The sequence below is a fragment of the Aquarana catesbeiana genome, linkage group LG09 (genome assembly GCF_042186555.1).
Source record: "Aquarana catesbeiana isolate 2022-GZ linkage group LG09, ASM4218655v1, whole genome shotgun sequence".
Taxonomy (NCBI): domain Eukaryota; kingdom Metazoa; phylum Chordata; class Amphibia; order Anura; family Ranidae; genus Aquarana; species Aquarana catesbeiana.
This window is the reverse complement of record NC_133332.1, coordinates 45,562,027-45,803,627: the sequence shown is the minus strand read 5'-3', so window position 1 is coordinate 45,803,627 and position 241,601 is coordinate 45,562,027. Positions and strand designations below refer to the sequence as shown.

General features: G+C 44.7%; 3 protein-coding genes and 1 long non-coding RNA gene across 7 annotated transcripts; 3 read left to right on the top strand and 1 right to left on the bottom strand.

The window, feature by feature from the left end:
- Positions 1-29,155: 29,155 nt before the first annotated feature.
- Positions 29,156-106,151, top strand: PRRT1 (proline rich transmembrane protein 1). 3 transcript variants are annotated; one of them, XM_073598415.1, is made up of 4 exons: positions 29,156-29,294; positions 45,723-46,042; positions 73,781-73,957; positions 99,628-106,151. In XM_073598415.1, the coding sequence occupies exons 1-4, from the start codon at positions 29,228-29,230 to the stop codon at positions 99,802-99,804; spliced, it is 741 nt and encodes a 246-aa protein (XP_073454516.1). In that variant the 5' UTR covers positions 29,156-29,227; the 3' UTR covers positions 99,805-106,151. The 3 variants fall into 3 exon arrangements, with proteins under 3 accessions (XP_073454516.1, XP_073454517.1, XP_073454518.1); XM_073598416.1 differs by lacking the exon at positions 29,156-29,294 and adding an exon at positions 29,560-29,584; XM_073598417.1 differs by lacking the exon at positions 29,156-29,294 and adding an exon at positions 42,743-43,108.
- Positions 106,152-124,047: 17,896 nt separating this feature from the next.
- Positions 124,048-142,633, bottom strand: LOC141107574 (uncharacterized). Its single transcript, XR_012235931.1, has 3 exons — positions 142,384-142,633; positions 135,349-135,453; positions 124,048-124,347 (listed from the first exon to the last, which is right to left on the bottom strand). It is a non-coding gene; the product is annotated as an uncharacterized lncRNA (long non-coding RNA).
- FKBPL (FKBP prolyl isomerase like) lies at positions 142,565-149,740 on the top strand. Its single transcript, XM_073598413.1, has 2 exons — positions 142,565-142,712; positions 148,415-149,740. Exon 2 carries the CDS (start codon positions 148,456-148,458, stop codon positions 149,266-149,268), a length of 813 nt encoding a protein of 270 aa, XP_073454514.1. The 5' UTR covers positions 142,565-142,712; positions 148,415-148,455; the 3' UTR covers positions 149,269-149,740.
- A 10,819-nt stretch (positions 149,741-160,559) lies between these two features.
- ATF6B (activating transcription factor 6 beta) lies at positions 160,560-237,804 on the top strand. Of its 2 annotated transcripts, none has more exons than XM_073598412.1 (17): positions 160,560-160,656; positions 163,099-163,209; positions 174,406-174,491; positions 174,569-174,644; positions 175,748-175,830; positions 184,037-184,169; positions 187,234-187,401; positions 201,288-201,421; positions 203,279-203,464; positions 206,723-206,814; positions 211,255-211,413; positions 212,870-212,977; positions 213,707-213,797; positions 213,880-213,953; positions 222,615-222,726; positions 222,819-222,903; positions 235,294-237,804. In XM_073598412.1, exons 2-17 carry the CDS (start codon positions 163,134-163,136, stop codon positions 235,500-235,502), a joined length of 1,872 nt encoding a protein of 623 aa, XP_073454513.1. In that variant the 5' UTR covers positions 160,560-160,656; positions 163,099-163,133; the 3' UTR covers positions 235,503-237,804. The 2 variants fall into 2 exon arrangements, with proteins under 2 accessions (XP_073454513.1, XP_073454512.1); XM_073598411.1 differs by having other exon boundaries at positions 201,285-201,421; positions 235,294-237,802.
- The last annotated feature ends 3,797 nt before the right edge of the window (positions 237,805-241,601 follow it).

Sequence of the window (241,601 nt, the reverse complement as noted above, 5' to 3'; positions counted from 1 at the left end):
GATCCAATCTGGTACACTGATTGCTGATGGTGGTTTCTGAATGGTTCTGCTATTCTTTTCTCTGCTTCACAGGAGAGGAAAGGATCATGCCACTTGGTTAATATATCATTACAGGTATTAGTTATCAACTACTAGCTTGTTAGAACTGAGTTAAAGAGGACCAGTAACCTAAAGAAGTCTCACTTTGTGGCGTCATTTGGGTTGGTGTCACCTGATGCGATAAAACATGGTGTCACCCACCCTGCCTCAGTGCTCTGTCCTGCCCCTGCGGAGTGACAGCAGGACAGGCAGTAGGGCACTGAGCAGGCTAGCACATTGGTGAGGCCCCCCCCCCCAGCCTGCCATAGTGCTACTTGAGGATGTCAACCAGGCCTGGACTGGGACAAGAAAATAGGCCCGGGCATTTTAGGCTGAGCAGCTCATTTGTGGCCTGCCAGACATAATAATCTACCCCTTGGTCCCAAAATGAAATAATACATAAATTTGTCCCTCAGTGATCAGATGGGTATTGCAGGCAGAACAGTCCATTGTACTGTCATAGTGTAACATTAATGGTGAGCCTCAAATGGGTTGTAAATCCTCGTGTTTTTTTCACCTTAGTGCATCCTATGTGTTAAGGTGAAAAAACTTCTGTCACTGAGCAGCCCCCCTGTTTTTCTCACCTGAGCCCGTTTGTTCCCACGGCAGAGACGCGCTCTACCTCTCTGCCAAGGTTCTCGGCTCTGATTGGATAGATTGATAGCAGCGCAATCATTGGCTCCTGCTGCTGTCAATCAAATCCAGTGATGTGGGGGGGTGGGGTGGAGTCCGGCATTCTGTGTCTATGGACGCAAATGCTGGACTCAATAGCGCGCCCGCACGGTAACCCCCCAGGGAGAGCGCTTCTCCTATGGGATTTACCGATGCAAGAAGGAGCAGCTAACACTGTTAGGGGACCCCAGAAGACGATGATCAGGGACACTCTGTGCAAAACAATCTACACAGTGGAGGTAAGTATGATATGTTTGTTATTTTAAAAACAAGGGTTTACAACCCCTTTTAGCTGGCCATATTCTATACAATCTGACTGTACAATCTCCTTTAGAGCTACCATCAAAGGTGTAGTACAAGGGCCTACTATGAGTAGCTGTCACGTACTGACCTGGTTTTCTCGGGACTGGCCTCTTCCTCCCACTGCAAAAGCAGACTTTTGTGAACACCCCCGGACATGCCTCTCGCACAGGGACTGGTTGTCCTTTCTGGGGCTGCTGCGTCTCTTAGAGGTACACACCTGGTTACTGTTGGATTCCCTGGCCTTTCTCTTCGGTCAGATGAGGGAGCTGGCTATAACCGCAGCCATGGTTTGTGTGGGGAAGAGAGTCCCCCTAGAAGAGCTGGGTATCAATGGTAGCGCTTGGCTGCAGGTGTGCTGAATTCTCCCCATACTTTTCTCCAGTATGATGGAGTGGGATCAAAACTTTCCCATCACTCCCAGTCCTAGAAGATCCCAACAGGTCACCACAGGCTTGAAGACGTCCTGGAAGATCCCGGAGAGAGGGGTCAGTCACTGTATTATTCCTGGTAGGCAGAGGAGAGCCAGGAATCCTTCCTTTCTCTCCTATGGGGGGGACACATCCTGGGTCACCCAGAGAAGAACCCCCTGAGATCCATGTTACATAGTTACATAGTAAGGTTGAATAAAGACACAAGTCCATCCAGTTCAACCTGAGTGAGCACCCACAATTGTCCCCATCCCCGCACACATCCCATCAAGATGCCTATCCACTCTATTATTATGTATTTATTTATTTTTATATATATTTAAGGTACTCATGTAGCGCCATAAATCTATGCAGCGCTCCACACACACCCACACCAGTCCCCACCCCCAAGGGGTCTGCAATCCAAGGTCCCCAACTCACACCCATACCCATACACCAGGGCCAATTTTTGGACAAAAGCCAATAAACCTACCAGCATGTCTTTGGAGTGTGGGAGGAAACCGGAGGAAACCCACGCAGGCACAGGGAAAACATGCAAACTCCAGGCAGGTAGTGTCGTGGTTGGGATTCGAACCAGCGACCCTATTGCTGCGAGGTGAGAGTGCTACCCACTACACCACTGTGCTGCCCATGTTCTCTGTGTCAATGTCAGATGAGGAGGACGGAGGGAGGGGGTCCCAGGTAGGGAGCCATCAGGATCATTCACAGGGCTGTTAAGGCAGTACAGCCAGCCCTCCTGGCCTGGGCCCCATCAGTTCAAATGGGGGGGGCCCAGACAACTGCTGAGTAAGAGGGCTGGCTGTACTGTCTTATTGCAGACACCTCTTCTGCCTCCCCCTTCAGCGCTGTCAGCTTCTCACCACTTCCATCTGTCCAGGCCCCCTTTCCCCCGCAGCACTTCCGGCTTCCCTTCTCTCCTCTCCCGCCGGAAGCTGCTGCAGGCAGACAGATGGATGTTTCAGTGGAAGGGGCTGGTAAAATATGTAATTTTCTGGCCCCTTCCTTTCCTAAATGAACACTGTGAGTGTATGTTACCAATCACTCTTGTGTCCATTCATCGCTGAAGCATAGTAAATCGTATTTACTATGTTTCAGTTTGTGAATGAGCAGGAAGCCTTAGAGCACTTCCTATTCATTCATCTGTGCAGCTGAGGTTGCAGAGACGGGGACTAATAAATCTATCTCCTCAGCCACTTTCGGCTGGGGGGGCCCAGTCAGGTAGGCTGTATGGGGCCCCGTGATTTATTTATTTTTTTTGGGCCCCGTGATTTCTAACAGAAGCCCTGATCATCCACTGTGAACACAGCCCAGCCCTCCTCTGCCATCATTGGATCACAGCATGAAATTAAAGTGTAAGTTCGCCTTTACAGAAAATCTGTAAGGGGGGCCTTATACTGGACACCCTCCCCATCCCCCCCCCAGTCCCCTTATCAGTGTCCGGCGATCCTCTGCTGTCAGGACTCCCGCTTCACAAATCCGGGAATTTGAAAACCCCGCAGCATCACCTATCTGTAACTCTCAGTAGAAGAGGCACACTGATTGGTCAGCACTGTCACATGGATGGCTCTGGGCAATCTTATTCCGTCTAGCCCACCCTGTCAGCATGCAGACGGCCCCCTTGGTGCTGGTGACATATACCACAACCAGTGGTTAGGACATGCGGCCCGGCGGGCAGGTATCACCCAGGTGTGGTCCGCACCCCCATAGTGATGCCACTGCTCACTTTGATTTGCTCTGTTCCCCAGGGAAAAAGTATCGCCCTGGGGTTAAGTCAGGGAGCTCCTCACCAAATTCCTTAGCAGGGATAGTTAAATTGTTAGAGATCCATTGATTTCTCCCTAAGTTTGGCTTTGTACTTTTTCTCTTATACCCCTAGGTGGCCGGGCCCTTGTTGGTATTAGATATGAGAAGGGCAACCCAAGGTCAGGTTATGGGTATGTGGGTGTCCCAGCCAATGGGCAGGGGTTTTCTTTAATCCCTTGGCATGCTGGGAGAGTCTATATACTCGGGTGAGGTCAGGTGATCTGTGTTATGTGCCAGCCGGATGCCGTCTGGGTGGACGTGTGTTGTCTGCCTAGGGGTGCTAGGCCAGAGATTGGGCCTATCCCTGGGGCATCTGGCTGCCAGGCTGTGTGAGGGCCTATCCATAGGTAAGAGGGCAGTGCAGGGTTGGGACTGCGGCTTGCAGTCCAACCAAAAGTGATGGTTCTCTCGGCCGGAAAACCTGTCAGTGGTCGGAGGTAGAAGGGAAGCTGTCGCCTTTACCAGGGACCACAGTGAGTAACTGAAGCAAGTACCGGAACCATATTCTCACCAAAGGTCACGGTGGAGAATCTGGAATCTTCAGGCGGTGATTAAGTCAGGGACCCAGCCAGCGGAGGAGCGCTTGCAGAGCAGCCTTATGTGTCAAGCCAGGGACCAAGCCGGTTAGTAGAGGTGAAACTTGAGGAGTATCTGGAGTGCCAAGCTAGGACCCAGCAGAGAAGCAAGGGTGACGCTTGAGGGGATACCATCGCCAACCTTGGAGGAGCTTAAGGGATTCATAGTCGGTGAATCAGAGGGTCTAGTGAGAGACCAGGAACTCAGTATTGAAGAACTACAAGGAGCAGTTGTAGTGGAGCTGAACGAACTGTTACATTGAGTTAGGAACAGTTAAAGGACTGTTACCATAGGAGACGGCAATCCTGCATGTGCCGAAGTGTCGCCTTGCTGGAGCATTTCCCTGTACGACTGTTCTCCTATTGAAGTCTCGGAGTCTGCCAATTGAGTTTGCAACTATCTAAGGGTGTCCTGGCCCTAACCCTCTTTTCCCCCAAAATATATAAAAGGGACTGTCAAAAGAAATAAAACCTCTTTTACATCCAAGAAGTGTCTGGCGCCCAGTGACTTTCACCATCTTTGTACCCACTATGCCTCACAACCCACCACATATTGAAGGATGTCAGCTATCTTTGGTCTTGGAGGTTCTCATTAGACCAAAAGAGGTAAAAGACTTGACTCAGGGATGTGTCTATCGTGAGGCTTCCGTGTATACCTAGTAATTCCAAATTTCTTCCCCTTCTTTCCCCACCATTGACCACACGACACTACTCCTCTGGAGTCGAATGGCCATAGCAGCCTTTTATTACAACAAAATAAAATACAAAAAATACTTTGAACATAACTTAATGCCTAATATACATTCTTATAAAAAATTTTATAACATCTTGTAAACATTACTCCACCACTGAACCTTAGTATTAACCTTTTTGATCTAAGGGTCCTTGAAGGCCATATCAATGTCCTTACACCAACTAGTTGTATCGGTATACCCAAAAAACGGCCCCCTGCCGTGTAATTACGAAAGCTCGGGGACAAAACAGCTACTTCCTGCCAGATACAACTTCCTCCACCATTGTTTCCATACAAGGGAAAGGACCCCAAAAAACTCCGTGGGGCCCAACCCCCCTAAAAACCTCCATTATTTTTTAGCCCCGCCTCCAAGGACCCCATAGACCAGCCGCTGCTACGACAGTCATATTCCCCACCGTCATTACCATTACCTTCGTAAGCCATAAACCCAACCTTAACATCCCATATCCCCCTTTTTATACACCGTACTGTATTATAATTAAAATCGGGAGGGAGGGTGGGAATTCTTCTAACCGGCGCTTTCTTCTCTCCAACTGACCCCGCTTCTGCTCCACCCCCACTTATATCTGGCTCCCCCCACTAACCCCTTCCTAACCTAATTAACATACCTAATTACTCCACCTCACTGCCCCACCCTAGTCATGCTGGCCCTCCTCCTAGTGCTACTTTGGTTCCGGGCCATTACTTGACTCAGGGATGTGTCTATCGTGAGGCTTCCGTGTATACCTAGTAATTCCAAATTTCTTCCCCTTCTTTCCCCACCATTGACCACACGACACTACTCCTCTGGAGTCGAATGGCCATAGCAGCCTTTTATTACAACAAAATAAAATACAAAAAATACTTTGAACATAACTTAATGCCTAATATACATTCTTATAAAAAATTTTATAACATCTTGTAAACATTACTCCACCACTGAACCTTAGTATTAACCTTTTTGATCTAAGGGTCCTTGAAGGCCATATCAATGTCCTTACACCAACTAGTTGTATCGGTATACCCAAAAAACGGCCCCCTGCCGTGTAATTACGAAAGCTCGGGGACAAAACAGCTACTTCCTGCCAGATACAACTTCCTCCACCATTGTTTCCATACAAGGGAAAGGACCCCAAAAAACTCCGTGGGGCCCAACCCCCCTAAAAACCTCCATTATTTTTTAGCCCCGCCTCCAAGGACCCCATAGACCAGCCGCCACAGCACGCGCACGTGACGCCTTACGTGCGTGTCGCCCTCCACACCATCACCGCTCGTTGTACACCCTCCTGCAAAGCCAGCTGCCACAGATCCAAACCGATCGCATTCAGGTGTACACCATCCGATCTCAAAAAACGCCAGGTTTCTTCTTCTAAGTCCCGATGACGCACTGCCAAACCGCCATTACGAACAAAAAATTTTGCCACCGCTTTATTGACCTTTATCCTCGCTCTGTTCAGACCTGCAACAGAGCGAGCCAAACGCCAAGCCGTCCTGGCCACGATGTCCGACCAGATAAAAATGGTATCTGGAAAAAAGGATTGTAAACGTAGCAGATCGAATTTAATATCCCGGATAAGCTCTCTCGCACAACGAACCCCCAAATCATTGCCACCCGCATGAATCACAACCACATCAGGGGTGCGGTCAAGGCGGGCAAACTTATGCATCTCAGGGACTACTCTGGACCAGAGCATGCCCGGAATCCCAATCCAACGTACCACCCCTTCCCCCTCTGACAGACCCAATAGCCTGCCTCCCCTCCTAACATCCGCCCTCTTGGCACCCCAATACACGTAAGAATGTCCCAGGATCCACACCAAACAGGGGTCCGAACCTGAAAAACAAGGAAAAACAAACAAAAGGAAGACAGGGAGACAAACAAACATGCCTTACATTCCCTAATTGCTAGGACCCCTTGACCTGCCCAATAGGAATGCTATCTTCCCTCAGTATCTCTTGTCACCGCAATGGCTACACCCCCCCAGAAATGATTAAGCCACTACAGTAGGTGAGGACGAACATACAACTTGAACCTGGATGATTCCCACCTGCCAATACCCTTGACCACATCCTCATCCAATCCCCACCTAACCGCCTCCGTGGCTGCACCGATGCGGAACGAATGTGAAGAGTAATTCTCTGGGCTGAATCCCGCGGCTATCAAACATTTTTTGAAAACCGCCTGAAACTGAAAACGAGAAACCGCCCTGCCATCTTCATGTTGGAAGAAAACCCCCCCCCTTCGCGGCCTAATGGTACAGAATTCCCCTATTGCCGCAACCGGGCATACGGGGGAACCCGGGATCCTATTCAACTCAACCCATTTTCCCTTCCCGCATTGGTCCGTCTTGGACTTTTTCAAAAATATCCTCAGCTTATCTCCACATAACGAAACGTCCTGTACTTCCAAACCGCCATTGCCCCTTCTATTATTACTCACTATCTCCCCTATCCGAAACGCTCCAAAAAAAGCCAACACAAAAATGGCCCTAAACAATACCCGCTCAAAACTTGAAAAACAAACATCTCCCAACCGTTGGACCACCTCTCCTAAAACCTCAAACGAAACTGGGCGTCTTTTGTCGGCAGCCGTACGACCAGCGCGATATCCGCGCATAGCACGCCGAACCCTGAAATCCTTTGTCACATCCTTTTGCCCAGCCAACTGAAACATGAAAGCCAGCCCCGCCATCTTGCTAGACATAGAGGAAACTGATACTCCCCTCTCAAAATTCCTGCCTATAAAATAGAGCAGCACATTAATCCTATCTTCTTCATGTGTACTGACCCCTACTTCTTCCACCAAAACTTCCCATTCCTGCCAAACCTTACTGTACTTCGCCCAAGTAGTTGCGGATACCGATCGATGTATTAACCGTTGGGCGATGGCAATGCGATGCTCCACAAACTCTCGGGACAAGGAATCCCGCACACTTCTGCTCCCGGCACCAGTTGACGAAACCTGTCCCACTGGAAACGAGACAACGCATCAGCTACAGAATTATCCACTCCCGGCACATGAATAGCAGTAACACAACAATTAATACACAAACAACGTAATACCAGGTGCCTTAGCAAGCGCACAACTGGGGGGGAAGACGCAGTGTTATTGTTAATGGCCTGCACCACACCGAGGTTATCACAGTGAAAGCGCACCCGACGGTTCTTAAACTCTGTGCCCCAAAGCTCCACAGCTAGAACAATGGGAAACAATTCCAGAACCGCCAAGTTGCGGATCAGTCCAGCCTCCTTCCAAAGTACCGGCCATTCCCCCGCGCTCCACTTTCCCTGACAAAACGCCCCGAATCCACATGATCCCGCCGCGTCAGTAAACAGTTCCAAATCAAAGTTTGAAACTACCACCCCCATCCACAAAGAGCGGCCATTATACGTAGTTAAAAACGATTCCCATACCCTCAAATCCTCCTTATGATCCTTACTTAATCGAATATAATGATGCGGGGCCCTGACCCCCGCCGTGGCGGCGGCAAGGCGCCTGCAGAAGACCCGCCCCATAGGCATGATGCGGCACGCAAAATTCAATTTGCCCAGCAACGATTGTAACGATCGAAGTTGTACCTTCTTTGTCTGTAACGCCAAAGACACTTCCAGTTTTAAGCCATCCAATTTGTCCTGAGGCAATCTACATTCCATCGCTACCGTGTCTATAACAATCCCCAAAAAACTCAAAGCAGTAACTGGGCCTTCCGTCTTGTCTGGAGCCAACGGAACCCCAAAAACTTCAAAAAGCTGCTGAATCGTAGCCAGCAATGACGCGCACACCAAACTCCCCGCCGGCCCCATACACAAAAAATCATCCAAATAATGGATGACGGATGACAAGCCCGAAACATCCCGCACCGCCCATTCCAAAAAGGAACTAAAGTGTTCAAACAGCGAACAAGAAATCGCACACCCCATGGGCAAACACCTATCAACAAAAAACTTGCCCTGCCAGCGACACCCTAACAAACGACAGCACTCTGGATGAACAGGCAAGAGGCGAAAAGCAGCCTCAATGTCTGTTTTTGCCAACAATGCGCCCTTTCCCAGACGCTGGACCCAAGCGACTGCCGTGTCAAAAGATGTGTAAGACACCCTACACAATTCAGGGTCAATAGAATCATTAACTGATCCCCCGCGCGGGTATGACAAATGATGAATGAGCCGAAATTTGTTCGGCTCCTCCTTAGGTACCACACCTAGCGGGGAAACAACTAAATCCGGCATTGGGGGCAACTCAAACGGGCCCGCCATGCGCCCTAAGGAGACTTCTTTTAACAATTTATCTGTAACAACACTAGGGTGCTCCCTGGCAGACTTCAAATTTTTCGCCATAGGCGGAACTACACTCAGCCCGCTATTCAACTTAAAACCGTCCGTAAATCCCAGCTCTAATAACTTGGCTGCTTCCTGATCAGGGTACCGTCTTAGAAAAGGGGCCATCTTTTTTACCCTCACTGGCGTCCTCCCTTTTTCCAGCATCTCCCCCTTTTCCACGACCTTGCTTAAAACACCGGGACTGAGAGTGCGACCCTCCACATGTGGAACACTCATGTCGAAATCGACATTTTGCCCCAAACTTGCATGCACCGGCGTTGAACTGCCAGCAGAAACCCATGCGATTGCCGGCCGGTTGTCCGGCAATAGCTGAACCCCCGGCCCCTCCCTGAAAGGGAGACAAAGAACTCCTTGGAGATGACATTAACTTCATCCAAAGACTAATGTCTTTGTGATCCCACCGCAATTCAGGGCGTACCGCCTTCCTCTGCCGGAATTGCTCATCATAACGCAACCAGGCCGTACCACCGTACACCCTCTGCGCTTCGCCAATGGAGTCCAGATAGCAGAAAAGAGCAGAGCAGTGCTCGGGCGCTTTTTCACCAATAACGCTTGCCAAAATCGCAAACGCCTGCAGCCAATTTGAAAAAGTGCGCGGTATTAAGCGGTAACGCCGCTTCTCCTCTTCCTCTTTTTTGCTCTCGTCAAGCTTAACTTTGTCCAAGTTAAACTTCTCCAAGGGCAACAAGGAGAATATTTCAACGTACTCCCCCTTCAGAATGCGCTCCCTCACTTCCGCCTTTAAATGAGCGCCCAACGGTCCCTCAAAACAGACGTATACCTCACATTTGGCAGCATCTGCCAAACGCACACCGTCCAGTCCGGCTGTCCCCTTACCCACAGGCACCGCATCCCCCACCGCCGCTGCAACACCAGTCACTACCTTCGCCGGCTGCGCTGCTGTAGTTTCAGTCCCTACCCCAGCAACTACCGCGCCCTCCGCAGGTCCCTGCGGTGCAGCCGTGTGGGCTGGTGCCCACGCCGCCACTGGGGAAGCACTCGCCACCGGCCGCTGACCAGCCTCACAGCGCGCCAGCACTTACCGCAAACCCTCCAGCAAAGTCCGTACCACCCCTACGTCCTGCAACCCCAGGGACGTGGAACTACTACCTTGCCCCACACTACCTAAACCACCCTGAGCTCCTGACACAGCTACCCCACCATCAACTACAGACCCCCCTTTATTAGCATTAGCAGAAGACAAAGACAACACAGAAAGGGGCTCACCTGGCTGTCGCTGCCTCACTGGACAGCCAGCCGCGATCCCCGCTGCACGCGCCGGCTCTGGTAGTTCTTCCTCCACACGATCGTCCAGCTCACCCTCAGACAAACTGTCTTGGGAACTCCCGGCCTCTCTCTGCTCCTCAGTCTCAGGCCGCACCGCAGGATTCACCGCCGCCGTAGAGCGCCCCTCAGTGACGTCATCACTGTGCGCCGCACCAACGCTCGTCTCCACAAGGCAAATTCGCTGGGCCCTAGGCCGGGCAGGGGGAGCCCGCCTGGCCGTGGATCTGGACCGATGCACATCCAAGTCCCCCCGAACATGCGGGGCACCCGCCGAACTCCTCCTCTGTCCCCTCACTTCTGGAATACAGGCCCCAGCCGTTCTCGCCCCATAGCCGGCACCCGCCGAGGCCTCTCTCCCTCGCCGAGCTCCCCTTATGCCAGGCTGAAAGCCCGCCGCGGCAGCCGCCATGTTTCTCACAGTGTCTGCAGGGGGGGCGGTACCCGCTGCTGCAGCACCGCTCGTCTCCTGCATCCGACGCGATCGAGTTCTCTGACCGTCCCCGCTAGCCGCAGCCACCGCTGATTTACGCTTTGCCGGCGGAGTCCGCCCTTCCAGTGCCAGACTCCCCGCACGATCGGTTTCCGGGCTGAAACGCTCAGGCGGCCTAGACCGCCTAGCACGTGTGCGGCCCGGAGGAGGGGGGCTGGTGGGTGAAACGGAGGAGGACTGGCTGGGGCCTTGTAACAGGCTAGTCACAGAAGCCTGCAGCCATCCCGTGCCTCTGGCCGCCGCCTCCTCTCTCAGGCGAGACAAAATCGCCTCCAAGTCACCCATGTTGTAAGTGGAGACCGGGTAGCAAATTCTTCTAACCGGCGCTTTCTTCTCTCCAACTGACCCCGCTTCTGCTCCACCCCCACTTATATCTGGCTCCCCCCACTAACCCCTTCCTAACCTAATTAACATACCTAATTACTCCACCTCACTGCCCCACCCTAGTCATGCTGGCCCTCCTCCTAGTGCTACTTTGGTTCCGGGCCATTACTTTACTACAAGTACATGCGGTATTTTGGCGAGCCCCTCTACCACTCCCATGTCATCTGACCACTCAGCTAGCCAGGAGATGGCTACTTTGACAAAGAGAGCCTTTTTCTGTAGATGCAGTATTTTGTCCCATCTTCCTATGTGCTGTCCATGGCTAGCTGTGAAGTCTAACGAGGCGCCCCTCCTCTGTCCACAAGTGAATGACAACACACCCTGCCAAGGAGATTACTGCTTTATAACATTTTAGCTAAAAAGCCCCCACCCTCACTTGCATTCCTCCTGAGGAGCTTATCTTGGACAAGTGCTCAGAGACAGAAAAAAGTACCGTATTTATCGGCGTATAACACGCACTTTTTTCCCCTTAAAACCAGGGGAAAATCGCAGGTGCGTGTTATACGCCGATCCCCTGCGATCCCGACCTGTCACATTTTCAAAATCGCCGACCGCGATTTGAAAATGGCGCCGCCGGCGCCGAAATACACAGAGCCGGTCCTCGGCTCTTTCCGGCGGCTCTCGTTCACTTTCGGCTCCACTCGTAGTCCCGAGCGGAGCTATCCGAACCTACTCGGCTAGGTTCGGATAGCTCCGCTCGGGACTACGAGTGGAGCCGAAAGTGAACGAGAGCCGCCGGAAGGTTCGGATAGCTCCGCTCGGGACTACGAGTGGAGCCGAAAGTGAACGAGAGCCGCCGGAAAGAGCCGAGGACCGGCTCTGTGTATTTCGGCGCCGGCGGCGCCATTTTCAAATCGCGATCGGCGATTTTGAAGCCCAGAATGGCTGGGATCACTGGAGCAAGGCTGCACTGGGGAAGGCTGCACTGGCAAGGCTGCACTGGGGAAGTCTGCACTGACAAGGCTGCACTGGGGAAGTCTGCACTGACAAGGCTGCACTGGGGAAGTCTGCACTGACAAGGCTGCACTGGGGAAGGCTGCACTGACATGGCTGCACTGACAAGGCTGCACTGGGGAAGGCTGCACTGACATGGCTGCACTGACATGGCTGCACTGACATGGCTGCACTGACAAGGCTGCACTGACATGGCTGCACTGAGAAGGCTGCAATGATGGGCATTTAAATGTAAGTTTTTTTTCCCTTCAACTTCCCTCCTAAATTGGGGTGCGTGTTATACGCCGGTGCGTGTTATACGCCGATAAATACGGTACTTGCTGTCAAAGCAGTCATCTCCTTGCTAGCTGTGTTGTCGGACAGCCATTGAGAGAAACGGGATTCCCTGTTGGACCTCACAGCTGCCCTTATATAAAATGACTGCATGTATAGCTAAAAGGGGGTATTTTGGGACTTTAAATGAAGCGTATACAATCATACGCCTCCATTCCTATATTGGCAAATAAGGAGGAGGAGTTTGGGACTTTATATGAAGCAAGTGAGGCAAAACTTAGTAAAAAAAAAATGACATTTATTTTTCATAAATGAATAGTGTGGCATAGCACATTTGCAGTTTGTACATACATAAGTACAGATCAATTAATATATATATGTGTGTGTGTGTATATATATATATATATATATTTATATTTCAGGTACTTATATAGCACCGTCAATTTACGCAGCGCTTTACATATACATTTTACATTCACATCAGTCCCTGCCCTCAAGGAGCTTACAATCTAAGGTCCCTAACTCACATTCATACATACTAGGGACAATTTAGACAGGATCCAATTAACCTACTGGCATGTCTTTGGAATGTGGGAGGAAACCAGAGTACCTGGAGGAAACCCACGCAGGCACAGGCAGAACATGCAAACTCCAGGCAGGTAGTATCCTGGTTGGGATTCGACCCTTCTTACTGCTAGGCAAAAGTGCTACCCACTACACCACTATATATATTCGCACATTGTACTCCATGTGATCAGGTCAATAAAAGCATAGTAAGGTCTAAAGGAAAACTGTTAAACCGTATATTAAAGACATAACTGCATCCAAAAAAATCTCAACATGTTTTGTGAATTCACTCCCCTTCCTCAGGAGAGGATGCATAGCATATCTGTGTAGCACTGTCCCCTTAGGGCTTGCTGTGTGTTGACTTCTAGACCTCCCTCTGATTACCTGCAGACAGTTGCTGGAGATTTTCACATATCCCTCCTTACTCCTGCTTGCTCGTTACTCAATAAGGAAAAAGAGAAATCAAACTGCGCTACAGTACATAACAAACCTATAACCCATACCAATTGATCAATGAATAAATAAATACGTGAAAGATAGCAGCAATTCTCCTGAATAACATAAATACAGTTTACAGCAATTGGAAAACATAGAATCGCGCTAAATATAAAAGCGAAAAATATGATCATGCACTGACCAATCAAATAAACGATCAAAAACCTAGTGAGTAATTAAAGTGAACAAAGGTGTACACATTGATAGTAATTGAGTATTGGGCATCCCACCTCCTCGTGTGGGAATGTCGCACCAATACTCCAATGACAGAGTGATAAACAAAAGTTAATATTAATTAACCGCAGGAAAATATCCAAAAAAAAGCCACAAGGCGTTGTCCCTCGTGATTGAAAAGTCCAACCATAAAAAGTGTCTTTGCAAGTAAAGGAACTTGTGAAAGTAATCCACCACTGGTGAGTAAGGGATTACTGCTTACCAGAAGCCCACGATCCCCCACTACAGAGGATCACGGGAAGCCTGTGTACACAGAATTCTTGCAGGGCACATCAAATGAATCAGCTGCTATATGAAGTGGGGATAATGTGGCGATCTCCACAACTCCTCAGCAGGGCTCCTAATATTCAAAATTCTCCTCATGCCATAGTGGGGTCACAGATGGATATACATAGCGCAAAGAGAGATAGACGCTCCATAGTGTAAAATCTTCTAGTTTATTGAAGATAAAAAGTAATGCACTTACATAAAAAAGCGGAATAGCAAGCCTTGTTTGTCTGGTGCACCGGCCGGTAGCACACAGACCAACCCGACCTGCTGAACGATCAGTAGCAACACGAGGTGGTGTCAGCGCGTTGCTCCGCCCTACGCGGCGTTACGTGATAGGTCATGTCCTCGTGTTGCTACTGATCGTAGACACACTGCTTTTACCATACTGCCACTTGTATGGAAAAATTATGTCTTGCTCTCTCTCTAGCAGAGGACTAGATGCAACTACTTTATCTTCAGGACACTCCCAAGCATCCCCTTGACTGACACCCGTCCACTGACTCTTCTAGTTGAAGGGATGGCCATCACAGGACAGGCCCATTGACACAGATCTGTACTCACAGTGTGCAGAATCAAATCCCTCCTGGTGTCTCCCTTCCAGTCTCTGCAGGACATCTGGGTTCAACTTCTCTCTGGCTTTTATGCCCTCAAGTCAACCACCCGAGGCCACATGACAACCTCTACAGATGATGGGCAGCCGACCCCTTCCCCTGGGACCCCGCTCTCCAGCTGAAAGACCCCGACATAAGCCCTTGGCATTTATACAGTCACCTAGCATGCAACGAGGCACTGTCCTCTGCCAATAGCCATGGCTGTAACAATGCCTGTGCCCTCCCTTTTAGGGTTCTCCCACTGTCCCAACATGCCTCCCTATTGGACCAGTGTGAAACATTCAGACAAGCTGAGCTGCACCTGAGCACCATGAGCAGACCTCACTAATAGATCCTGCTCCCTGGTCAGCAAAGAACATTCTAAATTTACCTAATGGTCCTCCTATTAGGCAGAAAGACCCCGAACTATGCTCTCTTCCAGCACCTACCTAGGGGGGTGCTACATCTGCAAGAGACATATAAATACCAATATGGTCTAGTGTTTACCCAAACATAGGGAAGGAATAAAGCGGAAGGAGAAGAGGATATCCATCCCTAAAATACTTACATGTGGGCTAGAGTACAATCTTGCGGGTACCGCAAGCTGAGGGCCGCTAGAGATGTCTGTCCTGGGAGCTGTGGTAATAGGGACCTGCAGGGAACCAGGCATACACATATAAATACCCAGGAGAATGAGAGTCTCCATATTGTGGTCTGTGATAATGCAGGGTAGTAACTCCAAATTCTATATGATTAATATATAGTGTATAACCATTTGAGTACTAAATAAAACTACCATCTGGAGTGGATAAAACCAGTGACCATTAGTGACTTAGGAAAAACAGAGTAAGTTTGGATAGGGAGTCATATGAGATGAAACATGCCCCAAGTGTAGAGAGAGGGTAGGACTAGTATATAAAGTATAGCATGGAATCTACCATGCATGTTCCCAAAGGGGAAAAAATATAGACTAGGTGATTACCTTACATTTCCACATGGAACCACAATCCAAGATGTGATATACAGTGTGCCCAAGATGTGCTACTGAAAGGACTATTTACTACAAAAGGGGCATTTATGCACCCAGTGTAGCTACGGGTCCCTCCCAGCATCACGCGTCCTCTTCTCCCATTTCATTCCTTCCCCTATGTTTGGGTAAACACTAGACCATATTGGTATTTATAGGTCTCTTGCAGATATGCTATGCATCCGCTCCTGAGGAAGTGGAGCGAATCCACGAAATGCGTCAAGATTTTTTGGCTGCAGTTATGTCTTTAATATACGATTTAACAATTTTCCTTTTGACCTTACTATGCTTTTATTGACCTGATTACACAACGTACAACTGGCTTCATGTCATTATATACTGCAATGTGCTATGATGTTGTTTATGTGTATATATATATGAACTGCAATGTGTCATCGGTGTGTGTGTGTGTATATATATATATATATATATATATATATATATATATATATATTGTAATAGTCCCTGTCACTGGGAAAAGGGATGGGATCTCTAACCCTGTGTCCATGTCTTATGGAGAGCCAGCAGGTTGTGTGCCCAGGTGCACACAGCCCATATAACGAGGGGCTAGTGAGAGCAGAAGGTGGAGGAAGGTGGAGTGTGTGTAGCTTGTTGCTACTGCTGTGTGAAGACAGACCTGTGTCTGGAGAGTGGTCTGCCCTGTGGGAGTCTGCAGCCTATGTAAAGGGGATTCTTTGCCCAGGGACTGGGAAAGGCTGGCCAGCCTTGAGAGTCGGGGAGACTGAGGAAGCCAGTGAGTCCAGGGGCTGTAAAGAATTGGCAAATCTGTTGAGAGCAAGCAGAGGAACTGCTGACAAGAGAGCCAGGTGGCTTGGTATGTTTTCCTCATTTTTGGAGTGCTTAATGAAGTTAAACCCCTGCGTGGGAATCCTGAATGGACCTTTTTGCTTTTGTTTTTCGGTTTAATAAACGTGGGCTACCAGGCCCTTAACTATAATGCCTGTCTGATGTGGACTCACTGCACTAAAAACGCATTTATCGCTTGAGCTAAATACCCCAAACATTACAAGTGGTGTTCGAATGCGGGCAGACAGACGGTGAAGTCCGGGTCTCTGCGCCAGTAGTGAGTCATTTCAGGAATTGCTGCTAGCGGTGTGTGGCAGCCAGGCAAACTGCATTGCGCAGAAGTTAAATTGATGAACTGTGTTTGTGTGCATGAGACAGCACAATCTGTGTGTGCACTGTGCAGGTGAGGAAAGCTTGCATGAAGTGAAAAGCAACTTGCTTTAAAGTAACAGTGCTTCATTTTTTGCTGGAAAGCGCAAAAGTGTGGTGGAGTGACTGCAGAGATGAAGCAAGAGTTTGAGCCTGCCGGAGAATATTGCAGACTGTTTTTTGCTACACTTAAAGGGGAAGTGCATGCTGTTGCCCCTGGCAACGCTGGTGCAAGCAGGCCAGCTATTAAGGTGCAAAGTCCCAAGCTTACAAGAGGATGCAATTTGGGAAGCCCTGTCAAGGCTCTGAAGCAAGAGCGCTGTTTTCGGTGCAGAGAGTGGGGGCATGTTATCTCCAAGTGCCCTTTGTCTCAGTCTCCAATACAAGGCGACACGGCCAGACAGAGGTCTGCAACAATGTTTAGAAAGCCTGATTTAAGTCCCAGGAGTGTCCAAAAGGCTTATCAGAAGTTTGACAAGTATGTGGTTGCCCGTAGCAACGGCAGTGATGTCAAGTCTGTGGACTACGCGAGAAACGTATTGCCGACAGAGGATCGTGGCATGTTTAAAGCAACAATGCTTCAAGGAGCGCAAAGTCGCTGCTTTTGGGAGAGTCAGCAAAGTACAGCTGGAAGAGTGCCATCTCCCTTAGCAACAAGGGATCGGGTGTTAACCGGAAGGAGGAGATACAGTGGAGATGTGGAGCGGCATCCCATTAAAGATATGTGTAAAAATGTACCATGCCTGGAATGTGGTCAACTGGGGCATGAAATTTTTTCTTGTCCCAGGTTATGGAACATGCCTGGAGATGTGGTTACTGGGCAGAAGTCTTTGTCTGCAAGCCCAGATTTTTGTGCAAACCTATTTTCAGTCACCTCTGGCAACAGTGAGGAAGTACCTGTTGTGCCTGCAGGGGGTGCTAAGGAGTCAGAAGTGGCTGCTGCAGTTTCATCCCATGGCCACCAGGGAGAGTTAGTCAGTAAAAGTGCGATAAAGGATAGACAACGTACTCAAATGAAGCCAGAGTTACCTGCTACAGATTATGGTAAGACTGTTGCAGTTTGCGGGACTGATCCCAGTGAAGTGGGAGTATATCCGGCTGGGAGATCAGCAGAAGTGGTAAAAATGGACTTGCTGCAGTTTGCTACCCCGAGTAGTGGGGAGACACAGGTTGAAGCTCAACCTGCAGCAAGGTTAAGAACTCAAAAAGACTGGACTCTGTATGTACCTGGTGTAATCCACCAGAGTGCTGGAAGTGGTAACCTAGGGGTGACCAATACAGTTTGTGTGCCAGGTTCCCTAGTGACAGGTGCTACAGAGATGCCCAGGGAAACCTCCCAGGAGCCCGCAGTGGTGAGGCACATGGTTTCCCAGGACAACTGTGGAGCCGCCCTAGTGGGCAAAAGAATGCCTTTGGAGAGGAAGGGTGGTGTGCTGAGCGTTACGCGGGGTGCTGTGTGTTCTGACCAAAAACAGCCTGTTAAAGCTTATAACACTGCTATGTCTATGGCTGATGATACATGTACTTATTGTGATGTATTCAAAAGTAATGATGATGTTGAAAAGTGTATTACTGACAATGTTGATGGTTTGGTGTCTCCCATGGTAACCACAGGTAGTGCAGCAGAGTTGTCCCAGGAAATCTCAGGAGGACTCCCAGTGTTGGAGCCGGCGGGGCTCCAGGACAGCTCTGATACTGCTCAGGTGGAAAACAATGGGAAAATAGCTCAAACGAGGGAGTATGTATTATCACAATCTGATGTGGTTGACAGTGACTGGTGCAGATTGTCTGCTGCTAAACCACTCTGTCCACCTGTGTCTCCATGGGCAGAGGGAGCAGTACTACAGAGTGCTGATGACTGGAGCACAGACAGGATAGACTGGGATAGTCTCGCCATTAAGGTGATAGCGTGGTGGAAAGAAATTTCTGAAGGTAATAGTAAGCTGGACACTATTGCTGCTGTGACAAATGGAGAGGCTGCAAAGCCAGTAGACACAGGTGCGTTGGCTGTTGCAGAACTTAACCCCCTCCAGGCGGAAGGATCGGAAAAGGGCGCATATATAGCAGAAGTTTTGTCCACAGCAAAAGAGATGAGTCATGTTGAGTGCCAGGATGATGGGATAATGGATAGGGACTTGGAAGGGCTCAGTGTTGCTGAAAATGAGACAATGAGTGTGACACATGCATTTAGCGGTGCTCATTGGGAGCCGCAAGTTTTGTCAGTGGCCTCTGAGGTGGAGGTCTCTTTGAGTGTCTCAGCCTCTCAAGCCTTAGCAAATGAGCCCCTCCACGTCGTTAGTAAGGGAAAAGTCCCTAGAGTTCTGTGTTTAGATGTGGCATGTCTAGAAATAACTGAGATGTTGTTGGAATTGGTGAAAATCTTTCCGCTGTATACCTGCATGTATCCACCGCAGATGGGCGACCTGGTACTGCGTAGTACCAATCAGTGGAGACACGTGGTACAGGCGATGTTAAGCAATGTTGATAAAAATTGGTTACTGCAATGTTGGTTACTTTTGCAGAAAGTGGTCTCGCAGTTCTCTGCGAGAGTGCTTCCAGCGACAGTTATGTGCGGAAGGCGTTCAGGGGAACTGCTAAAGGAATCAGAAATGATAGACATAGTAGAAGTCTCTCCGTATGCTGGTGTGATGAGGTGCATTCCTGCTGATGCGATCCGAGGTGCAGCTAAGCAGTGGTTGGTACATGGTGCGTGTGCTGTCTCACCCGCTAGACCTCGTGAAAGGGAAGGGCCCGGAAAAGACGCAGCAGTAGTGGGAATTCAATCCATCACTCGCAGGGAGGTGCAGTTTGAGGTACCCGGAGACACTTTGACAGGAAATGGCAGTGTTGGTAACTGTAATGAAAAAGTGTATGAGAAGCACTGTAGAGCACTGTCGGACAACTCAGAGGTATTGGTTGAGGTACCAATGGACACAGAAATGGTTAAAGAGATTGGTGTGGAAAAATGTGGCGCAAAATGTGCGTTGGTAGGACAGTCGCTATTGGAGTGTTGGACAACAGGGAGCGATGTGAAACTGCGGGAATGTCCCATAGGGAGTAACTGCTTGCCTGTAGATGGTCCCTCCCTAGACCCTGTCCTAGCAAACCAGGTGACAAGAGGTCTTGATGATGATGATGATGATAATATTGAATTAAATAACCCCTTGTGGAACATTGCTATCGAGGTTAAACAGAAGTATGTGGTGTTGATCTCAGATGATTTGGTTGCCAAGGGTAACCACACAGGGGTTAGTGAACCTGATAAACAGATGTTGTTGGTTAGTGTTGCGTCAGGTAGTGAGAGGGGTCAGTCCCTGACACATTTCATGGAAATGGGTCCCCAACAGTCCCAGGAGAGTAGGTCTGTGGGAGGGAAAAGGAGGATCCCGTGGCCAGAAGGTGGAAGGGATAGAGAGATTAGTGGGAGCCCATGGTTCAAGGTGAAGTGCTGGTGGAAACATACCCGGAAAAAGAAATGGGCCTACGCAGCGAATGGCTGGCACAGAGGTGTCCCATTCTTAGTGACTGGTTTATGTGTTCCTCCCTCCGGTGCGAAACAAGGGGGGAGTATAGGGAAATGTAGGACCCTGTTAAGATCCAGGGTGGGACGTACCTGGAAGCGCACCCGAAAAAAAAAAAAAAAAAAAAGGTTGGGCCTACGTGGCTGACAGCCAGCACAGAGGTGTCCCAACCATGACGGGTGCTGGTGTTCCTCCCTCCGGATCGAAACAAAGGGGGGGGATATGTAATAGTCCCTGTCACTGGGAAAAGGGATGGGATCTCTAACCCTGTGTCCATGTCTTATGGAGAGCCAGCAGGTTGTGTGCCCAGGTGCACACAGCCCATATAACGAGGGGCTAGTGAGAGCAGAAGGTGGAGGAAGGTGGAGTGTGTGTAGCTTGTTGCTACTGCTGTGTGAAGACAGACCTGTGTCTGGAGAGTGGTCTGCCCTGTGGGAGTCTGCAGCCTATGTAAAGGGGATTCTTTGCCCAGGGACTGGGAAAGGCTGGCCAGCCTTGAGAGTCGGGGAGACTGAGGAAGCCAGTGAGTCCAGGGGCTGTAAAGAATTGGCAAATCTGTTGAGAGCAAGCAGAGGAACTGCTGACAAGAGAGCCAGGTGGCTTGGTATGTTTTCCTCATTTTTGGAGTGCTTAATGAAGTTAAACCCCTGCGTGGGAATCCTGAATGGACCTTTTTGCTTTTGTTTTTCGGTTTAATAAACGTGGGCTACCAGGCCCTTAACTATAATGCCTGTCTGATGTGGACTCACTGCACTAAAAACGCATTTATCGCTTGAGCTAAATACCCCAAACATTACAATATATATATATATATATATATATGTGTGTGTGTGTGTGTGTGTGTGTGTGTATATAATATATATATATATTGTGGCAGAGCGTTGCCCTGCCAGAATCTAGAAGGAGGTTTTGACCCAGGAATTCTCAACCGGACGGGTTGAGGGGCTCCAGGGAGATTGTAACATAAAGAGGAAACTGGCCTTTCAGTTTCCTCAGTGTTTTGCAAAGTCCACTTTGGGACCTGGAGCTCGGGGATTTCTGAGTGATCCGGGTGGGATGAAATCCCCAGTCAGGTGTGTGCTGGGCTTTTAGTAGTAACCTGACCATGGTTCTGGCCTCCACCCCGGCAGATAGGAAGTCTGAGTACCAGGAGTCAGGAGGGCTCCACGGGGGAGCCAGTGCAGCAAGAGGCTGCTAGCTATATGCACCAAGGTGGTTGGTTGGTGAAACGGTCTGTACGGGACTGGAGTGTAAGGCCAGAGCACCAGTGCTGCAAGTGAGAGCCGACTAGGCTGAATGTCATTTTTGTTGATGGACAAAGGAATGCTGAAAACCCCTGCAAGGGAAACTCTCTGTTGTTTGCTGAACTTGCTTTTAATAAAAATGGGCAAACAAAGCCCTTAAAAAGAAGAGCCAGCGAGTGGCGGTGTCCTAAAGCTCTACATTTGACGCTAGTCCTTTACAACATATCTATCTATCTATCGATCGATCGATCGATCGATCGATAGATAGATAGATATAGATATCTATATATCTATAGATATATCTATATATATATATATATATAGCTATATATATATATATATATATATAAGCTATACTTATGTATGTACAAACTACAAATGTGCTATGCCACACTATTCGTTTATGAAAAATAAATGTAATTTTTTTTTACTAAGTTGTGCTTCATGTAAAGTCCCAAACGCCTACTCCTATTTAAATGACTGCATGTACTTTGTCCCCTAGGGCAGCCTTTTTCAATCAAGGTGCCCAGGCATGCTGGGGTGCCTTAAGGCTCCTTAAGGGGTGCCTTGGCAAAATGCCTAAAAATTGGCCCAACGTTGTATACAAGCCAGCAGGTGGAAGAAGGCCGCCTTTTAATTACAGAAAAGCCACAGGTTTATTGCACACCATTACAACCTTCTAGCCGCTGGCGTCCTTACAACCAGTGACCCTCCCTTTCCCCTCTCTGTCAGTGCTGGGGTGACATTAGCTGAGTGATGTGGAAAAACTGAAGGAGAAGAGAAACATTGGAATACTAGTCAGTACCAGTGTCCAAAAGTGTATTTGATCTGGAAGAACTAACTAACTCACCTCTAACGTTGGGTGTCCTACATGTGGATGTTGCTGTATTATTGTAAACCTATTAGAATGGGGTTTTTTTACATTTTAGAATGGGGTGTCCCGAGACTGACCATAATTTTAGAGGGTGTCTTGACTGAAAAACACTGCCCTAGGGAACGGAACACAATAATAAAAATGAAAGTGAGACATTTTTCTTTATTAACAAGTCTGCATAAATACATCCCTGACATTTCACACTATCCAAAAACAATATTATTTTATTTATTTTTTTCAAGCTCCTTCTTTTTTATCATTAAAAAGCAGTCCTTGAGCTCCAGTACAGTGACTTTGTCTAGGATCAGATGAAGCCATCATCCTGCTGCAGGCAAAGGAAAGCATTTGGTCAGTCTCCTAACCCCCAGTGATCAAACTGCAGCCCTGTAATTTTGTAACAAGTCATTTAAAGCGGTATTAGCCCCTGTTCACACCGGTACTGCTTTGAAATCGCACTACTTCAGCGTGATTTAAAAAGCCGCACATCAGCGTGATTGACACTACCGATTTAATTGCAGCTTGCAACTTCATTTAACGGAAATCTATGCAAGTCGCAATGAAATCGGCAAAAATTAGTGCAGGAACCTTCTTTATAATCGCTGCGACATGAGTGGCAGCGATATGAACAGTTCCTTTTCCGGCAATGGGGTGAGACCTGTCATGCGATTTGGAACTGTCAAATTGCAGGACAAGGCGCACCGGTGTGAACGAGGGGTTAAACCACGAAGTAAACATTTTATTATACTGTAGCTTACCAATTCTTATGCAGCGTACACACGGGCGGACTTTCCGACGGACTTTCAACGGACTTTTGACGGACTTCTGACGGACTTTCTAACGAACGGACTTGCCTACACACGATCACACCAAAGTCCGACAGATTCGTACGTGATGACGTACACCGGACTAAAATAAGGAAGTTGATAGCCAGTAGCCAATACCTGCCCTAGTGTCGGTTTTTGTCTGTCGGACTAGCACACAGACGAGCGGATTTCTGGGTCCGGCGGAGTTACGACGTAAAGATTTCAAGCATGTTCCAAATCTCAAGTCCGTCAGATTTTCGTCTGGAAAAGTCAGCTGAAGGTACGATTAAGCCCACACACGATCGGATTGTCTGACGGACTCGGTCCGTCGGACCAGTCTGGTCGAAAAGTCCGCCCGTGCGTACGCGGCTTTAGATGTGGTGGCTGCATTTGTTTCCTTTGTAAGCTTTCTTTCTTCTATTTTCATCTGGTGATCCAGCCAACAAGTCTGTTAATTTTCAGAAGCACGAGCTTTCCAAGATGAAACAAACCACTTATCACTGGCAGGGGTGCTTACAATGATCAGCTTTTATTTATTCATGCAAAACCTGTATTTAAAAGGGAAAAAAACTGTTTGCTGTAACTGATTATAAAGTGTGATCTGGAGTTTGGCTTCAATTTGTTAGTATATTTAAATCTGCTAGTACAGCTAACACTCCCCTCCCCCCAGACTGACAATGCTGCTGTCTTCTCTGCCTCCTGTACTCATTCTTCCAGAGTTGTGTCGCACCAAAACAGGATGTGTGTTACTGGCCAGATCTCCAGGTGAAAACAAAGGGGGGGGGATCCACAAACATATATAACTCATGCAGCCACTCACATCTAATGACTGGTAAGCTGTAACATATTACATTTTTGTGTTTGGGTTTAATACCACTTTAAATATTTCAGGTCCGTCCCCTAGCAGTTTTACTGCTACAGGCCAGCACCTGTGTGCCCGCTCATGTATATATACGTGATACAGCTCTTCTGGGTAGAGGGCGCACATGCGCGCCGTCGGTGTCTCACTCCCACTGTGATCACACACAGCGGGAGCCCAGCGGCGGGTACTGTGGACCAGATGGCCGTTAGCACCCGCCGATGATCCAGCAGAGGGGCAGAACGGTGGTCTGCCTATGTAAACAAGGCAGATTGCCGTTCTGACATGAAGGAAGGCATGGATCCCGGATCTAGGCCTTCCCCCAGTACAAGCACCTCCCACACTGTAATAAAGCACAGGCCGGGCACACAGTTAACCCTTTGATCGCCCCTGATGTTAACCCCTTCCCAGCCAGTGTCATTAGTAAAGCATACTTTCCAATTTTCTGAGAAGGGAACGAGGGACACTTATTAGCAAAAGTATGTAGGCACAGGACACACCCCCTGTCATGCCCCCCTTAAAGGAGAATCATACAAAAAAAAAATTAGTTAACCGCTTGCCGACTGGCTCACGCCGATATACGTCGGCAGAAGGGCACGTACAGGCATACTAACGTACCTGTACGTTGCCCCTTAAGAAGCGGTTTGCGGGGGCGCGCGCCGCGAGCTCCGCGAGTGTGATCGTGGGTCCCACGGACTCGATGTCAGCGGGGATACCCGTGATCGTCTCACAGAGAGGAAGAACGGAGGAAATGCTAATGTAAACAAGCATTTCCCTGTTCTGTCTAGTGACAGGACACTGATCACAGCTCCCTGTACTCGGGAGCGGTGCTCAGTGTCGTGTCACACATAGATAGCCATGCCCCCCCCCAGTTAGAATCACTCCCCAGGACACACTTAACCTCTTCACTGCCAGTCACATTTATGCAGCAATCAATGCATTTTTAATCGCACTGATTGCTGTACAAATGTGAATGGTCCCAAAATAGCGCCAAAAGTGTTCGATCTGTCCGCCATAATGTCGCAGTCACGATAAAAATCGCTGATCGCTGCCATTACTAGTTAAAATTCTTACTAAAAATGCCATAAAACTATCCCCTATTTTGCAGACGCTATAACTTTTGCGCAAACCAATCAATAAACGATTATTGCGTTTTTTTTGTACCAAAAAAATATGTAGAAGAATACATATCGGCCTAAACTGAGGAAAAAAAAAGTTTTTTTATATATTTTTTGGGGATATTTATTATAGCAAAAAGTAAAAAATAATGCATTTTCTTCAAAATTGTCGTTATTTTTTTGTTTATAGCACAAAAAATAAAAACCGCAGAGGTGACCAAATACCACCAAAAGAAAGCTCTATTTGTGGGGAAAAAAGGACGTCAATTTTTTTTGGAAGCCACGAGGCACGACCGCGCAATTGTCAGTTAAAGCGTTGCAGTGCCGAATCGCAAAAAGTGCTCTAGTCTTTTGCCAGCCAAATGGTTCGGGGCTGTAGTGGTTAAACCCTGAGTGTTTTTTTACCACTACTATTCCTTTTTATTGGCTTTTGAAATTTACAAATGCAGCAATTTAGAAATCGGAGGAAAGGTTTAGCACTGGGAAACACTTTTTGAAAGATAAAAAGTGATTTTATATACAACTATAAAGATCAGACCAAAATGAGGGACAAATAAGGAGGACAGAGGGTCTTTGTTCCAAATCAGGGACAGTTGGGATCTATGGTAAAGTGAGTGCATGTTTTTAGCACTGATCACTGTATTAGTGTTACTGGTCCCCAAAAAGTGTCAGTTATGTCAGAATGTCCGCCGCAATATCGCAGTCCCACTATAAGTCACTGATCGCCGCCATTACTAGTAAAATAAATAAATAAAAATATCCCATAGTTTGAGGTCGCTTTTGCGCAAACCAATCAATATACAGTTATTGGGATTTTTTGGGTGGATATAGCAGAATACATATTGGCCTAAATTTATGAAGAAATTAGATTTTTTTTTTAAAAATTATTGGATATGTTTTATAGCAGAAAGTAAAAAATATTGTTTTTTTTTTTATTTTCAAAATTGTCAGCCTTTTTTTGTTTATAGCGCAAAAAATAAAAACGCAAAGGTGATCAAATACCACCAAAAGAGCTACATAGGCCGCCATTGTTGGCCACTTCCTCTGGAATTGCTGCTCTGGCATCAATGTTTTCAGTCTGTGTACATATCGGAAGTTCACTTGCAGCATGCTTATTCAGGGTCAGAGTTGAAGCCTGGGACAGACACCATGTTCAGAAGGTTGGTGGCAGTGTGAAGGCTTCTCTTGGCGGAGATCTCCTTTAATCTGGCAGTGTGTGTGGCAGAGTCCTGCGTCCTCTCATCCAATAGACGGGTATATTTGGTTTTATTTTGGGCTGTTCTGACACTTGTACAAAACCCCCCAAAAAATACAACCAAAAGAAAGCTTTATTTGTGGGAAAAAAAGGACATACATTGTACTGTTTACAGCATCGCACGACTGCGCAATTGTCAGTTAAAGTAACGCAATGCTATATCGTAAAAAATGGGCTGATCGTGAAGGGGGCAGGGATTTTTTTCAGTGGGGGAATGCAGTTCCGGCACCTCCAGCACTGAAAATATGTAATGGCAAGGGGTGCTGGGGTGTGCTGGAGGGTCTGTTGTTGCTGGCTGCTGGGGGATCTATTGCCTTTGCCTTTGGGGGGAGATCTACTGTAGTGGGGGGAGGTCAGTTGTTGCTGGGGAGGTCTATTGTTGCCGGTGCAGGACCTATTGTTGCTGGTTGTGTTCTACTTTGGAGGGAGGGGTCCATTGTTGCTGGCTGCTGGATGGTCTATTGATGCTGGCTGCTGGGAGAACTATTGTTGCTGGTATGGATCTATTGGTGATGAGGTTTATTTATTGTTGCTGGGGAGGTATTTTGTTGCAGACGGGGTCCATTGTTGCAGGCGGGGTCCATTGTTGCAGGCGGGGTCCATTGTTGCAGGCGGGGTCCATTGTTGCAGGCGGGGTCCATTGTTGCAGGCGGGGTCCATTGTTGCAGGTGGGTCCATTGTTGCAGGTGGGTCCATTGTTGCTGGGGTGGATCCAATGTTGCTGGAGTATTTAATTGTGGGGGGGGCGGGTCATTTGTTGCTGGAGGGGGGTCTATTTGTTGATGACTGCAGGGATCTATTTGACTGCTTTTCTTGATATAATTTAAAAATTCCACACAAATTACTTAGTAGCACAAAATGATACTTGGTTCTGAATCCTCCAAAAGGGGCAGAACTGGGAGGCAGGTAGGGGGTGGAACCAAAGGATGGTGTTTGGAAGTGGATAGGGGGCGAAGACAAGGGGTGCAGTGCAAGGGAGGAGTACCTGCACCTATTCTTTGAGAAAAAAAGCCGGGAAGGGGGGTAAACCTTCCCAAGTTCAAGTGGTTAAGGAGAAGTGGCAGCAGGGGCTAATCTGTGTCTGACATTTATGAACACACCCAAGAAACTGCAAAGGCTCCGGGAGTAAAGTGGAGTTCCAATAAGAAAGAAAAAAATGAAAGTCAGCAGCTACAAATATTATTATTATACAGTATTTATATAGCGCCAACAGTTTACGTAGCGCTTTACAACTTGAGGGTAGACAGTACAAATACAATACAATTTGATACAGTAGGAATCAGAGGGCCCTGCTCCTTAGAGCTTACAATCTAAGAGATACTGTAGCTGCTGACTTTTAATAATCGGACACTTAGCTGTCCAGCAATGTGGGGGAACGAAGCCCCGCTCGTCTCCCCCTCCTCTCTGCTGCGCCAGCATTGTCACTGTGGGCGCCCGCACTGCGCATGCGTAAGCCGCGCTGCGCGCTGTGACTGGCCGGGCAATCATCTGGGACCTGTGACATGTCCCAGATGATTGCCTGAGAGGGAGGGGGGAGAGGTGATCTCCCTTCCTGCGCCACGGGTGCGCCAGGAGGAAGTGGGAGCTGGAACCCTCAAAAAAGAGGGTACCCGCTCCCCCACAAAAAAAATGACATGCCAAATGTGCCATGTCAGGGGGTCACCTTCCCTTAAAGCAGAATTTCCAATTTTTTGTGGAACTTCACTTTAAGTTGTTTTTGTCATCTCTAAGCCCAGCAGCTCAGTCCTGGTACCTACAACTGTAAAATCAGTCTGTATATGCAGGAAAGCATGCTTGTTATACTCACTGTGGAACTTAAGGGGTTAATCCTCTGCATTGTGCAAAAAAGGCTGTTTGATCCTGTCTTATCTGATCCTCCCCTTCTTCCACTGCCCCCCTGGACAAGTCCAGATAAGACAGATCCTTTGGAGTCAGGCTGCACATGCTCAGTTTGGTGTGTATTGCTAGAGAGTTTTTTTTTTCTTTCTTGGGAGAGTGCATGTGATCAGCACAGGGCCAATCAGCACTGTCCAGACAGAGGGTCAGGGGTCCTGCAGCATAATAGGACACTTCAGTGCAGTAGGAAAACCATAGCTCCCAACTGTCCCTGATTTTGAGGGACTGTCCCTGATTTGGAGAAATGTCCCTCTGTCCCTCTTTCCTCCTCATTTGTCCCTCATTTTGGTCTGATCTATATAGTTGTATATAAAATGCACTTTTTATCCATCAAAAAGTGTTTCCCAGTGCTAAACCTTTCATCTTTTGGGGACCAGTAACACTAATACAGTGACCAGTGCTAAAAACATGCACTCACTTTACCATATATCCCAACTGTCCCTGATTTGGAACAAAGACCCTCTGGTCCCTCCTCATTTGTCCCTCATTTTGGTCTGATCTCTATAGTTGTATATAAAATCACTTTTTATCTTTCAAAAAGTGTTTTCCAGTGCTAAACCATTTATCTAATTTCTAAATTGCTGTATTTGTAAATTCCAAAAGCCAATATAAAGGAATAGTGGTGGTAAAAAAAAGCCCTTGTGGGTTTAACCAATCTTGTTTTTTTTGTACAATTCTCCCTAAAGAGGGGCGTGGCAAGGGGGCGTGTCCTATGCCTACATACTTTTGCCGATAGGTGTCCCTCATTCCCATTTCAAAAAGTTGGGAGGTATGGGAAAACTCCTCCTACAAGCTTTAATCAGACACTGATAGAAGTCACAAAACTGCTCTAAGTGCTGATGAGGAAAGGTATTTAGCAGTTTATATTTACTAAAATAATTGCATCTCCATGTTCTGTGTACTGTGGGAGACCAGATATAGTGAATGCAGGGTCCTGGGTTTAATAACACTTTAACCCTGACTGATGCCGAGCAAAGATGGTGCCATCCTGGAGAGAAAAGCAGCTGAAGACACTATTGAGGGGCACTGGGATCTCTATGAGAGGTAATAAATACCTGTGCATGTTACACTTACACATTACATAGCATGCATGCTCTTAAAATGAAAAAAATAAAATGTCTGATGTTAGGTTTTGCAAGGAATGCTGAAAATCTTGGTGTTTTTCTGGGTGATTTTGCACGGGTCCTGGTTGTGTGGCAGGGACAGGAGATTGTGTACCTTCTACGGGAACAGGCAGAGATGAAAGTCGCCGGCAGCATGTACAGGGAATAGCGCAGCCCGGGCAGGAGAGGGCAGTGACGCAGCTGCCGCTGGCGCTGACAGTATGATTAAAGGTTTGTATTAAAGCTTTGTTACCTGTGCTAAGCGGGAGGAAGGATTATAAAGGCGGAATGTTCTTAGGAAGCGGCGATAGAATATAGAATTCTCCCCGGGGGGGGGGAGGGGGGAGCGATAGAAGCAAAACGTGACGGAGGCAGAGCTCATAAAGCACAATTGCTGACAACCAAAGAATCATTTCCAGGGCTGCCTTGTGGCTTCCTTAATGAATCCCAACTAATTACATGCGATCGTCTCCCAGATTTCTCACATAATCATCCCTCAAATTGTTTTTTTTCTTTATGGGATTTTTAAAGAGAACTTTTTTCATTTTTCATTAGCTATACAAATATAAACCGATCGTTTTGTTAGGACCTCATTCCCGTTTGCAGTGCTACAGGAAGACTCACAAATAGCGGGGCGTCTCCAGGGGCGGACTGATAACTCATGGGGCCCCCCGGGCAATAGGAGATTATGGGGCCCCCAGGCAATCAGAGATTATGGGGCCACTAGGTATACACACACAGTATACAATTACACAGTATACACAGACAGATGTAAAAAAAAACACAGATTTACACATACTATCCCTGGTTTTACTGAGGCTGGCAACCCTGATGGGGCCCCCTAGTGGCCCAGGGCCCTCGGGCAGTGCCCGAGTGGCTCAATGGTCAGTCTGCCCCTGGGCGTCTCTGCAGCGTGCCAGTGTAGACGTGGCGCACCTTGTGGTGCCATTTGTTGTTAATGACACCCCAAACCCACAATGAGGGAGCATTGTTTGCATGCGTTTTTTGCGCATGCAAAAACACGCATTTGAAATATGCGTGAGGCTCGAAATTCAAGAAGGGGGTCAGGAGCTTCTTTTGGTGCATAGGGCGGCCCAAAGGACTGATGCAACCAAAAACGCATATGATGTCATGCTACATACACTATATTAACAAAAGTATTGGGACGTTTGCCTTTACCTGCACATGAACTTTAACCACTAACCCCCACAAATAGAGCTTTCTGTTGCTGGTATTTGATCACCTCTTGGTGTTTTATTTTTTGTTAAAAAAATTAAAAAAGACCGATCAAAAAAATTTAAAAAATACAAACCGTTTTATATTTTGTTAATACATTTTGAAAACAGGTAATTTTTCTCCTTCATTGATGTACGCTGATGAGGCTGCACCGATAGGCACCAATAAGGCGGCACTAATAGGTGGCACTGGTGGGCACTGATGAAGTGGCACTGGTGTTCACTGCTGGGTGGCACGGAAGGGCTTTGATAGATGGCACTGAAGGGCATTAATAGGTGGCACTGATAGCTGGCACTGATGGGTGGCAGTGATGGTCACTGATAGGCACTGGTAGGTGACACTGATAGGCAGCACTGCTAGGTGGCACTTGTGGGCACTGATAGGTGGCACTGATTGCTGGCACTTACTACTGTGGGCACTGATTTGTGGCACTGGCAGGCGGTACTTGTGGGCACATATGAGGCAGCTTCGCCTCTTCCTCTTCGGGACTGATGTCCCTTCAAACAGAAGCCGGCGATCTGCTTTTTTTCTACTCACATGAGAGAAGAAAAAAAAAAAAGATTACCGATCTTCTGTTTACATCACGTGATCAGCTGTCATTGGCTGACAGCTGATCACGTGGTAAGGGGACGGGATCTGTGATCACCCGAGTCTCATTGACTTGGGTGATCACAGTGCGCGCCGCGCGCCCCCTTCGGGGGGCGTGCCCAGCTTTGAAAGGGGAGGACGTCAATAGACGTCCTCCCAGCAAAGTAGATAGATGCTGTAGCTGTCATTCGGCTATAGCGCGGATCTGAACAAGTTAATGGCATCCCAGTCTTAGTCTGCATGGTTCAATACTGAGTTGGCCCACCCTTTCCAGCTATATCAGCTTCAACTCTTCTGGGAAGGCTGTCCACAAGGTTTAGGAGTGTGTCTATGGGAATGTTTGACCATTCTTCCAGAAGTGTATTTGTGAGGTCAGGCACTGATGTTGGACGAGAAGGCCTGGCTCGCAGTCTCCACTCTAATTCAACCCAAAGGTGTTCTATTGGGTTGAGGTCAGGACTCTGTGCAGGCCAGTCAAGTTCCTCCACCCCAAACTCGCTCATCCATGTCTTTATGGACCTTGCTTTGTGCACTGGTCCAAATCATTTGGTGGAGGGGGGATTATGGTGTGGGGTTGTTTTTCAGGGGTTGGGTTTGGCCCCTTAGTTCCAGTGAAGGGAACTTTTAAGGCGTCGGCATACCAAGACATTTTGGACAATTTCATGCTCCCAACTTTGTGGGAACAGTTTGGTGGTGGCCCCTTCTTGTTTAGACATGACTGCGCACCAGTACACAAAGCAAGGTCCATAAAGACATGGATGAACGAGTTTGGGGTGGAGGAACTTGACTGGCCTGCACAGAGTCCTGACCTCAACCCAATAGAACACATTTGGGATGAATTAGAGTGGAGACTGCAAGCCAGGCCTTCTCGTCCACATCAGTGCCTGACCTCACTAATGCACTTCTGGTAGAATGGTCAGACATTTCTATAGACACACTCCTAAACCTTGTGGACAGCCTTCCTAGAGGAGTTGAAGCTGTTATAGCTGCAAAGGGTGGGCCAACGTAATATTGATCTCTACGGAGTAAGGCTGGGATCCCATTAAAGTCCATGTGCGTGTAAAGGCAGGTGTTCCAATACTTTTGGTAATATAGTGTAAGTGTCAATGCAGACTTAAAGCTCTACTCAGGGCATATTTTTTTTTCCCCCCATGCAATGGGGCTGTGCCTGCACCTGCAAGGGTTAACTGCTCGTTTTTGTGTAGGGCTTCAGAAAGCCGAGATCTACTCGCCTAATCCTCCGATCCTCCAAGTGCAAGACCGGTCCTTGCTGCTCCTGCCCCCCCCCCCCCCCCCCCTGCAGTCTAGGGGTCTTGTGCAGTGGAATTGTCCTGACATCATCACGTCCATAGACCGGATCTGGACATGAAGATGTGAAGGACAGTCCACCGCTGGACATGGGGGTGCACCGTTTTCTGGAGGATCAAAGAATCGGGTGAATATAGGCTCTGTGTTCACCTCTAGACAAAACAAGCAGTTACAAATAAATATTTACACTCACCGGCCACTTTATTAGGTATAATTTGCTAGTACCGGGTTGGACCCCCTTTTGCCTTCAGAACTGCCCTAATTCTTCATGGCATAGGTTCAACAAGGTGTTGGAAACGTTCCTCAGAGATTTTGGTCCATATTGACATGATATCATCGCACAGTTGCTGCAGATTTTTCGGCTCCACATCCATGATGCAAATCTCCCGTTCCACCACATCCCAAAGGTGCTCCATTGGATGATATCTGGTGAGTGTGGAGACCGTTGGAGTACAGAGACCTCATTGTCCAGTGGTGAGATGATTTGATCTTTGTGACATGGTCCATTATCCTGCTGGAAGGAGCCATCAGAAGATGGGGACACTGTAGTCATAAAGGGATGGACATGGTCAGTGATAATACTCAGGTAGGCCGTGGTGTTTAACCACTTCAGCCCCGGAAGGTTTTACCCCCTTCCTGACCAGAGCACTTTTTACAATTCGGCACTGCGTCGTTTTAACTGGTAATTGCGCGGTCATGCATTGCTATACCCAAACTAAATTTGCGTCCTTTTTTCCCCACAAATAGAGGTTTTTTTTGTGGTATTTTATCACCTCTGCGGTTTTTATTTTTTTGCGCTATACACAAAAAAAGAGCGTCAATTTTAAAATATTTTGCTAATTAGTAATTTTTCTTCATAAATTTTGGCCAAAATTTATACTGCTACATATCTTTGGTAAAAATAACCCAAATCGGTGTATATTATTTGTCCTTTGTGAAAGTTATAGAGTCCACAAGCTATGGTGCCAATCTCTGAAAACTGGTCACACCTGAAGTACTAATGGCCTATCTCATTTCTTGAGACCCGAACAAGCCAGGAAAGTACAAATACCCCCCAAATGACCCCTTTTTGGAAAGTCGACATTCCAAGGTATTTAGTAAGAAGCATTGTGAGTTTTTTGAAGTTGTAATTTTTTCCCACAATTTTTTGCAAAATCAAGATTTTTTTTTCTTTTTTTTTTTCACAAAATTGTTATATTAGAAGGTTATTTCTCACACACAGCATATGCATATCACAAATTACACCCCAAAACACATTCTGCTATTCTGCCTGAGTATGGCAATACCACATGTGTGAGACTTTTACACACCGTGGCCACATACAGAGGCCCAACATGCAGGGAGCACCATCAGGCGTTCTTGGAGCATAAATTACACATATTCTTGACTACCTCTTACACTTTTGAAGGCCCTGGAGCACCAGAACAATGGAAAAGCCCCAAAAATGACCCCATTTTGGAAAGAAAACAAACCAACGTATAATCTATGAGGCATATCGAGTCTTTTGAACATGTCATTTTTTTTTTACAAGTTTCTGGAAAATGTGTAAAGAAAATGAAAACGCATTTTTTTTTTACACAAAGTTGTCCATTTATACAATATTTCTAACACATAACATGTACATACCAAAAATTACACCCCAAAATAGATTCTTCTACTCCTCCTGAGTACAGAGATACCACATGTGTGAGACTTTTACACAGCATGGCCACATAGAGGCCCAACATGCAAGGGAGCACCATCAGGTGTTCTAGGGGCATAAATGTCAAATCTAATTTGACTATCTATTACACTTTTGTGAGGCACTGTAGTGGCATGGATGTGAACTGATGTGGCATGGATGAGCATGAATGGGGATGGATGAGCCGTGGATGGGGATGGCTGAGTATGAATGGGATGACGGAGCATGAATGCGTACGGCTGAGTACGGCTGGGTACGGCTGAATGCGGATGGGATGGCTGGGTACGGATGAGATGGCTGGGTATTGCTGAGTAAGGAATGGGGGTGGATGGGATAGATAGATGGATGAGTATTGCTGAGTATGGATGGATGGATGGATGAGCATGGATGAGTATTGCTGAGTATGGATGGATGGATGGATGAGCATGGATGAGTATTGCTGAGGATGGATGGATGAGCATGGATGAGTATTGCTGAGTATGGATGGATAGATAAGCATGGATGAGTATTGCTGAGTATGGAATGGGGGTGGATGGGATAGATGGATGGATGAGTATTGCTGAGTATGGATGGATGGATAAGCATGGATGAGTATTGCTGAGTATGGATGGCTGGCTGAGTATGGATGGATTCTGGGAGGACATAAATGTATGCCCTCCCAGAGTTATCTAGCCGTGCTGTATCCGTCATTCGGCTATAGCACGGTCGTTAAGTTGTTAGACTATTTTCTATGCTGCCAACTGATTTAAGCTCAGCAACTCTTCAGCAAAGATCATACATACCTCCCAACTTTTTGAGATGGGAATGAGGGACACCTATCAGCAAAAGTATGCAGGCATAGAACACACCCCTGGCCACGCCCCCTTAAAGGAGAATTGTACAAAAAAAAAAAACAAGATTGGTTAAATCCACAAGGGCTTTTTTTTTACCACTACTATTCCTTTATATTGGCTTTTGAAATTTACAAATGCAGCAATTTAGAGATCAGATGAAAGGGTTATTGCTGGAAAAAACTTTGATAGATAAAAAGTGCATCTCATATACATCTATATAGATCAGACCCAAAATGAGGGACACATGAGGAGCAATGAGGGACAAAGGGACATTGCTCGAAATCAGGGACAGTTGTGAGCTATGAAGATGCAAAACTCCATGCGGTATATATAGCCACTTGCTGGAGATTCTCCATAGCTATATATGGAATGCAATCAGAATATGAAACAGCAAAATGTAAAATTTGTGACATAAGCGTCTAAAATGACTTTTGGAAAATTGTGGACTTGCCTAAAATATATCATGGCTTCCTTTTAAAGTCAGCATCTGCCTTGAAGGATATTTTCATGTAGGTCCCTGCCCTCCCCTCCCCCCTCTCCTAAGCAACAGAGACCTCTTCTTTTCTCCTGTAACATTACAGGTCACTTTGTTTTTCCAGAGCTGAGATCCAAGATGGAGTCCAACGTCACTTCCTGCGGGAGTAGGGTACCCTCCGCAATCACATATTGGCTGTTGATTGGCAGGGAGGATTATCAACAGTGACAATGCTCATAACATCTCCTCAGCATGTGTGGTGATGCATAGCTCCCAACTGTCCCTGATTTGGAGCAATGTCCCTCTGTCATTCCTCCTCATTTTGGTCTGATCAATATAGATGTATAATGCACTTTTTATCTATCGAAAAGTATTTTCCAGCACTAAACCTTTCATCTGATTTCTAAATTGCTGTATTTGTAAATTCCAAAAGCCAATATAAAGGAATAGTAGTGGTTAAAAAAGCACTTGTGAGTTTAACCAATCTTGTTTTTTGTACAATTCTCCTTTAAGGGGGCGTGGCAAGGGGCGTGTCCTATGCCTGCATACTTTTGCTGATAGATGTCCCTCATTCCCATCTCAAAAAGTTGGGAGGTATGGTGATGCAATACTGTGCGGCTGCTGAGGGTGACTACTTCGCAGTGAATTTACTCAAGGCCCTACAGCGTTGTCACCCACCTTGAGAAAGACTGAAGAGCTTTTTATTTTTAATATATAATATATTTAACATTATATAAAGCCCAACTCCAGGAATGGAGACAAATCTACCCTTACAGTGCCCCCCCCCCACGCACACACAAACTGCAAAGGTAAATGCTTGTTATGTCTAATGCCCTTGTTCACACCACAACGTGCAGATTATTTCTGCGCAGGAATCTGCAGCGTGTATGCAGTTTTCTGCATGGAAAAAAAAACTGGCGTGACATCAACACTGTGGTGTGAACAGGGAACATAAAAGACACGCATGAAAACTGATGTCAACTTGTGTCTCTGCAAGTAAAATCTGCAGATTTTTTCCATCAGTTTATATGCACGTACACTATATTACCAAAAGTATTGGGACACCAGCTTTTACAAGAACTGTAATGACATCCCAGTCTTAGTCCGTAGGGTTCAATATCGAGTTGGCCCACCCATCACGTGATCAGCTGTCATCTGTGATCACCCGAGCCTCATTGACTTTGGTGATCACAGCGCGCGCCGTGCACCCCCTTCAGGGAGCGTGGCCAGCTTTGAAAGGGGAGGACGTCAATAGACGTACTCCTGGCAAAGTAGATCCGCGCTGAAGCTGTCATTTGGCTATAGCGCGGATCTGAACAAGTTAATGGCATCCCAGTCTTAGTCCGTAGGGTTCAATATTGAGTTGGCCCAACCTTTGCAGCTATAACAGCTTCAACTCTTCTGGGAAGGCTGTCCACAAGGTTTAGGAGTGTGTCTATGGGAATGTTTGACCATTCTTCCAGAAGAGCACTTGTGAGGTCAGGCACTGATGTTGGACGAGAAGGACTGGCTCGCAGTCCCCACTCTAATTCATCCCAAAGGTGATCTATCAGGTTGAGGTCAGGAATCTGTGCAGGCCAGTCAAGTTCCTCCACCCCAAACTCACTCATATCTTTATGGACCTTGCTTTGTGCACTGGTGCGCAGTCATGTTGGAACAGGAAGGGGCCATCCCCAAACTGTTCCCACAAAGTTGGGAGCATGAAATTGTCCAAAATGTGATGTGCTGACGCCTTAAGAGTTCCCTTCACTGGAACTAAGGGGCCAAGCCCAACCCCTGAAAAACAACCCCACATCATAATCCCCCTCCACCAAATGATTTGGACCAGTACACAAAGCAAGGTCCATAAAGACATGGATGAGCGTGTTTGGGGTGGAGAACCTGACTGGCCTGTAGTCCTGACATCAACCCGATAGAACACCTTTGGGCTGAATTAGAGTGGAGACTGCAAGCCAGGCCTTCTCATCCACATCAGTGCCTGACCTCACAAATGCGCTTCTGGAAGAATGGTCAAACATTCCCATAGACACACTCCTAAACCTTGTGGACAGCCTTCCCAGAAGAGTTGAAGCTGTTATAGCTGCAGAGGTTGGGCCAACTCAATATTGAAGACTAAGACTGGGATTCCATTAAAGTTCATGTGCGTATAAAGGCAGGCGTCCCAATACTATTGGTAATATCGTGTATGGCGTGAACAAAGCGTAAAGGGTAGAGGAACAGGATAACTTACTCTATCTCCACTCCAACCAGCTGCAGTGCTGTCCTCTTCTCCCCGAAGCTCCAGTCTGTGAGCGGTCCCTCAGCATCATCACGTACAATGAAGGACTAATACCCCTGCATTGTACCTGGTGGGGCAAGCGTGTAGGTGAGGTGTAGTGGCAATAATTCACACAGTCAGGTTCAAAGGAAAACTTGTATTGAAATAGTAAAGCAACATTTCACAACAAACCCGGTGGGAAGGCTGCCCAACCAGGTGCACTCAAGGTTTCCAGTAATATGTATCTACCGGGCGTCTCTAAAGAGAGCAAAAATGCGGCTTGGCTGTCTTGTGCCCAAGCAGGATGATGTCCTAAGGAGTTGCGAACCTACTCTTTCCCTCCTTGTCAGGAACCTTTCCCTACCCTAACAGACAAATGCAAATTGGTAGAGTAGGGACAGGTCAGAACTCTACCTCCCTGCTCGCCCCTGGCCTTCGGATAGAGGGCCAATCACAGCAGCCCTTTACCATGTGATCAGCTGTGTCCAATCACAGTATAAACAGGATTTGCCGGTTATCAGCATTCCTCTCCTCCCGCTGACAGCAGGTGAAAAGAGGAGAGCCGATAAGTGGCAATACACACAGAGGACATCTACACTGATATCATCAGTGCCCTAATTATCAGTGCCCATCAGTGCTGCCTCTCAGTGCCCATCAATGCTGCCTTTCAATGCCCATTAGTAATGCCTGTCAGTGCTGTCTTTCAATGCATATCAGTGATGCCTGTCAGTGCCCATTAGTGCCACCTATCAATGGCGCCTATTAGTGCCCATTAGTGCTGCCTCATCAGTGCCCATCAGTGCCACCTCATCAATGCCCCTTAGTGCAGCTTACCAGTGCCCATCAGTGCCACCTCATCAATGCCCCTTAGTGCAGCTTACCAGTGCCCATCAGTGCCGCCTCATCAATGCCCATCAGTGCAGCCTCATCGGCGCCGCCTCATCAATGCCCATCAGTGCAGCCTCATCAGTGCCGCCTCATCAATGCCCATCAGTGACGCCTCATCAATGCCTATCAGTGCAGCCTCATCAGCACACATCAGTGAAGGAGAAAAATGACTTATTTGCAAAATGTTATAACAGAATCTAAGAAAAACTTTTTTTTTCTTCAAATGTTTGGTATTTTTTTGTTTGTTTACCAAAAAATGTCATTCAAAGTGCGACAGCAGTGGAAGCTGGAAATTGGCTTGGGCAGGAAGGGGGTGGAAGTGCCCAGTAGGCAAGTGGTTAAATAGGCTCTGCCTGACCCAAGATGGCTGCCAGAGTCACACAGGGTGACATCATCCAACTGGATTGCTTTTCCAGTGACTTAGGAAGCCGTAGAGGAACTGTGTTCCTCGTGACTTCCTCTCCAGCTACAGGGCCGCTGCGGATGAGTGCCACTTGCAGTGGAGAAAGTAGACTGCACCTGCCTGCAAGTGTGTGACGTTGGGCGTGGGTGGCTTAGAGAGGAGGCTTCATGGGACCGGGTCGTACCATGGTGGGACCATGCTGAAGTGGGGCATAATGTAAGTATTTCTCCTTCTGGCACCCCTAGACGTAATGAGCATTTAACCCCGGGAAGGAGAGGATTTGATTTTGTTTGTATGTTTGTAAGTGTTTGTACACACTCTTAACAATACATTTCTAATTTGCTTCCTTTTGTCCTTGTAAATATACAACCAATAGTATTTTATCAAATCTATTCCATAAGTGCAAAAATTATAATAAGCTGGTCATCCAGCCAGAGATCCTGTGAGCTGATAACTTCCTACACTCTCTGCCTCTAGACTGTTATCAGTTAGCATTGTTTCCTGCTAACTCCGTGGACTTCAACGATCTGATTATCTTACGATCGCTTCGAAAGTGGTATTTTTGGTACGATTTTCTGATCCTGTGTACGAGGCTTAAAGCCTGAACTTCCCGAGCCCATAACAGATCGAGAAGTATGGAGCCTGAGCAGGAAGAAAAACAAGAGAGAGAGAGAAGTTTCAGCGCATGCTTTAACCTCTTAAGGACCGAGCCTCTTTCTGAGATTTGTTGTTTACAAGTTAAAAACAGGTTTTCTTTGCTAGAAAATTACTTAGAACCCCAAACATTATATATATTTTTTTCGAACACCCTAGAGAATAAAATGGCGGTCGTTGCAATACCTTCTGTCACACTGTATTTGCGCAGCGGTCTTACAAGTTCACTTTTTTTGGAAAAAATACACTTTTTTGAATTAAAAAATAAGACAACAGTAAAGTTAGGCCAATTTTTTTTTTTAAATGTGAAAGATAATGTTACGCCGAGTAAATTGATATCCAACATGTCACGCTTCAAAATTGCACCCACTCGTGGAATGGTGACAAACTTTTACCCTTAAAAATCTCCAGGCGGCGTTAAAAAAATTGTACAGGTTGCATGTTTTGAGTTACAGAGGAGGTATAGGGCTAGAATTATTGCTCTCACTCTACCGATCGCGGCAATACCTCACATGTGTGGTTTGAATACCGTTTTCATATGTGGGCGCTACTCACGTATTTGCTTTTGCATGCGAGCTCGGCGTGACGGGGCGCGTTTAAAAATGTAATTTTCTTATTTATTTTACCTTTTATTTTTCATTTTTACACTGTTCTTTTAAAAGAAAAATGTGTCACTTTTATTCCTATTACAAGGAATGTAAACATCCCTTGTAGAAAAAAAGCATGGCAGGACCTCTTAAATATGAGATCTGGGATCAAAAAGACCTCAAATCTCATATTTACACTAAAATGCAATAAAAAATGTTGTCATTTGAAAAAAAAATGTCCCTTTAAGAGCTATGGGTAGAAGTGACATTTTGACGTCGCTTCCGCCCTGCAGTGATATGGAGACGGGTGGGGGCCATCTTCCCCTCACTCGTCTCCATACCCAGGAAAGAGAAGCATCCGATCGCCTCCGCCGCTACCGACGGCTCCAATAAGGGGCGGAGGGTGGCAGAGGGCACTGGAGCGCGGCGGGAGGGGACCCCTCTCCCGCCTCCGATAAAAGTGATCTTGCGGCGAATCTACCGCAGAGACCACTATTATCGGAAACCGGACCGCACGCTGAAGAAGATGATACCGGGGTTATGGCAGCTAGATGCTGCCATAACAAAGATATCCTTCTTCAAAGTGCGGACGTATATCGGCATGCGGTGGTCCGGAAGTGGTTAAAACACCTCCCCTTGTTATGGAGAAGAAAGGGAGGTGTTATGTAGTCCTGACAAAGTGTTATGTAGTCCTAATGCACTCCCTGTCCTAGGGTGACAATTCTGCTTAGTACGGTTGTCACCTTAGGACAGGAAGTTAGTTAATGGCAGGATCACCAGGTTAACCACTTCCCTTGTTGACATCATATGACGTCGGGGACTTGAAGTGGCTATATCTGAATGATGCCTACAACTGCAAGTATCATACAGATATCATTTTTTTACAGTAGGCGATTCCCTGCAATGTAAAAGCCATCATAGCGACTGCTTCTCCGGTCTCGCCCTTGGATAGTGGAGTCGGAGAATTAATCCAATGGTAATTTACCATAGAGCTGATCTCATCTCTATGACCCTCGGAGGCCAGAAGCGATGTCATGAGGTCACTTCCGGTGCCGGCAGATGTAAACACTGCCGTTTTTTGCTGGAAATGTTTTTTTTTATCTCAGGCTTTCCAGCATAGAGGAGAGATGTGGGGATTTATAGACCCCAGATCTCACTGTAAAGAGGACCTGTCATGCCCTATTCCTATTACAAGCTATGTTTATAATCCTTGTAATAAGGATAAAAGTGATAAAAAATTAAAGGGGAAGTGTAAAAATAAAATAAACAATAAAAAAAAAAAATTTTTTTATTAAAGTGCCCTGTGTGCTCGCACGCATAAGTGGATGCATACGTAAGTCGCGCCCCCATATGTTAACGATATTCAAACCCCACATGTGCGGTATCGCTGCCATCGCTAGAGCGAGAGCAATAATTCTAGTACTAGACCTCCTCTGTAACTCTAAACAGATAACCTGTATAAATGTTTAAAGCGTTGCCTATGGAGATTTTTACGTACCGAAGCTTGGTGCCGTCCCACAAGTGTGCGCAATTTTAAAGCGTGACATGTTAGGTATCTATTTACTTGGAGTAACATCATCTTTCACATTATACAAAAAAAAAATGGGGAAAATATTGTGTTTTTTTTTTAATTCATGAAAGTGTTTTTTGTTTTTTTTCTAAAAAAAAACACGTTTGAAAAATTGCTGCCCAAATATGGTGTGACATAAAAAATTGCAATAACTGCCATTTTATTCTCTAGGGTCTCTGCTAAAATATATATATATATATATATATATATATATATATATATATATATATATATATATATATATATATATATATATATAATATTTGGGGGTTCTGAGTAATTTTCTATCAAAAAAAAAAAAATACATGTAGGAAAGAAGTGTCAGAATTGCCATGGGTGGCAAGTGGTTAAAAAAAAAAATAACTGTGAAAAACAAAAATGAATGCAGCCACCACATCTAAGGACTGGTAAGCTGCAATACTATTAATTTTTGTTTATGGGTGGTGTTTTGTGTACTTCATATATTATTATGATATAAAAAAAAAAAAACAGCATCTGTAGGATGATAAGTCACATTTTCCTTTAAATCTAAATAATTTTCTATCTTTCTAATTTGTAACATTTCCAGTTATTTGTCCCTTGAACCTTCCCGCAGGATGGCGTTTCTATCAAGGGCAGGAGCATTGGCATCCGCCCGTCCTGTGTCATTATTCCACCATCTCTCTGACTGGTAAATACACAAGTGCCCAGTTGGGATTTAAATCCGTATCTGGACCCCCCCACCCCCCTGGGGAGAATCCAATTGATGCCTTCCTTAGAAATGTTGACATCATCTTTAAGGCTAGTCTATTGTTTTGACAAATGACCTTTAAGAGGAGATCAAAAAGAGAGAAAAGCCAGCAGGACAGCGATGACATAAAAAAAATAAAAATAAAAAGATGAAAAAAATAAAATAAAAAGGAATAAAAAAATAAAAAAGGAGAGAAGGAGGAGGGAAGAGAAGTGGAAACGGAGGTGGAGGAGAGAGGAACAGTGGGGGGGAAATACAGAAAAGGGGAATTAGAGAAAAAAGAGGAGGAATCACAGAGGAAAGAAGAGCGAGGGGGAGAACCAGAGAGGAGGAGGAGGAGGGGAGGGCGACTCACAGACAGGCTGCTATTGCTGCTGCAGGAGGAATTGGTGCAGGATCAGGAGAGAGCAAGCCACCGAGGGGGGGAGACTGACAGGGGGCGAGGAGAGATCCCCGTATCCCGACAAATCCATCTGAGGACCCCCCAAAAAAAAAAAACCAGCACACCTCCCCCCCCTCCAGAGATATGTCCAGCGAGAAGACAGGTGAGAGAGTGATCAGAATACAGATGCGCTCATGGACCGAGCAAAAAAAAAAAAAAAATGGGGAGGGGATATTAAGAGCGATTCCAAATGTTCTTCTCCAGAAAATCACGCACCTGTGTTCCGCTCGCCCTATAATAAATGATAACGTATCTTGTCTGTGTGTCTCGTGTTGTGTTGGTGGTCCATCACCATCCTCATCTTCGTCATCATCGTCATCCTCATTGACATATAGGTGCTGGTCAGATGCAAGGAGAAGAAGAAAGAATGGGGGGGCTGTGTGTGAGTGTGTGACTGGCACCCCTAGATGTCAGCCTGTGCTAGGCCGGGTACACTGTGGGCACCTCTGTGTGTATCAGTATGTGTCCAAATACAGATGTCACCATATGCCACCTATGTATTCATACATGTCCAATGTCACCTATGTATTTATACATGTACAATGTCACAGTGTGTCACCTATAAATTCATACATGTCTAATGTCACTGGGTGTTACCTATGTATTAATACATTCCCAGTGTCACTGGGTGTCACCTATGTATTCATACATGTCCATGTCACCTATGTATTCATACATTTCCAGTGTCGCTGGGTGTCACCTATGTGTTCATACATGTCCAATGTCACTGGGTGTTACCTATGTATTCATACATGTCCAATGTCACCGCATGTCACCTATAAATTCATACATGTTTAATGTCACCTATATATTGATTTCCAGTATATTGATGTCCAGTGTCACATACATGTACATGTCACCATGTGCCACTTCTGTATTTTTATATGTACAATGTCCCCCTGACAAGTACGGTAGTTTAAAATACTGTGAACCTATATATATATCTATATCTATATATATATATAGATATAGATATATATATATATATATATGTGTGTGTACAGTATGTATAGAGTATATGTGTTGAGTGTCTATATATAGAGTACTGTGGTTGTCCCTGTCACTTCTTGTGTGTTCTGACCTGTTATTGCCCCAGGAGGTTGTAATCTGCAGCTCTGTGTGACAGCGTCCTCTCCTCTCTCACCCTATCTGTGTCCGCTTCACTTTCTCTCTCTCTTTCTCTTCCTCTCTCTTTCTTTCTGTCACTCACATTCACTGTGTCCTTCTCTCTCTATCTCTCTCCTTCTATCTCTATCTTACACTTCTCTCTCGGGTGTGCTCTCTCTCTCCATCTCTCATTTCCTTTCTTTCTTTCTTTCTTTCTTTCTTTCTTTCTTTCTTTCTTTCTTTCTTTCTTTCTTTCTTTCTTTCTTTCTTTCTTTCTTTCTTTCTTTCTTTCTTTCTTTCTTTCTTTCTTTCTTTTCCCTTCTTTCTTTCTTTTCCCTTCTTTCTTCTCTCTCTCTGTCTCGCTCTCTCTGTCTCTCTCTCTCTCTTTCTCTCTCTCTCTCTCTCTCTCTCCCTCTCTCTCTCTCTCATTCCCTCACCTTCACTTTTCCTCTGTGTCACTCCCTCTCTTCTTTCTCTTTTTCATTCCCTCCATTTCCTTCCTTCCTTCCAATGTTTTTTTCTTATTTGGTTTTCTTCTTTTTCTTCCCTCCATCTGTTTCTCTCTCTTCCTCTCTTTCCACTGGTCTCCCTCTCTATCTCCATCTCTTATTTCCTCTTTTCTGCTTTTTTCTCTCTTTTATTCCCTCTCCTTCACTTTTCCTCTGTCACTCCCTCTCTACCTCCCACTCATATCCTTTCTCCTTCTCCCTCTCTCTGTGACTCCCTCACTTCTCTCTCTAACTCCCTTTGGCTTTTTCCTTCTTTCCTTTCCTTTTTTCATTCCTCCTTTTCGTTTATTCCTTCCTTCTCTTTTTCATTCCTGCTTTTCTTTCTTTCTTTTGCTTTCTTTCTTTCTTTAACTCTCGCCCTCTTTTTCTTTCTGTTTTTCTTTCTTTTTTTTTTTCTTTCTTCCTCCGTTTGACTTCTCTGTGTCTTAGAGTGTTACTAAACCCAGGACCCTGCATTCACTATATCTGGTCTCCCACAGTCCACAGAACATGGAAATGCAATAGTTTTAGTAAATATAAAACTGCTACATGCCTTTTCCTCTCGTCATCAGTATATAGCAGTCTTATGACTTCTGTCAGTGTTTGGTTAAATCTTGTAGGAGGAGTTTTCATTCTGCTCTGACTGTCCTATGAGGCTGCAGGACCCCTGACCCTCTGTCTGGACAGCGCTGATTGGCCCTGTGCTGATCACATGCACCCAAGAAAAACAAAACTCTCCAGCAATACACACCAAACTGAGCATGTGCAGCTTGTCCCCTAGCCTCTGTTCTATTAGGAGATAGATTGGGGAGTGTAGAAGAAGGGGAGTATCAGAAAAGCCAGGCAGGATCAAACAGCTTTTTTACACAATGCAGACGATTAACCCCTTAGGTTCTACAGTGGGTATAACAAGCATTCTTTGCTGCATATACAGACTGATCTTACTGTTGTGGGTTTAGTAACACTTGAATTCCTTTTTTTTCTATTCACTTGTCTCCCTGTCTTATCTCTCTCTATTTTTTGCTTCTTTTTTTCTTTCCTTCCCTTACTTTCCTTTTTGTCTTCCCCTCTATTTATTTCCCCTTGTCTCACTCTCTCTCTCTTTCTCCTTGCTTTCCCCAGGCCCTCCAGACTCCGGACCCCACAGCTCTCCCCCACCTTATAATCAGCCCGGAGGGGAAGGCCCCTGCAATGGGGTTATTCCAGGTTATAATGATCCACCACCCCAGCCATCCAACGCCACCCTTCCCCGCCAGGACGCCCAAGGATACCTACAGGAAACGCCTTTCACAGGCCCACCACCAACCCCCCAGGGGTATGTGGTGCAGACGCACACTCCCACGGGGACCATGCCAGTAGGAGGGTATGTGCAACAACCCGCCGGGTATCCAATGCACCTTCAACCCTGCACGGCCTATGTTCCAGTATACCCCATGGGAACGGTAAGTACTGCATAAGAGGTGAAAGAGAAATTCAAACACAGTTTGCATGAAAGATTGACTTTAAAGAGAATCACTCACAACTGGGCAAGGATCTGAATATTCAAGTTCAATATACCTGCATAGCTCCCAACTGTCCCTGATTTCGAGGGACTGTCCCTGATTTCGAGGGACTGTCCCTGATTTCGAGGGACTGTCCCTGATTTGGAGGAACTGTCCCTGATTTGGAGCAATGTCCCTCTGTCCCTCATTACTCCTCATTTGTCCCTCATTTTGGTCTGATCTATATAGTTGTATATAAAATGCACTTTTTATCTATCAAATACTGTTTTCTAGTGCTAAACCTTTCATCTGATTTCTAAATTGTTGCATTTGTAAATTCCAAAAGCCAATATAAAGGAATAGTAGTGGTAAAAAAAAGCAATTGCGGGTTCAACCAATCTTGTTTTTTTGTACAATTCTCCTTTAAGGGGGCTTGGCAAGGGGTGTGTCCTATGCCTGCATACTTTTGCTGATAGGTGTCCCTCATTCCCATCTCAAAAAGTTGGGAGGTATGTACCTGTGCAGACTTACCCATGAAGGATTTATATAACACTCTCCTATTGTGCTTTACCTGCTTTGCCTGAGCCGGATTTTTGCTTAATAGAGTCAAGGGAGAAAGGTTCTCTGAGGTCTGACTGGTGCTCACTGTCTGCTGCCTGACACCATGCTGATATCATGCGGTTGTCAGCATGTAGTCAGGTAGCTGACTCTCAAGTAACAAAAGCTAAATAACAGGGATATTATAATTCTTTCATAGTTGAACCTTTTTTTTTTTTTTTTGTTTTTTGTTTTGTATGGTGTGGAAGAATAACAATCATGCTCTGGTTATTACTGCCATCCGAGGCCCCGTAAGAGACATCTACCCTCACTTCCTGTCTGGTTTCACCAGACAGGAAATGAGCTCCCTCGGTAGTGACACAGACAGAAAAAAAAAAATGACAGGGGTTCTAGCTTTCGCCTGCTATACTTAGATAGCTGTAAAGACCCAACAGGAGTTCTAATCCATCCACACTACATTCAAAAAGTTTTGGCTGGTCGTACATTTTAAAGCTGAAGTTTAATCAGGTTATATTAGTCCTTCCTTATTTCTCTTCTCTCCCATCATCAACATGGTGTAGCGCTACCCCCCGCAGGAGACGCTGGAATATTTGGGTTCTCTGTTTGTCACTAAGCCCTGGGCAGAGCACCAACCCTGCTGACACCACCAAAGTACCTTGGCCAGGTAGTTTCCTGGCTGGCACACAAATTAAAATACGCACACACTTGTAAAATAAATGATTAAGCCCTGGTTCACACTGCCGCGACTTGTCATGCAACAAGAGAGTTCAAAGTCGCATGACAAGTCCAGACCCATTAGCAGCAATTGAACCAGTCTAATCGGAGCGACTTGAGTCACTGCGATTTAGAAAAAAGGTTCCTGCACTACTTTTGGTGCAACTTCAATACGACTTGCATTGACTTCTGGTAAAAAAGTCATATGCAAGCCGCGATTAAGTCACGCCGGCATGTCGGATTCAAAGTCGCGGCAGTGTGACCCGGGGATAAGTACCAAAGGGGTTGTAAACCCTCGTTTTAAAAAAAAAAAAAAACAAACATGTTATAGTTACCTGCTTCGTGCAATCGTTTTGCACAGAGCAGCCCCTAGTCTCCTCTTCTGGAATCCCCCGTCGGCGCTCCGGGCCCCTCCACTTCATTGGGTGTATCCATGGATAGTCACTTTCACCCCTGTGGGCTTGATCCTGAGTCCTGCTGCGGCGTCCATTGACAAAGACAGCGGGAATCAGCCCCGCCCCCCCCCGCTCTCGTGTCACTGGATCTGATTGACAGCAGAGGGAGCCAATGACTCCTGCTGCTATCAATCTGTCCAATGAGGAGAGAGACAGCAGCTGGAGCCACTGCGCTCATGCACTTCGCTGGATCGGCTCAGATAAGAAAAAAGGGAGGTCTAGGGGGAGCTGCAGCACAGAAGGTTTTTCACCTTAATGCATAGAATGCAATAAGGTGAAAAACCTTGAGGCTTTACAACCAAAGAATAGTATGGCAGGCAAAGAATACAGTTAACTGAAACTATTGCTAAGGCTGGCCATACACGGTTCGAATCTCGGTCGGTTCAGCAGGAACTGGCCGAGATTTGAACCATTAATGGGCAGGCTGAATGTACCAAGTTGATCGATCAATCAACTTGGGTACAACCAGCCTGTCGGATTCGCTTGCGATTATCACAAGCGGCTGCTATAGCCGCTAGCAATAATCACTGTCTGCTCCCAGAGGGAGCAGACGATGGCTCGGCAGGAGGGATACCCCTGTCAGCACTGTCTGTGTTGATGGGGGAATCGTGCAAATTTCTTTCCTGCAATCCGCAGTTGCAGGAAAGAAATTTGCACCATCTATGGGCTGCCTAAGCGAGGTTAATACAGTAAAGAAACAATGCAAACAAAGCACAGTACCCCCTTTAGGACATGCCCACCTATCCTGCAGTACTGAAGATGTACAGTAAACAATAGCTCTAGGACTGAGAGATTTTCATCAAGTGAGCAAAGAAAGGAGTAAAAGAAAAAACACAAGGCTAATGCCCTGTACACACGGTCGGACTTTCCGACGGAAAATGTATGATCGGATTTTGTTGACGGGAATTCCGATCGTGTGTGGGCTCCATCGGACTTTTTCCGTTGGAATTTCCGACACACAAAGTTTGAGAGCAGGCTATAAAATTTTCCGACAACAAAATCCGATCGTTTAAATTCCGATCGTGTGTAGACAAATCCGACGCACAAAGTGCCACGCATGCTCAAAATAAATTACTAGACGAAAGCTATTGGCTACTGGCCCATTTATAGTCCCGACATACGTGTTGCACGTCACCTCGTTCTGAACGATCGGATTTTCCGACAAATTTGTGCGATCGTGTGTATGCAAGACAAGTTTGGGCCAAAATCCGTCGGAAAAAATGTGACGGATTTTGTCGTCGGAATGTCCGATCAAGGTCCGACCGTGTGTACGGGGTATAACTCACTTGTAGACCCTCAATTAGAAGAGACAAAAGTTTAAGCTTCAGAATGTTTGTTAAAGCTACCACCCACAACTAAAACTATGTATTGGCTTCTTTTTGCCGGCTTAGTTGGGGCCCTTAGTTGGCACGCAGTGAAGGGTGCAGTCCCTTTAAGGTGTTAAGGAAACAGATTAATCCCTTTTAGTGGTAAAGTCATTTGCAGAGTTCTCCTTTGTATGCAGGATTGGTAGGAAAGGTCACTTTAAGAATGTTGATATGTAGACAAGAGTCACTTTGGTGGTTAAATTGCTGATAGCGGTCACTTTAAGAAAAGAGAGGTGGGAGGATTGTATGATGTATGTCCCTTTAGGTGGCCTAAACTTGGGCTAAAGTAAACACAAGTTCTGCCTAGCATGGGATAGTAGGGTTAACTCTGTCAGATAACCTGCAGGTAGTATTGGTAGAAGCAGTTAAGAGTGGTAGACTGCAATGGATGAGCTCTGGCACATGTGTAGATTGCATAAGCATGGCAGACTGCAGCAATAGATGGGGCTATGGTATCTGTGTCGATTGTAGATGCCTGTCTTGTACAGTGTCCTTAAACTTGGAGTAACTTCACAGGAAACACACTTGCAACAAGGGTAACATTACGTGGGTTAGGAACCCTCTCACCCCATCCCTATGCCAAGTAAAGTGTGGGATGAGCTAGGGGGCCCCCTTTGCTATTTAAAGATGCGGCGGCGATGATGACCTCCCAATCTGACAGTGAGCAGGTCTTCACTAGTCTGCCTTCTCAGGTCACCCGGCTTTCCGATGGCACCCGTGGCTTCCTGGCCCAGCCCAGGCCCACATGGCTCCACACAGCTCCCCTTCACATGTCCTTCCAGCAGCCAAGTCTTTCTTTCTCCCCACCTTGTGTTCCCGGGCTTTTTCGTTTATATACCCCCGCCCCCTGGAAAGTGCTCCTGGGCTGTGTAGTTTGATCTCAGCTAAGCTGTAGGAAAAGTTCTGCTTCCAGCATACAAGTTCCAGCGACCCTGCACTCTTGTATTGGACATTGCAATAAACAGAGTTGTTGAACACTGCCATCTTATGGTCAAAATAAAGATCTGCATTACAGTAACAATGCACAGTGTTACAATGGTAATGATATTTCTAAATAAAACCTTTCCGTTTTCATTGCATACCTTATTTTAGACCCAGTGAGCGTCATCACTGGGTCTCTATGCTTCTGTATGCAATGCAGGCAGATCATTGTTGGTGGGAGCAGGGTTCTGTATGTAGATTTCTAAAAACATCACAGCACCCTGCCTCAGTCCTTTGCTCAACAGCCCCCAGCAATCATGCAAGCTGTGGGCTTGCTTTTGGGAGGAGTTATGCACATTTTAAATACCTAGATAGGAGGGTGTCAAAGTGAAAGAATGAGTGTTCCTAAGCAGGCTGTATTTGCATTCAATTTGCCCTAGGTAACACCTGCATGTGATACTGAGCCCCTATGACTGGAAGAACTGAAATCTAATAAATGAAAGGAGCTGACCAGAAATAAGGCAAGCTCTATCTGACTTGCTGTAGCTTCTCATGCATATTGTGAAATGCTCACAGTGTGCAGTGAAATCGGAGTAAGCAATTCCAGTACAGGAAAGGACAACTAAGGGAAAGGCCCGAGTTCAGCTTTAAAGTGAAATTCCAGGCTGTTCCTAACTAAGCTTAACCCTTTAATGCCGACGTAACACAAATATGCTGCCTTCGTCTTGAAGGGGTTGTACCTGGGTGAAGAATGCAGCTGCAGGCATCACCTGGTGCCGTTTTTTAGAGGCTTTCTTGTAATAACAACCGATGTGGCTAAGCAGACGCTTGGCTGTTATTACAAGCAGCGGGAGGGGTCACCCCCCCCTCCTCCTGCCACCTTCCGCTGCGCCCGTCCCACCAGGAGGCCCGAGCAACCAGCCGGCAGTGCCGGCACGTCCACCGGTTGGCCGGAGACCCGAACTGAGCCGGAATCGGCTTTGATTGGGTCTCGGATCTAGTAACCCAGAAAAGCAATGTCATGACATCACTTCCGGTTTACTAGAGACTTAATGGCGCCTAATTTAAAAAATGACAGCATTAAAAACAGCCAAACTTGGCGTTTTGAATGCTTTTAACTCCAAGGAGAGATCTGGGGTCTTATAGAGTCTCCAGATCTCTCCATAAAGAGTACCTGTCCCTGCCTATTACTGTCACAGGGGATGTTTACATTCCTTTTGACAGCAATAAAAGTGATCAGAAAAAAAATCATTTTTAAGCGCCCCATCCTCCGTGCTCGTGCCCAGAAGTGAACGCATACGTAAGTCACGCCCCCTAATGTAAGCCGTGTTCAAACCACACATGTGAGGTATCGATCGTTGGAGCGAGAGCAATAATTCTAGCACAAGACCTCCTCTGTAACTCTAAACTGGTAACCTGTAGAAATTTTTAAAGCGTCACCTATGGAGATTTTTACGTACCGTAGTTTGTCGCCATTCCACGAGTGTGTGCGCAATTTTAAAGCATGACATGTTGGGTATCTATTTACTCGGCGTAACATCATCTTTCACATTATACAACAAAATTGGGCTAACTTTACTGGTTTTTTTTTTTGTTTTTTTTTGTTTTTTTATTTATGAAAGTGTATTTCTTCCCAAAAAATTGTATTTGAAAGACAGCTGCGCAAATAGCATTTGACATAAAATATTGCAACGATTGCCATTTTATTCTATAGGGTCTCTGCTAAAAAAAAAAAATATATATATATATATATATATATATATATATATATATATATATATATATATAATGTTTGGGGGTTCTATGTCTTTTTTTAGCAGAAAATGCAGATTTTAACTTGTAAGCACAAAAAAAAGAAAAAAGGCTTAGGCATGAATGGGTTAAACTTGTACTCACCTTCCTTCTAAGTCCTATTTCACCTTCCCTGTAGAATGAAGATGCTTATACTTACCTATTCTGATGGTGCTCCAGTGCGGTCACATGATCGGCTCCCAGCACCGGGGGAGAGGAGGGACAGCTGACAACAGAGGCCTCATAGAAAATCAATGAGTGTCGTTGCCGCCCATCCTTAGATGTGGTGGCTGCATCAGTTTTCTTTTCCTTGGCTCTCCCCCCCTCTGTTTTCACCTGGTGATCTGGCCGGTATCACGCCTCCTGTATTAGAGTGCCCCCCCCCCCCCACTCTGGATTAACCTCTTCAGCCCCAGAAGATTTTACCCTCTTCCTGACCAGAGCACTTTTTGCGATTCGGCACTGCATCGCTTTAACTGACAATTGCGCGGTCGTGCGACGTTGCACCCAAACAAAATTCACGTCCTTTTTTACCCACAAATAGAGCTTTCTTTTGGTGGTATTTGATCACCTCTGCGTCTTTTATTTTTTGCGCTAGAAACAAAAAAAGAGCGTAAATTTTGAGAAAAAACGCATTATTTTTTATTTTTGCTATAATAAATATCCCCCAAAAATATATAAAAAAAAACATTTTTTTTCCTCAGTTTAGGCCGATACGTATTCTACATATTTTTGGTAAAAAAATCGCAATAAGCGTATATTGATTGGTTTGCACAAAAGTTATAGCATTTACAAAACAGGGGATAGTTTTATGGCATTTTTATTTTTAATTTTTTTTTTTTAATAGTAATGGCGGCGATCTGCGATTTTTATCGAGACTGTGACATTATGGCGGACACATCGGACAATTTTGACACTATGTTGGGACCATTGTCATTTATACAGCGATCAGTGCTATAAAAATGCACTGATTATTGTGTAAATGACACTGACAGTGAAGGGGTTAACCACTAGGGGGCGATGAAGGGGTTAAGTGTGTCCTAGGGAGTGATTCTAACTGTGGGGGAAGGGCTTCAAGTCACATGAGAGCGATTACCGCTCCCGATGACAGGGAGCGGTGATCTCTGTCATGACACAAGCCAGAACAGGGAAATGCCTTGCTTATATAGGCACTTCCCCTTGCTATCCCCGGGTCTTAAAGAGGACGTACAGGTATGCCCATTAAAAGCAACAGACTTACTGACCAGATCACCAGATGAAAATAGAAGAAAGAAAGCCTTAAAAAGTGAACTAATGCAACCATCACATCTAAGAATTGGTAAGCTGTTGCTGATGCAGAAAAAAAAGGCCCTGGACTGCATGTGGTGTGAACTGGCCCTTAAAGCAGAACTTTACCCACAACAACGTGATAAAAAATAAAGTTCATTATTTAGGAACATACATTCCACATTAATGATTATGCTACCAAAATTAGTGTGTGCTGTAAATTGCTTCCAGCATTGTACCTGTTTCTTCTTGCTGGAGACTGACAAGTTATGAAGCCCAGAGCCGCTGAGCAGCAGTAAATCATAAATCAGAACTAAACTAACTAAAGCTTGTGTCCTCATCCAAACTGTCAAACCATCCAATAACTGGTGTCATATCTGATCGCCAGTGGTGGCCTGTGCATTAAGGGCGCATTAAGAGCTTTCCCACCGAGACAGGAAAGTGCAGACGGTGGGCGGGCGGGGGGCACGCTGGCAGCATTTGATATGGCACAGTTGCTGCGTTTGATTGGGCACAGTGGCGGCAATTGATGGGCACAATGGCTGCGTTTGATGGCACAGTGGGGGAATTGATGGGCACAGTGGCGGCAATTGATAGCACAGTGGCTGCATTTGTTGGCACAGTGGCGGCAATTGATGGACACAGTGGCTGCGTTTGATGGGCACAGTGGTGGCAATTGATGGGCACAGCGGTGGCAATTGATGGGCACAATTGCAGCACTTTATGGGGCACAGTGACTGTGTTTGATGGGCACAATGGCTGCGTTGGATGGCACAGTGGCTGCGTTTGATGGCACAGTGGCGGCAATTGATGGGCACAACGGCTGCATTTTATGGGGCACAGTGGCTGCGTTTGAGGGCACAGTGGCGGCGATTGATGGTACAGTGAAGCTGCATTTGATGGGATTTTTTTCAGAATTTTTCAGTTTGTTTGCGCCCCCCAAAAATTTTGAGCACCATCCACCACTGCTGATCACATGTGCAGCATCATGGCAGTTGCAGATCAAACATAGGCCAAGATGGCAGCTTCCATGGGTGAAATGAATAGGAATGTTTAATTCTGCTTTAAGATAAACACAGATGGTTGATCCTCCCCTCTAGCCACCCACCTAAACTGTGCAAAGGTGCCTGGAGGTGCTAGCACATATTGCCCGAGCCGTGATGCTGTGCGGCTTGGAGAAAATGATATGGCATTTTGCGTATAACAGGCAGCACCGTCGCCAAATGCAACCGCCAACCAAATGCTCGGCTCATGGTTACAGCTTGGAATTTCAATAAGAAAATCCCTGTTCGGTTGAAAAAAAACGGCATTCAGAAGATGGGTGTATCGCCTCCTGACTGCCTAGAAGCCGCTGCTCTACTGCCCTCTAAAAAGCAATCTACCATGGATCGCCTTTCAGAGGGGCAGTAGAGAGTGCCACTTAAGTGAACATGGCCTGATTGTCATAATTGGAATTGTACATTGTATCATTCATTGGCTTGACTTCAAGCAATTAAATATCATGGCATTTGTTGTCTGTTACTTTTGCCCCTGAAATGCAATGCCGAGGAGTGTGCTGGGTATGGATAAAATCCTTCCCTAGTTGCCAGGTTTCTGCTATATTTGCATATATGCCAACACAGCTACACCATCTGTAATAGGACACTAGAGTTCTGCTATCAAGTGCAGTTTGCTGTTTTGTAGTTCTATACTAAATCTGTGAACAGCTGTTGGAGAAAAACGCATTAACCCCTCGTTCACATTAAATGTGGCTTTGAAATAGCACAACTTCATCTGAAATCGCATGAATTCAAAGCCGCATGTCACTTCATGCACAGATGTCTATGCAAGTCACACCTAAAATTGGCAAAAGTAGTGCAACCACTTTTTCAAATCAATGCGGCACCGCAAAGTTGGCATTGCACCGATTTGAACAGTGCTGTTGCTGACAATAGAGTGCGACTTGTCATGCAATGTCACCTGTCAAATGGCATGACAAGTTGCTCCAATGTGAACGAGGGCTTAAGGGTCAGTCCAAAGAAAACTCTTTTTTTTCTCCTTTCCTTAGACATTCAGAGACCCCAGCAATGAGTTCCTTACTCTGGCATGAAGTGTCACCACTGCTCCTGCATCTCCTGCCATGAAAAATAAGCAGTAATGGTGCAACTGCTTGTAATGGTGATGGCAGGTGGGCGGAGTTGGGAACACAGGGGAGAAGATCCCATCGACGGAGTCCCCTGAAAATCTAAATTGATAGTTTGAGAATCAAAATCTCGCTTTGATTTTTATTTATTCATGTGTTCCCCAGAAGACAAAGTACATTCAGTTGATAAAATGTGTGGCACTACCCTAAAAATAGATAAGCACCCACTAAGTGTAAAATGTGATGAAATTAGTATCAATTCATCAGTTGAACCAACCCAAAACATCAAAACTCATATAAACATAAATTCACAGGCACATAAATAAATATCAAATTCATATATAAATCCATCAAATAAATGAATGAATAAACAAGTAAATTCATATATCCTATACAGTGGGTATAGAAAAGAATCACTCCCTTTAAAATAATCAAATTTTGTTGCGTTGCAGCCTGAAATGAAGACAGACACAGTTTTTGTTTTATCCAGCTGTATTTACTCAGTGCAACTTATAAAATCCAAGTGAAAGATGTAACACCAACATGTCAGAAAAAAATAAAACAGAATCACTGAGTTGGAAAAAGGATCACCCCCATTTGTCAGTATTTTGTTGGACCACCTTTTGCTATAATTACAGCCTTTAGTCTGTTGGGATATGTCTCTACTAACTGCACATCTAGACTTTGCAATATTTTCCCACTCTTCTTTGCAGAACTGTTACATTTGATGGTGACCATTTGTGGACTTCAGTCTTAAATTATTCACAGATTTTCAATGGGGTTTAAGTCTGACTAGGCCTTGCAAGGACATTCACCTTTTTCTCCTTCAACCACTTTGTGGTCATTGTTGCTGTGTGCTTTGGGTCATTGTCATGCTGGAAGGTAAACCTTCCCATTGACAACTTTCTGGCAGCAGATTGTGGAGGTGGTAATATCCTGTTATGGAGGGGTAATAAGCTGTTATGGGGGGGGGGGGGGGTAATATCTTATTATGGAGGGGTGATATCCTGTTTTGGGGGGGGGGGGGGTAATATCCTGTTATGGAGGTGGTAATATCCTTTTATGGGGGGGGGGGGGTAATATCCTGTTATGGAGGTGGTAATATCCTGTTTTGGGGGGGGGGGGGGTAATATCCTGTTATGGAGGTGGTAATATCCTGTTATGGGGGGGGGGTAATATCCTGTTATGGAGGTGGTAATATCCTGTTATGGGGGGGGGTAATATCCTGTTATGGAGGGGTAATATCCTGTTTTGGGGGGGGGGTAATATCCTGTTATGGAGGTGGTAATATCCTGTTATGGGGGGGGGTAATATCCTGTTATGGAGGTGGTAATATCCTGTTATGGGGGGGGGGGTAATATCCTGTTATGGGGATGTTTTTCTGCAGCAAGGACTGGAGGAGCACTTGTCAGGATAGAAGGAAAAATGATTAGGACTAAATACCATCAAATTCTTGATGAAAATCTGCTGCCCTCTGTCAAAAAGTTGTCAATGGGAAGAAGGTTTACCTTCCAGCATGACAATGACCCAAAGCACACAGCAAAAATGACCACACAGTGGTTGAAGAGGAAAAGGTGAATGTGCTTGCATGGCCTAGTCAGAGCCCAGACTTAAATCCCATTGAAAATTTGTGGAATGACTTGAAGACTGAAGTCCACAAATGATGGTCACCATGAAATTTAACTGAGCAGTTCTGCAAAGAAGAGTGGGCAAATATTGCAAAGTCTAGATGTGCAAAGTTAGTAGAGACATATCCCAACAGACTAAAGGCTGTAATTAAAGCAAAATGTGGTCCAACAAAATGTGGCTATAAGGGGGTGATCCTTTTTCCAACTCGGTGATTCTGTTTTTGATTTTTTTTTCTGACATGTTGGTGTTATATCTTTCACTTAGATGTTATAAGTTGAGTAAATACAGCTGGGTAAAACAAAAAATATGTCTGTCTTCAATTTGGGCTGCAAAGCACCAAAATCTGATTATTTTAAAGGGGGTGATTCTTTTCTACCTATTGTATATAGTCCTCAACTATTATAAGAAAAAGGTTAATATGTTGAATAGTCCCAGCGAAGTGCTGATAAGTATTACAGTGCTCTAATTGTGCTCCAGATAAGCTTTCTCCATGCTTCCAATCCTCACTGCAGTGCAAGTTACCAGAGGGATAATAAATAAATGAACCTTTTACCAGAGATCATAGCCCCCAAGAGGCCAAAAAACGTTTAGGGAAAGAAAACCTCCATGGAAGGATAAATGGAAGGATGTCCTGCATCAATCAGCTGTGGGCCCCCAGTTCAGCAAACCTTAAAGTGATTGTAAAGTCTCATATTTTTTTCCTATAAAAATAACAAACATGTTATACTTACCTGCTCTGTTGCAGTGGATTTGCACAGAGCAGCCTGGATCCTCTTCTGGGGTCCCTCTTCTGTGCTTCTGGCCCCTCCTTCCCGTTCAGTGCCCCCACAGCAAGAAGCTTGCTATGGGAGCACCCGAGCTGAGTCACAGCTCTCTGTGTCCATTCAGACACGGACCCCTGACCCGGCCCCACCCCCTCACTCCCCTGATTGGCTAGCTGACTTTGGTTGACTGCAGCGGGAGCCAATGGTGCCGCTGCTGTGTCTCTGCAGGCGTGATGACGTCACCACTAAACTCCTTCCAACGCATTTCATCTGAAAAGATGACACTGGAGCAACGGAGCACCGTCTCTCTCCCCATCCCAATCCCCCCCCCCCATGGCCATCTGAACACGCAGCTAGCAAGGAAATAATTGGTTTGATACACAGCACTTTTCTCCATCTCAAAGCATTTGCCTGCTTGCATGGAACATTTTATCTGCCAAGCTTTCATTCTCCTTGCATTCCTCGTGAGACGCTTGTCCCTGGGGAGGACTTCTGTCAAAGAAGACATCTCCTTGCCAGCTGCGTGGTCGGATGATCTCACGGTCACGGGGAAAAGGGGCGCCCTGTTGCACTACAGAAGGATGATGGGATAAAATAATACATGTACTTTGTCTCCTGGGGAACAGAACACATTAATAAAAACTGAAGTGAGACTTCTTTAAAGTTGCCCTTCAGGGAGATATAGAAAAACAAAAATTAATGCAGTTGTGTATTCGCTAAAACAATAATGAAAACTGTCTGTGAAGGTTCTCATTGTTTCATGTCATGGTACTGTACTGTATATCTAGTAATCAATGGCGACTGGTGCTCCATTTTTTTTGGGGAGGGGGGCGGCAAACAAACCCCCCACCCGCCCGCTCTCCAGCCCCGCTCGCAAGCCCGCCAGCCAGGTCTCCCATCTAGTCGGCTTCGGCAGCTTCCCCAGCTTCTCCTCCCAGCCAATCTGGTCACTTCTCCTCCCGGCCAATCCGGTCTCAGGACCCACTTCCTGTCCTGATTGGGTGGGAAGAGAAGCAGGAAGACAATAGCGAATGTTGATTCGCTATTGTCACAAGTGGGCGGGCTCAGGGGGCAGTGCTCTGCACCCCCGAGCCCATCCTTTTTGAAGCCAATTAGAGCCTCCGGCTCTAATCATGTGCTTCACAAAAAAAAACCCTTAGAACTCTATGCGTCTGGTGCCCCACATGGAGATTATGGGCTGGCGCATAGAGATTAGGGGGCGACACCCCTTATGGACGGGCCACCGCTGCTAGTAATAGTTGGTCACATTCAGTTGGACTTTTTCTGTAATGTTGAATATCTTTCATAGCTTGGAGAATAAGAGAGAATAAAGCACTCATAATGCCACATCTGTAAATTCAGGGAAACAGGAGAGGGTACTGATTAAGTAACCGAAAGTTGGAAAGTAGCAAAAAAATATTCATAATATTTATTGAAAAAAATTCATCGTATAAACATAGTGTTCAAAAAGGATAAAAAACATGAAAATGATACAGTTTGTACAATGAGCCTTTGTGCGTCTACGCGTTTCGCCATTAGGCTTCTTCAGGGCACGATCAAGGTTCAGAGACGTAACAAAAAAGAAGAAAAGAGAGTGAATCTCACTGTCTGAAATAAGATATATTCCAATTAAAATCAGAGGATTACATATACATATTACATCGTATTACATTAAAAAGCATATGCTGAACTATCCAAGAGGAACCAGAAGAAACAGAAAGACACCAACAAAAAAAGATACCTTCAAATGGATAAGGCATCATGTACAGATTCTCAGTAACCGGAAGATTTCCAAAAATATGGGATGCTTATAGCAAACTGTGGAGAGGTAAACAAGGTGCAATTGGTTCTAAACTTCTCCATTGTTTCTATGCCTTTAAAGTCCGACTTTTGATTACTTAATCAGTACCCTCTCCTGTTTCATCTTTCATAGATACTCCAAGCCACTTCCTCAATATTTATATCTATACAGGACACACAGACACCTTAATCAAGACTCAACAGTCTTCTTAAAGCAGTTCTAAGCCTAAAAGAAAAAAAAAAAGAAAAGATCCTGTTCCTTTAAAGCACGATAAACAGCATAGTGCTTCTGCAGTGTCATTTGTCCCATTCTATGCTTTAAAATACCTGGTTGATCCTGCCTGCTCCTGTGTCCCCCTGTATGTGCTGACCATGGTAATCAGGGCTGCTGATCCATGATACCATGGTCAGTTTACTTGCCTCCTTCATCCCGCTGTGTGGTCAGTCTCTCCCTCTCCCCCTCCCTTCCTGCCTGTCAGCTCAGTAGTGTGTGTAGTGTGAGCCGATCTCCTCCCTGCCCCTTCCCTCCTGCCGCTATTCTGCAGTGGCTGTAAAGTCACTGACCACAATTACTGGTAACCCCTCTGTTATAGTAAGCTATCCAGTACGGTGTGTGTCGTGTGTGTGACTTTTTTTAAATGATGAAACTAAATACCTTATTTCTTGGCGCTCCTGTGCAGTCATGTGACCTCCTGGCTGACGTCAGCGGGGAATCTCAGCCCCTCCCACTGTAGTCCTTAGATAGGGGAAGAAGAGTGGTGGGTGGTCACGTGACCACACAGCAGCACTGTAAACTAAGATATTTAGCTTCACAATAAAATTAAAAAAACATACACACTGTAGGGTATAGCTTGCTATAATAGAAGGGATACCAGTAATTGACATCTACCGCTCTAAGTAGAATTAAACCCTCAGAATTTTTTAACAGTTCTGCTTCCCTGAACTTCCCGTCATCAAAAAACAGAGTTAATGGTGAGCAGTGCAGACTCTGGTACAGCCTTTCTCACCCCTGTCAACACAGAGGAATCCATGAAAAACCTTTACAGTTTCAGGCAACCCCTGCTAAAAATGACTATATCTACATCTCATGGAACATTAGGCCCCTTTCACACGATAAGCCCGCTCGGATCCGCCTGTCCGTTTTTCAGGTGGATCCAAGCAGGCCACCCATTGACTCCTATGGGCAGAGATGTTTCCGCTGACACCCGCCTGCCATGTAATCCGCTAAAGACAGATGTATGTCGATAAGTTCGCCATCCGTCAATCGGATCGGATGGGATCTGATTAAAACAGACATGCTGTCCATTTTCGTCCGGTCCCCCCATAGAAATCAGCGGGGCTCTGACAGGTCCCTCCCCGCTCAGTGAGCAGAGACGGACCTGTCATCCGCCGGCTCAGCGGGGATCAACGGAGCGATCCGCTGCTGAGCTAGCAGAGCCCGCTGAGCGGATCCACCCCGTGTGAAAGGGTCCTTAGTGTGATGGTCAGTGGGAAGAATGCACCTTACAGTTGTGGTCATTGGGAGGAATTACTGCTTTAACCACTTGACCGCTGGAAGATTTGCCCCCTTCCCTACCAGTCCATTTTTTGCGATACGGCACTGCGTTACTTTAACTGACGATTGCGCGGTCATGCAACGCTGTACCCAAATCCCAATAAGCGTATATTGATTGGTTTGCGCAAAAGTTATAGCGTCTACAAACTATGGGATAGATTTACTGGAATTGTTATTCATTTTATTCTTTTTATACTAGTAATGGCACCGATCAGCGATTTATAGCGGGACTACAATATTGCAGTGGACAAATCGGACACTAACTGACACTTTTGACACTTTGTAGGAGCCAGTGACCCCAATACAGTGATCAGTGCTAAAAGTATACACTGCCACTGTACCTGGGGTGACCACATTTCCAAACTGCCATTCAGGAACACCCCCACCAACCCCCGCCCACCTGCCCAAATAAAGTTGATTTTTTTATACCTTCTTTTACCTTTTATAGAAGTCAGCAGATTCATTCAGCCATAAAAAGGTTTAACATGAATATGAACGTGAAGAGTTTTGCTTTTATCATATTTCTTCCATTTGTATGTAACATTGCATGTTGGTGTTTTTCTGTGGCACAGCCTTATGCCTTGTACACACGGGAGGACTTTTCGACCAGACTGGTGCGACAGATCAAATCCGGCGGGCAATCCGACCGTGTGTGGGCTTCATCGGACCTGCAGCGGACTTTTTCTGTCGAAAGTCTGACGGACTTTAGATTTGGAACATGCTTCAAATCTTTATGTCGGAACTCCGCCGGACCCAGAAATCCGCTCGTCTGTATGCTAGTCCGACGACAAAAACCGACGCTAGGGCAGCTATTGGCTACTGGCTATCAACTTCCTTATTTTAGTCCGGTGTACGTCATCACGTACGAATCTGTCGGACTTTGGTGTGATCGTGTGTAGGCAAGTCCGTTCGTTCAAAAGTCTGTCAAAAGTCCGTCGGACCAGTCCGGTCTCAAAGTCCGCCCGTGTGTACATGGCATTACTCTGATTGTCCAAATCATAGCAATGCATTTGTAGTTCCATGAGCCGTAAAAAAAGAGTCACACAGGTGATTCTTCTAATCCTAAATTTCGTTTTAGAACGTTTTATCTGAGAAGTGACATCCTTGGTGTGGAATATTACTGTGCTTTGTCTGTTCTCCTTGGAGAGACCATAAAGAACAAAACCCTGATCCATGAGTTCACAGTACACCAGGGACGTGCGGTGAGGTCAGTGGCTGGTGAGGCACTGGCTAGTATCAGAGCCAGATACACACAGGTTACATACGCCGCGATCGTTAGAGCGAGAGCCATAATTCTAGCACTAGACCTCCTCTGTAACTCTAAACATGTAAACTGTAAAAAATTAAGCGTCACCTATGGAGATTTTTAAGTACTGAAGTTTCGCGCCATTCCACAAGTGTGCGCAATTTTAAAGTGTGACATGTTGGGTATCTATTTACTCAGCGTAACAGTGTTTTTATTATTTTTTTTTATTCATGAAACAGTTTCTTTAAAAAAAAAAAAAACGCATTTGAAAAATTGCCGTGCAAATACCGTGTATCATAAAAAGTTGCAACGACCATCATTTTATTCCCTAGGGCAGGGGTAGGCAACCTTTTGAGCAGAGTGTGCCAAAAAATATTTTCAAAGAAATTGAGAGTGATGATTTTATAACAAAAAAATGTGAACTTCACGCTCTCAATCACGAAAAGGATTTTTTATAAAGTAAATGCTGTAAACTACTTGAGTAATTGAGAAATTAACATCCTGCACTCTCGCCTCAGATTAGCCCCAATTCCTGCAACTCCACACTTCAGATCAGCCCCAATTCATGCACCTTCACACCTCAGCCCACTGTACCCCCTGCTCTTCTGTCCCACCACTGTAAACCCTGCTCATCTGCCCCACCACTGTACCTCCCTGCTCATCTGCCCCACCACTGTACCTCCCTGCTCTTCTGTCCCACCACTGTACCCCCCTGCTCTTCTGTCCCACCACTGTAAACCCTGCTCATCTGCCCCACCACTGTACCTCCCTGCTCATCTGCCCCACCACTGTACCTCCCTGCTCATCTGCCCCACCACTGTACCTCCCTGCTCTTCTGTCCCACCACTGTAACCCCCTGCTCTTCTGTCCCACCAATGTTCCCCCTTTCTCATCTGCCCCACCACTGTACCTCACTGCACATCTGCTCCACCGCCGTACCCCCCTGCTCTTCTGTCCCACCACTGTAACCCCCTGCTCATCTGCCCCACCACTGTACCTCCCTGCACATCTGCTCCACCGCCGTACCCCCCTGCTCTTCTGTCCCACCACTGTAACCCCCTGCTCATCTGCCCCACCACTGTACCTCCCTGCACATCTGCTCCACCGCCGTACCCCCCTGCTCTTCTGTCCCACCACTGTAACCCCTTGCTCATCTGCCCCACCACTGAACCACCTTTCTCATCTTCCCCACCAATGTACCTCCAGCACATCTGCCCCACCACTGTACCTCCTGCTCATCTGTCCCACCAATGTGCCTCCTTTCTCCTCTGCCCCGCCACTCTACCCTCCTGTACATCTGCCTCACCTCTGTACCCCCTGCTGCTATTCTGCCCAACCATTGTAACCCCCTGCTCATCTGTCCCACCAATGCACCTCCTTTCACATCTGCCCCACCGCTGTACCCCCTGCTCTTCTGTCCCACCGCTGAACCCCCTTCTCATCTGGCCCAACACTGAACCCCCCCCAACTCATCTGTCCCACCACTGATCCCCCTTCTCATCTGTCCCACCACTGAACCCCCTTCTCATCTGTCCCACCCCTGTAACCCCCTGCTCATCTGCCCCATCACTGTACCGCCCTGCTTTGTACAAATGTACAAATAATTATTATATATTGTTTTAAGGTAATTTACTATATTTTCAAAAACTGTACTCAAGCAGGTGGCTTAACGAACAAATTACTGAAGTTTGAAGTTATAACTTCCAACCAGTAATTTCACAGTAGTTGGATAAATAATAATTTATTATATTATAACATAAAGCATAATAATATATGATTTAGCTTGATTAAAACAGTACTTTTTCAGCAGCAGCAGATTCTCATTCCCCCTCTTAACTGTGTGAGAAAAACATGGGATTATGGGTAAATCTTATACACATAAACCAATGTTTTTTCCTTCTAGTTAAAGCGGAGTTCCACCCAAAAATGGAACTTCCGCTCTAAGAGAAGGTGACCCGCTGACATGCCACATTTGGCATGTAATTTTTTTGGGGGTGAGCGGATACCCTCTTTTCAGAGGGTTCCAGCTCCCACTTTCTTCTGACGCATCCTCGGCGCTGGAAGGAAGATCGCCTCTCCCCCCTCCCTCTAGGCCAGTGTTTCTCAACTCCAGTCCTCAAGGCGCCCCAACAGGTCATGTTTTCAGGATTTCCCTCAGATGAAATGGCTGTGGTAATTACTAAGGAAGTGAAGCTGATCAAATCACCTGTGCAAAATAATGGAAATCCTGAAAACATGACTTGTTGGGGCGCCTTGAGGACTGGAGTTGAGAAGCACTGCTCTAGGCAATCATCTGGGACACGTCACAGGTCCCAGATGATTGCGCAGCCAGTCACGGCGCTCGGCGCGGCCTGCGCATGTGCAGTGGGTGCCCGGTTGTGAAGCCACAGCCGGGTGCCCACAGTTACAATGCCGGCGCCGCCGAGCTGAGGGGGAGACAAGCGGGGCTTCGATCCCCCGCATCGCTGGACCCTGGGACAGATAAGTGTCCGATTATTAAAAGTCAGCAGCTGCAGTATTTGTAGCTGCTGACTTTTAATTTTTTTTTTAAGCGTAACTCCGCTTTAAGAGGGCTGGGCTGAAATAGAGTATGTGTCTTTTAGACACATGCCCCCTTCTATGACACTGCAGTGAGAGGCGTGCCTCCACTGCAGCATTTTTATTGGACAGCTGGGGCCAATGGTACTTTACCATTGGTCCAAGGCTCCAAGCTGTCCATTGAGCTCCGTGCCTCTGACAAGAAGTGAGAAGCACTGTGAGCTCATCCTCTCAGTCTGCTGCAGAGTGTGCCAGCTTGTATTTAAACTGGCCGCTTTGTATGTAGCTTCTGACAGGCTGCACAAGGAGCCCCATATCTCTGGAACCATAGGTCCTAGAAGCACCAAATTTTGACCAGTGGTGGAGTAGGCTACCCACCCCCCAAGTTTGGGGTCTCTATGACCCCAGGTTGCCGAGCTACAACCCTCGATCTTTTTTTTTTTTTTTTTTTTTTTATGTACATGGCAGGTGAGGCTCTGCCTCACCTGCCTCCCCTGACTACACGTTCCTGCAGTATACTTGCATAAATGTGCAAATCCCTGGATGGGAAGCTTGTTCTTTTTCCTTTTTTAAATTGCAACTGCAGCCAAAAGGTACTCTTGACTGCTGCACATGCAGTGTGTATATTTATTTTTATTTATGTATATACATATATATATATATATATATATATATATATATATATATATATATATATATATATATATATATTTCCTGCAGCCACGGGTTGCAGGAAAGAAATTTGCATGATTCCCCCATCCTGATGGGGGGGCTGGGGCGGGTAGGGGAGCCGGGAGAAGACAGTGATTATAATCCAGGCAAATCTGGCAGGCTGGTTGTACCCAAGTTGATCGGTACATTCAGCCAGCCCATTAACGTTTTGAATCTTTTAACCGTGTATGGCAAGACTTATTAAGCTTAAGGAAGCCAGCATAATTAGAACAAAATAAGACAAATTCTCGGTTCACACTGATTCGATGCAAATCTGGTGTGATTTCACAGTGTGGTTTCTGTTGTGACAGGTGCGAATTAATGCGATTTCTGAGGGTATTTTGCATAGCTGGAGATAAAATTTGCACTGAATCCGCACTAAACTCGCACGGGACCCTTATTTTAATGAGATCAGAAACGTACCGCATAGATGTATTCACATTTCATTTAAAACAATGATTTTTCAGATGACATGCGACTCTTTGCCTTTCGGATCGGATCTAAACGCAAAGAATTCGCATCGGTGTGAACCGGAACTAAATATACAAATTCTTGCTTACAGTGGGGACAAAGTATTCAGACCCCCTTAAATTTTTCACTCTTTGTTATATTGCAGCCATTTGCTAAAATCATTTAAGTTCATTTTTTTCCTCAATAATGTACACACAGCACCCCATATTGACAGAAAAACACAGAATTGTTGACATTTTTTAAAAAAAGAAAAACTGAAATATCACATGGTCCTAAGTATTCAGACCCTTTGCTCAGTATTTAGGAGAAGCCCCTTTTGATCTAATACAGCCATGAGTCTTTTTGGGAAAGATGCAACAAGTTTTTCACACCTGGATTTGGGGATCCTCTGCCATTCCTCCTTGCAGATCCTCTCCGGTTCTGTCAGGTTGGATGGTAAACGTTGGTGGACAGCCATTTTTAGGTCTCTCCAGAGATGCTCAATTGGGTTTAAGTCAGGGCTCTGGCTGGGCCATTCAAGAACATTTATGGCATTGTTGTGAAGCCACTCCTTTGTTATTTTAGCTGTGTGCTTAGGGTCATTGTCTTGTTGTAAGCCTTCCGCCCAGTCTGAGGTCCTGAGCACTCTGGAGAAGGTTTTCGTCCAGGATATCCCTGTACTTGGCCGCATTCATCTTTCCCTCGATTGCAACCAGTTGTCCTGTCCCTGCAGCTGAAAAACACCCCCACAGCATGATGCTGCCACCACCATGCTTCACTGTTGGAACTGTATTGGACAGGTGATGAGCAGTGCCTGGTTTTCTCCACACATACCGCTTAGAATTAAGGCCAAAAAGTTCTATCTTGGTCTCATCAGACCAGAGAATCTTATTTCTCACCATCTTGGAGTCCTTCAGGTGTTTTTTTTAGCAAACTCCATGCAGGCTTTCATGTGTCTTGCACTGAGGAGAGGCTTCCATTGGGCCACTCTGCCATAAAGCCAGACAGGTGGAGGGCTGCAGTGATGGTTGACTTTCTACAACTTTCTCCCATCTCCCGACTGCATCTCTGGAGCTCAGCCACAGTGATCTTTGTGTTCTTCTTTACCTCTCTCACCAAGGCTTTTCTCCCCCGATAGCTCAGTTTGGCCAGACGGCCAGCTCTAGGAAGGGTTCTGGTCGTCCCAAACGTCTTCCATTTAAGGATTATGAAGGCCACTGTGCTCTTAGGAACCTTAAGTGCAGCAGAAATTTTTTTGTAACCTTGGCCAGATCTGTGCCTTGCCACAATTCTGTCTTTGAGCTCTTCAGGCAGTTCCTTTGACCTCATGATTCTCATTTGCTCTGACATGCACTGTGAGCTGTAAGGTCTTATATAGACAGGTGTGTGGCTTTGCTAGTCAAGTCCAATCAGTATAATCAAACACAGCTGGCCTCAAATGAAGGTGTAGAACCATCTCAAGGATGATCAGAAGAAATGGACAGTACCTGAGTCAAATATATGAATGTCACAGCAAAGGGTCTGAATACTTAGGACCATGTGATATTTCAGTTTTTCTTTTTTAATAAATCTGCAAAAATGTCAACAATTCTGTGTTTTTCTGTCAATATGGGGTGCTGTGTGTACATTAATGAGGAAAAAAAATCAACTTAAATGATTTTAGCAAATGGCTGTAATATATGAAAGAGTGAACAATTTAGGGGGGTCTGAATACTTTTCGTCCCCACTGTATATCCAAAGATAATTGGAGTTTGCTTTTAAAGTACTTGTCCAATCATTGCTCATCATTTAGTTCTTAGTTGGTGCCAGCACATTAAAGCTGAAATCCTGGCAAACTGCTAAATATACAGTATACATATGGGAGCTCTTTTAACTGGATTTGTATTTCTCTCCATCCAGCACTAAGATCAAAGCTGGCCATACACTGATTGAAATTCATCCGGTTCAGTAGGGGTTTGTTGAATTTTAATCACCATGTGGCCGTCTTCGCATGGCAGAAGTTGATCCTTTGATCGACTTTTGTCAGACATGTTGGAAATTTTTCCTCGAACAGCGGCTGTAGCCAATCATAGTCGTAGCAAAGGGGATTCTTCCACCTCGTTTGTGTGGATGGAGAAACCTGTTAATAAATTACAGTTTTAAAAGTTTTTTCCGATTCTTAAAAATGTTTTTTATTTTTTATTTTAAAAATTATTTTTATTTATTGTTTACATTTTTTAAATTATGTTTTACAATTATTTTTTTTTACAACGCTGCTGTTGATGTCTAAACAGACCCCTGACATCTCACCTTTGAGACAGATAAAGGAATTGAGGATACAGATTATTTTTCTTTCTCACAGATTCATTCTCTGTAGCCTCAGTTGCACTAAAGATGAATGAATGGGACACATAGGCTCCTGTTCATTCATAAACTGAAGCATAGTAAACAGTTTACTGTGCTCATTTATGACAATGAAGACAGAGAAAGCAAAAACTGAGGACTTTATGTGAGGACAACAAATTGTACCTCCACCCCCAATATTTGGGTAATTATAAGCAAAGTTTGGGACTTGATATGAATCATGTAGCCAGGAAGGTAGCAGAGTGTAATGATGTCTGGTGGGTATACCATAATTGTGACCATTCGTATTGCATTGTAACATAATATAAACAATATAATACAATAAAAGTGAGGAAACTTTGATTCCAAAACATAATACATAATAGCAAATTATTATTATTATACAGGATTTATATAGCGCCAACAGTTTACGCAGCGCTTTACAATATATAAGGGAGGCAATACAGTTATAATATAATAAAATACAAGAGGATTAAGAGGGCCCTGCTCAGAAGAGATTACAATCTAATAGGGTGGGGCAGGTGGTACAAAAGGTTGTAACTGTGGGGAATGAGCTGATGGAAGTGGTAAAAGATTAGTTGGAGACATGATAGGCTTTCCTGAAGAGTTTTCAGTGATCGCCTGAAGGTAACAAGAGTAGGGGATAGCCGGATAGATGGAGGTAGCGAGTTCCAGAGGATGGGAGAGGCTCTGGAGAAATCCTGGAGACCAGCATGGGAGGAGGAGATGAGAGAGCTTGAGAGTAGGAGGTCTTGAGAAGAGCGGAGAGGTCGATTTGGGTGATATTTGAAGACAAGATTGGTGATGTAGCTCGGGGCAGAGTTGTGAATGGCTTTTTTATGTTGTGGTTAGTATTTTGAATTTAATTCGCTGGGTGATTGGGAGCCAGTGTAGGGATTGGAGGAGAGGGTTGGCAGACACTGAGCGGTTGGTAAGGTGGATAAGTCTGGCAGCAGCATTCATGATAGACTGAAGAAGGGTTGGCCTATGGAGAGGAAGGCCAGTGAGAAGGGAGTTGCAATAGTCAAGGCGAGAGATAACAAGGGAGTGAATGAGGAGCTTGGTGGTTTCATTTGTTAAAAAAGGGCAAATTTCAGAGATGTTACGGAGGTGAATTCTACAAACTTTTGACAACGATTGGATTTGAGGCTGAAATGACAAGTCAGAGTCTAGGATTACACCTAGTACCCTGGTGAGGGGAGGGACTGATGGTTGCATTGTTGATTTTGATGGAAAAGTCATGGAGGGGGGCATGGGCGGGGGGGCGGGGGGAATATTAATAGCTCAGTTTTAGAGAGATTTAGTTTAAGGAAGTGGTGCGACATCCATGCTGATATGTCAGTTAGTAAGTTAGTAATGCGAGAGGAGACTGAAGGAGTGAGGTGAGGAGTAGACAGATAGATTTGGGTGTCATCAGCGTATAAGTGGTATTGGAAGCCGTGGGCGGTTATCAAGTGACCAAGGGAGGAGGTGTAGATAGAGAAGAGAAGGGGTCCAAGAACAGAGCCTTAGGGGACCCCCACAGAAAGGGGCAATTGAGAGGAGGAGACAGAGTTGTAGGTGACACCGAAGGAGCGCTGTGATAAATAGGCAGAGAACCAGGATAGAGCAGAATCTCGGAGGCCAAGGGAATGTAGTTTGACGTAACAGCGTAATGGTATCACAATAATGACATCATAAAATCGCCAGACACATTGATATGTGTCTCCACAGTGCTAGATATATACCGTATGCTACCAAATAAAATATAAACCATGTGTGGCACATGATTCCATCCCCAAAAGGACAATAAAGAAAGGGAAACAAGAATTTGGGACTTTATATGAGGACATGAAAATGTACCTCCATCCCCGACAATAGGATAATTAGGAGCAAAGTTTGGGACTTTATATGAATCATGCAGGCATGGAGATGACACAGCACAATGATGTCTGGTGAATAGTCCATGTTTGTGACCATTTCTATCGCATAATAACATAATACATACAATATAGTAAGGTAAAAAAAGGAAAACTTTAATTCCAGGACATAATATATAATAACACGTTGACATAGCAGCATAATGGTATCCCAATAGTAACATAAAATAGCCAGACTCATTGATACGTGTCTCCACAGTAATAGGTGTATAATGTATTCAAGTTGGTAGGATCCAAAAGAACATATACTAGATAATATATGATGGTAACATAAAAGGCATCAGACAGCTCAACGCGTTTCGTGGCTACATTGCCACTGCTCTGGAGCAGATGCAGTGTAAATGTCTAAAAAAGTATTAAGGGTATGTATTAGGTAGGATAATAATTAAAAAGAAAAGAAAAGAAAAAAAACATAAAAAGGTAAATCCCGCACTCATACTTACAAACCAATCATGAGTCTGAGCACGGGCAATGGAGGGCAAGGGCCGGCCGGGCAAATCAATATACCCGGGAGCTGAGGCAGTGATCCCCATATGTAGATGGAAAAACCAACAAAGAAGGCATACCCCGGGGAAAAAATCCCCCTATGATGGTGAAAGGTAATGAGAACCAAAAGTGTAGAGCGTCCATCTAAAAAAGATATGTAAATGATGTAATAAAACATATGAATATATATAGATATCTATAGATATATATTTAAAGAAGTGACTGTTACTTGGTGCTAAAATGTGCTAAAATATGAAAAAAGAGGAGGGGGGGGGAAGTGGGTGACAAAAAATAGAATAGAAAAAATATGTTGATACAAGAAGGAGGGGGGGCTCCTAATTATCCTATGCTCAGTTATGAATGGACACAGGTGCAATCGGTATCGCTCACTGTGTCCAATTCAGAAAATGAAGGTGTCGGTAAATTACATATTTAGCCTTCACCCACCCTCCATCCACCTGTGCGCCCGCAGCAGACAGCGGGAGAGGGAAGTCAGCAGCATGGCAGGGGGGAGGAGGGGGAGGAGGGGGGCCTGGGCACACAGAAGGGAATCAGATGTGGGCAGCCCAGGGAGGGGGATTGGTGCGGCGGGACGGGAGGACAACTACAAATGTCCATGTCTCTCCCTCCAGCAGCTGAAAGCCAGTAGCACAAAGAGGGCGGAGTCAACACACCTTCTTGCATCACTTCCGATCGTCGGCGTTAGTGTCAGCAATACATGCTTTATTGTTTATGCCAAAATGTGAGTACATTTCCACATTTTTTTTAACAAAAGAAAAGGTTTAATAATATTACACTATTGGGGTCCTTCTCTCCTTTACATGGTACATGAGTGGAACACCACCAAAACATCTCAGACTGGCCAGCCTTTAGGGTGCTACACAGTGGCAAATACTGTGAATACCTTATACCCCAGGCAGGGAAGAAAATTCCGGTGAGTGCAGCCACAATAGGAGCACGGATAAGTCACGCATGCTGTGATCACCTTCTGAAGAGGAAATTAGATCAGCGTTATTATTTTTTCACCAGCACAAAGCACTTTAATGAACACTAGTCATTCAAATTAACAAGATTTTTATATTATTATTTTTTTTTATATCTTCAATTGGAATTTATGTTCACCATTTTTTATATCTTTGTGTTATATATTTACTTGCACATGATTATATATCAAGTTTGCTTGGATTAGTTCAAGTTTTACATTTATCACTATATCAGCTGTTTATATTGTATCATAGTTATATGAGAACACACCTTATTCCAGATATTATTATTATTTTTAATCACTCAATTGAATCACCATAATTAGTTAGCATTTTTTGAATCAAATGAACAGCGCCACATCTACCTCACTTTTTTTTCATTCTGCACTTCTGCCTACGAGGCCTGGCGCTTCTGCTGTGATTAGTGTGCCAGCCAATGTATGTCCACTGGCACCCGCTGATCGTCAGGAAGAGAGGCTGGACGGAGCTCTGCATATGTAAACAAGGCAGAGCTCTGTTCTATCAGCAGGGATGTGATTGGTTTTCTTTCCCTGTAAAGCAGGGAATATATTCCATCACATCCCCTAGTGAAAGCACCACACAAAGTACACATAAACACTGGTTAGTCACACATTTAATCCTTTGATCGCCCTAGATGTTTAACCCCTTCCCAGCCAGTGTCATTAGTACAGTTAGGGTACCCACGTGTCCCGGATTGTCCGGGATTGTCCGGGACTGTCCCGCAATTGCCATCTCTGTCCTGGGTCCCGGGCACCTTCATTCCGGGACAATACAGTGTCCCAGAATGAAATAGGGGACACAGCCACCCTGCTAACTACATTGTCAGATCAGGTTGCTAGGGCCGCTCCCGCCTGGCATCTAGCAACTAGTGACATCACAGACTATCGGCATCAGAGTGAAGCCGGGAGTGAGGCCTGTGCCTAGTGCTGCACTGCTGTCTCCACTTACTCTTTCTCCGAGACTTCGGTGCCCAGTGGTATGCGACAGGGACTGGTCGGTGTGATCTTCTTCACTCTTTCCAGTCCAGACAGTGTCTCCATCTCCACCCACCTCCTTCTCTGACACCCGCGGCCCCCCACCCGGCGGCTTGCAGAGGGAGTGACTGACAGCAGCCGCCCCAGCCGGGACTGGTGTCTCTGTGAGGCGAGTGTGATCACGCTAGCCTACTTGAAATTCATGTTTGCCAGATCAAGTTGTCCCGTGCTTAGATGTACTGTGTATGTGTATATATATATATATATATATATATATATATATATATATATATATATATATATATATATATATATATATATATATATATATATATGTTTAGTGTAACATGCTGTTACACTAAACATTGCTGATTTGCACCAGCTCCAATTTCAATACCTGTGAGCGCCTCCAACACATGTGGATTATTTATGCTGACTTTATTTTATGAATGCATCTGAACCATTTTTTCATATGTAGAGTAGGGTGGCTACCTTGGGATTTAAATATATAGCTTTTTATTTTTTATATATATATATATATATATATATATATATATATATATATATATATGTACCAGAGGGTCTCCTGGCTACAGAATCCTTGTCAGACAAAGTAGGCAAAGCTAAATAATTTGTAATCGTAATTTTCTTAGGGTCATGTCACGCTAGCAATCCAATCGCAAACAAGAATGCGCCAGCAACAGAATCTCTAGAAAATCCAGAGGGGACAAATATCTGCTCAGCATATGTCACTTCCACTAGGCTTCTGCAGTGAGGTGTCGCTCCATTGCTGCCAGAAACACTGCAAATCCTGAGGGTCCATCTAATTAGTAAATGTGCGACACTTGCAAGCAGATGACTGTTGCCACTCCCTGCTCTGTCCTCCAAAGTGATCCTGCCACTGGCGATTTCTCATCAGCAACAGTGTAGAAAGTGTGACATGGTCTTTAATATCCTTTGTACAATAAAAACAAAGGCAATTTTCAATTTTCAAACCGGTTCTCTTTAAAGAAATTAATCATGAATAATTGTGTGCAGGACAGGATAATATTGTATATTTGTTTACTGGCTGTTTATGTCCATCAGCAATACCAAGCTGGAACTGTCCCGCCGCAGCCTGGCATACCTCCTCCACAGATCCCCCCGGGACTGGCACTACTAGAACCTCGTCGCCCGCCTCATGACTACATGCCGATTGCTGTGCTCACCACAATCTGCTGCTTTTGGCCCACTGGTGTGATCGCCATTATCAAGGCTGTGCAGGTAAGTCCCATCTCTTGTTATGTTCGGTTAAATTCTGCTGTATCTTTTATATTGCCTGACTTGTCTGTGTATGTTGTTGATAATCCATGCTTTATTGGGCTCTCCAAGTAGGAAAAGCATCTGCAGGATATAGAATTGGTCACCCTTTCTTAAAGGACAGCTTCCTTAAAGCTGTCCTTTAAGAAATGTACTGTATATTGGTACTATAAAGTTGGACTAAAAGTAAAATTTGTAAACTTTTTTCTTTAGTTAGGTAAATAAGAATTATTGTAAATTATTTTGTGTTTGAGCCAGCAGGCTTTGTTTCATAAGTTTACCCTTCTTAGCTGCTCTGTTAAGAAAAAAGCCATGCTGTTCACAGAGCTCAATAACTAAAGGCCAGATTTGTGCAAACAAATGAATACATACCTCTCCCTGCACCACTCCTGGTGGACTTTTTGGAGATCTAGTTACAGAGGCCTGAGGCAAATAGCTTTTACTATGTTCTCTCTTTAGAAAGTCCATAGTGCTCTGGGACAACTTCGCCAGTGCATAGGGAAAACAATGGAGTGGATTTACTAAAGGCAAATAGACTGTGCACTTTGCAAGTGCAGTTGCTCCAGAGCTTAGTAAATGGGGGAAGCTCTGCAGCCTTCCATCATCCAATCATGTGCAAGCAAATATCCTTTTTTCTTTTCTTTTTCTTTGCATGCGATTGGTTATTCTTGGCAAAGTAAAGCTTCATCTCATTTACCAAGTTCTGCATGTGCACAGTCTGTTGGTCTTTAGTAAATCCACCCCTTTACACTCAATGTCTCTTTGTAAAATAAAGTTTTTTACATTAGTTAAAGTGGTTGTGAAGGCTGAAGGTTCGTATACCTTCATGCATTCTATGCATAAAGGTAAAAAACTTTCAGTGTGCTGCTCCCCCCTCCACCCACAGCCCCCCCTAATATTCACCTGGGTGCCCTCTAGATCCAGCAATGTGCATGGGAGCCTTGGCTGTCTCTCTCTCCTCATTGGCTGAGCCATTAGCTCCCACTGCTGTCAACCACAGCCAGTGAGCCAATAAAGAGAGAGGGGGGGGTGTTGAGCCACGGCTCTATGTGTCTTATGGATGCATAGAGTGGGGCTCGGGAGGGAGCATGCACCAGTGCCCCTATAGCAAGCGGGGGAGCGGGGGGGGGGTCAGGACCCGAGAAGAAGAGGATCAGGACTGCTCTGTGCAAAACCACTGCACATAGCAGGTAAGTATAACATGTTTGTTTAAAAAAAAATATGTTCTACTTACCTGCTCTGTGCAGTGGTTTGCACAGAGCAGCCCCAATCCTGTTCCTCTTGGGTCCCCTGCGAGCACTCCTGGCTCCTCCCTCCTGCCGAGTGTCCCCACAGCAAACAGCTTGCTGTGGGGGAAGCTGAGCAGACTCGCTCCCGAGTCACTGCTCTGCATGTCCTTTCAGACAGGGAGCCGCTACGTGGCCCTGCCCCCTCTCTCTTCTCATTGGCTCACTGACTGTGATTGACAGTCTGGCTCAGCCAATGAGGAAGGAGAGTCCCCAGAGAGCCGAGACTCTTGTGCACATCGCTGGATTGCGATGGGGCTCAAGTAAGTGTTAGGGGCGGGGAAGCTGCATACAGAAGTTTTTTTACCTTCATGCATAGAATGCATGAAGGTAAAAAACCTTGAGCCTTTAAAACCATTTTAAAGTTTTTGTGTCTGGAATTCAGCTTTAAAAGGTAAAATGACAGCACCAGCAACCCACCAGTCTCCAGCTTAATTATTATTATTATAACTGTTGAGTTTGGGTCTATTTTTTGCTCATAATACACAAATGTAGTGCCCTCCTAGTTTAGGATGCTAAGTGAATTTAGTTTTTGGCTCCTTCTATAATCAAAGGACCGGTTATTGTTTGCCCTGGTCTGTTCAGGGTTTCACACACTGGGAGTTTGATTGCTTCCCCCTGCCTATAGAAGAAGCTTCCAGAAATTAGGGCAGGAGATTCAAATAGCCAGCTTGAACATTTATAATGCTCCAGCCAAACCCTAGAGAGGATGTCCAGTAGAGGGATGGAAAGGTGCTAAATATTCTGTGGAGACCTAGGTTCATTCTCCCAAGGAGGGCTCCAAATCCTGAGGGGCTGCTGCCCAAAGGTAGCCCATGGAGTGTAGCAGTTCGGAAGGCCTCAGGGGTGTCAGGGCTGAGGCCCTGGATGGATCATCTTAGGAGCTGGGTGCAGGACCTCACCACATGGGATCTGGTCTGCAGAAGCACTGTCTTACTCACTGGACCATGTCTGGAGGTTGGCAGCTGTCCTAGGGACTTGTGCGTAAAGACCCTAAATGGATGACTGTTATGCCACGTACACACGGGCGGACTTTTCGACCGGACTGGTCCGATGGACTGAATCCGGCAGGCAATCCGACCGTGTGTGGGCTTCATCGGACCTTCAGCGGACTTTTTCTGTCGAAAGTCTGACGGACTTTAGATTTGAAACATGCTTCAAGTCTTTACGTCGTAACTCTGTCGGACCCAGTTTCTATCGAGAAATCCGCTCGTCTGTATGCTAGTCCGACGGACAAAAACCGACTCTAGGGCAGCTATTGGCTATTGGTTATCAACTTCCTTATTTTAGTCCGGTTGTACGTCATCACGTACGAATCCGCCGGACTTTGGTGTGATCGTGTGTAGGCAAGTCCGTTCGTTGGGAAAGTCCGTTGGAAGTCCGCCGAAAGTCCGTCGGATAGTCCGTCGGACCAGTCCGGTCGAAAAGTCCGCCCGTGTGTACGCAGCATTACTGTGCAGTGTTCTGGAAACCACATTGGCTACCAGTAGTTGTGCATAGGTGCAAGGTAACCAGATACCTAAGAGATTTGCCTTGCCTCATGGTCCTCAGCTGTGAGGCCTTAGACTGTTCACTATTTATAGTTATTAGGGTTGCACCGATACCAGTTATTTACCAGCGAGTACAAGTACTGATACTTTCGACTAAGTACTCGCTGATACCAAAGACTGATGCCTTTGCAGTGTGATTTGAGCCCATTCGAAATGAATGGGCTCAATGCGCACTGCAAAGAATCGCATGCGTTTTGAACAGGAATGTGGTGCAATTCCTGTCTGAATTGCATACGGTTTCCCCCACCGCTCCTGTGTGAACCCAGTATAGAAAGAGAGGGAAGCGTCATTTAGTGCAGCAATGGGTAAATAGTTTATTAAAAAATGTTATAACAACTCACATTAAAGTACACATCTCATTAAATCCAGATCTGGATAGTGTCCCCGTCCCACCGATGATAAAAAACCATGACCACTTGCGGTGCTCACAGGGCTGAAGGAGATGTATAGGCGGTCCACCCCCCAAGATGACACCACTTCCGCCCTATACTCACATGTGCGCTCCAAGCTGGTTTACAGGGGTCCCGGAACTTCCTACATCCCCTCCAGCCCTGTGAGTACCGCAAACAGACGTTCTATCATCGCCGGGACGGGGACACTATGCAGATTTGGATTTGACGAGATATGTTTGTTAATGTGAGTTGTTAGAACATTTTCTAATAAACTGTTTGCCCACTGCTGCACTAGATGGTGCTTTCCTGTCTTTCCATAGTTGGTTCACACAGGAGCGGTGGGGGAAACTGCATGCGATTTGGACAGGAATCGCACTACATTCCTGTTCAAATTGCATGCAATTCTTGGGAGCGTGATTTGAGCCCATTCATTTTCTATCAGTTTCGGGTATTGGGAGCATTTGCGCAAGTACTCGTGCAAATACTTGGTATCGGCACCGATATTGGTATCGGTGCAACCCTAATAGTTACTTAAGGAGAAGACTGTCCTCTTATTGATGTTACTGAGCGTTTGGAGTGTCCCATGGCCTAACCCCTCTCCTGTTCAAGTTTCTTCAAGCAATAAATCCTAAAAAGACATCCCTTAGACTGTGTTACTGGAGCTGGGGTGCATGGACTGATGTTTGTGGTGGTGGTCGGCCTCTGTTATCCTGAACCTGCATAAAAAAAACCTGCATAGAGTAAAGGAAAAAAAATGATTTTTAGTAGGCCTGAAGATCTGCCTAGTAATGGTCAAGTTTTGCCCCAAGTTCCAATCCATGTATTGATAGGTTGTGTTGCAGCAGCTAATCAATTAAAAACAATCTCAGAAGGACAGGAATATAACATTTGTGCCCCTAACTTTGCTAAATTGAGGAGTGTTGTCAACTGGTGGTACTGCTGACTCATTTTAGCGTTGGCAGTTGGTAGCGTGCAAAGGATATGCACATTCTGCTGTGTGATTTCCTGTTTTATGAAATCAGACATGATAAAAACTGAGCTGCCCACGGCTCATTACCCCCTTTGGCAAATGCCACAGCTGCTCAGTCTGGGCCACTTCCCTGTAACATTTAATACAGAGGACTGGACCACAGGCAGACCCGTGTGTCTCTGGTATCCTCCTCAAACAGCTGAGAACAATATTCAACCTTAAGTTCTTTGTTTTATTATTATTACAGGCATTTATATATCGCCATCAATTTCACGCAGTACTTTACATACTATACGTTCACATTCATTCACAGGCTCTGCCCTCAAGAAGCTTACAATCAATCCTTAAATGTCCTTATCTCACATACAGACACATACTATGGTCAATTAACCTACCAGCCTGTTTTTGAAGTGTGGGGAAAAACCCAGAGGAAGTCCACTCAAGCACAGGGAGAACATGCAGACTCCATGCAAATAGAGCCTTGGTCAGAATTCAAACCAAGGACCCCAGTGTTACAAGGAAGGTGTGCTATCCACTGAGCCACGATGATTTTTATCTAATTTCTTCTGACTGACTAACTGTATATTCAACATATGCGTTAATGTATTTCAAAACGTATTCAGGATTATCTCTTACTAAGGACAGGCTGAGAAAAGTTTGCCCAATCTCAAACCTGGACCCACTGAGACCTTCTCCTGGTCTTGGCTGACAGCAGCACAGTGCAGCATGCATGCAGTGAAAAATGTCTCTATTAATAAAAGGGAAGGATCGGCGTCCAGTTGCCTAGATGTAATTATTAGTGTCCTTGTTGCTCGGACACATTTATTGCACACCTCACTTGTTGCAATCTGTGATGGAACGTTTGACACCCCGCTTAGGTGCTTCCACCAAACAGTGCCTCCTGCTCTTCAAACCCTTCCGGCAGACCAAGAAATAATACCAGCCCTTTTACCCCAAGCATTGTACACAGACAAGATGTTGAGGCAGAACCAAAAGATTGACTGTTTGTTCAACAGAAATACAGGGTTTTATACCCTTCAAAAGTAGGTCAGTCACCACATGAACAATTTACCCAAAACATCACACAAAGGTTAGATGACGAGGTAGAGTTGACACCAGACTAATACCACCATGTAGGAACCTCCAAAAGTTAGCCAAATTAGCCAACAGACAGAAACAGTAGGTGACTTAATTAACAATGGGAATGCACATCTAGGAGGCACACAATATGAGAGACACACTTAAAGCGGGAGACCGGCGACCAATTTTTTTTTTAATTTTAAGTCATTGAGACACTTTGCTAATCCCAAAATAATACTCACAGTTTGGATGTAATATTTCCGCCTCTGTCTGTTTTCGTACTGAAGAATAACTTAAAAAATGTGATGCTGGCTGTTTCCATCTTGCTTGTGGGCATGTGAAGCCCACAAGCATTGATTTCCTGGATACGGTGAATGCTGTTCATTTACAGCTTGTTCACACGCATGATCATTGTTTCCGCACTGAATCTTGGGAAGCCTGACACTAAGCTCCCAGGAGACAGTGCGGCGCAGGGGAAAGGCAATAAACATGCCTACTCCCATGGGAGGAGAGACAGGAAGTGCCACAATAAAGTACAATATAAAGTTAATTACAGCGATAAAAAAAATTTCGTGTGGCATTTGAACATCTATGCAATTAACTGAAGGGGGTAAGATTCAGTTAAAAATTTGAGTGGAACCCCGCTTTAATAAACACATAACACCTTAATAAACAGACTATAGCAGGAGACCCCAGTGTCAGGTTGCTTTGAGCTGATCATATTAACATCTGTTCTAAGTCTCCCAATCTAAAGCAGTCATTGCTGGTTTGGGCATAGAGGCCTCAAATATGTATCTGGATCCTCCTGTTCCCAGAGTGTGTGTGTTTTGGGGAGACATGGACTTGAATTCGAAGCAGGACCATTTTGATGGACTCCCAGGAACACACCTCCCAAAGAGTAGTGTTCCCTTAAAGTGTTCCCTTGAAGCCAGGGTCAATAGTCAGTAGGCAAGAGGCCACCCTGCAGTCCCCTCCAAAAGCCCTTCCCTGGTAGGGTCTGTCACACAATCAACATTGTAATCTGCTGCATTGCTATTAACCACTTCAGCCCCTGAATGTTTTACCCCCTTCCTGACCAGGCCATTTTTTGCGATACGGCACTGTGTTACTTTAACTGACAATTGCGCGGTCGTGTAACGCTGTACCCAAACAAAATGTATGTCCTTTTTTTCCCCCAAATAGAGCTTTGTTTTGGTGGTGCTTGATCACCTCTGCGGTTTTTATTTTTTGCTCTATAAACAAATAAAGAGCAACAATTTTGAAAAAAAAACAATATTTCTTTATCGTATATCATGGGACACAGAGCCTTAAGTAATTACTTAATGGGTTATGGGCCAATACAGGAAGTTGACTCCCCTATATAACCCCTCCTCCCTCCAGGAGCACATCAGTTTTTTCGCCAGTGTCTAAGGTGTTGGTCACGAGTGAAGATGTGCTCTGAGGAGCTCCAGGAGGGATCCATGCTGGATTTAAAAAGCCTCCACAACCGGATCCATCCATGCCACTGCGGCCACAGGATGGTACCCGGGCCTCGCATAGAAGAACGAGGTTTTGCCTGTAATGCTTATCTTTGAGAGCTGGACCCTAGAAACCAGGACTTTTTTGGTCTTGCTACATTACCTAAAGTTGTCCTGAGGGGTGCTATACAGGTCCAAAGGAGTGGAACCCCTATTAAAGGGACCCAGTCTCTGAAGGTTTAACTACGCTGCCTGCTGTGATGGGTGGATCTGTCTGTTTTCAGCAGTATTCTGCAGTGAGGAAAAGGTAAGAGAAAAGCTTAGGAACTGCAAAGTCCACCTATGCCTTTTCTTCCATATGTTACATTGTAATGCCTTAAAGTCTCCTCTAGAGGGCGTAAGAATACACTTACCCTTTCAATCTGTGCTACAACAGCGTGTATCCTAGCAGCTGGAGGGGGTTCTTTATTTCCTCTCCCCCCAATTGGGGAAAGCTGAGTGGGGTACATGTACTGTGGTATATTATACCTTGTAAACATTTTTGGGTAATCTATGCTCATTGCAGTGTGACAAGCACTAAAAAACTCTGATTCGCAAACTCCTAAGTACCCCCCCCTCTCGAGGGGCGCAGGACGTTTTTTTCTGACATAAACATTTTATGTTTACTTGCCTATGCAAAGAGCAGCCTTTCTCAAAGGGCAGACAGAAACGCCGCATGGCGGCTGCAGCCTCCTCTCCTCCTTCTGGTCTGTGTCTCAGACCCGAATGCTGTGCTCTGCACTCATGCGGGCTGAGGTTTTTACTTTTGAAAAGAGGAGGAGGGAGGGTCGATGGAAGGGGCGTGGCTAAAGTGGTCGGCGCCATGTGCGGACTCAGCGTCCTTGTGAAAGCACATGGCGCACATGCAATCAGGTTTACACCTGAGAGGGCTTAAAAGCTGATGCTCTTATAAACTAAATGTGTCTACCAGAGCAGCTGAAGCAAGAGCTGCCACAGGACACAGGATCGCTGGAGCACGTGAGGGGTGTACACAGGCATTTCCAGTACAGGAAAAGACATTATTGTTTAGCATCAGATTAATCTATGCTGCCATTGTTTTTTCTTTCTATTGCCCAGCAAATAGAACATTTCTTAGAGTGCCTCTGCTTTTGTGCTTAGCACTATGGCTTCCAAGGTTACTACTAAGGCATCAAAAGGCCCCCAGGCTCCAGTCATGCCTCCACACTGTCATCCTCTTTGGAGATACCAGATATGGCAAGCCAGGGTGAGTCTTTGGAACCGATTGGTGGTGCAACTGCTTCTCACACTTCAGCCCCTGTATACGTGACCGAAGATGCAATTTCCTCTGCCCTGCAGGGCTTAGAAGGAAGATTAGCCTTTGCAGAGGAAACGACAGTTGATGAATCAGCTTCACAATCTGAGGTACAAATCCTTACGGAAATGGTTCGCTCTACTTTCACGCTACCCCTAACAGAGTTAGCTGAAAGTCTGGTTTCCCCCTTGGGTTCTATGAAACCTTTACAGCCTTTGCATGCGTTTCCTGTCCATGCATTACTAGAAAAGCTTATTTATGGTGAATGGGATCATCCGGATAAGCAATTTCTCCCTCCAAAGAGATTCTCAGTTCTCTATCCCGTGGAGGAAACATTCACCAAAATATGGAAGGTTCCAGCAGTTGACGCTGCGATTTCCAGTGTGAATAAAAGTCTAACTTGTCCAGTAGAAAATGCACAGATGCTTAAAGATCCAACAGATAAGAAGTTTGAATTCCTGTTAAAATCCTGTTTTTCCTTGGCAGGGACCGTTACTCAGCCTGCAGTCGCAGCAATAGGCATCTGTCAGTCCTTAAAGGACCAATTAACAGAGGCTCTTAAAGGGCTCCCTGCACAACAGGCCCATGAGTTGGCCGAACTACCAAAAGCATTATGTTTTCTCATAGATGCTATGAAGGATCCTATTCACCAGGTGTCCCGCCTTGCGCTTGTGCTAGTACACATGGGTAGGACCCTTTGGTTAAAAAAATTGGTCAGCCAAAGCACCTTGCAAAAAGCTTCTGACTGGTTTCCCTTTTCATGGGGAGTGACTATTTGGCGATGATTTGGATAAATACATTCAGATGATTTCTAGTGCAAAGAGTACTCTTTTGCCAGTCAAAAGAAAGTATAAACGTCCTTCATTTAAACTGACTTTTTCTCCTGCGCCAGGGGCATCCGCCTCTAGGCAGTGGCGACGGTCTCCTCTGTCAGACTCTAGAGGAAACCTCAGGGTCAGACCCAGGCACAAAAGAAGACCTGGGGCCGCAAATCTGCAAAGCAGAATACTAAAACCTCATCATGAAGAGGAGTCCCCCCTCACCAGAGTGGGGGGAAGACTTCTGAAATACTCAGAAGTCTGGCAAAGGGAAATTTAGGACAGATGGGTTCTCTCCATGGTGTCTCTAGGATACAAACTAGAATTTCGGGAGTTTCCATCGTCTCGTTTTCTGAGATCAAACGTTCCCAAGGATCCAGGGAAAAGGCAATCCCTGTTTCAAGCATTAGACTGATTATTAGCTCAGGGAGTGATCATACAGATCCCCACAGAAGAGCAAGGTTTGGAGTTTTATTCAAACCTGTTTATGGTACCAAAACCAAATGGGGATGTCAGACCCATTCTTGATCTAAGGAATCTAAATCAGTTCCTGAAGATCCGCTCCTTTCACATGGAGTCGATCAAGTCAGTAGTTTCCATCCTACAAGGAAGAGAACTTCTGGCATCCATCGACATCAGAGATGCATATCTGCATGTCCCTATATTTCCTGCTCACCAGGAAAGGTTTCTGCGGTTCGAAGTAGAACAACAGCACTTTCAGTTTGTAGCCTTGCCCTTCGGGCTAGCTACAGCACCCCAGGTGTTCACAAAAGTGCTGGCCCCACCTCTAGCCAGGCTAAGGGCACAGGACATAACAGTCTTGGTGTACCTAGACGATCTATTGTTAATAGACCAGTCAGTGGCTCGCTTGGAGCAAAGTGTACGCATTACAACCAGTTACCTGGAAAGTCTAGGTTTGATCCTCAACCTAGAGAAGTCCTCCTTAAAACTGCTAAGAAAGCTGGAGTATGTGGGCCTGATCATAGACACAGCCAAGAAAAGGGTGTTCTTGCCTCCGGCGATCCAAGCTTTGGACTTGCCAATGCGGATGTCCCCGAGAGTGTCCCAAAGCCTCAGTTGGTGTTTACTAACCCAGAATCTGCTGAAAGGAAAATCCTTCAGACCAATTATCTGGAAAGTAGTAACGACAGATGCCAGCCTTTCAGGCTGGGGAGCAGTACTAGAGAAGACGATTGTTCAGGGACAGTGGTCAAGAACCGAAAGAGCCTTGCCCATCAACATCCTAGGAAAAGAATATCCCATGCCTATCGGCAGTTTTCATTCCGGGAGTAGAGAATTGTCAGGCGGACTACTTAAGTCGCCAGCAGTTATTTCCGGGGGAATGGTCTCTTCATCCCGACATTTTTCAGACTGTTTGCCAAAGATGGGGGACTCCGGACGTAGATCTTCTAACGTCCAGATTCAACATGAAGTTAGTCAACTTTGTGTCCAGGACAAGGGATCCACTCGCATACGGAACAGATGCGCTGGTAACCCCGTGGGATCAGTTCTCACTGATCTATGCATTCCCCCCTATTCAGTTGCTGCCACAACTTCTTTGCAGGATCAAGCTGGAAAGAAAGCCGGTAATTCTGGTAGCACCAGCATGGCCCAGAAGGTCATGGTACGCAGAAATGGGCTTTCCGGGTCAGTTATCTCTACTTTGATTAATGCAAGGAAACCAGCTTCCAGAACTATATATTATAGAGTTTGGAAGGCTTGTGTTTCCTGGTGTGAATCCAAGGGTTGGCACCCTCGGAGATATATCATAGGCAGAATTCTTGCCTTTCTACAATTAGGCGTAGAGATGAAGTTGGCCTTGAGTACTATTAAGGGCCAAGTCTCAGCCTTATCGATTTTATTTCAAAGACCGCTTGCTATGCATTCTTTAGTCCAGGGTTTTATGCAAGGGGTGATGCGGATTAATCTGCCAGTTAAATCACCCTTGAGCCCTGGGACTTAAATTTAGTTTTGTCAGTGTTACAAAAACAGCCATTTGAACCGATACAGCATATTCCCTTAATACTTCTGACAAGGAAGCTGGTATTTTTGGTTGCTATATCCTCAGCAAGGAGGGTTTCGGAATTGGCTGCTCTTTCTTGTAAAGAGCCATATTTGATTATTCATGAGGGCAGAGTGGTGTTACGCCCTCATCCAGGCTTTTGCCAAAAGTAGTTTTAGGTTTTCACCTGAACCAAGATATTGTCCTACCATCATTTTTTCAAAAACCATATTCCAGGGAAGAAAAGTCACTACATTGGCTTGATGTGGTGAGAGTAATGCAAATCTATTTAAAGGCAACTGCTCAGATTCGTAAGACTGATGTCTTATTTATTCTGCCAGAGGGTCCTAAGAAACGACAGGCAGCGTCGAAATCCACTGTCGCTAAGTGGATTCGACAAGTGATAATTCAAACTTATGATTGAAGGGGTAAGATTCCCCCGTTTCAAGTTAAGGCGCATTCTACCAGGCTGGTTAGTGCTTCTTGGGCAGTGCGTCACCAGGCCTCCATGGCTCAGATCTGTAAGGCCGCAACTTGGTGTCTTCAGTGCATACATTCACAAAATGTTATCAAGTGGATGTAAGGAGGAATGAGGATATCGCCTTCAGGCGCAGTGTGCTGCAGGCAGCAGTATAAGTCCTCAGGTCTGGGGGTGCCCTACGGGTTGTGTCTCCCTCCCCTCAAGTAGCATTGCTATGAGACGTCCCATTAAGTAATTACTTAAGGCCCATGATGTACGATAAAGAAAATAGGATTTTTATAACGGCTTACCTGTAAAATCCTTTTCTTGGAGTCCATCATGGGACACAGAGGTCCCTCCCCTCTTTTATGGGGTTTAAGTATATTGCTTTGCTACAAAAACTGATGTGCTCCTGGAAGGAGGAGGGGGTGTATAGGGAGTGAACTTCCTTGATTGCGTTTACCAGTGTCAACACCTGAAGGTGGCCTATAACCCGTTAAGTAATTACTTGAGGCTCTGTGTCCCATGATGTACTCCAAGAAAAGGATTTTACAGGTAGGCTGTTATAAAAATTATTTTTTCTTTCTTTCTGCGATAAAACATTTCCAATGAAAATATCAAATTCCTTCATCAATTTAGGTCAATTTGTATTCTGCTACATATTTTTGGTAAAAAAAATCCCACTTAGTGCATATTGACTGGTTTGCACAAAAGTTACTGTGTCTACAAACTATGGGATAGATTCAGGAACTTTTTTGTTACTAGAAATGGCGGCGATCAGCGATTTTTAGCGGGACTGCGATGTTGCGGCGGACAAATTGGACACTAAGTGACACTTTTTGGGGACCAGTGACACCAATACCGTGATCAGCGTTAAAAAAAATGCATTGATCAGTGTATAAATGACACTGGCAGGGAAGGGGTTTACATCAGGGGCAACTCAAAGGGTTAAATGTGTTCCCTATGTGTGCTTTCTAACTGTGTGGGGGGAATGCTGACACTTAACGAAGAGAGAGATCTGTGTTCCTGATTAGTAGGAATCACAGATCTCTCTTTGGCTATTGTGGCACATGACAAGTCGCACCCTATTGCCGGCAATGGAACTGTTTAAATTAGTGTGACTCCGACTTTGCAATGCTGCACTGATTCGAAAAAAAAGGTTACCGCACTATTTCAGGTGCAGTTTGCATAGACATCTGTGCATGAAGTCGCACAGATGTCAGGCAAGTCGCATCTGAAATTGTACTGACCTGTGGCTTTGAGTACATGCTACTTCATGTGAAGAAGCGCGATTTCAAAGTCGCATTCGGTGTGAACCAAGGCTTAATGTCCCTCAGCCCCTGCCACTCCTACCTCTACTATGCCTAATCAGGGTGAAAATCATTAGGGAGCATGGCCTAGTGCAGGGACTGCGTTGAAAGCCAGCTACACTTATGAAAACGGTACTAAACCCAAAAGCAAACATTTATTACATTGCATCTTACCAATTCATAGATGTGAAGGCTGCATCCGTTTTCCTTTTTTAGGCTTTCTTTCTTCTATTTTCATCTGGTGACTCAGCCAGCAAGTCTGTTTTTCACAAGCTCAAGCTCTCCAGCAGATTGTATCAGTTTACATGAATGCGACAAACACCTTAACACTGGCAGGGGTGCTTGCAATGGTCAGTTCGTATTTATTTTGCCAAACCTGTATCCAAAAAGGGAAAAATAATGCTGTAACTGATTTTAAAGTGTGAGCTTGAGTTTGGCTTCTGTTTGTTAGTGTATTTAAATCTGATAACACATTCAACACTACCCCCCCCCCCCCCCCCCCCCCAGCCTGACAAGGCTGCTGTCTGCTGTGCCTCCTGTGCTCATTCCTCCAGAGTTGTGTACATACAGGAGGTGTGTTACTGGCCAGATGACCAGATAAAAACAGAGGGGAAAAAAGCCTAAAATAAGAAAACAAATGCAGCCACCACATCTGATGATTTGTAAACTGCAATATATTACCTTTTTGGTTCTGGGTTTAAAGGCTACAGTTTGATTTTTATCGAGTGCAACTTTGTTCATCTTTTTCCCTATGTTGGCTGAGATGGATGGGCTCAGATGTGACCCTTTGCTTGCCTTTATCTGGCCCTTGGGGCACTATTCCTCCCACTGATACCTTTGATGAGGCACTATTCCTCCCACTGACACCAATGATGGGGCACTATTCCTCCCACTGACACCAATGATGGGGCACTATTCCTCCCACTGATACCTTTGATGAGGCACTATTCCTCCCACTGACACCAATGATGGGGCACTATTCCTCCCACTGATACCTTTGATGAGGCACTATTCTTCCCACTGACACCAATGATGGGGCACTATTCCTTCCACTGACACCAATGATGGGGCACTATTCCTCCCACTGACACCAATGATGGGGCACTATTCCTCCCACTGACACCAATAATGGGGCACTATTCCTCCCACTGACACAATGATGGGGCACTATTCCTCCCACTGACACCAATAATGGGGCACTATTCCTCCCACTGACAACAATGATGGGGCAATATTCTTCCCACTGACACCAACGATGGGGCACTATTCCTCCCACTGACACCAATAATGGGGCACTATTCCTCCCACTGACACCAATAATGGGGCACTATTCCTCCCACTGACACCAATAATGGGGCACTATTCCTCCCACTGACACCAACGATGGGGCATTGTGTACTCCCATTGATACTGGGGCATTTTCTATTTTCTTTCTCACTGGCCACAGTCCGGCCCCCACAAAGTCTGAAGGACAGTAAACTGGCCCTTTGTTCCCGAAAGTTTGGAGACCCCTGGCTTATCACATTTGATTTTGGAAATGTAATTTCCCGAATGAATACCACAATCACTGTTAGAAATACACTCTTTTGAGAAAAATTTTCCATCCAGGTCCTCTAAATTTTCTCAACACTGTGGTCAAAAACAAACGTCGATTTGATGCCACCAAAGATTTGAAGAATTGAACGCACGTTCCTGAAGCAAAAGTTTTCAAATGAAATTCCTTTAGCATGTGGTCAGCTTAAAGGGGAACTACCATAAATTGCATCTGAGCACCACAAACCGAAGACGCAATTTAATTCATTTTTATTATTCAAAGCAAACTCACCCATGATGGGTGACCCATCCATCCATGTCTCCATGCTTTATTCAGTGGAATTCAAACACCACCTCTGTAAATAATGTCAAAGGAAGAGATCCATAAGCCACGCATCATAAGGCAGACCCATGTGCATTAAGTGAGATGTATGACAGCCTCAGTCCGGACACCAGAAGGCCACACCCCTCCAACACATTTCGCTCCACCCCTTGGAGCTTAATCATGATTAAGCTCCAAGGCCCCATAATTAAGCTCCAAGGGACGGAGCTAAACACGTTGGGGATGTGCCTTGGCTGGAGTCCGGGCTGAAGCTGCCATCCATCTCATTTCATGCACATGGGTCTGCTTCATGATGTGCGGCTTGTGGATATTTTACTTTGACATTGCTGCAGCCTGGAGCTAGGACGAGCTCCCTGTCCCTGCCTGAACTTACAACGGTCTAGTTGGACTTTACCTCTCTACCTGAGTGGCACCTAATTTTGTCTTTTTGGGTCACCAATTCTGTAAACGTTATGCATCTCCTGGCCCCTTTTCCATGGAAAAAAGTGAAGTTCTTCTGAGATATCTGACTTTCCACTACCCCAGATCAAAACCTCTCTGCCCTGAATGCCAATATCACAACGGAGGAACTCCGCCTGGCAATTAAAAGCCTCAAATCTAGTAAAAGACCAGGTCCTGATGACTATACTACCTAATTTTACAGGAACAGCTCTGTTGTCCTTATCCCACATTTAACAGCCATTTTTAATTATTCTTAGAAAGGTGACTCCTTCCTCCCGGAATCCCTGCAAGCCAACATTGTCATAATCTCCAAACCAAATGCTGATTCTTATTCTTGGTCTAATTGTAGAACAATTTTGTTCCTAAATACAGATGTAAAAATACTTGCGAAGGTTCTGATCACTATAATAAACCTCTTCCTGGGTCATTTCATCCACAAAGACCAGGTACAATGGCGACCCTAGGGGGGGCCGGAGGGGGCCCTGACCCCCCCAACATTATGCTGTGCCCCACCATGTGCCCCACCATGTGCCCCCCAAAAAAAAAAATTTTTTTTTTTTTTTTTTTTTACAAAAAATCAATGTCTAAGAGGGAGAGAGTCCCCAGTCAGCTCCTGCGGGTGATTCCTCCCCCCTCCCCTGCTCGCTGACACTGCATAATGCGAGCGTTCACACAACCACGGCCGCCTGATCTGCTCCTTCACCTGCATCCTCATTGGCAGGGAGAAGAGCGAGTTGCAGGAAGGACTCCACCAGGACTTTCAGTTACTGAAAAAACAGACTGATTTCTCCTGTCCTTAGGACAGGAGGACCAGCCTGTAAATTCCAAGAGATGCCAGACCAGAGCTGTCAATAGCAGGGGCAGGACAGCAAGAGGAGGCTGGGGCACCCCACAGTGGCAGAACACCAGGGCCCGGTGGCAAGACAACCTTTGCAACCCTGATAGTTCTCCCACTGCTTTGGATCCTTATATTTTCTTGATATGCTGGTGACATATATCTCTTGTTTTCTGCCACCCTGGGGGACCCCAATACAGTAGAAAGGGAGCTCACTGCAGAACATGTGAAAGGGCCCGTTGTGGGGTCGTAGTAAAGGGCCCCAGGAGATATATATATATATATATATATATACACATATATATATATATATATATATATATATATATATACACATTTTATAGTTGCCCCCCTACTTTTGTCCCTGTCCCCCCATGTGCCCCCCCTAAATTTGAAAGCTGGAGACGCCACTGACCAGGTAGGCCTTGTGCCATTAAGAGGCACAAGTGACTATGTCTGCCGGGCATTACAGCTTACTCATCCTGCCAGTACATAGTTGGTTGAGTCCATGTGGATTTCTCTCGATGTGCTCAAAGCCTGTGACACCCTTTCCTGGCGGTATATGCTTTTCACCAAATGGCATTTAGCAGAGGATTTCATACACTGGGTCAAGGCACATTACTCCCACCCAACTGCCTCAGTGGAATATGTGGGATTCACCTCAGATTCTTTCTCAGTAAGCCATGGCACTTGGCAGAGCAGGTGTTTATCCCTGATCCTTTTTATCCTGGCCCTAGAATCTTTTACACAGGTGGGTAGTACAAGGGTCGCAGGGGTATCCATTGCGATCCGGCCCCACCTGTATGCCTGGATAGGAGGCGGCATGTAGAGGAACCAATCCCTCCATGCAGCCGCTGAATGCCCGCTTCTCCTCCTCTCCCTCCCGCAGACATTCAGAAGCTGCAGGAGGGAAATGGAGGGCATCAATTCCTCCACATGCCACTCTTGCCGCCTCCCTATCCCTGTCCTGCTGCCCCGGGCCCCCTGTGTCCTTTCCTGCCCCTCCCCCTGCAATGCTTTCCACCTCCCACCTCCTGCCGGCTGCTCGAAGGGGGGGCGGGTGTATCTGTTAGGATGGAGAGCGGGGAAGGAGCCGGCAAATGTGTCATTTACTGGCCCCTTCATTGTTTTAATGAATAGAGTCAGTGATTTTTTATTTTTTATTTATTCATAGGTGGGCTATGTTTACTATGCCTCCGTTTATGAATCAACGGGAAGCTCTGTACAGAAGCATTCTGTGCAGCTGTCTCAAAAGTGAGACATCAGGGGTCTGTTTAGACTCCTGATATTTCCCCAAAGCCCCCCAAAGCGGTCCTAAAAAATATGTAAAAATAATAAAAAAATAAAATTGTAAAAAAATAAATTAATAATATGGTAAAAAATAATAAAAAAAAAAAAAAAACAACAAAAAAGAAAAAACTACTGACACTAGTGGCAGAACTACCAGAGTCACAAAGGTCGCACTTGCAACTGGGCTCTGGCGTTTCGCCACCATGGGGGGACCCCAAGACAGCAGGAAGGTGGCCCCCTGCGGCACTTTAATAAAGTGTCCCACTATGGAAGTAAAGGGCCCCGGGATACGTGGGAAGGGCCCTGATTGGGGACAAGGAGGGCCCTTCATGGTTTCTTGCACCGGACCCTTGAAGGTTCTAATTACACCTCTGCTCTTACAGCTGCCATTTGGGCACGCCCAGACATCTGGGGCTCAGAACATGCAGACGAACAACATAAAATAATGTTGTTTGCTGATTAAATCCTTTTTCATATCTCCTCCCCCATAACAACCTGCCCCAAAGCACCCCCCCCCCCCCCCCCCATTGTTGAGGGCATGTGGCCTGGTATGGTTTAGATAAGGGTCTGGTGTGCATCCTGGGGGGGACCCCATGCCGTTATCTTTTTTAACTGGCAATTTATATTTTTACTTAGCTGTCAGCAGGGAAGCCCATTGACAGCTGAAGACTCATCGGTTGTTAAGTATGCCGCGGCCTGCTTCCCAGCCCCGCTCCTTAATGCAGAGTTCCACCCAGAAATGAAACTTTCGGGAAATGGATTCCCCCCCCCCCCCCCCCCGGTGCCACAGGTGTCCAGGTATCTGCTCCCACTTCCGGGGAAAGATCACTGCAATCTTGTGCGGCGAACTACGCAATGTCCGCCCCCCCCCCTGCCTTCTGGGAGACATGCAGGTCCCAGAAGACAGCAGGGACCATTCAAAAAGCACAGCGCGACTCGCGCAATGCACAGTAGGAAACAGGCTGTGAAGCCACAAGGCTTCACTTCCTGTTTCCCCTAGTAAGGATGCTGACATGCGACATGCCGACATTGCGGGCTCCCTGGACAGGTAAGTGTACTTTTATTAAACGTCAGCAGCTACAGTATTTGTAGCTGCTGGATTTTCATTTTTTTTTTACCCATGCGGAACTCTGCTTTAACAACCAGTTTATACTTTATACTGTGCCCTGATTGAGCAAAGCTTTGCCCAATCAGGGTGCAAAATGCACTGTGCAGTGCATTGCAGGGTGTTCTGCAGGGCAAATTCGGTGAACGAGGCGAACAGCCAATGTTCGACCCCAACTGATGCTCGGGCTGAACCGTTTGCCCAAGTCAAATGGGGACTATGGTACTCGAGAAACGCACTGCAATTCTTATAATGATATACAGTATCTCACAAAAGTGAGTACACCCCTCACATTTTTGTAAATATTTTATTCTATCTTTTCATGTGACAACACTGAAGAAATGACACTTTGCTACAATGTAAAGTAGTGAGTGTACAGCTTGTATAACAGTGTAAATTTGCTGTCCGCTCAAAATAACTCAACACACAGCCATTAATGTCTAAACCGCTGATACCAAAAGTGAGTACACTCCTAAGTGAAAATGTCCTAATTGGGCCCAAAGTGTCAATATTGTGTGTGGCCATCATTATTTTCCAGCACTGCCTTAACCCTCTTGGGCATGGAGTTCACCAGAGCTTCACAGGTTGCCTCTGGAGTCCTCTTCCACTCCTCCATGACGACATCACGGAGCTGGTGGATGTTAGAGACCTTGTGCTCCTCCACCTTCCATTTGAGGATCCCCACAGATGCTCAATAGGGTTTAGGTCTGGAGACATGCTTGGCCAGTCCATCACCTTTACCCTCAGCTTCTTTAGCAAGGCAGTGGTCGTCTTGGAGGTGTGTTTGGGGTCGTTATTATGTTGGAATACTGCCCTGCGGCCCAGTCTCTGAAGGAAGGGATCATGCTCTGCTTCAGTATGTCACAGTACATGTTGGCATTCATGGTTCCCTCAATGAACTGTAGCTCCCCAGTACCGGCAGCACTCATGTGGTCCCAGACCATGACACTCCCACCACCATACTTGACTGTAGGCAAGACACACTTGTCTTTGTCCTCCTCACCTATTTGCCGCCACACACGCTTGGCACCATCTGAACCAAATAAGTTTATCTTGGTCTCATCAGACCACAGGACATGGTTCCAGTAATCCATGTCCTTAATCTGCTTGTCTTCTGCAAACTGTTTGCAGGCTTTCTTTTACATCATCTTTAGAAGAGGCTTCCTTCCAGGACGACAGCCATGCAGACCAATTTGATGCAGTGTGCAGCGTATGGTCTGAGCACTGACAGGCTGACCCCCCACCCCTTCAACCTCTGCAGCAATGCTGGCAGCACTCATATGTCTATTTCCCAAAGACAACCTCTGGATATGATGCTGAGCACGTGCACTCAACTTCTTTGGTCGACCATGGCGAGGCCTGTTCTGAGTGTCCTTTTAAACCTCTGTATGGTTTTGGCCACCGTGCTGCAGCTCAGTTTCAGGGTCTTGGCAATCTTCTTCTAGCCTAGGCCATCTTTATGTAGAGCAACAATTTTTTTTTCAGATCCTCAGAGAGTTCTTTGCCATGAGGTGCCATGTTGAACTTTCATTGACCAGTATGAGATATTGAGAGCGATAACACCAAATTTAACACACCTGCTCCCCATTCACACCTGAGACCTTGTAACACTAACGAGTCACATGACACCGGGGAGGGAAAATGGCTAATTGGGCCTAATTTGGACATTTTCACTTAGGGGTTCACTCATTTTTGTTGCCAGCGGTTTAGACATTAAAGGCTGTGTGTTGAGTTATTTTGAGGGGACAGCAAATGTACACTGTTATACAAGCTGTACACTCACTACTTTTCATTGTAGCAAATAATTAAATATTTACAAAAATATGAGGGGTGTACTCACTTTTGTGAGATACTGTATATTTATAATACCCACCCTAAATTTCTCAAAACCTGGTTCCCATGGCTAGAATACAGTATAACTGCCACATGAACTTGAATCATTCTCTTCTCTCTCTCTGAACCAACATCACCCCACATCCATTCTGGCCCCACAGGTCTCCCTGCTCCCCCTTTACCCCACCCCCACCTCTTATTCTTTTATTCCCCCCATTCCCTTCCACCCCCTTTTTTTCTTTTCTCTCCTTCCCCCTCTTTCTTTTTTCTCTTTTCGCCTCCACTGCTCTTTTCCTTTCTCTTCATCCACATGGATTCCCCTTCACGAAACCCTGCAACTTGATGATTACCTCCAATTCTATGACCCCCAGCATCTGATAGGGTGCAGTTACTGTTCGGCCGAAAATTTTCCACCTGGCTCAATTGATTTTTAAATGGAAATTTGTGGGTGTGTGTGTGTGTTCATGTCAAAAATAATTTCCCGGGTCCCTCTATGCTTTGTTCGCTAAGATACCCGTCCAAGTTTTTTTTTTAAAACGATCAATACTTCCCGCTGACACCACCAATTGTGGAAGTTAATTCCACACCCTTAACGCCCCGACAGTGAAAATCGGTAGAAATTACAAAGATACTGCTTTTTAGCATTAAGCCTTTAACCTAAAGATGGCCATACATAGTTACAATTTCGCTCAAACATCCATACAGGAATTCTGAAAAATAATTTGCAGAACATTCTTTCTTGCCATCATTGAGTGAACTCATTTCATTTGAAAGCCCCTAAAATTGTGTCCAGACCTGCTATTTGAATGGAATCCTAAATGTATTTGTAAGCAATAGGACTCCCTTCCCTTGCCTTCACTCTTTTACATATGTCCAGCACGTGCAGCTGAGCTCCCTCCTACAAACAGAGCTTCAAGTTAACCCATAACCCATTGGTTCCATTGCCAAGCTCACACTTTCCCCACATGCACAGACACAGGCCAAAGGCCTCTCTGACTCAACCTCCTGGTCATCAACCCTGTTAACCCTGGAGCACTTCACTTGTAGGCCTACACTATCGTGTTCCAGGTTAGGGCTCAGAGAATCCATCCAAACCCCCGGTGCTGATGACACATGGGGGCCTGGGTCACCTGGCACATGATACATGAAGGGGGTCCACTCTTTCCGCCAGGAGGATGATTCCTGTCTCCTAACCACCACCTGCTCCTGAGCTGACCAGGTTTGCACAGTCACATAGCACTTCAGCTGTTCTTCTCTCAATAGTTTAATGTAACCCACGACGTTCATTAAATACAACTTCTCCCCAGCTGAGACAATGAAGAGGCAAGGATTCTCTTTGCTTGAACTTTACTAAATTTTTTAAAAAGGTTAACAGGTTACAACAATCCATACAATGGCATTTATTCAGTGTAATAACATACACATGAGTAAAAAGGGTACAAATGCCTAGTGCGTTACTAGATATACCTTTATTTAAAAAATAAAAATTGAGTACATACTCACAAAAGCCCAAGGCTAATAGACACTAAAGACCAGACCCAAGTGGGAGAGGAAACCCTCGTGAGGCGAAGTATCAATACTCATGACTTACCAGCTAACGCGTCTCAAGGGATGAACCCTCTACATCAGAGTAAATATTGAAGAGAATTCGTTCCTGGAAATGCATTAGCTGGCAAGTCTCGGTGGCGCAAGGGGTATTATTTCACCTTATGAGCACTTCCCTGCCACTTGGGTCTGGTCTTTAGTGCCTATTAGTTATGGGCTTTTGTGAGTATGTATTCATTTTCTTTATTTTTAAATAAAGTTATATATGGTAATTCACTGCACTTTTTTTATTTGTTTGTTTGTATGCTATCAGAATTTCCCAGTCTGAAGAGAGCAGAATGGTGCAAGTTACCAGGATGTAATAAGAAGTGAAGGGTTCATACTTCTGCTCCATTGATCCTCATGTTTCTTTAGCGCTACTGTGTCATTTGGAGATTTACATACACATCACTCCACAATTTGGCATTAAGGTGCAATAATAGAACTTTCTAATTTCTGTTTTTTTTTTTTCAAAACTATCACATTATTTTCAGAGGAGTGCAGTGGTGCTACTTACAGTTTAGGCAAGCTGCTCTTCACTGTACAGGCCATAGGCCTCCACTGGTCCCCATTGCTTCCTCCAGGCTCCAGGGGGAGCTCTCCTCATTATATCATTAAATTTTCCTAAACATAAAGCACATTCACAGTTAGAAATTTGTTCGCTCACGAAATCCCTTCCCTTCCCTTCAACTTTGGTTGAAAACGAATGTTGGTTTGACCACTCTAACCATTATAAAATTGAAGGAACAGTCAACAAAAATTAAAATTTTCAGACAAAATTTTACTGGTGCATGGCCAGCTCAGAGCAGAACTAAACTGTATCTGAGCTCCACAAATTGAAAACGCTATTTAATCAAGAAAACTCACCCATCCATCCATGTCTCCATGCTTTATTTTGTTGAAAAATTACTTTGAAAAACAACCCCCCTAGCCCCCATTTCTAGCTGTGGCCATTTTGAGTAAGGTCAGATGATTCAGCATTTACTTCTTGGAATCCATTTGCCCTTAGCTCAGGCATGCAGACAGGAAGGTGTGCTTAGCTGAGAAAGATCCTCTTCCAGGTGAAAGAAAAAAAATGCTTATGAAGACTCATGGGATTTATTATTTATAATGCCATCATTTTGGCCTAGGCCAGAAACCAGGAAGCAACTGAAGAAATGTAAAAAAAACATGGTGCCAGAAGATCAAGTTAGGAATCACTGTGCCTCCTGTAAAAAGGAATATCTGTTTCAGAGGTGAGCCTAAGGACACCTGGAAACTTTTGGAATGACATAAATCCTGAGAATGAAGGTGGAGAAGGAGGTGGGTGTAGCTACTAGCGGCACGCTATACAGACCATGGCAAATTGTGGGTGTGGCAAAATTGCACCAACAGTGGGAGAGGCTTAAAACTTGAGCTCATGCACAGAGTGCAGGGGTCAGGAGTACATATTGTCTCTAATATCTGTTGCCTTCACTCTTTTAACTTGTTACATTCACATTGAAATTAATAAAAATCAAGGCTGGCAGGTATTTTCATAGATAAACATTTAACCAAATTAAAGGCTGCCACCAAGAGCGTAGACAATACCTGCTATTTCATGGTATGGTGGACTCGCTGCCCTGCTGCTCATGTGACAGCGCTAGTGCTTGGAAATTGACCCAATGCTGTAACATGCAAAAGAAAGTACTCAGCATCCTGTACGCTCCAGCGAAAGCGGAGCAGCTTAGATAGGGTTTTCTTTCATTTGAAGTTAAGGTCAGTATGTGCAGTGAAGAGGAAACATTTAAGCATACCTTTTACAATACAAATATTTGAGGCGGGGCATTAGATACAGCAGGTAAAATAAGTATTAAACACGTCACCATTTTTCTAGGCAAATATATTTCCAAAGGTGCTATTGACATGAAATTTTCCCCACATGTCTGTAACAACCCATATATGCAAAGGAACCAAAACAAATACATTCAGAAAATAAGTTAGGTGTAATAAAATGGAATGACACAGGGAAAAAGTATTAAAGACGCTAACTGAAATGTATTTAATACTTGCTACAAAATCCTTTGTTGGTAATGACAGCTTCAAGATGCCTTCAATATACTAGAAACTAGTAGTATGCATTGCTCAGGTGTGATTTTGGCCCATTCTTCCACACAAACCGTCTTCAAATCTTGAAGGTTCCGTGGGCCTCTTCTATAAACTCTGATCTTTAGTTCTTCCCATAGATTTTCAGGTCAGGTGATTGGCTGGGCCATTCTAGCAACTTTTTTTTCCTTTCTTTGAAACCAATAGAGAATTTCCTTGGCTTTGTGTTTGGGATCATTGTCCTGCTGAAATGTCCACCCTCCTTTCATCTTCATCATCCTGGTAGATGGCAGCAGATTTTTACAAAGAATGTACTGTATGCTGAAAAACAGCTCCACACCATGATGCTCCTCCAAACCTCACTGTTGGTATGGGGGGTGTTTTTGGGGTGATGTGCAGTGCCATTTGACCCCCAAGCATGGTGTGCATTATGGCATCCAAAGAGTTAAATTTTGGTCTCAACTGACCAGACTATATCCTCCCAGTATTTCACAGGCTTGTCTAAATGTTGTGCAGCAAACTTTAAATGAGCTTCAACATGCCTTTTCTTCAGCAATGGAGTCTTGCATGGTGAGCGTGCATACAGGCCATGGCGGTTGAGTGCATTGCATGTTTTCTTTGAAACAATTGTACAAGCTAATTTCAGGTCTTTCTGAAGTTCTCCAAGTCGTCCTTGCTCTTGGACAACTCTTCTGATAATTCTTTTCACTCCTCTGTCAGAAGTCTTGTGAGGAGCACCTGGTTGTTGCCGGTTTATGGTGAAATTATGTTACTTCTGGATTATGGCCCCAACAGTGCCAACATTCAGAAGTTTAGAAATCCTTCTGTAACCAATGCCATCAGTATGTTTTGCAACAATAAGGTTGCGAAGGTCTTGAGAGAGCTCTTTGCTTTTACCCAACATGAGATGTTTCTTGTGTGACACCTTGGTAACGAGACGCCTTTTTATAGGCCGTCAGTTGAGACTGAACCAACTGATATTAATTTACACTGACAAGGGGCAGGATTGCTATCTAATATCCATGCCTTTTTGTACCTCCCTTTCTTCATGTGTTCAATACTTTTCCCCTATGTCATTCCATTTTATTATACATAACTTAATTTCTGAATATATTTGTTTTGGTTTCTTTGTATTTATGGATTGCATGGGTTGTTACTGACATATGGTGAAAACTTTGTGTCAAGAACACCTTTAGAAATATATTTACCTAGAAAAATTTTGATGTATTCAATACTTATTTTGCTTGCTGTATATTAACGCACTACAGGAGGCACCATTCCTATATGGTCAACCAAAATCGAAATAGTAAATGAGACTTTATTTGTGCCCCCAATAGTAATTATACGAGTCACACAATTTTATATAATATTTCAACAATGTTTTATTACAATTGGTATAAAATTTTCCAAAAGGACATATCAAAACACCATTAAAAACAACATAATACAGGAGGCTAAATGGCAAGTACAATGAGGTCTATATAGGGGTCTACGCATTTCACGGAACGCGTAAACCCATATATAGACCTCATTGTACTTGATGCAAACTTGATACACATGATACAAAGAAAAGAACATGGCCTCATCCATTGCTTCATGTTCTTAGTCAACACAGCAGTGTACAGTCAATGCATTGAGCAGTTATATGCCTCTTTTGGCTCATAAGAGCACTTGTTTCTCATATTTCAGTGACCTTTTCAGGAGAGGTAAATGCCACAGTCTTGGTTATCATGCAGGAGGGTAAAGATGCTGAACCAACTTGGCTCACGCTTTTTCCCTTCCATCCTGTGTACAGGGATATGATTCTGTTGTAATGTGGGACACATAACTCAGATTGCCTTCTAGCCACAGGCAGTCAGTGCTCCCATTGCATATAAACAACCTGTGGCCTTTTTGGACATCACAATGCAGAGGGAGATTATCACAAATGCCATAACTGGATTATAACTTTTTTTTTGTGGTTCCACAGGTCAGGACAGCTCTGGCTCGAGGAGACATTATGTCAGCAGAAATTGCCTCCCGCGAAGCTCGGAATTTTTCCTTCATCAGCCTGGCCATTGGGATCGCTGCCATGGTCTTGTGTACCATCCTCACAGTGGTTATTATCATTGCAGCTCAGCACCATGAAAATGACTGGGGTAACTGAATTATCGTTACGGCACCTGCGGGGGCAACTGAAGGACAGCCCAATCCACCAAGACTTCTCTGTGCCCTTGACACTTTCTAAAGTTTACTTTCTTCAGTTCTGTCAGTTCTGATTTGGACACTTTCATTTTTATGTCTTATGTTTTCAATGTCTTCCTTTTTGTTTTTTTCCGTTCTACCTTCGTCCCCCTTCCATATTTCCCTCTTCTTTTGCCATAATTTTTCTGCATCCTCTTGTCAAGTTACCCTCTTCACTTATCTAGTTTGGATTCCTCTTCTTTGTTATCCATCTTGTCTTTTCATACCAACTCTTTTCTTCTGCTTTTTCCCATCCACCACAGTGCTTTTTAATCTCCCGTCCTCTCCGTCCCCCAATCCCCTCTCCCTTGTTCTAAGTAATACAGGTGCCATCTTGGGTGTTATGGGGTAAAATAGGGGTAAACTAGGAGTTTCATGGGGTATTTTTCAGCTATGAATTAAGGATGTGGAATACCGTTCAGCTGAGAAATAAAGGAAAGGAGAGGACATTTCAAGTGTCACAAAATAAAAGGGAAAATAGGTGGAATATCAGACTTGTAGCCCATTGGAGAGGCAAAAAGGAAGCCAGAAAAACTTAAGACATGAGTAAAATGTGTGAAGAAGAGTTATAGAGCGAATGGAATGGAGGTAAGGGGCTCTTAGATAGAAAAGAGGGGCGTATTCTGCAAACCACAGCAAAGAAAAATGGATGCATTCCTATTGCAGCCAGTCAAATTTTAACAGTAATGGAAATAAAGCTCAACTTTGATTGGTTGCTCTGGGCATCTTCTTTTTCTATTGCTTCAGCTTTATATACAGTATCAAACTCAGTGGCCCTGACTTATCAAGCTGCAATAGCATTTAAGGCACATTAAAGGGTGCATAAGGCATGCTAAAGTTGCCTTTAATCCAGTATTATCACATGTTGTATTTAGCAAGCCTGTTTGGTTAAGCATTTAAGTTCAAATAGACTTTAAGTGCTATTTTGCAATCCTTTAACCGACCCTGTGATTAAAAAAACAAAAACAAAACAGGCATGCCTTTAAACAAAGAGATTCAATATCTTTCCTGTTGGTCCATTCGGGAGAAGTCTTCAGATGAAGTTCACTGGGAAACCAACACTTCCCGGAGTGTTGATCGTCTTGGTCCTACAGTAATGGTGGGAGGAACCAGTGAGTGCTGCAGGGGATGGAAGAGATTGACACTCCCAGAGGTATCACATTTTTCATTGGACTTCAGCAGAGGGTTTTTCTTGAACAGAGCAGCATTGTTGTGGTATGGGCGGAGGGAAAGGTAAGTATTCAGTTTCTTCTCTTGCAATTATGTCTGTTTTGGATTTTTGACAAGGTCACTTTAAACAGTAATGCAGCTTGATGAATTAGGGCCTGTACTTGTTAATAAAGACACACAACATTTGTTGACCCCAGCAATACAAGGTGACCTTCATATCCTAATGTGTAACTGCCCAGAAAGAGGTAGCCATTTTTTTGGCTGGCTGGTCCAGTATTTCAAAATATATAGCCTATCAGTTCACTAGGACAAAACCGTCTAAGTAGTTTTAACACACAAAATGGCTACCAGCTCTGGTTAGGAGCAACAGGTCCTCTTAAAGCTGAAGTTTACATGCTTAGCCTTGACAAAATAACATCCTCCTAGTCTGACCAAAAGCGTAAAATGTTAGTGCATTCTGTTGCATTATTTTGTCGGATTAAGGTGACCTTACTTTCTAGTGAGATTTGATCTGGTATTGGTTTGCATTCTATTTGGCTATTTTCTCCTTCATATAGCACTAACCTTTCTATTGAAAAAATTGCAGCTCATGGAATTAGGATAAAGAGGGATGTATTTTTTTATGCTAGATAATATAATTAATGTTGGTTTATTCGGGAAGGGCATGTGTGCAAAGTTCAGGAGCAGCCAAATATCTCCTTTGTGAAGCTGTCCAGCTTGGCATCTCTACTGGCCATGGCAACTGATGTCATGATATACAGTAAAGTGGGCAGACAGATGGGTATTAAAAACTCAAAATGTACAGTGTTTCCATTCAGCTGCAAATTTTTGTTTCTAGCAGCTGAATGTGTAATTTAAGGACCACACTATGCATAGCTTAATTATGTGGCTTAAGCCCAAAAAACTGCAACCATTTACTTCTCGAGTAATAGGCTGGTGGTTTGGTAAACACACTACTGTGCATTGATCCATATTGTGTGACTTCAGAGCCAATCACAAATATGTATATTTTTAAGGATCCATAGGAGTCAGTGATAATGTCACAGATACAGTCAGCACAATTCTTCCCGTCCTTATATAATATCTGCCCCATTTCTCAATCACTATCAAAGAAGGAGAAGAATATTTCATATTTGTCATGGGAGGACTTGCACTGTTTTAAGAGAGCTTAGCTGGAAAAAATACAACACTTTTGGCCAAGAATATAAGCTTGGACATCTTTTTTTTCCCTCTTAGTAAAACACACCTTAACTTAACAAAGAGTAAACCCTTTAGGATCAATTTACACTATCACGTTGCAGTTACATGCAGTAAACACTTGCTATACCACTTGTTAATGCAAGACATGGTAGCGCACAAAAAAGACATGGTGTGTTGCTGTGTCATTGATTTTGAATGGGACCTCAACTCACCTAGCCAGCACACAATACAGGTGCATTTTAGTACACCATAATGCAGAGATGTGACCCATCTGTGAATGGGCTGCATCTAAAAAAATGCTGAAGGTCCATTAAAACCTGTATTGTGGTACGTTGGCAGCCTATTAAATACGAATACAGCAATGCATGAAAATGTGTGAATCCAGCATAAAACTTGTGTTTTGGCATTTACTGTCTTTAAGCAGCCAAGTCTGATTTAGTTTATGGCTTTTGATAGGTTCAAGCAGGTTGACTCAGTCAACACTTTCTGATCTTCCTGGGATTTTGGTGGTGAGATCTCTGTGGTTCTCAGATCTTCTCACTAACAGTAGTCAAGTCAAGGTGGTCTGTTAGAAGTTCCTGTGAAATTCATTAGCTTGAATGAGACTTCGGAGCAAAAAGATTTCTCCACTTCTGGAGGAGTATTAAAAAAATCCAACGAGTGATTCAATTCACCAGCATTGATCTGTAACTCATACATCATTTTTGAGTTGAAGAGGATTTCAGCTTTCAGTCGAAAAGTACAAAATCTGATAACATGCCCCAGTATCTCCTGACTACCATCACTATTGTCTGCAGGCAACCTGACCACAGAAACCATCACCTTTTACTGAGGGCCATGTTGAAAAGCAATGGGTTCCTGAGGCCAGGCTGCATGGAGTAAATAGCGGCGTCAACCGGGGAAATATCTTTCGATCAGTGGTCTGCTTTTAAACTAAGACCAGAATCAAAGTATTGCTAGCTTCTATAATATTGTCAGTGGGTTCTTATAAAAATTTAACAAGATCAGAAATTAGTTTGTGGTTTTATAGATCTACAATTTCTGGCAAGCACTGACAACCTTGGGATAGCAGGGTATATTAAGACATGCAAATGAATTAGCAGGCCACAGGCCACCTGAAAATATCAGGCAACGAAAATCATCCTTCTGTCCTCCACTAAAAACATGAAAGAGAAAATCTGATTGGTTGCAGTGAACAACAATAACAATAGATGTAATTTCAGAAGCTTACAGGCCTAAAGCCTGGTCTCATTTAAAACGTTCTCTCTTTAAACTACCTAGTTGGGACACATTGCTGACAATATAATAAATTGGTTCTTCTGCTAACCCTAATATGGAGATATTTTTGGAATATTTTCATCAGCGCTTGATACATTTAGGTCAGACAAGATGTAGGAGGAAGGTGGGGGCACACAAGAAACAGACAGAAGGAATTACAGAAAATTAAAGCCCATATTAGCCTGTAATGACATTATATGGAACCAAATGCCAGATGAGTAGAAAACAGGATGAGTGCGGAGATGATTTTTGACAGCTGAGAAAGATGTAGGGCTATTGGCATTGCCAGTGGAGACCAGTTAGAGTTGGGCTGGATTCACCTCTCAATGCACAAGTTCAAGTATTATCAAAAAGTGTGTGTTTTCATGCACTACTGCCATTGTCATCAATAGGCCCTGTACCATGTGTTGATGCACCAAAAAATGGACAATCGTGAACACATAGTGTAAGTGTAAACTAATATCATTTAAAAATATGGCTAACCTGTATAGATGTTTGATGTGCTTTAATGCGCAAAATTGTAAATGGCCCTTAGAAGTCTACTTCACTCAAAACTGATATTGCATCTCTGTGTAGTCCAATTTGTATTGCATGCTGATATCTTTGGTGGAGGCCACTGGTGAGAGTCCTCCATTTCTGTTCCCAGCTCTGTCCAAATGCCATTGCCAATACTAAGCCAAATGATGGTATCGTGCTCCTCCAGTGGATTATCCAAAAAACAGTATAAATAATTGGGGAATGCAGCTGTGGGACAGTGACACCTTCCCTCTGGCTTTGAGCGATGGGGTGGAGAAACAAAATACTGCAGGGAAAGCTCATCAATGAAACTGGTGGGTGATTAAGTCCACCATATTATAAAACCTAAATAGCTAGGTAGAGCTGGGCTTTAAAGTTTATCTCCAGCCAAAATATTATTTTTTAGTCTTGGGTAGAGTGGGGAAGGGTTGGAACTTCTGTTTTTACTGCTCACGATATCATTTCGTGATAGTCTGCAAATTTCTAGTGATAATATGAACCAAATCAAAGTCAATGCAATAAATTGAGCCACCACTCAGGGCCCATTTGTTGTTTTGACGCCAACAAATGAATCCCTGGCCCCATCCGGTTGTTGGCAAGGAGATTACACAAATCCATCATCTGGGGAAACAAAAGGGTGAGGTTACTGAATGACGTCTTGGCGATAGTTGGACAATGTTGTCAGCCAGCATCCGCGGACCACTTCACCCCTTGCCTGGGGAATCTTTTGGCTGGCAACTGAATGGGGCTGGGGATGTGTCATTGATTGCTAGGATGCTGGTGGCCACCTATGTCCTAGCAACTAATACTGCCACTAAATGAATGACTTCCCAGCAGTTGAAGGTTTGGTTCAGCAGCTGGGTAGGTGAACAGGCCATTTATTTTGCTTGCTCTGGGAATAGCCAGAGTTTGCAGCAAGCCCTGTGTTGCCGCAAACCCCAACTCCATCCTTAGTAATACTGGCTTTTCAAAAAACAAGTATAATAGCTTAGAGAAGAAGCCATTCTCAATTAGAGTTCCTCCAGAGGTTGCAAGGGATTCCTTGAGCTGTGGCCAATTGACCTCCCGTTTGATAGTGCCTTCATAGTTCCAAGACCAATGCTACTTGGCAGAGCCAACAGCATAACACCAGTGATCTTTTTAGCTGTCTGTGAAGGTGGCATTCTGTCTACTATTGTAAGGGGGACATTCTTTACCTTGGCTACCAATGCAGGGGACATTTTTTCAATTGAATCCACCAACTGATTTTTAGTAAGGGTTCCCCGAGACCTAAACATTTGCCTAGAGGGTTCCTCTGGGGTAAAATGGTTGAGAAAGCATGACTTAGAGGATGAAAGATTTAGTACTGTGTGATATGTTTGGTAGGTTAATAGTATATAGTATAGACATCAGACCAGATAAATGGGACAGAGGGATTTGGTCCCAACAGAGGTCCTGTCCCTACAAATTATGCAGTTAGGATCTATGACCGCAATGAAAACCTTATTTTATTTTTAGAAGATAAAAGGAATATTTGAATACTCACCAGCTTTTTATTAATGTCTGTCCAATTTTCAGAAATAAGGACCTTGTTTTTTTGCCATCTGACAATTGTCTCAAACAGGCCATGTTGCCCCTAGCAAGCAATCAGAATCTTCCATTTGCTTTCAGATATTGCACTGGGAGAAAGCAATGGGGATTCAAATACCTATAGGGAACACAGACTGCGGAGACAATTATTCTCACAAATGAGATATTTGCTGCTTTAGGAAATATTTTGAGTATTAGCGCAGGGGTTAGCCAATGTATGTGACCCTCCCGGTCAGACAGCATGCCCTGCCGATGGAGCCCAACCGAGACCAAGATAGCGTGAGAGCGAGAAAGCCGGCTGACGTTTGAGTGTGTAATAAAGAGACAGCTGCTATATTTCTGAACAGTGTTATAGGGGTGGGTCAGTTTATTTCTGTGATTAAAAAAAGATGTTTATGGTTCTGATGACTATTCTTTAATATTACTGATGACTTATTTATTTATCAGTTGGAGGGGTGCATTGTGGGTATTTATTCATTAGCATTTGGAATGGTAATTTAGCTGCATTATCTATAATAAAAACCAAAATCTATTTCATTCGGGCTCTGTGAAATTTTTTTAAGTGTCTGTTCAAAAAACATTTTTAAAATGCACCACACAAATTTTTTTTCTTAAAGTGGAGTTCCACCCACTTTTACAACTCTTCAGCATCCCTCACTAAACTGTGCACTGTAAACGAATTGGATATTTAAAAAAAAAATTTTTCTCAGCACCTACTGTATATCTGCTGTATTCATTTTTCACTTCCTCCTCCCTGGCCGTGGCCCATCGCATCATTTCCTGTTTGCAATGCCTTCTGGGAAGGGGCGGCAACTTCCTCTGACACTTTCGTTGCTATGGAAACCTGACCTGAAACCTATTACACTGCTTGTGCTGCATGTGTGAGATCTGCAAGGATGAGATCCAGGAAGAAATACAGTCTGGCTTCAGATGCCCACACTTAAGATGGCCACGGCCTGCTGTAAGTTTATAAAATAACAAACTACTGCTATAAACTAACAAAACAGACCTTAATTTACAGACTAACTTTACTAAAATACATTAAGCTTGTGTATTACAGGGGTATTTTTATTTAAAAGGTATAATTTCGTCCGGAACACCACTTTAGCTGACACACATGTTTATGTAAATGGGGAGCAGAGCAGAGAGGAAGAAGAGAAAAGGCAGCACCTGGCACTGGCTTATTACAGGAAAAATTCTTAACCACTTCAGCTTCAGAAGGTTTTACCCCCTTAATGACCAGGCCATTTTTTGCGATACGACACTGCGTTACTTTAATTGACAATTGCGCAATCGTGCGACACTGTACCCAAAAAATTGATGTCCTTTTTTCCCCACAAATAGAGCTTTCTTTTGGTAGTATTTGATCACCTCTGGTTTTTATTTTCTGCGCTATAAACAAATAAAGAGCAACAATTTTGAAAAAAAAAAATATATATATTTTTTACTTTCTGCTATAAAATATTTCCAATAAAAATATCAAATTTCTTCATCATTTTAGGCCAATATGTATTCTGCTACATATTTTTGGTAAAAGAAAAAAATCCCAATTAGCGTATATTGACTGGTTTGCGCAAAAGTTACTGTGTCTACAAACTATGGGATAGATTTTGGCGGCGATCAGCGATTTTTAGCGGGACTGCGACATTGCGGTGGACAAATTGGATTTTGCAAAAGAAGAGTGACATTTTTGAAAAAAAACTATATTTTTTACTTTCTGCTATAAAACACATCCAATAAAAAAAATGTAAAAAATCTAATTTCTTCATCAATTTAGTCCAATATCTATTCTGCTACATATTTTTGGTAAAAAAATCCCAATATGCGTATATATTGATTGGTTTGCGCAAAAGTTATCGCGTCTACAAACTATGGGATATTTTTATGGCATTTTTATTTTATTTTAATTTTTTTTATTAGTAATGGCGGCAATCAGTGATTTTTAGCAGGACTGTGACATTGTGGCAGACAAATCGGACACCTAACCCAACCTTTTGACACTTTTTTGGGAACCAGTGACATTATTACAGTGATCAGGGCTAGAAATATGCACTTTTACTGTACTAATGACACTGGCAGGGAAGGGGTTAACATCAGGGGCGATCAAAGGGTTAAATGTGTGCCTAGCTGGTGCTTGCTAACTGTGTGGGGGTTGCTCTGTCTGGGTGAAGACAGAGATTGGTGTTCCTGCTTAGCAGGAACACGATCTCTATCTTCTTCTTCTCCCCTGTCAGAATGGCAAGGGAGAAGAAGTTTACATAGGCAGACTGCTGTTCTGCCTCTCTCGGGAATGATCGCGGGTGGCCAGCAGACATTGGGTCATGGTAACCATTTCAGCCTGCTCCCTGCTGAAAAAGGAGTGCAAAACAAACTGCACTCCTGTGATCCATAGAAGTACAGCCATACGAGCTTTAAATTGACAGAACTTATCTGTGTACAACATGGGCACATACTATATATATATATATATATATATATATATATATATATATATATATATATATACACACACACACACACTTTATTAGGTATAATTTGCTAGTACCGGGTTGGACCCCCTTTTGCCTTCAGAACTGCCTTAATTCTTCGTGGCATAGATTCAAGAAGGTGTTGGAGGCATTCGTCAGGTTTTAGTCCATATTAACACAATAACATCACACAGTTGCTGCAGATTTGTCAGCTGCACATCCATGATGCCAATCTCCCATTCCACCACATCGCAAATGTGATCTATTGAATGGAAATCTGGTGAGTGTGGAGGCCATTGGAGTACAGAGACCTCATTGTCCAGTGGTGAGATGATTTGATGTTTGTGACATGGTCCATTGTCCTGCTGGAAGGAGCCATCAGAAGATGGGAACACTGTAGTCATAAAGGGATGGACATGGTCAGCAACAATACTCAGGTAGGCTTAATTGGTACTAAGGGGCCCAAAGTGTGCCAAGAAAATATCCCCCACACCATTACATCACCAGCCTGAACCGGTGATACAAGGCAGGATGGATCCATACTTTCATGTTTCATTGTATGCCAAATTCTGACCCCACCATCTGAATGTCACAGCTGAAATTGAGACTCATCAGACCAGGCAACCTTTTTCCAATCTTCTATTGTCCAGTTTTGGTGAGCCTGTGTGAATTGTAGCCTCAATTTTCTGCTCTTAGCTGACAGGAGTTGCACCCGGTGTGGTCTTCTACTGCTTCAGAGATGGTATTACCTTGGTTTTAGCGAGTGGTTATTTAAGTTACTGCTACCTTTCTATCATCTAAAACCAGTTTTCCCATTCTCCTCTGACATCAACAAGGCATTTTCCTCCACACAACTGCCGCTCACTGGATATTTTCCTCTTTTTCGGATCATTCTCTGTAAACCCGAGAGAGGGTTGTGTGTGAAAATCCCAGTAGATCAGCAGTTTTTGAAATACTCAGACCAGCCCGTCTGGCACCAACAACCATGCCACATTCAAAGTCACTTAAATCCCCTTTCTAGCCCATTCTGATGATCAGTTTGAACCTTGGTCTGCTTCACCACATATAGATGCCTATATGCATCAAATTGCTGTCATGTGATTGGCTGATTAGCAATTTGTGTTAGCAAGCAATTGAACAGGTGTACCTAATAGTGGTCGATGAGTGTATATGAAGTAAGATTCCATGCAGTGGATAAATAAACTGACAATGAGATATGTAGGCAGCTGCTGACATCAAACACGGACCCTATAAAGTGGTTAGGTGTGATAAACTACATGTATGTGATGTAAAAATGTGAAATAAAATAGTGTATTATAGTGCACCTCCCTCTTAGGTCCCTTTCACACTGGGGTGGTTTGCAGGCGTTATTGCGCTAAAAATACCGCCTGCAAACCGCCCCTAAACAGCCTCCGCTGTTTGTTCAGTGTGAAAGCCCGAGAGCTTTCACACTGAAGCGGTGCGCTGGCAGGAGAAGAAAAAATCTCCTGCAAGCCGCATCTTTGGAGCGGTGAAGGAGCGGTGTATTCACCGCTCCTAAACCACTCCTGCCCATTGAAATCAATGGGACAGCGCGGCTATACCGCGGCAATACCGCGGCTATAGCCGCGCTGTACGAGTGGTTTTAACCCTTTTTCGGCCGCCAGCGGGGGGTTAAAACCGCACCGCTAGCGGCCGAATACCGCGGTAAAACAGCGCTAAAAATAGCGATGTTTTACAGCCGACGCCCCCTACCACCCCAGTGTGAAAGGGGCCTTAGGGAGACGATCACTATATGTGAACCTTCACTGTTGTGTGACAAACACAATAATGTGTAAATAAATTTAAAAAGTTTCCCTCATCTACGATGCCGGCACCTGTACCCGAAGGAGATTGAAGTATCGACTCAAGTGAGGACATCGCTGGATCCCTGGACAGGTAAGTGTCCTTATATTAAAAGTCAGTAGCTACAGCATTTGTAGCTGCTGCCTATTAATATTGTGGTGGGAGCGTGGAGCTCCTCTTTAAGATTTGGCTAGCTGACCTCCCATGTGATGATGCCTACATAGCTTTAGGTCCAACACCATTTTGCAGAGCCAGCAGCAAGTAAGGGCAGCATTCCAACCAACACTGTAAGGGGGGCATTCTTCCCACTGACTACCACCAATGTAAGGGGCATTTTCCAATGACCACCACCAGTGTAAAGGGCATTTTCCCAATGACCACTGTCAATGTAAGGGGCATTTCCCCTATAACCACCAATGGAGTAACCTTACCAGAGGTTCCCTGAGACCCTAATATTATTGCAAAGGTTCTTTTAGGGTAAAAAGATTGAGAAAGGCTGGTTTATGTCATGGTGTCAGGGCTGGGCTCTTCTGGGCCTTCTCTGAGCTGGCTGCTCAGCTGTCGGCTAATTGCCAGCTCCTATCTCTCCACAGTTACTCAGCTGTTGATGATATCCTGCTCGTCAGACCTGCCTACTTAAGCGGTTCACTCCAGAGGATCTCTGCCTTCGCCTTGGTCAACATCACAGAAACTCCTGCGATCCTTGTCAAGACTGGCTTTGCTGACATTTCAATGGGGTTTTACTTTTACTTGAAGCACATGATTAAAGCCTGAGGCTCTAATTGGCTTCAAAGAGGATGGGCTCCTGGCGCAGATTACTGCACCCCAAGCCCACCCACTCGTGTGACATTAGTGAATATTCATATTAAGACCCGATTGGCCAGAAAGAAAAGCGACTGTCCGGTCTCTTCCAGAACGTTTTTCTGCTCCGGTGACTGGTCGGGCTTGGTGTCCCCCCATCACCTGGCCCGAGCCGGCTTCTTCTATCTGGGCACCAGTGACTGGGTCCAGTGCTTCTCTTGCGGGGGATCCTCTGGAGCTGGGAGCCCGGGGGACCGGCCTGATACGGGCACTGCAAATACTTCCCTACCCGTCTCTTCCGCCGGGGAACCGTGCCCAGCAACGTCCCCATCCCCCAGCAACTGGACCTACCAGATGGACACTGAGCTGAGGCTGCACCAACTGCCCGGGGAGCAGGAGAACAATGACCCCCCTGTCTACCCCGAGCTACTGGACAAGACCAGCCGCATGGGGACCTTCCACAACCGGCACAGCCTGGAGCAACTGGCTGTTGGATTCTTCTATACCGGTATGTACTGGGGGGACTGGGATCACACCCCACCATAGGCCCCATAACGAGCGATCGACGGAGCGACAGGGGAAGGTTTGTTTGCTGCCCCCCCCAAAAATGGAGCAAAAACCGCCACTGGTCATGGTGGCAGTTCTCCAATGGATGACAACAACAAGGCCGCTTCATTTTGTGGCCGAAGAATTTTTTCATCGAATGGGTGAACAAAGATTCACCTCCAGTCAATCAATGATGGTAGATGTTTGCAGGTGTGGATCTCCACCTATATCATTGGGGCCTTCTTGTTAGATGTACACATGGACGGTTAGCTTAACGGTGGTCTTAGGAAAAAAATGTCTGCATTCGGACTTATGCCCCAGCTGCAGCGTTCTTTTACTTCTCAGAACTAAAGCGAATTAGAAACATTTGACGGCACCTCATGCGGCGCAGAGAGAGGCTGCCTGCCGCTCCACTCCCACACACGCATATTGCAGTACAATGAAAGGAGTACAGAGCCCAGGCAACGTGTGAGGGGAACGGCTCTCATTCACACAGACACATTGATTACCCCTCCATCTGCCCGAGGGCCCGACAACATGAAACAGCCACAATGTCAGCGCAGCTGTGACACTTCCCTTCATTATGTGTATGAAAGGACATGTACCTCCCCACAGATCCCTCTTATTACTTCCAAATATGCTAAGCTGTGATTTATGATCACTTCTAAGGCCTGTTTCATTAACCGGCACTGTGTCACCATAGCAACCAGTCCTATTGGGACTCTGGGATAGAAAAAAATCATGGAGACCCATGGGTGTTACCCATGGCAACCAAGCAAGCTCAGGCCTGTGTTTCCTTGTGCTGTTCTCAGGCCTGTGTTTCCTTGTGCTGTTCTCAGGCCTGTGTTTCCTTGTGCTGTTCTCAGGCCTGTGTTTCCTTGTGCTGTTCTCAGGCCTGTGTTTCCTTGTGCTGTTCTCAGGCCTGTGTTTCCTTGTGCTGTTAAAGCTGATTTCCAGGTATGGATTGTATAGCATAGGTATATTGGTCCAGCTTAGAACAATGTAAATGTATACGTGTCTTACTTGTGGGAACGCTGTGGAAGCTGATAAGCATTGCTTCTCTGAGCTTCCAGTCTTTACAGGAAAGAGTTAACAGTGGACGGTGCAGTCTTCATACAATCTTGGATTAGGGAGGAGAGAGGGGCAGGGGAGTGCCTTGCCATCCTAGGCTATGGGGCTGTGTGCTTCTATTGATGCACACAGCGTAGGGAGACATAACTTTAATCTCTGCATGCAAGCATGGCTCCATAGGATGCTGCAAGAGAAAGGATAAAACACCATGAAACAGAAAACCTGGAGCAGCGGTCAGGGCACCAGCTTATACTGGAACACAGATAACGATTGAAAGTTAAAGAAGCTGAATACTCAGTAAGTGAATAAATCAGATGCTGAATATGCAGAGGGTTTATTATCACTTTGGGGGTTATTTACCAAAGGCAAATCCACTTTGCACTACAAGTGCAAAGTGCACTTAAAATTGCACTGAAAGTGCACTTGGAAGTGCAGTCGCTGTAAATCTGAGGGGTAGATCTGAAATGAGGGGAAGCTCTGCTGATTTTATTATCCAATCATGTGCAAGCTAAAATGCTGTTTTTTATTTTCCTTGCATGTCCCCCTCGGATCTACAGAGACTGCACTTTCAAGTGCACTTTGCACTTGTAGTTTGCACTTATAGTGCAAAGTGGATTTGCCTTTAGTAAATAACCCCCACTATGTGCATGCATGCTAAGTGTCGCTGTAATACTTCCAGGTATTTATTAACACTCACTGAGATCACAGTACTCCCCCTGACAATACCTTTAGACCCCTTTCACAGTGGAGGCGTTTTTCAGGCGCTTTTGGGCTAAAAATAGCACCTGTAAAGTGCCTGAAAAATGCCTCCCCTACAGCCCCAGTGTGAGAGCCCGAGTGTTTCACACTGGGGCGGTGCGCTTGCAGGATGTTAGAAAAAATCCTGCAAGCAGCGTCTTTGGGGCAGTGGAGGAGTGGTGTATACGCCGCTCCTCCACCGCCCCTACCCATTGAAATGAATGGGCACCGCTGCCGAAGCTCCTGCAAAGCGCTTCGGCAGCGGCGCTTTTCGGGCGCTATTAACCCTTTCCTCGGCCGCTAGCGGGGGTTAAAAGCGCCCCACTAGCAGCCAAAAAGCGCAGCTAAAACAAAAGTAAAGCGCTGCTAAACCTAGCAGCGCTTTACCGCTAACGCGCCCGCGCTAGCAGTGTTTAAAGTGATACTAAAGGATCGTTTTTATTTTTTTTAAATAACAAACATTGGGGTTGATTTACTAAAGGCAAATCCACTTTGCACTACAAGTGCACTTGGAAGTGCAGTCGCTGTAGATCTGAGGGGTAGATCTGAAATGAGGGGAAGCTCTGCTGATTTTATCATCCAATCATTTCAAAGCTAAAATGCTGTTTTTTATTTTCCTTGCATGTCCCCCTCAGATCTACAGCGACTGCACTTCCAAGTGCACTTGTAGTGCAAAGTGGATTTGTCTTTAGTAAATCAACCCCATTGCATACTTACCTCCACTGTGCAGCTCGTTTTGCAAAGAGTGGCCCTGAACATCTATTTCTGGGGTCCCTCGGCGGCTCTTGCGGCTCCTCCCCGCATTAGATAACCCTCTAGGAGAAGCTCCCTCCCGAGGGGGTTACCTTGCAGGCACGCTCCCAAGTCCAGAATTCGGCATCCATAGAGGCCAAATGCAGGACTCAGCCCCGCCCCCTGTGCCCGCGTCATGGGATTTGATTGACAGCAGCGGGAGCCAATGGCTGCGCTGCTATCAATCTATCTAATCAAGAGCTGGGAACCTGTAGAGAGAGGGACAGCGAGGACGCGCCAACGGAAATTCGGGGCTCAGGTAAGTAAAACGGGTGGGGCGTTGACTGAAAGGTGTTTTTTCACCTTAATGCATAGGATGCATTAAGGGGAACAAACACAAGCCTTTACAACCCCTTTAAGGAGTCTTATCTGCTTTCCTCTTCAGAAGGACAGCACCATCTTTGTTCAGGCATCCTCCAGGGTCATCTACTTTCTGGGCTTGGACGCTAGCGAACACAGAGAATAAAAACCTGACAGGGCTTCAGTCCTTTCCCTACTCTATTCAAAACAAAATATTTCCTTTAGATATTTTAATGATATTCTTGAATACAAAAGTTACCTAAATTTGTCTTTATAGCTGCTTCCTGTTGCAAAGTTTCTTACCTGGAGATTCCTGCTGCAGGTTGATAACATTGATCCTCGGGCTCCCAACTAGTAGCAGCGTTGTTAGCCTGCTGTCCTTTAGTTGGTTATTGGGCTGTCTGTCTGATAGACCTGATATTTGCCCAAAGGCCAATCAAAGGAGTGTGCACGGTGGACTGACAGCGCGGCTATTAACTGCTAGGCTGTGGCTTTGTGTTGTCACCCTGCATCAGGAAGTGCTGTTAATGGCAGGATCTCCAGGTAAGAAATTTGTGAAACAGATTCACTAAAATGATTTGCTTAAGGTCCAGTTCACACCAAGAATCGCACAGGAATGCGCTTTGGGGTTCACATTCGATCTGGGTGCAGTGCGATTTCATCCCATTCATTTGAATTGGCTGAAATAGCCCTGGCCGGCACCAAAAGTAGTGCATGTACATCTTTAAAAAATGCACTACTACCATGCAATCCGGTGCAGGCATCGCACTGTGTTTGCGACCTGCATTTGGGGTGTCATTAAGTTAACATTGATACTCAATGCAAATCACAACTGCAGTACGTTGTAAACGCGGTGTGGAAAACTTGCATGGAATGTGGGTTTTCCGCACGTTCTGCTGTGAATGGGCTCTTAAGCCCATCTCTGAGCAAAAATGACCAAATGACCCCCCCCCACACACAAACAAACACACATATTCAGATCTATTGTCTGCATATCGGACGACGGACATACACACACCGGCCACTTTATTAGGTACACCTTGCTAGTACCGGGTTAGATCCCCTTTTATCATCAGAACTGCCTTCATTCTTCACGGCATAGATTCAACAAGGTGTTGGAAACGTTCCTCAGAGATTTTGGTCCATAGTGACAGGATCATATCACACAGTTGCTGCAGATTTGTCGGCTGCACACCCATGATGCAAATCTCCCGTTCCACCACATCCCAAAGGTGCTCGATTGGATTGAGATCTGGTGACTGTGGAGGCCATTGGAGTACAGTGACCTCATTGTCCACTGGTGAGATGATTTGAGCTTTGTGACATGGAACATTATCCTGCTTGGAAGGAGCCATCAGAAGATGGGTACACTGTAGTCATAAAGGGATGGACATGGTCAGCAACAATACTCAGGTAGGCCGTGGGGTTTAAACGATGCTCAGTTGGTACTAAGAGGCCCAAAGAGTGCCAAGAAAATATCTCCCACACCGTTACATCACCACCAGCCTGAACTGTTGATACAAGGCAGGATGGATCCATACTTTCATGTTGTTTACACCAAATTCTGACCCGACCATCTGAATGTCACAGCTGAGACTCATCAGACCAGGCAACGTTTTTCCAATCTTCTATTGTTCAGTTTTAGTGAGCCTGTGTGAATTGTATGCTCAGTTTCCTGATAGGAGTGGCACCCAGTGTAGTCTTCTACTGCTGTAGCCCATCTGCTTCAAGATTCGATGTATTGTGCATTCAGAGATGATATGCTGCATACCTTGGTTGTAATGAGCGGTTAGTTGAGTTACCGTTGCCTTCTATAATCTTAAACCAGTCTTCCCATTCTCCGCTGACCTCAACAAGGCAATTTCGTCCAACCGCTCACTGAATATTTTCAGTGCGTGAAAATCCCACTAGATCAGCAGTTTTTAAAATATTTAGAACAGCCCGTCTGGCACCAACAACCATGTGACATTCAAAGTCACTTAAATCCCCTTTCTTCCCCATTCTGATGCTCAGTTTGAACTTCAGCAAGTTGACTTTACCACATCTAGATGCCTAAATGCATTGAGTTGTTGCAATGCGATTGGCTGATTAGCAATTTGTGTTACCAAGCATTTGTGTACCTAATAAAGTGGAAGGTGAGTGTTAAGCCCTATACACACTATTAGATTTTCTGCAGATTTTTGTCTTCAGATTTACCAAAACCATATAATATGAGGTCAAACCTTAAGAGTTTCAATTTGTATGGAATCAGGAAGGCCCTTGCACTACATGGTTTTGGTAAATCTGAAGACAAAAATCTGCAAATTATAGTGTGTATGGGGCTGGCCATACATTATACAACTTTCCTTTAGATTTACCAAAACCATATAATAGGAGTTCAAACCTAAACAGTTTCAATGTGTATGCAATCAGGCAGGCTCTTGCACTACATATTTGAAGGTAAATCTAAAGAAAATTGAATAAGAAGTTTGTATGGTGTATGGTCAGCTTAAGTCTCCACCTGGCCACAGCTCATTTCAGTCTGCCATATACTTTGGGGCTGGACGCTGCATTTATGCCTCCCAGGCACACTAAAACACCAGGACTGGGCGCACAGGGCCTACACACCTAGTGCTTAAGGGGCCTCGGGTTTGTTTACATGTTCAGCCGCCATGGATCACCTCCTCAACACCTGTGTTAACCACTGAAAGCCTGCCATGCAGCCACAGTGTGCATTACACATGGTTGCCGTGTAGCCCCATTCACTTGATTGGGTCACATTTGGTGGCCTGCCTGTGGCATAAATTTTGCCATGCTGCACTACTGCTGCGCCATTGTGTAAGATCATGGCTCCTAGGCCATGATAACTAACAGCTCAATAAGTCAGAGAACAATACACAAATTACTTCAAAGGTTAGTTCAACTTTACCAAAAACTGCCTATGCAGATAATGGGGGGGGGGGGGGTGTCTGTATGTAGGTGGGGTACAGTGTGATGCAGCGGCAATAATTCACAGTCAGGTGCAAAGAAAACTTGTATTGAAATAATGCAGCAACATTTCACAACAAAACCAGTGGGAAGATTGCCCAACCAGGTACACTCATGGTCTCCAGCAACATGAAGATAGCAGGATTTAGCCAGACTGACAGAGGCTGTTAAGAGGGCAGAATGTGGCCTGGTCATCTCATGCCCAAGTGGGAGGATGTCCAGAGTAGTTTCCATCCTCGTCAGGAACCTTTCCCTACCACTAGTACTCTCCCTAACAATCGGGGTACCTTTCCCTGCAGTACCCACTTGCATAAAGTGTGCCAAACATGGGCGCTAGTGCCTTAAATAGGCTCTGCCGGACCCAAAAATGGCTGCCAGGGTCACATGGGGCAGCAGCATCCAACCAGATAGCATCCCCAGTGACCCAGTAAACCATAGAGGAACTATGTTCCTCTTGAATTCCTCTCCAGCTGCATGGCCGCTGTGGGTGAGCACCACCTGCAGTGGAGAAAGTAGACTGCATCTTCCTACGAGTAGATAAAAACATACTGCACAGCTTTGACCATAGTTAAATAATACCCTTGCATGGTGTAGGCCATTTACGTACCTCCTCCTGAAGCCTGACTGGAATACCCCCAGGACGTTGCTAAGTGAGGACTAGTCATTACTGCTCACCTCCTCCATCACAAGAGTGAGCTCTCAAATGCTGCATCGGGGGAGAAAAAGGGCATGTGACGGGGATGTGACAGGGATTGAATCAGAGAAAAGCCTCACTCCTGTGATGGTGGAGGTGAGCAGCAATGACTAGGCCTAACTTAGTATTATCCTGGGAGTATTCCAGTCAGGCTTCAAGAGGTAAACAAATGATCTATATAACAAGGGTATATTCAACTTTAGTCAGAGCTGTACAATTTGTTTTTATCTGCAGACACTCCTTGCCTGCATAGGCATTTTTTTGTTGTTGTAAAGATGAACTAACCCTTTAACACAGAAACCAATCAGCAATCATTCATTTCTCTCACTGACAGAAGCTGAATTCTGATAGGTTGCTATGGGTTACCACACTTAATCCCCCCACACTGCCTTTTTAAAATAAGGTTTACACAGATACATAGTGATGCCGCTTGTCATAATATCCCACCCCTCTCTATAGGACCAAATGTGAGGTTACCATGACAACCCCTTTTTCCTGCTCACTGAAAGTTGTATTTTCAGGAACGTACAGACTCTATATACTCGCTGTCAGTGTGGAGCTCAATTTAGCAGAGCCGCACATGGAGGACAAGAAAATTACCCCTATTTTTAACCATTTATTGTCTAGTATAAAGCAGGCCGAATCTCCTGAATGAGAAAATAGTACCTCCAATTCACTAAAAGCCCATTTATTTCTTTACGTTGTGGCAACAAGTGCGTTACCGCTATGCATGGACAAGCAGGCTACGTGCATTGCGATTCATTTTGAATGGCACCCCAATGCAGTAAGGCAACGCATATGCGTGGCAGTGTGCCACAACAAGTGCTGCATTTTGTGACATGTCCAATTTTCAGGACGTTATGGTGCGTTGGTAGCCCTCTATTTTCAATAGTCTGCTTTAACGCAACAAAACAGAACGTGCTTTAATGCATTACAAAAATGTAACAGGGCCCTTAATGCATTTGGACGGGCCACATAAAATGGCCCTAGCCCAATTTCAGGAGCAAGACCATTTCCGTAGGGGAAAAATATAACATTTTTGCGGTCCTCATGCCTTCAAAGGCTTGTTCAAGTATGTGGCTATACGGCCATCCTTCTGAAAAGCAATACGCAGTTGGCCACTTTTCAGAGAGCGTTTGAAACATGGTGAGGGGGCGTTTGCAGAGCACATGTGGCACAGCCCAATCCCTGTTAAGGTATTACCTGCTAAATGCGACATGCCCTTTCATTTTTTCCGCGACTACGAAGCAAACCATCGCAGCAGCAGTATGGGGACAGCCCTGGGTGGCTGGATTTCTGTGTGTAGGTGAGCAGTTGGGGCAGCAAAACTGACTACTTTTAGCACCATTTTTGAGGATCCGTTGCAAAATTTCTTATCAGGAGATCCTGCCAGTAACGGCACTTCCTGCTGCAGGCTGACAACACTAAGCCATGGCGTCGCAACTAGCAGCAGTGTTGTCAGCCTGCCATGCAAGCTCCTTCAGTTCCATGTTTGGCTGCCTATTTCACAGACATGATAGCCCAATGGATAAGTGAAGGATGTGTACAGCAGACTGACAACACTGCTGCTAAGTCCTAGGCAGCGGCTTAGTGTTGTCAGCCTGCAGCAGGACGTACCTTTATTGGCAGAATCTCCAGGTTAACCTCTTCACATCAGCCACATGCATATATGCAAGCTCTTGGCGTGTAGGCGTTAAAGCCCAGTGGCTGCATATATGCGGCCCTGTGTAAACCACTTATCATGTTGAGAGCACGCTCCCAGCGCAGTAGCCGTCGGTTATGTGTTATGCATACTAGCTGTGCAGGCACATGACCCAAATGCCCGCCTCCCGACTTTTAGAAATCTTGGACTGGGAGGCAAGGGGTTAGGAAACCATGTCATAGATTCACAAAAACTGATTTGTTTAACCACTTGCAGACCAGAAGATTTTCCCCCTTAATGACCAGGCCATTTTTTGCGATATGGCACTGCGTAGCTTTAACTGACAATTGCGCAGTCGTGCGATGTTGTAACCAAACAAAATTGATGTCCTTTTTTTTCCCACAAATAGAGCTTTCTTTTGGTAGTATTTGATCACCTCTGCGATTTTTATTTTTTGCGCTATAAACAAAAAAATAGAGCGACAATTTTGAAAAAAAAAACAATATTTTGTTACTTTTTGCTATAATAAATATCCAAAAAAAAAATGTAAAAAAATTAATTTCTTCATCAGTTTAAGCCGATATAGATTCTTCTACATTTTTTTGGTAACCAAAAAAAAAAAATATGCGATTTTTAGTAAGACATTGCGGCGGACAGATCAGACACTTTTGACACTTTTTTGGGACCACTGACATTTATACAGCAATCAGTGCTACAAAAATGCATTGATTACTGTGTAAATGTCACTGGCAGGGAAGGGGTTAACACTAGGGGGCGATCAGAGGGTTAAATGTGTTCCTTCATGTGTGTTTCTAACTGTGAGGGTATGGGACCAGGGGTGGATCCAGGGGTGGGCAACGGGGCAATTGCCCACTCTGAGAAATTTGTGATTGGCAGGCCAGTCAGCGATGAGTGAGCGGGCGGGAGCGCGAGTGTGCGGGTTAACGAGTGGGCGGGCCAGTCAGCGGGGGTTGGCAGGTGAGAGAGAGCCTGAGCGGGCAGGCGTGAGGCGGGGGGGTTGCCAGGTGAGTGTGCAGGCGTGCAGGGCAGACATCGAGTGAGGGGGTGGGCCGGTCCGCAGGTGAGCGGAGAGACTGGCCAGTGAGTGAGCCGGCGGGGAGCAGAGAGAAGACATCATCTCATCACCCGCCCTGCATCACTGCAGTTCTGCCCTCACTGTACAGCGGCGGGCAGCAGAGAGATTAAATCATCTCTCTGCTGCCTGCCTTCACTCTGACAATCTGCGCCTTAGCAGGCCAACGACAATCAGCAACATGTGGCAGGTGACGTGGCAAGTGTAATCCGCAATGTGTGGCAGGTGACATGGCAAGTGTAATCCCCAATGTGTGGCAGGTGACGTGGCAAGTGTAATCCCCAATGTGTGGCAGGTGACGTGGCAAGTGTAATCCACAATGTGTGGCAGGTGACGTGGCAAATGACAATCCGCAGCTTGTGGCAGGGACGTGGCAAGTGTAATCCGCAATGTGTGGCAGGTGACGTGGCAAGTGACAATCCGCAGCTTGTGGCAAGTGACAAGCTGCATCTGAAGGCAGGTCGACGTGGAAAGTGATACACTCGGGGCTCCCACTGATTCTGCATTATGGTGAGTTGAACCATTTCATTTCATATTACAATGTAATAATAGAAATAATGTGCTTCAATCATCCTGACACCATAACAACCATGGTGCAGTGATGATGAAAGGGCTAACACCAGCCATTGCCCCGATAGAGTGCCCACAAAAAAACGTATTTTCTGGCAGTGCCCCTCCCAAGACTAGATTCTGGATCCGCCCCTGTATGGGACTGACTGGAGGAGGAGACATATCGCTGTTCCTAAGCACTAGGAACAGCAGATCTGTCTCTCCTCCCCTGTCAGAACAGGGATCTGTCTGTTTACATACGCAGATCCCCGTTCTTGCTCTTGTGCCCGCGATTGCGGGTGGCCAGCGGACATCCCAGCCACACGCAGCGGGCCTGCTATCGCCCTTAAAGGGGTTGAAAGGTTTGTGTTTTTTCACTTTAATGTATCCTATGCATTAAGGTGAAAAAACACCTGGTAGTCACCGGCCCCCTAGCCCCCTGTTTTACTTACCTGAGCCTATTCATCTTCTTTGGTGGGGACGTGCCGTCCTTCTCTCCACGGAGTCCCGGCTTTGATTGGATAGATTGATAGCAGAGCAGCCATTGGCTCCCACTGCTGTCAATCAAATCCAATGACCCGGGCGCCGGGGAGCGGGGCCAAGTCATACGTTTGGCTTCTATGGACGCCGAATGAATGACTCGGGAGCGCGCCCACAAGGTAACCCCTTCGGGAGAGCGCTTCTCCTAGGGGGTTAGCTAATGTGAGGAGGAACTGCGAGAGCCGCCGAGGGACCCCAGAAGAGGATGTTCGGGGCCACTCTGTGCAAAACAAGCTGCACAGTGGAGGTAAGCATGATATGTTTGTTATTTAAAAAAAAAAAAAAAGAAGCTTTAGTATCACTTTAAAGGTGCCGACATACACCTATGGCGATTTGCGGGAACAAGCCGACCTGCCGCAGTATAATGACGACGGCTGGTCGGCAAGTGATTAAAGTGGTGTTCCGGCCGAAATTATACTTTTTAAATAAAAATACCCCTATAATACACAAGCTTAATGTATTCTAGTAAAGTTAGTCTGTAAACTAAGGTCAGTTTATAGCAGTAGTTTGATATTTTATAAACTTACAGCAGGCCATGGCCATCTTAAGTGTGGGCATCTGAAGCCAGACTGTATTTCTTCCTGGATCTCATCCTTGCAGATCTTGCACATGCTCAGTGCAGCACAAGCAGTGTAATAGGTTTCAGGTCAGGTTTCCATAGCAACGAAAGTGTCAGAGGAAGTTGCCGCCCCTTCCCAGAAGGCATTGCAAACAGGAAATGATGCGATGGGCCACGGCCAGGGAGGAGGAAGTGAAAAATGAATACAGCAGATATACAGTAGGTGCTGAGAAAATTTTTTTTTAAATATCCAATTCGTTTACAGTGCACAGTTTAGTGACGGATGCTGAAGAGTTGTAAAAGTGAGTGGAACTCCACTTTAAAGTGGTTATAAACTTCTGACATGAAATATGAGCAAAACATATCCCTCTAGTGTGTACTTGTCTCAGCACTAAGTGTCATTTATGTCTGCTCTACAGTTCCTCTGCTATGCATGAAGCACTTCTGACAAGTTTTCCTGACACCAAGAAGTAAAAAGGTGACAGGGGAGGGAGCACAGCCTGTGATTGACAGCCTCTGATCTATGTGTTCCTTCCCTCTAATCAGCTTTCACTGAGCTCTGCAGGGTGTAACTTCAGCTCCCGAACCCCTGCTTTCTAAAAGCTCAGACAAGCTGTATAAATTCTTTACTTTGAACAGCTGTAGAGAAGAGAAGAGAAGAGGCAAATAAACAGATACAACTTATGTAGGAGGATTGGTTTCATCTCTGTGTATCACCTGAGGCCAGTCACTTCACTGGGTATATGTAAAGGTTTACAACAGGGTGGGTGGATTTGATTTAAATCAAGTTGATTTAAAATCACTAGTAAAATAGCTTGATTTAAATCAACTTGATTGAAATCCTAATTTTTAAAGAGTAACTGTCATCTCTGTCTCGCAGTGGCTCCTCCTCTGACCCGCTGTTGACTCACCGACAGTCCTATTCACTAATGGGACGGCTGGTGATGCGGCAGCGACACAACAAGGTGAGGGACGTGGCGGCAGCAGGTGAGTGGATGCCCGCTAACAGGCGCTGTCATGATGGATCTGAAATGACAGGTGCTCTTTAACTGTAAGGACTTATTCTTGCTGGTAGTTAGAATATTTAATATTTGTAAACAAAATGAAGGTTTCCTATTTAGAATAATAAGCTGTCAGGTTAGTAAAACAGCGATATCAGAATGGATTTAATCATACAGTTTGTAGTGTACATAGATTTGCAAAACAATGGGATAAAGGAATATTCCTGAACTTCGTTTTATCTCATGGTTACTGTGAAATTGTGTGAATGCATCAATGCAGTGCATGCTATCTCAGCTTAAGAACTTGGATTCATTGAACGAGTTTACCAAAAAATGTAAATATTGCAGAATATACAGCCTCATGCTATATAACTAACTAAGCTCCATTTCATGCTGAATAAACTAAATTATTAATGTATCTTAAATAGAAAACTATCTTTAGATAGATTTTTACACCAAAAGCATTTTATTAAAATAAATTTGATTAAAAAAAATTCAAATTTAAATCATTGATTTATATTCACCGTGGTTTACAACCGCTTTAAAGCCCATCTTTGGGCCCTTGAACCACAGAAGTTAGGATTCATATAATATAAAGGTGTATTTTCACTGCTCAATTTCCAGACCCTTCTAGTTTTAGCCTAAGAAGTGTTGATAAGCCAGCTTGGCATACCTTTAAATCATTTTGGTATGCCTTTTTTACCCCTAGCATGAATGTTTTTTTTTTTTTTTTTTTAGATACCTGGCAAAAATTTCAATGACACGGTCACAACCCCTCTACATCAGACTTGCGGCTTGTCCCGCATTATCCATTGAGCTGTACATAATAACACACTGCCACAAGCAAATCATGTTACGTCTTTATTCAGAAACACAGCAGTGGTCTTGTCTCACCCCCTCCCACTCCCTGTAATCAGAGGCTTCTGGAAGGAAGATCATTCATCTGCTGGACTTTCCTGAATGAACTGAAGGATCAAGATGGTCATGACGCCTTTCTCTTGACTGCCGGCATTTTTACTTGCATGAATAAGGCACCGGGTCACCTGACGTGGAGGTGGGGGGACTAGGGAATTCTCCGGAGGTGTCAGAGGTCAATGGGGTGGAAAGGGTAGGTGGTTGTGATTTTATTTCACCATCTTTCTTTTTCCCTAGAATAAAAATAAAATAAAATTGGGATTAGAATTTTAAACACGGACTATACAACTATTGCGTGCAACACCGACTCACTGTACACGGGAGTGCTGTACGTGATGGTTTTATATTTGTACTAAAGCTGACCATACACAGTGGATTTTCGGTTGGAGAAAAAGTTTTTATCAGAACATTCTTTTAGCCCAGATCTGCTAACTGAATGGAATCCCATGCTTTCACCCCATTCAAAAACCCCAATTCGCAGTTAGCATTTAGTTTAAGAGATATTTTCCATCCTGCCCCTTCGATTTTCTCATTCGAAAGCGATCATTGATTTGACCCCACTCACCATTTGAAAGTCAAAAGAATGTTTTCCGAAAAAACAAACATTTTCAAACAAATTTCAAGTGGTGTATGGCCAGCTTAGTATTTTGCTTTTAAGGACAAGCTTTAGAGGTTTACTCTCTTCTTCTAGATCAGGGGTCTCCAAACCTTTTAAACAAAAGGGCCAGTTTATTGTCCTTTGGTTTAGGGAGGCCAGACAATAGCTAATGGAAGTAGAAAATGCCCCAATGTAAGTGGAACAATGGCCTATCATTGGCTTCAGTGAGACGAATAGTGCCACATTGTTAGTATCAGTGGGAAGAATATTGGCCCATCAATGGTATCAGTGAGACGAATAGTACCCTATCATTAGCGTCAGTGGGTGGAATAGTGCCATATCAGTAGTGTCAGTGGGAGGAATAGTGCCCCAACATTGGTGTCAATGGGGGGTAATAGTGGCCCTTTGATAGTGTTGATGGGAGGAATGGCACCCCATCATTGTTGGAAAGGGCCACAGTTTGGAGACCACTGTTCTAGATCAAAGCTGTACTCCTCTAACCAAGAAGGGAAAAGACCTCAAAAGTGTGCCCAAAAAAAAAAAAATGTGTTTAATGCAAATCAGTTTCACGTACAGTACCCAACTGTGTTGTTACAAGTGTAATAACAGGGCTGCAATCAGCTTATTCCAATACAGAATGCAGATTTACTCCTAATAAATAATAATGATAATAATAATAAATAACAATAATAAAGCCCTATTACCATGTCCTGTAAGAAAAGCAGGAACTTGGTCATATGACTAATCCCTGTGGTCCCTGCCAAAGGATCTCTGGGGTTGTCAATCAGCCAGAGCTGGCTAGTAAGCATCCTCCCTGATCAAGATACAGACATTAGTCCCCCATGATCCTCTGCATTGATCCATGTGATCAATGGCTTGGCAACGGTCTCATTACTGGGCACTGGCATTGAGTGTGTTAGTTTTATGCTACATAATCAAGCAGCCATTCTTAAGCTTTTTAACTCGGAGGAACCCTTGAAATACTTTTCAGGTTATGGGGAACCCTTGCTAAAATGTGATCAATAAGTTGTAGAAAGTTTTCTTTTCCAATAATTTTTATTGGTTATATTTCAAAACAAAAAAAGAATTACAAAAATTCACATATTATGCAATGTTGCTCAGTACAAAACTCTGGCTGTACATCAAAGAACAGTCATAGAAATAATGTTGAGAAAATACTTTTGAGTAACATTCTCAAAAAGGTAACAATACTATGAAAGCACCCCCCTATGACTCTGGGGAACCCCTGAGTTGCAGAATCCTACTATGTTACTAACTGTAGTGTTGTCTGCATAGAAAGGGGTCTAGGTGCCGCCACATGGTCGGCAATGGGAGCCACTCCTTCGGAGCAGTATAAGCAAGCACACAACTTGAGGCACTCTATTCCTGCAAAGACTTGATCTGCCAAGGAACCCACCTGAGAAAGTAATTGGACCCCAGGGTGCTAGGCTAACATTCCTAAACATTTCTTTAAGCTACATGTGAAACTAGCAGAAAAGTAAACAAAAAGCAACGAAGAATAAGGAAAAAGAAAAAAAAGAAAGTAGTATAGCCCGTCCGAACTAGGAGCACAGTATCATAAATGATTATGCATCCCACATTAAGTAGTTGATCCGGGGGTTCCATGTTTTCTCAAACAATTTGAGTTTGTCACTCAGAATTGATGAAAGAAGTTCACATTGTAGAAAGTTTTCGATTAAAAAAAAAAAAGTGTAAGGAATGTGGTATTCATAGAGTGTTTTGACACCCAAGACATTTTTTTTTTTTTTTTAACACCCACCTGTTGTAGACAACAAAATTATTTTGTATTCATCATCTTCAAATTAAATTAAGAATAATAATAGAAAAGGAATACAGAGAGTGAAAACGGTGGTGTCCACTGTAGAACTCACTCCCTTGCACTGGTGGTTAGTGGAGAGTTGCCCCTTGTATCTGTGGCCAGTGTGGGTAGGAGATCAATTCGCTCACCACTCAAGGAACCTCTGGAGGAACCCTGGTTGTGAAATACTCTACAAGAGCATATCCAGAATGGCAGTAGTCCAATCAGAAAGATGATTTACTTGCCTATACATGTCAAACGTGAGACTGGCGTTTCTGGGACTCACAGGTTCTCTTTATCAACATGACAGACATACTTTGGCTTATAATGTATGAGTGTGGGGGTGGATTTGTCTACATATTTTATTTTAGAGGACCACCCTCCAATAAATGTGTAGGAGTAACACAACGACCACCAATTTAGCATTTCACCACATCCTGGAGTTTGGCCAACATATATCAATCAGCCTGTCCCAAAAGCAGTTCTTTGACGTCACAAGCTAGGCTCTGTTCCAGCATCTCTTCGTTATACAGGCAGATCTTTGGCTTCCTGAATCCCAGTGCTACATCTCCTGCCCACCAGGGTCATGCAGTCCCTTCAGGCAACAAGTTAACTGTACATTTTCTGCCATTACTCGCTGCATGCTTGCGCCACACATTTGGCATTTGTAGGTTCATTGTGGAATTATAAAGTGGGTTATCTGAGCAGCTAGGCAATTAAGATTTTTCAAAGGGGTGAGGAGGTCAGCAATGACAACTTTCATTTCTCCTATAAGAGACAGCTGCATTCCCTGATACATTGATGGCCTTTATAATGGGTTCCCACCATCACTGCTGTATTATTTTATACTACGCAGAATGTAACTGGAGAAGCTGGAATACACAAAAGATGAATGAAACACCCAACGCTCCCAGGCTGACAGGAGCAGGGTCAGGAATTATGACAGGGAGATCTCACTCTTGGGATTATCCATATGTATATAATTTCACTTTAAGGTAGACTAACCTATAACCTAGGGGCTATAAGTGAAATACTCTCCTACTTTCATGTGTTACTTGCTCGCTGACCAAAAGAGTGATATGTCATGCCCTCGCTGTCATCCTACATTCTGCAGCTTTTCATTCATCCAGCAGGTGAGGGAGCAATTTATGTAAATTATATCACTGAAGTCTACAGTGAGTCCTGTGACCTAATATCATCCACTTTTGGACCCTGTACAGCAGGGCTGGAGTATAAGGGCTTTTGTCCTCCTACTGTCTGCAGACGATGAACCTATGTCTCAGTTCCGGGACTGTTAAGTTTCCCCAAGCAGGCCTTCCAGGTATGCAACAATCTGCTCTAGGCCGGCCCAGGAATCTTCTGGTAGCACCATCACTGTTCAGAGGGTCTCATCCTCCAAGGAGTTATGGGCCAGCACCGCAATCAGCTGGGGGGGAACCTGATACAGGCGAGCAGCACTCTTTGGTGTTTCTTCCCACTCTGATAGAGAGATGTTTGACCCATTAAAACGTAGACACTAAGGCCAAGGCCACTCCTAATGGCACCATCATGATCCCTGCTCCTCCTTCCGCACCAGCTGCAAACAGGGACATATCCTGCCGACTATGCCAAGTGTGAGCAAGGTGCAGTGTGGTGTGGCAGGCAGTAATCGCACAAGTTAGGCACAAGTCAAAGTTAGGCTATAGTAATATAGTGTAGAAAGGTCCAACACAACTCTACTAGGCTCAGCAGGTAGGCACGACCATCCGGAGCCACTTATGAACTGTAACAGCAGTCTATAAGCTTGAAAGATGCTGACAGCGCCTGTAATGAGGAGCGGAATGTGCCCTGGCCGATCCACACCCAAAGGGGAGTGGGGTAGACGTGAAGTGAGGTAGACGTGGTCCCTGCACTGTGCCTACTCCTCCAGAACCTTTCCCCGTCTCTAAGCACTGTCCCTGACAGAAGGGGATCCTGACCCTACACTAGCTACTTGCATAAAGCGCGCTAAACCCAGGAGTTGGAGTCTTAAATACACTCTGACTGACCTAAGATGACTGCTGAGGTCACATGGGGCACCACCATCCAATCGGACAGCTGTATCCTTGCGACTGTAGTAAATCATAGAGGAACCAAAAAGTTTCTCACAACTTCCTTCCTTCTGCATTGCCGTTTCAGTCGAGCGCCACCTGCAGTGGGGAGTACAGACTGCACCGGCCTACACTGGAGTTCTGCTTTAATGAATCAAACTTCTTGACAATCATTTAATAGTGTTTTTGTCCCACGCTACGTTATGATATGGAAAGGCAGCAAAGCCATACTGCACACACCAAAGAGGAAATTGACGTCCCTCTTATAATGATCTGTTGCTAGAACGGGTGAAGCAAATGTTCCTCTAAAGCAGCCAAGAAACGGCAGAGCCATCTGGGGACTATTTCTGTGAATAAGCAGCACTGTCTGTGCACAAGGCTGTCCTCGCTATATAGCACAGCTGTAGCTCATCACCATCTCCCCAGAGTCAATGTAAGAACAGATTTTACCCATCATCCAGATTTATCAATCTCCACCATAAATGTTCAAAGCAATGGCAGCTCAGATATTTCTACCAAGATTGAATTACTGTAAGAATTTGAGTCTAAGGGTTTCTTTTTTCTTTATTGTATCCCCGCAGGTGCAAAATGAAAAACAAAAAAAACAAAAAAAATGTTCTCTTTCTTCTGAGTAGAATGATGCTCAGCTTCTCCACCCCAGAAGACGGAGTGCATAGTGTGAATGCAGGGCGTCACAGGTCTCCCCTGTTAAGGGCCGTAACCATAGTGCCCTGTATTAGCTGTGTCTCTCTGCATTATTGAGAACCTCCCACCACAAGCTAAAAGGCCGAAAAAGTGTGTGGGTTAGGAGCAGCGTGATGCGGCAGGCCGAAAAGCACACAGAGTCCAAGTGCAGTGACAGGAACATATTGTAACAAAAGTTCAGCACTACAAAACAGGTAGGGAGGCAAGCCAGTCAGAAGCACTTGCAAAGAGCAACAGAGATGAGACAGTAGACTGGAAACTCAGAGATGCCGACAGTGTCTGCCACGAGGAGCGGAATGCTGGCGTTTGTCCCTTTGGGAATTTTCGTACGAAAATCGTCCGAAAAATTCTTTAGGTGAAAATGTTCGCCTGATTTTCTTATAGTGTGTATGAGCCTTTAGTTTCCTCTTATTTCTATGGATAAGGTGGGTGAGTATAGGAGCTGCAGAGACAGTGAAATAAGACCAACATGGCTGCAGTAAAGAGGGTCTCCAGACTAAAACTATGGGCCCTGCAACGTGGAAATCCAACATTTTGTAGGAAAGGGTAATGGCCGTACACACGATCCAAAAACAGACAGATCTTCCGTTTTTTTTTTTTCATGCTAGTCACATATCGAAAATGGAGAGGTTACTAAAGTTACGAAAATTCTCGTACGACAGAATTAAACAAAAATAACTGGACGATACACGCACCAACACTTGAGTACGTTTTCAATGCTTTATTAAAACGATTTATTAAGGAAATAGCAGGAAAGAGGCAGAAGGGAAACTGCAGAAGAAACTCAAATATCTTCTTGTAAGATTCTTGACAAATGTCCTGGTAGAATTTGGATATTACAATAGAATGCGCTCCCCTCGTGGGACACACTCCTTGCTCCCCTGGATAGGCCTCTCTCACTTGCCTAGCAGCCAGTACGTAGCACAAACAAAAGTCTCTGCCACAGACTTGTTTGGGATAAACCTGTACGATCCTCTGCCACATGATGTATTGGTCTTTCTGCAATGAATGTCAGTCACAGTGCTTGAACCTTTAAGCCAACCCGGCAACACTATACTGTATAGTTACTTTTAGGATACGTCCTCCAACCGAGTCACCAGGCCCCTCTCCAGACCAGTACACTGCGTGATCCTTCCATGACGGGTCCTCCCCTGGGATCTCCTCGGTTGTCCAGCTTCTTCACTCTGGATAGACAGCTCAGGACCATTCCTCGGCTGCTGTGGTAGACCCCAGACAAGCTTCTAGGTCCACCCCTGCGCCGCAGCGGCGCAGGCCTCCGGATTGGAGGACCACGAGATTTCTCTCTAACGCATACCTGTCGGCCAGGAGGGCCAGCAGGTGTCTGTAAAACGAACCCCCTAATATGGTGTCTGTCCCATAAATACCCTCTCCCAGAATGCCTCTCAGAGGACCACCTCCACCGAGTTGTCTCCGGGACAGAAAAGCATCCATACGCTTCGACACGTTGCCTTTCCAACACTACCCAGTGATAACAGCGACACCCACCGGTCAGTATGGAAACACACGCAACGTCAGCCAAGCTGGAACAGAGGCAAACTTAACCTTCTTAACGAACAAGTTACTAAATTTATCTAACATATGGTAGATCGCAAATCTACCAGCGCTACATATATATATATATTAGCAGAGTGTCCCAGAGAGAGCCAGGAAAAGTCCTGTTCGGGGTTTATACGTGTCCCAGGCTCCTCTTGTACATATTCAGAAATCTCTGATCCATGATCCAGTTCAGGTCTTGGTCCTCTTCCCCAGGCTAATTTAAGCTCACCTGAGCAGACAGCCTTTGCTCTCTGCTTGGGAGACACAGACAATGCTGGTCTGTGAGAGCAAAAAGGTTTGTAAAAAGCTGTTAAGCAGTAGGCTTGCTTAGCCTGGTAGTTACTGTAGGGCCTGCATAATGTATAGTTAGAGCTGAGGCACAGCTAGGTATTTGTTTGACTATTTTTTTTTAAAACTGTACAACACCTCTATAGACTTGTAAATATCACCATTAAACACTGTTTGTCACTACTTCACGTGTTCTGGTATCTGTGCCTGAAAGCCTGCTTGATCCAGAAAGCTTTTGTACCTGCTACCTGTCCCCCAGGTTACAATATATATATATATATATATATATATATATATATATATATATATATAAATTATTCGGAAAGTGATGTCATGTGTTGAAGTGTTTTTCTATTGTATTTTTGACGACATCTGTACTGATTAAACGAAAATCGTACGATCTGGTACCATACAAGAAAAAATTTCGTGTTTATTGTACGAACGATTCGAAAGCGGTATTTTTCATCCGATTTTCGGATCGTGTGTACAGGCCATAAGGCACGTCCCGCAAAAATGCAACATATCTGAGTCTTTTTTAAGGCATACCAACACAGTGTGAGAATGGAAGCCAAAGAACATAAGACAAATTGCCTTGTTCTTGTGTTTGGACCATGTTGGGCAATGCTGCTAGTGTGGTGTGAATGAGCCCTAAGGCTAGATTCACACCTATGAGCGTTGCGATTGATGCGTTTTTCTGGCACATTTTGAGAATGGAAGCCAAAGAACATAAGACAAATTGCCTTGTTCTTGTGTTTGGACCATGTTGGGCAATGCTGCTAGTGTGGTGTGAATGAGCCCTAAGGCTAGATTCACACCTATGAGCGTTGCGATTGATGCGTTTTTCTGGCACATTTTGAGTTTGCATTTATAATGCCCTTTGTGTTTTTTGGGAAGTTTGTTGTTAGGGGGAGGTGTTTGTTATCATGCAGGTGAGAAACGCTAGGGAAATGCATAAAAAATGCCATAACTGCATTTTTAATGCGGTTAAAAAAGCCCGACCCTTTCCAAAAAAATGCAATGGCTAAAAACGCACTGACCTGAACATGAACCATAGGAAGTCATGTTAAATGTACTGTAGTGCGTTTCTTCAAATTTGGACACGTACTTGAAACCGCACAAGTGTGAAATAGCCTAAAGCCAGATTTCTGTTGGTTTTTAGTACTGACTAAGAAGCACCTGCTGTGTTAGAGAGCAACTGCAAAATGGAAGTTAGGCCCCTTTTGCATGGGCTGTCCGATCAGGTTGGTGGTCTTATTTTCCATCCGTGTAGTGGATCGGATTGGAAATGGACAGACTGTCTGTTTCCATCCATCTTCCCCATAGAGGAGAGCGGGACTGTGTCCGCATCTGCTCTGCACAGTGGAGCAGACAGGACCTGTCATCCGCCTGCTCAGAGGAGCGATCCCCCGCTGAGCAAGTAGAATCCGTAACATAAAGGCGCCCGTGTAAAAGGGGCTTAATAAAAATATTTCAGTGCCTCTGTTGTAAAACAAGCTTTGAAGACAAATTTCTTCACAATGCTTATAGCTACAGAGATCAGCAAGGGCTTGTGTTATTGTTCAGAATATGCAAATACTTGGGTAGGAATAGACTGGGCACAAGTTCTCATATCTGGTGAAGTGTGTGTTACTGCTGGAAGTTATGGAATCAGTCATATCGAACATGTAGCCTGCACTGCCACCTTGAGGCTGTGCAAAGAAAAACAAATGACAAAATCTCAGAACAGCTTAAATACACCTCAACAGTTCTCTATGGAAGAATAAATCAAAATACTCTAGTAAACTGACAGGGGTATGACCCTCCCATATTCTACCTGGAAAAAAAGAGGTGTGTGTGTGTGTGTGTGTGTATATATATGTATATATATATATATATATATATATATATTAGTGGCATTGGGACCCTGTGCTACCTCGAATATTGCTGGTTTACACCAGATTTTGGAGACAAAGGCATGCTGATTGCACAGCTGTGTGCTGGGCTATTTAGTTGTGACCTGACTATGGCTCAGGGCCCCACCCAACAGACAGGAAGTCTGTGCATGGGAGTCAGGTGGACTCCCATTCCTCTGCAGGAGTCAGAGACTGCATGGGTGCAGCCAAGCAGGGCCGCCATCAGGGGGGTACAGCCAGTACTCCTGTAAGGGGCCCACCTGGGGTAGGCCCCCCCCCTTCGCCCCTCTGGCGCCCGCTATAGAGAGGGAGAAGGGAGCATACACAAGTCTGATGAGCCGCTGCCTTTCTTTCACTAGCATAAACCCCCCCCCGGCACCCGCTATAGAGAAGAAGAAGAGGGAGCTTATAAGTCTGAGCTCACCACCGCCGCCTTTCACTAGCAGCCCATAAACCCCCCCCGCAGGTGATCGAGGCCAGCACTCGCTTTGCTTCTTTCCCTGAGGCAGGGAAATATATATATTAACAGTATCTCACAAAAGTGAGTACACCCCTCTCATTTTTCTAAATATTTTATTCTATCTTTTCACGAGACAACACTGAAGAAATGACACTTTGCTATAATGTAAAGTAGTGAGTGTACAGCTTGTATAAAAGTGTAAATTTGCTGTCCCCTCAAAATAACTCAACACGCAGCCATTAATGTCTAAACCGCTGGCAACAAAAGTGAGTACACCCCTAAGTGAAAATGTCCAGATTGGGTCCAAAGTGTCAATATTTTGTGTGGCCACCATTATTTTGCAGCACTGCCTTAACCCTCTTGGGCATGGAGTGCACCAGAGCTTCACAGGTTGGAGTTGGAGTCCTCTTCCACTCCTCCATAAAGACATCATGGAGCTGGTGGATGTTGTGCTCCTCCACCTTCCATTTGAGGATGCCCCATAGATGCTCAATAGGGTTTAGGTCTGGAGACATGTTTGGCCAGTGCATCACCTTTACTCACAGCTTCTTTAGCAAGGCAGTGGTCGTCTTGGAGGTGTTTGGGGCCGTTACGTTGGAATCCTGCCCGGCGGCCCAGTCTCCGAAGGGAGGGGGTCATGCTCTGGTTCAGTATGTCACAGTACATGTTGGCATTCATGGTTTCCTCAATGAACTGTAGCTTCCTAGTGCCGGCAGCACTCATGCAGCCCCAGACCATGACACTCCCACCACCATGCTTAACTGTAGGCAAGACACACTTGTCTTTGTACTCCTCACCTGGTTGCCGCCACACACGCTTGACACCATCTGAACCAAATACATTTATCTTGGTCTCATCAGACCACAGGACATGGTTCCAGTAATTCATGTCCTGTGGTCTGCTTGTTTTCAGCAAATTGTTTGTGGGCTTTCTTGTGCATCATCTTCCTATGGCCTAGGCCATCTTTATGTAGAGCAACAATTCTTTTTTTTAGATTCTCAGAGAGTTCTTTGCCATGAGGTGCCATGTTGAACTTCCAGTGACCAGTATAAGAGTGAGAGCGATGACACCAAATTTAACACACCTGCTCCCCATCCACACCTGAGACCTTGTAACACTAACGAGTCACATGACACCAGGGAGAGAAAATGGCTAATTGGGCCCAATTTGGACATTTTCACTTAGGGGTGTACTCACTTTTGTTGCCAGCGGTTTAGACATTAATGGCTGTGTGTTGAGTTATTTTGAGGGGACAGTTGTAGCAAAGTGTAATTTCTTCAGTGTTGTCACATGAAAAGATATAATAGAATATTTACAAAAATGTGAGGGGTGTACTCACTTTTGTGAGATACTGTGTGTGTATATATATATATATATATATATATATATATGTGTATATTTGTATGTATGTATGTATGTATGTATGTATGTATAATTTTTTAATATTATTTTCCTTTAGTTCTACTCTAAGTGGCACTCGTATTGCTTCCTGTACCACCAGGACAGGGACGGGATGGACAACAATAGAAATATTGTCAGAAGTCCTGACAGGAAGCAAGAAGGAATATTCACAGTAGTGATACAGACAGTAATAAATACCTGACAGAGGTTCTAACCCTCCCCAACTTTATGCAAACCAAAATAACCATTTTGAATGGAATTTAGACCATCCCATGTTGTCTAGAAAGTAGAGTCAGAATTTTGCAACCAGAAACTTGCATAACCTGTCACATGATTCCAGCCATCTATTATGCCCTAATATTTCTGAACAGGCTAGATAAGCGGGAGGGGAGGAGGGCGTTTCTGAAATTGATATTTATAAGCCAACATATTTGCGATGACCTACCTTGGCGCAGCGAACATGATGGTCTTGCAGATCCGCTGATTGCCCCAGTGACCTCCTCGCCTCCACGTGTGGAGTTGGATATTTTCCGTGCCACATAGCGGCACGCTGAACAGGAGGGGGGAAAAAAAAGGTTATTTATTAAAAAAAATATATATATCAATATTCAAGCTACATATTGTTACATTATTGGTTGTGTCAATCGAGTCAATCAGTGCGCCTTCACACAATTGCATTAAATTACACACATGCCTTTTCCTCAAAAAGCATAATGCATTTCTTTAGCATTTTTAATGCAATGCGTTAAATTTTACATGCTGTTTTTTTTCCCCCCCATCTTTTCCTGTCTCCAATTTGTGTTTGTTGGGAGTATAGGACATGTGACTTAAAAAGCACAAATAAAATGCATATTTTGTGTGTTTTTCCCATGCATTGCTATTAACTAGAGCTGCACGATTCTGGCTAAAATGAGAAGCACAATTTGTTTTGCTTAGAATAAAGATCACGATTCTTGCGGCGTAACATCATCTTTCATATTAAACAAAAAAAATTGGGCTAACTTTAATGTTTATTTATTTATTTTTCAATTCATTAGGGTCACCCTTTCCATGTATCCTTGGCTTGGTAATGGGCTATATCATCCAGACACGATGCGTATCCTTGCTTACATCACACTCCCCTCATGGTCCAATTACCGGGCTAAGCGGACCATCAGGTTGCATATATATCATTATATATTACAGATATATCTCCCGATATATTGTAAACTTTTCATTTTATTTTACATTATTTTTGTATGCTGACTTGCTCTCAATGATTCTATGTCTTGGGTCTCCCTTGAGTTTCTGTTTGTCTCCTAAGCTTTGCACATGGATGATTACCTTCCAAACCATAATGTTTTCTCATGACCACCCATGAGGTGCAGAGCTGGGCTTGTTGCTATATAACTTTGACTATGTGGACCCCCCCCCCTTTTTTTTTTGTTACTCGATTGAAAGACCACTGTGCAAATACAGTGTGACGTAAAATATTGCAACAACCGCCTTTTTATTCTCTAGGGTCTCTGCTAAAAAAAATATACATAATGTTTGGCGGTTCTAAGTAATTTTCTAGCAAAAAATACAGATTTTTAACTTGTAAGTGTTCGAACTTTTAAGTGTCAGAACTTGTGTCAAAAAAGGCTAAGGCCGCGTACACACGACCGGTTTTGCAGTCGGAATAAAAACTCCGAAAAATTTTGACGACGGAATTCCGCTCAAGCGGTCTTGCTGACACACGGTCACACCAAAGTCTGACCGTCCAGAATGCGGTGACATACAACACGTACGACGGGACTAGAAAAAGGAAGTTCAATAGCCAGTAGCCAATAGCTTCTGTCTTGTACTTGCTTCAGAGCATGCGTCGTTTTTAGTCCGTCAGAACAGCATACAGACGAGCGATTTTCCCGATAGGAATTGGTTTCGTCGGAAATATTTAGAACATGTTCTATTTCTAGGTCCGTCAGAATTAAAAAAAAAAAAAAAAGTCTGAGGCATACACACAATCGGAATAGACGATGAAAAGCTTCTGTCGGGACTTTTTCTGTCGGACATTCCTCTCGTGTGTACGCGGCTTTAGTCTTTAAGTGGTTAAACTGACCTCATTTACAGACCAAAGTTTATTCCTTTGATCTAAGAACGAAACAATTACCTGGATTACCGCCCCTTGCAGAGTTGTACGAGCGTCGGGAGTGTGCGGGCAATGTAGTGTTAATTGCGCATGCGCCATGTACAGCTCATTAACAGCCGTTTATGTTCGGAGACTTTTGGCGTCTCCTTTGTCCTCCGTACTGCGCAAGCGATGCCCGATGCACTATCCGATGGGGGACAGTTCTCGACAGGACACCGGCAATTGCCGCCAATTTGACAAAACACACCAATGTAAACCAGGGCTAAACATGATTGTATAATCTCTGTACAGCGCCTTTCACAAAGGTGGCCAGAAGGGCAGGTGAGTTGTGGTTTATCTACTGCCCAGCTAAATTCTACCATTGCAGATAGACAGGGTTGTACAGAATTTAGGCTCCACTTTCAGAGTTTGATGGGTGGCACTGCATGCCAAAACACATCTACTGCATGCCAAAGGTATCCATTAAAGCCAATTCACACACCTTCTGCAAAAAAAAAAAAAAAAAATACCCCAGCTGCAGGGCAGAGCGGTGCGGGGAAGTGCAACATGTCTGCAGTGTTCCGCAGCTCTTGGTGTCATCCTGAAATTTTATGAGCCGCAGCTGACCTACAGTGCATAGAAGTGAATGGAATGTCACATGGCATTTCTAAAAAATACCAGGACAAAAAAAAAAAAGGAAGGATGAAAAACAGTGCATTGCATTGAAAAAAAAAATGCAAAGCCCATCACTATCTGCAGAGACAAATGTTCTTCATTTTTCTGCAGGTAGTATGAATCCACTCTCACGCATCTCAACTGTGAGCTAAATGCTTACTCATGGTTGCAAAGCAGTATTTCAAGTCATTCGGCAGTGTCACCTGCTGAGCGACCGGCAACTACTGATCTACCACCCTCCAGCACAGATCACTTTTCAGAGGATAGTAGAAACTTCTGCCTATGTGAAAGAGCCCTAAAAGCTCCTTTTAAGATTTTACCAAAATTGTGTAAAGTGAGGGACTACCTAAGACCGGGGTGTCCAACCTGATGTCCAAGATGGCTATGAGTGCAGGCCAGCACAAAATGTTGATTTTTGGGGGGCTTTTTTGTACAAATGAGTTTACACTTTGTGAACACATACATCAGATGAAAAAATTGACAGACTCTTTACTGGACTCATAAGTTTTATCTTCCCATAGAAAAATCTTCCACTCTTCACAATCACACCTTCTTCATGTCATCAGTTTTCGGGAGCACCTACAGTATATTTGTGCACAACTATTTTCAAGGATGAAGCACACGAAGGGCAAAATTTGAACCAAAATATCTGATGAGCACCTTGAGGCTGGGTTCACACTATTGCAAATTTTTCCCTGCATTCAATTCACATGACAGGAGACTGTGATTGGCTCTCAAAGAAGATCTCTAGTGGCGGCCGCGGAGCGTACAGCAGAAGAGACCTGTGCATTTTTACCTCCATTTCAGTTCCGAATTTAGCCAAAAATTTGCACCTGAAACGGTGAATACTGATGTGTTAGTTTATCAAAAACAGTGTCAAATATCGCACTCGTTTTATGTTGCCCTCTTTTACTTTTTTAATAAAAAACTATTTAAAAAAAAATGAAGTTTTATTACTCACATTATCTATATTAGTGATCATTAACTGCTGGACTTTCTCTGCTCATCAGCTATCCTTATTGTAAGGCTGGGTTTACAGATGTGTGAATTGGATGCGGTTTTCATGGCATCCAATTCACATGACATGCAAGTGTGACCGGCTCGCAATAGAAGAGGAGTTCCAGCCCTCATCCCCCAAAAATTAAATGTCAGCAGCCATAAACAAGGTGGCTGCTGACATTTACTATTAGGGTACTTACCTGTCCGGGCATCCAGCAGTGTCCTCACCCAAGCCGATTCTTGAATCGGCTCTCGGGTGCTGGCACCTCCACCATCTTGGTTAAGGGAAACCGGCAGTGAAGCCTTCTGTGCATGCACAAATCACGCTGCGCTTTATGAATGGGCAGGATGGGGGGGGGGCAGAACTTCCAGGCAATGAAGCGAGCTGGAAGCGGGAGTGGGTACATCTCAAAACCAGCTACCCGCTCCCCCCCTAGAAGGTGCCAAATGTGGCAGTGGAGGGGGGGGGGGGGAGAGGCAGAAAAGCAGAGCTTTCCCTTATGGGTGGAGCTCCGCTTTAAGGAATTATGCAAAATTAACCCCTGAAGTACCTCCCCCCACACTTCAAGGGTTAAATGCTCTTTAAGTCTAGGAGTAGACGAACAGGCATTACTAACTAGTTTAACATCCGCTCTGGCTGGCTCCAGACCTGTCCCTCTCCATGGCGCTCTGGTCTGTGGGTGGTCCCTTGGGGTCATCATGCACAATCCAGGGCTATTAACCCTAAGGGTCCTTTTACATGGGCTTTCCGATTACGACCACCAGTCAGTTTTTCAGGCGGACCTGATCAGAAGCTCCATACAGCTCTATGGTCAGGCTGATGTAAACGGACTTCTTTTGCGTTCTTCTGGACCTAAATATGATGGATCAGAGGTAGCCTGATATAAATGGACACAAGTCTGTGTGCCAAGTCTGTGTACCACATCCCCCACCCTATTCGATTGTAAGTTCTTCTGAGCAGGGCCCTCTTAATCCTCTGCTGATAAGCTGATCCATGCTCACTACACACCAAGGTAATCTTAGAAGGGGGTCCTTATACCACTTTTTATTTTTATTTCTAGTTTGGGCGGGTTGTATTTATGGGTCCACACTATCTCTAATATTCATGCCTATTACTATTGGGTTAAATCCCTTAGTTGGGTACACCTTAATGAGCTTTTACATTTTATTATTTATGTCTATACACATTTCCTTTATCCCTTTCAGCACAACATGCACACTACAGTGCACGCACAGTATATCTGGATTATGCTGTGGCCATCTGGCCTACTTTTGGCTGCCGTCCCAGGTCCTTGGTGGGGCATTCCCTGCCTCAGCCCCGGGGGGAGACACCGTGCCTGAGATCCCCACAAGTCCCCATGTAGAGGCTGAGCTTATCCTCAGGACAGAGTTGTAAGTTTCTGACCTGTCACCATTTTTGTTAGACCTTTTTGTTCCCTTTTACAAGGTACCATTATTAATATTTGATATCTCTTACAGTACATCACTATATCACACTCCTGATGAGTGGCTGTAACGCCCTGAAACGCGTCGAGTGCTATTTGATACTAATTTTTATTTGACTCCATTGTGTGTACATGCATGTATTTCTAGTGTATCCCATTGTTCATGTCTATTATGTCATTTTATTAACTGTATATGCTATGAGCAAGATAATTCTAGTGTAAGTCATGTGACTACCAATTATTTGTTTTAAGGTATCTTCAACAGTTATAAATGAATTTTCAGACTGTGACTAATAAATCTTATCATTGTACATACATGCTTGTACCCATTTCTATTAAAATTGTTTATGGCGGGCCTCATTTAAAGTCCCATTTCTCTCTCTTTCATAAAAACTCCTAATCCTCTTCTATTGTATTGTAACTGTATTGTCTCCTTTTTATATTGTAAAGTGCTGCGTAGACTGTTGGCGCTATATAAATCCTGTATAATAATAATAATAATAATAATAATAACAACAATAATCTGACTGCCCATAAAGCTATCACAGGTCCACCCATATCTGCTGTGTAAATGCAAACACAAACTGAATTAGCATGGATGACGGATAGGACATCCCTCCTATTCAGCAGGGGATCTGCTGACGAATCCCCTGCTGAATGGAGCAGAGCAACACTATGTGAAAGGTGAGGCAAGTGTGCGACCTCGGACAGGAGCGCCCGTGAGTGGCCACCGCACAGATCAACAGAGTGAGATGGACTGGGGAGTAAGGCAAGTGTTACAGCACCCCTAGACCTAAGGGGCAATTAACCCTTGCAGTGCGAGGTTGGGGGGGCCCAGCCGCAAGGGTGCATTTTACCTAATTCCTGGAGTTCAGCTTTAAAAAGAATAATATTATTATTATTAACTGGTTCCCGACCATCGCATGTAGATATACGTCGACAGAATGGCACGCCTGCACAAATGGGTGTACCTATACATCCCTTTACATTTGCCGCCGTGCCATCGCGTGCGTGCGTGCCGCCACTGGCTTGTGGGTCCCGCAGACTCTATGTCCGGGGGGATACCCGCGATCGCCTCACGGAGAGGAAGAACAGGGAAATGCTAATGTAAACAAGCATTTCCCCATACTGCCTAATGACACTGATCACCGCTCCCTGTAATCGGGAGTGGTGATCAGTGATGTGTCACAGGTAGCCCCTCCCCTCCCCCCAGAGTTAGAATCACTCCCTAGGACACACTTCGCCCCTACAGCGCCACCTAGTGTTAACCCCTTCACTACCAGTCACATTTACACAGTAATCAGTGCATTTTTAATCGCACTGGTCGCTGTATAAATGTGAATGGTCCCAAAAATGTGTCAAAATTGTCTGATGTGTTCGCCATAATGTCGCAGTCACGATAACAATCCCTGATCATCGCCATTACTAATAAAAAAAAAAAAAATTAATAAAAATGCCATAAAACTATCCCCTATTTTGTAGACGCTATAACTTTTGCGCAAACCAATCAATAAACGCTTATTGCGATTTTTTTTTTTTTTTTTACCAAAAATATGTAGAAGAATACATATCGGTCTAAACTGAGGGGGAAAAAATGTTTTTTTAAATATATTTTTGGGGGATATTTATTATAGCAAAAAGTAAAAAATAATACGTTTTTTTTTTTTTTCAAAATTGCCGCTCTTTTTTTGTTTTATAACGCAAAAAAAAAGCGTCACAGTGCCGAATCGCAAAAAGTGCTCTGATCTTTGGCCAGCCAAATGGTCCGGGGTTGAAGTGGTTGAGAGGTGCGTTTTCAAGGCATTTGCAAGCATTGAATACATAATGTGAAAGGAGACAAGCCCTAACACTAAAAAACAAAACAACAACACACATATTATTCTGTTCCAGCTTTTTGTTTTTTTTTAGCTTGTAAAATATATATATAGATATATAGATATATATCTATATATCTATATATATATATATATATATATATTTTTTTTTTTTTTTGCAAGATATTCTTGACAAAAATAAATCTTTGCTTGTCAATAAACATAACAATAACATAAACAATAAGTAGCAACAAGTAACAATAATTACCAATAAAGTAACAATAAGTAACACGTAACAAATACATAACAATAAGTAACAAAAATTAAAAAGTAACAATCAGCTTCCAGTGGACATTTAGAAATGACTGTGGTCCATCGGAGGCATGTTGAAGATGAAGGGGTTAATATATGTAGCACTGTGCCATGCAGGGGTATATAACCCGCCAGGGGATACTTACCATTAATGATCAATCATACCATCCTGTATGTTGTCCCTGACACCAGTCAGTGTCCCTCCTCTGTACTGATCACTGTCTCTGGAACCAGTCACTGTTCTCCCCAATACTGATCACTGTCTCTGGCAGCAGTCACTGTCCCTCCTCTGCACTGATCTCTGTTCCTGGCAATTGTTTTCACCCCACCCAGCTACTTCTTGTTACACAAGTCTGCAGTGCAGGAGGGAGGGGGCCCCCACTGCATGATGGGAAATGAGGCTCCCTCCCCCTCCCTGCCTGCCTACTCATCTGCCTGCACTTCCTAGGGAAGTCACAGCCCAGCCTGCAGCAAGGTGAGCAGAGCTGTTGTCCTTCTCCCTGGTTTCTGCCATGGCATGCCATGCTGAGCTCTGTAGTTCTGCACTTGTAGCTGCTGCCATGGAACTACAGTTCCCAGCATGCCCTGCTTTGTAGCCCTCCCCCTGACTCATCCCTGCTTTTTTAATGTGGGGACCTTGCTGAGCATTGTAGTCCTGCAGGGTGCTCCCAGGAAACTACAAATCCCAGCATGCATTGGGCTTGCGTGTTGATCTGATCATGTCTGTGCTGTGCAGTGGCTGGTGATGGCAGCCTGTTAGCTGCAGGATCATGAGTCAGGAGGCTGTGCAGAGAATCTGGTATTCAGCATGGATCTGTGTCTGATCTGTCCTAAAGTTGTGTGTGTGGAATGCTGAGCACTGTATTCCTGCTTGATGCATGGTCCTGAATCTGTACAACTACAAATCCCAGCATGCACTGCTGTAGTCTAGTGCATAGCAAGCCTTGTATCCATGGTAACACTGAAGATAGATCTAATGCACAGAGCCTGTGATTGCAGTAAGACAAGTGCCAGCATGCTCCTGTTTTTGTACCCTGGTCTGGGGCTGAATCTGTTCACATGCAATGTGCATTCTAAATAACATGTATATCTGCCATGCTTGAGATAGAGAGATATATATATATAATATAATATATTTTATATTGTTGTTTTTTTTAGCAGCTTGATGCTATAAGGGTCACTCCATCTAAAACTGATGTTTTTTGCTGTAGGGGAAACTTGTTGGGATCAGTAACCCATTGCCTTCTTATCCCTTTTTGTGGTGCAGGAATAAGCAACTGGTTCCGTTTAAAGGCACAGTCCACCTTTTGCAAAAAAATAAATAAAATAAATGCACCCACATTAATGAAATATAAAAAAAAATGTGCATTGATCACATTTTTGCTTTGAAGCCTGCAGAAAATTGCAACTGTGATCAGTGTTTCATGGGAAATGATGGGCTCAGGCGTGTTTGCAACCCCACGTGCCCCCCAGGACGCTGACACTGCGCAGCATTAATCACAGGCAGTGAGACATTTTTTGATCTCTGCAGCTGCGGATCGGAAAATGTCTCACTGTCTGTGATTAGCGCTGCGCAGTGTCAGCTTCCTGGCGGGCATGTGGGGTTGCAAACATGCCTGAGCCCATCCTTAACCACCAATCATAGGCAGTTCCTGACCTGCAGCTGCATATACACACGCTGCCTATGATTGGTGATGTGCAGTGGTGGCTTCCAGGGGGGGTCCGAACATGCCCAAGTCCATCGTTATTCATGGGTGCAATGCACAGGCTTCTGCATTATTTACCACCACCCCCAAGTCTGTACGGAACTTTGTAATAAGGCTGGAGGAAGGAAAACATGGGCTACAAATGCATTGATGTCACAGTGCAGTTGTGTCAGCATGATCTGCCTTGGTGGCAGATGGGACTTGTAGTCTTCCCATACACAGATTACTGGAAAGGAAGGCTGTGCAAGTGGGCTAAAATAAATAAATTAACAGGACGCTCTAGAAAGGAGCACCCTGTGATTCAAATAAGTTGGAGGCAGTTTGAAGGTAAAAAGTTGTGGAATTTTACACTCTAAATATGGGTATAACTTGACACACGGTTCCAAATGTGGACTAAAACCAGCCACAGACGGTTCAGATGCTGAACAGGCCGAGAGCTGAGCCATGTATGGGCAGGCTGAATGTACCCAAGTTGATCGATTGATGAACTTTGGTACAACCTGCGTGCTGAATTTTACATGCAATATGTTATAGCCGCTAGCAATAATCTCTGTGTTCTCCTGTTGGAGAGGGCTCCCCCCCTCCGGGAGAACACAATTTCTCGGCGGGAGGGATTCCCCTGCCAACACTGCCTGTGTTGATGGGGGAATCGGTTGCAGAAAAGAAATTGGCTGTCTATGGCTTAAGCTAACCCACACAGCCTGAATACATTGCCTTCCCTATTAGGCTCTGTTCACATCAGAGTGTTTTCTGAATGTGTGAAAAATGCACATTGCGCTTATGGTGCTGTTTGTAAAAGCAGCTACAAATACTGTACCTGCTGACTTTTTTAATAAACAACATTTGCCTATTCAGAGATCTAGCTTTATCCTCACCTCGGCCTATACTTCACCGGTCTTGGGGGCCCCAGGGCCGTTGCTACTCCTTGCAGCTTCACAGCTGCTCCTCCACTGCGCATGCGCGAGGCTTCCTGTACCCTGTGAATTGTCCCGCAGCCTTATGGGACCTGTGATTTGTTCCAGGAGGCTGTGAACAGAGAGAGGGGGCCGAACCTCTGTGGGAGCGGCTACCTGTCAAAACCAGGAACCTGGTGCCCATACAGAACAAAGTGTCCAAAAGTTGAAGAAGAGAGGGGAAGAAGCAGAAAGGCGCTACTTCCCTTTAGGGGTGAAGTTCCACTTTAATGGCAAGCGTTTTTGCGTGTGAAGCTCAATGCTCAAAAAGGTACATGAGTTTTTTTTTTTTTTTTTGCATGCATGGCACAGTCCATTCAAATTAATGGGCTGCCCTATGCATATAGTACAAAAACACATGCACACATAAAAAAATGCATTCACAATACGCTGGCTGTGAACCTAGCCGTAGCCTAACACCCGAGTGATTTGAAGTACAATTCTAGTAGCATTCCCAAAGCTCGACACCAGATTTCCATGTTAGTCAATTGTGCCACTCATTGCTGAGTGATGTACTAATCAGTGCTCAGAAAATTACAGGAGCTTCTTCAGGGCATGATCATGCATTTTTGGTCTCGAAAGACTTCAATTGATGCGCCTGAAAAACAAGTTTAAAGCGGAGTTCCACCCAAAAGTGGAACTTACGCTTGTTGTACTCCTCCCCCCCTCTGGTGCCACTACTGGCACCTTTTGGGGGTGGGGGGGGGGCGGACGACAGGATACCTGTCTTTCACAAGTATCCTGTTCCCACTTCTGGGAACCTCAGCCATGGGTATTGACGTCACCGCCCGGGCTCCCTCCTTCCCCGGCCCAGGCAGAGGTAGCTCTTTAACCGGTTCAATACCGGGCATTTTCACCCCCTTCCTTCCCAGACCAATTTTTAGTTTTCAGCGCTGTCGCACTTTAAATGACAATTGCGCCGTCGTGCGACACTGTACCCAAACAAAATTGACGTCCTTTTTTTCCCCACAAATAGAGCTTTCTTTTGGTGGTATTTGATCACCTCTGCGGTTTTTATTTTTTGTGCTATAAACAAAAGAAGAGCAACAATTTTGAAAAAAAACACAATATTTTATACTTTTTGCTATAATAAATATCCCAATTAAAAAAAAAAAAAAAAAAAATTTCCTCCAGTTTAGGCCGATACGTATACTTCTACATATGTTTGGTAAAAAAAAATCGCAATAAGTGTATATTGATTGTTTTGCGCAAAAGTTATAGCGTTTACAAAATAGGGGATAGATTTATGGCATTTTTAAAAATTTTTTTACTAGTAATGGCGGCTATCTGCGATATATTATTTTATTTTTTTTTTTATTTTTTTTTTTTTTCCGTGACTGCGACTTTATGGCGGACACATCGGACACTTTTGACACATTTTTGGGACCATTCACATTTATACAGCGATCAATGCTATAAAATTGCACTGATTACTGTATAAATGTGACAGGCAGGGAAGGGGTTAACCACTAGGGGGACACGAGGGGTTAAATGTGTTTCCTAGGGGAGTGATTCTAACTGTAGGGGGAGGGGACTCACAAGGGGAGGAGACCGATCGGTGTTCCTCTGTACTGGGAACATAGATCGGTCTCCTGTCACCTGACAGGACGTGGATCTGTGTGTTTACACACACAGATCCACGGTCCTGCTCGGTTAACGGGCAATCGCGGGTGCCCGGCGGACATCGCGGCCGCCGGGCACACGCACCGGGTCCCGAGCAACGCGCCGGGCGTGCGCCCCCTAAACAGCCGGGAAGCCCAGGACGTCCTATGACGACTGCCCAGGATGAGAGATCCCATCTGCGGCCATCATTTGACTATGGGTATTGAAGTGGTTAATTAGGCTTTTTTTTTTTTTTTTTCAAAATTGTCCTTTTTTCTTTATAGCGCAAAAAATAAAAACCGCAGAGGCAATCAAATACCACCAAAAGAAAGCTCTATTTGTGGGAAAAAAAGGACATCAATTTTGTTTGGGTGCAACGTCGCATGACCGCGCAAATGTCAGTTAAAGTGACGCAGTGCTGAATCGCAAAAAGTGCTCTGGTCAGGAAGGGGGTAAATCCTTCCAGGGGTGAAGTGGTTAATAAAAATAAACCATCTAACTACCTTTTTTTTTTTTTTTTTTTTTTTTTTTTTCTCCCCTAATTGATATACAGCTGTAACATGACCCAGCTCTTTCCCAGCCTCTCTGTAGGGAAACAGTGGCAGGAGGAGCTTCTAGTCTTCTGCTGCTGGTTACATGTTCAAAAAATAAGAAAACAGCCTTTGGAATACAGAGTAGAAATAATTAATATCCCATAAATGGTTTTAAAATGCCATACAAATATACTGAATATTTGAAATGAAATCTTTATTTTTTATTTTTTGGCAATAACATGGTGTGTGCCGAATCACAGGCTGTGTCCCGCCCCTCAAGCCTGTGTCTTAAAATAACAGGGAGGTGAAGTCTCAAAGATGTAATATCCCGCCCCTACTGTGTTTAGCTGGTTAGTGGGCATGGAGGAGGAGGAAGGGAGTGGGCTGTTATTTACCACTGTGTATACTCCCACATATGTGAGTTTATAGTCACATGGGCTGCTCAGATGTGATAGGGAGGAAATGCTCAGGGTAGAAATACAGTAAAAACTGAGCATGTGCAGAGCTGCCAACACTGCTATGCAAAATACCCAACTGCAGTGGGGATATTGACAGGAGGGAGAGATAGAGAACAGGATAACCTGTGTTTTTTTTGGTTTTTTTTTTGTTTTTTGTTTTTTTTTGCAGAATACAGAAACTAATCTCATAGTGACTGAGTGAGTATGAACAGTATGTAATACTATTTATTGATCGTTATTTATAATGTGGGTTTACTTTAAAAAAACGTAGGAATTGGGCCCCATGCACACAAGGCTTTTGGCTAACCTCTCCTAAACAACTTTCCTCTTTTCATCTGCTTTTTTTTTAAATTTTTTTTTGCAGAAAAAAAAATGCTTGCTGTATTTAGGTATGTTTAGACACGTCAAGCGCTCGGGCTTTAATTAATTTCATTAGCCAGGATTTTGGCAGTTGAAATGGATTAATGCTCAAGTGCTTGACGCGCCTAGCATTTAGATGCGTCAAGCATTTTTTTTTTTTTCTGTAAAAACATGGCTGCTCCTGGACATGCTGACAGTGTTTGGTTTTTTTGTCCTGCGTGCAAACGCCTGTGTGTGCACAGACACACAGCCTATCATGGAGGGGCATTTAGAGGCATAAAAAAACAAAACCCCATACGCACCTAAAAGCAGCGGTAAAAATGTTGTGTGTGTGCATGGGTTCTTACATGTAGGATATAAATCACTAGGTGATGTATGCTTTATTTTTCTTATGGACAGATGTAGTGGAACCATGTAATGGTTATTTGATGCCCAGGACCAAGAGAAGCAGGATGTTGCTGGGGAAGGAGGAGGATAGGGTGATGTATTTTCGGTGAATAATCAAATTATGATTTATTTGTAATTTTTTTTTTTTTTTTTTTTTTTTTTTTTTTTTCTTATGCAGAAAAACTGGCGAGTATTTTTTATTTGGAGCACTAAACAGCAATGGAGAGTCCGCAGGCCATACCAGGCTGTACAACATGGCCCTGCCCAGATGGAAGCTTCACCAAAACCATTCTCGAGCCGGGATTCGGTGTGGACAAGCCCAAAGAGCATGCTGTATGCATGATATATTTGAAGCATCTCACTAACCCTCCATCCCAGTTATGCTCCACATCTGACCCCGGCTATCCTGCTGGAAGTTGGGTTGAGGTGGAACTTGGGGAGGGGGACACTGCGCAGGACCGCCTAGTTGACCAATGTCTAGAGACCATGCTTCAAGGGGAAGTCTGTCAGGTGGACAGCCCGCTAGGATTCCAGCTCCTCTTGCGGCTGAAAAGCTTTGAAAAGGGCATAGAAACTTGGGAACTGGAACCAAGCGAGAAGATCCAAGGAGCTATAAAGGATCGGGAAAAGGGCGGCATGGCCTTCAGGGATGGTAACATCGAAGGGGCAGAGAGGCGGTATACCCGGGGGCTCAGACTGCTGGTGTGCACACCCGGGGAAGCTGAAGAGGAAAAGGTGGCGCTTCTGTCCAACTTGGCCGCTTGTGACCTCAAGAAGAGACGTTTTCGAGAAGCGGAGGTGAGGTGCACCCGAATTCTAGACATGGATCCCAACCACCTCAAAGCTCTGTACCGGAGAGGCATAGCCAGGGCAGGTATGTCGGACTGGGAGGGTGCAAGGGGTGACTTTGACAAGCTGCTGAAATTGGATCCAGGTAACAAGGAAGCGAAGAGGGAGCTGTTGAGCGTTCGTGAGAAGGAGAAGATTGCGCAGGCGCAAATAAGCAAGGCCTTGGGGAAGATGTTCCTTTAAAGTGAACCTATTGCCTCCTCCAGGAAATAGTGGACAGTGTCGGGCACATTCATTTTTGCAAGTGCAGGCAGTGTAGGACCTCCAACCATCGTTAAGTTGCTGTAATCAGAAATCTGGTTGCTTTGGGTTACTGCTCATCTATATTGCTGTTTGTGTTGTTGCAAATCTCCTCGCCTTATTGAATAAGCTTGCACTTGGACTAAACCACACTGTCCCAAGGACATCACTGAGGCAAGAGACCTAAAATGACTCAATGGTTGCAAAACAGCTCCCTTCTGTCAGCTGAAAGAGAAAAAATAGCCGCTGGCAGTGTGAGCAGGTGACAGGTACACTTATGCTGACACTGGAGTGTGTGCACTTAGAGAATTTGTCTAATATACCTCAGGGAGAGACTTAATAGAATGGTGTGTTGAACGGGGCACAGGATGCTTGGTAAATATTATGTACAAATAAACTGTGTTATTTATACCCATTTTATTCTTTTTTATTGTATGTGCGCTGAATTATCCAATGTCCACAGCGTGTGGATATCCCCTGATTTGGGGTGGGTGGTTCTTGAAGGCCAGACGGTTGCTTGACATAAAGTGTAGGCCAGGACAGCAAACCTAAAGTGTTACTAAACCCAGGGCCCTGCATTCACTATATCTGGTCTCCCACAGTACACACAACATGGAAATGCAATTACCGTATTTATCGGCATATAACACACACCCCAAGTTTAGGAGGGAATTTTAAGGAAAATAACTTTTAGGAGGGAAGTTTAAGGAAAAAAACTTACATCTAAATGCCCATCAATGCAGCCTTATCAGTGTCTATCTGCAGCCTTGTCCAGTGTCATTGCAGCCTTGTGTCATTACCATTGCAGCCTTGTGTCATTGCAGCCTTGCCCAGGCAGGCTGATTATTTAGAATTGCCGCCGATCTCAGCTACGCTGAGGGGAGAGGAGCGAGCGCTGGTGTCCTGTTGAATAATGTCCCCCATCGGATAGTGTCTGCCCTGTACTGCGCAGACGCAGCGCTTGCGCAGTACGGAGGACATAGGAGACGTCGAAAGTCTCCGAACATCAACAGCTGATCATCAGCTCTACACGGAACACCTGCGACATACACAAAACCGAGTGTACTCAGGTATGCTCGGTGTAGATTTAATAGATGAAAAAATGACTGAAGTTCCACTTTAAGGTCTGGAGACTGGCTAGGCCACTCCATGACCTTAATGGTCTTCTTGTTAAGCCACTCCTTTGTTACCTTGGTGGTATGTTTTGGGTCATTGTCATGCTGGAAGTCCCATTCACGACCCATCTTCTGTGTTCTGGCTGAGGGAAAAAAGGTTCTCATCCAAGATTTTACAATACATGGCCCCCTCCATTTGCCCCTCAGTGCAGCAAAGCCAGCCTGTACCTTTAGCAGAGAAACAGCCCCAAAGCATAATGTTTCAATCTCCATGCTTGACTGTAGGGATGGTGTTCTTAGGGTCATAGTCAGCATTTTTCTTCCTCCAAACACGGCGAGTCGAGTTAATGCCAAAGAGCTCAATTTTGGTCTCATCTGACCACAGCACTTTCTCCTAATCCTTCTTTGAATTATTTAGATGTTCATTGGCATGACTGTACATGTGCCTTCTTGAGGAGGAGGACTCGCTGTGTTTGGAGGAAGAAAAAATGCTGACTATGACCCTAAGAATTCCATCTCTACAGTCAAGCACGGAGGTGGAAACCTCATACTTTGGGGCTGTTTCTCTGCTAAAGGTGCAGACCGACTTTGCCGCATTGAGGGGCCAATGGACGGGGCCATTAACCACTTGCTTACCGGGCACTTAAACCCCCCTCCTATCCAGACCAATTTTCAGCTTTCAGCGCTGACGCACTTAGAATGACAATTGCGCGGTCACACAACACTGTACCCAAATGAAATTTTTACCATTTTTTTTCACCACAAATAGAGCTTTCTTTTGGTGGTATTTGATCACCTCTGCAGTTTTTACTTTTTGTTAAAAAATGTAAAAAACTGAATTTAAAAAAAAAAAATTTTTTATTTTTTTATATTTTGTTATAAATAATTTTAAACGGGTAATTTTTTCTCCTTTTATTGATGTACGCTGATGAGGCGGCAATGATGGGCACTGATGGGTGGCACTGATTGGCACTACAGGTGAACATTGATAGGTGGCACTTGTGAGCATTGATAGGTGGCACTGTTAGGTGGCACTGTGGGCACTGTGGGCACTGTTAGGTGGCACTGATGAGGCAGATGTGCCTCTTCCACTTGGGGACCGATGTCCCTCACATCCTAGCCGGTGATCGGCTTTTTTTTCTACTCATGCTGTCAGCGTGAGTAAAAAAAAAAACGATTACCGATCTTTTGTTTACATCATGTGATCAGCTGTCATTGGCTGACAGCTGATCACATGGTAAGGGGCCGGGACCGGCCCCTTACTTAGATCGGTGATCAGCCGAGTCTCGGTGACTCGGTGATCACAGCGCGCCCGGCGCGCGCCCTATAGGGCGTGCGCAGGGAGCGTACACAGGGGAGGCCATCATATGACGGCCTCCCGGGAATGCAGGTCCGCGCTGTGGCCGTCATTTGGTCATAGCGCAGATGCCAGGAGGTTAATTGTAAAGTCTTGGATGAGAACCTCTTGGATGAGAACCTTCTTCCCGCAGCCAGAACACTGAAGATGGGTCTTCCAGCATGACAATGACCCAAAACATACCACCAAGGTAACAAAGGAGTGGCTCAACAAGAAGCGCATTAAGGTCATGGAGTGGCCTAGCCAATCTCCAGACCTTAAAGTGGAACTTCAGTCATTTTTTTCAACTTTTCATCTATTAAATCTTCTGCCCTTGTTGTTTTAACTTTGGATAGTAAATTATTATTTTTTCTGCCAGTAAATACCTTAAACAGCCCACTTCCTTGTCTGATAAAAAAACCTAGGCTTATGACATCATGGCACATCTGTCTCTCTCTCTCTCTCTCTCTCTCTCTCCAGCTTCAGCTGCCCACAGTTAAAATGTCTGCAGGCAAACTCAGTGGAGGGAGATTTCTGCAGCATATTTGGCAAGTACAAAATCACAGTATATATGAAATAATATGCAAAGTGGTTGGAGGGAAGCTTCAGAATGGCAAAGATGTTTTTATTACAAATTATGTGAGCAGACTGCAGTTCCTCTTTAATACCATAGAAAATTTATGGAGGGAGCTGAAACTTCGAATTGCCAAGCGACAGCCAAAAAACCTTAAGGATTTAGAGAAGATCTGTAAAGAAGAGTGGACCACAATCCCTCCTGAGATGTGTGCAAACCTGGTAACCAACTACAAGAAACGTCTGACCTCTGTGTTTGCCAATAAGGGTTTCTCCACCAAGTACTAAGTCATGTTTTGCTTGGGGATCAAAACCTTTTTTTTACTCACTGAATTGCAGTGGTGGCTGGTGCTCCAAAATTTTTTGGAGGGGCGCAAACAAATTGAAAAATGCTGAAAAAAAACATCAATTGCAGCCTCACTGTGCCCATCGAATGCTGCCACTGTTCCCATCAAAAGTTGGCCAGTATGACCCCCCCCCCCCCTGCCCGCTCACCATCTGACTGGCACTTACCCTATCTTGGTGGTGGGTCAGGCAGCAGGTGATGGCGGCGAGTTGTGGGACCTTGCAGCGACGAGCTGTATCCTCCATGCATCTCCCCTCCTCCTGATAGGCATCCAATAGCAGCGTCTCTCCTTTCAGCTAATCAGGAGACCGGTAACAGACCTGCGCTTCCTGATTGGCAAAGAGGCAGTTCAGTGTTAGAAAAGCGAATATTCATTCGCTTTTCGAACACACCTGGGTGGACTCGGAGCGCAATGCTTTGTGCTCTGAGTCCACCTTTTTTGAAGCCTATTAGAGCCTATAGCTCTAATCAGTGCTTCAAAAATACACCCCCGCTGCTGTAATTAAGGCGCCTGATATCCGAAAAGGGGCCGGATGTCTGAATAGGGGATGCCTGCAGGGGCCATAGATAGATAGATTCATGCAATGTATGAATATCCATTAGTCATAGAGAGGGCGGTGCCCATGCACCCTTAATGAGACAGGCTGCCCCTGCTGAACTGCAACTCAATTTATAACATTTGTATCATGTGTGTTTTCTGGATTTTTGGTTGATATTCTGTCTCTATCATTTAAAATGCACCTATGATACAAATTATAGACCTTTCATGTCTATGTAAGTGGGCAAACGTACAAAATCTGCAGGGATCAAATAATTATTTTCCCCACTGTATATTATAAAATGAATTGGGAAATTACATCATTATGGAAACTAGATGGAGCTGAGAAACAGGAAATAAACACAGCATGGGTGCTCAACCCGTGGAGCCCTCTGATGTGGCCCGTGACCTCAAACCAATGGCGGATCAGCAAGCCCAAATTACAATTAAAGGGTTGCTGACCCTTTATCCCCAAGCATCAGAGTACATAGTGCCTTAGCAGAGGAAGAAGGCGGCCACGGAGGAAGCAGGCGGCCACGGAGGAAGCAGGCGGCCACGGAGGAAACAGGCGGCCACGGAGGAAGCAGGCGGCCACGGAGGAAACAGGCGGCCACGGAGGAAGCAGGCGGCCACGGAGGAAACAGGCGGCCACGGAGGAAACAGGCGGCCACGGAGGAAGCAGGCGGCCACGGAGGAAGCAGGCGGCCACGGAGGGAGCAGGCAGCCACGGAGGGAGCAGGAGCCACATAAGCTGATTCCTTCTGTGTAGCACTGGTTCCTGTCTCAGGCAGAGTGATAGCAAGTGCACTTCTGGAACCTTTCTAGCAGCCTGGAGAATGATGCCACCAAAAGCTGGAAGAGTAAAAGGTCAGTGTATTATACATCACATATGCTGTACTTTGGCAGTGGGCACATTAACACTTATAAAAAAGGGTTAGGCTGCTTTCACCCTGATCCATAGGTGCAGCGCAGTGCACCTGCAGCTTTCCTGTGGGTTATCTGCACAGAGCCATAGACTTCTATTATATCCTGTGGATTTGGTGCGCTATCTGAAATTGCACCACACCCACAAGATGTTACATAGAAGTTGAGGTTGAAAAAAGACACAAGTTCATCAAGTCCAACCTATGTCTGTGATTATAGATCAGTATTACATTGTATTTCCCTGTATGTTGCGGTCGTTCAGGAGCTTATCTAATAGTTTCTTGAAACTATTGATGCCCCCCGCTGAGACCACCGCCTGTGGAAGGGAATTCCACATCCTTGCCGCTCTTACAGTAAAGAACCCTCTATGTAGTTTAAGCTTAACTGCTTGCCGACCAGCGTGCGTACGTCGGCACAATGGCAAGGCTGGGCAAATGGGCATACTTGTACGTTCCCTTTAAGACGCGGCTTAGTGGGCATGTGCGCGCCTCGTACTACATGAGCGTGCCCGCGGGTCCCGCGGACTCTATGTCTGCCAGGGGCCCGCAATCGTGACACGGAGAGGCAGAACAGGGAGGTGCTTATGCAAACAAGGCATTTCCCTGTGCTGCCTAGCAACATGACAGGGAGCTACGGGAGCAGTGATCTCTGTCATGTTGTAGTGAGCCCATCTTCCCCAGAGTTAGAATCACTCCCTAGCATAGGCATGCGCACAGGGTGTGCCAGGTGTGTCCAGGCACACCCGTAATCGCACTGTGCAGCACAGATCCCCCCCCCCCCCTCCTTCCCCTCGCAGTGCTGCCGGCTTCCCAACTCTCCTCTTCCTCCGGGTGTTGCTGTGGGGATGAGTAGGGGAAGGGGCCGGTAAATATGTAACTTACCGGCCCCTTCCCTTTCATCGCGAGTGATCATATTATGTTTAAGCTTTGGGGTGCACATCCTAATGCAATAGGCTCCCTAATGCAACCTATGCTCCCTAGGACACACTTAACCCCTTGAGCGCCCCCTAGTGTTTAACCCCCTTCCCTGCCAGTGTCATTTACACAGCATTTTTATAGCACTGATCGCTGTATAAATGTCACTGGTCCCAAAATAATGTCAAAAGTGTCTGATGTGTCCGCCGCAATGTCGCAGTCACGATAAAAATCGCTGATCACCGCCATTACTAATAAAAAAAAAAAAATGTAATAATAAAAATGCCATAAATCTATCCCCTATTTTGTAGACACTATAACTTTTGCACAAACCAATCAATATACGCTTATTGCGATTTTTTTTTTTTACCAAAAATATGTAGAAGAATGCATATCAGCCTAAACTGAGAAAGAAATTTGTTTTTTTATACAGTTTTTGGGGATATTTATTATAGTAAAAAATATTGCTTTTTTTTTCAAAATTGTTGCTCTTTTTTTTGTTTTTAGCGCAAAAAAAAAGAACAGCAGGAGTGATCAAAGGATGTCAATTTTGTTTGGGTGCAACGTCGCACAACCGCGCAATTGTCAGTTAAAACGACGCAGTACCGTATCGCAAAAAGTGCTCTGGTCAGGAAGGGGGTAAATTTCTTCCGGGGCTGAAGCGGTTAAACCTCTTTTTTCTTCTAATTTTAATGAGTGGCCACAAGTCTTATTTAACTCCCTTCCGTGAAAAAGTTTTATCCCTATTGTGGGGTCACCAGTACAGTATTTGTAAACTGAAATCATATCCCCTCTCAAGCGTCTCTTCTCCAGAGAGAATAAGTTCAGTGCTCGCAACCTTTCCTCATAACTAAGATCCTCCAGACCCTTTATTAGCTTTGTTGCCCTTCTTTGTACTCGCTTCATTTCCAGTACATCCTTCCTGAGGACTGGTGCCCAGAACTGGACAGCATACTCTAGGTGCGGCCGGACCAGAGTCTTGTAGAGTGGCAGAATTATCATTTTATCGCTGGAATTGATCCCCTTAAATAGTTATAGTCTATGTCAAAGTGCAGCTAAGGCCCCTTTCGTCCCGGGACGCTTTGCAGGCCCTACCGCTCTAAAAATAGCGCCTGCAAAGCGCCCTGAAACAGCCACTGCTGTGTCTCCAGTGTGAAAGCCCTGAGGGCTTTCACACTGGAGCGGTGCGCTTGCAGGACGGAAAAAAAACTCCTGCAAGCAGCATCTTTGGAGCGGTGTATTCACTGCTCCTGTCCATTGAAATCAATAGGGCAGTGCGGCTATACTGCCGGCAAAGCGCCGCCTAGCGGCACTTTTCGGGCGGTTTTAACCCTTTTTCGGGCCGCTAGCAGGGGTTAAAACCGCCCCGCTAGCGGCCGAATAGCACCGCTACAAATCACGGTAAAGCACTGCTAAAAATAGCGGCGTTTTACCGCTGACGCACCCACCGCCCCAGTGTGAAACCGGCCTAACCCATGGGTAAACTGCAGCACATCCATGTGAAAGCAGCCTTTATAGGGGGCTCAGGACAGGAAGTACTCGTTTACATTTGCGGTTTTGGGGTGGTCATTGTGGCCCTCACTCCTCAAAAGTTGCGCACCCCTGAAATACATCATAGAGTGAACTGGGATATTATTCCATTATGGTCACTAAACAAGGATCATAGGAAATAAATATAATTTCGTTAAAAAAGAGATACAGTGTAACAATTCTGGAGAGCACTGGAGGTATCCTAAAGTAGCAATCGGCATTTGCTACTTCCCTCCACAGGTCTCTAGAATTGTTACATTGTATCTCATTTTACTTAGGTGTTTATTATGGATCTTCAGCTCTATCCAATGGCCATAATGCAGTATTTTACCAATTCATCCTATGATGTATTTATTTTCTATGATCCTCAGCTCCATCTAGTGGCCATAATGCAGTAATTTGCCTATTCGCTCTATGGTGTCCTTTTATGAAACTGAGATCAGCGGCGATCCCGAGTCTCACTGCTGATCTCAGGTCATTACCAGTTTATGAAACTGAGATAATCAGCGGAGAACATGTTCTCCGCTGATTATCTCAGCACAGTGAGAATCTGTAACTGACTGTCACAGAAACGGCCAGTTTATGAAGGTGCGATCTTGGCACCTCACTGGCGATCTGTGACAGAATTCTCACTTTCTGATTCTCCATTTCAGAAGTGGAGAATCAGAGTGAGAAGCCTGAAGCTGGCTGATATTCTGGAGAAAGCAAGAAGTCTTTTGACTTCTTTCTTTCACCAACAGTCATAGTCATATCTATCTATCTATCTATCTATCTATCTATCTATCTATCTATCTATCTATCTATCTATCTATCTATATATAAGAGAGAGAGAGAGAGAGATATATTTTTTAGATGTTCACGTCTCTGGCTGGGTTCACACTTGTGCGATACGTGAACCAGCGTGATTCCTGTGTAGGTTTTCACATCGCACCTACACTGACATCTGCGTACCACTGCGGGTGTCAATGTAAAGTTAATGACACCCCCAGATCATTTCACAGATCGCAGTGCGAACTATGTAATGGTGCAGGAATCGGATCGCATGGGTGTTCACACCCATGCGATCCGATTCCAGTGCGGACCAAATAAAGGGTCCTGTACCATTTTGGTGCAAATGCAATATGATTTAGGGCCAGTTCCCACTGCTGCAGTGTCCGAGATCGGATGTGATTCGCACCGCATTGCAGTGCAAAATCACATCCGATCTCTGTGCGATGCGATTTCAGATAGTATTGCTGAATTTGCATTGCACTCAGACCAAACTCTTACAGGACCCTTTTTTTGGTCCACAGGAGAATCGGATCGCATGGGTGTTCACCTGAGTTTGTTAATATCGTTTTATTATTGTCATAATAATTATGATTATTCGTTATGATGAAGTTAAAAACCCAGGAAGTCATCACAGCACAGGGATGGTGGGAGCCCCTCATAATGAGCACAGCAGGGGTACAAACACAGGAGGGGCTCCCACCATCCCTGTGATGTGCTGACTTCCTCCTGGGGCTGTACCCCTGCTGTGCTCATTATGAGGGGCTCCCACCATCCCTGTGCTGTGCTCATTATGAGGGGCTCCCACCATCCCTGTGCTGTGCTCATTATGAGGGGCTCCCACCATCCCTGTGCTGTGCTCATTATGAGGGGCTCCCACCATCCCTGTGCTGTGCTCATTATGAGGGGCTCCCACCATCCCTGTGCTGTGCTTATTATGAGGGGCTCCCACCATCCCTGTGCTGTGCCCATTATGAGGGGCTCCCACCATCCCTGTGCTGTGTTGACTTCCTGGGGCTGTATCCCTGCTGTGATTATGAGGGGCTCCCACCATCCCTGTGCTGTGCTGACTTCGGGAGCCCCTCATAATGAGCATAATGAGTCGACGGCTGCCATATTGAGAGAGGTATTTTTTTGCTTTTTAAAATCATCACAACGAACGTTCGTAATTGTTACGAAAAGTTAACGAACGAAAATTTGTATTTCGGACACGAATTACGAAATACGAATTAACAACTAATACGAAACGTAACAAAACGAAACTAATTTATTGACGGCGCCCATGTCTAGAGCTGGATTCCTCTAAAAAGAGAGTATCCCCCCCCACAAAAAAATGACATGCCAAATGTGGCATGTCAGGGGGTCACCTTCCCTTAAAGCGGAAGTTCCATTTTTGGGTGGAACTCCGCTTTAATAAACACACTCACCTGTCTCACGGTCCAGCGATGTGGCCGCCTGAAGCCTCGCTCCTCTCCCTCTCCGCGGCGCCGTCATTGCAAGTATGGGCACCTGGCTGTGATGGCTTGCAGCTTCACAGCCGGGTGCGCACTACGTATGTGCGAGTCACACTGTGCGTTATGATTGGCCGGGCAATCTTCTGGGACCTGTGACATGTCCCAGATTATTGCAGGGAGGGAGGGGGGAGAGGAGAACTTCCGCTCGGCACTGGGGTGCCAAGGGAGGAAGTGGGAGCTGGGTGCCTGTCAATACCGGGTACCTGCTCCCCACCCCAAAAAAAATTACACGCCAAATGTGCTTAAAGGGGAAGTTCCACTTTAGCCCTGGTTCACATTGATGCGATATGGCATGCGATCTGACATGTCAAATCGCATGCCAAATCGGCGGCAATTGCGGCGAACGACTCGATGCGACGGGTTCCCAAAAATAGTTTCTGTAGTACTTTTGGCAATTTGGGGGTGCGATTTCCATTGACATCTGTGCAGAAACCCGCATAGATGTCTCTGAAATCGCCCCCGAAGCTGGGACTGACATGCCGGAATGAAATCAACTCACACAATTTCATTCCCGCACTCAGTTTGAACCTGGGCTTAAATGAACGCAGTGCGGTATTGCAAAAAATGGCCTGGTCGTGAAGGGGGGTAAATCTTCCGGAGCTGAAGTGGATATGTACCATGAGATCAGACGCAGACTTTCCATTCAGTTTGTATGACATCAGACCGGCCCTTGCACTGGATTGTGGATGTTAGATCTAGAGAGGATTGTACAATCAGATTGTATAGTGTATGGTCAGCTTTAGAAAACAAAGGTGCTTTATTTCGATCACATAGTATAACATGAAACATACACGGCCAGCTTTAGGAAGCCAATCCACCAGCCTCCCAACTACACATCTTTGCATACGTTCTTAAAAACTAGGACACATGGGAGCCGTGTTGCTATGGGTAACACAGACACATCTGAGCACAATTACATCCGAACTTTATCACAGACCAAAAAGAATGAACTACAATTCCCACAACTATCCGCCGGTGTCTTATCGAATTCAGTCCCCTATCATATAGTGTCCTCCCTGTACTGCGCAGGCGCAGTACGGAGGACAAAAGAGACTCCGAAAGTCTCCGAAGTTCAACAGCTGATCGTCAGCTGTACACGGCGCCTGCGCATTTATTCTTACCCTATGTCCAGGATCATTCCCTACTATCCAAGTGGACATAGAGTTAGAATAAATATTTGCCGAGCGCAGCGAGGCCGTGCCCGAAGCGTGGCGAGCGAAGCGAGCCCGCGAGGGGCCCTCTTACACTGCCATCGCTAACAGGTGCCCGAGCGCCGTGTACAGCTGATGGTCAGCTGATCAACTTCGGGCATTTTCGGCATCTCCTGCTCCTCCGTACTGCGCAGGCGCTGCGCCTGCGCAGTACGAGGCGGACACTATCTGATACGAGGACACTATATGGCAGAACACCGGTAGAACACCGCGCATGCGCCAGTCGCAAAGCATCACGGTCCAATCGTTGAAAGATGACTCTCCTTTACTGCCCAATCACACGCCTACTATTGGGAAAACCCCCTTGACCGCGGCTGATTGGTGAAATCTACTGACAAGCAAGCTCGCAGGCGCCGCTCATTGGAGGAGACCCTTACAACTCCCTCCCCTTACATATAAGCATCCTGGATGTAGTGGGCGGGACATCCATTGCCGCCCGCTATTGGCGGCCGCGTTGAGGGAGTTGTTTCTGATTGGTTGAGGGGTTCGCACAGTGTTGTCACACCTAGGACGGAGCCTGCAGTCTCTTCCTGGCACTGGAGGACCCGGTTCTTCTTCTCCGGTGATTAAACGCGCTTGCTTACCCCTCCCCACCCCCATCTCCCTATACCCTCCGCTGTGTTCCGGTTGACGTCGCCGCTGTGTGTGCGGGGTGACGTCACTCAGGTGACCCCAGAACTGGGAGCGGGCGCATCCTGCCCCTCAGGGGCTTCCGGGCCTGGTGTGGTCAGTGCGCAGGGGCAGCTCCTGAGTGTTGTCATGGAGATTCTAGAATGGTCCCATGTGTTCCCTGACAAGTTCTGTGATGTCATCACTTCTTACCTGGCTGTGACTGATGACATCATCCGTCTGCTCATGGCTCTACACATGCTGCTGTCAAAATGATACCCCGTTGTCTCGCTGCGCCGCAAAACAGTATTTACACAGATCATGGAATAAATAATGTCAGGATTAGCTCCTTGTTCTAACGCCCTCCGAAAAGCTCATCCACGGCGGATCGCTCCTCAGAGGGGTGACGAGAGCTGTTGCAGCGCGGCGAATGATCCCCACATGTGCATTGCATAAAAAAAAAAAAAATGCGTCCTCTCTACGTTTTTAGCAGCGGCGTCAGAACGCCCTGCGGTGCATTGAACTGAATGAAGTGTCATTTTGTGACACCTCAATAAAGTAAAAAAAAAAAATAGCTAGCGCCGCTCATTACAGTGCGCGATCATTATACGGTCTATGACATGAATGAACCCTCGGGGGGCCGGTTCGCACCATAACAAGGGCCTTTTTTTGCATGATCCCAACAAACCTTCATTTCAATGCACTGTCAAAAAAGTGCGGCAGATGCAATTTTTTTTTTTTTTTAAACAAACCCACATGACACCACGATACCAAACGTTGTGGAGGCTGCAAATGTGCACAGTTTGGTGGACGCATTTGGGGCGCCATTAATGAATAATAAGACCAGTGTGCGCCTTACCAGTGCATCGTGTTTGTGTGGGGTGCGGGAAACACAAGTGCTCTGAGCGGGCCTGAAGGTCGTGTTCACATTGTATAGGTGCGTCCAAGAGTGTGTGCGTTTTGTTTTGTGTGCATTCCTGGCAACCCATTAAAGGGGTTGTAAACCCTCACTTTAAAAAATATATATATATTTATCGTGTTATATTTACCTACTCCGTAGAGCTACACGATTCTGGCCAAAATGAGAATCACGATTTTTTTTGCTTAGAATAAAAAGATCACGATTCTTTCAAGATTCTCGCAACGTAAAATCTTTCACGTTATACAAAAAAATTGGGCTAACTTTACTGGTTAGTTTTTTTAATTCATTAAAGTATTTTTTTCCCCAAAAAATTGCATCTCAAAGATCGCTGTGCAAATACAGTGTGACATAAAATATTGCAACAACCATCATTTTATTCTCTAGGGTCTCTACTAAAATATATATATAATATTTGGGGGTTCTAAGTAATTTTCTAGCAAAAAAAAATGATTTTAACTTGAAACCAACAAATGTCAGAAAGAGGTTTAGTGTTTAAACTTTCTTCATTTACACACCAAAGTCTATTCCATTGACAAATTGTTACAATGTTTATACTTCAGTTCCACTGATAAAGAATGTTGTGATTCTTGGTAGACTGCCTGTTTTCTTTCTTCCTTTCTTTTGAGGGCTGTGGCTTCAGAAGAGCAGAGAGAATTCTTTGCATAGTAAGAATTGTGAAACACTTTTGTCAAGATCGCAACTGGGAAAAAAAAATCGCGGTAACGGTTCTTTTACTACTCTGTGTTAAAGTTTTGCACAGAGCAGCCCCGATCCTCTTCTGGGGTCCCCCCCGCTGGTGCTCCAAGCCTCTCCTCGTCATCAGGTGTCCCCCCCAATGGAAAGCCATCTTCCACCCCTCGCTCTCCCAAGTCCCGCTGCTGCATCTATTGACACAGCCGGCGGGACTCAGCCCCGCCACCTCCCGCATCACAGCTTTTGATTGTCAGCAGCGGAAGCTAATGGCTCCTGTTGCTATCAGTCTGTCCAATGAGGAGGAAGACAGTGGCTGGAGTTGCTGCTCGCAAGCGCATCGCTGGATCGGATCGGGCTCAGGTAAGAAAAAGAGGGGAGGGGAGCTGCAGCATAGAATGCATGAAGGTGAAAAACCTTAAAGGCTTTACAAGCACTTTAATTTTTTACAGCAGACAGAATTTTTTAAAATTGTGTTGCAACAAACCGCATGGTGCTGTCATTAGGAGGTAATGGGACCCATGCACGTCTGCAGCCGTACAGCGTATACCGCACCGCACCTGGGGCGTAAAGTGCACTGTCACCACGGCAACACACTTAATCCCAACTTGTTTTGAAGCCTGAGGATCAGCACGGGAAGCAGACATTAGGCTTCTTGCAGACAATCAACTGTGTCAGCTTTTATTTTTGTCTTATGAGTTTCCATTAGTCCCTCCTCCCCATCCCTCTGCTGTGCCCTTCTTCATATCCTTCTACTCCTCATTTTGCTGTTTCCTATTACAGGTGACAGAGGTCAGAGTTCACCAGAGACTCTCACAATGGCTACTGAGCTTCTGCTCAACGACCTGGACACCAAGTTCTGTGCGGATAACCTGCTGACCAGCGAGGATTGGGGTACGTGAGCTTATTCATTAAAGTGGAAGTCCGGGGCTACACCTGTCTGATCTTAAACCTGCTCCCTCCCCCTTTATAATTCCTATTCTAATTCCCTTGTAGAGGAGAGAGGCTTACATTTACCTATTCTCATTGTGCTCCGGTCTGGTCATGTGATCAGCTCCCAGTGGCTGGCTTTAGGGGAGAGATCTCTGAAAATGGTTGCAATGCCTGGGCAGCCATGTCACCCATAGACTTACTATGGGGAATCTATTGTCAGCTGTCTCTTCTCTACACTGAAGCCGGCCGCTGAGAGCCCATCATATGATTGGAAGAGAATTTCATGAGAATAGGTAAGTATAAACATCTTCCTTCTACAGGGGAGTTAGAATGGAGGTGGGAGCAGCTTTAAAGTGTTACTAAACCCAGTAATATGAAAGTGCCCACAGCTTATAAATCTTCTTTTTAAATTAAAACTCCACTATATACTATACTGCCACTATATAGCTTTTTGGATGATCTGTATACCATGGTTACATGATAAACTGCAGAATTTCTCCAGTGCTGAGAGTTCAGGTAGGAGGAGATACATGCCCACATGTGTGATGTCAATATCATGTGACCTGGCTATCTCTGAGAACAAGGAAATGTTCTCTCCAGCATAAAAGACACAACTGAGCATGTGCAGGTCGGTTACCCTGTCTGTGATAGCTGGCCTTCCCAAGATAGACAGTGCAGGAGAGGGAGGATCTGTGCATACAGGATAAAACAGCCTTTTTACACAATGCAGAGGATTAACCCCTTAAGTTCCACAGTGAGTATAACAAGCATGCTATACTGCATATACAGACAGATTTTACTGTTGTGGGTTTAGTAAAACTTTAATCCTTAGACATGAAATGCGAACAAAGCATATCCCTCTATAGTGTGTACTTGTCTTAATCCAGAGTACTAAAGCTAGCCATATAGTATGCAATTTTTTAATTCAATTTCTTTTACATTAACCTTCAACTATATAGTGTAAGGGTCTGCCTGATTGCTTACAAATTGAATGTTTTTTAGGTTTGACCTCATATTATATGTTTTTTTGGTAGAGATGCACCGAAATTTGGGTGGCTGAAACATATCTGCCAAAAATGATGCTTTTGGCATTTTGCCAGTAGAAAAAAGGTGCCGATAATGATGCCAAAAAAACGCACGCGATTTTGTGGCAATTTTACCACGCTTTTACAGAGCTTATGGTGTGTTTTATGTGTGAAGCCAGGTTCAAATCTCAGCCAGCTTGGCAGGAACCAGACGGGATTTGTCCCATGTATGGGGAGGCCGACATAACTTGGGTGCAACCAGCCTGTCGGATTTGGCATGCGACTATAGCTGCTAGCAATAATCACTGTATTCTCTTGACTGGTATGTGTGTGTTCTCTTCCCTGCAACTAAGAAAATCGCACCATCTATGGCCAACTTTTAGTTTAGATGGAATAGTTTTGAGGATGCCTAAGCTCATCTCTACTCATTAGAGATATGGGGTCTAGTATTGTTGGGAGTAAGCACTAACACAGTGTGAAATGGGTTACCTCACACCTCTGTTGTGTATCTTATGATGGTTTTTACCTGTTTTGATAACATTTTCGAATGAAGGTGGTTCTCCAGTGAATGCGGTCATCCATACGTTCTCTTCATTTTTGACCTCTTGAAAATGCTTCTTGTCTGGCTGCTGTGCTGAATAACTTGTATCATTCCTTCGAGTCAATAACCACTCACCGACCACAATACATATATATACATTGCAGTTTGCAAGTGGTTTACCGCAATGTTTCTCAATTCAAGTACCCCCAGCAGGTCATATTTTCAGGCTCCCCATTTTTTTGCACAGGTGATTTGATCGATTTCACTGCCTTAGTAATTACCACAGCCATTTCATCTGTGGGAAATCCTGAAAACATGACCTTGTGAGGGTACTGGAGTTGAGGAACATTGGTTCACCGGGATTATGGCTGAAGCCATCAGCCGTAACTAAGGATGAGCTCCGGCGTGTTCGCACACTCCACGTGCAGAGCCCGCCAGGAAGTCGGCACGGCGCAGCGCTAATCACAGGCAGTGAGACATTTCCTGATGTGCGGCTGCAGAGATCGGGAAATGTCTTACTGCCTGTGATCAGCGCTGTGCCGACTTCCTGGCGGGCACGCCACGTGGAGTGTGCGAACACACCGGAGCTCATCCTTAGCCATCCTTATTTTTTAAAAATTTTTTTCAGCCGGCGGCTGGCTTACCCTTAAAAAAATGTTTCATGTGGCTCATGAGCCTCTGAAATGCTTTCAGAAGCGGGGGTGGGGGGGATTTTGGTAGCTGGTGTCTCTCGGGCTGAGAAACGATCCAACAGTGCCACCGGCTGATCACAGAGGCGATCAAAGAGTAGATTCGCTTTTATTGCCTCCATGACCTTGGAGTACTGGAGTGACATCATGATGTCACTACCAATCCAGCGTGTATGTAAACTATTTTTTTTTTCTGAAACGAAAAGATCAACATTTTTGCTTTTAATGGTAAAGAGGACCCGTCGCCCTTATTTCTATTACAAGGGATGTTTACATTCCTTGTAATAGGAATAAAAGTGATAAAAAAAAAATATTATTTAAGGGACAGTGTAAAAATGATAAGTAAAAAATAAAATAAGTAAAACAAAAAATGAAAGTGCCCCCATCCTTCCTTGCTCGTGCGCAGAAGCGAACGTAAGTCGCGCACCCATATGTAAACGGTGTTCGCACCACACAGGTATCACTGCGAACGCTAGAGTGAGAGCCATAATAATTGTTCTGGACCACCGACTAAAAGTATTGTACCGAAGGAATTGGTTTGGCCACCAGGGAAGCAGCATTTTCATGAGGAGGGGTGAGCGATGGCAGCCTCTTCTTTTTTTTTTTTTTTTTTTTTTTTTTTTTTCATGATCAGTTTTCTTTACTTCCTTCTGCAGCTTGTTAGGTCAGGCCATGTGTGCTCTGTATGAGGAATGAGGAACTAAGCCTGTGTTGTTTTTAGATTTATGACATGATTACTTCCTCCTCACCACTATGGAGGACTTGTTGGTTTTCTCTGCATTCTCTCCCATTATACTCTGACAGGTTACTTTCCGTAATACTTGCTGTATAAACATAATTGTGTATGCTGATCAGCAGGTTATTATTTGTGCCATGAGTATTGGTGGTCAGCAGAATTGTAAATGGGTTTTATCTATTTACATGATGACAGAAAAGGATTTCCTGTCAGAGAAGCCAGTTATCGAAAAAGCTCCAAGACCATAAAAACTGTCATTGCTGTAGTTCAGTGATAGGCCTCACCTATAAAACAATCCAAAGAATGGCGTCAGACAATTTACAGCAACTGCCTACGTGCAAACCTGTCCTGGAGGCTGATGTTTGAGAGAATGATTGTCTGCTCTCTAGAAGGTGTCTGACTGTTCTTCCTTCAGACACATTAAAGTGGTCGTAAAGGCAGAAGGTTTTTTATCTTAATGTATTCTATGCATTAAGATAAAAAGCCTTCTGTGTGTAGCAGCCTCCCCAGCACCCCCTAATAGTTACTTGAGCCCCATCTCTATCTAGTGATGTCCACAAGTCCCTCGGCTGTCCGGGGGTCTCCCTCCTGATTGGCTGAGACGCAGCAGCGGCGCCATTGGCTCCCATGGCCGTCAATCAAAGTCAGTTAGCCAATCAGGAAAGAGAGGGGGTGGGGCTGAACAGCAGCTCTGTGTCTGAATGGACACACAGAGCTGCAGCGTGGCTTGGGTGCCCCAAGAGAAAGCTGTTTGCTGTGGGGGCACTCAACAGGAGGGAGGGGCCAGGAGCAGCGAAGAGGGACCCGAGAAGAGGAGGATCCGGGCTGCTCTGTGCAAATCCACTGCAACAGAGCAGGTAAGTATAACATGTTTGTTATTTAAGAAAAACAAAAAACTAGACTTTACAATCACTTCAAAAGAGAACTGTGGCCATTGCTTTTTTCTTGTAACCCAGAATCAGCCGACAGCGCTGTCAGCTGACGTCACAGAGTGGCTCCAGGCTCTGGACCATATTGTCGGTATCCACCCAGCTGTGTAATTGACAGCTGGCACCGGGTCTCAGCTCGCAGTTGAGAGCTGAGGCCAGCTGTGCTCGCCCCTCTCCAGCCTGGCGATCCAGGCAGAATGTGGAGCGGTGATTGACAGTCACAACTCTCCGCTTCGAGAAGACCAAGAACTGAGTGATCAGCAGTCATGTGAACGCTCAGTTCTCAGTCTTAGAGCTGGCGGGGAACAGCTGCAGCAAAGAGGTTAGTATATATGTTTTTCTTTTTAGTACCTCATCTCCTTTACCCGTTTTTTTTTTGCTCGTGCTATAGCCAAAAGACAGCTACAGCGCAGGCTTACTTTGCTGGGAGGTTGTACATAGATGTCCTCCTGTGATCACACTGCCTGTGACTTCGGACTCAGCTGATCACAGATTGGGGTAAAGGGCCCACCAGTGCTGCCAATTAGTGCCACTTATCAGTACCCTTCAGCGCAGCCTCATCAGTAGGGCTGGGAAAAAAATCAATTTAAATCTTGAATCGAGTTGAGAGGTCAAATCGATTCAAAATTTAAGCAAATCGATTTTTTTAGATTTTTTTTTTTTTTTTTTTTCACCGCGCCGGTCCCGAGGCGCTGCGAGCATGAGTTTTTAGGCGAGGCCGCGGCGTCCGGCCGTCGCCGCGGACTAGGCCGAAGCCGCGGCCTCGCCTAAAAACTCATGCTCGCAGCGCCTCGGGACCGGCGCGGTGAAAAAAAAAAAAAAAAATCTAAAAAAATCGATTTGCTTAAATTTTGAATCGATTTGACCTCTCAACTCGATTCAAGATTTAAATTGATTTTTGAACGCTCGCCTAAAAACTCATGCCCGCACCGCCTCCGGACCGGCGCGGACACCGCGCCGGGCCTGAAGAGCTGCGGCCAAGGAGTTTTTAGGTGAGGCCGCGGCTTCGGCCTAGCGGACTAGGCCGAAGCCGCGGCCTCGCCTAAAAGCTCATGCCCGCAGCGCCTCGGGACCGGCGCGGTTTCCAAATAAAAAAAAACTTGATTCGAATCGTGAATCGAGTTTTTTTAAGAGAATCGAAGATTTTTTTTTTAAGAAAATCTCCCAGCCCAACTCATCAGTGCATATCAGTGAAGGAGAAAAATTAAATTTTTTTTTTTTTTTTTTCAAAATTTTCTGTCTTTTTTCCCTTGTTTAGCAAAAAATAAAAAAACCCAGTAGTGATTAAATAACACAAAAAGAAAGCTATTTGTGTGAAAAAAATGATAAAAATTTCATTTTGGTACAGTGTTGCATGACCGCGCAATTATCATTCAAAGTTGAAAATTGTCCTGGGCAGGAAGGGGGTAAAAGTGCCCAGTAGGCAAGTGGTAAAGTGGAACCTTACCCCATTTGCAATTTTTTTATTTCAATCCCCTCTCAGGCCTGCTTCACATTTAGCTGCAAATACCAGATTCCAGCAGCAAGAGTCAGTGGATTCCTGCGTCTGGAATTACAGGTGCATGTGAATAGTGACGACCACCAGCCTGCATAAAGTTTCAACAGGGCGATAGCAGCTGTCACTGTTTGCATATAGTTGCACAGCAAGCAGTTACCTGCAGTTAGGGACAGGTGCCCGGTGTGACTACATGTGGACAGCTATGGCGGCCGTCAGCCTGACAATACAGGCTGTGCCTCCCCCCTATTTGCAAGCACCTGTTATTCCAGCTGCAAGAATCTGCTTATTCTTGTCGCTGGAATCCATGTGAAGGAGGCCTTACTATTTTCATTAGGGTTGTCCTCAATGAATGTCTCACACACCCAGCAAATCCAGTGTTGCTGTGCTGTAATCCACCACTCCTGTGCTGCACACCCGGTCATGTTCCGCCACCTTTATTTTTTATGTCATCAGGAGCCGGCTGTCTTTTTCAGCTTCTTGCAGCTGGTTCCCTCCTGGTGATGTGTCATGGCACATGTGCTGGAGATAGCCCTGGAGCCTCCTGGGATATATATATATATTATAACTTTTTTTTTTTTTTTTTTTTTTGAAACTATAAATTTGCTTTATCTCTCTATCTCATTTATTTTGTAAAGAAAGCAAAATGTCTTATTGAGGAGGGTGGACCTTTTTCCACTTTATTTATTATTACTCCTTTCTACCTCCTTTTACACAATTGCATATGTTGTGAATTATTATTAATATTATTATACAGGATTTATATAGCGCCAACAGTTTACGCAGCGCTTTACAATGTAGAGGGGGACAGTACAATTACAATACAGTTCAGTAGTATACAGTAGGAATTGGAGGGCCCTGCTCATAGAGTTTGCAGCAGGCATGTCCAAAGTCCGGCCCGCGGGCCAATCGCGGCCCGCGGTCCAGTTTCGGACGGCCCGCCTGGTAATTTTGACATATATATCTTTTGTGGCCCCCAACGAGTCCCCGAGCGCCGGGGGCCACAAAAGATAGATATGCTGGCTGCCTTGGAGGGGGCGGGACAAGTGCCGTACAGGATACAGGAGAATTTCCTGTTTACACGGCGTCCTGTGTAAAAGGAAGTCCCGTCTCCTGCGCTGCCATTGGACTATTGTTTTGTCCATCATAGGAGGCGGGACTTTCAATTAAAGAGGCCGCCGTGTAAACAGGAGTTTCTTCTGTGTATCTGTTGGCGCTCGTCCCGCCCCCTCCCTGTCTCCTCCAAGGCTGCAGATGGACATGAATCAGGCTGCACTGACGGCAATGGTGAGTCTGCATTCATGTCAATGTGGTGGGGGCTGCCGTATTCATGGCAATGTGGTGGGGGCTGCATTCATGGCAATACGGTGGGGGCTGCATTCATGGCAATACGGTGGGGGCTGCATTCATGGCAATACGGTGGGGGCTGCATTCATGGCAATACGGTGGGGGCTGCATTCATGGCAATACGGTGGGGGCTGCATTCATGGCAATACGGTGGGGGCTGCATTCATGGCAATACGGTGGGGGCTGCATTCATGGCAATACGGTGGGGGCTGCATTCATGGCAATACGGTGGGGGCTGCATTCATGGCAATACGGTGGGGGCTGCATTCATGGCAATGGAGTGGGGGCTGCAGATAGGCACTGATTAGGCTGCAATGATGGGCACTGACCCTTATTTTGCTTCACAGTTCTTTATTTAAAATTTAAGATTTTTTTTCCTGAAACTTCCTTTTTAAAGTGAAGGAGTGTGTTATAAGCCGATTAAATCCGGTATATCCAAATAACACGCCCGAGCTCATCTAATCACCACACACAGCACAAAGGCAAGAGAATTCTTGTTGGGCCGTGTGTTAGCGCTCGGATGGACACACTTAGACCAAATTTTAATGGTTTAAGAATGTCAGGCAAAATGGTCGGCCCTCAAGCATGTTCTATTCATCAAATCTGGCCCTCTTTGAAAAAAGTTTGGACACCCCTGGTTTACAGTCTGGAGGGAGGAGAAGGTGTACAAAAGGTATATATATTATATGTAAAGCTCTGCAAAATTGATGGCGCTATTTAGGTTCCTGTAATAATAAAATCTATATATATATATATGTGTGTGTAACGGTCTGCTATAATCAATAAGTCCTTTTTGCTTTCTTTTTTGCTTTCTTTTGATGCTGTGCTGAGGACAGACTGGGAGGTGTGTGAGTCTAGAGGAAGAAGATAAGACAGATCCATATAATTGAGTAATATGACAGTGAAAATAACTTTTGTTTCTACAAAAAAAACCCATAAGAAAAATATTAACGTGGCCCTGAAAATGTTAAATGTGTCTAAGTAATTCTGTGGAAAAATTGACCTTTTGTCTGGAATTCCTCTTGAAAAATATCAGTGCACTTCCTTGTATGTGAGTGTGCTGAGGCACTCCTGTTCTGTAGCCTTGTAGCCTTGTAGCTTTATATCTGCAGTGTGAGATCTAAGGTGCTGCTGCCTCTGACTGCTAGTCAGATGACACCCCTCCACCCAGAGACACAGTGCAGAATAAAGCATGATAAGTACCGTATTTATCGGCGTATAACACGCACTTTTTTCCCCTTAAAATGAGGGGGAAATTGCGGGTGCGTGTTATACGCCGATCCCCCGCTGATTGTGAGCGGAGCAAGCGCCGGCCGCTGATATACATACATAGCCGAGTGTACTCGGCTAGGCTCGGCTAGTTCCGCTCACAGTCACGCCCAGTCCCGCCCTATGATGGACATAACACAGGGACTGGGCTTGACTGTGAGCGGAGCTATCCGAGCCTAGCCGAGTACACTCGGCTATGTATGTATATGGGCGGCACTCGGCTCCGCTCACAGTCACGCCCAGTCCTGCCATTGGACCTGTGTTATGTCCATCATAGGGCGGGACTGGGCAGGACTACGAGAGGAGCCGAGAAGAGCCGAGGACCGGCACTGTGTATCTTGATGCCGGCGGCGCCACTTTCAAACGGCAGTGACACTGACAAGTCACTGCAGTTTAATTGCAGCCTGGGCAAGGCTGCAAATGTCAGTGACAAGGCCTGCAGATGGACACTGACAAGGCTGCAAGGCTGCAGATGGACACCGATAAGGCTTCAAATGACACTGGACAAGCATGCAGATGGACACTGATAAGGCTGCATTGATGGGCATTTAAATGTAAGTTCTTCTCCTTAAAAATTTTTTTTCCTCAAAATTCCCTCCTAAACTTGGGGAGCGCGTTATACGCCGATAAATACGGTAAGTAATGGGGAAAATCCAGCTACAGGGAGATCACGGGCTGGTGGCAAGTTAATTGCCCTCTGCCTGACTTTTTGGAGCACATCTTCCTCTTTAACCACTTCAGCTCCAGATGGTTTACCCCTTTCCTGACCAGGCCATTTTTTGCGATACAGCACTATGCTGCTTTAACTGACAATTGTGCGGTCGTGAGACACTTTACCCAAATAAAATTGATGTCCTTTTTTTCCCATAAATAGAACTTTCTTTTGGTGGTATTTGATCACCATTGGAAAAAAAACAATATTTTTACTTTCTCCTAGAAAGCATATCCAATAAAAAATGTAAAAAATCTAATTTCTTCATCAATTTAGGCCAATATGTATTCTGCTATGTATTATTGGTAAAAAAAATCCCAATAAGCGTGTATTGATTGGTTTGCGCAAAAGTCATAGTGTCTACAAACTATGGGATAGATTTATGGAATTTTTTTTTTTTTTTTTACTAGTAATGGCGGCGATCAGCAAATTTTAGCCGAACTGCGACATTGCGGTGGACAAATCTGACACAAAGTGACACTTTTTGGGGACCAGTGACACCAATACTGTGATCAGTGCTTAAAAAAATGCACTGTCACTATACTACAGACACTGGCAGGGAAGGGGTTAACATCAGGGGCGATCAAAGGGTTAAATGTGTTCCCTGGGAGTGCTTGCTAACTGTGTGGGGGATGGTTTTACTGTAGGAAGACACAGATCTGTGTTCCTGCTTAGCTGAAACACAGGATCTTTGTCTTCCTTACTAGCAGGACGGCAATCTGCCTTGTTTACGTCTTGGAATGATCGCCGGGTTTCTGGACCCGCTGATTTGCTCCCACTGCTCTTTGCTCCAGAGCCATAGAAAGAAATCGCGTCCAGGTGTGTGATTTTGCGCTTAAGGGCCGTCCTGCCGCAGTAAATGTACATGGGGCAGTCCTTAAGCGGTTAAAGTGTCAATTCATTTTCATCATACTGCAAGTGTACCAGACAGGAGCACTCACTGAAAGCAATAAACTCTCTTACTTTTAAAAACGCTTTTACTGTGGACTCCTATTCCCCTAGATAGCAGGAGGTCTGACCACAAGTCTGCTCTCTGTCAGAGCAGCGGCTGAGCTCAGCACTCTCAGAGAGGAAGAAAAGGTGTACTTCCATCAGATGCACTGCTTCTAGGCAGATTGGAGAAGGGGAGACCACAGTATAAGCAGCTTCAAAAATAAGGATCATTTTTTAAAAACAGAAGACATTTTAATGTACACTTAAAGTGTAACTAAACCCACAACAGTAAAATCAGTCTGTATATGCAGGAAAGCATATTTGTTATACTCACTGTGAAACCTAAGGGGTTAATCCTGCGTATTATATAAAAAAGCTGTTTGATCCTGCCTTCTCTGATCCTCCTTTTCTTCAACTGTCCCCAATCCATCTTCTGATAAGACAGCCTTTGGAGTCAGGCTGCACATGCTCAGTTTGATTGTATTGCCTGAGATTTTTTTTTTTTTTGGGGAGGGTGCATCTGCACTGACCAGATAGAGTCAGGGGTTCTGCAAAGGACGGTCAGAGGAGAATGAAAACTCCTCATACAAGCTTTAGCCAGACACTTATAGAAGTCACAAGACTGCTATATACTGCTGATGAGAAAAGGTATCTAACAGTTTACTAAAATAATTGCATTTCCATGTTCTGTGTACTGTGGGAGACCAGATATAGTGAACGTAGGGTCCTGGGTTTAGTAACACTTTAGGGGTGGGAAAATTGCAATGTTGAGCTGTGTCCTCTCCCCCCCCCCCCCCCCCCCCCATAAGCTGCAATAGGCAGTGGATAGGGAATTTTACATGCCCGTCGAAGTTCACCTGACATGTAGTGATCAGGAAGTCCATCTGAACACTACACATTCAAGTAAATGGGGAAGCGCAGCAATGTTAGCATTTATTGCTATCACAAGGGATGAACAACATCCTTTGTGATATCTGGGACAGTGACAGGTATTCTTTCTTGAGAGATCCCCCCCCCCCCCCTTTGCCCTCTCTGATCAAACTGAGATTTGTTTCAGCAGATGCTTGCCTTGCCAGTAATTGGCAGTAAATAAAAAGCCAAAACCCAAAGTGACTAATTTCTCTTTGCTTCTGAGATCATTTATCACAGAGGAATGGGAGGAACAGATTTCCATCTTCTTCTGTTTTCAGCAGCTTTCCCAGCCCTGTAAAAGTGATTGAGCGGCTGTTGAGCTGCTCTGATGACTTTTACCTGAAAGCTGGTTGCTGGCTGTGAAGATTGATACCAAGATCATGGCTGCTGCAGCTACAGGTACGACCTAAGAGCTGGAAGTGGTTACCGTCACTCTGCAGATGGAATTTGGTAAGGTGCAATCCTAGAAATCACCTGCAGCTGGCAGAAGATGCATTTTTTTTTACCCATATTGTGAAATATGTGATAAACCGATTATTGTATAATATGTAAATTCTTTTTCCCCACAGACACAGGCTTATACAGTTATGGAGATGTGTCGGATGACTATGGGGAGCTGTTTCAGTCCGGGTTTAATTCCTTCCCCCTGCACTTGGTATGTAGCAGTTCTATCATGTTCTGAAAGGCGTTTTGCTGTTGTTCTTGTCTATATCACATCTTCTGTCTCCTCAGTATGACAACCAGATGGATGTGGAGTCATGTTCTGTGTCCTCCTCGCTGGATGAGAACCACAGTGTGAACTTGTCAGGTGAAATTAGTTATGCAATACCATTTAGACTCCACTTAGGGGAGATCATGGTGGGACAAGGTCATGTTTTAATAAAGGGCAGAATGTATGACCTCAAACATTATGGGGGAGATTTACTAAAACTGGAGCACTCAGAATTTGGTGCAGCTGTACATGGTAGCCAATCGGCTTCTAACTTCAGCTTGTTTATTTAAGCTTTGGCAATAAAATTTGGAAGCTGATTGGTTTTTATGCAGAACTACACCTGATTTTGCACTCTCCATTTTTAGTAAATCAACCTCTTTGTGAAAGAGATGCTCACAGGCGTACATGTAAAATCCATAACCTGTAGTGAGATTTAAAAGTCTGAGGTTTATGTAACTTTGTTGTACAGATATCACTCCCCGTTGTACTACTTTGTTTTGCAGCCAAACTCTGGGATATTTTTTAGGTCCCCTTTTAAATTAAAAAATAAATACAAAGAGACTCTCACTGCAATATTTACTTCCTTTTTTGTTACCCTCCTGCAGTACCTCTTTTCTGCCACAAGATGTCCTTAGTCTTCTGAGTTGAATGATCTCCAGCTCCCATGTCTTATATTCCTGAGAGGGGTTCTTTAACCCCACCCCTAGTTAAAACAAGCACACATTTAGTTCACCTATTGATACCAGTGTAAACTTCAGGCATGCAATAAAAACACCATTTAATCCAGTTATGAATTCATCAGAAAAAAAAATTGAATGGAGATTTCATTTTTACTGAATTTTATTTAAAAAAAAATAAGAAAGTATACAATAGCATTTGCAGTTGTGGCAATTTAACATTGGTAGGCTGACAACCAGGGTACAAATCTATATAACACGTAAGAATACATATTTTTAATAAACATAGTTTCTCTTCATCCACATTATGGGAATACAGTTGAATGGAATTTGAATTACAATTAGTATAAATCTTGAAATCTATCTTTTTATCAGCTTCCTGCCCTTGTATTACTTTTTCAACTTGAACATATTTGCGTCAGGGCAGAAGATAGGCATGAGAATGTTTCCAACTAACATACAAATATGTGACCACAATGATGGCAGTATTGACATGTCATTATCTGATTTCTGTCTCTTTAGATCTTTTAGTAAAGGCAGAACCAGCTTCTCCTTTTTCTTCATCATCATGTGACTCCTCATCCTCCTGCGATGGCCTATACACAGTGAGTACAACCCGGGCCTGCTACATGTCAACCCTGTATATCTAAAGCTGAAACAAAGGGCAAAACAAAAACCTCTGTGCAGTGGTCCTCCTCACCACTGCAAGGGTTAGCTGCTTGTTTTGCCCAGGCAGAAGGTGAATAAGGTGATATACTTCCTAGGGGTCCACCGATTATCGGAGCGCCCGATTATCCGGGACCGATATTCAAATTTTTCAAAGTATTGGTATCGGTCAGAAACATACCGATATTACAGATATTGCTTTAAGGGGTAGTACAGGGGTGATGCCTGCAGCTGCAAGCATCACCCGGTACCGTTCTTTAGAGCAGACGGTCAGCTTTCTTGTACTGATAACCGATGCGGCTAAGCAGCTGCTCTTACAAACAGTGGGGGGGGGGGACCCCCCTCCTGCCGCTCCGCCTGGGTCTCCCGTCCCACCAGGAGGCTCAAGCGACTAACTGGCCGGAGATCCGAACAAAGCTAACCCAATTCATCCATCTACACATTTGATGTGGATGTGGGAATCCTCCCCACTGTGTCATTGTATTGTGACAGCCATTGATAGATTTGAAATTTTGATTCATCTATGGCAAGCTTAAGTTCTTTGTTTACATTTGCTGAGACTGTAATGGAGCAGTTGTCCTGCCCTGGGCCTCAGCAGTCATTGATGCTTTGCCTGAGGCTTTGTGCAGAGAGCAGCCGCCATTACACTCTCAGTTCTCTTGGTTTACATTTTCTGAGTCTGTGTTTGGTAGCTGATATACAAGCTCAGCTGTTTTACTTTGCCTGAAGCTATGGGTGGGAAAATTGCTCCTGATCACATCCTCAGCTTTTGGTCTACATTTACAGAGATTGTGACTGGGAATCGTTCTCCTGCATAGAGCCTCAGCTCTTAATCCGACTGTGTCTCTAAAAAGATTGGCACAGCGGGTGCGGACACTCTTCTGGCCACTAGAGGCCTCTGGCCTCATGCAGTGAGACTGTGGGCTGCTGTGCGGTCCATGCTGGATTGCAGTAGGTCTCCGCCCAGGCCGTACTAGCCTCATACACACAGTTGGAAGTGTTGCTTCCACCTCCGACCACTGGCCCCAATCCTCGAACCAAGTGGTTCCAGTAAGCTCTCATGCGCTCCATGCTGGAACGCATCAGGAGACAGCCCTAGCAGCAGTAGGCTAGACAGCCTCTACTTGCTGGAACGCACAGTGGGCCACCGCGGCGGCGCTGGTGTGCTTTCCAGCGAGAGGCAAGAATGAACTCCATTATACCAGAATTTTTTATTTTTTTTAAATTTTTTTGTACTAGGCACAAATGGGTGAGCAAATATATTGCTCAAGTTAAAAGGGACAATTGACCCACTAATATACAAAAAAGTTTACAGTAACACCCTCTTATTGAAGGGGGTGTGAGGCCGACACATGTGGATCTTAGGGTATGTCTTTTATGTTTTATATGATATATACACTATCTTTTATGTTTTATATGTTTGACACCTCATAAGTTTATACTACTGGTTTGTTTATCATGTTGAGTACTTTTGAGCAGGAGAGGGTCAATTCCCGCCCATGGGACAGCTGGAAACAACCCCCCCTGCCATTAGCAGCCATGGCACTTTATTATTTAAGGATGAGATAGGAGCCAGTCTTGTTGGCTATGAGGAAGAGGCAAGTCCTTGAAACACATTAGCCTGTTGGATGTCCAAGTGTCCTGCCATATGAAATGATTTATTGCGGGCTGGATGTTGCTGTTTTTTGTGTGATGAGCCTTTATACATTTGTCACTTTGTGAGTATAATACTTACCATTTTTATAAATTAAATACTATGTTTTAAAGGAGTTGTAAAGGCAGAAGGTTTTTTTTATCTTAATGCTTTCTATGCATTACGATAAAAAGCCTTTTGCATGCAGCAGCCCCCCTAATACTTAGCTGAGGTCCTTCTCTGTCCAGTGATGTCCACAAGTGTCTCAGCCGTCCGAGATTCTCCCTCCCGATTGGCTGAGACACAGCAACGGTGCCATTGGCTGCCACTGCTGTCAATCAAAGTCAGCTAGCCAATAATGGGAGAGTGGATCCATGTCCGAATGGACACAGGGACCTGTGACTCGGCTCGGGTGCCCCCATAGCAAGCTGCTTGCTGTGGGGGCACTGAACAGGAGGGAGGGGCCAGGATCACAGAAGAGGGACCCGAGAAGAGGAGGATTTGGGATGCTCTGTGAATATCCACTGAAACAGAGCAGGTAAGTAGAACATGTTTGTTATTTTTATAGAAAAAAAAACGTGCCTTTACAATCACTTTAAGGATAATGTAGTAGGCCAGTGTGCCCTATGTTTGCTTTATGCACACAGCCTTAGCTGCCAATTACAAGTGATGTAGTACTAGGCTGGGGAAGAAGCAGCAACTGGAAAAAAAAATCCAACACACCCAGAACTGCCCCCCCCCCTTTTTTTTTTCTACTGCCTCAAACTATAAAATTACTTTATTAAATCCTTGAACAGAGGGAGAAATAGGATGCACAAATCACTGTAACTATTATATTTATCTATAAAAATATGTTGTTTGGTTTAGTGACAGGTTCTCTTTTGTGTCTATTTATCAGCCTATAATAAAAAACATAGACATTAAATTTATAACCACTTCACATCCCGGTTATTGTCAAATGACGTCCGCAGGAGTGATCTCCCATCCTGGTTGGGTGTCCTATGACGTCCTGGGCTTCCCGGCCGTCTAGGGGGAGCGCGCACGTGCTGCCACGTCACTCAGGAGCTGGTGCGTGTGCCCGGCGGCCCCGATGTTCGCTGGCCACCCGCGATTGCCGGTAACAGACCTGGGACGTGAATCTGTGGTGTCTCCTTGTGAGTCCCCTCCCCCTACAGTTAGAATCACTCCCTAGGTAACATGGTTAACCCCTTCCCTGCGAGTGACATTTATACAGTAATCGGTGCATTTTTATAGCACTGATCGCTGTAAAAATAGTCCCAAAATAGTGTCAAAAGTGTCCGATGTGTCCGCCACAATGACACAGTCACGATAAAACAGATCGCTGACATTACTAGTAAAAAAAAAAAAAAAAAAATTAATAAAAATTACATAAATCTATCCCCTATTTTGTAGATGCGCTATAACTTTTGCGAAAACCAATCAATATACACTTATTGCAATTTTTTTTTTTTTTTTACCAAAAATACGCAAAAGAATACATATCAGCCTAAACTGAGGGAAAAATAATTGTTTTTTAAAAAAAAATTGGGATATTTTTTATAGCAAAAGGTAAAAAATATTGTGTTTTTTCTTTTTTTGTCACTCTCCTTTTGTTTATAGCGCAAGAATAAAAACCGCAGAGGTGATCAAATACCACCAAAAGAAAGCTCTGTTTGTGGGGAAAAAAATTTCATTGGTGTACAGTGTTGCATGACCACGCAATTGTCATTCAAAATGCGACGGCACTGAAACCTGAAAATTTGGCCTGGGCAGGAAGGGGTGAAAATGCCCGGTATTGAAGTGGTTAAACAGGATTTATATAGAGCCAGCAGTTTGCACAGCGCTTTACAAAATGAAAGCAGACAATACAGTTGCATTACAATCCAATGTAAGAGGAATTTATAAAAACAGCATAACCCAAAAATGATTTAGAAAGCCAAATTTGTTATAGAGTTATGATCACGTGAACAAACGCAAACTGATGCTGGTCATAAAAAGGTTAATAAGCATTTTGGTAATGCACCCGGACGCTGATCGGCTCCCGTGTCAAACTAACCTTCCTTTAGTTCTAAACACATACAATTATACAATTGTTTGTGGATCAGTCATGAGTGACCTTGTGTGCTAATACTGATGGTCCCAGTCACAGCGAGGCTATGGTGGCGAAACGTATCGGCTCCTAGGTACTGGTTGTTGTCACTTTAGGCTCCATTCACATTAGCGCGTCTCCAAAGTTGCACGGTTTCCAATGCGACTTTGGAGCACCTTTTGGTGCGATTTTTGAACCAACTTTCAATTTTTTGGAGCAAAGTCGCATCAAAAGTTGCACCAAAGTAGTACGGGTACCTTTTCAAAGTCGTTGTGACTTTAAGTTGGTTAACAGGTGCCATTGAAAAGAATAGGGTGCGACTTGTCTTGTGACTTTGATGTCCAAAGTTGCATGACAAATCGCACAACTGTGAATGGAACTGTGTATAATTATCATTACTTTTTATTACTAGTGAAAACCAAACGCTATACCTGTTTAAAGTGATTGTAAAGGGTTTTTTTTTTTTTTTTTTTTTTTTTTAATAACAAACATGTTATACTTACCTGCTCTGTGCAAGGGTTTAGCACAGAGTAGCCCCGATCCTCCTCTTCTGGGGTGCCCCAGCATCGCTCCTAGCCCCTTCTCGTCTTTGGGTGCCCTCATGGAGAGCCGCTTTCCATGGGGGCACCCATGAGGACGCGCTCATGAGTCCCACTGCTGCGTCCATTGACAGACAGCAGGATTCGGCCCCGCCCCCTTCTCTCGTATCACTGGATTTGATTGACAGCCAATGGCTCCCGCTGCTATCAATCTATGCAATGAGGACGAAGACAGCGGACGGAGCTGCTGTTGCTCGTCGCTGGAACAGACAGGTTCAGGTAAGAAAAAGGGGGGCTCTGGGGGGCAGCTGCAGCACAGAAGGTTTTTCACCTTGATGCATAGAATGCATTTAGGGGAAAAACCATGAGATTTTACAACCCCTTTAAAGAAAAATCATAGCTGCCTGGACCAAATGACTATATAATCAAACAACAGTATTATAAATACACATGGCACTCACTACTCTTCTAATAATATGAACGTACCCAGTGTGTCACTAATCTCCTACTAGGTAATGTGGCCAAAGTGTGACAAGCAGCACATAGTGTGATGGGAACTAGTCTCTCATGCAGTGAAAAATTAACGTAATTAGTTACGCCTTTATAGTCACACATCTTAAAGTATAACTGAAGGCAAAACGTTTTATTTAGTATTGGATAGAGTGGAGAGGGATTAGAACACCTGTCAGGTTTGTATTGCTGTCTGTGACCCCATTAGGGAGATTCATCCTCTCTATTTGTCCTGTTTACCATTATCATTGAAAGTAAAAAAATCACAAATTTTGGGTTGTCCCCAGAAAAGTAATAGAGGACATTTTTTTCAATGGGGACACTAGTTCTGGTGACCTGGGGGTCCCCAAGGGATTCCCTTAATTTGCAGGGATTTCCTCTCACTTCCTATTTGGCTTTGGGACAGGAAGTGACGGGAAATCTCTGAAATGGGACACAAATGGCAGAAAGAAATGTACAGAGGTTATAACCCTCCCTTGCTCTATCTAAAAAAAAAAAAAAAAAAAAAAAAAAAAAGCTTTGCTTATAGTTCTACTTTAATAGATGCACTTCACACTTATTGGACCTGGACTGTAAAGTTTTTTGTAAAGGCAGAAGGTTTATTTTACCTTAATGCATTCTCTGCATTAAGGTGAAAAATTTTCTGTGTGCTGCTTCCCAACTCCCCCCCACCCCCTATACTTACCTGAGCCCCATCTCAATTAAGCACTGTGCACAAGAGCTGCGGCTCTCTCCACTGTCTCTTTCCTCACTGGCCATGGAGGCAGCAGTGGGAGCCATTGGTTCCTGCTGCTGTCAATTACAGCCATTGGGCACAGAGCGTGGGGCAGGGCCAAGTAACCCTCTGTGTGTCAATGGAAACACATTGCGCGGCTCAGGATCGAGCCGGCACAAGTGCCCCCTTAGCAAGTGGCTTGCTATGGGGTGCACTAGGAAGGTGGGAGGAGCCAGGAGCGTCAGCGGGGACCCTAGAAGGAGAGGATAAGGCCTTCTCTCTGAAAAACCATTACACAGAGCAGGTAAATATGACATGTTTATTATTAAAAAAATTGGTTTACAATCACTTCAAGATGAACCTTCACTATGTAGTCATTATATTAACAAGGTCACATGTATGGTTTACCCACTTAGGGGTTGGTATTCATCCACAAAAGAACTGCTGCACTCCACTCCTTTCATCCAAGGTGATAGATATAAGCCACAAAAAAAGCCAAATTGTATAACCAAATTTAAACTATTTCTTAAGAGAACACAAAACCACAAAGGTGCACTAGATCCATATCCTATGAGTCAAATGGCAGATAGTACAGACATGGTTAGTGTAATGCTACCTGTTCACAACCTCCTAGCATGTACACTCATTTCACCAGGCTCTGCTCTACATTTTGTGTCCATAGGATTTGTCGGTGCAGACTTTCTTTGACAAATGTATTGTGGGAAATAACACTTCAAACTGAAAACCAACTTGGGTTTTTTTTATTTTCAAGTATTTTATTTTCATAAAATATAGAACAAACAAAGTAACATTTAAAGTATAATACTATCGAAATGAACTTGTGGTACAAAAAGATAGGCGGGTTACATTCTTTGTCGGTATAATACAGTGAATTAAAATGGTGTAAAAAGTACAAACCAGACAATATAATATTTATATTACCAATCTCCTTTTGGGGAAGTTGATGTTAAGTGGGAGTTACCTCCCGGCCCACCGTTTTTCTGTGAAGGAAATCCCGAAATTGACCAAGAGACCCGACCGGAGGGAGAGGGTCCCATCACCCCGGCACCCCCAACGGGATCATACTGTGCCATACTGCTGTCTCTAGGGACCCTGGAAATGTGCCAAGCGTATAACCAACTTGGGTTTTTTAAGTGACAATAAAGCTTAATTTAAAAAAAAATATACATTATTATACTCAAATGCTCTGTGCTATGGACTTGCTCTTCTTTTGGGGTCCCCCTGTTGGTGCTCCGAATTCTGTCTCTCCGGTGAGTGCCCCCATAGGAAGTTGCTTCCCACTCATGCAGGCTTGATCCCAAGCCCCGCTGCCTGCACCTATAGACACAGACAGCGGGGCTTGGCCCTGCCCCCCACTCCCTTGTCACAGGTTTTGATTGACAGCAGCAGGAGCCAATGACTCCCACTGTTATCAATCTGCCTGGTGAGGAGGGCAGACGGAGCCACTGTTGAGTACAGCGCCGGATTGATAAAGGGCTCAAGTAAGTATTGGGGGGCTGGGGTGGATCCTGGACACAGAAGGCTTTTTTTTTATTAAAAGCATTTTTAAAATAAAAAAATAACAAACATGTCATGTCATACTTGCCTACTCTGCGCAGTAATTTTGCACTGAGCAACCCCAATCCTCCTCTTCTCGAGTCCCTCGCCGGCACTCTTGCAGTAGGGGCACTCAAGCAGGCTCGTTGCTTGTCCATTAGGACTAAGGATAAGCTCTGGCGTGTTTGCACAGCCCACGTGCAGAGCCTGCCAGGAAGTCGGCACTGCGCTGTGCTAATCACAGGCGGTAAGACATTGTCCCGATGCGCGGCTGCAGAGATCGGGAAATGTCTCGCTACCTGTGATTAGCGATGTGTAGTGCCGACTTCCTGACGGGCTCTGCATGTGGGCTGTGCAAACACGCCGGAGCTCATCCTTAATTAGGACATGGAGCCGTGGCTCGGCCCTGCCCCTCTCTCTCCTCATTGGCACACTGACCAGTGACTCCCACTGCTGTCTCAGCCAAGTAGGCGGGAGTATCCCCGGAGAGCCGCGACTCTTGTGCACAGAGCTGGAGGAAGGTCGGGATAAGGTAAGTATTGGGGGGAGCTGCACAGAGAAGGTTTTTTTTTACCTTCATGCATTTACAACCACTTTATTGCGGAGACTACAATAAGGTAAAAAATCTTAACCTCTTGGCACCGACGGCTTGCAAATATGCGGCCTCTCGGTGTGTGAGCCTTGGTGTCGAGTGGCCACATAGTTGCGTACTACATTGCCAACACAGCTGCGCCGAGAGCGTGCCCCTGCCCGCACCTGGCATGGTTACCAGCAGCTAATGGAAAGTTCATGATCGTGTGACAGCTAGTCATGGCAGTCACATGATCATAGACCCCGCCGGAATCTGAAAACCCTTTAAGGACCCGAGAGGCGCCGGCGACAAAAGGGTTAGGGCTTTAGAACCTCTTTAATTTGAAACATTTGTCAATAAATTACATGGGAGTTTAAGGCAAGGGCATAGAAAACGTGGAAGAACTCGTCATATATTTTATACAACATCTGCATTCATATCTGTCTAGTTTCCTGCGGTCTCTTATCTTCTGCTTTCCTGATATTGGAAGCTTACTCATTGTTAATGCTGTTGCTTTTTTCTGTTACACAGCCAACGTTAGGAGGGGTCGGGACCTCTGTAAAAGTAGAGCTGCCACCATCACCCCCATGTCCAACCCTGGAGGCACCTGCCACCCCCTGCGGCACATTGCAAATAACTCTCCTCCCCGTGTCCCCAACCACAGGTAAGGGTCTGTGTGTTTATGTTGTTGTACTACTGGGAATGAGAATGTGCACCGATTTAAGCCTATTTTGTTCCAGCAATGAGATTCCATGCAATGGAATACTGCAATAGTGCAACTTTCAAACTGCATAGGCTTGGTCTGCTGGTCAGAAGTTTACCTGAACTTAAAGAGTACCTGCACTGTGTGGCAGCTGTGAACAAAAATGGCAAGCATAGAACTTACCAGCATTGCCTGTGGTCACCCTACAGGTGATCTTTTGCCCATTGCCTAATTCTGCAGTGTGTCTCTGTATGTAGGTGGTCAGTGATGGGGCTTTGTTTTTTTCATATCAGAGCTGCCTCCTGATGAATGCTGATTTGATTCCTGGAGAGGTTTATGATCAAGAAGCAGCAGGAGAGGTGAAGGAGGCACAGATCAACATAATGGTGAAGCAGGGAGGAGATCCTTGCAATGTAGGCTGTCAAGCACGGCTTCCTCTTTAGGAAGGAGAACAGTGAGCAGCACAGTAGTGACCTCACCGAATCTCACTCCAAATCTCCTGAGACTAGCAATCAGAGGCGGCAGTGCCTTGGATCTCACACTGCAGATATACAACAGATCAGGAGTGCCTTGGCATGGGAAATGCACTGCTATTTTGCAGGATAAAGTCAAAACAATGGGTAGATTTTTCAGGGTACTGCTTAGCCACAACTAAAGTATAACTAAAGGCAAAACTTTTTTTTTTTTTTTTAGTTTTGGATAGAGTGGAGAGGAATTAGACCTCCTGTCAGTTTTTATAGCAGTCTGTGCCCCCATTAGGGAGAGTCACCCTCTCTATCTGTCCTGTTTACCATTATCATTGAAAGTAAAAGAAAATCCCACATTTTGGATTATGCGAGAAAAGTAATAGAGGGGAAATCTTCCAATGGGGACACTAGTTCTGGTGGCCTGTGGGTCCCCAAGAAATTTCCTTAAAGTGATTCCCCCGTATTTTTTTCGGTAAAAATAACAAACATGTTATACTTACTTGCTGTGTGCAGTGATTTTCCAGTGATCCTCCTCTTCTTGAGTCCCTCTTAGGTTCTCCTGGCCCCTCCCTCCTGTTGAGTGCCCCCACAGCAAACAGCTTGCTATGGAGGCACCCGAGCCGAGCCACAGCTTACTGTATCCATTCAGGCACGGAGCCACAAAGCGGTTCCCCTCCCACCTTTCTCTCCTCATTGGCTCACTGACTTTGATAGCAGCAGGAGCTAATGGTGCCGCCACGCTGCTGTCTCAGCCAATGAGGAGGGGAGTCCTGGACAGCCGAGTCTCTCGTTCAGCATCGCTGGATCTAGATGGACCTCAGGTAAGTGTTAAGGGGGCTGAAAGGGGCTGCTGGACACAGAAGGAATTAAAGCGTTTGTTACCCTAAAGAAAAAAAATGGATCCTGCTCCTTTAAAACATGTTATACAGCACAGTGCTTGTGCTATGTAATTTGGCCCCCTGTAACACCTGAAATACCTGGCTGATCTTGCCTGGCTATACCCTCCCCTCTGTTAACTCACCACAGTTTATCATGGCTGCTGAGCCCCGACACCGTGGTCGGGTTACGTGCTTCCATCAGCCGCAGCCCTGCTCTCTGTCTCCTCCATCCTCTCCCTGCCTGTCAGTTCTTACCATCCCCCCCCCCCACCCCCCCTGCTGCTGAAATACCTTTATAAACGACACAATCCCCTCTGTTAGCAAGCCTACTATGCTGCAGTGTATGTTCTTTGTAAAAAAAGGTGCCTATTTCTACCTGAATTCACAGCGCTGATCGGCGGCCATGTGACTTCTCAAGGCTCCCCTCCTCTCTGGTTGACGTCTTGGCTCTCTACTCCTCTCCTCGCCTCCTCCAGACTGACATCAGCGGGGGAATGTCTGCCCCTCCCGCTCTAGCTGTCAGATTGGGAGAGGGAGCCTTGAGGAGTCACGTGACTGCCGATCGGCGCTGTGAATTCAGGTAGAAATAGGCATCTTTTTTACAAAAAACATACACTGCATCATAGGAGGCTTTATAACAGAGGGGATTGTGTGTACTTTATAAAATGGCTTAACAACCTCTTTAAGATGAAAACCTTCTGCCTTTACAACCACCTTTTTATTTGCAGGTGTTTTCTCTCACTTCCTGTTTGGCAATGGGACAGGAAGTGAAGGTAAATCTCTGCAATGGGACAAAGAAGGAAAAAATAAACCTTACAGGGGTTATAACCCGTCCTTACTCTATCCAAAATGGAAGAAATCTTTTGCCTATAGTTCTACTTTAACATCTCTAGACAGTCCTTATGAGACAGTAAGTCTGCACTTTTAAAAAATCAGGATCACACTAATAAATATCTGCAGTAAAGCCATATTTCTTTTATTTATTTTGGATAGGGTAGGCAATAATTAAAACCTCCGTCACAGGCAAAAATAAAATCCTGCTAGAACTGGTAACCTTTCCTCACTTTTAACCAGTGGCGTCCGCTCCATTAGGGGTGCAGGGGTGCCGTCCCCCTAATCCATGCGCCCGGCTCCTAATCTACATGCATGGATTCCAATGGGTTTTTTTTTTTTTTCCCAGCACATGATTAGAGCCTGAGGGCTCAAAAAAGGGTGGGCTTGGGGCACAGAGCACTGCTCCCTGAGCCCACCCAGTTGTGTGACAATAGCGAATTAATATTCGCTATTGTCCTCCTGCTTCTCCTCCCAGCCAATAGGTAAACAGGTCCTGAGACCTGATTGGCAGAGAGGAGAAGCGATCATAATGGTACCGGGGGCGGGGAGGATGTACGGGGAGGGGAGAGCGGAGCGATCTCTTTGCTCTGCATCGCCACCCACCGGGGGTCTGTTTGCTCCCCAGGGAGGAGGGGAGGGGAGGGGGGACGTGTGGTTTGTTTGCCACCCCCTCTCCCAGCTGGAGCACCAGCCGCCACTGCTTTTAACTAAAACTAACAGACATCTTAGCATCTTTTATGTAGTGTCCAAGAGGAAGAGATGCATTATATATGGACTGGTAGATGTTTGTGCAGCTTACATGAAGGTTGTTTTGACTATGTTACTCCGTTGTTCTCCAACTCTCAGCTACGGCTGGATGTCTCCCTAAATCCAACAGTTTCCTGTCCAAGAAACCAGCATTACAACCCAGACCTGCTCCAGGGACCAAACCAGCCCCTGCCTCAAGCTCTGCACCCCACGCCATCATCCTGCACCCGGTGACCAGCTCCCCTCCAGCAAAACCAACTCTCACAGGTACGCTCTTCTCTTTTTGGATGTCAGCTTCTTGCACCTCATTTAGAAGAGCAAAACTCCTGGCACACCTAAGTACACGGTATTTTATAGCCTATTGTGTAGTGATTTGTATTCATTTTCCACACCCCACAGCCAAACTGGTAAAACTTGTAGTTTCTAAAAAGAATAATCATCCTTGGTAACCCAGTAAGCAGCATTGTGATCTGACTAGAAAAAACTGACACCAGTGTCGGGGGTTTTATTGTGTCAGCTGTCCCCAATACTGAGAGTTATTATTGCATTCACTAACAGCAGTGTTGGGGGATTAATATCAAGTCCACTTACACTAATGTCAGCCATTGGGGTTAATATTGTGTCTACTAACATTGGGGGTTAATATTGTGCCCACCAACACCAATGTTGAAGGTTATTATTGTGTCAACTGGCACCAATGCTGAGAATGATTAACTCTCGGTTGGTGCTGATTACCTGGACAAGACCAGCGCAGAGGCAGTGTTATGGTTATATAGGAAGATGTTATGTATGGTCATTTTTGGAGGGTCACTTCACCCAAAACTTTCAGTAATAGATGGAGGAGCCTTAATTCTCCATGATTAGGTTTCAGGGGATTAGTGAAACGCATTAGAGGGGCATGGCTTGGTTGGAGCCCGGGCTGACGCTTCCTTATGCCTCCTCACAAATTTTACTGTTATGTGGGACTTTTAGGACTTTCTTTTCCTCCTGGATGTTTTGAGCTGAGACAAGCTCTGTCCTTGTCAGCACTCCTAGCGGTTTGTCATGCAAAAGGACCTGGTGGAGCCTTGAGCGGCACCTGGAATTTTTGTTGTTGGTCACATAGATGGTGGAGCGTTATACTACCTAACTGTATCTCATATGTTGTGATGAGATGTCGGGAACTGAGATCCCAGATCTTCACATTTACTCTACTGTAATTTTCCGCCACCTCTACATTTTATAATGAACAGCCTGTGAGTTTTGCCTTTGTTGTTGCCCTTTTAATTGGTTGTTCTTTACCTATCTTGCCATTAAGAGCATGAATGTTGTATGGATTGCTTTTTTTTTCTTGGGTATAGACTACTATTTGTTCAGGACTTTAGCTATTTAATTTCTGTATTGTGGCTCATTTTCACAATAACCACCAGGTGTTGCTGTTGCTCTATATGTTTTTGAAAAAGTTGCGTTGGGTTATGGTGATGAGAATGACGTCTGTTGCAGCATTTTCAACCAGGGTACCTTCTGAGTTCTTCAGGGGTGCCCTGCCAAAATGCCTCAAATTGCCCAAAAATTGGGTACAAGTCAGTGGCTGGCCATGCCTGCTTTTTTGTTAACCACAACAAAAGAAGAAAAAAGTTTGGCGCCTTTCTGCCGTGTGGTGGCGGAAAGGGGCTCTGTGCGTGCACCTCCCCTCCCGGCTGCACTCACATGGCATTGGGAGGGATTTGCGACCTACCCCCCGCCCCCCTGTTACCCCTGCGACACAATGGCACCACTGTGCGAAACCCCGTGTATATATACGGGGTTTCCTTAAAGAGCCGCCAGAGGGCTGCATGGTGGGGGGACCCAATGTGCGTGGTCGCGATCTCTACCGGCCACGCGTAATCATGTGCACGAGCGCCAGCACTGGGATTTGTGTGTGTAAACACAAATCCCTGTGCTGTCAGAGGAGAGGAGACATCTTGTTTGTTCCTAGTAAGTAGGAACAGCGAAACATACATTTAACCCCTTGATTGCCTCCTAGTGTTAACCCCTTCCCTACCAGTGTCATTTACACAGTAATCAGTGCATTTTTATAGCACTGAGTGCTGTATAAATGTCGATGGTCCCAAAAATGTGTCAAAAGTGTCCGATCTGTCCGTCGCAATACCGCTAAAAAGCGCAGATCACCGCAATTACTGGTAAAAAAAAAAAAAAATTTAACTTAGAAATAACTTTTGTGCAAACCAATTAATATACGCTTATTGCATTTTTTTTTTTTTTTTTACTAAAAATATGTAGAAGAATATATATTGACCTAAACTGATGAAGAAATTCGTTTTTTAAAAATATTTTTGGGGATATTTATTATAGCATAAAGTCAAAAATATTGTGTTTTTTTTTTTTTTTTCAAAATTGTCGCTCTTTTTTTTGTGTATAACGCAAAAAATTAAAAAATGCAGAGGTGCACCAAAAGAAAGCTCAATTTGTGGGAAAAAAAGTTTCGTTTGACTACAGCATTGCATGACCGCGCAATTACCAGTTAATACGACGCAGTGCCAAATTGTAAAAAGTGCTCTGGTCAGGAAGGGGGTAAAACCTTCCGGGGCTGAAGTGGTTAAAGAATTTGCTATCAAAATCTAAAAACCATGACATAGAGTAGTGAGGGAGTGTAAAGAGAAAAAGATGTGAGACTGCAGTTGAGCTTCAGAGATCAGATTCAGGCTGGGTTCACACTGGTCCGACAAACGCTCCGACATTGGGAGCTCATGTCGCATGACGTGTGAAATTTAATGTTTCCCTATGGGAGCCGTCCTAACTGGTCCGACACAAGTCGTTCCGACTTTAGAAATGCTCCCTGTACTACTTTGGTCCGACTTTGATCCTACTTCAGCCTATTGACTATCATTGAAGTCGGATCAAAGTCGGATTGCCGTCTTGCATGATCCGACTTCAGCACGCGACTTGTGCTCAGATGTTCTTGAGGGGGAACTCCGCGCCAAATTTTAAATAAAAAACCGGCATGGGTTCCCCCTCCAAGGGCATACCAGGCCCTTGGGTCTGGTATGGACCTTGAGGGGAACCCCCTACGCCGATAAAAACGGCGTGGGGGTCCCCCCCAATCCATACCAGACCCTTATCCGAGCACGCAGCCCGGCCGGACAGGAATGGGGGTGGGGACGAGCGAGCGCCCCCCCCCCTCCTGAACCGTACCAGGCCGCATGCCCTCAACATGGGGGGTTGGTGCTTTGGGGGAGGGGGCGCGCTGCGGCCCCCCACCCCAAAGCACCTTGTCCCCATGTTGATGAGGACAAGGGCCTCTTCCCGACAACCCTGGCCGTTGGTTGTCGGGGTCTGCGGGCGGAGGGCTTATCGGAATCCAGGAGCCCCCTTTAATAAGGGGGCCCCCAGATCCCGGCCCCCCACCCTATGTGAATGAGTATGGGGTACATGGTACCCCTACCCATTCACCTAGGGAAGTGTCAATAAAAAAAAAACCACAGTACACAGGTTTCAAAATTAATTTATTGGGCAGCTCCGGTATCTTCTTCCGACTTCTCCCGGTGTTCCGCCTCTTCTCCCGGGCCCCGCCGCTATCTTCTTCCAGCTCTATTGCCAGCGAGGGGCCCGGTCTGCTGCCGCTGTCTTGTCGCCGCTGTCTCGCCGCTTCTTCTCTTCATCTCTTCTTCCGATGTTGACACGACGCTCTCCCCGGCTGGAATGCTCTCTGTGCGCTCTGCTCTGACTTATATAGGCGGTGACCCCGCCCCCTTATGCCATCACAGTCTCTGGGCATGCTGGGACTGTGACGGCATAAGGGGACGTGGTCATCGGGTGATTACCACGCCCCCTAAAACGTCACAGTCCCAGCATGCCCAGAGACTGTGACGGCATAAGGGGGCGGGGTCACCGCCTATATAAGTCAGAGCAGAGCGCACAGAGAGCATTCCAGCCGGGGAGAGCGTCGTGTCAACATCGGAAGAAGAGATGAAGAGAAGAAGCGGCGAGACAGCGGCGACAAGACAGCGGCAGCAGACCGGGCCCCTCGCTGGCAATAGAGCTGGAAGAAGATAGCGGCGGGGCCCGGGAGAAGAGGCAGAACACCGGGAGAAGTCGGAAGAAGATACCGGAGCTGCCCAATAAATTAATTTTGAAACCTGTGTACTGTGGTTTTTTTTTTATTGACACTTCCCTAGGTGAATGGGTAGGGGTACCATGTACCCCATACTCATTCACATAGGGTGGGGGGCCGGGATCTGGGGGCCCCCTTATTAAAGGGGGCTCCTGGATTCCGATAAGCCCTCCGCCCGCAGACCCCGACAACCAACGGCCAGGGTTGTCGGGAAGAGGCCCTTGTCCTCATCAACATGGGGACAAGGTGCTTTGGGGTGGGGGGCCGCAGCGCGCCCCCTCCCCCAAAGCACCAACCCCCCATGTTGAGGGCATGCGGCCTGGTACGGTTCAGGAGGGGGGGGGGGGCGCTCGCTCGTCCCCACCCCCATTCCTGTCCGGCCGGGCTGCGTGCTCGGATAAGGGTCTGGTATGGATTGGGGGGACCCCCACGCCGTTTTTATCGGCGTAGGGGGTTCCCCTCAAGGTCCATACCAGACCCAAGGGCCTGGTATGCCCTTGGAGGGGGAACCCATGCCGGTTTTTTATTTAAAATTTGGCGCGGAGTTCCCCCTAAAGATTTATACCAAACACAGTGCCTTGGCGGGGATCCAAGTCGGATCCCCGTTCTTTGAAAATCGGACACATGCCGGCTTCATGTCGCAGGGCAAAGTCGGATCCAAAGTAGGACGGCTGTCGTGTTGCACCAGTGTGAACCCAGTCTTAGACACAGTTGGCCTTTATATGTTAGATTTTTCTTTTGATACTCCTTTTGAAAAACATCAGCAACTGCAATTCCACTTCTTGTAGTATATCTTCAAATCAGGAGGATATATGAATCTGCAAAAGGCAGCTAAAATGATTGCAGTATACAGTATGTGTGTGTATGATTATATATATATATATATATATATATATATATATATATATATATATATATATATATATATATATATATATATATATATATATATATATATATATATATATATATATATATATATATATATATATATATATAATTAATATATATATATATATATATATACATATATATCACTGTTTCCACGTTTTGTTATGTTACAGCCTTATTCCATAATGGATTAAATGAATTATTTTCCTCCAAATTCTACAAACCAATACCCTATAATGACAATGTGAAAGAAATTTGTTTGAAATCTTTGCAAATTTATTAAAAATAAAAAAGGAAAAAATCGCATGTACATAAGTATTCACAGCCTTTGCCATGACACTCAAAATTGAGCTCAGGTGCATCTTGTTTCCACTGATCATCCTTGTGATGTTTCTGCAACTTGATAGGCGTCCACCTGTGGTAAATTCAGTTGATTGGACATGATTTGGAAAGGCACACACCTGTCTATATAAGGTCCCACAGTTATCAGTGCATGTCAGAGTGTAAACCAAGCCATGAAGTCCAAGGAATTGTCTGTAGACAGGATTGTATCAAGGCACAGATCTGGGGAAGGGTACAGAGAAATTTCTGCAGCATTGAAGGTCCCAATGAGCACAGTGACCTCCATCATCTGTAAAAGGAAGATATTTGGAACCACCAGGACTCTTCTTAGAGTTGGCCGCCCGGCCAAGCAGAGGGATTGGGTAGGAAAAGGGCCTTAGTCAGGGAGGTGACCAAGAACCCAATGGTCACTCTGACAAAGCTCCACCGTTTCTCTGTGGAGAGCGGAGAACTTTCCAGAAGAACAACCAACTCTGCAGCACTCCACCAATCAGGCCTGTATGGTGGAGTGGCCAGACGGAAGCCACTCCTTAGTAAAAGGCACATGACAGGCCGTCTGGAGTTTGCCAAAAGGCACCTGAAGGACATGAGAAACAAAATTCTCAGGTCTGATGAAACAAAGATTGAATGGCAAGCATCATGTCTGGAAGAAACCAGGCGATGCTCATCACCTAGCCAATACCATCCCTACAGTGAAGCATGGTGGTGACAGCGCCATGCTGTTGGGATGTTTTTCAGTGGCAGGAACTGGGAGACTAGTCAGGATCGGGGGAAAGATGAATGCAGCAATGTACAGCGACATCCTCGATAAAAACATGCTCCAGAGTGCTTTGGACCTCAGACTGGGATTAAAGTTCATCTTTCAACAGGACAAGGACCCTAAGCACACCGCCAAGATAACAAAGGATTGGCTACGAGACAGCTCTGTGAATGTCCTTGAGTGGCCCAGCCAGAGCCCAGACTTGAACTCGATTGAACATCTCTGCAGCATTGAAGGTCCCAATGAGCAGAGTGGCCTCCATCATCCGTAAAAGGAAGACATTTAGAACCACCAGGACTCTTCCTAGAGTGGGCTGCCCGGCCAAACAGAGTGATTGAGGGAAAAGGGCCATAGTCAGGGAGGTGACCAAGAACCCAGTGGTCACTCTGACAATGCTCCAGTGTTTCTCTGTGGAGGAGAGGAGAACTTTCTAGAAGAACAACCAACTCTGCAGCACTCCACCAATCAGGCCTGTATGGTGGAGTGGCCAGACAGAAGCCACTCCTCAGTAAAAGGCACATGACAGCCCGCCTGGAGTTTGCCAAAAGGCACCTGAAGGACTCTCAGACCATGAGAAACAAAATTCTCTGGTCTGAAGAAAAAAATATTAAACTCTTTGGCTTGAATGGCAAGCGTCATGTCTGGAGGAAACCAGGCAACGCTCATCACCTGGCCAATACCATCTCTACAGTGAAGCATGGTAGTGGCAGCGCCAAGCTGTGGGGATGTTTTTCAGTGGCAGGAACTGGGAGACTAGTCAGGATTGGGGGAAAGATGAATGCAGCAATGTACAGATACATCCTCGATGAAAACATGCTCCAGAGCACTCTGGACCTCAGACTGGGGTGAAAGTTCATCTTTCAACAGGACAAATACCCTAAGCACACAGCCAAAGATAACAAAGGAGTAGCTATGAAATGGCTCTGTGAATGTCCTTGAGTGGCCCAGCCAGAACCCAGACTTGAACCTGATTGATCATCTCTGGAGAGATCTGAAAATGGCTGTGCACCGACGCTCCCCATCCAACCTGATGGAGCTTGAGAGGTCCTGTAAAGAAGAATGGGAGAAACTGCCCAAAAATAGGTGTGCCAAGCTTGTAGCATCATACTCAAAAAGACTTGAGGCTGTAATTGGTGTCAAAGGTGCTTCAACAAAGTATTGAGCAAAGGCTGTGAATACTTATGTACATGGGATTTTATTTTTTTATCTTTAATAAACTTGCAAAGATTTCAAACCAACTTCTTTCACATTATCATTATGGGGTATTGTTTGTAGAATTTTGAGGGGAAATAATGAATTGAATCTAAGGCTGTAACATGGAAACGTGAAGCACTGTGAATACTTTTCGGATGCACTGTGTGTGTATATAATATAATATATTATTTAGCAAGTAAAAGTATCTTGTGTGTTGGATTTCCTGGCCGTTTATTGCTAGAACAGGAAGGGTGTAGGCTGGCCAGGAGTCCTGGGTGCTTCCCAGTAATCACTGACTTGTTTATTGCTGCTGTCTGCAGTCCCTGTGCTGCTCCTGGGTAGCCTGTGCGTCCTGCAAAGATGTATTAGAAAGCTGTGTGAATCAGGCAAGGCCTCTGCTCCCCTGCCGGACATTCCAGCTACTAACAAACAAGCCCCTATGTATGAATGTGCTCTCCATACAATGATTTCATTGTTGGCAGGACATTATTATGTGTTGCTACCAAGACGCTTACTTCACTGATAGGCGGCTCCTGGCTGCCCATGGGGATATCTGCTGCTCATCTTAATCATTGTTCTTAAAGCAAACCTGAGCTTCTCCAAGCAGGGCAAAGCAACAGGTTCATTTTAATGGCATCTCATTACCTTCCATTTACTTTTCCACCTATCTGTTTGGCTGCCTGAAGTGAACCTGTGTTAGCTTGAAGTCCAAATGAAGTCAAACTTGAAGTCAAAATGTTAACTATTAACTGCTTAGAGACTGCCCCCACGTGCTGGTCCCCAAGGGCTCTTTCTCACGGGGCGGATCAGTGATGATCCGCCCCGTGAATATCCGCTTGCTCAGCGGGGATCACTCCGCCGATCCCCGCTGAGCAGGAAGATGACAGGTGCATCGCTGCACACTGTGCAGCGACGGACCTGTCAGAGCGCCGCTCTCCCCTATGGGGGGATCGTATGATCACGGACCGTAGTGTCCGTCGTCATCCGATCCGAAAACGGATGGAAAAGTAGGTTTTTCCTCCGTTACACTTTTCGGATCGGAGCGGGTCGGATGTCAGCGGACATGTCACCGCTGACATCCGACGCTCCATAGAGAATTATGTATGTCCGTTTTTCATCCAAAAACGGACATACGGATCGTTAGTGTGAAAGAGGCCTAAAAGTGTCACTTAGGCTCTGTTCACATCTTGGTATGTCGGGTGACAATCGTGGTAAAATCGCCCAAACAGAATCGCGGGACGCCTGTCGCCCAAAACAAGGAAATATAATAACCTTGCTATCTTTTTACTTTTGCTAGCAGCATAAGGATGGAAAATAGTTAATGATTGGGAGTCTAGTTGCACTTTAAAAGAGACAAAAATTTAGTAATAAATGTGCAGTGATATGCTATAATTGTGAATTACGACAGCCACAGTTGCCCCTTAAAGAGTTGGTCCAGATAGTAAACTTGAAGTTAAAGTGATGTTAAAGTCTTGTTTATTTTTAACCCCTCCAAAAAATGTCATAATTACCTGTTCTGTGCAGTGGATTTGCACAGAGCAGCCCAGATCCTCCTCTTCTCGGGCCCCACGCCGGCATCCTGGCCCCTCCCTTCTGCCTAGTGCCACCACAGCAAGCAGCTTGCTATGGGGGCACCCGAGCTGTTGCTCTGTGTGTCCATTTAGACACAGAGTCGCGGCTCTGAACCCTCTCTCTCCTCATTGGCATACTGACTTTGACAGCAGCTAGTGCTAATGATGCCCGATGCTTTGTCTCAGAAAATCAGCAGGAGTCCAGGACAGCCTAGTCTCTCTCGTGCAACCTCACTGGATTGAGATGGGGGTCAGGTAAGTATTAGGGGGCTGCTGCATACAGAAGGTTTTTTATCTTAATGTATAGAATGCATTAAGATAAAAAAACCTTCTGCCTTTAGAACCATTTTAAACTCCATGTCTGTGCTTACCTTTTTCTAATGTCTCCTGGCCAATCATCTGGCATGCTGTGTCTTCTTTATTCTTGTCCTGGCGATAGGTGGTCCAGGATCATGCAGGGAATGGCGCTCATATGATGATATGAGTGCTACTCTCTGCATCAATACACTTTATTCAATCAATACACACGATGCCCTGTACTCTTGCCTTTCCTCTGATGCTGGGTGTCATTCAGTACAGAAGACTGGGGGCATTTTGCGGTGAAAAAGAGGTACTTCAGCGGACATCCCTGAACTGAAGTTGAATTTTGTAGCCAGGTCTGATTTTGTTTTTTCAACAAATCTTCAACCTTCAACACTTTAGGGAATGTTGAACGCATGCATCCCCCAACACAGTAGCAATGTAGGCGGAAGGAGTCACTTTTGATAGGTGTAGGCCATTTACATACCTCCTGAAGCCTGATTGGAAAACTCCCAGAGATTGCATCTCACCATCCTGATCCAATTTGCTCCAGTGGGGGGAAAGAATTCCTTCCTGATCCCCCAAGAGTCAATTGGATATTCCCTGTATCAACTTTACCTATAAAAAATATTATCCAGGTATATTATGTGCATTTAGAAAAGAATAGTCTGCTGCCTCAGTTTTTATGATGGCAATTTGCATATACTCCAGAATGGTATGAAGAGTGCGCAGATGAATTTCAATTGTATGCATTAAAAAACTTCATGTCATGCAGCAGCCCCCCTTTTACTTACCTGAGCCCCGTAATTCCCGTGACGGGAACGAGCACACCAGCTCCAGCCGGTGTCCTGATTGGATAGATTGATAGCAGCGCATGCATTGGCTCCCACTGCTTTCAATCAAATCCAGTGATGCGGGGGGCGGGGCCGAGTCCTGCTGTCTGTGTCAATAGATGCAGCAGCAGTACTCGGGAGCGCACCCACACGGGTGTCCTGAAGGAGAGTGCTTCTCCGTTGGGAAATTTAAGAGGAGGAGCCACCAGCGTCACTGAGGGACCCCAGAAAAGGAGGATTGGGGCCACTCTGTGCAAAACCAACTGCACAGTGGAGGTAAGTATGACATGTTTGTTATTTAAAAAATAAAACAAAAAAAACAAGGGTTTACTAACCCTTTAATCCCATAAACATTTCCACTGCATTTTTGAAGAAGGCTTCAGGTCCCCAAGAAAGTCCAGCAATCACTAGGACCGTCTCCTACAGTTGATTCAGCTGCAGAATCGGGGCACCACCAGTGCAGAGCTTGTTCAGGAATGGCAGCAGGCAGGTGTGAGTACATCTACACACACAGTGAGAAGAAGACTTTTGGAGGATGGCCTGGTGTCAAGAAGGGCAGCAAAGAAGCCACTTCTCACCAGGAAAAACATCAGGGACAGACTGATATTCTACGAAAGGTACAGGGATTGGACTGTTGAGGACTGGGGTAAAGTCATTTTCTTTGATGAATTTCCTTTCTGATTGTATGGGGCATCTGGAAAAAACCTTGTCCGGAGAAGAAAAGGTGAGAGCTACCATCAGTCTGATGTCATGACAACAGTAAAGCATTCTGAGACCATTCATGTGTGGGGTCGCTTCTCAGCCGAGGGAGTGGGGCTCACTCACAATTTTGCCTAAGAACACAGCCATGAATAAAGAATGGGACAAAAACATCCTCGGAGAGAAACTTCTCCCAACTATCCAAGAACAGTTTGGTGATGAACAATGCCTTTTCCAGCATGATGGAGCACCTTGTCCTAAGGCAAAAGTGATAAACTAAGTGGCTTGGGGAACAAAACATTGAAATTTTGGGTCCTTGGCCAGGAAACTCCCCAGGCCTTAATCCCATTTAGAACTTGTGGTCAATCCACAAAAGGTGGATGAACAACCCCCCCCCCCCCTCCACAAATTCTAACAAACTCCAAGCATTGATTATGCAAGAATGAGCTGCCATCAGTCAGGATGTGGCCCAGAAGTTGATTGACAGCATGCCAGGGAGAATTGCAGAGGTTTTGAAAAAGAAGGGTCAACACTTCAAATATTGACTCATTGCATAAACTTAATGTAACTGTCAATGAAAGCCTTTGGCACTTACAAAATGCTTGTAATTATACTTCAGTATACCATAGTAACATCTGACAAATAGATCCAAAATTGCTGAAGCAGCAGACTTTGTGAAAATTAATATTTATGTCATTCTCAAAATTTTTGGCCACAGCTGTACAGACCTTTTTTTAAAGCAATCTACTGAGCTGGCCAGAACCAGGGAGTCTATTCCACATTTTCACAGCTCTTACTGTGAATAAGCCTTTCCAGGTTTGGAGGTTACATCTCTTTTCCTCTAGATGTAAAGATTGCCCCCTTGTCCTTTGTGATGACCTTAAAATGAATAACTCTACACCAAGTTCAGTATATGGACCACTTATGTTTTTATACATGTTGATCATATCCACACTTAATCTCTTCTCCTGGTCCAAGCCTTCTCTTCTGTTTACTTCCTGGAAGGGTCCTTTGTTGGGTGTCCACATCGCTGCCTGCATGACTTGGACAGGGTCCTCTCTGGATAGAGAGCAGGATGATTTCATCTCGGGGATGGCGGTCTTGGGGTGCCATCGCAGCTTTGGATTAGTGGCCCCCAACCCAGCAACGGTGAGGGACCTGGATAATGCACTTAGGTGAGTATATCAGTGATGAGACCACAATCTATGATCTTGGTATCTTGAGTCCCACACGTTTTTTTTTTTGGTCGTTAGGTAAATAAGGAATGGGGTACACTTGCCATCAGGAAAGAGAAGGGAGGTACCTCTGCTTCAGGAGGATCGACCAAAGGTAAATCTCTTCACCAGTTAAGAAGCCACAGGTGCAGGCAATGCATATAACAAATAGATAAAAAGTAGTTCTGGACAGCCGCACTCAGAATATGCCTTTTATTCAAAAACTACAAACAAAAATACCTGCCACGGCAGAACAAAAGAGCTAACGCGTTTCACACCATATGTAGTGCTTAATCATAGCTGTGATTAAGCACTACATATAGTGTGAAACGCGTTAGCTCTTTTGTTCTGCTGTGGCATGTATTTTTGTTTGTAGTTTTTGAATAAAAGGCATATTCGGAGTGCGGCTGTCCAGAACTACTTTTTATCTATTTGGTACACTTGCCATGGAGGGCATCCATCCTTTACTAGGAATCTTGTGTACTTTATCGTTGCGGCTTTGATATTATCCTGACCATTGACTGCTTTTGTTTTGTTTCTGTCTATCCCCAAGTTCTGTGGCCGCTATGGAAAAAACATGTCCCGATCCCCCCGTCGGTGCACCGTGTTCTCTACTGAATAATTTTTCTTGTCCATTAGCTATAAATAGCTTCAGCTTTGTGTCATTTTTTGCAAACGTCTCGCCCTGTGCAGCCTCTTCATTCCAACAAAGGATTGTGAGCTCCGCAGGCGGACGCTCTGTAATCGCTTGCCATGTTTGCAAGCTGAGGGAATAGTCTGGCTTGGCTTGGGATCTGCTGTTTACACACAGATGTTCCTGTTTATTACATTGCCTATTAATTTAATAGCTGATTAGAATTGTTTGGCCACTCTGTGCTCAACATTCCTTCAGCAATCGATCACGAGTTAGTGTGTTGTTTAATAGACATTCATCACGTCCTTTGGGTGGGCCACTCTCTGACCTGTTCATTGTCAACACAGTGGGGATGTGGAAAAGACATGAAGGTTATGCATCTTCTGGATCTGTAGTGCCATCAGTTCCTTATGAATTCTTAAAGTAGAATTCCAGCTTGAAACAAATTAGTCTTAAAACTCTCCCCTCCTCCCTCCTAACATCTATGCTAACTAACCTGTCTAAAAAAAGATGTGTATACTTGCCTATTTTCAGCCTGCTCCAGTCTGATCACATTATCTGGCACTCCTGTGTCAGCCAGTGCAGCTGCAGAGAAGAGGAGGGAGCGCCGACAATGGATGGGTCATGGGAGTCTATGGGTAACGTCGCCGTTCCAGGCTTTACCAGCCATTTTTGAGTGTTCTCCCTTCTCCCATACAGATGCTGCTGGCTGACACATGGGATACTGTCAATAGACTGGAGCAGTCTGCAGGGGAGAGGAGGGAGCGCTGACAATGGATGGGTCATGGGAGCCTATGGGTAACGTCACAGCTCCAGGTTTACCAGTTGGTGTTGAGCGCTCTCTACTCTCCCCTACAGCTGCCACTGGCTGACACGGGATATTGTGAATAGACTTGAGAGGGATGCAGTGGAGAGGAAGGATCACTGACTATGTATGGGCCATGGGAGTCTATGGGTAATGTCACTGCTCCAAGCTTTACCAGCCATTGTCGAGTGCACTCTCCTTCCCTACAGCCACTGCTGGCTGAAACGGGATAATGTCAATAGATTGGAGTGGTCTGAAGGGGAAAGGAGTACCGACAATGGATGGGCCATGGGAGTCTATGGGTAACGTTGTTGCTTCAGGCTTTACCAGCCATTGTCGAGTGCGCTCTCCTCTCCCCTACAGCCGCTGCTGGATGACACGGGATATTCTGAATGAACTGGAACGGGCAGAAAATAGGTAAGTATAAAATCTTTTGTATACAGGTTAGTTAGCATAGGTGTTAGGAGGGGGGAGGGGCCATTTTTAAGGCTAGTTAGGTTTAGGGAACAAGTGGATACACATGCTATAGGGTTACACTTTTTAAAGTCTGTCGGCGTATGACCGCGCTATTATTAACCTGTACCCATTCAAAGCGCTGTTAATGTAATTGTGCTGCTTATGCTTACCTTTGTTCATTGACCTTTAATCTGGTTGGAGCTTACACAGGGCTAATAACTACTCGAGCACGCAGGCCTCTTAATTGGCTACTCATGAAGGCAGCATTGCATCCTGGGAGGAAGGGAATGAGTCACATGCTCCCCCACTCAATATTTCAGTTGGCGAATGGCTGACATTTTGTCTTTGGTTCCCTCAGCAGCCTCTCCGCCTGTGTTGGTGCCTCAGCTCCTGACAGTACAAAATGGAGCGACTACAACATCACCTATTAAGTCTGAAGCCAAGACCATTGTGCCTGCCCCGAGCACCGGCAAAAGCAGCCCCACCGAGGTGGACGTAAGTATTAGAGAGAGGAGATGATGAATGTAAATTTCACACTGTGCCGGATATTTTTTTTTTTTTTTTTCCAAAGCCACATCTTTGCTGCCTGGCATCATGTGGTGATCTTCCCAGAAATAGTGTCCTGAGCTGAACTGGAAACTATGTTATCTTTTGTAAACTGTTCCTCCCTCCACCCGCTTTGTAATTGAGATGAAGAGAAAAAGACATGTGGATAAATCAGTGTAGACATGAAGGAACACTAAGTTTATTTGCAGGATCACCAGGTGAAAATAACAGGACAAGAAAATAAGAGAGATTCATTGTTCGGGTTTATATATATTTTAAAGCCCAACTCCGGGCATATTTTTTTCCCCTTTGCACTGGTTTAACTGCTCATTTTGTTTAGGGGTGAACACAGAGCCTATATGCACTCGATCCTCCAGAAAATAGCACTCCCCCAAGTCCAGTGGTGGACTGTTTCTGATAATGATGGGGGGGGGGGGGGGGGACCGGTCTTGTGCTGGGAGGATTAGGTGAGTATATCTCGGCTTTCTGAACCCCTAGACCAGAATGAGCAGTTAACCCATACAGTGCGGACACAGCCCCACTGCATGGTAAAAAAAACTAAATTTGCCCGGCGTTCAGCTTTAAGGTATATCTAAAGCACAAAGTATATTTAGTTTGGTATTGAGTAGAGAATGGTTAGAACCAGGGATGCACCGATACCTTTTTTTTTTTTCTTTTTTTTTTTTTTACAGCGAATATGAGTACCGATACTTTTTTTTTTTTTTTTTTTCTACTCACTGATATCAATTATCGATACCTGCCGGAAACTGTTTTGTTTACACTTCAGTTGTCAACGGGGGAACCCCACTGACAGCTGAATGAGTGATCGATTGTTAAGGACACGGCGACCACGCTCCTTAACCACTGTGGCATTCACACCTGTTCACTCCTTATGAACCAGAGCAATTACTGATACTCATGCACATGCTTAGTATCGACACCAGTATCAGTGCAACAATAACAACATTACCCATAGTTTACTATAGTGCCGCTCAGCCTCGATCACTGTGGGGTTTAATGTGGGTGATGCCGCATCTGCTGCAGGAGTGCCGGCAAGGGATGGAGCTCGTCCCAGCTCCTGTAGTGACTGGAAGGAAGAGATGAAAGATCCCTAACTAGGGAAAGATCTAGCTAAGGTTGCACCGATGGAAGAGAGGAAAGATCCCTGGTGCCGCACAGCCACGAGGTCCTACGGTGGTATGAGAGAGAGAGACAACCTCATTCCTAGGCTCCTGCCAGGCCAGGTCTCCAATGTGTTTCGCTCCGCCCCCCGGAGCTTAGTCATGACTAAGCTCTGGGGGCAGAGCGAAACGCATTGTAGGCGTGGCCTGGCGGGAGCCTAGGCTGAGGTTGTCTCTCCCTCTCATACCACCATAGGACTCTGTGGATGTGCGGCACCAGGGATCTTTCCTCTCTTCTATCGGTGCAATCATAGTTAGAACCCCTGTTGGGTACACTTATTGCTGTCTGTGTCTCATTGTAGATATTTTGCATCACTTCCTGTCCAGGGGTAAAACTAAAAGAACTGGTGTAAACCTCTCCAAATTGGGGTTTGTCATCAGAACAGATGTCCCCATTAAAAGTACTAAAATTTGGGGTTTCCCTTCACTTTCTGTCACTCCCTATAAGATCTGTTCTTAGCAGCCTCTCTCTTGGAACAAATGACTTGAGGCTTTGGTCATGTACCTAGGGAATGGTAATTTGTAACCATCTCATGACTGCTCTATTGTGTATGGGCCACTGATATTGCAGGGTATATGGCGAGATTTGACAGTAATATAAGTGTAATTCCGTTATTCACTCCAGCCTAAGTTCCTAAAGAGACAACAGCGCATGATCAAGAACAGAGAGTCAGCGTGCCAGTCTCGGAGGAAGAAGAAGGAATATGTTCAGGGGCTGGAGGCCAGACTGCAGGAGACGGAGAGACAGCTGGAGAACGCTCGCAGGGAGAACAGAGAACTACGGGAGACAGTGCAGCATCTAATGAGAGAGGTATTCCGACAAATTATTTTTGCCAGCGTTACCAAATCACTTTATTATTATCATGACTCAAAATTGATCCTTCTCTCCCTGCCAAGGCAGCTTAGGTCACATGGTTCAGGCCTCTAGTCATTACTACAGAGTCTTTTAGTCTTTTACAATGAGATAATAAGTTCAAAAGGGTTCTCCCATAAACTTAAAAAAAGTAGCAGTTATTATACAGGATTATTATAGTGCCAACAGTTTGCAAAACACTTTACAATATAAATCAGTGGTTCTCAACTCCAGTCCTCAGGGCCCCCCAACAGGCCAGGTTTGCAAGATAGCTGAAATACATCACAGGTGATATCACTTGCTGCTCAGTGATTGCAGTATTCTAGTCTGCAACTCCCCAAGGTAATACTTAAAATCTGGCCTGTTGGTGGGTCCCGAGGACTGGAGTTGAGAACCACTGATATAAATAAAGAGACAGTACAGTTACAATACACTAAAATACATTAGGGTTAAGAAGGCCCTGCTCATAAGAGCTTACAATCTAATAGGGTGGGACAAGTGGTAGAAAAAGGTAATAATTGTGAGGGATGAGCTGATGGAAGAATTGAAAGTTCAGTTGTTAGGTGGAGGCGGGTTAGGCAGTTTTTGATCAGCTCAGCTCCCCACTGCCAACAGTCACTCAGCAGCTCATCCTCCCCTTTCTGGGCAGTGATTTATCACCCGCACTTCCCCTTCTGAGCGGTTATTCAGCAGCTCTGCTCCCGTCTCCAAGTACAGTAGTGAGCCAACAGCTCTGCTCCCTCCTTCCAGCATGGATTCAGTAGCTCTGCTCCCTCCACGGCCAGAGATTCAGCAGCTTTGTCTTCTATTCACTTTCCCTACCCCCCTTCCAGCAATCACTTGGCTCCCCCTCCCTGCAGTTTTTTAGCAGCCTACCACCTTTCTAATCTATAGCCAGAGCTCTGAGGGCAGGCAAAGTGCTGCATCCCAACTTGAATGACTTCACTGCATCTCCTGAAGATGCATTGCTCCACAGTGCCTGTACAGGCGGTCCCCAGGTTACAAACAAGACAGGGACTGTAGGTTTGTTCTTAAGTTGAATCTGTTTGTAAGTCGGAACAGGTACATTTTTTAAGTGTAGCTCCAGCCATAAAATCTATTTTTAAGCTTTTTGGATAGCATAGAGAAGGGTTATCACCCCTGTAACATTTGTTTTGCTGTCTGTGCACCTGTTAAGAAGATTTCACGTCACTTTCTGTCCCAATGACAATTGGATTTTGAAAATTTTGGGTTATTAGGGAAACAAGGATTGGTGATAAAGCATCAGGGGAGGAAACACCTTTTCCATATTAACTCTTACAGGAAAGAATTTCCCTTCCTAGGGGTAGATTTCATCTCACTTCCTGTTGTCTCTCTCCGTTTGTAAGTAGGAGTCATTTGTAAGTCGGATGTTTGTAAGTAGGGGACCGCCTGTATTGACTTTTTCATTATTATTATTTTTTTTTATTTCACTTTAACATTGCAGCTCATCACATTACATTTTAAGAAGCTGCCAATCTAGTGTGCAGATATGACAAGTAGTTATTTCACTTACCATTATACAGTTCTGCTCATAAGTTTACATACCCTGGAAGAATTTATGGTTTCTTGGACATTTTTCAGAGAATATGAATGATAACACAAAAACATTTCTTTCGCTCGTGGTTAGTGTTTGGCTGCAGCCATTTATTATCAATCAACTGTGTTTACACTTTTTAAATCATAATGGCAACAGAAATTACCCAAATGACTCTGATCAAAAGTTTACATACGCTGGTGATTTTGGCCTCATAACATGCACACAAGTTGACACAAAGGGGTTTGAATGGCTATTAAAGGTAACCATCCTCACCTGTGATCTGTTTGCTTGTAATTAGTGTGTGTATAAAAGGTCAATGAATTTCTGGACTCCTGACAGACCCTTGCATGTTTCATCCAGTGCTGAACTGACGTTTCTGGATTCTGAGTCATGGGGAAAGCAAAATAATAGAAAAAGGATCTGTGGGAAAAGGTAGTTGAACTGTATAAAACAGAAAGGGATATAAAAAGATATCCAAGGAATTGAGAATGCCAATCAGCAGTGTTCAAACTCTAATCAAGAAGTGGAAAATGAGGGGTTCTGTTGAAACCAAACCACGGTCGGGTAGACCAACTAATATTTCAGCCACAACTGCCAGGAAAATTGTTCGGGATACAAAGAAAAGCCCACAAATAACTTCAGGTGAAATACAGGACTCTTTGAAAACATGTGGTGTAGCTGTTTTAAGATGCACAATAAGGAGGCACTTGAAGAAAGATGGGCTGCATGGTCGAGTCTCCAGAAGAAAGTCATTACTGTGCAAATGCCACAGAGTATCCCCTTTACAATATGCCATACAGCACAGAGACGAGCCTCAAACCTTCTGGCACAAATTCATTTGGAGTGATGAGACCAAAATTTAGCTTTTTGGCCCAAACCATAAACACTACATTTGGAGAGGAGTCACAAGGCCTATGATGAAAGGTACTGAGGTGGATCTCTGATATTTTGGGGATGTGTGAGCTACAAAGGCACAGGGAATTTGGTCAAAACTGTTGACAAGATGAATGCAGTATCTTATCAAAAAATACTGGAGGAACATTTCCATTCATCAGCCAGGAAGCTGCGCATGGGATGTACTTGGACATTCCAACATGACAATGATCCAAAACACAAGGCCAAGTCGACCTGTCATTGGCTACAGCAGAATATAGTGAAGGTTCTGGAGTGGCCATCTCAGTCTCCTGACCTCAATATCATTGAACCACTCTGGGGAGATCTCAAAACGTGCCGTTCATGCAAGTCAGCCCAAGAAGTTACAGGAACTGGAGGCTTTTTGCCAAGAGGAATGGGCAGCTTTACCATCTGAGAAGATAAAGAGCCTCATCCACAAATACCACAAAAGACTTCAAGCTGTCATTCATGTTAAAGGGGGCAATATACAGTATTAAGATCTGGGGTATGTAAACTTTTGATCAGGGTCATTTGGGTAGTTTCTGTTGCCATTATGATTTAAAAAGAGTAAACACAGTTGATTGATAATAAATGGCTTCAGCCAAACACTAACTATGAGTGAAAAAAGTTTTTGTGTTATCATTCATATTCTCTGAAAAATGGCCAAGAAATCATAAATTTTGCCAGGGTATGTAAACTTATGAGCACAACTGTAAATAGGTCCCTTTTTACAAATCTTATTTTGTGCTTTTATATGCCTGCAGAACACCTCACTGCGTGGCTCCTCGGGGAACCGGAAAGTAGTATGTGTGATGGTCGTACTTCTCTTCCTTGCATTTAACTTTGGGCCAACAAGGTGAGTCGGAAACGACTGTTAGTAATGATAATACTCTCTGCTGTACGGTTACTTGTTTTGTAATGCTGAAGATTTTTCAGCACTTAGATGAGTGATGAAATATTTTGACCATTACGGAACAAACCTAATGGAATATGACCAACTGCTACTAGCAATACCATACCTGGATAAGTGAGAACCTTCAGGCTGGGTTCATAATATTATGCTGTGTTAGCATATATGGGTTATGTCACACATTAACAACTTTATTACCAGGCCATAGCCGAAAGATGGCTACAGCATGGTTCTCTTGTTCTGGGAGGGCATCCATGGATGTCCTCCTGGAACACACCTCCTGTGCACTCTGTGATCCCTGTGTCCTTTGGACACAACTGTTCACAGATCAGGGTAAATAGCCAATCACAGCTGCCCCTTACCATGTGATCAGTTTTGTCCAATTACAGCTGATCACATGTAAACAAACTTTCCGGTTATCGGCATTCCTGATTAAATGCCACCAGAAGAAAGCTCTATCTGTCTCAAAAAAAAAGATTAAAAACTAATTTGGGTATAGTGTTGCAGGACCGTGCAATTGTCATTCTAAGTGTGACAGCAATGAAAGCTGAAAATTGGCCTGGGCAGAAAAAGGGGGTGGAAGTACCCAGTATTGAAGTGGTTAATGTGTGTTGTGGTGTGAAAGCCCATTCATTTGAATGGGCTGCCTAACACTCCAAAGAATATGTATTGTGTTGACATTCAAAATAAATGGCACTGGATCACATCAATGTGTGTAACATGCATTTCTCCAACATGGCTGCGTGAAAAGGGATTCACAAGCACGGGGAGACTTGCTGTTCTTTGGAGCTATTGAAGTGCATGTTCAGGCATTGCCCAATTAAAGGGGTTGTAAACCTACGTGTTTTTTCACCTTAATGCATCCTATGCATTAAGGTGAAAAAACACCTGGCAGTGACCGGCCCCCCAGCCCCCCGTTTTACTTACCTGAGCCCTGTAATTCTGTTGGCGGTGACGCGCTCTCCCTCTCTCCCTGTTGTCTCGGCTCTTGATTGGATAGATTGATAGCAGCGCAGCCATTGGCTCCCGCTGCTTCCAAGTAAATCCAATGACGCAGGGCCGAGTCCTGCATTCGGCCTCTATGGACGCCGAATGCTGGACTCGGAAGCGCGTCCGCAAGGTAATCCCCCAGGGGAGCGCTTCTACCAGGGGGTTATCTGATGTGGGGAGGAGCCCAGAAGAGCAGGTTCAGGGCCACTCTGTGCAAAACAAGCTGCACAGTGGAGGTATGATAGGTTTGTTAATTTAAAAAAAAACATAAAAGGAACCCTTACAATCACTTTAACCCCAAAACTCACCCTCCAGATCATGGCTTAAAATTCTTCTTTTTTTCCTTTTCATGTAGCGATAAACAGCTTTTATTACTCCATGATTTCATCGCCAGGTTTGTAAATTTTTTGCAGGTGCAGTTACGGAGAGGTGCTTTCCTATAAATAACAGCGCATAATAAATGTATATGATACAAATGCTGTGCAATATAAATTAAAAGTCTGTGTTTGAAGTAAATGATACAATAAGTGAACATAAAAAATGATAAGTCCCATACAAGAAGAAACAAAACAAAAACAATCCGAAAAGCATTTGTAGGTGTTTGATGGTTCAAAAGACCTCCAATTCAGTCACTGTAATCCGCATTGTTCCCCAGTATGTATAGGACATAGAAACTCCATGTGCCGATATGTTCATAAAAAGAAAAGAGCACTCTCCATGGTGTGAATCAATTAAAACCAGCTAGATTTAGTAAAAAGTTTGCACTTACAAGATGTATGATATATACAGGCATACAGATCGTTGTTGGAGTACCCCTGATGACGTCACCCATGACAAAACACGTAGGATGGATCCGGAATACATGCCACTGTGTATGTGCCAACTTGCCGTGGCCATCTTGTTTGTGAGAAGGACCTAAGTCAACAACGATCTGTATACTTTTCTGACTTCTCTTCACTGAGGGTCATTATAGTTTGGTAAGCCCCCACCTTACCTTTACTGTGGTGATTCACTAGGAGTCTGAAGTTTGTCTCTTCTGGGATACACCCTTACATTTGGTCAACAAGGTCACTCGGGGTTGTTTTATTTTCTTCTTGTATGGGACCTATAATTATTTTATGCCTACTTATGGTATCATTTACTTCAAACACAGACTTTTCATTTATATTGCACTGCATTTATAATCATATGCATTTATTAAGTGCAATTTTTTTTTTTTTTTATGATTGGATATCCGTATGCTTTGTATTAGAGCATTGTGACAGTTGATACTTAGGCATCCAGTGTGGTTATTTGATTTTAGATTTCCTATGAAAGTAGACAGCTCCCCAGTACTGCATCTCCCAAGGCCCTTTGCCTTCAAAACAGTGTGTGAGCAGGCTCTTGGGTGCAAAGGGAGCAGCATTGTTTTGCTTGGAAATAATTGAATGTATACGTGTGGAGAGGAAAAGAGAGGGGTGGGGGGTAAGGGGTGTTCTGTAGTCCAGCTGAAAGCTGACAATGCCTGGTTGGGATTTAAGTCCAGGAGCATTGTTGGCTCACTACAAAAAGTTACTGGATTTCTGACAGATAAACAGGTACATTTCTGTACTTTGCAGTGTTTTTAAAGTAATAATACACATAAAGTATTGCATGTATTGCAGAGATCTACTGCATATGCTTTTTTTTTTTTCTTTTTTTTTTTTTTTTTTTTTTATATACTTTGCTAAGACATGTTACAAAGCAATAGAGAGTTTGGTGAAAATGTTCTGCAGTTTTTACAAATCTGGAATGGTTACTTTTCCTCTAATTCCAGGTCGGTACTTTTTTCAGGTATGAAGGCATTATTAATATGCTATAGAAGAATAAATCCGCGCTTAGAACAGAGTAAGAGCTGCTGCCTATCTCTAATTAGTACCACTAAGGGTCTAATTGTGCAATAAATAAGTAAAATGAGAACATAAATGGCGCTGCCCTTAATGTCAATTGAGGATAAGATGTCACAGGGTTCACATTGAATGAAATTAACTATGATACATAAAAAATCCAAGAGTTTGAAACCATACTATGATTTAGGCCAAAAAATAGACCAAATAATTGGGGATAAACAAAATTAGCAGACTCACCAATAATCACAAAGATAAATGTGTTCCCCCTATGGGGTATGAGTATCATCCAGAATGGAAGATGTCCCAAGTTGGCAAAATAAAAATCCTTAAGTATAGAGAATTAGAGTAGAACAGTGCAAACCAAGAATCAGTGTAAGAAAAGAGAAACTAAAAATAACCAAAAAAAACTAAAAAAAACTTTTTACCCCAAAATTTCAAAAATATTGGGACAAAATGGCGCCAGAAGATATTCAAAAGTATTGGGACAGTATTAAGAAAAGCTATAGTTGTGGTGCAAATATGGTTAGTGCAGTATCTATATGTCCCCTGTCGTGTTAGTATGCAGGAAATTTTACAAATAATAATGTTTAACTCCAATATTCAAAGGTATTGGGACAAAGTAAATTGTGATGTGTCTCAATGTGATAAACAAATATGGTTGGTGCAGTATCTATATGTCCCCTTCCGTGTTAGTATGCAGGAAATCTAACAAATAATAATGTTTGGCCCCAATATTCAAAAGTATTGGGACAAAGAAAGATGTGATGTGTCCTTATATACGGGGCGTGAGTTGTCCTTCAATGTGATAAACAAATAATATTAAGCCCTCTCCAAATATTAAATTAACAAATCTCAAAAGAAAAAATATTGTACATATAATTATAACTTTTGTAAATGTCAGATGGTATGGTTAGTTTACAAGAAGTTCATATGTGAAATCCAACCGAGACAAATGTTGTTAACCAAATAGGGAGAACAGAGTTCAGCTGAGAATGCTGTTTTTCCACCCCAAAAAAGGTTTACATCGCGGTGACTTCTGTGCAGTATTTTCAATATCAATATTCAATATACTTTTGAATATCTTCTGGCGCCATTTTGTCCCAATATTTTTGAAATTTTGGGGTAAAAAGTTTTTTTTAGTTTTTTTTGGTTATTTTTAGTTTCTCTTTTCTTACACTGATTCTTGGTTTGCACTGTTCTACTCTAATTCTCTATACTTAAGGATTTTTATTTTGCCAACTTGGGACATCTTCCACTCTGGATGATACTCATACCCCATAGGGGGAACACATTTATCTTTGTGATTATTGGTGAGTCTGCTAATTTTGTTTATCCCCAATTATTTGGTCTATTTTTTGGCCTAAATCATAGTATGGTTTCAAACTCTTGGATTTTTTATGTATCATAGTTAATTTCATTCAATGTGAACCCTGTGACATCTTATCCTCAATTGACATTAAGGGCAGCGCCATTTATGTTCTCATTTTACTTATTTATTATTAATATGCTGTTTGTGTGTCTCTGTTAGTCTCATGCACAGTGTACAGGAGGAGTCTGTGAAAAGTCCAGAAATATCCAGCAATGTTCGGCACTTATTATCTTACAAAACTGAAGACAAGCCATCAAAGCCGCCACAACCACCGAAACTCTACATGTCCCGACCGTCTAAACCGAAGAGCACTTACAGGTAGCTGCATTTGTTAAATATTGCTATTGTGTGTGATTCGTAAACAAAAAATACATGTGTTTTGGCCAGTTAAAGTGTCAAAGTCGTGTTCAAGGCGTGCTTAAAGTGTCACTAAACCCACACCATAAAAAAACTATCAATAAAAGGTGTATTACATGCTGTTCATACTCACTCAGTCACTATGAGATTCATATTCTGCAAAAAAACCTTGTTGATCCTGCTGCTCTCTATCTCCACCTTCTGTTCATGTCCCCAATTCAGCTAGGGATTTTACAGCTGTGGTGGCAGCTCTACACATGCTCAGTTTTCAGTGAGTTTCTATGCTGACCATTTCCTCCCTATCACATCTCAGCAGCCCATGTGACTATAGAGTCACACATGTAGGTGTATACACAGTGGTAAATGACAGTCCACTCCCTCCCTCCTCCTCCTTGCCCACTAACCAGCTAAACGCAATAGGGGTGGGATATTACATGTAGATTGATGGAGGCTTCACATCCCTGTTATTGTAAGACACAAGCTGGAGGGGAAGACGCGGTCCGTGACTGGCAGAAATCCGCCCACGCCATGTTATTTCCACAAAACAATAAAGATTTCATTTCAAATATACTGTATATTTGTATGCCAATTTAAAACAGTGTATTGATATTATTTATTTTTACTCTGTATGCCAAAGGCTGTTTTATTTTATTTCAAACATGTGACCAGCAGCAGAGGACTAGAAGCTCCTCCTGCTTATGTTTCCCTGCAGACAGGCTGGGAAGGAGCTGGTTCATGTGACAGCTGTATATCGATTAGGAAAAAGGTATTTAGATGGTTTCTTTTATTAAGATAATTACAGCGCCATCATCCACATACAGAAATAGAAGGAACAATGTAAATTAAACAGAAAGTGTTTTGTATTACTTTAACTTGACCCATTTAACTTCACAATACTTGTCTCGACTCGTTTCTTTCCCTTTTAAAAATGTGCAGTATTTTTTTCATTTGTGTATTTTTTTTTTTGTACAAATAATTTCATTTGCAAATCTCTTTGCCACACTTTCTACCCTAAGCATCGTTTGGGTTTCATAATAAAAAGAACTGCTTAAAAAAAAATTAGCACTGCAATATGTATAATAACACCCTTAACCTATAGAAAATTAAATAACATTTTGTACGACAATGCCATCAGATTTGATAAAGCATGGCAGTTTAGTGTTATAATTGGGCCATGGAGTTGCTGACCACAGGGTTATAGTCCACAATGCAAGGGTTTCTTTGTTTTCTCTTCTCCGTAGAAAAGGGAATGAGCCTTTTATGGCAAGCATGCCATGAAAAAAATTTGAGACGAGTCCTAAGGGTAGATGATATTATTTGCCTTTCACTGTTGCTCTTTCTTGATATAACTTGTGTAGATTATATCTGTGGTGTGGTGATTTGTGTTTTAGCAATTGTGATATGTTGTGTCTCCCAGTAACTCTAGCAGGTCCCTGGCAAATGTGGAGCATCTGATGGTTCATGACTTGGATCAGCTTTTCCTGGCATCAGACTGCAGACACTTTAATCGCACTGAGTCCCTCCGGTAGGTGGCCCTGTGTTGGGAACCAGTGCTATAGTTTAGTAGTAATTTACTGAAAGGGTGTCTGTGTGTGTGTGTGTGTGTGTGTGTGTATGTATGTATGTATGTATGTATGTATAATATCTGGGGTTGGTGTGGAGGGTGGGTGGGGGGTGTTAAGTAAACTTTATAACTGTTGGATGGGGCTGAAGTGAAGTATGTGTGTGATTTGAAGAGTATTGTATGTATAGCTGCTGTATGTAAATGGGAAGTACAGTATGTTGCTTGATGCTGGGTGTCATTCAGCACAGAAGAGGTGAAGTTCTTGCAGAGTAGTTAGTACCTGGAGAACAGCACTAGAACCATGCTGGGGATTGATGTGATAATTTCGTTTTTTATACAAGCTGGGTTTAGCCTTTAAGAAAAGAGGAGTTTTTTTTTTGTTTGGTTCACACATGCTGAGACAAGGGCTCACAGCAGGGAGTCCAGTGCATCCCTGTTCACCAATTCAGGTGCGAATTGGGTCAGAATTTTTGCCTGAATTCATACCTGATTAGAGCCAAAGACGCACAGGGCCCTTTCTAAATGCAGACCAGCCGCCACCCCGGAGGTGTGTGAACCAGCTCTCCTGTCATGCAAGTTGGATGCGGAGAAACCTGCATCCAATTTGCATAAGTGTTTACCCAGCCTTAAATGTACATGTATCTCTTATCACATCTGTGTATATATCATTTTTATTTCTCTCTGAATCAGATTAGCTGATGAGCTCAGCTTGTGGATTCGTCGACATCAAAATGAAAGGAAGACAGGAAAACATCCTTCAAAAAAGCAGAGGAAAAAGAGGGTAAGTAGGTGACGGGACAGCATTGAAGTTGGAGTTGTAAGTGGCTGAATGCTGTGAGACTACTCTGCCTTTTCTTTCCCAGAATCCTCAGGTACGAAGCAACGTAGGTTTATCAGACCTGATCCCAGCTCAGATGTCCAGAATCCAATCACACAGGTTCGTCTGCAGCTCTTCATCTTCTTATTTGTCCAATAATGTCTTGTGTATTACTTACCTATCTGAACTTTAAGCTAAAATAAAAACACAGTGTAACCATTGTTCATTAAAAAAAAAATACTAAATGTATTTTTACATAGCTACAAGAAGAAACTGAATATGTCATCTAAGCCTTCCCTTAGAATCCTCACTGGGAGAGGGAGTGACAAGCCTGAGCTGATCAAGCTCTACTGGATTGCACAGAGCTGTCAGTCTTCAATCCAGAACATGCTTAAAGAAGCAAAGCACAGAGAGATGACTTGAATTGGTTTGCTGCTGCTTGTCATTGTACAATCAACCAGATAGAGCAGGGAGGTGACCAATCTGTACTTCTTAACTGCAATGTAAACCACGAGGTCACCGGTCAGGTTGATAAGATTAATTACATTAAGGTAAAACAATCGCATACAGTATGTGGTCAAAAGCTTATGACTGCCCTACCATCACACCTATATGATCTTGTTGGACATCCTTTTCCAAAACCCTAGCCATTAATGTAGAGCCCCCCCGCCCACCCCTTTTGTTGCAATAACATTCCCCACTCTTCTGGGAAGACTTTCTACAAGATTTTGGAGTGTCTGTGGGAATTTGTGCTCATGCATCCAGGAGAGCATTTGTGAGGTCAGGTACTGATATTGAACAAGAAGTCCTGGCTTACAGTCAGCGTTCCACTTCACCCCATAGGTGTTCAGCCGCCTCAAACCATGTCTTTATGGAGCTGGGTTTGAGCACAGGGGCACAGTCATGCTGGAACAGATAAGGGCCTTCCCTAAACTCTTACCACAAGCTTGGAAGCACACAATTCTAAATGCTACAGTATTAATAGTACCCTTCACTGGGAAAACTCAACTCACTTAAAAAGGGTGTCAACATACTTTTGGCTGTATAGTGTATATATTCATTATATACAGTGAAAAAGGCTATAGCCTACTAAACATGTCGTCTCTTAGCTAGTCTGGTTTAGTATCTATGTGCAGCACTGTGGAAACTGCAGATGTGAATAGAGGTTAAAGCAGAACTAACATTAAAAAGTAAAAAACAAACATGTGAGCAGGCAGGTCTTTATTGAAGAAGAGATGTGCTATATCTCTTCTAGAATAAAGCAAACTTACCTGAATGTTTCCAATTTTTTTTTAGAATCTGCACTGAGCTGCACATTCACAGATTAGTGTAAATTGTCGGCACACCCCGATGCTGGGATGAATAAACAAACTCTCTTGCACATGTGCGGGTGGTTGCATCATCCCAAGCCAGACAAGCAAGATGGCCAAATAACTTGTATGCGGAAGAAGCTGGGGGGGGGGGGGGGGGCAGTGATGCTGGTGAGGAAGCTCACGGATATTGCATCGCTGGAGTGAATGTGAGTATTTGTAGACTTCCTCTTTAAAGAAGATCTGTCATACTTTATTTTATAGTTACAGTATCTCACAAAAGTGAGTACACCCCTCACATTTTTGTAAATATTTTATTATATCTTTTCATGTGACAACACTGAAGAAATGACACTTTGCTACAATGTAAAGTAGTGAGTGTACAGCTTGTATAACAGTGTAAATTTGCTGTCCCCTCAAAATAACTCAACACACAGCCATTAATGTCTAAATCGCTGGAAACAAAAGTGAGTACACCCCTAAGTGAAAATGTCCAAATTGGGCCCAAAGTGTCAATATTTTGTGTGGCCACTATTATTTTCCAGCACTGCCTTAACCCTCTTGAACATGGAGTTCACCAGAGCTTCACAGGTTGCCACTGGAGTCCTCTTCCACTTTTCCGTGATGACATCACAGAGCTGGTGGATGTTAGAGACCTTGCGCTGCTCCACCTTCTGTTTAACCGCTTGCCGACCGCCGCACGAACATTTACGACAGCAGAATGGCACGGACAGGCTAATGGGCGTACAGGTACGTCCCTTTAAATTTGCCACCGCGTGGTTGCACGCTCCATGAGTGTGATCGCGGGTCCTGCGGACTCGATGTCCGCGGGGATACCCGCGTTCGTCTCACGGAGAAGAACGGGGAAATGCTGATGTAAACAAGCATTTCCCCGTTCTGCATAGTGACACTGACACTGATCACGGTGATCAGTGTCATGTCACACGTAGCCCGCCCCCCCCCCCCACAGTTAGAATCACTCCCTAGGACATACTTAACCCCTGCAGCGCCCCCTAGTGGTTAACCCCTTCACTGCCAGTCACATTTACACAGTAATCAGTGCATTTTTAACCGCTTGCCGCCCACCGGCCGTCATATGACGGTCAGGTGGCACGGCTCTCGTTCTGGGAGGGCATCATATGACAGCCCTCCATTTAAACAGGGAATGCGCACGATCGTGTGTGCGCATCCCTGTTCCTTCGGTGGCAGCGTGTCACGGAGACACCGCTCGCCCCACAAGGGGGGGGGTGAACATCCATTGGGCATGGCTGGTTACCACAAGATCGGCCGTGAATAAGTCACGGTCAATCACAGGTGGTACCGCCCCACTTTGCAGGGCGCATGCCTGCGATCTCGAGCGTGCTGCGTGTGCACGCCGGTGGCGGCGTGTTCCCAGGAACACTGCTCGTCACCGACGCTGGTAAACAGCCATTGGCTGGTAAACAGCCGGTGGCTGTTTACCAAGTGATCGGCTGTGATCCTTTGACAGCCGATCAATAAATGTCAACAAACCGCGGTAACGAGATGTTACCGGGTTCTCCTCCTCACACCGATCGTGTGGGAGAAGGAGATTGCGGTAACATCTCGTTATCGCTTACATTGTACACCAATCACACTGATTGCCCCCCCCAATAAAGAGGACCTGTCACAGTTCATCTGAGTACCTGTCAGTCCATATGAGTACCTGTCACAGTTCATCTGAGTACCCGAGTACCTGTCACAGTCCATCTGAGTACCCGAGTACCTGTCACAGTCCATATGAGTATCTGAGTACCTGTCAAAGTCCATTTGAGTACCTGTCACAGTCCATATGGGTACCGAGTACCTGTCACTGCCCTTTAGAGTACCCGAATACCAGTCACCAGCCCATCGGAGTACCCGAGTACCTATCTGTAGCCCATCAGAGTACCCGAGTACCTATCTGTAGCCCATCAGAGTACCCGAGTACCTGTCACCAGGCCATCAGAGTACCCGAGTACCTGTCACCAGGCCATCAGAGTACCCGAGTACCTGTCACCAGGCCATCAGAGTACCCGAGTACCTGTCACCAGGCCATCAGAGTACCCGAGTACCTGTCACCAGGCCATCAGAGTACCCGAGTACCTATTTGCAGCCCATGCCTCATAGAATATACGTTGGGGTGTTTACTTTGGGGTGATTTTGTGGGTAATTCCACTGTCCTGGTGCTCAAGTGTGAAGGTAGGAGATGTGTAATTTATGCTCCTAGAACGCCTGAAGGTACTACTTCAATGTTGGGCCCCTGTATGTGGCCAGACTGTGTAAAAGTCTCACACATGTGGTATCGACATAATCGGGAAGAGTTGCAGAATGTATTTTGGGGTGTAATTTAGAAATATCTTATAAATTGACAACTTTGTGTAAAAAAAAAAAAAAAAAAAAAAAAAATGCGTTTTCATTTTTTTTCCACATTTTCCAAAAACCTCTGGAGAAAAATGAACCGTTCAAAGGACTCATTATGCCTCATAGATTATACATTGGGGTGTTTGCTTTCCAAAATGGGGTCATTTTGTGGGTAATTCCATTGTCTTGGTGCTCCAGGGCCTTCAAAAGTGTAATAGGTGGTTGAGAAATGAGATGTGTCATTAATGCTCGTAGAACGCCTGAAGGTGCTACTTCAATGTTGGTCCTTTGTATGTGGCCAGACTATAGTAAAGTCTCACACATGTGGTATCGCCATACTCGGGAAGAGTAGCAGAATGTATTTTGGGGTGTAATTTGTTGTATGCATATGCCGTGTGTGAGAAATAACCTGATAATTTGACAATTTTGTAAAAAAAAAAAAAAAAAGAAACAGTCTTCATTTTTGCAAAGAATTGTGGGAAAAAATTACAACTTAAAAAAAACTTACCATGCTACTTACTTTATACCTTGAAATGTCTACTTTCTAAAAAGGGGTCATTTGGGGGGTATTTGTACTTTCCTGACTTGTTAGTGTCTCAAGAAATGAGATTCACCTGTACTGAAAGCCTGAGATGTGATCAATTTTCAGTGATTGGCACCATAGTTTGTAGACTCTATAACGTTCACAAAGACCAAATAATATACAGTAATTTGGGTTATTTTTACCAAAGATATGTAGCAGTATACATTTTGGCCAAAATTTATGAAGGAAAATGACTAATTAGCAAAATGTTATGACAGAAACAAAGAAAAAGGCTTTTTCTTTTTACAAAATGTACAGTCTTTTTGTATTTATAGCACAAAAAATAAAAAACCCACTAGTGATTAAATACCACCAAAAGAAATGTCTATTTGTGTGAAAAAAAGGACGCAAGTTTCATATGGATACAGTGTTGCATGACTGAGTAATTGTCATTCAAAGTGTGAGAGCACCGAAAGCTGAAAATTGGTCTGGGCAGGAAGGGGGTGTAAGTGCACTGTATTGAGGTGGTTAATTGCACTGATCGCTGTATAAATGTGAATGGTCCCAAAATAGTGCCAAAAGTGTCCAATGTGTCCGCCATAATGTCGCAGTCACGATAAAAATCGCAGATAGCCACCATTACTAATAAAAAAAAAAAAAAAATTATTAATAAAAATGCCATAAAACTATCCCCTATTTTGTAGCTGCTATAACTTTTGCGCAAACCAATCAATAAACCCTTATTGCGATTTTTTTTTTTCTTTTACCAAAAATATGTAAAATACGTATTGGCCTAAACTGAGGGAAAAAAAATGTTTTTTTATATATTTTTTGGGGATGTTTATTATAGCAAAAAGTAAAAAATATTGCGTTTTTTTTTCCCCCAAATTTTCGCTCTTTTTTTGTTTATAGCGCAAAAAATAACCGCAGAGGTGATCAAATACCACCAAAAGAAAGCTCTATTTGTGGGAAAAAAGGACGTCAATTCTGTTTGGGAGCCATGTCGCACGACTGTGCAATTGTCAGTTAAAGCGATGCAGTGCCGAATCGCAAAAAACGCTCTGGTCTTTGGGCAGCCAAGTGGTCCGGGGCTGAAGTGGTTAAGGATGCCCCACAGATGCTCAATAGGGTTTAGGTCTGGAGACATGCTTAGCCAGTCCATCACCTTTACCCTCAGCTTCTTTAACAAGGCAGTGGTCGTCTTGGAGGTGCGTTTGGGGTCGTTATCATGTTGGAATACTGCCCTGCGGCCCAGTCTCCGAAGGGAGGGATCATGCTTTGCTTCAGTATGTCACAGTACATGTTGGCATTCATGGTTCACTCAATGAACTGTAGCTCCCCAGTGTCGGCAGCACTCATGCAGCCCCAGACCATGACACTCCCACCACCATGCTTGACTGTAGACAAGACACACTTGTCTTTGTACTCCTCACCTGGTTGCTGCCACACACGCTTGATACCATATGAACCAAATAAGTTTAATCCATGTCCTTAGTCTGCTTGTCTTCAGCAAACTGTTTGCAGGCTTTCTTTTACATCATCTTTAGAAGAGGCTTCCTTCTGGGACAACAGCCATGCAGACCAGTTTGATGCAGTGTGGGGCGTATGGTCTGAGCACTGACAGGCTGACCCCCCACCCCTTCAACCTCTGCAGCAATGCTGGCAGCACTCATACGTCTATTTCCCAAAGACAACCTCTGGATATGACGCTGAACACGTGCACTCAAATTCTTTGGTCGACCATGGCGAGGCCTGTTCTGACTGGAACCTGTCCTGTTAAACCGCTATATGGTCTTGGCCACCATGCTGCAGCTCAGTTTCAGGGTCTTGGCAATCTTCTAATAGCCTAGGCCATCTTTATGTAGAGCAACAATTCTTTTTTTCAGATCCTCAGAGAGTTCTTTGCCATTAAGATGCCATGTTGAACTTCCAGTTACCAGTATGAGAGAGTGAGAGCGATAACACCAAATTTAACACACCTGCTCCCCATTCACACCTGAGACCTTGTAACACTAACGAGTCACATGACACCGGGGAAGGGAAAATGGCTAATTGTGCCAAATTTGGAAATTTTCACTTAGGGGTGTACTCACTTTTGTTGCCAGCGGTTTAGACATTAATGGCTGTGTGTTGAGTTATTTTGAGGGGACAGCAAATTGACACTGTTATACAAGCTGTACACTCACTACTTTACATTGTAGCAAAGTGTCATTTCTTCAGTGCTGTCACATGAAAAGATATAGTAAAATATTTACAAAAATGTGAGGGGGTGTACTCATTTTTGTGAGATACTGTGTGTCCCCTATAGGACAAAGTACATGTAGTACTTTGTGCTATATTTCTAAGGGCTTTGTAACCCTGGTTATGAGGTCTGAATTGACCCCCTGTCACCCCAATCCAACAGCCATGAAGAAAATCGCTCATTCATAGCTTTAAGCTCCATTCCGCTCTAAGCACTATACCAAGACAAGCAGCAGGAGGAGGAATCAAGAGGAAGGGGGTTATGTCAGGCTCTGCGTTTCTTTTGCCTTTGCTTGTCTTAGTAAAGTGCACACATCCAAAAACAGCTGCAGCTATAAATGAGCCATCGCCTTCATAGTTGTTGTCGGATCAGCCATGGCAGGAGGGGAGGGGTGCAAGTTGGATCTCATAACTAGGACTAGAGAGCACTTAGAAACATGGGACTTTCCAAGCTTCTCATTTTTTGATCTCTGATGTATGGCCTTTGGTCTCCATATTGACACAGCCAGGCAGATGGTACCGGTTAGACTTCTGGCAAGCGCTACAACTCCATAAATTTCTCCGAACCTTAGGAAACCCTCCCCCCATCGCAAACATTTTACATCATCTGACAATGCTTAAATCTTTCTACACGGACAGTGATCCCCTTCCCCCTTCCCTCTCTAAGATGTACTCGCTATTAATCTCCTCCCGGAAGATTTTATTATGCTTGGCCATCCCTAAAAAATGGGAAAGGGATCTTCCTCAAGCATCACCCCTGCCTCTCTGCTGGGTCCCTAGCTTGGCACTCACAGATACTCCTCAAGCGTCACCCCACTGGCATGCTCGGTTCCAGGCTTAACACCTGCTGAAGGTCCCTGGCTTGGCACACAAGGCTGCTCTGCAAGCGTCACCTCCGCTGGCTGGGTTCCTGGCTTAACAACTGCTGAAGTTTCCTAATTCACCGTCCCCGGTTGGTGAGAATACTGCTCCAGTACTTGCTTCAGCTACTCACTGTGGCCCATGGTAATAAGGTGGTTGGTCCCTTAGTGGCGACAACTTCCCCTCTACCTCCGAACACGACAGGTTCTGCAAGCTACAGTCCCAACCCTTTGATGCTCTCTTGCTTCTGGATAGGCCCTTAGACAGACTAGCAGTCAGATGCCCCCGGGATAGGCCCAAACTCTGGCCTAGCAGCCCGGGGCAGCACGACACACGTCCACCCAGACAGCCATCCAGGTGACACAGAACCCTGGTCACCTGACCTCACCCAAATAAATAGGCTCTCCCAGCAGGCCAAGGGACCTAAGAAAATCTCTTCCCATTGGCTGAGACACCCCATCTATTCCTAATCTGTCCTTGCATTGCCCTTATCTTATCTGATGCCACCAGATACCTGGCCATCTAGTGACAGAAGAGAGAAGTGCAGCAACTCCAGAATTGGGGTGGAATCAATTGATCTCCTATCAATTGGCCATGGCAACTATACCTGGCAGGTAAATTTACTAGCAACCCTGCCTAAACATCAGGGTGCTACATAAAGAAAGAATTTGAAAAAAAGAAACAATGGACATATTAATATGTGTGTTTCACCCCATAGGGGACAGGACTGTAAAATATAAATAATGATAGATTATCTTTGCAGGCCGATTCACATTTAAGCGACTCTGACAGCCGACTTTCCTGCATGACTCATTGTGGCTTAGTTGCGACTCAACAGAAGTCAATGCAAGTCATGATGAAGTCGCTCAAAAATAGTGCATGAACTATTCTCTAAGTCGCTGAGACTAGAGTTGGACAAGTCCCATGAACGCTCAAGTCGCATGAGTTGACTGAGCCTAAGATGGCGCTCTTCCAAAAGGACATCAGGTTTAGTACCACATTAAGTGATATCATTTTATTGAAATAAATTCAGGATTTTTCTGGTTTCTGTCAGACGTTCCGGTTTGATGAAATTTCTGCATGCTACAACAGGTTAAAACAGGCTGACAAGCTTTTGTAAATGTAATTCTTGCAATGAAACTGATTGCGTGTATTCAGTAACCTCGCTTACAGTAAATGAAGCACCAGTGACCTACCATCATAAAAGTCAGAAGTGGTAAGTAGATAAATCTGTATACACCGCTCCCCCAGATGTCTTAGGTCACTGGCACTTCAAAGAATACAAGGGATACTGGAACATAAACATATACTGACTTTTTTTCTGAGATAAGTAACCATTTCAGGGCTGTGATGTCTGCATGCAAATTTTAACAGCTGTCTTGATCGGATTGTTGTACCAGCAGTTTGTGAAGAAATATGATTATAATGTTGTGCTTCCTGTAAGCTCACAAGATATTTCTTCTTCTTCCCTGTTCTCCCTCACAGGATAGCGAACACTCCTCTGCAGCTGTATGGTCCTCAGGAGCACAATGATAATTTTCTGATGGATGCCATTGAGAGACGGGAAGACACCTTCTACGTGGTCTCATTCCGGAGGGTCAGTACTGTGGCCTTCCCTACAGTTTGGTGTTTTCCTTCTCGGTCATCTCCTTATAATTTTATAATTGTGTTTTTTTGGTTTTTTTTCAGGATCACCTTCTGCTGCCAGCTATAAGTCATAATAAGACGTCCCGGCCTAAAATGTCTCTAGTGATGCCAGCCTTGCCTGTGAATGGTGAGTGACTAATGTAACAAAAGGGTTAAAAATACAGCTGTGCCAAAGAAGCATCTGGCTTACATCTTGCATACAGCGAGATCTCCTAGTTATATATTGCGGCCATTAAAGCAGAACTAAGCCCACCGATTTAGCGGTTTAAAAAAACAGTTACATTCCCAGCATGCTGAGAATGCTGTCACGTTTACTTGTTCTCTCAACCAAACTGTTAAACTATGAAATGGCTGGTGTCATAACTGATCCCTTGTGCAGCACCATGGCAATTGGCAGCTTCCTTGGCTGAAAAGGATAGGAGGGTTTAGTTCCGCTTTAAAGCGGAGATCCGCCTAAAAAAAAAAAATAAGTAAGCAGCTACAAATACTGCAGCTGCTGACTTTTAACATAAGGACACTTACCTGTCCAGGGCGCCCGCGATGTCCTCACCCGCAGCCGATCCGTCCCTCGGCTCTGGGTGGAGGCACCGGCATCTTAAGTAAGGGAATCAGGAAGTGAAGCCTTGCGGCTTCACAGCCTGGTTCCCTACTGTGCATGCGCGAGTCGCGCTGCATGTTCTGAGTGGTCCCTGCTGTCTTCTGGGACCTGTGTGTCTCCCAGAAGAGGAGGGGGGGCGGAGGAGGGGCCGGACATGGCGTAGATGACTGCGGCTTTTGCGGCGATGTTTCGTCAGAAGTGGGAGCAAATACCTGTATTAGACAGGTATCTGCTCCTCCCTGGAAGGTGTTAAATGTGACACTGGAGGGGGGAGGAAATCAGTGCAGCTCTATGGAAAAACAGATTTAAAGGGATGATCATCTGTTTACATCTCTTCCGTCAACATCCACTTTTTGAGATGGATCAAAGCCCTGTTTTTGTCCTGTTAAAAACAACGGAACGGGTGTAAACAGACAAACGGTCTGTTTTTGCATTGGTAGTGGATGTAAAAAAAACAGAAAAAATAAACAGAACATGCGTGGAAAAGGACCCTAAGGGCTCATTTACACTTGCTTCAGCTTCAATACACATTAACAGCTAGTTACACTTGCTTCAAAAGAAGGCTTCGGACTGGCCTTATTAAAGCTCTCTGAACACCAGTCAAAGCTCTGGTCACTAAATAAAATGGTTAGCTTACAGTCCTGTTTACACCTTGCTTTTGCTTTCCTATGCTTCGGCATTGCTTCAAAAATGATACCCTATGTCGCTTTAGTTGTGCTTCAATGCGTCTTCAAAGCCTCCATAGAAGTCTATAGCAAAGCTCGCTTGAAGCCCCACAAAGCCTCACCAAAGCCTCATCGAAGCACCAAGCAAAAGAAAGGTGTAATCAAGACTGTAAGCTAACCATTTTATTTAGTGACAGGAGCTTTTACTGGCATTCAGAGAGCTTTAACAAAGCATGTCCTAAGCCATGTTTTGAAGCAAGTGTAAAATAGTCCTAAGAGATGGGAGAGACTGTCAGGTGATCTAACTCTCTAGCATCTACCAAATACTGAAATATCAATTTCTTTCTCGAACATCACGGGACACAGAGCCACAGTAATTACTGATGGGTTATATAGGTATCACTGGTGATTGGACACTGGCACACCCTATCAGGAAGTTCAACCCCCTATATAATCCCTCCCCCTTGCAGGGATACCTCAGTTTTTACGCCAGTGTCTTAGGTGATGGACGTGTAAAGATGTCCTGTGCTGAGCTCCAAAGGGAATATCCTAAGATCCTATACTGGGGCAAGCCAGGCGAACCGGATCCATTCAAAGTGTCTTTTCATGGCCGAATTGAATGGTACCCGGGCCTCGTGTCCGAAGAAACGAGGTTTTACCCGTAATGCTTCTCTTTTTAGAGAGCTGGACCCCGCAGATCAGAAAATGGCTTTAAACTTCCTAATTTCTGGCGAGGTGCTTTACGGTCCCAGAACTGTTGGATCCCCCTACTGATGGGGGCCCCAGTCTCTGACGGTTTTTTCAAACGGAGCCCACCGTGAGAGGTGAAGATTGGGTCTGTGTAAACAGCACCCTGCGGCTGGATAAGGTAAGAGGAGATTCCACAGAATTTTTGAGTTCTAGTGGCTTTTCTCCTTTAAGGTAAATGCATGCTATGCCTATTGTGACCACCGGGGGGCTGCCAAGAGCACAAACCTACACATGCTGACTCTGTCTCAGGTGTTGTAATCGCTGATTATGTCCCAGCGTCTCAAGCAGACTGCAAGCAGGTAAGGTGGAAAGGGGGATTTCTCATGTTTGAATGTTCCCCCCCAGGCTAGAGAGGGGCCACAGGGGTCTAGAAAGTGGTTATACCACCCGGGCTCTGCGGCCTAATGGCCACCATCTCTCAAGATAGCCGTTCAGGCAGATCTTGTTACCAGCTTCCCTCCCCCACCCCCCCCCCCCCCCCCCCCCCCCAATCCCCAGCCTTTCTCCGGAAGCATGACAGGAGAGTCGGCAGCGCGGGTAGCGCTCGTTTTTTTCAAAACTCGAGGGGGGGGGGCGGTAGAGGAGGGGGCAGGACGTCAGCACAGAGTGCTTAGACTCCCACTCAGGCCGGCTGCAGGCTATTAAAGGCACTCTGTACAGGTGCACTCAGCCTTCTGAGAGACACAGAGCTGACGGTCACATGTAAGGTGGGACACAGGCATTCTCACACCTTGTTGCTTTGCACTATGGGTAGAAGAGGTTCAAGCACCCCAGGAACCAGAGACACTAGGGGATCTCGTTCGGGTTCTGAGGGCCCCCTGTCGGCAGCATCCTCCCCCCCTAAAGATGGGCCAGGGACGGCTAGCCAGGGAGAGCCAGGGGCTACACCTGCTTCTGGCACTTCAGCCCCTGTATATATTACACAAGAGGTTTTTTCCTCAACCATTAATGGTCTAGAGGAAAGATTAATGGCCGTGATTACGTCTTCACTCAGTGGAAGAAAACACACTAGGCTTTCCTCTGTTCCCCAAGACCCTCAGACAGAGGAGCTCTGGCATAAAGGAGATGAATCCCTTTCAGAGGATCGGGATGGGATGGATGATTCCTCTTCGGAGGATTCAGGTGGAGAGGGACCCTCTGCGACTTCCCAAGAGGAGAAAGTCTTAGTGCAGATCCTCACTGGATTGGTCCGCTCCACATTTAAGTTGCCCATACCTGAAACTGCTAAAGAATCCTCTTCTGCTTTGGGGTCACTGAAACCTTTCCAAGCAGCACATGCTTTTCCTGTTCATACTTTACTTGAAAAGCTTATTTATTCTGAGTGGGATCACCCAGACAAACATTTTTTTCCGCCGAGAAAGTTTTCAACACTTTATCCGATGGAAGAAAAGTTTATCAAAATGTTTGGAATACCGGCTATTGATGCCGCCATTTCCTCCGTAAATAATAGCCTGACTTGTCCTGTAGACAATGCTCAGATGCTCAGGGATCCTGTAGATAAAAGGATGGAATCCCTATTGAAGGATGTTTTCTCCTTAGCAGGATCAGTGGCCCAACCTGCAGTAGCAGCGATTGGAGTCTGTCAATACTTAAGAGACCATGTTAAGCAGGTCATCAAAGTATTACCTGAACAGCAGGCCCAGGGGTTTGCTAACCTTCCAGCGGCCTTATGCTTTGTGGTTGACGCCATTAGAGATTCTATCGTGCAAACCTCCCGTCTTTCACTGGGGTTGGTGGTGCATATACGTAGAATCCTATGGTTGAAAAATTGGTCAGCCGAAGCACCATGTAAGAAGCTACTGGCTGGGTTTCCATTTCGTGGTGCAAGGTTGTTTGGAGAGGACTTGGATAACTATATCAAGAGAATCTCTTGTGGGAAAAGCACTCTCTGTCAAGAAGAAGAGTAAGCGTCCCTCTTTCAAACGGACTCTTTCCCCAGCGCCGGGGGCTTCAGCCTCCAGGCAGTCTCGACGGCCGCCTCCATCGGGGTCCAGAGACAAGAGTCAACCCCAGGGACAAAAGAAGTCCTGGGGAAAGAAGCCTACTAGGCAAAACACTAAGACCTCTGCATGAGGGGGCGCCCCCGCTCACTCGAGTGGGGGGAAGACTGCGACAGTTCTCAGAGCTCTGGCAGGAGGACTTCCAGGATAGATGGGTAATCTCCACGGTAACCTTAGGGTACAAGCTGGAGTTTCAGGAATTCCCCTCTCCTCGGTTCCTCAGATCAAATGTTCCCAGAGAAGAAGCAGTCGCTCCTTCTAGCGTTAGAGCGACTTTTGTCGCAGGAGGTCATTATGATAGTTCCCGCAAAGGACCAGGGATTGGGCTTCTATTCCAACCTTTTTACGGTCCAAAAGCCAAATGAGGATGTCAGGCCCATTCTGGACTTAAGGGATCTGAACCGATTCCTAAGGATTCAATCCTTCCGCATGGAATCAATTCGAACAGTAGTTCCCACCCTGCAGGGAGGAGAATTTCTGGCATCAATAGACATCAGAGATGCATATCTGCATGTGCCCATTTTTCCTGATCATCAGAAGTTTCTGCGCTTCGAGGTAGGAGGGCGCCATTTCCAGTTTGTGGCTCTGCCTTTCGGGATAGCCACTGCACCTCGAGTGTTCACAAAGATCTTGGCTCCTCCTCTGGCCAGATTAAGGGCTCAGGATATAGCTGTCATAGCATACCTAGACGACCTGCTCTTGATAGACGGGTCGGTAGCCTCTTTGAATGGAAACTTGAGGACCACGGTCAGGTATCTAGAACACCTGGGTTGGATCCTCAACTTAGAAAAGTCTTTCCTAAAACCAGTAAGAAGACTGGAGTATTTAGGTCTGATTATAGATACAAGCCAGGAGAAAATATTTCTACCCCAGGCAAAGATCACTGCTTTGAGAGAGCTGATTCTGACAGTAAGAACCAAGAAGGGTCCCTCAGTCCGCCTTTGTATGAGGCTACTAGGGAAGATGGTGTCTTCATTCGAAGCAGTTCCCTATGCTCAGTTTCACTTAAGAATGCTGCAACACAGTATTCTGTCGACCTGGAACAAGAAGGTTCAGGCATTAGACTTTCCGATGCACCTGTCGCATGCGGTGCGTCAGAGCCTCAATTGGTGGCTCATACCCGAAAACCTGCAGAAGGGGAAATCCTTTCTACCGATTACCTGGACGGTGGTAACAACAGATGCCAGTCTGTCAGGTTGGGGAGCAGTTCTGGAACAGGCTGCGGTCCAAGGGGTATGGTCCAAGACAGAGAGGACCTTACCCATCAACATTCTGGAGATCCGGGCGATACATCTAGCTCTAAAGGCCTGGACTATCAGGCTACAGGGTTGTCCGGTCAGGATCCAGTCCGACAATGCCACAGCAGTGGCTTATGTCAATCATCAGGGAGGCACCCGGAGCCGAGCTGCTCAAAAAGAGGTGAACCAGATCTTAGTCTGAGCAGAGATGCATGTGCTATGCATATCGGCAGTTTTCATCCCGGGAATAGAAAATTGGCAAGCGGACTATCTAAGTCGCCAGCAGTTACTTCCAGGGGAATAGTCTCTGCATCCCGACGTCTTTTGGGCCATATGCCAAAGATGGGGGGTTCCAGATGTAGATCTCTTTGCATCCCGATTCAACAAAAAGATAGACAGATTTGTGGCAAGGACATAAGATCCTCTTGCATGCGGGACGGATGCGTTGGTGATTCCGTGGCATCGGTTCTCACTGTTTTACGCATTCCCGCCTATTCTGCTACTACCACGACTCCTTCGCAGGATCAGGCAGGAAAGGAAGTCGGTACTTCTGGTGGCCCCCGCTTGGCCCAGAAGGACTTGGTATGCAGAAATAGTAAGGATGACGGTGGGTTCCCCGTGGACCCTACCGGTACGCCCAGACCTGTTATCTCAAGGTCCAGTGTTCCATCCTGCCTTACAAACGCTAAATTTGACGGTTTGGCTATTGAGACCCACGTTCTGAAGAGTCGTGGGCTCTCAGGTCCTGTCATATCTACCTTGATTAATGCAAGGAAGCCAGCTTCCAGGATGATTTATCATAGAGTCTGGAAAGCTTATATAACCTGGTGTGAATCCAGAGGTTGGCATCCCAGGAAATATGTCATAGGTAGAATCCTTGATTTTCTACAGATGGGATTAGAGATGAAGCTGGCCTTGAGTACCATCAAGGGCCAGGTTTCTGCTTTATCAGTATTATTTCAGCGGCCACTTGCTTCGCATTCTTTGGTCCCAAACTTTATGCAGGGGGTGATGCGTCTTAATCCTCCGGTTAAAGCGCCCCTAAACCCCTGGGACTTGAATTTGGTCCTGGCTGTGTTACAGAAACAGCCTTTTGAACCAATAAGTCAGATTCCTTTGGTCTTGTTGACAAGGAAATTAATTTTTCTGGTGGCCATCTCTACTGCTAGAAGAGTATCAGAATTAGCAGCTCTTTCCTGTAAGGAGCCTTATTTGATTATACACAAGGATAGAGTGGTACTACTCCCTCATCCTAGTTTTTTACCGAAGGTGGTTTCTGATTTTCATTTAAACCAAGACATTGCTCTACCTTCCTTTTTTCCAGATCCCTGTTCTCCGGAAGAGAGATCTCTACATTCGTTGGATGTAGTAAGAGCAGTTAAGGCCTATCTAGGGGCAACTACTCAGATCCGCAGGACGGATGTTTTGTTTGTGCTGCCAGAGGGTCCCAATAGAGGACAGGCAGCGTCAAAAGCTACCATTTCTAAATGGATTCGACAGTTGATCATTCAAGCTTACGGTTTGAAACAGAAGATTCCTCCGTTTCAGATCAGGGCACATTCCACAAGGGCTATTGGTGCTTCTTGGGCAGTGCATCACCGGGCCTCTATGGCTCAAATCTGCAAGGCCGCAACCTGGTCTTCAGTTCATACATTCACCAGATTCTATCAGGTGGATGTGAGAAGGCATGAGGATATCGCCTTTGGGCGCAGTGTGCTGCAGGCAGCGGTACAGGGTCCTCAGGTCTGATTGCACCCTACTTGGTCGTGGTTCCCCCCCCCCAGGTAGCATTGCTCTGGGACATCCCATCAGTAATTACTGTGGCTCTGTGTCCCGTGATGTTCGAGAAAGAAAATAGGATTTTTTAAAACAGCTTACCTGTAAAATCCTTTTCTTTCGAAGGACATCACGGGACACAGAGGTCCCGCCCCTCTTCTAATACACTATATTGCTTGGCTACAAAAGGTATCCCTGCAAGGGGGAGGGATTATATAGGGGGTTGAACTTCCTGATAGGGTGTGCCAGTGTCCAATCACCAGTGATACCTATATAACCCATCAGTAATTACTGTGGCTCTGTGTCCCGTGATGTCCTTCGAAAGAAAAGGATTTTACAGGTAAGCTGTTTTAAAAAATCCTATTTTTGGCCGACCTGATCCTTTAACCACTTGACGTCCGAAAGATTTACCCCCCTCCATGACCAGGCCATTTTTATTTATTTATTTATTTATATATATATATATATATATATATATATATATATATATATATATATATATATATATATATATATATATATATATATATATATATATATATATATATGTATATATATATATATATAAAATAATGTATGTGTGTGTATATGTGTATATATATATAATATTAGTAATGGCGGCGATCAGCGACTTATATCGGGACTGCGATATTGCGGCGGACAAATCAAACACCTGACACTTTTTGGGGACCAGTGACACTAATACAGTAATCGGTACTAAAAAAATATGCACTGTCACTGTACTAATGACACTGGCAGGGAAGGGGTTAACATCAGAGGCGATGAAAGGGTTAACTGTGTGCCTAGCCAGTGCTTTCTCACTGTGGGGGAGGTGCTTTGACTAGGGGAAGGCATTGAACAATGTTCCTGCTTTGCAGGAACACAGGAACAATACCTTCCCTTCTGATAGAACAGCAATCTGCCTTGTTTACATAGGCAGATTGCCATTCTGCCTGTGTACTGTCTAATCGGCGGGTGCTGGTGGACATCGAGTCCACGGTAGCCGCCGCTGGGCTGACGCTGTGTGTGAGGGGGTCTGCAAGTGGTTAAACTTCTTCCGACAATATTTAGCAATGTCACTGGTTGAAGCAGTTGTAATTTCTTACTTCTTGATTTTATTTTTTTTTTTAGTTTTAGGTAAAATGGTGATTTGTTTAAAACCCCTGTCAAGTTTTTATTGCTGTCTGTGTCAGCACTGTGTAGTTTCACTCTCTTGTATCCCCGGGACAGGAAATAAAGATGAATCTTCCTAACAGGGCAGAGACGTCACAAAATAAAGTAACAGGGATTTTAATCCCTGCGTGCTCTAAAAAAAAAGTTTGGGTTATACTTATAATTTATCACAAGTCTAAACTGTTTATTATTTAGAAAGGTTGTTTCATATTAGAATGTAAGCTCTTATGAGCAGGGCCCTCTTAGCTCTTTTATATTTTATTGTATTGTAACTGTACTGTCTCCCTTTTGATTGTAAAGCACTGCACAAGCTGTTGGTGCTGTATAAATCCTGTATAACAATAATAATTTGGAAACATTCCAGAAACTGAATATCACTTTTGCAGAATAAATGGGTCTATATCCTGTGAATTACTCTAAATTACACTCTGCAGCACATATACTACTCCATATACACATGTATATTCTTGTTCCATCTATTTATTTATTCCCCCCCCCCCCCCCTGGCAGCACATACCTACAGTGCCTTGAAAAAGTATTCATATCTCTTGAACATTTCCACATTTTGTCATGTTACAACCAAAAACGTAAATGTATTTTATTAGGATTTTATTTGATAGACCAACACAAAGTGGCAAATAATTGTGAAGTGGAAGTAAAATGATAAATGGTTTTCAAATGTTTTACAAATAAATATGTGAAAAGTGTGGTCTGCATTTGTATTCAGCCCCCCTGAGTCAATACTTTGTAGAATCACCTTTCGCTGCAATTACAGCTGCAAGTCTTTTTGGTGATGTATCTACTAGCTTTGCACATCTAGAGAGTGACATTTGTTCTCATTCTCAGATTTTCTTCTATGATTGCCCTGTATTTGGCTCCATTCATCTTCCCATCAACTCTGACCAGCTTCCCTGTCCCCGCTGAAGAAAAGCATCCCCACAACATGATGCTGCCACCACCATGCTTCACGGTGGGGATGGTGTGCTCAGGGTGATGTGCAGTGTTAGTTTTCTGCTACACATAGCATTTTGCTTTTAGGCCAAAAAGTTCAATTTTGGTCTCATCTGACCAGAGCACCTTCTTCCACATGTTTGCTGTGTCCCCCACACGGCTTCTCGCAAACTACAAACAGGACTTCTAATGGCTTTCTTTCAACAATGTCTTTCTTCTTGTCACGCTTCCATAAAGGCCAGAATTGTGGAGTACACGACTAATAGTTGTCCTGTGGATAGACTCTCCCATCTGAGCTGTGGATCTCTGCAGCTCCTCCAGAGGGAGCTGCAGAGTCTCTTGGCTGCTTCTCTGCTTAATGTTCTCCTTGCCCGGCCTGTCAGTTTAGGTGGACGGCCATGTCTTGGTAGGTTTGCAGTTGTGCCATACTCTTTCCATTTTCGGATGATGGATTGAACAGTGCTCAGTGAAATCTTCAAAGCTTGGGATATTTTTCTTATAACCTAATCCTGCTTTAAAATTCTCCACAACTTTATCCCTGACATGTCTGGTGTGTTCCTAGGCCTTCATGACACTGTTTGTTCACTAAGGTTCTCGAACAAACCTCTGAGGGCTTCACAGAACAGCAGTATTTATACTGAGATTAAATTTACACACAGGTGGACTTGTTTACTAATTAGGTGATTTTTAAAGGCAATTGGTTCCACTAGATTTTAGTTAGGGAGAGTAAAGGGGACTGAATACAAATGCATGCCACACTTTTCAGATATTTATCTGTAAAAAATTTGAAAACCAGTTATCATTTTCCTTCTACTTGACAATTATGTGCCACTTGTGTTGGTCTATCACATAAAATCCCAAGAATATACATTTATGTTTTTGGTTGTAACATGACAAAATGTTGAACATTTCAAGGGGTATGAATACTTTTTCAAGGCACTGGTTAACTCTAACCTTAACTTTGTTCACCACTGGAGCCAAAGGAAATTCCTAGCATTTTGGAGTATAGAGGTGTATGTGACTGGGCTGATGTTTGTTGTCACAATGGGAGTCTTATTCCTGTGGAAGCAACTTTTAGCTTAGTAAAGACTTTTCTTTTACTGCCGTTGGCTGAATTCAAATTAAATATGTGTCTCTGAAAGTCTGCAATTAAGTAAACCTCTTGGAATGTTGTGCGTGCTACGTCCTCTCTCACCCACCATACAGTATCAGGGAAGCACCTCCCTGCTGCTCCTACTTTGCAAAGAGCCATATGGAACTTTGATCGTAGTTAAATTCCTGCTCCTCATCCAACGGTGATTGCAATCACCTCTGGCCATCCAACCCTCACCTGCTACCACCTGTTTGGGTTTCCTGAATACCTGAGGCCTTGCCTCATTCTCTGACCTTTACCGCCACACAATCACATGTCTGATTCTACACTAAAAGGGGGGGAGGAGACAGTCCTCCTGTGCTAAGTGACTCCAGCTCACACTCTACTAATGGTTTCAGGGTTTTTTGCAACACACCCACTGATTTGGCTGAGGTCTGCAGCTTGGAATCCTGTTGCTCTCTGCTCCTATAGCCTATTCCACCTTAAAAGTCTTTCTTAGCTCTATCGGGTGTGGCTAGTTTCTCTAAACCGGCACTATTCCCAGTCTTGAGTTCTTTAGAGCCATTAGAACCTCAAAGACGTTCATGGTTCTCTCGCCGTTCGAAGTCTTTCTCTATAGAGATCAAAAACACCCTGGCAAGACGTTGTGACGCTTAAAGCCACCAGAGACATTTCTCTCTACTTTTTCACAAAGTGGTTTTCCTTCACCTCAATGTTTGAACTGGTGCGCTATCCTGCAAGGAAATTTTTCTGGTTTTGCTTAGGGACAAGGTAGTGTTGAGGCCTAGGACTTTGTTTCTGCTTTTCACCTAAACCAGGATACTGTTTCTCTGTCCCTCTGTTTAACTCCATTTTAAACAAAGGAAATTTCCCTTTGGATATGTCTTGTACTGTGTGATGCAAGAGTCTATCTCTCAGCTATTGCTTCTTGTGTTCTCTTTTTGCCATCCCAGAAGGATCAAAATTGTGCTCCAGCAACTGTTTCTCAGATTTGCCAGGCTGCCATATGATCTTCTGTTTGCATCTTTTCCACATGCTACCAGGTGGATGTTGAGCTTTAAGCTGGTGTTAGCTTTGGCATTAGATCCTTCAGATGGCTTTTTTGTGCTATAGGCAGTCTCTATTTCTCATTTTTTTCTTGGGCCTTTGGCATTTGTTTGCTGTGATAACCACCCCACAGTTAGGCTGATTTTGGACGCTCCGAAAGGGAAAGACTTCCTGTATTCCTCAGTGGAAGAGCTGAAAATAGAATATTTGTACTCACCATAAAAGCTGTTTGAAGGTTCTCATTTATTCTGCTATAGCTTGTAATAGTCACGTTCATCTGGACTTGTCCTATAATAGTTTGTAGCTCCTCCAAGCCGTTTCTTCAGTTTTGAAAAGGTGGTTTAGAGAAACTACAAAACTCATTCAACATTACAGAACAAGTCCAGCTGAATGTGACCAATTTCTACTCGCTCACCATAAAATACTTTTCTTGAGCTCCAGGTTCCACCTCTCTCTGTTTACGATGATTCTGTCAGTCAGGTGTTTCCAGTGCTCGTGTAGATGATAGTATAACCCAAAGGCAAAAGCGTTAGTGTTCTGCAGTGGACTCCAAAAAATGGATTATACAGTGAGCTCAAAATTCTACTATTGAGATGAACCGCTTCATACACGTAAGCATTAATCTAGGACAGTGGTTCTCAACTTAGGAGCTCATGTGGACCTCAAAAGCAGCCCTGACATCACCAAAGGGACTCACATAATGTTCAGTATATATAATGCTTAAGAGGATTGTCAGACTGCAGACCTAATAGAGGAAATGAGGGTCAGAGAGTGAGGACAGGATACATTGTTGTCTGGGGATATGCTGCAAAAGACAATACAAAACTGGGAACATGTTACATGAGGATAGTAGAGATCAATCCACCACTCTAATTAATGTACCCTCTACAGACTGCTGAGGTCCAAGGGCCATACATCAGATACCAGAGGGCCACAGGTTTGGCAACAGGGATCTAAGAGCTGCAGCGCATAAAAGTCAAGTTACCTGAAGTATATAGGTCTCTTCATTTGTATTGCTTTCTATTTTCCCCTGGGCTTGTGTGGAAAGTGTGTTGAATGCAGAGTTATATGGGTACTGGATCCACTTTGAAATTCAGTGCCATGTGCAATTGGTCTCAAGGGAAGATCTGGTTAGTTGGTATAGGAAACAAAAAAGTTTTTTTGGAAGTGATATCTTGTGCTATTATCTAACTGAAATGTCTTTTTACCTTTTTCTGCCAATACAGACAGCGTGTACAACAACTCCCAAGGCTATGAGACCATGATGCAGATAGACTGTGAGGTTATGGACACCAGGGTAATCCAGATAAAGTCCTCTACAGTCCCTCCTTCTCTGCGCACACCTCATAGTCCTCCTCCACAGCAGGGGGCTTCACGTGGGAACCTTTCACTTTATTTACAGGACCAAACGTCAGCGGATGATGGGCAGAACTGAGCTTAAGGGGGGGGGATTAAGCTTAAAGGGGTAGAACACAAGCGCTTAACACTTTTATACAGAAACATGGAAATGTAAATATAATTATATGTATATAAGAGGATCTAGCCATGTGTGAGAGTGATTGAGAAGTTTTCTCTAGGGTTTTCTTACATCTGCAAGATTGTAGCTTTGGGATAGCTTTTCTAGCGGAAAAGTGCCAGGAGCAAAAATACATAATACAGCTTTTTTTTTTTTCGCCTAGGCCGTAGCTGTATCAGGAAGCTGCCTTTGTAAATTGGATTCGAGGGAACACTAGACAGTTGTGAGTGTGTAAATAAGAAAATATATTATGCTTATTTAGTGAGATGCTACAAAGAGCCGTGATTTGCTGTTTGTTAAGCAGGTCATACATGGATTGAAATTTCGATGATGTATGGGCAGGCTTCTTGTACAGATTGTCTTCTGTACAACCAGCCTGTTGGATTTTCCTCGCTCGATCAGCGGCACTGGGTATAGTCCGCAGCACTGATCAGTGTATTCTGATGGCAGGGATGTCTCCAGAATACAATAGCTCGGCAGTGAGGATTCCTCCATCCACATTGAGTGTGAGAATCGCGTCAGTGTGTTTCTTTTTTTTTTTTTTTTTTTTTATTAAACCCACTGGTTGAACAAAAAAAAATGACTCCTCTATGGGCTGCATTACCAGTACCAGCCTATCATTACACCATTCCATAAAAACTTCTGATTGGTTGGTCTGGGAGACAGCACATTGCTCTTTGTGGTTTTAAAAGCTATACAGGCTTGTTTATCAAGGCAAACTACAGTAATCAATAGCAACCAATTGTTGGCTTTTAATATTGTTTGTTTACGCTATAACCTTTAACACAGTTCTCTGTGCTGCCTTATCAGGTAAGACTGTCTGTGTGAATGTATGTAGCAGCGTGTGATGTCAAAAACTGGACTGTAGATATAATATGAGGAGTAATCTAGTAAAATTCCTTATTACATAACAGACATCCGGTGTGTAGAAGGCTTGGACATCCCAGTATTAAATGATATCCCAACAAAAATGTAACATCTTTCAGTTTACCAGTCTGTAAATTTGGTGGCCGCATTCGTTTAAATTTTTTAGGTGAAAAAATAGAACATTTTCTGCATACACAGAAAATACCTGTTAATCTTGCTAGAAATCCAATGTTTTTGTAACTTCTTATGTAATAAACTAATATTTCAAACAAGCTATTTATTGAAAACTATTACCCCTGCCCAATGTAATGCTGATGAGCAGAGAAAGACATATTTGTAGCCCTCTCCCAGGTTTGACTACCTTTGCTTCCTTTAATGGATAAAGTGGAGTGAGCCAGCATAGCCATCGTATCACAGGAAGAGTGTCACTTGCAGGATCACCAGGTAAAAATAGAAAAAAAAAAGATCCTGAATAAAGTAAATTAATGCAGCCACTATATAAGGACTGGTAAACTGCAATATATACATTTTTGTTTCTGCATTTAGATACTCTTTAAGCCTAGGCTCACAAGGATCGTGATGTGGGAAGCGCCGTCATCTGTGCACGTTTCCCGCACCGCATTCCAGTCGCACTAGCTGTGCAATCTTCTGCGGGTATTAGAGCTGCACGATTCTGGCCAAAATGACAATCATGATTTTTTTTGCTTAAAATAAAAAGATCACGATTCTCGCGGCATAAAATCTTTCACATTATACAAAATGCATAAATAAAAGAAAAAAAAGAAAAAAACCACGCTTAAAAATAATATAAACACTTAAAGCTGCACGAATAAAACACCAATACCTGTGTACAATAAAAATAAAAGAGAAAACAAACGTGCGCTCATAATGAACATAATCTGTGTAAAAAATACATAATCTAAATCCCTGTAAGAAAATCAGAAATGTGCATCAAAAAATATTGATAATTAATAAATGGTAAAAAGCTGTGAAAAAAATATGCTTAAAAAGTGTCATAACATTTCAAGAAAAGTTTTCACAACCCAAATGGATAAGGAACAGTCCTTAGATGAAATACTCCAAGGAGCGAAAGTTCTTATGATGAACAGTAGGAGAGGGAGTCCCATACATAAACAGTTACTTCACAGAAGCAGGAGGAAGCATCCACATTCCGACCAGTCAGACACTGCACATATATATGGAGAGGGAGGGAAATGAGGATAAGAGCTCTCATATAGTCCCACAGTATTAAAAGGTGGACCCTTACCCTCAATGATGGACCTCCTCTCTGGCGAGGTCTCACACGCAGGCAGACTTTGCCCTCTGCAGGGACTGTGGATGGATGATGTCCGGATCCAGCTCATACAGTGTGCGTCTCCAGCTTGGCTTCTACCAACTCATCCACCTGGGGGGGGAGGGAGTGACAAGCACACTGTAGCACTATGCTCATAGGAGCCGTAGGTGAATGTTGGTTATCTCCCACCCTGCACAGCCACTTTCCATTCATTTCAGAGACAAGAAGCAGTCCTTGCAGCGCTGTGCAGGGTGGGAGATAACCAACATTCACCTACGGCTCCTATGAGCATAGTGCTACAGTGTGCTTGTCACTCCCTCCCCCCCCAGGTGGATGAGTTGGTAGAAGCCAAGCTGGAGACGCACACTGTATGAGCTGGATCCGGACATCATCCATCCACAGTCCCTGCAGAGGGCAAAGTCTGCCTGCGTGTGAGACCTCGCCAGAGAGGAGGTCCATCATTGAGGGTAAGGGTCCACCTTTTAATACTGTGGGACTATATGAGAGCTCTTATCCTCATTTCCCTCCCTCTCCATATATATGTGCAGTGTCTGACTGGTCGGAATGTGGATGCTTCCTCCTGCTTCTGTGAAGTAACTGTTTATGTATGGGACTCCCTCTCCTACTGTTCATCATAAGAACTTTCGCTCCTTGGAGTATTTCATCTAAGGACTGTTCCTTATCCATTTGGGTTGTGAAAACTTTTCTTGAAATGTTATGACACTTTTTAAGCATATTTTTTTCACAGCTTTTTACCATTTATTAATTATCAATATTTTTTGATGCACATTTCTGATTTTCTTACAGGGATTTAGATTATGTATTTTTTACATTATACAAAATAAAATTGGGCTTACTTTACTGGTTAGTTTTTTTTTAATTAATTAAAGTGTAATTTTTTCCAAAACGACTGCTGCGCAAATACAATGTGACATAAAATATTGCAACAACCACCATTTTATTCTCTAGGGTCTCTACTAAAAAAAAAATACATATAATGTTTGGGGGTTCTAAGTAATTTTCTAGCAAAAAAAATGATTTTAACTTGAAACCAACAAATATCAGAAAAAGGTTTATTGTTTAAGTGGTTAAACTTCCCTCATTTACACACCAAAGTGTATTCCTTTTGATCTAAAGGACAAATTGTTCCAATTCTAAAGAATGTTGTGATTCTTGGCAGACTGCCTGTTTTTTTTTTTTTTCTTTCTTTTTCTCTGCATAGAAAGAATCCGGAAATTCTTTGTCAGGATTGCAACGGGGAAAAAAATTGCGATAACGATTCTTAACGATTAATCGTGCAGCTCTAGTGGGTGTCAGTACAAAGTTAACAACACCCCAAACGCAGGTCACAAAGGCAGTGCGTTTGCCTACACCTGATCGAATTGTACCATGCCATCTGGTTGCAGTGTGGCTCCAAGAAAGGTGCATGCACAGCTTTCGTGCGATGCAGTACAATTTGAGCTCATTCAAAACGAATGTGCTCAAATCTTACCAAACTGAATCACATGTGAATTGCACAGGAATGCAAAAATGCTAGGACAAAAGAACCTCTTAATGGGATTTTGTAGGGCATGAAAGACTTCATATATAAGATCAAAATGAAACTTTATTGATACACATTAAAATTCTATTCAATATACAACATGTAAAATATATGATGCGGTTACAAAAAGTATATAAATGGATACCATTAGATAACTATGTATTCCTGCCCACCCTAAGATTAGGGAAACAGGATTTAGCCAACGCGTTTCCAAAATTTAATATTTTCTAGCTTTCTAGCTTTGGTGCAACTCTGTTTGCATGACCAGGTACAAATAACGCAAAACGCCTGTAAATAAAATGATTGCAGCCCCCACATCTGAGGGCTGGTAAGCTGCAACATATTATAATTTTTGGTTTAGTTACGCTTTAAAGGGGGCTCTCTAGCATTAAAGAAGGAAACTGCAACAGTGGAAGTATATGACTAGCAGCAGGCACTGCATCCTTAGTTGGGAGGTGTATCCAGCAAAGTTTCCTTGAGTATTGACACCTACATTACATAGTTGTATAATCAACTAATCTGAAAATGTTGTGTGAATAAAAATCATCCTCTAGTAGCAGAGGTCCAGAGAAAGAATTACCTGTTTTGTGAAAGATGTGCACAATGTTGCAATACTCACTGCTACGTCACTTAGTGCTCGTTCACACCAGAACGCAGTGTGGGAAACCCACTTTCCGTGCACGTTTCATGCAACACGTTCATAATGCACTGGCTGTTCAATCTGATGTGGGTGTCGATGTATTCATAACGGCGCCGCAAACACGATTCGAAGTGCATTTGCCCACTAGATCTCATGGTAGAGCAGTACCATGCGATCCGGTGCAGTGTGCTTTGTGCATGCATTACTCTTGGTTCGATCCAGTGCATTTAAAGAGTGGGCTGAGATTCGCACTGCACTAAATCACTGAGGAATTGCACAGGAACGCAGTTTGAACTGGCCCTTAAAGTGGATATTGCACGAAAGGCAAGCTCTACTTATTGGATCAGACCTCCCTCCTCCCATGTATAATCACTGCATAAAAGTGGACAAAAATGACCTATAAAAAAAAATTACCTTACTGTACTGGAGCAAGAAACCTCATTCATAGTCCTTCTAGCAAGATCCTAGGAATGCTGAGCATCCCAAATCTCCCATAATGAAGTCAGCACTGTTCTCTTTATCATTGTGCTGTAAGTGCAGGGAGGGTCCACAATGACCTGCACTCACAGGAAACAATTTGAAAGACGCTAGGCGTCATTTAACCTGGAAGAAAATGGGCGCTGGATGGGGATTTAAGATCCCATCCCAGAATTCTATTTATTATATATATTTTAATTCATTTTTTAAATTTTTTTATGGGAAAAAATGTTATTATCTTTCTGTAATTTTCCGTCCTTTAAGGCCCCTTCACATGGCTGTTCTACTCACAGATCCCCTTCTGATTGGAGCGGGTTCTGCTCCATGTGAAAGGGGCCTAAGGCTCCTGTACACAGGCTCATTAAGGACATGCAACATACAATTCTGGCTTTATTCCACACCAGGGAAGCCCAGGTGTTGTATGCCACCGCCCCATAGACCTCAGTGGCTGTACTCGTATATACTGCGGTACTTGCGTACTCACCTGTATAGTGTACGGACGTATTCCTTATACACAGATTTTCTGCATTCGTAGAATATGTCCATATGCTGTATGCACATAGCCGGTCTTGTCTATGGGCCAATGTATGCAGCACCTGGGCATCCATGGTGCATAAAAAAAGCCAGAATTTATGTTGTACGCCCCTAATGTGCCGGTCTACATGGAGCCCTTAACTCTAACATTATGCCTCCACCTAATGGTGAGATGTCTGACATCATCAAAGCCTGTTTAGGTGAAGTCTGTTTTTGACATCATCCTTATCTTACCTTATCATCCTTATCCAATTATATATAATATTTATACTCTGTATATATGCGTGTGTTTTATTTATATTAAGGTGTGTGTGTGTATATAAATAAAATGTGAACATGTATACATGCGGATATAAATATGAATATATATGGCTGTATGTTCAAATATTTAATAAAAGTTGCTCCACTAAAGGGAAATTGAACTCTATCACACAGGGAAATTAAAAAATGATTGCCTTATTGGGATGGCATAAAGGGAACTGCAGTGTAATGTGCTATGGTAAGGAGGCTCTCCATTCTTTCCACCTACAGAGGGGGCTGTTGAGTGATTTACAGTTCTTGTGTATTAAAGCGGAAGTCAAGGTGACAGGTTATGGACATAGTCCAGGGGAGAAACCGCTGGTATGGGCATGAAAAACCTTCACTTATAAAAACGATAAATGT

Bases quoted from the DNA above. Each gene is read 5' to 3' on its own strand.
- PRRT1 (XM_073598415.1), top strand. From the start codon at position 29,228: ATGGTGCCATCCTGGAGAGAAAAGCAGCTGAAGACACTATTGAGGGGC. The intron at 29,295-45,722 runs GTAATAAATACC...TGCTTTCCCCAG, and splicing joins CACTGGGATCTCTATGAGAG to GCCCTCCAGACTCCGGACCC. The intron at 73,958-99,627 runs GTAAGTCCCATC...GTGGTTCCACAG, and splicing joins CCATTATCAAGGCTGTGCAG to GTCAGGACAGCTCTGGCTCG.
- FKBPL (XM_073598413.1), top strand. From the start codon at position 148,456: ATGGAGAGTCCGCAGGCCATACCAGGCTGTACAACATGGCCCTGCCCA.
- ATF6B (XM_073598411.1), top strand. From the start codon at position 163,134: ATGGCTACTGAGCTTCTGCTCAACGACCTGGACACCAAGTTCTGTGCG. The intron at 175,831-184,036 runs GTGAGTACAACC...TCTGTTACACAG, and splicing joins CCTGCGATGGCCTATACACA to CCAACGTTAGGAGGGGTCGG. The intron at 184,170-187,233 runs GTAAGGGTCTGT...TCCAACTCTCAG, and splicing joins CCCCGTGTCCCCAACCACAG to CTACGGCTGGATGTCTCCCT.